The sequence below is a fragment of the Panthera tigris genome, chromosome E2 (genome assembly GCF_018350195.1).
Source record: "Panthera tigris isolate Pti1 chromosome E2, P.tigris_Pti1_mat1.1, whole genome shotgun sequence".
Taxonomy (NCBI): domain Eukaryota; kingdom Metazoa; phylum Chordata; class Mammalia; order Carnivora; family Felidae; genus Panthera; species Panthera tigris.
Genome location: NC_056674.1, coordinates 8,779,483 through 9,047,802, shown reverse-complemented (window position 1 = coordinate 9,047,802; position 268,320 = coordinate 8,779,483). Strand labels below are relative to the sequence as shown.

Sequence of the window (268,320 nt, the reverse complement as noted above, 5' to 3'; positions counted from 1 at the left end):
ATAGTCCCCCGTGGGTCTCCCTCTAGCAAAGGGGGTCAGAGATAAAGCGACAGGCCCAAGGTCACACACCCGGCAGATGACACACCTGTGACCAGCTGGATATGCCTGGTCCTAACGTCCGGCTCTCTCTACACCTACACACATTAATAATTAAAGTATGTGTGTAAAAGAGCCAAGATCTGGCTACGAGGCACGACACAGGGAGGTAATGGTGACTATGTTTTATAGACAGACTTCTGACGTTGACCCCATCCAAGGGTATTGTACCTTGCCTCACTCCACAGTCACCAGGACCCACTATCTGCGGTACTGGCCATGGGTGCTGGGAAGCCCTTGGAAGAGAGCAAGCAGGGGAGGGGCAGCTCTTGATACACAAAGACCCTCTGGGGGCCAAAGTGGATGCCAGGGAGCAGGCTAGGGCCAGGGTCCAGGCAGAAGAGAACTGCGTTGAAGCGGGGCCGAGGGGGCCCAGAGGAGACCCACAGGGCGGATTTGGGGACAGGAGGACAGGGCTTGAGTCCGATGGGCTTTGGCAGGGGAAGAGGGGCAGGGCCGAGGCATCTGGCCTAGTGACTAGATGTACAGTGGGGCTGTCCCAAAGATGGGGAAGTAGATAGAGGAAGCGCGAATTCTTGGGCCAAGAGGCCAAACTCAGTTTATGAGGAGGCGGAAAAAGCTTCCACGTCAGAGAAACGGCCAGGACACTGGGAGCTCCCATCGCTGGGTCTTTGAAAATGAAAAGGGCCCAGGACAGGGATTCCTGGTTGAAACCCTGGAGTCCCTGAGGTGCGTCATCGGGGATGACAAGCTGATGTTTTGTTCTTTGGCATTTTATTTCAAAATTGCAGCAAGAGGGAAAAAAAAAAAAAAAATCAACAGCAGCACCGGGAGATCCGGCCTGAGAACGGAGAGATGAGGAGCTGGGGGGCCAAAGTGCATCCTCGACCCCAGGAAACGGAGCAGCGGGGAGTCCAGATGCCCCCCGCAAAGGCCTGAGAGGCGGGGCTGGGGCCCAGACGCCTGGGTAGGGCCCTTATGGCTTTGGGAGTGTAGAGACCACGCGGGGGCGCCAGAGACCCAGGCGTCCCGGCTCCCCCTGGCCTTTAATTTCATATTGCACTTGAGGTGAGTCAAGGGTAGGGAGGCGAGGTTCCGGCGAGGACTAGATGCTACGGGTCAGTGGGTCGGAGGGGAGGTAGGTCAGTCTTTAGCGTCACACCGGGAGCATCCACTCGTGGGTTCCCGTTCCGTACTGCGGGACGACAGAGGTGGGCCGTGAGAGGAAAGCCACACTGCAACTCCCAGCAAGCCCTGGGGCGTCCCACGCTAAAGGGTTGTGGAGTTGCGCCCCCACGACTCCATGGGAAATGTAGTCCACTTCCCGGGAGACTGCCTACCGCTATAGGGAAAGGGGAATCGGGGCCGAGATGGCGCAGAGGCCCGACGGCGATGTAGTTCCGCCAAGGGTCACTGTCAGGCCCCCGAAGGCTCTAGGGGAAAAAAATCCTCTCCGGCAGGGAAGGCCCAGAAAGTCCAGAGACGTGTAGTTCTAGGTCCCGAGGCACAGGACTTTACCGAAGCTCACAGGAAATGTAGTTCTAGGTCGAGTGCCATGGAAAGGGGCCCGGAGCTTTCCAGGAAAGCTCTCTCGGCCGAGATGAAATGCAAACACCTCCAGGGGCTTAGGAGAGGAGATATTCCTGGGCCACAGTGGGGGCTGAGGTCCAGAGGCCGGTAGGAGGGTCCTCAGGCCAAAAGGAGAGCCCAGGGCTCCAGGGCCACCACGCGGGGCGGGCTTCCGGGCCAAATACCCACCGGAAGTCCCAGAGGTTCATGGGAAGGGAGTGCCCCCACCGGAAGGACCCCCCCCCCCCCCTTGGAGGCACAAGGGCAGGGAAGGCGAGTTCTCGAGCCAGGGTTCTAGAGGCTCCCAGGAAAGGGTCATTTCCCGCCAAAGAGTGTTCGAGGCCACAGAGGCTCACGGAAAAGGAGCCCGTCTGGGGCCCAGAGGCCGATGGCAGGGGCCGTTTTCGGCTCTTCGGCCTGCGGCGGGGGGTGGGGGGGGGAAGGAGGCTCACGGGACGTGACCTTCCCTGGGGAGCACCCATCCAGCCCATTGCCCGGCGGGTGCACCTCACCTGGATGGCCCTCAGCTCGTTCAGGAAGCGGTGGATAAGCTCAGGCCCGTTTTCCATGGTGGGAATGTGTAAGTGCTGGAGGACAAAGCGCCGTGAGGCCCGGGCCGCGCGCCGCCTTCTTCCCTCCCGCCCCCAACGGCAGCCCCACCTCACCTTCCCTTGGTACACGATCCGGTGGACAGGGCAGACCTGGCAAGCGGTGCCCGAGCCAAAGACTTCCCGGACCCGTCCCTCGTCCAGCGCCCGCAACAGCTCCTTCATGGTGATCTTCCGCTCTACGACCCGGAACTCACCCTGCGGGGCGATACACAGGCGCCCGGGGGGCTGCGCTGCCGCGGAGCCCGGCCTCCCCCGCCTCCCCAAGAAGGGTGAGAAAGAGACCCGAGGAGACACCGCCGGAGAGAAGGGGCGGGTGCCAGTGCGCCACGGCGTCCCCCGCCCATTTCCCCCTGAAGGTTCTGGCCCGCAGCCCCCGCAGGATCCCATCGTTCCCGCAGACGCCGCGCCCTCACCCAGGTCCTGGCCAGGTCCAGCAGACTCTGTCTGACTACTCCAGGCAGGATGATACCGTCCAGCGAGGGGGTCACCAGTTCCAGCACTGGGGCAAGTATAAGGATGGGGGTGTCCCCTCACACCCTGCCATCCCCTTAGGAGCCATCCGGACCCCCTACCCCGCCCCCACATCTGCGATCTGCTAGGAGTGATGATAGCCCGCGCCCGCCAGGGCCTGTGTTGGGTCAGGGGAGGGCTCACCCCCATCCTCGTAGGTCCAGTAGATAAAGATGTTCATGGTGCCCACCTCGGTGAGCTGGTGGTCGGGCCCATAGAGCCAGAGGACCTGTTCGCAGCCCCTCTTTTTCGCCTCCTCCTGCACCAACACTGTGGGCCCGTAATTCCTGGGAGAGGGCAACGGGGTTGACCGGGGAGCCGTCTTCTTCCTCAGACTCCGCTGAGGGGCAACCACCTCCTCTGTGAACTCTTACGACGCCCCCAGCCAGTTCCATCACAGCACACGCAGGGGCTCCCACCAGCCTGGGAGGCCCCGGAGGGCAGGGCCCGGACCTGATTCATCCGTGTCCCCAGCTTCACCCAGCACAGGGCCTGGCCCTCAGGAGACCTCACAAGGTTGAAAGGACCTGAATGAAACTCCCAGCTGGGGCCACATTCACTCTCCCAACACGCCTGTACCCCACCTTCTGTCGGGATCACCACGTGGGAGACCTTCCCCGCCAAGGCCAAGGCCCCTGGCAGGACAGATTTACCCAGAAAGCCCACACAGAGGGGGGGATGATCATTGGAGGCCCCAGGGGACTGTGAGAGCTGAGCATGGGGGTCGGGAGGTGGGGTGCTGGCTGAGCTTGGGTGTTCAGGGGAGCCTGCGTGGGGGAGACACCAATGAGCTAAGTATAAACGTCATTTCTGGAGCTTCCCAGGGGGCCGATCCTAGTTTCCCCACTGCCTTTCACCCAACCCCTTCCTAATACTTTTTTTTTTTTAATGTTAATAATTATCTATTTTTGAGAGAGAGAGAGCATGAGCAGGGGAGGGGCAGAGAGAGAAGGAGACAGAATCTGAAGCAAGGCTCCAGGCTCTGAGCTGTCAGCACAGAGCCTGATGTGGGGCCCGAGCTCACAAACCATGAGATCACGACCTGAGCGGCAGTTGGACATTTAACCGACTGAGCCACCCAGGCACCCCACCCCTTCCTAATTCTGAGCCGACTTGTCCACAATGCTTAGCACAGACCCTCTCCCCTAGAGCCCCCTCCCCCCACCAGTGCCAACATCACATCCCACGGGCAAGCAGAGCTGTCCCAGGTATGTGAAGTAAGAGGGGAAGGACAGTGGACATCCAAAGACACAAATCGACACCCAGTGCCTCTGAAATCCAGGGCACAGGACATGTGGGGTTGGGGGAGGGACTACTTACCCCCCGACCTTGTAGTCACCGACCCCACCCACCCAGGCCCGGATGAATGTCGGGTCGGCTAGGAGGGAGACAGGGTCCACGGCATCTCCAGGGAAGTACGGGCCCACAGGGCAGAGAATGACAAACAGGAGAGCTTGTGAGGAACGGGCGACACCCAGTGAGGGCTGCAGTGGGCAGAAGGGGGCATCAGGGACCCAGGAGTCCAGGCCCCCAGCCCAGCCCCTCCCTCTCCCCTGGAGTTCCCACCGCTGCCCCTCAGCAGACCCCCCCGCCTTCCGCCCCACATCCATCCCGCGCCGGAGTCAGGCCCACCTCATTTCCAATGATCACAGGCCGCACATAGAGGCTCGCATTGGTGTCATCAGGGACCCAGTCTTTGTCCACTTCTACCAGCCGGCGGATACACTCCAGCAACTCGACCTTGTCAAAACTCTGGGCAGGATTCCCATGAGTCAGGGGGACCCCCTGCGCCCCCCCATCCCCCCCCGGGGGGCCAGCCACGGCCCCTCACCGGCAGGCAGAGGCGCAGGGCCGAGCGCAGCATCCGGTCCATGTTGAGCCAGGGTCTGAAGAGGCGCACCTGCTGGTCGCTGCCTTTGAACGCCTTCATGCCCTCAAAGAGCTGCTGGGACAGGGGCGTAGGTGGCTCCGCTCAGAGACCACCTCAGAGAGCCATGGGAGACATCGAGAGACACCAGATCAGAGCCTGATACACAAGGACACGGACACGGATGCAGAGACGGGGCTGGGGAGAGACTAACAAGGGAGCACACAGAGGAAGGAAAGAGAAGAGACAGCGACGCCAGTAACAGCCAGAGAGACCCAGAGACAGGGGTACAGAGACAACACCCTGCTTAAACCCTTTCCATGTTACATGGTACGATTTCTCGGGAACAACAATGGTGTGGAAGCTCTGGTTTTAAAGAATCCTTGTGTTTGAGAAGCACCGGAACAGCTACGGACGTAATGGTACAACTTCCAGGATTTGCTTCAAAAATCTTACAGAAAGGGGCACAGAGAATGGAGTCCAGATGAAATGAGACAGTGATCGACACGTGTGCTAGCCGATGAAGTGGGGAAGGGGGGGGGCAGTTATCGCATTCTTTTTTCTTCCAAAGTAAATTTAATTATTTAATTAAAATGTAATGCCTTGGGGCGCCTGGGTGGCTCAGTCGGTTAAGCGTCCGACTTCGGCTCAGGTCGTGATCTCGCGGTTCGTGGGTTCCAGCCCCGCGTCGGGCTCTGTGCTGGCAGCTCAGAGTCCGGACCCTGCTTCGGATTCTGTCGCCGTGTCTCTCTGACCCTCCCCTGCTTGCGCTCGAGCCCTCCGTGGCTCCCAGGGCCCTCGACAAGGTGCCGGCCCCACAGCTCCTCTGTGGCCCTGAGGGTATCCTTAGCCTCCTCTGCCTCACTCCAGTCCCCAAATCCCCCCAGTACGCCGGGCTCTCCTTTGTCCCGAGTCTTTGTACTAGCTGCTCTGTCTCCTGCTAACACCCTCTCAGCTTCCCTCCGCCAGAAGAGACCCTATTTCTTTCAAGTGACAGGTAGGATCCGTGCCTCCTCTGGCTTCCACGACGCCTCAGGTGCCTCCCCACCCCCCCCCCCCCATCACGATCATGCTGCGCTGTAACCAAAACACGGGGGTTTCAAAGGCGAGAACTGGGTCTGTTCATCTCGGGGAACCCAGCATCACCCAGCCCGGGGCTCGGCCTGGAATACGAGGGACCCGAGAAGGAAGGGACACACGGAAAACAAACCCAGGGCGGTGCACGCGGCAAGAGGGAACAGATGCAGAACGACGGGGACAGAGGTCGGGCGCCATGCCTGTAGCGAGTAGTGGAGGCCGGAGCAGGCTGGGTGCAGCATGAGGTTCTGGAAGGGCTGGATACGGGGCTGGCCCCAGCCCTTCTTCTCGGTCCATTCCACCATCAGCATGTGGTCGGTGAAATTCTTCCCAAACACCAGGGGCTTGCTGGGGTCGGGCTTCTCATGAGGCTCCCGTGTTATTTCCAGCTGCAGGTCAGCAGCCTGAGAAGAGACGGGGGACCCGGGTATCCTGAACTCCGGGCCCAACCTCAAACGGAAAAACTACAACCCCCATGAACCTCTGGGGCCCCAGAGGCTTCTGGGACACGCAGTATCCAATCTCTCCCACAGCCTTATGGCGGACTATGAGGCCAGCCCGTTGCCGACCACCTTCACCTTTGGACCCTGGACCCTTCTGGAGATGCCCAAATCCAGCTGCCGGCCCCTCCCTCAAACCTAAGGGTCCTCGCCCTCAGTCCCCTCCTCCCTCAGACCCAGTAAGTCGTCCAGGCCCCAGCCCCTCCTGGAGATCCAAAAGTATACTCCCGTCCATTCACCTTGAAGTTGGATGAGGCGTATCTTCTGGGGCCACACAGGAGCCAAGAGACAGGGAGGAGTTTGCGGGCCCAAATCTGGAGGAGGGGGGGGGGGACAGAAGTAAGAAAGGTAGTGAGGCCAGGAGAGAGACAGAGAGACAGCGAGCAGGGGACCCTGGCGCTCGCTTTGCCACTTCCTGCACTTGGGAGGTCCCTCTGGCCTGCTCTATCCCAGGCCCGGTGCATTCTAGACGGGGCATGTGGCCCTGGCCAAGTCTGCCCCCCTCTCAGATCAGCGTATAGCGGGAGGGAATCCCGAAGGAGGCCAAGTCCCCTCCCTGCCCTCGCGAGGGAAATCCCTAGAAAAAGCTGAATCAGCTTCTGTTCCCTCCTTACCAGGGCAAAGTTAAACACAGGCACCTCCCACCCCGGGGAACTTTGTCCCCAGCCCTGAAATCAGCTCAGACAGAAGACAACCGACCGAGGGAAAGTGCACAGGTAAGTGAAGGCCTCCCTGGGGGACCCAAATCCTGATAAGAGTTAGAAAACTGAGGAACCTATAGGCCATAACTCCCCAGAACCCAGAAGCTGGGCCCCCCGCCCCCTCCTCCCTCAGACCCAGAACTCTGGACTCCTCAGACCCAGGAGACGCAGTCCCCAGCCCCTCCTCCCTCAGGCCCAGGAGTCCAGACCCCCAGCCCCCTCCTACCCCAAACCCAGGAGCCCAGGCCTGTAGTCCCCTCCTCCCTCAGACCCAGGAGTCCTGACCTCCAGCTTCCCCTTACCCCAGACCCAGGAGTCCAGGCCCACAGCTTGCTCCTCCCTCAGACTCAGGAATCCGGGCTCCCAGCCCCCTCCTCCCTCAGATCCAAGAGTCCAGGACCCCAGGCCCCTCCTCCCTCAGATCCAAGAGTCCAGAACCCCAGGCCCCTCTTCCCCCAGACCAAGGAGTCCAGGCCCCAGCCTCCTTCTCCTTCAGACCCAGGACTCCAAGGCCTTATTCTCAGGCCTCAGATTACCTGAGGCTCCCAACCCCATACCTCAGACACCAATGATTCTAATTCCCTACGGATCCCAGGGCTGAGGCGACCACATGGGCCTGGGGGGCGTCCCCTAGTCATTGACAGAGACCCCGCTCAGATCAACACTTGTGGTCCTGCCTGAGGCAAACAAGGGAGAGCAGGTCTGTCCGTGCCCATCAGGGTGGCCTCTCCCCAGTATTCTTTGACCTCACAGTGCCTCCTTCCCAGCCTGGCAGGAAAGCAGCTGGGTCATGAGGTTCGGGCCACCACAACAGCGGACGTAGCCTGCTCCTGCCCTGTGCGCTGGGTGAGCGGACGTGAACATGAATGGCAGCAGTCACTGGTCAGTAGGTGAGTCCTGGGGAAATGGGGGGTGCTGGGCTGCCAGGTCCTAAAGTCTGGGCCCTGAAGTCAGAGGAGTGGGGCTGGAGAGCGTGGGGCCCAAGAGCCGCCGGGCTGAGCAGGGTGTGGGTCTGCGGCATGGCCTCTAGGTGGCGCTGTGTCGCCCACACAAGTCTGTGGCCACGCTTCTGTCCGGGAGGGAACCGGACTGCACAGCATGGAGACAGCATGGCCACCCAGGGCGGAGACGGCGGTATCCGGGCAGGAGAGTGGCCCTCAGAAGGAGCCACATGGAGAAAAACAAAATAAAAGAGAGGGAAGAGCAAGAATGAGAAAGAGACCAATGGAAACAGAAAACAAAACTCAGGGGCCGCCTGGCTGGCTCAGCCGGAGGAACGTGGGACTCTTGATCTGGGGTTGGTGAGCTGGAGGGTTGAGCCTCGCGCTGGGTGGAGAGATTACTTACACATAAAGCCTTTAAAAAGACAAACTGAAGACAAAACTGAGAAGAACAAGAAATCAGGAACAAGAGATGCCAAAAGAGATTCGATCATAAAGACAGACCGATACGAGAGACAGATAGGGAGACAAACTCACGTCAAGTCAAGTCTGGAGAAATCCAGAAAAATTCCGAGGGTGAGATATAGAGACGCTGAGGGAAGGAGGAAGAAGTGGACAGAGACCAGGCTTCAGGTGACAGCACAAAGTGAAAGAAGACCCGGGGAAACGAGCGAAGCCGACACCAGGAAACAAGCTGTCTCAGCGATATTTACAGACAGAGATACCCAGGAGATAGAGATATCTCTACCTCTCCCACAGGGCACAGAGAAGGGGCCGGACAGTGTCCAGATTATAAATCTGCACTGGCCATCAAGACCCTGTTGTCCTGAGAGAAGCTGTCTTCGTCTTCCCAGGACATTTCTGCAGGCACGGGGGTCTCAGCTCAGCTCAGGGAAGGCACTGCACCTTCTGACACACCACGCCACGGGGATCGGACCCAAGGGATACCCTCAGGTGGTATATGGGCTGTTGGGACAAAGGGTGTAAAAGGGTGGGGGCTGAATTAAGAAACAAGGGGGGGGAGCGGAGGGGCACAGGGCAGGGCTCTGCAACACGATGGAGCCTCCCCTGTGTCCCCATTACAGCCTAGGACTGTCCCCATGCGGGACTGTCCTCCCAGCAAGGCCCAGGACTGTCTTTTGTCATAGTTCAGCCCTGTCTTTCACACTTCAGACGGCCCCCCACATCTCAGCCCAGGAAGAGTCCCCCTCATAATGCAGTGCTGTCCTCGTCTCAGCCAGAGACTGTCCCTACCCCAGCCCCAAACGCTCCCAGTCAAAGCCCCCAAATTGTCCTTGTCATGGCCCAGGACTGATCCCATCACATGGAGAACCGTCCCATTGTAGCCTGGGACTGTCACATCACAGACCAGGTCCGTCCCATGATAGCTCAAGACTCTCCCAAACTGTCCCCATCACCGCCCAGGACTTTCCCACCACAGCCCAGGAATGTCCCCGTCAAAGCCCCAGTTGTCCCTGTCACAGCCCAGCATCCGTCACCAAGACTCCGAAACGTAAAAATCTGCCCTATCTATCCACCACGCTGGCATAAGAGTCCCAGACAGTCAGGTGCAGACTTACCGCGAAAAACACTTTCCCCAAGGTTAAGCAGCAGCTGTCCCGGGTTCTAAAGATCCCTTCTTTGAGCTGTTACTATTTCTCTCCTCGCCGAGAAACTTGATTCTCTAAAATCATACTCTCCAAAACTCTGCTCACTGGCATCTTATCAGGAAGAACAGCCCCTCCCATTCTTGCCAGGACGATCTGTCACTTTGACAGTGAGAAGCTGCCTCGACTTCCAACCCGGACGCAGACTTTCAGATAAGAGGTTTCTGGGACACAACATTCCACATAAATCTTAACCTTCTAATTCCAAGAAAATCGGGCCTTGGGCCCAATTCCCAGTCCAGACCTGAGATCTGTGCCTTCATCCTACCCCCAGCCCTCGGGGTTCGGGGTGTCTTTTCCCGACGCCCCCACGCGCTGACTCTTCCCTCCTTAGTCCCCCCCTACCCACCCCAGTCCAGAGCCTGTCCCATTACCTCTGCCCTCCTCCGTGTTTCCCCCCACATACCTCCGGTCGGCGTCCCGGTCCCACCACCCTGTCCTTACAGCCTCGTGCTCCCGGCCACGGGGCCCCCTCCTCCTCGGCGCCCCGCAGCGGAACCCGAGCACCGAGGGAGCGGCGCAAAGCCGGACGAGCCGGGAGCTGGTGGGCCTCCCGGAAGTGGGCCTCCCGGAGGGGTTTCCCCCAGCCTCTCTCCCCACCCAACCCTGCCCCGGCCCGGGGCCGCGAACCCACCTGCCCCAGCGCGGCTGCGGCCATGGTCGGGTGCGGCGGGCAAACTGTACCCGCCCGGGGCGCCGCCCAGAAGAAAGACGTTCCGGCCCCGCCCCGCTCACGCCCCCCGACGCGGGAGGGCCCCTCCTCTGACACCCCAGGCCGGCCGGGCCTCCCCGATTATAGGGCGCCCATGGGGAGCTGGGCCCTGCTGGAGAGCGCATGCGCTGGAATCCGCGCGGCGAAGGGGAATCCATTGAAATACGCCCTCCTCCCCACCCCCACCCAGCTTCTGTTCCAGCCACGCAACTGCTGTACCAGAACTTACATGGAAGTTTTGTTTCTGTTCGTTCTTTTGCTTTCGTGCATTTTAATAGGTACTGTCACGGAACGCTGACGAGGATAAGCAGTTCGAGGTGAGAGAGGCAAGGCCAGGAACAGAAAGAAACCTCCGCATATCTCGATCCCTGGGTGATAAGGAAAAGCTCTCGCTGTAAACGTCTGTAAATAGATCACGTAAATGAGAAAGGACTTGGGAAAAAGGCCTCGAAAGAGGGTAGCAGGTAGGGATGAATGAGGGGGTTGCAATCAACCCCTATTTTTTTTTTTTTTCAAGAAAATTTTAACGTTTATTTATTTTTGAGAGAAAGAGAACGTGAGCAGGGGAGGAGCAGAGAGACAGAGAGAATCCGAAGCAGGCTCCAGGCTCCGAGCTGTCAGCACAGAGCCCGATGCGGGGCTCGAACTGGTGAGTCGCGAGATCATGACCCGAGCCCAAGTCGGTCGCCCAACCTAATGAGCTACCCAGGCGCCCCACAGTCAACCCGTATTTGAATATACTTTTTTTCTTTCCACGGGAAAATGTGTCTTCTTTGTAACTTTTTAGGAGATACAACGCACGTGGTTCATCATGCCTCCTTCCAGTCCCTGTCATCAGCGAGGCCCGGGAAATTTTAATCCCCCACCGCATCAGCGAGCCTCTAAGAACAGCCCCTCAGGCAGGGTTCCCTGGTTATGCCCCTTCATGAGTGTCTCCCCACCCACAGGACCCCGAAGGCCAGAGTTAGCTAATTACAGCGCACCAGGATCCACCTAATCCCTAGCGATTCAAACCTGCATCAGTGCCCCCTATACCGAACTCCTCGGCCACTGTGGCCCCAAAACCATCCGTGGTCAGAGTTTCCCCCAACTCCCGCATCCGGGTTACTGTGACACCGAAATGTTCGCGCTTTGTCCTCAGACTCCGATTCCTGGGCCGCTGTGCCTCCGTAATCCCACCCTGGGATATTTTGCCCCCAAATTCTGTCCCCCGGCCCTAAGAGCCACAGGTCTTGGCAAATTCCCAAGCCTCCTCCTCCTCAGAGTCCCGTTTCGCTTCCCTCCGCCCCGGTCCTCCTCGGCCACCACCTGGCCCGGGGCCCGGGGCCCGGGGCCCGCGACCGCGCCCGGCTCGCCTCGGCCAATCAGCGACTGCCGCACACCCCCGCCGCGGCCAATCCGCAGCAGCCATGCAGCCCCACCCCCTGGCCGGGGAGACTAACCCCCTACCGCGCCCCGCGCCCCAGCAGGAACCCAGGGCCCGCTCTTCCTCAGCTAGGGAGTCCACGCCCTCTAAGTTTCCCCTTCCCCCAAACCCAGGAGTTCGGGCCCAGCCCCTCCTCCCTCTGACTCAGAGGAGTCTGACCCCCAGCTGCCTCTTCCCTCAGAACTTGTGGAGCCCACCACCCTCCTATTCCTCAGCCGGCGAGCTCAAAATTCCTTTCCCCTAAGGACCAAGAATAACCAAGAGGAGGCCCTTCCGTTTCGCTTCCTCTATTATCTCCTAATAGAGCTTAATTTACTCTCCCCTGCGGGCCTTTTTATTAGCAGGGGTGAAGCCGACCTGCAATACTTTTCTCAGGAGCCCTCCGGGACGGGCTCCTGCTGCAAGGCCTGCCGGGAGTCGTAGTCCCTTGGGTCAAGACCACTCGTGGGAACCCGTGGGGCTGCAAGGGGCGGGGTTGGCGGGTCGCGCTCCCGGCGTGGCAGAACTCAAGAGAGCAGAAGATCAATGACATGAAGCCTTCTTCCTTCTGGATGCAAACTACTTTTATGGGAACCTGCGGGGGGTGGTTTGGCACGTTGGTTAGTGGACTTAATGTCTAGAGTTGGGGTGTGCATCTAAGAAGCAGGCGGGTCGAAGCTGAAATTTGGGAGTCCTAGTTAGGAAGGCCCAAGTGGAAACGTGAGAAATCAGGAAGGGTTGGTGGGGGGCTCCAAGGGGGTGCCGGGAATGGCCTTGCACCCGTACCCCAGCTCGGCACCCCCGGTCACAAACAGCTCAGTCCCAGTGCAGAAGTTGGCTTCGGAGGCCAGGAACACGGCTGCCGCTCCCACGTCAGCTGGCTGGCCCATGCGACCCAGGGGCTGGGGAGAGACAAGGGAAAAAGGAGATCAAGGGAAGCCCCCGCCTGACTGCTACACCCGAAGCCTCCCATACCACATGGCTCTGGCCCCCCACTCCTACCTGGGCCAGTATGCCTTCTCGGATTGTGGCTGTGGGGTCAGGCGTGGCGGCGGCCAGCTCCTCCCACAGTGGGGTCCAGATGTTTCCTGGGGAGATACTGTGGGGAGGGAGAAGAGGGGATCAGGGAAGTGTGCCACAAACACGGCCTCGTGGGCTCACTTCCTGCCTTCTCCGCCCATTGGAGCTGCTCACCAGTTGACCCGGACGCCATATTGACTCTCATCCAGGGCCAAGGCTTTGGTCATGGCTGTTACTGCCCCCTGCGGAAGGTGATGTGGGGGAGAGTTCAGTCCAGGGAAGTTGAGGTTCCTCCTGTTCTCTCCTCCAACCAGGGGGTGTCAAGCTGGGGCCTCAGAATGGGGTAGTCATGCCTTCCCTGAGGGCTTCTATGGGATGCCCCAGGCTCTGTTTCTTGGGAGGCACTGGCTGTAGGTTGTCATGCCTCAGGGCTGAAGTCCTTGGAGGCCCTGGTGGGGAGTGAAGGAAGGGGCAGGGTACCTTGGTGGCCACATAGGGAACTGCCTGGACCTGGCCAATGGCCCCGACCAGACTGGAGATGTTGATGATGTTCCCCTGGCTCTTCCGCAGGTGGGGGAGGGCAAGCTGGGGAGACAGAAGGCCAAGTAAGTCACCTGAGCCCCTAGAGCTGCCCCCAGCCACACTGAAACACACCCTGATGTCTGGGACAATGACCATCTCTGGTATGTTCACTGCTTGGGTCTCTGTGCCTTGTAGGGAAAGCATTCCAGAACCCCAGAGAGGACCTTCACTGGTTTGCCCCAGGGTCTCAGTGCTTAAGGAGTCTCTCCATGCCTGGAAGGCATTTTTCTCTGCCTCACCTCTACTACCCCTCTCCCTCTCTCTCTCCCCCATCCTTTGTGTCTTTGTCCTCCTTCCCATCCCTGTCTCCCCTTCTCTAGGTCTCTGTCTCCCCACTCTGGGTCTTTGTATGTTACTCAGACTCCTGTCCAGGTCGAGACAGGAAAATGCAAGATGGCCGCATATTTTGCAAAAATGAGAGGAGACTCTTTTATCCATGAGGGGAAGCCCTATGGTCCGAATGTGATGGGGGGGGGGTTCGTGACATGCACCCCACTTCATGAAGCTCCCTACCTCCTTGGAGGCCCCTAAACTAATTCTCTCTCCCTCTCCTCCCTCCCTCTCTGTCTCTCAGCTCTTGGACTACACATGACCTTGAATACACTCAAATTCTATCCTTCCCCTCTCTTTCCTTTGACGGCTGAGCTGGCCGGAGGCAAGACCTGTTCCTGCCACGTAATATTATAGGGGCGCCTGGGTGACTCAGTCTCTTGAACCACCGACTTCACCTCAGGTCATGATCTCATGGTTTGTGAGTTCAAGCCCTGCGTCGGGCTCCGTGCTGACGGCTCACAGCCTGGAGCCTGCTTTGGAGTCTGTGTCTCCCTCGTTCTCTGCCCCTCCCCCGCTCATGCTCTGTCTCTGTCTCAAAAATAAATAAACTTTATTTTTTTTAATGCTTATTTATTTTTGAGAGAGAGAGAGAGAGAGCACGAGCGGGGGAGAAGTAGAGACAGAGGGAGACACAGAATCCGAAGCAGACTCCAGGCTCTGAGCTGTCAGCACGGAGCCCGACGCGGGGCTCGAACTCACAAACCGTGAGATCATGACCTGAGCCGAAGCCGGACGCTCAACCGACTGAGCCACCCAGGTGCCCCTAAAAATAAATAACCTTTAAAAAAAATTTTTTTAAATGAGTACTTTGAGAGTGAGAGAGTGGGTGAGTGGGAGGGACAGAAAGAGAGAGATGGGGGAGGGAGAAAGAATTCCAAGCAGATTCCACACTGTCAGCACAGAGCCCGATGCAGGGCTCGATCTCATGAACTGTGAGATCATGACCTGAGCTGAAACCAAGAGTCGGCCTTCAACCGACTGAGCCCCCCAGATGCCCCACCCGACCAGCCCTTTCAAACCTTCTCCACTCCCTCAAAAACAGCCTCCACCTATTCTGAGGACTGTAGCTTCAAACACACCCTGAGCCTTCCAACCTCAGGGCCTTTGCGTTTGCTGTTCCCTCTGCCTGGAATACTTTTCCTGAGATAGCCAGGGGACTCACCCCTAGGGTGACCAGCCATTCCAGTGTGCTCAGAACTGAAGTGCTAAGGTGTCTGTCACATAATAGTTGCTCAACAAATATCTTTTGCATGAAATGAATGAATTTATTGAGGCTCTATTACGTGCCCCGCCCTGTTGTCAGCTCTTCACGCATATTGACTCATTTAATCCTCAGGACAACCCTAGGAGGGACTATCCATAGCTCCTTTTTCCAGGTGAGGAGACTGACCAGGGGACAGAGGGGACTGTCACTGTGATGATGTCAGGGCCAGCACTTGTGGCCCAGCAGTGAGCAGTCAGGGACCAAAACCCGTAACCAAGAAAAAGAATTTCTGAGGGGTAAGAACTTTAAGAGAAGGGGCACCCAGGGGGCTCAGTCGGTTGTGAGCGCCCGACTTCGGCTCAAGTCGTGATCTCGCGGTTCGTGAGTTCGAGCCCCGCGTCGGGCTCACTGCTGTGGGTGCAGAGACTTCTTTGGATCTTCTGTCCCCCGCCCTCTCTGCCCTTCCCCTCCTCATGTTCTCTCTCTCAAAAATAAAATACACATTAAAAAAAAAGAGAGAGACAAACAAAAGGAAAATAACTTGGAGATAATATGAGCATAAGTGCCAGGAGTATGTGGGCCCTGGGCAGGGGCGGGGGGGGGAATTCTGATCCTCCCAATTTCTCAGGCACCACCCACACTTCTATCCTTTCCTTCTCCCCGCTCTCTCATCAGCCTCAGAACCTTCCCTCCCTCAGCCCTGGGCTTGCCCAACCCCTACCCCAGGCCCCGTCCCTGCCTATTTTTTGTTTCCAATTTTTTTTCTACAGTTTATTTATTTTCAGCCAGAGACAGAGAGGGCGCAAGCAGGGGAGGGGCCGACAGAGAGGGAGAGAGGGAGAGAGAGAGAAGAGAGAGAATCCCAAGCAGGCTTCACACTGTCAGCGAACAGTAGGACACAGGGCTTGAACTCCTGAACCCTGAGATCATGACTTGAGGCTAAATCAAGAGTCAACGCCTTAACCAGCCAACCAACCAACCAAACAAGGGACTGACCCACCCAGGCGCCCCTGCCTCTTTCTTTCTTTCTTTCTTTCTTTCTTTCTTTCTTTCTTTCTTTCTTTGCCCATTTCTTTTGTAAACCTTATCACTCTCCACCCAGGTATTGAACTTCCTCCCCACCCCTACCTGGCAAATGTGAGGTCCCTGAGGGCTGTGGCACTGGGCACACAGCTAACGCTCAACAAATATTTGTGGCACATTCCCTGTGACCCCCGCTCAGCCCTCCCACACATTCCTTGGCCCATATCCCCCACCCCCACCCCGCTCCCAACCAAGGTCACCTAGCACGCATCAGTGTAGCCATATCAAGGACCAGCTGGAACCTTATTGGCCTCCCTTTGGACACCTGCCCAGGAGAGCCTGGCTGTGCAGCCATGCTCTGGCCTGACTCCCATTTCCCCTAAATGTTGGGGTTCCTGGGTCTGCTCTCCGAGCTCTGCCAGGGGAGCCCCTGCTTTGCTGGCTTCCCGTTTACATCGGAACTGCCTTCTGGAGCTCCTGACCTGCCCCCTTGGGGCATCTCCGTCTGTCTGTCTCCAGTGCAAAACCCCCTCCATCGTCGCCAAGAATCTGCCTCTCTCCCTCATTTCCAGCCTCGGACATGGGGTCCCCTCCTACCCAGCTTCTCAAGCCAGAGACCTGAGGGCCTTCCAGAGCCTCCTCCCTCCCTCTCCCAAAGTTCCTTATCCGATCCGTCACTAAGCCTGGCCATTGCGCTTTCTAAGGACCTCTTTAATCCGGAAGATTCTCTCCACCTCATTCATTCGCTCAGCAAACATTCACTGGGCCCCTAGTATGTGCCAGGTCCTGTGGTAGGTGCCGGGGATACCACAGGAAACACGATGGGGCGAGATTTCTGCCCTCGTGGAGCCCAAATTCTAGGGGGAGGTAACAGTAAAGACATAAAAATGCCTAATGGAATGAGCTAGAATGTGATCAGGGATAAGGAACAACAAGTAAAGCAAGATGAGGAGAATGAGACTATTGGGCTGGGTGCGGTTGCAAAAAGGGTGTTCAGGCAGGAGCTGTGGGGAGGTCTTGGAGAAGTCTGGGCCAGGCAGAAGGAACAGCATATGCAAATGCCCCGAGGCAGGACAGACCTGCCTGTTAGGCTCGACAAGGCCACTGTGGCCAGAGGTGAGGTCGGAGGGGGAAGAGGGGCCAGACCATGTCAGGGGCCTTGAAGGCCACCTCTTTCTACTTGCACAAATGTTGCTGTCTCCTTTTTTTTTTTTTCTTAATTTTTTAACATGTTAAATAAAATTTAAATTTTAAATAAATTTTACTTTATATTTATATATAAATATATATATTATATATAAAATATATATATTATATATATATTAAATTTAAAATAAATTTTAAATAAAATTTAAATAAATTTTAAATAAAATTTAAATAAATTTTAAATAAAATTTAAATAAATTTTAAATAAAATTTAAATAAATTTTATTTATTTAAATTTTAAATAAAATTTAAATAAATTTTATTTATTTTTGAGAGAGAGAGAGAGAGAGAGAGAGACAGAGTACAAGCAAGGGAGGGGCACAGAGAGACAGAGGCAGAATCCAAAGCAGGCTCCAGGCTCTGAGCTGTCAGCACAGAGCCTAAGCTCAAACACATGAACTGGGAGATCATGACCCGAGCCAAAGTTGGACGCATAACCGACTGAGCCACCCAGGTATCCTGCCACTGTCTCCTAATTCCTGTTTTCCTACCCGCCACACTTTGTTTTCTGACTTGATCTGCATGCAAGAGCCAGAGCGATCTTTAAAAAACAATTTTTACGGGTGCCTGGGTGGCTCAGTCAGTTAAGCATCTGACTTCGGCTCAGGTCATGATCCCACGGTCTGTGAGTTCAAACCCTGCACCAGGCTCTGTGCTGTGAGCACAGAGCCTGTTTCAGATTCTCTGTCACCCTCTCTCTCTGACCCTTCCCTGGTGGTTCTTGTTTCTCTCCAAATAAGTACATAAACTTAAAAAGATAATAAAAATAAAAACTAAAATAGTAAAAGTAATCTCAACACCCAATGTGGGACTCGAACTGACGATCCTGGGGTCAAGTTGGAAGCTCTACCGACTGAGCCAGCCAGGTGCCCCCAGAGTGATCTCTGAACCTGAACGATCTGTCAGTATTAACGGCATCACGTCACTTTCTTGCTCAAATACCTCCCATGGCTCCCTACTGATCCTGAGATAAAGACCAGACATCTCAGCATGGCCCTCAGGCCCCCTGTGATCCGCTCCCCGACAACCCCTTCCTCCACTCAGCCCCTCGCCGGCACCAGGCTCTCTCCCTGCCCGGCCTCTGCACAGGCCGGTCCCTCTGCCAGGAACACTTACACCTCACGTGCAGCCACATCAAAGACCCCCCGGGCTCTTGCAGGTCTGGGTCTCCTCCCCGCTGCTCCCAACCTGGAGGGCCACCCCCCCACCCCCCATTTAACGCTGCTCGTCTTTCACTTCCTCCGGGAAGCCCACCCTGACCCAGAAGGAGCCAGGCTCCCTGTCACACACCTCCCAGAACCCAGACGTGTCCCCTTCCTAGCACGAAACGCTCACCCATAGAAACTCATCTCTGCATTTAGGCACGGACACCGGACTACTCGGGACTGGAAACTCCACAAGGGCAAAGACCACCATCACCCAGCACCCACAACGCTGCCCGACACCTACCGAATGCTCAGGATTTGGTGAATAAATAGATGAATGAGCGGAAGTCAGATGCTTAACCAGCTGAGCCACCCGGGAGCCCCTAGACTACTCTATTTTTTTTTTTTTTTAATTTTGGAGAGAGAGAGACAGTGAGCGGGTAGAGGGAGGGAGAGAGAAAGACAGAGAATCTTAAGCAGGATCCGAGCTCAGCACAGAGCCCAACGCAAGGCTCGACCCCATGACCCTGGGCTCATGACCTGAGCCGAAATCAAGAGTCGGATGCTCGACCGACTGAGCCGCCCAGGCGCCTGGAGAACGTTCTTGTTTTTAGGAAATACACCCCAAAATACTGAGGGGTAAATGGACATCATGCTTGCGATTTACCCTCAAGAAGAGGTAGGAAAATCAAGCAAACAGGATAAAATGTTGACAATGGGGAGTCTGGGTGTACTGACAATATTTTGTAAGTCTTAAATTACGTCAACAAAAATCAGTAAACATTCTAATCCGTTGGTAGAGTTTATGAAGTTCCCACTGATGAAATTATATGATGTCTGGGTAGGGGATGGCTGGGGCAATGGATAGAACAGTTTAATAAAATGCGTCTAATTGCTAAGCTGGCAGTGGAGACGGAGAGGACTGTCTTTCGTTCTTGAAACACATCCCAGTGGCTTCTGCCCCAGGGCCTTTGCACACACTTTCCTTTGTGAATAAAACACCCTGTGCCCTACTTCTCCGCTTCCTTCCCTCCCACTCAGGGCTTAGCTCAACCCTCACCTTTTCGCTTCTGCCAGGCTTCATTTGCCCAACATGTATCTCGGTGACCTCAACCTGAGTTAGATACTTTGGCCATGGGAAACAGAACGGGGTGATGTTCGCGATAAGCAATAAAAATGTGCAGGCGGTAAACTCGGTGCCAGGCATGTTCTAGGGGCTCCGGGGGTTATGCAATTTACTCTCGCTTGGTTCGCAGAACAGCCCCGCGAATCGTGTACCACGATGAGCCTCATTTTGCAGGTGAGAAACCTGGGGCGCAGAGAGATCGAGAGGCTGGCCACGCTGCAGGGAGGAAGTGTCGGGGAGCTTCGGCAGGCGGGCCTCGGATCTGGGCCGCTGACTCCCCCAAGAGGATTCCGTACCAGCCGCTCACGGGTAACAGAGTCAGGGCGCTCAGTAGGGAGAGGTGGGGACTGGGGTACCACGGAGAGCCGCGCCCCGTGTCGCACACTGTCCCTCTGCCCCCTGGGGGTCCCGTGTGCCACCCTTTCAAGAGCAACCGGAAATCTGGCCGTTTGTGGGAGACCTCTCTCTCTGGAAACGCTGGGAACTGGATACTATATACTGAGATACTATATACAGTAAAACCTTGGGCCGCGGGCCTAGTTCGTTCCAGAAACAGGCTTGTGGTCCACGGCACCTGAATACCAAAAGGGGGTTTCGAGCACCAGCGGCTCAGCCGCCGTCACGTGATCGTGCTCCGCGTCACGTGCGACCCCGCAATGCAAGACGTCGCTCGTTTATCAAGTTAAAATTTATTGGAAACGGTTTGCTCGTCTTCCAAACAAACGAATCAATGAAGGTTGGCTCGTCTTGCGGAACGCTCGCGGGACGAGTCACTTGCAACCCAAGGTTTCAGTGTATATACAATATGCCCTTTATGGGCTGATGTTTATGTGTGTCTAATTGTACGGGGGTGGCAATCTCAGTGGCAAACAGAAGTTAGGCACAGGAACGAGGGTTCACGGGTGAAGCAAGGACACCCAGCAGCCCGGAACCACTTCGCCTGGATCTCAGGTGAGACCTGGAGGTCGGCGCCCGAGTTTCCCCACACCCGTGACCCCTGGCCCACTCCGGGGCCTCCTCCCCTCTCTGTCTACACTGGCTTTTCCGACCAACTCCAGCCTCCAGGCCTCCACTCTCACCCCAGGCCCGAGAATCCCACTCAGACATCGGGTGGGCGCCCCCCCCCCCGCCCCACGCAAAAGGTCCCCCACCCACCCCCGATCCTCCCCAGGCTTCCGGGTCACAGTGGATGACAGCTCAGTCCTACCAGTTGGTGGGGGTAGGGGTGGGGGAAAAAAACCCAAACCCCACGCCTTTCGGTCTCAAGCCCACCCGCACATCTGGTCTGCGAGGAAATCCTGACATTCTAGCTTCGAAAGGGAGCCAGAAGCAGACCGGTTCTCACCAAATCCACGGCCACAAGCCTGGTGGGATTCGAATCACCGGCCTGGACCATCCGGTCAACCCCTTGGCTGGGCCCAAGGCCTCCGCCCTCGCCCCTGCCTGTTCCTCATGCGGCCACCAGAGGGCGCCAGTTCCGCTTACGGAGCTCACTTCGTTGCCTTCAGGCTCAAGTGTCAAAGTCAAGTCCTCACCCAGCCTGACAAGGTTCGATATGATCTAGGCCCTTTTGCCCCCCTTCTGCCCTCACCTCCGGCCCTCTCCCCCTTGCTCACCCTGTTTCAGTCACACTGGCCTCCACACTGCTCTTCCTATACCCTGATCAGTGCCACCCCAGGGCCTTTGCACTGGCTTTTCCTCTGCTGGATTGCTCTGCCCCACACACATTCTTGAAGTCTGGCTTAAATGTCACTTCTCAAAGAAGTCTTCTGACCGCCCCACCCTGTCTAAAAGAGTACACACATACCCGAAAAAACAAAACAAAACAAAACAAGGGGCACCTGCATGGCTCAGTCGGTTAAGCATCCGACGTCGGCTCAGCTCATGATCTCACGGCTTGTGAGTTCGAGCCCCGCGGCAGGCTCTGTGCCGACAGCCTGGAACCTGCTTCGGATTCTGTGTCTCCCCCTCTCTCTGCCCCTCCCACGCTCATGTTCTGTCTCTCTCTGTCTCTCAATAATAAATAAACGTTAAAAAAAATTTTTTAACATTAAAAAAAAAAGCAAACCCAAGAACAGCAACAACAACGACGAAACCTCATCTGGTAAAGATACAGACGAAATTACTTACAGGTGAAACATGTCTGAGATTGGCTTTAAAATACTCCGGCAACAAACAAACAAACATACATACAAATAAACAAATAAATAAATAACCAAAAGAGGGGAAAAAAAGTGAGGGGTCCACAAGAACGACAGAATGGTGATGACTGGTGCTGGGTGACGGGCACGTGGAATTCGGTGCACAATCTCTCTGCTTTTGTGCATGGTTGCAAAGCGGCATAATACAAAGTTATATAAAACAGCGTTTACACTTGCCCATCATCTCTCTTGCACAGCGCGTATCCCTCCCTGACATTATATTCTATTTACCCGCTTACCGCCTGTCTCCCCCCTACAGGGTCAGCTCCCCAGGCGCAGGGATGTTTGTCCCCTGCTGCATGCACAGCTGTTAATACACCTATTGGTGCTAAATAAATGTTCATTGAATGAACCAAAAAGGGTTACAGGGCGGGGCGGGGCAGGGGGCGGGGACACCTGGGTGGCTCAGTCATTCAGAAAAGAGTCTGACCCTTGATTTCAGCTCAGGTCATGATCTCACGGTTTGGGAGATCCGAGCCTCGCCTTGGGCTCTGTGCTGGGCAAGCAGCCTGCTTGGGATTCTGTCTGTCTCTCAATCTCTCTCTCTCTCTCTCTGCCCCTCCCCCGCTCGTGCTTTCTCTCTTCCTCAAAATAAATAAGTAAACTTAAAAAAATAAGCTGTTGCACAGGATGGATACGTACACGTGGGTGCCATGTAAGTCAGGGTGGCCGGGAAGGACAGGAGGTTCTGAAGAGGTGGGGTTTGAACTGAGATGGAAAGCAGGAGGCCACTATGGGAAGGTTCAGAAGGCAGGATGGTACACAGAAAAGCTCTTTGTGACCCACTGGTCTCCATAGGGTGACAGAGCTCTAACCGCCTATCACAGACTCCCCATCTCAACCCCTTCCCCCATGTTCCTAACATCCCTCAAGGCTATCCGCACAGCACTTTGGAAGGTTCTGGAAGGTCCTTGGGGTGCCTGGCTGGCTCAGTCAGTCAAACGTCCGACTCTTGGTTTCGGCTCAGGTCACGATCTCACGGTTCGTGAGTTCGGGCCCCGCGTCGGGCTCTGTGCCGACAGTGCGGACGGAGCCTGCTTCGGATTCTCTCCCTCCCTCTCTCTCTGTCCCTCCCCTACTTGCTCTCTTTCTCTCGCTCTCAAAATAAATAAATTAAAAATAAATAAATAAAAATGAAAATGTAAAAGGAAGGTTCTGGAAGGTCCTCAAGGACACCGGGCTGCGTAGCCACGCGGTCAGTTCTAACAGGGGTCTGCACCCACCTATTTTCTACAAAGAACGGAGTCCTTTTGGAGTCAGATCAAACCGAGGCAGAGGAAACGTTCTGCTCTGAGGGAAAGTGGGTCTGACAATCTCATCGTCAGGAGGCCACCCGGGCCTGCAGCCCTCACCTTGGTCAGGGTGTACATCCCCAGCAGGTTCACCTCTAGCAGCTGCCGGAAGCCCTGGGCAGAGGTCTCCTCGGGCCACTGTGGAGGCGGGTCTAAGGGTGGGGGTGGGAGACAGAGAGACAGAGAGAATGAGGGAGTGACACAGAAACCAGGGAAGGGAAATAGGGGTATGGGAGGGAGGGGTCACAGGGTGGCAGCGTGGCAGACAAGAGGGTCAGGGATCTTGAAAAGGAACGAAGGTTGCATAACAATTCATCAAAAAGCAGTCTCAGGCCAGCAGACGCAGGCTCCAATATGAGCCCTGCCACTTCCTGGCTGTGTGACTTTGGGCCAGTCCCTTTGCCTCTCTGTGCCTCGGTCTCTTCATCTACAGAATAAGGATAACATGTAGCTCTTGGGCTTAGAAATTTCACGAGTTTGGGGGCGCCTGGGTGGCTCAGTTGGTTAAGTGACCAACTCTTGATTTCGGCTCAGGTCATGATCCCATGGTTCATGAGTCCAAGCCCCTTGTTGGGCTCTGTGCTGCCAGCACGGAGCCCGCTTGAGATTCTCTCTCTCTCTCCCTCTCTCTTCCCCTCCCCCGCTGGTTCTCACTTTCAAAATAAATAAAATCTTAAACTAAAATGTGTCCTGAGTCAGTATTTGTGCCCGACGCTTTGCACCAAAATGTATTTGTTAAATGAGGAATTGGTGGGGGGAGGGGTAGTGGTTAGAGGGACAGAAAAATCAATGTTCAGAAGACAAGGAGTCAGAGAGATAGGGGAGTGGGAACAGGGGGGCAAGACAGGCAGTGGGAGGAATGCACCCTGAATGCTCCAAAGGCTTTAGGAGACAGGGGGATGAAGGCACAGAGGGGAAGAAAACCCAGGATGGCGGGTAGAAAACTCAATATGGCGGGTGGAAAGTTGAAGGACTCTTGGGTTGTCTTCCCCAGGGGCCTAGGGCTTGTGGCTTTGCTTCCTTCAGGGATCTGCTCAAGCATCTTCAGAGAATCCACACGGGATCCTGTTTAACACAGCCCCTGCCATTCTCTAGGCCCTCAATCGTTTTTTTTGTTGTTGTTGTTGTTGTTTTGTTTTTTTTTGCTTTGCTTTGTTTTGTTTTTAAAGTAAGCTCTACTCCGAACATGGGGCTTGAACTCACGACCCAGAGATCGTGCTCTGCCTACTGAGCCGTCCAGGCGCCCCAATTTCTTCATAGCCTGTATCACCACTAACCGTGCTAGTATAGACAGTGGGTTCTCATTACGGGAGGCAGTCGCGGTCTATAAAATTCCAGCGAATACTGAATCAGCGAATACCGATCCGTTGCTCTTAAGGGAAATAGTCACGTGCTATATAATACTATGTAAAGGTTATGGACTAAATGTATCCCCCGCCCCAAATTCGTGTGTTGAAATCCTAACCTACGGTGTGGCGGCATTTGGAGGTGAAGTCTAGGGGAGGTGATTTTAAGCCTTGAGGATGGACCCCCTCCTGAATGGGATTCGCGCTCTTAGAAAACAGACCCAGGGGTGCCTGGGTGGCTCAGTCCGTTGAGTGGCTGACTTCGGCTCAGGTCACGATCTCACAGCTCCTGAGTTCGAGCCCCGCATCAGGCTCTGTGTTGACAGCTTGGAGTCTGGAGCCTGCTTTGGATTCCGTGTCTCCCTCCCTCTGTCCCTCGCCTGCCTGCCTGCTCACACTCTGTCTCTGTCTCTCTCTCAAAAGTAAATAAACATTAGGGAGGCACTAAGCGATTGACCTGAGGCTGCCTGGCACATTGGTGCCAAAACTGGGGTTCTAAGCCAGCCAGCTCTGTGCGCTGCACCCGTGTCTGTCCCCTGGGCATCTCTCTGTTTGAGATGGGAAACCAGAGGGCACAGGTCTTCCCTGTTTGGCTTCAACTGGGTACACACACTACAGGCAATTTGAGTTTTTGCCACTTCCACGAACACCTAGAAGGTTCAGTGGTTCCTGGGGTGGCACAGAAGCTGTTCTTGCGGCTTGGTGACTTCACAGACACGAAGTCCACAAACAAGGAGGATTCACCGTGTCTTTTCCGGTCTGTTTTCTTACTTTAGAATGTAAACCCCACGAGGGCTAGAATGTTTTGTCTCTTTTGTTCACTGCTAACTCCCCAGTCCCTAGGAGAGAACCTGGGACATAGGAGGCACTTGGTAAGTTTCTCTTGACTGCACAAAGGGCACAGAGAGAGAGGATGAACTGGTTATCTGACATCTTGATCCTTACAATATAGGGCGGAAAATGTGGCCCAGAGAGGGTAAGCCACTTGCTTAAAGTTGCTCAGCCAGGCAAGGCATGGGGGGGAGGGAGGGGGAGGAAGGGGCCAGGGGGGGAGGTGTCTCTCTTATCATGGCCTTGCTGTGTGCCCTCAGTGTCATCAGTTCACCTCGCTGAGCCTTGGTTTGCCAACATGAGGGATCCTTACGAAAGGTAGTTATTAAGCCGATCGCATTTTACCTTCAAAGCCACCACACTGAGACCTAAAAACGACACGCATGAGTGTGTCTTTCCAGTCATCAGCGGAGGGAAGGGCCGACGATGACGTCAGGCTACAAGACGGAAGCTGTTTGCCCCAGATGGTTCTCGTAATTACGAGGCTGGGTGGTTTACCCGACTCCCAACCGCGCTACAACAGTGATGATCATTATCGGCATTCCCATTCTAGAAATCTAGGAACTGAGGCTTGAAGAGGTGAGGGCACAGGGCTGGGGGCACACGGCAGGGAGAGAACGGAGCCGGGATGAAAACTCCAGGCATCGAGGATTCCAGAGCTACACCACCCCATCCAAGTGGACGGAGAGGGGATGGGGAAGACAAAAGGGAAACTGAGGCACGGGAGGAAGGGACGGGAAGCCAGGGAGCGGGCTGACACCAGCGGAGAATGGCCTTGGGCCTCACAACTCACGGTAGCCAGCGTTGTTGACCACACAATCCAGGCGGCCAAATCGGCGGATGGTCTCAGAAATAAGGACCTGAGGACAAAGACGTCTTGTGAGGGAGCAGCACTGGCACCCAGGCTTGACAAGCCTGGACTCCCAAAGGCAAGGTGGGGAGGGGGAAGCTGGAGTCACAGCCGAGGGGACAGGAAGTGGGGGACTCCCCCAAGTCACTAAGGATGACAGCCGAGGGGACAGGAAGTGGGGGACTCCCCCAAGTCACTAAGGATGACAGCCGAGGGGACAGGAAGTGGGGGACTCCCCCAAGTCACTAAGGATGACAGCCGAGGGGACAGGAAGCCAGGGATGCCAGAGAGCAGAGGGCTGGGTATATTCACACTGTCGTCCATGACTCCAGAGACCTGGGGGAGGGGTGTTGGGACGGGGGTGGGGGTTGGCGGTGGGGACATCGGAGAGACACTGACTAAAGGGAAGGGATAGAGGGGCTCCTGGGTGGCTCAGGCGGTTAAGCGTCTGACTCTCATGGCTCAGGTCACGATCTCTCCGTTCTTGGGTTCGAGCCCCACGTCAGTGCAGAGCCTGCTTGGGATCCTCCCTCCTTCTCTCTCTGCCCCTCCCGTTCCCGTGCTCTCGCTCTCTCTCAAAATAAGTAAGTTAACTTAAAAACCCCAGAGGCAGAAGGGAAAAGCTCTTACAGCTGGAGATCCACTGGGAGGGATGTTTTTGTTCTGATCTACGTGACTCGTGTGACGAGAGCCTTGAAGAAGGAAGATACAAAGGAGAACCTTCCCAGGAGACCCAGAACATGGCCAGCAGAATCAGGGAAAGCCTTGATATGAGGCTGAGCCGAAACCTTTGTGACCAGGCAGGGACAAGAACAGCTCACCCTCATATCTTCCTCCTGAGTCACATCACATCGAAGAAAGAGAGTTCCAGCAAGCTCTTGCTCCAGGGCCCGGCCCCCAGACTCTGCAGGGAGAGAAAGGCTGGGGGTCCTGACTCCTGGGTCTGAGGGAGGAGGGGCTGGGGACAGGACCCCTGGGTCTGAGGGAGGAGGGGCTGGGGGGTGAGGACTCCTGGGTCTGAGGGAGGAGGGGCTGGGGGTCAGGACTCCTGGGTCTGAGGGAGGAGGGGCTGGGGGTCAGGACTCCTGGGTCTGAGGGAGGAGGGGGCTGGGGGCCAGGACTCCTGGGTCTGAGGGAGGAGGGGGCTGGGGGTCAGGACTCCTAGGTCTGAGGGAGGAGGGGGCTGGGGGTCAGGACTCCTAGGTCTGAGGGAGGAGGGGGCTGGGGGCCAGGACTCCTGGGTCTGAGGGAGGAGGGGCTGGGGGGTGAGGACTCCTGGGTCTGAGGGAGGAGGGGGCTGGGGGCCAGGACTCCTGGGTCTGAGGGAGGAGGGGCTGGGGGTCAGGACTCCTAGGTCTGAGGGAGGAGGGGCTGGGGGGTGAGGACTCCTGGGTCTGAGGGAGGAGGGGCTGGGGGGTGAGGACTCCTGGGTCTGAGGGAGGAGGGGCTGGGGGGTGAGGACTCCTGGGTCTGAGGGAGGAGGGGCTGGGGGGTGAGGACTCCTGGGTCTGAGGGAGGAGGGGCTGGGGGGTGAGGACTCCTGGGTCTGAGGGAGGAGGGGCTGGGGGGTGAGGACTCCTGGGTCTGAGGGAGGAGGGGCTGGGGGGTGAGGACTCCTGGGTCTGAGGGAGGAGGGGGCTGGGGGGTGAGGACTCCTGGGTCTGAGGGAGGAGGGGCTGGGGGTCAGGACTCCTAGGTCTGAGGGAGGAGGGGCTGGGGGGTGAGGACTCCTGGGTCTGAGGGAGGAGGGGCTGGGGGGTGAGGACTCCTGGGTCTGAGGGAGGAGGGGGCTGGGGGCCAGGACTCCTGGGTCTGAGGGAGGAGGGGCTGGGGGTCAGGACTCCTAGGTCTGAGGGAGGAGGGGCTGGGGGGTGAGGACTCCTGGGTCTGAGGGAGGAGGGGTTGGGGGGTGAGGACTCCTGGGTCTGAGGGAGGAGGGGCTGGGGGTCAGGACTCCTAGGTCTGAGGGAGGAGGGGCTGGGGGGTGAGGACTCCTGGGTCTGAGGGAGGAGGGGCTGGGGGTCAGGACTCCTGGGTCTGAGGGAGGAGGGGAGGACTGAGGGAAGCTCACTCACCATCTTTGTCACAGATGACCACTTGAGCCCCGCTTTGCACTGAGAATAGAACAGGTTACTCCAGCACAGACCTTGGCAAAGGCCTCTGCTGCCCTCTGGTGGCCACTTGGAGTGGGGGGCCTATCCTATCTTCCCTTCGGTTCCCCCTCGTGACCCCAAAGTCTCATGACGATCCTCCAGAGCAAAGGGCAGAAGACTTGACCCATATTCTCCCTGGCCACTCCAGGTGCCTGCTGGGGTTCCTGAGCCCCCAACCCTGGGTTCCAGAATAAACCCCAAACCTGCAAGCGACATTCTCCAACCACCGACTTTGTAGTTACAGTCACTGAGAGCCAGAGAAGGGGACTAACCAGTTTTGGACACCTGCCAAAAGCTCAGGCCCCAGGCTAACACTGCCTACTCCTTCATTAGCGTTGCAAAATGCGTTTTTATAGGATCCAAATCTCCACTCCAGTACTGAAGGTCCCCACCCCCACTCGTTCCCAGGGTCTCTCCTCTCCCAGATCCCAATATTCCCGCACAGTCAGACCCCCTACTCACCGAAGGCTCTCACAATCCCGGCTCCGATGCCGCGCCCGCCCCCTGTCACGACCACCACCTTCCCGGCATAGCGCGTTCCCGTGGCCATTCTGCTTCTGTCCTTCTCTCCCTGTCACTCGCTAGGTGCCTCTTTCCACCTCCACAGTCAGGGTGAGGCCGTGGAGTCAGACCACAAATAGGGGTTGGATCCTGGAAGCCCGGCCCTGGGGGGGGCGTTGCCAGGAAGGGCAGAAGCCTGGAAGTTTGGCCCCAGACCCCTCCAACCTCAGACCCAGAAATCCAGGCTGGAGCTGCCTCCTTTTCTAGACCAACAGGTTCGAGGCCCCTGCTCTCTTCACTCCTCGGGACGCTGGAGTCCACGACTCCAGCTCTGCCCCTAAGAGACCCCAGTGTCACAACCCCAAACAGACAGAGAGAAAGCTATTGACTAAAAGTTCAAAGTTTTAATCCGAATTTGGACAAGTGTTGGGAAAAATCAAACTTTGGCGATATACACTTCTCCTCGGGCCACCCTGGGGACCAGACCACGCCCCCACTGCGCCCTGAGTGGCTCCAGATCTCCGGGCGGTACCTCGAGGCCACGCCCTCACGTCCCGATTGGCTGCGGCGCTTGCGTGGGGCAGGTCAGAAGCTGGACTGCAGCAGAGTGACCCGCAGAGGCCACGCCCCCTCTTCTTGGGTCAGGGCGGGAGGGGCGGTCCCGGATTCCCACGTGGGCTCCCAAGAGGCGGGGCCTGCGCCACGCCCACTACCCCGGTGGGAGCACCCAGCCGAGCTGGAATTACTGGAATTAGCCACTGGAGACCTCGGGGGCGAGGTCACCTGGGGGGTGGGATCTGACGGAGGCGGTGGCGCGGGGGGAAGAGGGTCTCCTCGGGAGTCCAAATTTCCACCTGGATAGCACGGTTGGGGGGATGAGAATGGCAAACTTTGGGACACAGGAGTCCAGACCCCCAGGCCTTTCCTCTCAGACCCAGGAGTCCAGTCCCCACCCTCTCCTCCCTCAGACCCACAGGTCTGGCCCCAACCCCCTCCTCCCCCAGACCCAGGAGTCCTGAAACCCTGTCCCCTCCTTCCTGGGATCTGGAACTTTCCTCATCAAGACAAAGGATTTCCAGCAGCTCTCAGACCCCTCCCGACCTGCACCAAGGATTCCAGGCTCTGTCTGGCTCCCTCTTCCCTAAAACCCAGGAGTCCGAGATCCCCAGCCCCTCCTCACCTGTCATCATTCTGTGCCACTGCGACGCCTCAGTGGCCAGAGCTTGAGAGAGGCTGAGGACTCTCTCCCGGTGACCTTCGGATGTTGGCAAATAAGGGGTGGTGGTCCTCGGACTAGAAACAAAGAGATTTGGGGGGCGTCTACAATTAGCCAGTACCATAGGGCCATGCATGTCCCCCCAGGAGTCATAGTCCCTAGCACATGTCTCTAAAGGACTTTAAACAGAGTTTGCATTATGGGATTCGTAGTCTATTCCCTGTTAAATTTCACCCGCTTTCCTAACAGAGAAAAGGAGTTTCATATCGATCCAGTTCTGCAGTTTGGGAAACTCCAGTTCTCACTGAGGATCCTGGCCTTTCTGGTGGCCCAGGAATTCAAGCATCTCTAAAAGCTTCTGCAGTCTGTATATCTTAGTACTCAAGAGACAGCAAGCAGCCTTTGGCAAATTGATTTTCTGCTTCCTGCCTCACTTTCCACTTCCTTACCTGCTCCAGGATCCAGAGCTTCTGAGCCATTTGGGGGCTCCTGAGTGTCCCTGGACAGGCTGCAAAGGAATCGGGGCATTAAAATTCCTCACCTGGAAGTCCTCATGGTCTGATTTTGAGGGTGAAATGAAGGGGGCTCAGAGAGGGAATGAAATTGCCCCAGAGACACTAACAATGTTTAACTTTACATGCACTCCTGGAAAACAGCAAGGGTTAAGAAAGTACCACCCACCCACCCACCCCCAGCCATTTGCATTCGGGGAAATGGCTTACTGCAAAGCACCCTTATCCATATGGCCTACATAAGACCGACAAATGACCACCCTCTTGTTTACCTATGACAAGACAAGGCCAGAAACAGACCCTCCAAATTCACAATTTACGCCTCATAATGGAGTAGCTGAGCTGTTGGTCCCCTCTAACCCCCTCTAACACCCCTGAGCTGTTGATGTCTGGCTGAGACGCCTTCTGATTACAAAGACAATCCCAGCTGTAAAATGACCCACCTAGGACTTGCCTAATTCCTCCTAGAAAAGTCTCACACACATCGTGCTGATCGTATCTTCAGCTCTGGAATGCTCTCCCCATTGCAACAGTATGAATATAATCATCTCCTTACTTGCTCACTTCCCTCCCCAACCCCCGCTCCCCCCACCCCCACCCCGGCTTTGATCACGCAGAGGAACTAAAAAAGAAAAGCTGGGCCCGCAGACCAGACCTGTGACCCCCATTCTGAAGGAAGAACAACACTGGTGAAGGGACACTGTCTCTGCCTCCCCTGCCGCACCCCGACCCCACTAGGGGAGCCATCACACGGGCACACAGATCAGGGGTGAGTCTGGAAACCCAGTTCTGGGTAAAGCGGGAGAGAAATGCCCATTTTACAGAGAAGGAAACTGAGCCTCAAACTTGAAGGAGAGGATCCGTTACCACCCCACCTTGCGCCCTCTGTTCTTCCCCTCACCCTTTGTTCTCTGTCAGGCTGGCGTCTGGCTGGGGACAGTGTTCTCCCCAGAGTGAGGTGCCGAGGGGAAGCAGGGCGAGGGAGAGGCCGTCCAAACTCCTGGTTTCTGCGTATTCTCTCCATCTGCTCTTGGGCACTCATCCGAGGCCGGGCGAGGGGGGCCTGGGGAGACGAGGAACGCTTGAGGCCCCAACCTTGGTGCTCCCCTTAATCTCTTCCCTGAACCTCTCTCGGCCTCCAGTCTTGCCCTCTCCCCTTAAGGTCCCCACCAGATTCAGGGCGATCTTTCTGCGCCGAGAGCAGACTTTGTCCTCCCGCGGCTCCGAGCACCCTCAGGATGTTTAAGGCCCGACCGGCCTCTCTGGCCTCTCAGTTCCATCAGCTGCCCTGTTTGAATCCAAACCCCCAGCCCGACAAGCACCCACACTTCCTGGACATATCCAGCTTCTCTGCATGAGTAGTCGAGATTCTGGGTTTTTTTGTTTTTGTTTTGTTTTGTTTTTACTCTTTATTTATTTGTTGGTTTATTTATCTATTTATTATTTTTTTTAGTGTTTATTTATTTTTGAGAGAGAGAGAGAGAGAGACAGAGTCCAAGCTGGGGAGGGGCAGAGAGAGAGGGAGACACAGAATCCGAAGCAGGCTCCAGGCTCTGAGCTGTCAGCACAGGGCCCAACACGGGGCTCGAACTCATGGACCTCGAGATCATGACCTGAGCCGAAGTCGGATGCCTAACCGACTGAGCCACCCAGGTGCCCCAGTCTTTATTTTTGAGAGAGGGACACACACAGAGTGCAAGTAGGGGAGGAACAGAGAGAGAGGGAGACAGAATCCGAAGCAGGGTTCAGGCTCTGAGCCATCAGCACAGAGCCTGACGTGGGGCTTGAACTCACGGACCGCAAGTTTACGACCTGAGCTGAAGTCAGACGCTTAACCAGCTGAGCCACCCAGGCGCCCCAAGAAACAACTCTTGAGTCAACTTAGACACAACAAAAGGAAGAATGAGATGTATTTAAAAAAAAAAAAATTTTTTTTTTAATGCTTATTTACTTTGAGAGAGAGAGTGAACAAGTTGGGGGAGGGCCAGAGAGAGAGGAGAAAGAGAATCCCAAGTGGGTTCTGTGCTGTCAGTGCAGAGCCCAATGTGGGGCTCGATCCCATGAACCATGAGATCATGACCTGAGCCGAAACCTAGAGTCAGACGCTCAACCGACTGAACCACCCAGGCGCCCCAAGAAGGAGACGCGTTAACTAAATTGTCAAGAGGATCGACTTGGGTTGGCCTTTGAAAGGATTTGGGGAGCTCTCTCTGGCCGTCAAAATCAGATCAACAAACACACAGAGGGAAAATGCCGCGTATAACTAGAGTCGGCCCCCACAAGCCAAGGAACCAGCAGAAGCTAGGACAGGGGCCTCAAACAGATCCTGGCACCTTCAGAGGGAACACGGCCCTGCTCACACCTTGATCATGGGCTTCTAGCCTGAAGAGCTTAAAACGCAAGAGGACAGGGGCCCCTGGGTGGCTCAGCCGGTTAAGCGTCCGACTTCGGCTCAGGTCATGATCCCGCAGTCTGTGAGTTTGAGCCCCGCGTCGGGCCCTGTGCTGACAGTTCAGAGCCTGGAGCCTGCTTCGGATTCTGTGTCTCCCTCTCTCTCTCTGCCCCTCCCCCACTCATGCTCTGTCTCAAAAATAAATAAAATCATTAAAAAATAATTAAAAAAAAAAAAAACGCAAGAGGACAGAGCTAAATCAAAGGCGGGGGTGGGGTGGGGAAGAAAAGTGCGCTAAAAAGAAACCAGAAGTCTGGAGAGAACCCCAAGGGTGTGGCCAGACAACCCGTTTGCTAAGAGATTAGGCATGTGACATGGGGATCCAGGAAATCATCTCAGCAGGAACACTGCCAGCTTGAACCGGAGGGGACAGAGAGGGACTGAGATGCAGGAAGGCTGTCGGGACTTGTCAGCTGCTCCGGGCAGGAAACAGGCAGACGGGGCTCTCCAGCCGCAGACATGTGTCCTTAAGGAAAGGGGGCCGTGTGGACACAGACACATACAGGGAGCTAGCCACAGATAAGACACAACAAAGCTGTAGCTATAAGACCCCAAGCAGAGCTCTCTGACCCGGAGACATACCATCCGAGCTTCTGGGCCATGACCTCCAGGCAGTGACCTCTGGAGTGTCCCACGCTGTGAGGGACTTCTCCCACAGGAGATGTTCGTTGCTCTGAATTGGACCACCCTGCAGTTGGCGGATGGGGTTCTGGAGGCCAGAGTTCTGGGCTCCTGAGCGGCCCTGTACAGATGTATGTGTTGCTCACTGCCCAAGGGCTGAGCCCTCCACCGACCAAGTCATGCTCTGCCCTCCCAGAGGGGGTGCGTGCCTGTCTCCGAACTCACAAAAAGGCATCCTGTAGGCTAGCAGAGATGCTGGCTTTAGGAACATTTGCACCTGCTGTCTCCCTAGTAAATTCCCCATTTGGTAAATTCTAACCTACTCTTGAAGGTCTCTCTACTTTCTGGGTAGAGAGTCTAGGCTCTGAGGCTGAGTCTGGGAGCTGCCGGCTGGTGTCCCCCAGAGCCCCTGAGCTATTGCCATTGTACCACGCACACGCCTCCCTCTCTTCTCATCGTGATCCCGTCTGAGGCTCCCCAAAGCCTGAGATGTGGCCTGATTCAGCTCAGCGATCACAGCGTCCAGCGAAACCCAGTACACACGAGCCCAGGGCCCACAACAGCCCCGATGACTTGAATAATCTCAAACTTGAAGTTCGGAATTAATCAGCATATTCAAACCTGGATTCCTCACCTTCCTTCCACCATCTCCTGAATGGTAACTGCACTGCCCCAGAGGCCCAGGCCAAGGACCCAATCGTCACTCCCGACTCCTCATACCCTACCTGTAATGTGCCAAGAAATCTTACTGGCTCCACCTTCCAGATCAGTTCCAAAAATCTCCTATGCGCAATTCTACATCCCCCCTCCCTCCCCTGCCACTGCAAAAAAACAAAAAACAAAAAAACAAAAAACAAAAAAACCTAAAAACGGACACGTTTTCTTAAACTTGGTGCCGATATCCACCTGGTATTATGACGTACAGCATCGTCACCTGAGTCTCAGCACATCCTCTGTCATGCGGGCCCCTGCCATCCGTGGCTACTTTCTTGCTTTTTGTTATTTATGACTTTTGGTTTAAACTGACCTCCAAGATAAACGAAGGAGCCAAAGACAGCCCCGTGGGTTACGGTAAAAACAAGCAACAGAAATATTGGTAACGGGCACCTGGGTGGCTCAGTTGGTCGAGCGACCCACGATTTTGGCTCAGATCATGATCTCACAGTTAGTGAGATTGAGCCCCGTGTCAGACTCTGTCCTGGGTGTGGAGCCCACTTGGGATTCTCTCTCTCTCTCTCTCTCTCTCTCTCTCTCTCTCCCTCTCTGTCCCTCCCCCGCTCACGCTCCTGCTCTCTCTCTCTCTCTCAAAATAAATGGATAGACTTACAAAGAAAAGAAAAGAAAAAAAGAAATATCTGTGACTTCTAAGAGCTCAGAAGAAAAATCCAAGCACAGATGTAGGGCTCCGCGAATGTTTCAAATGGCCCTGCAGGGGGCGCCCTGGCTGGTGAATTCAGTCCAAAGACCGGGTAACTCTGATCTCAAGATGGTGAGTTCGAGCCCCACGTTGGGGGTGGAGAAAAAGACGAAATAAGGGCTCAGTTCTCAGGGAGCAAGAATCCCCAGCCCCTTCAAGCACCCATCCAGCCGGACCAAGAATCAAATTCACACCAGACAGATTAAGCGGAGAAATCCAAATGTGACAGCGGACGCACGGGGAGTCCGCACGGACGTGGAGATTCCAGAGGCTGTCAGGCAAAATGAGGTATGCATATCATTCCGAACCAAGGACAAGGGGGTAGGGGCCTGGGACTCTAGAGGGAAGGGACGCACTTCACAGAGAGACGAGAAGGGGAGGAGATATTTGGTAATGAGATGGTTGTCCTGCCATACAGATGGGCCACTCAGATCAAATTTATCTCAGCCAATAACCCTTATTCTGGGAAAGAGCTCCGGTTTCGATTTTTCTATGTAGTTAAGGGAGGCACCAATGTTTCTCTTGGGCCCCCAGGGTCTCGATTGCCTTTAGCTCAGAATAATCTTCATGCTAAAGTGGCCCATCTTGGGGAGGCCTGCCCTCAGCCCCTACACAGTTCATTGCTGACCTTCAACAGTGTGGATTTATTAAGTGACCAAGAGATCCCAACCGATTTGCTCAATTAAAATGAGACACCCCAGGGGCGCCTGGGAGGCTCAGTCGGCTAAGTGGCCAACTTCAGCTCAGGTCATGATCTTGTGGTTTGTAGGTTCAAGCCCCGCGTTGGGCTCGGTGCCGACAGCTCAGACCCTGGAGCCTACTTTGGATTTTGTGTCTCCCTCTCTCTCTGCTCCTCCCCCACTCATACTCTGTCTCTCTCTCTCTCAAAAACAAATAAACGTTTGGGGCCCCTAGGCGGCTTAGTCGGTTGAGCGACAGACTTTGGCTTAGGTCATGATCTCGCGGTTTGTGAGTTCGAGCCCCCATGTCGGGCTCTGCGCTGACGGCTCAGAGCCTGGAGCCTGCTTAGGAGTCTGTGTCTCCCTCTCTCTCTGCCCCTCCCCCGCTCATGCTCTGTCTCTCTCTCCCTCTCTGTCAAAAATAAATAAAACATTAAAAAAATTAAAAAAAAAAGTGCCTGGTATTTATAATCAATTTTTAAAAATTTTTTCAATTTTTATTCTTTTTTGAGAGAGAGAGACAGAACGGGAGCCCGGGAGGGGCAGAGAGAGAGGGAGACACAGAATGTGAAGCAGGCTCCAGGCTCCGAGCTGTCGGCACAGAGCCCGACGTGGGGCTCGAACCCACGGACTGTGAGATGAGGACCTGAGCTGAAGCCGGATGCTCAACCGACTGAGCCACCCAGGGGCCCCTATAATCAATTTTTATTCCACGGAACTCAATCGATCATTTGGTTGTTCGTTGCTATATTTTTTAAAACTTGACATTTAAATTCAGACGTTATTTATAAACCAAATCCCGTTTAAGTATGAACATTCATACATTTTGCTAGAGAAATGTAACGTGTTTGATTAAGGGTGGCGCTGTGGGGGGATATTATAGAATATACAGCATACGCATCGTATTACCAGCCTGGAGTCTGCAAATGTTTGCATTTTGAATTACATCTGGTCCCGAGAGTTTGGGATAAAGTTTGCAGACCGGTGTAACAAGAATCTGCCTCCCTCTCAACATCTCCACTCCTTCTAACCTAGTGGAAATGACCGTTATCTCCTGCCTGGACTGTCCTCCCTGGGTCCCGGCCTCAGCGCTCGCCCTGCGGCTTGTTCCCCGCACGGCCGTCAGAGGGCGCCGGTTCCCGCTTCGGGCAGCTCAGAACCCTCCAGGGCTCCGGGCTCACCTAGGGCCACAGGACCACGCATGCGCGATCCACGCCCTTGCCCCATTTCTCCTGCCCTCTCCCCCTCTCCCCCGTCGCTGGCTTCCTCGGTTCCAGACACACTGACTTTCTACCTGCTTCTGCAACACCGCAGGCCCAGTCCTGCCCCAGAGCCTCTGCAAAGGCTGTTCCCCTTGCCTGTAACGCTTTTCCACCAGATATCCCCAAGCCTCGCTCCCTCACCTCCTTCAGGCGGCTGCACAAGCGTCACCCTAGACCAAGCCATTTACAATTGCACCCCTTCTTCCGGCATTCTAGACCTTCTCATCGTGTTCTGCTTTTACCTCTTTAGCACTTATAACGTATAAAATAATGTACAGTAAATTATAATCTGCCTCTTCCCACTAGAATGTCAGACTCCTGAGGGAAGGATTTTTTTTTTCCTCGTTCTGTTCACGTGTGTGCCCCTCAGCGCCTGAACAGCTCTGTGCAATAGAACTTTCTGCGATGGTGGCAATGTTTTGTATCTGCCCTGTCCAACAGGGTAGCCTCTGGCCAAGTGTGGCTCCTAAGAATTTGAAACGCAGTGAGTGCAAGTGAATTTTTTCATTTTACTTCATTTCAGTGCATTTTTTAAAAGATTTTATTTTTAAGTAATCTCTACACCCACCATGGGGCTCGACCTCACAACCCCGAGATCAAGAGTCACACGCTCTACTGCCTGAGCCAGCTGAGCCAGCCCCTCGTTCTAATTCATTGATTTCTTTTAAGTGTTTACTTATTTATTTTTGAGAGACAGAGGAGGAGGAGGGGCAGAGAGAGAAGGAGAGAGAATCCCAAGCAGGCTCCGTGCAGTCAATGCAAAGCCTGATGCAGGGCTGGAACTCACGCACCGTGAGATCATGACCTGGGCCGAAATCAAGAGTCGGATGCTTAACAGAGTTCAGCCACCCAGGTGCCCCAAATTATAATTCATTTAGGCTTAAATAATCACATGTGGCGACTGGCTACCTTATTGGACAGCCAAAGGGATATTTAATAAATATTTGTTGAATGAATGAATGAATGAATGAATGGAGATACTACATCTAGGCACTATTTTCAACCTAATGGACATTCACTTAGTTTGAATATGCAAATCAGCTCTAGGCGGTAGGTACTCCTATTAGCTCCGTTTTGCAGATGAGAACATAGAGGCAGAGAGGTTTAATAAGTGACCCAAAGTCACACAGCTTAGAAGCAGCAGAGACAGAATTCAATCCCAACGCTCAACCAATCTCTCTCTCTGCTCTGGGGTGTGGCCCTAGAACTCCTTTCTCGAAGCTGTCTCCCCAGAGTGGGGGGTGGTCAGACTAAAGGGTTACAAGATGGACCCGAGGAGGCTGGATGGGCTGCCTACCTTGGTTCCCGGCGGTGGGGAAACAGGACGACGACTCTCAGGGCTGGAGGCCCGGGAGACCCTTGGAGATCCAAGACCTGGGAGGACAGAACGGGACTTGGTGAGGACAGGAAATGCCAAGCAAGTCCCCACCCGGGCCAGGACACTCACCTGAGCGAGGGCTGGGGAGGTCTCTGTCACCCCCGGGCGGCCGCCCCCAGTCAGCCTCAGGGGACCTGGATGAGCTCAGTTCCAAGGACTCAGGCAGGCTCTGGCGTGGTCGGGAGAGGAGAAGAATGCTTATCATTGTCATTTTTCAGGCACTCGGCCATCAAGACACAGCATGAGTAGGAGTTAAGACTGAAAACCAGGAGCCAGACGTCCTAGTTTCACATCTCAGCTCTGCCACCTAGGAGCTGTGCAACCTTCTTCAAGTTACTTTACCTCTCTGGGCCATATTTCACCTTTGAATCCATGTCTGAAGATTGAATCCATGCATGTAAGGCACTTAGAACGGTGCCTGGCACATAGCAAGGCATTTTAAGTGCAAGGTTTTATAATGATTATGCATCTGGCGCTGTGATAAGCACTTTATTCGCATTATCTCATTGAATCCCCTCCTGTAAGGTGGCAATTATTATCCCTATTTAACATAAGGGGAGGGGTGCTTGGGTGGCTCAGTAGGTTAAGGGTCTGACTTGGGCTCAGGTCATGATCTCACGGTTCATGAGTTCGAGCCCCATGTAGGGCTCTCTGCTGATCAGCACAGTATCCTAGATACTTCCAGAGCCTAGGATACTTGCCTGGGGTTGGTTAGCTGAGAGAAAGAAAGGGAGAGAGAAAAAGGGGGAGTGGGTGATGAGTTGGGCCAGGGCAGATGGGACAGGGAGCTGGGGGTGGGGAGAGAGGCTTGTGCGTCTCACCTCCCTCTCTGAGGACTCCTCGCCTTGGAGTGCAGGGGATGGGGAGTCAGGTTCAGCGTTGGGGGGTGGTTTCTGGGGGCCCCCCAGACCTGCCAGCGTGTCTTCCACCATCCATAGTTGCTGCTGAGCAGATGCTCTGTCCTGGGGGGGGAGGAGAGAAATCCGGTACTCAAAAGGTGGGAAAATGCCAGGAGGGTTAAAGATGGGTCTGAAATCAGCGAGGCGGTATTTATGGAATCATAAACGCATGATGTATGCATGTGAAGGCTCTTTGTGGATATCCATTTCCATACAGATATCCCTTTGACCCATCACAATTTATCACAAACACTGGCTTTTCTTTTTTTTTTTATTTTTAACTTTTTAATGTTTATTTATTTTTGAGAGAGAGAGAGTGGGAGAGAACAGGGCAATGGGCGGGGACAGAGATTTCTGCCCAAAGTGAGGTTACTCGGATAATTTTATCCTACTCTTTAAAAAAAAAATTTTTTTTTAATGTTTATTTTTGAGAAAGAGAGAAAGAGGGCAACCAGGGGAGGGGCAGAGAGAAAAAGAGGCAGAATCTGAAGCAAATGCCAGGCTCTGAAATGTCAGCACAGAGCCCGACGCAGGGCTTGCACTCATGAACTGTGAGTTCATGACCTGAGCCGAAGTCAGATGCTTAAGCAACTCAGCCACCCAGGCGCCCCAACACTGTCTTTTCTATACTGCTCTGCAGTTATCTCCATTATAAGTTTGAGAGAATATAAATATATGTGAATCTGCTCTTGAATATCCTATTCTATCCCTTTTGTCTATTTGTCTAAACTTGTGACATTAGTACACTGTCTTATTAACTGTAGCTTTGCAGACAGACATGACATTCACTTGCCTTAGTCCTCCAGCTTTGTTTTTGGAGGTTGCCTTGGCTACACTTAGTCTTTTGCCCTGATGGATACAATTTAGAGTCATTTTGTCAATCTCTACACAGAAACCTCCCAGATTTGTACTGGGATTGTAAATCCCCACTGGGGAAATCAATCTGGAGAGACTACATCTTTATATTATGGTATCTTTCCTATCCATGAACATGGTATATCTCTCCATTTATATAAGTCTTCTTTAATTTCTCTCAGTGATGTTTTATGGCGTGCCGAATAGATGCCTTGCATATCTTTCATTAGATTTCATCCTGGATATTTTACTTGTTTATGTCAATTACAAACACTATTGTTTATAAATATTCTCTATTCATTTGGTACTAACATACAGGAAGACCATTGATTTATGCGTATTATCCTTGCATTCAGTGACCTTGATGAATTTGTTTATTCTACTAGCTTATCCAGAGATTATTTTGGATTTTCTACATATATACAATCATGTCATCTATAAGTAAAAATAGGTTTACTTCTTTTTCTCTGCTCCTCATACCTTTATTTGCTAGACTTGAGATGAAGGCTTTTCTCCTTTTTACAAAAATACATGGACTGATTTTCAAGTGTTAAAGTAACCTTGAATTCCTGTAATAAACCTAATTTGGTTCTTTGCATATACTGCTGGTGCCAAGTGATTTTTAACACCAGTGGGGAGGGGGGATTAGCAGTGAGAGTGGATTTTAGGAAGAAGGGGGAGGGGGTTAACATGCAGAGAGCAGCGCTTATATCTGAGTCTGCATTTAATACTAGAAGTCAACGTTTTAAACTAAAGATATGTGATCTAGAAACTTGATTATTAGGTTTATTTATTTATTTATTTATTTTTTTAACATTTATTTATTTTTGAGACAGAGAGAGACAGAGCATGAACGGGGGAGGGGCCGAGAGAGAGGGAGACACAGAATCGAAGCAGGCTCCAGGCTCTGAGCCATCAGCCCAGAGCCTGACGCGGGGCTTGAACTCACGGACCGTGAGATCGTGACCTGAGCCGAAGTCGGACGCTCAACCGACTGAGCCACCCAGGCGCCCCATTGATTATTAGGTTTAGAATGAAGAAGTAGGGTAGGGGGTGAGCCTGGCTGGCTCAGTTGGAGGAGCATGTGACTCTTGATCTCAGGGTTGTGAGTTCAAGCCCCATGTTGGATGTAGCGATTACTTAAAAATAAAATCTTTAGGGGCACCTGGGTGGCTCAGTCAGTTAAGCATCTGACTCTTCATTTCAGCTCAAGTTGTGATCTCATGGTTCGTGAGATCCAGCCCCAAGTGGGGCTCTGCACTAACAGTTCGGAGCCTGCTTGGGATTCTCTCCCTCCCTCTCTCTGTCCTTCCCCTGCTCGTGCTCTCTGTCTCTCTCAAAATAAATAAACATTTAAAAAAATAGGGCGCCTGGGGGGCTCAGTCGGGTGAGCCTCCGACTTCAGCTCAGGTCATGATCTCACGATTCGTGGGTTCAAGCTCTGCATCATGCTCTGTGCTGGCAGCTCAGAGTCTGGAGCCTGCTTCCGGATTCTGTGTCTCCCTCTCTCTCTGCCCTTCCCCCCCCCCCTCAAAAATAAATAAATATTAAAAAAAAAAAAAAAAAGTAGTGAAGCTTGAACCAAGTGATTGGATTTGGAACTAGAAATTCCGGAGGATAAATGAAACAACAAAAGTCAGGACACAGGATGTGGCAGGGCTGAGGGGTGAAATTTTGAACCAGAGGACAGGGCTTCAAAATTAGAGGAGAGATTTAGAACCAGAAGAGAGAGTGATTCCAAACAGGTGTGTCTTAAAACGAAGGGCAAGGTCTTAACTACAATAAAGGGTTCAAAATGTAAGGAAAGGATGTAAGGGGAGGAGTTTGAAACGAAGTGGGAGGGGCTTAAATGCCAAAAGGGTTTCAGTGGCGGACAAGGAGCCGAGGCTGGAGTGTGGGGTCTTGGGGCAGGGGTATGTATACCTGGGGGGAACCAAGGTGCAGCAGGTACTCCAGAGTCTCTCTCAAGCTGCCCAGTTCCTGTTCCAGGCTGTTGTATGTGTCCCAAACCCGCTCTCGCTCCTCGGGTGCCCAAAACAGGGAAACACAGGGTTAGTACGCCCACCCACCAGATCTTTCCCCACTCCATTTTTTCCCAGCCCGAGGAGGAGGAAGGAAGGCCTGGTCTCCAGTGCCCGGATGGGGGGGGGGGGGGGGGGGGGGAGGAGGACACATATGGACTACAATTCCCAAGAGCCCCTTTGCTCAGACTACTAGGATTCCCCAGAGTCTATAAGGAACCTGCCATTCCAATGAGCGGCTAGTGTAGACAAATAACAGGTTTCCCTAAATTCTCTGATTACCTCTGAACTCCCCTAGGGTGGAAGAGTCTACAGATCTAGTAAATTCTTGGGACAGTCAAGACAGAGAGAGAGAGACCCCCAGGGTCTCTAAGCACCCCCAAGGAAGAATCATTATCATCACAGCTAATATTTATTAGGTGCTTACCATGTACTAGGCACCGCACTTAGCTCTCATTTATTGAATTCTTGTGAGGTAGGTATTATTAATGTCCCCATTTTACAGATAACAATAATTATAGCTAACGTTTAAATATTTCTTACCATCTACCAGGTACCTAACTTTTAAATATTCACAAATATATGATATATACATGATATATATAGAAAATATATTACATAATATATAAGTGTTAAATAATCACTCATTTATATATGTATATTATAGATTATATATGTTTAAATATGTATGTATTTAAGAAATTTTTACAATGACTGTGTGTACTAAATACTATTTTTATCATTTCAAGTTCATCGAAGAGGCATCTGAGGGGGCAACTGGGTGGCTCAGCCAGTTGAGCGTCTGACTCTTGATTTCGGTTCGGGTCATGATCTCACTGTTTGTGAAAGGGAGCCCCGGGTCAGGCTGTGCACTGGCTGTCGAACCTGCTTAAGATTCTGTCTCTCCTTCTCTGTCTACTCGTCTTCTCTCTCTCTCTTTGAGAGAGAGAGAGAGAGAGAGAGAGAGGCATCTAAGGCCCAGAGGGGTCAAGTAACTTTTCTAAGGTCACACAGCAGGAGCTGAGATTCAAAACCAGGAAGCCCATGTCAAATTCACCCTCTCAAACCACTGAATTAAGTCTGCTGTTTGTTGGCTGTTTGCCCCTCACTCTCTAAGACCGTCAAGATGACTGGTTTAAAACCCGGAAAGAGGGGAATGCTCAAGAACCACCTTCCCATAAGCCTCTGCCGGCAGGTCCCCTTCACTGACAACTTGTAGCGTCCTCAGGCCTCCTGGGAGGGCATGCTCCTTCCTAGACGCTCACCTGAGTCAGGTGACAGAGAGTGGCCCTCACACTGACCAGTCGGTCCTGCAGGAGGCGCTGGCGCCCCCAGGCCCTCCCTGGAGCCGCGGCCTCCCTGGTTGTTTGGCTCAGCTGCTGCCTGGTCAACTCCAAGGCTGCTTCTAGCTTCTCCTGCACCGAGACGGAAGGTGGTTCAACTTCTGAATCCACGTACAGCCCCAGGGAGAGAGAGACGGTGTCCTCCCAAATCCTGGGGCGCGCCGGGGCTCAGGAAGGGAGAGACGGGTGGAGAGGCCAAGAGTCCTTCCCCGTTTCGGAGCCTCATACCTTCTCCTCTTGCCTCTGGTCTATCTCCTCCTGTAGCCTCCTCAGGAGCCGGTCCTGCCCACACAACTTGGTCAACAGAGTCTGGAAAGAGGAGGACAGGAGCTATTTATGGACCAGATCTGGCTCTTCCCCTGTCCTCCCTGCAGCCACAGCCACCACCACCGCCACCATCTAAAGCATTCTCTTCCCGCCTCTGAGAACTCGGCAGGGGTTGGGCCAGGGAGGACTTACATCTGTCTCCAAGCTTTGGTGAAAAGCTGAGTCTAGGGGGGGACCCGGCTGAGGAGAAAGAGAAAAGCCAGGGGTCACATGGACAGACAGGTCTTTATTGTAGCCCAGTGCTGAATCAAGCCCCGTTTCTACTGACAGACACCTTTCTCCTTATTAGCTTTGTTCCAAGCTTTAGCAAACCTCAGTAGGCCAACCGCCAGATTCTTGGCTTTAGGGAGATCCAATGGGCTCTGTTACCAAACAGCTATAGCCATGTTATGACTCGGGGAGAAAATTCAGACATTCCTTTTTTATTTTTTTTTTATTTAAAAACTTTTTTTTTTTTTTTATGTTTATTTACTTTTGAGAGAGAGAGACAGAGAGAGACAGAGCACGAGCAGGGAAGGGGCAGAGAGACAGAGGGAGACACAGAATCCGAGGCAGGCTCCAGGCTCCGAGCCATCAGCACAGAGCCCGATGCGGGGCTGGAACTCACGGACCGTGAGATCATGACCTGAGCCGAAGTCGGACGCTCGACCGACGGAGCCACCCAGGCGCCACACAGACATTTCTTTTACGAGAGAAAATACAATACGGATGCTCACTACTACTGTTACAGTTTCACACACTAGTAGAGATCTTGACCGATGCTATTAGAAAAGAAAAAGAAAACAATACGAAGTGTAAGGATAGGAAAGGGAAAAGTAAAACCACTATTATTTACAGATGATATGCTCACCTACCCAGAGAAACCAACAAAATCAAAGAGTGATCAGAATAAGAGAATTCAGGAGCGCCTGGCTGGCTCAATCAGTGGAGCATGTGACTCTTGATCTTGGGGTTTGTGAGTTCAAGCCCCACGATGGGTGTAGACATTACTTAAAAATAAATAAATAAATAAATAAATAAATAAATAAATAAATAAATAAAAATAAAATAAGAGAATTCAGAAAGGATCCCAGAGGAAGGATGAACTTCCAAACATCAATCATATATCTCTATACCATCCATAGCTAGAAAACAGAATTAAAAAAAAAAAAGTGGGGGGGGGGGCACCCGGGTGGCTCAGTTGGTTAAGCGTCCAACTTCAGCTCAGGTCATGATCTCACGGTCTGTGAGTTCGAGTCCCACATTGGGCTCTGTGCTGCCAGTTCAGAGCCTGGAGCCCGCTTTGCATTCTGTGTCTCCCTTTCTCTCTGCCCCCCCCCCCCCCATGCTCTGTCTCTCTATCAAAAAATGAATAAACGTTAAAAAAAAAAAAAAAAAAGAAAAAGATACCATTCAAATAGCTATAAAAACTATCAGGAATTTAAGGATTACCTTAACTAAGAGCACACAAGATCCCTGCGGAAAAAACTTAAAACTCAAATATATACCCGGAAGATGATATGAATGAATGGAGAGATATTCTATATGCATGCCACCCAGTTTGCAACAGTCTTAGGAAGCTAACAGAAGAGTCTGCCAAGGGACCTGGAAATACCCAGTCTTCTCTAGGCACCCAAGTCCGGGAGATGACATTCTCCATAGCAAAGAAAGCAAGGAAGGGGACTCTGGCAGATTCAAGGTGCTCCAGGACACCTACCAATAAAACCATGGAAGCCCGGGTCCCGGGAGCTCTCGGGGGTAGCTGGAGATACGTGGAGCCAGAGGGGGCCTGGGAGGAATATCGAAACAGAGATGGTTAGAAATTGGCATGTTTTAGTAACAAATATTAGAGTGGATGTGTCCAGAATTGATGTGACTCAGGAGACTCACTGAGGTTCAGAACTGAGCCCCACAACTGTCTCAACTACCTGTCCTCCAGCTATGTGCCACCGTGGGGACACATAGGATGATACTAATGGGACAAGCCTGGCAAAACAGCCCCAGGGACCAAAGGAAGTTGTAATCTACTCTCACTCTCACGTCTTTGGTGAACTGTAGATATTCTGGGCTACAATCCCACGATGCTCAGAGAAAAATAGCAAGTGAACATCTTGGAAAGAAACTGGAGACACAACACAGGTGTAATCCACACTACTTCTCCCAGCATGGTCTTGGAGGACAGTATTTTGGACTACAATCCCCATAATACTTAAGGGGTAATGGCCAGAGACCAGCCCGAAAAGACAGCCCTGAGGACTGATGGGAGATGAAGTTCACTTTCCCCCTCACATCTGAACCCAGCTGTGATTATGCTGAACCACAATCCCCATGATGCTCAAGGGGCCATGGCCCGCAGACCAGCCTGGAAAGACAGCCCGTAGCCATATGGGAAATGTAGTCCCCCTCCCCATTACCTCTCTGCTGACCTGTGTTCTGGCCTCCTGACTCCAGTGCTGGGGACTCCTGGGGGGTCTTCCTCCCCCAGCCTCAGAGGAAGGTCCTCTCCGGGGAGTGGGAGGCCTAGAGAGTGTCTGGCGCTGGGGGCCCCAATCCAGGGCAGGCCGGACATCGATGCGACTCAGAGGGGTATGGGGTCTGGCAAGAGGTGCTATGTCACCCGAGGTCGGAGGGGGTCTGCGCGCAGGAGCAGAACGGGGCCGGGGGAGGCTCAGAGGGGATGGAGGGCGAGAGAGGGGTGTGAACAGGCTGTTGGGAAGAGAGAATAGGGGAACTAGGTCAACTAGAGCCCCTTCACCCCACTACCCACCCAGTCACCCTCATGTGTGCGTCTCCTTCCAAAGTGTCTGACGGTCCCTCTGGAGTAGAACTCCCCTCTATTAGCCAGAGCATGAATATTTTCCCCCTTTGTGGCATCTCCTCTTTAGGACTTGCCCCGCATAAGAACTCCAGCAACTCCCACCTACTCAAGAAAGAAAGCTCTAAGCCTTACCGGGAAGCAGTCCCAGTCCCTGCCCTCCTCTTAGGCCACGCCCCCAACTTTTTTCTTTTTTTTTTTTTTTCCTTTTCTTCCCCCACCCGCTTCTTCTTCCCCTCCGATGCTCGGCCCTGTAAAACCTTCTTGTCCCAGACTCCGTCAACTCACTCGGGGCTCCTAGTCCTCCGGATCCGAGGTCCAGACTGGAGGTCGGCTGTGGGGCTGGGAGTGAGCAGCCCAGGTCGTCCGTGACCTCTGGACAGCCGAGCCACCTCCGGTGATTCTAAGCTGTGCCTCTCTTCCCCTCTGCTCACTTCTGGGGGGCCACCGGGGCCGCCAGGGCCCTCTCCTGGCTGGGGAAGTGCAGGTGACCTGGGTCGCCCGCTAACAAGTGGGTACAGAAAAAGACAACACTCCTTTGTGCCTCATAACAACCCTTATTCCCGCTTCACGGATGAGCACACACGGGAACATACACAGAATAAAGCGAAGGTGGTGCAGTATAAATCATTGTTCAGATTTTGCAGATGGGAAAAATGAGGCCCAGAGCGTGGCAGTGACTAGTGGGAGGGGGGGGGGGGGAGGGGGGAGTGTAACAAGGTCCATCTGGGTCTCTGGACCCAATGTCGCAGACTATGAGTCTCCAGCCTGAAACTTGGGTCAGGCTGGGGCAGTGACGGTCTTTCTATATTTGACATTCTTTAAGTGGCAGCCTTAGGGATGGAGACTTCCGAGGGAGCCAACCAGGGAGGGTGGAATATTGATGGGCGGGGGCTGGACAAAGTGGTGGGTGGGGCCTAGAAGAGAAAGACTTTGCTGATTGGAGGAGATGAATCTCCCTGGGGGGTGGGGCTTGAAGGGCGGAGTCTCCTGAGCTACAAGACAAGTGATTGGACATTGACGAGGCAGCGCCTAAAGGGGAGGGGCTGGGGATTAGGGGGACCCAGATTGGACGTCAGGGCCACGGCCAGGACCTATACTCACTAATCGTCCCCCTCTGCGCGAGAGGCCCGGCCCAGCGCCCTCAGCCAGCCCCGCAGGTCCTCCAGCGTGTCAGCGGCCAGAACATAGGTCCTCATGCCTGGGTGCTCAGCCTGCGGGGAAAGACAGTTGGGGACGTGGACGCCCGCGACTTCTAGAAAGGAGGATGCCACGGAACCTGGTCAAGACTTATCTCCAATAATGGATGCACCAATGACTGCCCCCATTGCCTAGTGCCTTAGTGACCCCAGGGACAGACTCACGGTGAAGGTGAAGCGCCGCCCTCGGGGGGCTCCTGGCCCATCTGGCCTGATACTGTAGCTTGGCAGCAGGACGCTGCCCAGGACGCTCTCCTCGCGGCTGTCTGCAAAAGAGGGGCTGGGCTCAGGGATCACACAGGGATCTGGAGGCCAAGAGGCCAGAGGAAAGGGAGGCGGTGGGGGGTGGGGGGCCCGTCCACCCCCACGCAGGCCAGGGCACTGACCCTTGTAATAGAAGAGGCAATGGCCAGAGAGGACGAACCAGCGGCGTTTCCAGAGGCGCAGCCCGGAGCTGTCCTGGGGAAACAGAGCAGGAGGGGAGGCCTCAACAGACGGGAAGTAGGGAGAGGAAATGTGGGAACGGAGACAGTGACACCTGGAGACGGGGACCCATAGAGAGAGCGCAACAGAAACGCGTTTGATGCAATGGATTGAGTTGGAGAGCTGGAAGCCAGAGCGACGTGGTCGAGCGACCATAGATTCTGGACAGTCAGACCCGCGTTTGGTTCCTAGCTCCACCCCTCTCAAACTATGCCATCAGACTAGTCATTTCCTGGCCAGGCCACTTGTGTCTTCTCATCTGTCAACTGGGGATTGAGAAGTTCCTGGAAGGCTGGAACGAGATACTATACAACACGTGGGCAGGCACTTTACATACCACGACACGGTCTGATTACGCTGGAGTCTGAGGCACAGAGAGGCCAGGGAGGTGGCTTGAGCCACAACCCTAATCCTGTATCTCCCCATCTCCTCTGCCAGAACTACTCTCTCTCCAACCTCCTGCCCCTCTTCTTTTCTTCCATCTGTTCCTGCAGAAGCCAGCATGATCCTTTGAAATTAGAAGCCAGATTGGGGGAGTCCCCTGCTCAAAACAGAGCTTACAGTCACACCTAGAATAAATCTTACCCTCTCTCTCTCTCTCTTTTTAATGTAGGCTTCACACCCAGTGCACAGCCCGACTTGGTGCTTGAACTCACAACCCTGAGATCAAGACTTGAGCTGAGATCAAGAGCCGGACGCTTGGGGCGCCTGGGTGGCTCAGTCGGTTAAGCGTCCGGCTCCTGGTTTCGGCTCAGGTCATGATCTCACGGTTCGTGAGTTCGAGCCCTGCATCGGGCTCTGCACTGACAGTGCGGAGCCTGCTTGGGATTCTCTCTCTCCCTCTCTCTCTGCCCTTTCCCCGCTCACGCACTCTCCCTCTCTCAATAAGTAAGTAAATGAATAAATAAAATTACCTAAAAAAATACATTTAAATAAAAGAGTCACTTAACTGACTGAACCACCTAAACGCCCCTCCTTACTCTCTTTTACAGGCTGGCAGGGAATCTCTCACACTTGGTCCTGCATCAGAATCACCAGGAGGGCTTGTTACATTACAGCTTCCTGGGTCCCATCCCCACAGTTCCTGAGTCAGTAGATCTAGGGTGGGTGGGAGCTGACCGTGCCATTTCCAGCAAGTTCCCTGATGATGCTGAGGATACTGGCCAGGGACCACTTTGAGAACCACTGCCCTGCCACTCCTTCTGTCTCAACCCTTGGCTGGCTCCAAACACCAATCTTTGGCCTGCTGCAGGGCCTTTGCCTTTCGGATTCCTTCGGCCCCCAGATCTTAACACGATCGGCCTCATTCATGTCACGATGTGATGAAGTGATTCATGTCACTTAGGCCTCAACTCAAATGTCATCTCAGAGACGCCTTCCCTGACCAAAGGTCAAATGGTACTCTGCCACTTTTATTTATTTTTAAGTTTTTAAATGTTTATTTTTTGAGAGAGAGAGAGAGACAGAGAGAGAGACAGAGACGCAGAGCACAAGTGGGGGAGGAGCAGAGAGGGAGACAGAATCTGAAGCAGGCTCCAGGCTCTGAGCTGTCAGCACAGAGCCGACGTGGGGCTCGAACTCACACACCGCGAGATCATGACCCAAGATGAAGTCAGTGCTTAACCGACTGAGCCACCCAGGGCCCTGGTTTTTATTTATTTTAGAGAGAGAGAGAGAGAGAGAGAGACCGAGACCTGGGGAGGGGCAGAGAGGGGGGGTACAGAGGATCCAAAGCAGGCTCTGTACTGACACCAGAGAGCCCGATGCAGGGCTCCAACTCACGAACTGTGAGATCAGGACCTGAGCCTAAGCTGAAGGCTTAACAGACTGAGCCACCCAGGCGCCCCCCCTCTGTCACTTTTCAGTACATCCTCCTGTGTTACTTCTTCAAAGCAATTCCTACAATCTGAAACAAGCTAATGTATTATCCGTCTCTGCCCTGCCCCATCCTGAATATACTATAGATACTTGTTTGTCTTATCTGGGCTTGGCACCTTGTAAATATTCAGGAAGTGGTTGCTGAATGAATGGGTGCATAGAACAATGACAGAAAAAGGGGGGAAGGATTGTTAGAACAAAACGAGGGGTGGGGCGCACGGGTGGCTCAGTCTTCAGCTCAGGTCATGATTCCACAGTTCATGAGTTCGAGCCCCTCATTGGGTTCGCTGCTGTCAGTACAGAGCCCGCTTTGGATCCTCTGTCCCCCTCTCCCTCTGCCTCTCCGCCACTTGTGCTCTCTCTCTCAAAACTAAATAAATATCTATTTTTTAATAAAAGAAAAACAAAACACATTTGGAGACTTGGAAGAAGAGAAACAGGGGACAGCCAGGGGGACAGCCTCTAGCATCACTCGGTGTCCTTTCCCTTCACCCGCTCACCCCACCTGCTTATGAAGCCAGCCTCGGATGTGCACCGGGAGGTTGGGGTCCCTTCTGAGTGCATTGCCTCTCTTCCCGAAGGCGTGCACTTTGCTTACTGCCCGGGTAGGCTTCTGAGGAGAGAAGAAGGACAGATGTGAATGGGGCCTTGGATGGGCTTGGGGGAGGCGGTGCATTGGGAGTCAGGCAACCCAAGACCCAACTTCAGCCGCCCTTAGAAACCACCCAAGGAGGGGACTGCATTCTGAGATCAGAATTGGATGTGTGCGTTACAGAGCTAACAGACACTTTTAATGGGTGGACGGAGCTGTTTGGGGGAAAGGAAGAGACTACTGGCTGACGAGGAAGGAATTTGGGGATGAAGGGTCTAACTGAGCCAGAGATGTAGTGGAGTCTTTGGGATCTGAATCGGAGATCTTGCCTGGGAGGTCCCCATAATCAAGAAAGATCTCCATGCAGAGTCCCTGGTGATGGGTCAGCTGAATGGAAGGATGTTTCAGTGCCAGGGAGTGACATCCCTGAGCAACCATGACCAGAGACAGACGGTTCCAAATCCCTCCCTCCCAATAGGAGAGGAGCCCCTTCTCCTGTCCACCCAGGCATCTCTGGCATCCATAGCCAGGGTCCCCCAGGATGCCCTGCCCTGGGGATGGCACCGAGTTGGGATTGAATCTCTAGATTCTGAGCTTGGTAAAGTCTAAATGAGTGAAGACAATGGCAGAGGACAAGGAAATGAGTGTCACTGAACTTGGGGCTGGGGCGATGACTTGGGAGGCAACTATCTCAGCCCTCTTGAGAAAGGTCTTTTCCTTCTCGGGTTTCAGAACTGGGTAGATTGGATGCCTGGAGCTGGGACAGGGAGTTTTCAGTCCCAGTCAAGGGTAGTCACCGCCTGAATTCCTGGGGAGAGCCTCATGGCTGGGGAGTAGCCTTAACTTAGCAACCAAGTCAAGCGAGATTGTTACTCTGGCTTTGAATTGGGAAAACAGGAGGGGTGGAGACAGCTGGGAGCGTCTCTAAATTCCTAGCTGGGGCTAGTGGGCAACTGGGGACCTTACTAGGTGTGGCAGATCCCATCGCTAAGGATCCTGGCTCCTAACAACAGAATCCCTTGAGTTGGCACGGAACCAGGGCTGGGGAAAAAGAGGATGGGGCAGCCCAGAGCCCCGCCTACCTCCCCGGCCCTTCCAAGAAGCTCAAACCTTGGTGCTCAGGCTGCCCAGGGAGGAGATGGTGGAGACGCTGCTGGCCAGGCTGAGGCTGCTCCGGGGTCTGCCCTCCTCCATCAAGGGCTTGGGGAGAGAAAGAAAGGGGCTGTGTGCGTGTCTCTGCAGCTGACCCGGCTGGGGACAGAGACGGGGTCAGGGGCTCGCAGGTCGGAGGAGGCTGAGGAGAAAGAGCCTGTTGTCTGGGGACTGGGGGGCTGGGGGAGGCCCTGGCCCGGGACTGCATACCAAGAGCGATGCCAAGAGAGGTGGGCGGCATTGGCAGCTGCGGGGAGGGGGGCAGCTGTCTGCCGCCCAAGACAGGGAATAGGGGCTCCTTTATTCTTGCCCCCTGCACTCTCGCCAGGAATTTGACCCTCTCTGTGCTTAGGGAGCCCCATTCCCTGCCTCTTCGCGGCTGCCCCCAGCTACCTGTCTCCAGCCCTCCCACACGCACCCCTAGGCCATCCCTGCCAAGCCCTGACGCCAGGAATGCACGCCCAGGCAGTCCCTCCCAGGCCAGCCAGGGAACTTACCAGCTCTGGGGTCCCAAGGATGGGGGTAAGAGCGCCGTGCGGGCGCTGGGGCACCCAGCTGCAGTCTCCCTCCTTTTCTGGCTCTTGGGTGCTGCCTCTCAGACCTGTCTGCCTTCTCACCTGCTCACTCGCACACTTCTTGCTTTGCGTCACTTCTGGTCCCTCTTGCCTTTTTTGAGGCTCCTAACACCTTGTCTCTGGCCCCAGCTTGTCTATCTGTCTCTAATCTGTCTCTTCCAGTCTCTCTGGCTCATTCTCTCCCCTGCCCGCACCCCCTCTCCCCCCCCCCCCCCAGCACTTTCTCTTCCAGTCTTTCTGTTTCTGTTCCAGATCTTTTCTTCTCTGACTCTGAGTCTCTTTTCCTTAGATCTCCATCTCGTTCTCTCCCCCTCTCTCTCCCTCACACTCAAGATCTTCCTCTTTCTCTTTCTCTCTCTCTCCCCGTCCCCACCGCCGCTGTTTCCTTCTCTCCCTCAGATTCCCCTTCTTTCTTCCTCCCTCTCCGTTTCTCTTTCCTCTCTGCTGGTCCGCCAGCCGCCCACGCTGCTGTCTCCCCTTCCAATCCCGGCTGACCCCGCCCCTCTCCCCCCCCCCCCCCACCCCGCCAGCCTGACCCCTGGCTCGGCTGCCCCCACCGCTAAGGGGAGGGGCTGCCCCCCCCCCACCCCGCCCCTGACTCCTGGGTCCCTGCTGGGCCGGATTCCTAACAGTTTGGAGAGGAGGAGCTGTGGCCTGGACTCCAGGGCCTGGGTCATTCATTGGCACCCTGAAGGGAGCTGGGATCCTGGAACTAGAGGGGGCTCAGACTTCTGGGTACCTGAAAAGGTGTGAGCCTGGAGTCAGGACTCCGGAGTTGTTCATGGAGCCGGGGATCCCGGAAGTGTGTTTTTGAGTGGACGGGTCCAGGTTTTCCAGGGAGGAGGGAGTGACCCTGGATTCTTGGGTAGTGGCTAGGGCAGGGTCAAGCGGCCAAGGTCAAACATCTACCCCAGATCCAGGTGAGAATTGTGTTCTAGACTGAGGATGCCCCCCTCGGGAGGGAGGCATGGTTCCTGGGCAGATTTGGAGGAGCAAAATTCTGGACCAGGTAGGGGGGAGGGGCCAAGGAACTGGGACGGTGTCCCTGGGCCTGGAACTTGTGGCAGGAGACCCCATTCCCATGAGGCTCAGTTGATGGTACCCAGCCAGAATTTCAGTCTGTGTATGAGCTTTTGTATGAGTTTTAAGTGGGTGAAATCCAGGTGTGGAGCCTTGTGCTTGAGACCAGGAAGGAGTCTGAATTTGGGGGTTAGAATCTACTCACCAGGGGCGCTTGGGTGGCTCAGTCGGCTAAGCCTCGGACTCTTGATTTCAGCCCAGGTCCGTGATCTCATGGTTCGTGGGTTCGAGCCCTGCTTGGGGCACCTCGATATTGGAATTCTCTCCTCTCTCTGCCACTCCCTCTGCTCCCAGGTGCACTCTCTCTCAAAGTAAATAAACTTTTAAAAAACTAAGAAAGAAAAAAAAAAAAAAAAGAATCCACTCACTAGATATTTGTTGAGTACCTACTCTGTGCCAGGCACTGAGGAAAAAAAGCAGTGAGCAAAGTCAAATGCCTGACTTCAGGGTGCTTACATGCTTGTTTTCATTCACAATCAAGTCTAGGCTCTGCCATGACCGTTTTGGGCAAGCGACTCCGTTCCCCAGCCTCAGTTTCTCATTTGTGAAATGGAACCGATGCTCTCCCTCACCGGGAAGGAAACGGACCGGCTGCGAAGGTGGAAGACTCTAGACTGGGGCCTGCTGGTTAAATTGGGAAGGGGTGGGAAGGCGTCTTGCCACCCCAGCAGGAGTTGGGAGAGCGGCCGGGCTGCTGACACCGTCGCCGCGTTTGATTGACAGCTCGCCTGTTTCGGGGCGTGGTCACGCTGGGAAACGTCCCCGTGTCGTCACAGAACCCGGAATCTCCGCGAGAATTCCAACTTTCCTTTACCCACCCCTTACGTCTAGATTTCGAAACCCCGCCTCTCCGTGACGTCGGCACGCCCGGTCGCGTCGGATTATAAAAGCCTTGCGGGCTGCGTCACTTCTTAGAAGCTTAGCTGTGGATCACGCTCATGTACCTGCCGGACGCCAGATCCCCTTTGCAGCGACAGCGATTGCAGTAGCCGGTGACAACGTGAGTCCCAGAACCCGACACCGGAGGGCGAGATGAACGCGCTGGCTTCCCGAGCCATCCAGATCCGCGATCGCTTGTGGCAGCCCGAGCCGGCCCTCCTGCCCCCAGGGTGACGCGCAGCCCGGAGTCGGTGAGTGAGGGGTCGGAACGCCAGGGCCCTGAGGGGTTGAGGGCTGGGAATCAGACTCCGGGTCAGTAATGAGGAGGGAGTTTGGACTTCTAGGTACGTAGACGGGAGGGTTCGAGGCCGGGACTCGTGAGTTCCGAGGAAGCGTGGCCTGGGAGCCTGAACTCTTGCGTCTGGGAACAGGTGCGGCCAGGACGGACTCCAGGGCTCGAACTTAGGAAGGAGAAAGGATTGGGAGCCTGGAGCCTTGAGCCTGGCGGGAGGAGGGCTCTGGAAGCCAGACTCCTGGATCCCCAGTGATGGAACCATGCAGGGGGTCGGAACGTTTGAGTCTCAGAGGGAGGAAGGTCTTGAGGGCCCGATATGTCAGCCCTCAGGATGGATGAGAGAACCAGGGGCTAGGACCTTGTCCCCAAGGGAAGCAAGTAGAGACCCTGTATTCTCAGTTCTGGAAACTGAGCCTTCTTAGTCTGAGAGAAGAGGCTGGGGGGCTTGGACTCTTGGGCCTAAGAAAAATGAGAGAAGTGGGTATTGAGACTCCTGGGTATTGAGAGAACGGAGGTGGGGAGGAGGTGGGAACCGTCTACCTCTGCTGGAGAAGGGAGTGGCAGGGATCAGAAAGGAATGTGGGGGAGGGACTCTCACGTTGCTGTTTGTGTTACTATTTCCATGGCTGTGACTCACAGTCATCCCGTGATGCTCTCCCCTAAATGGCTTCTGAGCTTTGTTTCCTTTTGTCCCAGCACAGACAGATGGCCCCAGGCCAAGCGCCCCATCAGTCTGCCCCCTGGAGGGGTACCCACCCCTTTTTCCTCCTGTCCCCGCTGATGGGCCTTCTCAGCAGGGCCTGGAGCCACCTGAGGGGCCCAGGACCTCCAGAACCCTGGCTGTTGGAACCAGTAGCCAGAGCCGATCAAGGAGAAGCTGGTCTGGAGGGAGCAGCTCAGACTTTTGTGGGCATCCACTGTGCCCCGGAGGACAGGCACTTTCGAGGGGAGACTGGAGACGGAGCCGTTGAGGACGATGGAGACGCATTCGGGGGGGCCTGCCATGATCTAAAAGCCAGTAGTTCTCTCCTTGAAGCCTGGGGACTTTCAGATGATGATGATGATGATGAAGAGGATGGTGGGGAGCAAACAACCAGTGTCCCTCAAGAGCAAGCAAGTGAATTTGTAGGTGGCCAGCCTGCTCCCCTCTCCCCTCCCCTTCCAGTAAGAGCCCTGCAGGACCCTCCTGGAGAGGAGAAATCTGAGGAAGGAGGAGCTGCTGAAAGTGAAATCGTCCCGTTTTTCTCTTTTCCCCCATCACCCTGGGAGTGTTGTCCAGGGGAGGAGGAAGAGGAAGGAGGAGCTGTAAAGAAAGAAGCTGCCAGAGCACCTGCTTTTCCTTTGTCTCCAGGATCCAAGCCTAAAGCTCGGGGGTATTGTGCTGGGGAGGAAGAGGGTCAAGCGACAGAGGAAAAAAGAACAGAAAATAAAGAAGCCACAAAGAGCTCCATTTTCCCCTCATCTTCAGGCTTTCACGCTAGGGCCTGGGAGCGTGGTTCAGGAGAGGAGTCTGAGGAGGAAGAAGATGAATTCAGTGACTCGGGAGCAGCTGAGGAGGAGGGAGAAGCTGAGGGTCCCTCTTCCGTCCCATCCACAAATGCCTTCGTCAAGGCCTGGGTGTACCGGCCAGGAGAGGACACGGAGGACGAGGAGGAGGAGGAAGATGAATTCAGTGACTCGGGAGCAGCTGAGGAGGAGGGAGAAGCTGAGGGTCCCTCTTCCGTCCCATCCACAAATGCCTTCGTCAAGGCCTGGGTGTACCGGCCAGGAGAGGACACGGAGGACGAGGAGGAGGAGGAAGATGAATTCAGTGACTCGGGAGCAGCTGAGGAGGAGGGAGAAGCTGAGGGTCCCTCTTCCGTCCCATCCACAAATGCCTTCGTCAGGGCCTGGGTGTACCGGCCAGGAGAGGACACGGAGGACGAGGAGGAGGAGGAAGATGAATTCAGTGACTCGGGAGCAGCTGAGGAGGGGGGAGAAGCTGAGGGTCCCTCTTCCGTCCCATCCACAAATGCCTTCGTCAGGGCCTGGGTGTACCGGCCAGGAGAGGACACGGAGGACGAGGAGGAGGAGGAAGATGAATTCAGTGACTCGGGAGCAGCTGAGGAGGGGGGAGAAGCTGAGGGTCCCTCTTCCGTCCCATCCACAAATACTTTCATCAGGGGTTGGGTGTATCGGCCAGGAGAGGACACAGAAGAGGAAGATGAGAATGAGGAGGATGATGACTCAGAAGCCTCTGACTCGGCGCCGAGTCCCTCCCTTCAGGCTCAGAGCGCCCTCCTCAGGGGCTGGATGTATCGGCCGGGAGAGGACACAGAAGGAAGGGAAGTTGCTAAGCAGCAGGGAGAAGCTGAGCCCCGCCCCTTCCGAGTGGCCATCTATTTACCTGGAGAAAGGCCACCACCTCCCTGGGCTCCCCCTCGGCTACCCGTCCGACTACAGAGGCGACTTAAGTCCACGGAAACCCCCACCCGGCGTCCTGACCCTGAGCCTCCCGTAAAGGCCAGAAAGGTGGGTGCTGAGGGCTCAAGTTCTCCAGTCTTAGGGAGGAGCTGGAACTCTTATCTTCCTTCCTGCAGCTCCTGGGCTGGGGCGGGGAGGGGCCGAACGCCCCAACTTCTGGGTCCCCTGTGTGTTGCAGAGGGTTGCATGTGAACTCCGCTGGGAGGGCTGTGCTCACGGTAACGCAATCCTTTGCAAGAGGCTGGGCCCCTGTGAGGAGAGGGGGCAGCTGTGGTTCATTGTCAGCATCAGGGATCCAACCGCCTCCATCTGCAGGGGGCCAGATCTGGTGGGTGAATGGCTAGCAGGTGACTAACCAGATCACAAGCATTCTTGTGGAACTAATTTTCGTTTGGTTCTCTCTCTCTTTTCCCGGCCCCTCCCCCCGCCCCCCTCCCTGTGGACACGTGCGTCTTGTGTCTGTGCTGGTCCACCTCCAGGTACGCTTCTCTGAGAAGGTCTCTGTCCATCTCCTGGCTGTCTGGGCAGGACCAGCCCGGGCCGCCCGCCGGGGACCCTGGGAGCAGCTAGCCCGAGATCGAAGTCGCTTCGCCCGTCGCATTGCTCAGGCCCAGGAGCAGCTGGGCCCCTGTCTCACCCCTGCTGCCCGGGCCAGGGCCTGGGCGCGCTTTGGGAACCCTACGCCTCCTCTGGCCGCCACACCTGCTCCTACCCAGATCTTACCATTGTCCTCCGCCCAGGCCACAGCCTTGAGCCCTGTTAGGGCATCTCCCTTCGCCCCTCTGTCCCTGTCTCCCGGCTTGGACCTCAGTGGGAGGCGTGGCTAAGATCATGTAGTTTCATGTTTATATTATTTATTTTTTGTATATTGTTTTATATAAGAAATAAAACTTTGTGATTTGTAGCAAGCAATGTCCCTGCCACTGTGTGTATCTGAACTGACAATCTCCACTACCCTCGGGATAAAGGGGAGTACTCAGTAGAGAATAAACTGTATTTCCCATCATCACTCAAATCTGCTTCTTGTCCTGAGGCTTTTTTTTTTTTTTTTTTTTTTTTTTTTTTTTTTTGGGACAGAGAGAGACAGAGCATGAACGGGGGAGGGGCAGAGAGAGAGGGAGACACAGAATCGGAAACAGGCTCCAGGCTCTGAGCCATCAGCCCAGAGCCTGACGCGGGGCTCGAACTCACGGACCGCGAGATCGTGACCTGGCTGAAGTCGGACGCCCAACCGACTGCGCCACCCAGGCGCCCCTTGTCCTGAGGCTTTTGAACTAAGGGCTGGTGGGTCTTGTTAATTTTTCTTTGGCTTCTGCCTAAATTTTATTAAACTTGGGACAGGGGCGCCTGGGTGGCTCAGCCAGGTAAGTCTGATTTCAGCTCAGGTCATGATCTCCCTGTTAGTTTAAGCCCTGCATCGGGCTCTCTGGTGTTGGCATGGAGCCTGCTTCGGATCTTCTGTCCCCTCTCTCTGCCTTTACCCACCCGTTCTCTCTCTCTCTCTCAAATAAACTTGGGACAGTTATCTCCCCAAGGGGGGCTAGGAGCTGGACTCAGTAATCTCAAAAAAAAAAAAAACCAAAAACAAAAAAACAAGGGTTCAGGGGCACCTGGGTGGCTCAGTGGGTAAAGCATCTGACTTTGGCTCAGGTCACGATCTCACGGTTTCTGAGTTCAAGCCCCGTGTCAGGCTCTGTACTGACAACTCGGAGCCAGGAGCCTGTTTTGGATTCTGTCTCCCTCTCTCTCTGCCTCTCTCCCGCTCACACTCTCTCTCTCTCAAAAATAAATGAACGTTCAAAAAAATGGGGGGGGGGTTCATTTCTAGTCCTCCATGCCTCCCGGAATATACCCATCCTCCTATTGGCCATTTAAATGGTGAATTGCTTGAGGCTCCCAGCTGCCCAATTTCATATTTATAAGCCCTGTTCCAGAGATTGTGACTAACAGCACATGTTACAGGATTGTAAGGCCCCAAAGGAGTTCTTATTGAGTGATTTTAAGTAATTCCTGCACCCAATGTGGGGCTTGAACTCAACCTTGAGATCAAGAGTCCTACCCTCTCATGACTGAGCCAGCCAGACACCCCAAGATGTTCATATTTAAAACAATCCTCGCCAAGGGCGCCTGGCTGACTCAGTTGGTTAAGCAAATGACTCTGCTCAGGTCATGATCTCGTGGTTCATAAGACTGAGCCCCATGTTGGGCTCTGTGCTGGCAATGGAGCCTGCTTGGGATTCTCTCCCTCCCACTCTGCCCCTCCTCTGCTTGCGCGCTCTCTCAAAACAATAGATAAAAAATAAGTAAATAAAAATTGGGGCGCCTGGGTGGCTCAGTTGCTTAAGCATCTGACTTCGGCTCGTCATGATCTCATGTTTTGTGAGTTCGAGCCCCGCATCGGGCTGTTTCCTTTGGGTGCAGGGTCGGCTTTGGATCCTTTTTCTCCCTCTCTCTGCCCCTCCCCTGCTCACACGTGTTCTCTCTCAAAAATAAATAAACATTAAAAAAGTAAAAAATAAACTTAAAAACTGGCAAAAATAATCCTTGCCAAATAACAAATTTTTTTTTTGAGCTTTATTTTTTTTTAATTTTTTTTTTTTTAACGTTTTATTTATTTTTGAGACAGGGAGAGACAGAGGATGAACGGGGGAGGGTCAGAGAGAGGGAGACACAGAATCTGAAACAGGCTCCAGGCTCTGAGCTGTCAGCACAGAGCCCGACGCGGGGCTCGAACTCACGGACCGCGAGATCGTGACCTGAGCCGAAGTCGGCCGCTTAACCGACTGAGCCACCCAGGCCCCCCTATTTATTTATTTTTTAACGTTTATTTATTTTTGAGACAGAGAGAGACAGAGCATGAACGGGGGAGGGTCAGAGAGAGAGAGGGAGACACAGAATCTGATACAGGCTCCAGGCTCTGAGCTGTCAGCACAGAGCCCGACGCGGGGCTTGAACCCACAAACCATGAGATCATGACCTGAAACGAAGTCGGAGGCTTAACCGACCGAGCCACCCAGGCGCCCCCAAATAACAAATGTTATACAGGTGTTAGCCAGTATTGTAATTACTCTCTCACCCATGCATGTCTTGAATTCAAGTTTGCTTCCAACTCAGAAGTCTTTTCTGACCTCAGATCTGTTGAGCAGTTCAAAGAAGAATGGCCCAAACATCCTGTCCTTTGTCCAGCCTCCGGCCCTGCCCCCTCTCCATTGCTTCCCCAGGCTTTCATATTCCCAAGCCAATCAAGTCTCTTTCCACTTTAAGACCTTTGTATAAGCTGTGCCTACCGCCCGATGTCCCACCCCTGACCCTCTGGCGATTCCAGAATCGTTCCCAGTGATTCTTAAGATGCGTTTTGATTTTCTGTTGCTTAAGACCCATCTCCCACGACTCTTGAGTCCCGGGAAAGCAGGTGCTGCTGAAAAGCCCACTCCCTGAATCACACGACTGGGCACCCAGGCAGCGTACGAGGTGTTAATAGTAAGGTGGTGCAAAAGAAGGCGCGCTGGGGCCCTTTCTCCCAATGAGCAGGCGACAGAAGCTGACGAGGGTATGGTATTTCATTGGATTACTCACACGCCAGCTTTCCATCGAAACTGGACAAGCAGATGGCGAAGGCTTGGAGGGGGCAAAGCGGGAAGCAGAAGTCCATGATGAACGTGTCTGGGGCCACGCGGCCGAACTGGAGCACGAGGGCATCGGCTGAGGAGGAAGTCAGGATCTGAGCCCAGCCCCACCCCTCAATTCCCTCCCGCGGTCCTCTGAGCTTCCGGAACTACACAAAGGCTGGGCGGCGCGCCCGCCAAGCCCAGAAACCGAGGGCCGCTTAAAAAACTACATTTCCCAACAGGCTTTGCAACAGCGTGGACTCGGTCCAGCCTAGACAAACGCTCAAATGCTGATGGGAGACGTAGTTCTTGTCGGCTCATGCCACCCTCCAACCTCCCCTTACTCCCCGCCCAGGGAAAACGGTTCTTAGGAGCTCACGGTCATCCGGATGCACGATCTGGAAGTTCTTGACCGAGGCCTGGGTGACTCGACCGTGAAAATTGAGTACGTAGGCGCCGCTCCTGTAGCTCCACCACGGGGCTTTGTTTTGTAGCAGGACCAGTCCCTGGCTAGCTCCCCGTTGGAGGCGACACAGTAGTGACTCCTGCTCCTAGCAGATAAAGTGGGGGGGGGGGGGGGGGGGGGTGTTTAACCTACCACCAATGGGCCTTTTTCCTCCGGATGCAGATTTTTGAGTCTCTAGTCTCTCTCCTCTGGGAAACATAGAAGTCTAACAAAGTCCTCCTGGCTTCACATATGACCTTCTGCAAGCCATAGGCCCCCTTCTCCCTTAGGACCTATGGCCAGTCCCCCAGACCTTCCTCTCCCACTGACCCAGACAGTCTCAGCCTTAGCCAACTCACGTTTTGTGGCTGGACGCGGAGTCTCTGGTTCTGGTCATCGATTCCTGGAATGATCACAGTCATTTTCCGGGGCCCTCGGAATCCCAAGACGTTGGTCTCCTGTGGGAATTATGCTCCAGTTGGCCTGGCTCTTTCTCCTCCCCACCGTCCTGCTTCATTCTCTCTTGTCTCCAGGAAACTCACATAGCACACAGCCCCCAGCTCCTCTCTGATCCGAGTGGTCTCCGGGACAAAATTCTTCCTTTCAGGGTTCACTCCATTGTCAAAGATGGTGAACTTGGTGCCCAGGACATTAGATCTGCTCCAGGAGGGGGGGGTGGTCAGAGCAAAAATCATAATTACTGTTTTGCTGTACTTGGAGTGCTTTCCCATGTCATCAACTCTTCCCGTTAACCCTCTGCTTGAGATTTAAGTTTTAAGTTTTGTGTTCCATGTATCCACAGCCCCAGCCCCTCTGTTTCTTTGATAAGCCATGACTTTTAGCCTCCTGCCTTGACCTTCTAGGAACCTTCTTCCCCCAGAGATTCAAGAATGCATGCATTACATTACATCCATGCATTACAGCCCTCTCCCACAGGAACTTAGGAGTCCCACCCCACCTTGCCTCTCCAGAAGTCAAATGTTTTTTTTTTTTTTTTTAAGTTTACTTATTTATTTTGAGAGAGAGAATCCCAAGCAGGCTTCACACTGTCAGCACAGAGCCTGACTCAGCGCTAGATCTCACCAACCATGGGATCATGACCTGAGCCGAAATCAAGAGTCGAGGGCCTAACAGACTGAGCCACCCAGGCGGCCCCAGAACTTGTCCTAAATGTCAACCTCTGCTCCAAAGCCCTTAGTTCTCCTATTCCCAACCACCCCGGGGCTACCACGTGAAGAAATAACAGAACCCATCAGTCTAAGACAAAAGGTCCTTGGACAGGTGGAACTTGCGCTCTGTGGCCTTCTGGGAAATGTAGTTCCCTTGCCCTTCTCCCCTGCCGCCGCCCCTCCCCCGCCCCCGTTTTTCACACATATCAGGGCTCTGCCCACCTGACTTTGCCCACAAAGTTGTCCCCATCCCGAGACAGGTCTGTGGGGTCCAGGGAAATGAGGTAATTGGAGGTTTTGCTCCTTTTTCTCTTGCGTCCAGCCAGGAGGAAGTGCTGTGGATAGGAAAAACAGCCCATCAGGATTGATTTCTGGTATCCGGCTAGGGTCAGGGGTCTAAGACAAGGAAACACCACGTCCCCATGACAGAGGAGAGGGTAATGGAGCACTAAATATCTCAAGCCTTGCTGGGAGATGTGGTTCTCTCTGAACGAAGTCATCTGCTACGTCCGGAAGCGGCGCGTCACATCTTAATATCTCCCCCTCATCCGGTCCGCAACTGGGACTTGGGTCAGGGCTGAGCCCAGGCAGCGGGCAGCCCAACTGTGGCAAGGCTGGGCCGCTTTGGAGAATAGGGAAGAGCCTCAAGTGGAACACTGCAGGACTTTGGTAGGCATTTCACCGGGGAAGAGCAAGTCTGGCACTACCGAGAAGGGAACTAGCCTCTTTTGGGGAGAGTACTTTGAAGAGAGGCCACCACACTGAGGGGGAACTGGCCAGCTTGAGGGGGACGTGGCCTGGCTCTGGGGGAGGGGCTTGGTTCCTGAGGGGCCGGGTTTATCCCAGGCATGGGTGGGGCCTGATAGATAAGAAGGCTCTTTGAGGGGCCAAACACAATGGGTCCAATACCTTGAGAGGGTATGTAAGGGGTGGAGTTTTGGAGGCTGAGACTTTGAGACTCAAAGAGACCTTGAGACTTTGAGACCAAGGCTGAGACTTTGAGAAAGGCAGGCTTATCTCAAGAGGGGACGAAGCCTAGTAATGAGCTTGGTTAAGGCCACTGAGAAAGGAGCCTTTCACAGAAAGTTCTGTGAAGGGCGGGGCTTGGCGTTGGAGTTCACAAGTCCTAGCTCCAAGACGAGCAAGGCCTGGAATCGTTTAAGTCTCGACAAGGCTCAGAAAGGGGCGGGGCTTGTCCCTGGGAGGTGGATCTCGTTCCAGAGGCTGTCAGACCGCACCTTCCGCCCGTCGGCCGCCTCCAGGTAGAGATGGTAGAAAGGGAACATGCCCTTGTCTACGCCGCGCTTGTCGCGGCTGATGCGGCACTGCACTATGCGGCCGCGCAGCGCTGGCCGCAGGACATACGCTTCCATGTCTTCTCCCAGTCGAGGGCCTGGGGCGCGGGGAGGCGAGCAGGACGAGCTTCCTACATCACTGCTGCCTGCGTCTTTCTCGCCTTCCGGGTCCTCCGACACCTCCTCTTCGGCCGCTCCTGGGGAGTTCACTGTAGACTCCGACTCCTCTTTCTTCTCTTCCGGGTGCTTGCCCTAGCCCACGCGCCAAATTCAAGTTAGGGGACAGAGCTGAGACCCGCCCCCACCCCAGGCTTGTCAACTACTGATTGGCCACGCCAGCTCAGGGTTACGCCCTCCCTCAACCATGTCTTCCGCCTATTGGCCAAACATCCCGGTCACCTGCTGATTGGCCAGTACCTCCAAGGGGCCCACCCAGCCAAGTCCTCATTGGTTACCACTAACAACGTCCCGCTGAAGCCACGCCCACTCCACCTACCGCTGGGAGAATCCCTTTGAAAGCACCGTCCCTCCAACTAAAACCAGTGTTGATTCGGTCTAGATAACATAATATGGCCCAGAGCGACCCACTTGAAACTATTTAACTTACTTTCATCGATACCAGAGCGAGTGCCAACTAGCTTTTCCCTATCACTGTTTCACCCCTTCTCTCCAAAGCTCGCTACTTTTTGGTGGGCTGGATTTTAATGTATGTGCTTACATAGATTTAAATCCTCTAGATTGATTTCATAAATGGTAACACACAGAGAGAAACTACTAGACCAATCATAACAGGTTCCGCCCACCAGTAAAAAGGGCCTCTGATTAGGCTGCAGAGTTTTACACCCACCCACTCTAGAGTCCCCGGTTAGCCCTCCTGCTATATCCTGATTGGCTGTGCCACCTCCCACCTTTTTGGAGGCCAAGTCTCCATGTCCCCCGTCACCATTCATTCCAGGGTTTGGTCCTGGACTGGGTACCTCATATTCGTCTCCAACATCCTGGAATTTGCTCTCTTCCTGTGCACTGGCCCCTAAGGAGTGGAAGAAGCCAGAAGAAGGCTGGCTCAGGACACCCGGGTCCCAGGAACTTGGGACAAGGTCACCTGGAAAAGGCCAGATATCCTGGGTTTCTGGCCTCTTTGTATGACTCCTCACACTTGCCAGATCTTCCTTCTCCCCCATGTACATGGGTACCTACACTGGCTGAGAAGTCTCTAGATCCCTGGATCTAAGAATAGAGAGGGGTTAAAGTCCTCCATTTCCCTTCTCCCAAAGACCACATCAGAGAGACTAGGAGCTAAAATGGAGCGGAGGAATGAAGTTTGGGACGATAATTAAAAGTTCTGTTATTGGGGCGCCTGGGTGGCTCAGTCAGTGAAGCCTCCGACTTCGGCTCAGGTCATGATCTCGAGGTTCATGGGTTGGAGCCCTGCGTTGGACTCTGCTGACAGCTCAGAGCCTGGAGACTGCTTCAGATTCTGTGCCTCCCTCTTTCTCTGCCCCTTCCCTGCTCTCTCTGTCTCTCTCAAAATAAGTAAACAGACATTAAAATTTGTTTTTCAAAAGGAGTCCTGTTGTTGAATCATTGGTCATACGAATCAATTGGTCATATTGAATCATTGGTCTATAAGAATAGAAGGAATTGTCATACGATATCATCAAGAAATAAAAAGTAATGACGTACTGATAATGCTACAACAAAAGTGACCATTAAAAACATGCTAAGTAAAAGAAGCCACAGTTCATAGACTATATTATTCTATTTAAATGAAATGTCCAGAATAGGAAGATCTAAAGAGATAGCAGATTAGTGTTTGCCTAGGGCTGGAGAAATGGGGTGTGTGTGTTGGGGAGGGGGGTGTCACTGCTAAAAGGTACAGGGTTTCTTTTGGGACAATGATAATGTTCTACAATTGAATGTGGTGATGGCTGCTCATCTCTGTAAATATACTAAAAACCATGGAATGGTAAACTTTAAATGCATGAATTGTATGGTATGTGAAATGTATTTCAATAATGCTGTTACAAAAAAGGGAAGAGGATTTCACCCCAGTGTCCCTGAAATTACCAGGTCGTTGGAGGGCTGGCCAACCCCTGCGTCGAATCCTGGGAGGCTCTTTGTAAGGAGGTGGAGAAACAGGAATATCCTCCATGGACACTTCCTCCAACTCCAGATCGGAACTATCTGGAAGCCAGGAGAAGGAGGACTAGAGACCAGGATGGCTGGGCTGGGCAGGGGAGGGGGCCTGTAGATTCGGATTCCTGAGTGTTGGAGAAGGAGTTTCAGGACCTAGACTCCTTGCTGTGAGGAATGACAGAGCCCAGAGTGGGCTGGACTCCTGGGTCCTTTGGAGAGAAAGGTTCCAGAGTCCTGAATTCTGAGGGAGTGTAGTTCTAGGATATAGACAGGTCCAAGGACTCGAGATTACCTGCTTTTGTCGGCGAAACCAGTGGGTCACACTCGCCACTGCCATCTCCACCGCAGATCGTGAAGCCCAGGGCACTGTGGAGGCCAGAGCACAGATGTGCCTCTGGCATGTTCTCCTGGAGGAAAGGGTTCCCAAGGCCTGGGAGAAGGTGCAGCGGATCCCATTAACACGATGTACAAATTTCCGTCCTCTGCGCAGAGCTGCTTCCTCACAGACTCCCAGGCACTGTCTCTGACCACCCAGACCCCTGAGACCCATTCAGAACGCTAACTCCGTCCTAAGTCTCAACCAAGCACAGCTCTACGGCTAAATTGTTGCGGACTCAGCGCGGGCACACAATCCCACAGGGGGCTCTCGGTCTCTCCCGGACCTGTCTCTAAATGATCCAGGCCCCGCCCCCCAGGCTTTGTTAATTCCAGCCTTCAGGCGCTTCCAGGGCCCGCCCCCGCAGCTCCCTCAAGCCCCGCCCCAGAGCTCCAAGAAGCCCAATCAAGGGATTCTCTCCGGCCCCACCCTCCAGTTGTACCCCGCCTTGCCCCGCGCTCTGGCTATCCCGCCGCTGAGCTCAGGCGGGTCCTGCTCCTGGGCCCCCAAGGGGCCTGCACTGGGCTCTTCTGGACTCCATTCCGCCCCTCCACCCTGAGCCCTTTAGGCCCCGTCCCAAATTCCCGCAGACCCCTCCCTCTAGGCCTAGGCTCCTGCCCGACACTGGGAACTTTTCCTCACCGCGGTCCCCTGCGAGGCGCTCCTCCCGCCTCCATGGTCGCCGGGGTCGCAGGGAAGCGTCGGGATTGGCCTGAACCATGAGGGGCTCTTGGCGCTTCCGCCGCTGCTTCTTCTCAAAAAGCCGCCGCTGCAGGAGTGGGAAAAGGGGGTGAGGGGGTGGCGACCAGGAACCAGACAGGAGGACAGGGGTGAAAGAGGGCCCGGGGCAAGGGGAGGCATGCATGAGAGGGAGAGTCCAGGCTCTCAGTCCCTCCTTCCTCAGATCCAGCAGTCCTCGCACCCAATCCCCTCTTCCCCCAGGGCCCTAGCAGTCCCGCCCTCCAGAACCTTAGTTCTTTAGAAATTTTGGACTCTCATCCCCAAGGTTTGCTTCTTTAGAAGCCCAACTGCCTATTTTCTCATTTCCCAATTGCAGACTTGAGGCTTGGAGGGAGACAAAGAGGGCCAGGAGTCCCAGAGCAAGTCCTGGGGGTGGTGTTCCTGGAAGCTATGGAAGACAGAAGAGGGGCTGGCAGGACTCCCGCGCATAGTACCTGCTGTTCCAGCTTCTGCAGCCTCATGGCGGCCAGCTCATCCCCCAGCAACCTGAGAGAGGTGCAGGCTCATGGTGACAACAAGCAGGGCAACACCTCCCCGCCTTTTCCCCTCCCCGCCCCCCAACTGCCCAAGAGCCTCTCCTTCCCTTCCCTCTCCAGGCCCAACTTAGGGTGCTGAGCACTCTGTGAGGTCACAGAAGAGTTCTGAAACTCTTTTTTTCCCAGCACTGGCCTGTCTGGAATCCAGGAGTCAGAGATCCCCAGCCCTTCCTTGTCAGGACTCAGGAGTCCAGGCCCCCTGCCCCTTACTGCTAGGCTGATGGTGCCCGACCCACCAATAAGGTTAAGAAGCCACAGTTGAGTGGGTGTGGGCATTATCAAACTCTGAGTTCCTCCTGAGCCCCCATTTCCATCCCTGCTCTCCCCATCCTGTTCTCCCCACTCACTCTTTCGTCCATGTGTCATTCTCCTGAGACATCCTGGAGAAGCAAGACTGAGGCGTCAGGACACAGATCCAACATCCCAGTGGATGTTCTGCCCTCCAACACCTGATCTTATGCTTTAAATTTTCTCCTGGACCCAGACAGCTGGAATTCCAGGGACCCAGCAGCCTGTTTCCAGCTTTCGTTACTTTCAGGGGCACAGGAATCTGGTTTTCTCTCCCCCAAATAGCTAACTCTTCTATACCCAGGCATGGGAACTTAGGACCCTGGACCCCCAACACTCGACCCTCAGTGACCCCAGGCCTCCAGCACCCACCTGCCTGGAATCCTGGAAATTCCTCTCCTCCTGCCTGCAGAGAAGCTTTTCACATTCACGCCTCGGTACCTTGCCTCTCCGGCCAATTTCTAAACATACCTGACCCTCTTTTTAGCTGGGGACCTACTCTCTGGGTCTCTGGGAAGTAAGCAGGCAAAGAAAGAGGGCTCAGAGGGAGGGAGGGAGATTCCCACTGGGACCTGCCCTAATCCCCTCCCTCCTGGCCCACCACACTCCACTTCCAACAAAGCAATGAACCCTGGCCTCCAGCTGCAGCCTGGCAACCTTGCTCCAGGGGTTCTGAATTGGAAGGGCACGCAGGTGCTCCTTAAAGGGACCCTAGACAGCATCGCAGGGTCCCTCCCTCTCTCTCTCTCTCTCTCTCTCTCTCTCTCTCTCTCTCTCTCTCGGCTTATATGCTAAAACTTAGAATATGACCTGTGCCAACAGCTACCGACCTATCTGTAACTCGCAGCCACTTCCTGGGGGAAAAATAAATGGGAAAACTACAACAGCCATGAGGCGAAGGGGCCGAGAGGCCCGCGGAAGTGGCCTCATTTTCCCCCTGCCTGCAGGGAATTGTAGTTCTCTTTGAAATGCAGTTCTCTTTGAAATCCTCCGCTTTCCTTTCGCCTAAAAGGCAGGAAATGCGGCGTCAAGAGGTAAGAGCTTCCGAGAATGGAGGACAGCCTTTCGAGAACAGGCTAGCGACTTCCACAAGGGGCGGGCCCCTAGACAGGGACCGAGGGGACTGAAGCCAGCGCGGACCAATCAGGCCGCCGAGGGCGGGTCCTCTGCGGGAAAGTGGGCGTGGTCTAGGGGGGAAATCACCCGAACGCACCGGAGGTCCGAGCCCGGGAAAACGCCCTCTGCGGTGAGGGAAAGGTGAGGGGCAGGGGGGGTCCCAGATGGGGTCCTGGGAGGAGCGGTAGGAAGGGGCCCAGAGGGCTGGAAAACTGGGTTTCGGGGAGGATGGACTGGGCACCAGTATTTGTAGATCCTGGCAGAAGAGGAGGCTTCGGGGGTCGGGGGGGTCGGGGGTGGTGCTGAACCTTCGGTTCTGGCGAAGGGGACTGAGATCCCGGATTCCTGAGTCTGAGCGAAGAGGCTGGGTGCTGGGAGCCAGGACTCCTGGGTCTAAGGAAGGAGGAACTGGAGGTTCGGAATCCTGTGCCTCGGGAAACGAGACGCTTTGAGTCTTGACTTAGATGGCGGGGGGGGGGGGGGGGGGATGCTGGGTGCCCAGACTCCTGGGTCCAGGGGAGTAGGCGACTTGGGACAGACATCCACCCCTCTGCTCCCCACAGGCCACGTCGTCATGCCTTCCTCCGGGCCCCGCGCAGTCCTTCTCCTGCTACCGCTGCTGCTGCTGCTGCGCGCTGTTCTGGCGGTGCCCCTGGAGCGGGGGACGCCCCAGCAGGAGAGCCCTGCGACCGAGAGCCCCGTGAGTGGCCCTGCCCTCCTCTCCAGCCAGGTGTTTGCAAGTGGTACTACAATTCCCGCGGATCCCCGTCGCCCCTGGGTGGATACTTCCCCCAGGGACGCAGCTTGAAGTTTGCCTGACATTCTTTGCAGTCGCCTGGGCTTTGACGTGGTGAAAAACTTGGCGGGGGGGGGGGGACTGCATATTTCTAAGTCCCTGGCCCTGAGGTGTGGGAAATCAGGTCAGATTTTAAGTGGCAAATCTGTATTACCCCCTACCTAAACCTCTGTTGTTTTAAGCCCCCTGCTCTCAAGCAGGAATGGAGGGAAAAAAAGAACTACATTTCCCAGTAGCACCTGGGGCAGGTGATGTTAGCCAACCGAGGTGTTCTCAGTTCATGGAGCTCCTGGGAAGGGACGGGTAAACCGCCCATGTGTTAATTCCAGCCATGTGTTTATCAAATGCTAGGAAACCTTCTCTCTTAGGGAATTTGGAACTTTAAAGATCCTCAAGGCCAGTGCCCTGATTTGTGGCCTGAATCCGCACATAGCGCCTGTCAGTAAAGAGCACGTTACTGTCTCTGGAACAGATCATCCCGTGCTCCTGTGTGGCGGTCCTGACCTTGTGAGTTAGGCCTCTGCTTGGTGAAATCTTTGCAGGCCCAGAGGGGCACCTCTGACTTCCCTTTCCCTTCATTCATTGCACACGTTTCTTGAGCACCTCCTGTGGGCCGGACACAGTGCTAACACAACCCCTGGGCCATCACAGACCAGGAAGACATTGGGCCTCCCTGAGAATGGACATCAGTGTGATAGTCAAGGAGGAAGGGTCACGAGCTGAAATCTGAAGTGCAGGGAACAACATTCCAGGCAGAGGGAACAGCCTGAGCAAAGGCCGTGTGGTGGGGAGAGCAGAAGTAGAGGGGCATGGAGGTGGCCAGTGTGACCGGAGCAGAGCGAGCCTGGGAGTAGATTATTCAGAGCCTCGGTTCCTTTTATTTATTATTCTTAATGTTTATTTATTTTTGAGAGAGAGACCGAGCGCTAGTAGGGGAGGGGCAGAGAGAGAGGGAGACAGAATCCCAAGCAGGCTCCGGGCTCTGAGCTATCAGCACAGAGCCAGATGTGGGGCTCAAACCCGTGAACGGCAAGACCATGACCTGAGCCGAAGTCAGAGGCTTAACCGAGTGAGCCACCCAGGCACCCCAATGTTTATTTCTTTTTAAGAGAGAGAGAGAGAGCGTACGTGTGAGTAGGGGAGTGGTGGGGGAGGGGGGGAGAGGATCTGAAATGGGCTCTGCGCTGACAGCAGAGAGCCTGGTGTGGGGCTTGATCTCGCAAACGGTGAGATCATGACCTGAGCCGAAATCAAGTGTCAGGGGGCTCAACCGACTGAGTCACTCAGATGCCCCAATTTATTGCCTATTTTTAAAAAATGTGTATTCATTTATTTTGAGATGGGGGAGGGAGGGGCAGAGAGAGAGAATCCCAAGCAGGCTCTGTGGTGTTAGCACAGAGGATCTGAAGCAGGCTCTGTGCTCGCATCAGAGAGCCCCATGCCAGGCTCAGATTCACAAACCACGAGATCATGACCTGAGCCAAAGACAGAAGCTTAACCGACTGAGCCACCCAGGTGCCCCTTATTGCCTATTTTAAAATGGACGAGTGAGGCCCAGGGAGAAGAGCGTGCTGGCCATCTACACGGGACAGGTCTGGGTCCAGGAGCCTAGCCGTTTTTGTCTGTCTTGTTCAGTTGTTCAGTTATATCCCCTGTACCAGTGCCTGGCACACGGTAGGGGCTCGGTGAGCGCTTGATGAATGATGAATGAGGGTATATTTCACTTGCGAACAAATACTGGTGTGTCCCCTCTAAGCACCCACTCCGTGCTCAGTGTTGGGGCTGGGTATCTACCCACGTGATTTTCACTTCGTCTCCACTGCAGGCCTGGGAAGAGAGGAGAGCCGTGGCCCCAAAGATTGGGCCGTTTGCCTGGGGTTACAGAGCAGATAGGGATTGGAACTGGGGTCGGCTGGCCCCAGAGCCTCTGTGCCACCACGCAGGCCTGCCCCTTGCTCCAAGCAGGGTGTCTCTGGGTCCTTCAGCAGGTGCCCAGGGGAGCGGGGCCTGGGTCCTACCTGCAGGGAGGAGCCGGAGAAGGGTGAGGGCTGGGCTGCTATGTTCGTCCTTGTTGCCTTAGGACACAGGCCTCTACTACCACCGGTATCTCCAGGAAGTCATCAACGTGCTGGAGACAGATGGGCATTTCCGCGAGAAGCTGCAGGCTGCCAACGCCGAGGATATCAAGGTGCGGCTGGGCGCGAGCCAGGTTGGGCGGGGAAGAGGAGGAAGGGTGCACGCTCGGAGGACAGAGTCCAGGAACGGACTGGATTCTCTCAAGGGGCCACGGAACGTGTGGTTAAGCATAGATGCAGAGGGCGCAGGCTCCGTTACACGCTGTGTGACCGCCCCTCGCGGTGCCTCGGTTTCCCCATCTGTAAAACCGAGGGTTATAACTAGAACCTGCATGACCGGGCTCGGGTTAGGATCATCCGAGGGTAAGACGCACAAAGGGCTGAGGCATGCGGGGTAGCGGTCCTCGGACCTGCCGTGTGAGTGCTGGTTCCCCGGCATGTTCAGTGTCGTGCATTCTGCTCGGGAAGAATTCAAACCCTGGACGTGTTGGGGGCACTAGCTAGCACCACCTCTAGCTCGCAGAAGGCCTCCCGAGGAGCTGACGTAATCTTCATTTTTTTTTTTTTAAGTTTATTTATTTATTTTTTTTTAAATTTTTTTTTTTAATGTTTATTTTTGAGACAGAGAGAGACAGAGCATGAATGGGGGAGGGGCAGAGAGAGAGGGAGACACAGAATCGGAAGCAGGCTCCAGGCTCTGAGCCGTCAGCCCAGAGCCCGACGCGGGGCTCGAACTCACCAACCGTGAGATCGTGACCCGAGCTGAAGTCGGACGCTCAACCGACTGAGCCACCCAGGTGCCCCTAAGTTTATTTATTTTAAGAGAGTCAGAGAGTGCACGAGCTGGGGAGGGGCAGAGAGAGAGAGGGAGACGGAATCCCAGGCAGGCTCCGTGGGGTCCGCGCAGAGCCGAACGTGGGGCGCGAATTCAGGAAAACCGCGAGATCATGACCTGAGCCGACGCCAAGAGTCGGACGCGTGACCGACGGAGCCGCCCAGGCGCCTCTCCGCTCCAGTGTTGAGGTCCAGAGCAGGAAAAGGATGTGGGGAGACATGATCTGGTACCAGTCGCTGTTTGAGGGCCCTGGGACAAGTGGCGTCTCCGCCCGGGCCTCAGTTTACCCAGCTGTAAAATGAGGTTGTAGGCAGGATTAGGGGATAGACTCAGGGAGTCCAGCACAGGGCTTGACCCATAGTAGATGCTTCACTGGCTGAGGTTAATATGACTGTCACTGCTGCCTCTCGAGGGCCACGCCCCAGGCGGGCTGGAGAGACCGCATGAGTCTCGAGTGACTGAGAAAGCGGGCTGAGCAATGACAGATCGTAGAGGGTGCTGGGGAGGCCCCAGGGAGGGCCAAGTCCAGTCTGACAAGTGAGAGAGGGTTTCTAGAAAATGGATGCCCCCAAGTGAGGTATAAAGTCTCAGTGGGAAGGTCTGTGGTGTAGAGTTGCGGTGGGAGGGTGGGGTGGTGGCATTTCAGACAGTGGGAACTGTGTGTACAAATGAAGTAGTCGGGGACACCCGGGCGGCTCAGTCGGTGAAGCGTCCGACGTCAGCTCAAGTCACGATCTCAGGATTTGTGGGTCCGAGCCCCGCGTCGAGCTCTGTGCTGACAGCTCGGAGCCTGCGTGGGATTCTGGGTCTCCCTCCCTCTCTGCCCCTCTCCCCCAGTTGCACTCTGTCTCTCTCAATAAATTGAGATTTTATTGAGACAGGGATTCTGTCCTGTGGGCACTGGGGAGGCTTGGGGGCCTTGAGCGGAGAGGGGTGGGGTCGACTCTGGGAAACAGACATAATCTGCAGCGACAGTCGAGGGGGCTCAGGGAAGGCACCCTATTCAGGGGTGTGTGTGGAGGGGGGCAGGGAATTAGTGGGGGGGGGTTCTTTCCAAGGGAGGTGCCATCTGCTTTGAGGGTTTTTGTTTGTTTGTTTTTAAGTTTGTTTGTTTATTTGAGAGAGACAGAGACAGCGTGCGTGGGGGAGGGGCAGAGAGCGAGGGCGACACAGAATCCGAAGCAGGCTCCAGGCCCTGAGCTGTCAGCACAGAGCCCGACGGGGGGCTCGAACTCACGAGTCATGAGTTCATAACCTGAGCTGAAGTCGGACGCTTCACCGACTGAGCCACCCAGGCACCCCCCCGCCCTTTGAATTGTGAAGAGCAGTGAAGATCTGCTTAGACTTGAAAAGTGGTGGCAGAAGAGAATCCTAGGCAGAGGGACCGACCAGCGTGTGCAAAGGCCAAGAGGTGGGAAGGAGTCTTGAGTGTAGGCGCCGATGCCCCGTTAGTGTTGCCGGAAGCCAGTGCGATTTGATGGATGACGGGAGATGGGGCTACAGAGGTGGGCATGGCCTCAGATGCCAGGCTGAGGGGTTGGGATTTTATGTCGGAGGCTCTGGGGGCAGGTATGGGTCTATAAGCTTTCTAGGCATCCAAAAGCTGGTAGAAGGTTCCAGAGAGGGCCGGGAAAGGATGAGGCCGCCCAGTGTGCCCCCTCCCAGGCTCCCAGCCTGACCAGTGTCTCCTCCCTATTCGGACAGAGTGGAAAGCTGAGCCGGGAGCTGGACTTTGTCAGCCATCATGTCCGCACCAAGCTGGACGAGCTGAAGCGGCAAGAGGTGTCCCGGCTGCGGATGCTCCTCAAGGCCAAGATGGACGCCGAGCAGGAGCCCAGTAAGCAGGGGCAGGTAGGGTGGGATGGCCTCCCTGCCCCATAATACACATAGAAGAGGGATCGAGTTTTCTTTCTAGAACATTCTACCGCTAACATCACTGCCTGGTGGGTTTATTTATTTTTTTGTTTTTTTAATTTTTTTTTTTTTAATGTTTTGTTTTTGGAGAGACAGAGACAGAGCATGAGCAGGGGAGTGGCAGAGAGAGAGGGAGACACAGAATCCGAAGCAGGCTCCGGGCTGTGAGCTGTCGATGCGGGGCTCAAACCCACGCATGCGCGATCATGACCTGAGGCGAGGTCGGACACTCAACCGACTGAGCCACCCGGGTTTTTTGGTTTTTTGTTTTCAGTTTTTTGGGGTTTTTAAAAATTTTTATTTTAAAAAACCATGGTCATTCAAAATTTTGATGTAACTTCAAACTTCCAGAAAAAAAGTTGCAAGCATAGTGTGCAAAGTCCCTGAATACCCTTGACCTGGATTCTCCAGTTATTAGCTTTTGTTCTATTTGCCTTCCAGCGACATTCGCTAGTTCCTTGCAGACTGTATCTCTTGGTCCCCCCTTTTTCAGTGTGATTTTCCTCTGAACGGCCACATGGTCCTACATAACCACAATGCAGTGATCGAAGTCAGGAAGTTTCAAAGGGTGCACTGTATTTTTCCTTGCTCTGTTATTCTCTATCTCCCCAGCTGGCGTGATTCTAATTTGTAGGCATTTGTATCTGCGACTATATTTTATAGTCTAATGATTTGGTTGGAAAACAGAAAGAAAAAAAAATGCACCTGGAGGAGAGAGGCAGTTTTAGATTCCAAGATCCCACCCAATTTCTTTTTTTTTTTTTTATGTTTGTTTATTTATTTTTGAGAGAGAGTGAGTGCACAAGCCGGGGTAGAGCAGAGAGAGAGAGAGGGACACACAGAATCTGAAGCAGGCTCCAGGCTGTAAGCTGTCAGCGCAGAGCCTGATGTGGGGCTCGAACTCACAAACCCTGAGATCATGACCTGAGCCGAAGTCAGATGCTTAACCAACAGCCACCCAGGCACCCCCCCACACTATTTCTTTTAACAGCTTTATTGAAATATAACTCATATGTCGTATAGTTTACCCAGTTAATAGGTACAATTCCTTGGCTTTTAGTATATTCACAGGTATATACAACCATCACCCAAGTCAATTTTGGGACGTTGTAATCACCCCCAAAAAGAAACCCCGAACTCCTCAGCTATCACCCCCGACCCAGCCCCTGCAACCAGTAACCTCCTTCCTGTCTCTCTGGATTCGCCTATTCCTGGACATTTCATATAAATGGAATCGTGCCATCTGTGACCTTTTGCGTCCGGCTTCTTTCACTTAGCATAATGTTTTCAAGGTTCAGCCGAAACGTAGCACGTATCGGCCCTTTGTTCCTTTTTAGGGCCAAGTAATATTCCACGGTGTGCATAGGCCACACTGGGGTTTCTCCATTCATTGGTTGATGGGCTCCTCGGTGGTTGCCTGCTTTGGCCATGACGGGCCGTGGTGTTCTACTTCCCGTAGCTTTGTGGTGTTCTGGTGCCGCTCGGACAGCTTCCCGCCTGTCGCTAAGTGTAAGAACATGGCCTTTTTACTGAGATTCACCCACGCCCCTCCTTTCGCTTCCTGACACCCCCTGAGGCTCCCATGTTACGGATGGGGATGGCGGGCATTGGCGTTGAGGGTCAACGGGACAACTGAACTTTGTTTTCATTTCTGTCTGCCTCCATTTATCCATCCTCCAAACATGCCTTGAGTCCTACCGTGTGCTGGGTACCAGGCGGGTCCCAGATCTCGAAGGTGACCCGACAGCCTCCTCCACACTATGCACCCACGCCTTCTCCGTCCTTCGGTTTTATTTGTGTATTTGATTTGCTACTTAATGTAATTAATTTATTTTGAGAGGCAGAGAGAGAGAGGGAGGGAAAGAGGGAGAATCTCAAGCAGGCCCTGTCGGCACAGAGCCCAACGCGGGGCTGAAACTCATGAACCGTGCGATCGTGGCCTGAGTCGAAGTCAGATGTTTAACGACTGAGCCACCCAGGCGCCCCTGTCGTGCTGTTTTAATTATTATAGTTTCAGAGTCCGATTTGCTCTCCAGGAAACCAGACGTCCCCTCGTCACTGATGGGAAAAAATCCCGCCTGTGAGTTGGCGGCTTGTTGTGTCCCTCGCACTACGCCGTGCGCTTCGACTCTTGTCCCTTCGCCAGCTCAGGGCATCTCCAGAATCTGACCGCTGCCGCCCCTCGGGCCCTGCCTGGAGCCCCGTGGTCGCCTCCTCCCCGGGCCCCCTGCCGCCGCGCTGGCTTTTTGTTCTGTTTCCCGCACGGCAGCCAGTGGGGTGCTGCTAACACCCGTGTTGGTCTCCCGTGGCCACCGTAGCAGATTAGCACAACCAGTGGCTTCAAAGGACACACACGGGTTTGGAGATCAGACTAAAATCAGTGTCACGGGGCGAAAATCGAGGCGTCTGCAGGGCTGCGCTGCTTCCAGAGGCTCTAGGGGAGGGCCTGCTGCCTTGCTTTGTCCAGCTGCTCCCGCGGCCTTCCTTGGCGGGTGGCCTCCTCTTCTGTCTTCAGAGCCAGCCAGCCGTGTCGCATTTGTGTTCAGTCTCGCGGTCTTCTCCTGTGGTCGGGTCTGCCTCTGCCTCCCACGTATAGGGCCCCTTATGATGCCATAGGGTCCCCTGGGTAGTTAGGGGTGGTCTCCCCATCCCAAGATCCTTGATTTAATCCCGGCTGCAAAGTCCCTTTTGCCATGTGACGTGCTCACAGGTTCTGGGATTAGGGCGTGGGCATCGTGGGGGCCGTTACCCAGCCCACCACGGCACCTAACCCAAGTCCTGTCCCTCCTCTGCTTAGAACCCACCATGGCTCCCCAGTGCTTGTAGGACCAAGCCCACAGCCATCCCTGCTCCTCTGCCCCTCCCTTCACAGGCACCCTCTCCCCCATCCTCTCATGTCAGTGTTTTTTAGTTTTAACAACACACCCCGGCCACCTCTGGACCTTGGCTCCATGCATTTCCCTGTGCCGGACCATTGTTTCTCCGGGCTCTCTCTCTCTTTTTTTTTTTTTATGTTTATTTTTGAGAGAGAGAAAGAGAGAAAGCATGGGAGGGGCAGAGAGCGAGGGAGAGAGAATCTCAAGCAGGCAGAGCACAGTCAGCGCAGAGCCTGATGCAGGGCTTGAACTCACGAAGGGCTTGAACTCGTGACCTGAGCCGAAATCAAGGGTCAGGACGCCCAACCGACTGAGCCACCCAGGCGCCCCGATACGTGTTAGTTATTATTACGCTTATTGTTATTTTAAGCTGACTTCCTTTAGAGCACATCTAGCCCAGGATAGGGATGTTAAAAGCAAGAACATTCCATGAGGTGTTCTTTTTGAGTTTTTGTTGTTGTTGTTTTGTTTTTTTAATACCTCTCCCTCATCCAGATGTACAGTTGGATCACTTGAGCCTCCTGAAGCAGTTTGAACACCTGGACCCTCAGAATCAGCACACATTCGAGGCTCGGGACCTAGAGCTGCTGATCCAGACGGTAGCCGTGAAGGGGCCGACAGGCAGAGGACTGAAGGAGGCTTTGTGGAAGGGGAACAGGGAAGGGAGCCTGGGACGTGAGCCCGCTCACCCCCGCCTGGTGTTCTGTGAGGCCGGCGGCTGCAGAGGGCCGGGTGGTGCCCAAAAGGCCTCCCCAGATTCTCTCTGGGAAAACAGACACAGGCAGGTGGGCTTGGCTCCATTCAGACCCGGATTCAAATCCCTCCTTGGCTCGTCCTTCCCCTATGACTTGTGAGGGTGGGGGGCGTGGGGCTGTCTCCTCTGTGTCCTTGTGGGAGGCAGAACAATGGCCCCCCGCACCAAAGACGTCACACCCTACACATCCTTTTTCTTTTTTTTTTTTAATGTTTCTTTATTTTTGAAAGAGAGAGAGAGCGTGAACAGGGGAGGGACAGAGAGTGAAGGAGACACACAATCCAAAGCAGGCTCCAGGCTCTGGGCTGTCAGCACAGAGCCTGACATGGGGCTCGAACCCAAGAAATGTGGGATCATGACCCGAGCCAAAGTCGCCCGACTGAGTCACCAGGTGCCCCTACTGTTCTTTCTTCCTTCCTTCCTTTCTTTCTTCTCCACACCCAGTGTGGGGCTTGAACTCACAGCCTTGAAATCAAAAGTCCTCCACTTTACCGGCGGAGCCAGCCAGGTTTTTAAGGCTCCAAATTTATGATAATTTGCTACACCAGGCACAGAAATTAATAGAGACCCTATCTGAGAAATGGGATCTCGAGCCCAGCCTCATGAGGAAGGCCAAGGGCCACGGGGTTGGGGAGTGGAAGGGGATGCCCAGACGTGCCCCTGCCTCTCCCCTCCTGGCCTTTCTTCTGCAAGTCCCCAACACCCCCCAGCGCAAAGCCCCCACCCTCCTCCTGGCCTGAGCCCTGTTTTTCTGGCCTACTGGAGCCCCATCTAGTGGCCGTGAGGATAATAGCAGCAGCCGTTTGAGTCCATGCAGCATTGGACTCCGTCCCTGAGGGATGTTTTTGCCACATATTTCTAGAACATTCCAGAAACTGTCCATTTTCTCCAGGCCCCCAGTCATCTCCTAGTTTTAATTCCCATCATTTCTCATCGCCAGTTCCTCACTGGGCTCCTTGCTTCTGCCTTCCAAGTTCACCAGCCAGACTTTTCAACCTAGCACTCTTGACATTTGGGGCTGGATAATTTTTGTTGTGGGAGAAGTCTTGTGCATTGTATGATGTTAACAAAATTGTTTTTTTAATGCTTATATTTATTTTTGAGACAGAGAGAGAGAGAGACAGACAGAGTGCAAGCAGGGGAGGGGCAGAGAGAGAGGGAGACACAGAATCCGAAGCAGGCTCCAGGCTCCAAGCTGTCAGCACTGAGCCCGATGCAGGGCTCAGACCCATGAACTGCGAGATCATGACCTGAGCCAAACTTGGACACTCAACTGACTGAGCCACCTAGGCGCCCCCGTTGTATGATGTTTGGCTGCATCCCTGGTCTCTACCTACTAGATACCTGTAGACCTACCCCCGTTGTGGCATCCAAAAATGCCCTCAGCCTTTGACAGTGGTGTCCTGTGGGCCAGTCTCCCCAGGTTGAGAACCCTGCAGTGCTCTGTTCCCCACATAACAGCTGTGTTAGTTTCCTGCGCCGCCCAGGAATAAATTACCGCAAACTTAGTGGCTGAAAACAACTTGAAATTATCATCTTATAGTATAGATCAGAAGCCAGGAAGGACCTTATCGGGTGTGTTAGTTTGCTGTGGCTGTCGTAACAAATTGCCACAGACTCCAGTGGCTTAAAGCAGCAGAAATGTAGGGCACCTGGCTGGCTCAGTCCTTAGAACATGCGACTCTTGATCTGGGAGTCGTGAGTTCTCGAGTCCTACGTTGGGTGTAGAGATGACTTAGAATTTTTTTAAAAATGAAAAAACAACAAAGATGTATCCTCTCTCAGTTCTGGAGGTCAGAAGTCCAAAATCAGTATCCCTGAGCTAAAACCTTGTTTTTGGCGGAGCTCTTCTCTTTAAAGGCTCTAGGGGGAAACCTATTCCTTGCCTCTTCCAGCTGTTGGAAGCTACCAGCACTCTTCAGCTTGTAGACAAATCATTCCAGCCTCTGTCTCCATTGTCACATGGCATTCTCCCTGTTTCTCTGGATCTTCTCTGTGCCCTTCTTATAAAGACACCAATCATTTGCATTTAGAGCCGACACCCGTCTGGTAGGACCTCATTGTAACTAATTACATCTACAAAGTCCTATTTCCAAATAAGTTCACATTCCGACATTCTGGGTAGACATGAATTTGGGGGGTGGGGGGGGATACTATTCAACCCAGTGTGGTATCGCTATCTCCATCTTACAGAGGAGGAAACAGGCGCAGAGAGGCTAAGTAACTTGCCCAAGATCACACAGCCTAGTGGAATTTGTTCACACACCAGAGCCTGGATTTGAACCCTGGGCAAAACAATTGGAGACCCAGGGTTCTTTACCATTTAGCTGTGCTGCTCTCCATAGTCTGCCTCGTATGTTGTTCCTTATTGCTTATTCCTCCAAGATCTTTCTTTTCTTTTCTTTTTTTAATGTCTATTTATTTTTGAGAGGGAAGGGCAGAGAGAGAGAGAGGGAGACCCGGAATCCGAAGCAGGCTCCAGGCTCCGAGCTGTCAGCACAGAGCCCAATGCGGGGCTTGAACCCATGACCCGTGAGATCATGACCTGAGCCGAAGACTGAGCTACCCAGGCGCCCCTTTCTTTATTTTATTTTTAAGTGCTCTCTATACCCAATGTGGGGCTTGAACTCACAACCCCCAGGTCAAGAGTCACGCGCTCCACCTATGGAGCCAGCCAGGTGCCCTGTTCCTCCGAGATCTTGAGATTGTGGAGGACTTGAAAGAGGTGGGTTAAAGTTATTATTGTGTAGGAGTGCTTGGCTGTCTCAATCAGAGGAGTGTGTGACTCTTGATCTTGGGGTCGTGAGGTCGAGCCCTGTGTTGGGTGTAGAGGTTACTTAAATAAACTTAAATAAACTTAAAAAAAACAATCATTACTGTGTAACCATCCTAATCTCCTTCGAACAAATAGAGGTGGCTATGTTATGAGGCAAGAGCGGGTCATAGAGATCAAGAGCTGAGCTCAAGACACGGAACTCAGGACTGGATGGAGGTTGGGGCGGCCCTTGCCCAGGTTCAAGGCTGAGGGCTTGGAATTTGGAGGTTGACATTTAGGGCCCGCGTACGGCAGTGAGATGAGAATGACCGTCTGCCTTTCCCCAGGCTACCCGAGACCTTGCCCAGTATGATGCAGCCCATCACGAAGAGTTCAAACGCTACGAGATGCTCAAGGAACATGAGAGACGCCGTTATCTGGAGTCACTGGGAGAGGAACAGCGAAAGGAGGCAGAGAGAAAGCTGGAAGAGCAACAGCGCCGGCACCGAGAGCATCCCAAAGTCAACGTACCTGTAAGGACCCCCTTTTGTGCCCACCCCACAGCCAAGTTCCACTCTCCAAGCGCCGTAAGATGAACAAGTAGCTAAAGAACTACAACTCCCAGCAGGCCCCGAGGCCAAAAGCCCGTTTAAATATGCCCAGTCACTCCAGGGGCTGCTGGGCGTTGTAGTTTTAGGGAGGTTTTTTTTTTTTTTTTTTTTTTGGCTTTCTTGCTTGAAGAAAATGACATTTGAGGGATGGGGGGGGGGGGACCCAGACTTCTTGCTCATGAGCCCCTGGCTCTCCCTTCCACAGGGCAGCCAAGCCCAGTTGAAGGAGGTGTGGGAGGAGCTGGATGGATTGGACCCCAACAGGTTTAACCCCAAGACCTTCTTCATATTGCATGGTAAGGTGGGGAGGGAGCCCCAAGACCCAGGCTGAACCCTGAGCCTCTGGCCTTTCTGGGGCCTGAATACTAAGGAGGCAGCTCCGACACTGGGGCTTAGGCAGGCCAAAGAGACCTGAGCCCATCTCTCCTGCTGGTGTAGAAGGCTGCACCCCTCCCCATTGCTAGGATCTTCCATAGAAGAGCTAGGCCTCTTTTCTGGGATACACCAGACTTCTCCGTCCTCGGGACTGGCTGATGTCCACCAAGTAAGCAATCCAGGCTTGGCTAGGCCTGGGCCCCCCCTCCCACAGCAGCCCAGAAGCCCCAGTCCCCGCCAGGAGCCCTATTGCCAACAGTGGGCCGTTCCCTAATTAAACAGGCCTCCAGGGACCTGGGAAGCACCTTCCCCGTGGTGGTTTAAAGGCACTTTCCCCTTCATTCTCTTCCCATCTAGAAACATAGCTTGGGGTTGCCAGGCCATCTCAGATGTGCCTAGGACCCTGTCCCAGAAGCTGCAGGCGGTCAGCAGGGCTTAACAGGGCACGGCTGATTCATTCGACAAACGTTTACTAACCTCCCTCTGAAGACCCAGCTTCATGGAGACCCCATGGATGCTGCTGCGAACGAAACAAAGGTCCCCCCTCTGACAGAGCCGGTGATCAGGCAAATAGATCACGCCTTATTCCAGTGAATCTGAGAAACCAGGGAGTGTGAGATACTCTAGAATTTGTACATAAGCTGCCCATTAAAGGGCCTGGAGCGGGTAGTGCCCCATCTGGCTACCGAGCTGTTGCAATGACCGAGGAACTGAATTTCTCATTGTATGTGATTGTTATTCATTTAAATTTCACGTGTCCCAGTGGCTACTGTATTGGGCGGTTCAGCTCCAAAGAGTTGAGGTTTGAACTTAGACTTCAGTGAACTGAGGTTGAGCCTTGCAGACATTGGGGGGGAGAGTGTTCTAGGTGGTGGGAACAGCAGACACCCAGGGAAGAGTGAACGTGGGTCTCCAAGGTAACAGGCAGCTTGCTCCAAGCCTTCCAGCTGGGTTAAGGAATCTGGATTCTATCCTCTCTGAGATCGGACACCGCAAAAGGGTGTTGAGCAGAGGACTGGCACCGTCTGCCTTAAGGGTTGACAGAGTCCAGCTGGCGGGGCCAGGGCCAAAGCCAGGAGAAGGCTGGAGAAGCTGGTGGCTGCATCATAGGAAGTAGGGAAGAATGGTTGGAGTCTGGATTTATCTGGAAGGTCAAGCTGGTGGGATTCACGGACGGACTGGATGAGGAGTATGAGTGAGCAAGAGAGTCAAGGGTGACTCCAAGGTGTTTGGCCCTAGCAACTGGAAGGATGGGTGGGGAAGAGCGAGCATATTTGGCAGGGGAAGTTGGGAACCGTGTCCGTTCAGGTCAAATCGGAGATGTCGATTGGACGGTCACGTGGAGATGAGAGTTGGGAGTCAGATATTCAGGTGTGGAAGCAGCTCGTGGATGGCACTGGAAGCCCAGGGATTGGAGGAACCCATCTAAAGAAGCGCTGGCCAATCAAACTAGTTTTGTAACGATGGAGAATGTCCCGTCCCATCCAATATGGCAGCCACCAGCTACGTGTGGCTACTGAATGCTTGACATGTAACAAGTGGGACTGATAAACTGAAATTTTTAGCTTAATCAATTTAAATTCAGGGGCGCCTTGGGTGGCTCAGTCGGTTGAGCGTCTGACTCTTGATCTCAGCTCAGGTCTTGATCTCAGGGTCGTGAGTTCAAGCCCTGCGTTGGACTCCGTGCTGGGCATGAAGCCTACTTTTGGACTTGAAGCTTAGTTAGACAAGAGGTCCCAGGACTGAGCCCCGGGGTGCACCAATATGTAGCATTCAGGAGGAGGACGGAGCCAATGAAGGAGAACGAGGGGCATCTGGAGAAAAGCGTTTGATGTTCTAGAGGCCAAGGGCAGAAAGTCCAGTAAAATGTGAGTTAAAAATTGACCATTGGCGAGGCACCTGGCTGGCTCAGTCGGTGGAGCGTGCAACTCTTGATCTCAGGGTTTAAGTTTGAGCCCCACGTTGGGTGTAAAGATTGCTTAAAAATAAAATCTTTAAAAAAAAATTAAGCGCTGGATTTGCAAGGTCAGGGTTCTTGGCCATCTCTGAAGGACCAGGGTGGGTGCTGATCTGAGTAAGCAGAGGAGGGGAGACAGTGAACGTGGCCCACGTGGCCGAGAAGCCGGGAGCCCTGTAGCTGTACACGCGGAGAGGCAGGTAGGGGTTCCTCTGGCCTGGTTCTCTGGGAGCCAGAGGCCTCTGACACCCTGGATCCTGGGCAAGGGGGTTGATCCTGTGCCCAGATCTCCAGGCGTTAGGGATCGGGTTGTCCTGTGTGACAACTGCCCCGAGAACAGTCCTGGTGAAGCCCACATTCATTTACTCCATTCCTGGGACCCTGGTTGGTAGGGAACTGGCTGACCAAGCAATGAGCCAATGGGGCGCTGAAGCTGGAAGGATATCACTCTGTCGTTGGGGACCCAGGGACACCGGACCTCTGAACACGGAGCCCACACCAGCCCCAAATGCCTTCTCTAGCCCCACCTGTACCCACCCTGTACGCAGTCCCCCCAGATACCTCGTTGTCTCCCCCTCAGATATCAACAGTGATGGTGTCCTGGATGAGCAGGAGCTGGAGGCCCTCTTCACCAAGGAGGTGAGCATCTTGGAAGCCGTGCGTGCAGAAGATGCCCAGTCAGCCTTGCGTCCCCTCGGGTCCCCCTGGAGGTGAATTCAGGGGAAACGACAACTCCCAGCAGCCCCCGCGGCAAAAAGAGGCTGCCGCGCGGGGCCGGGTGCCCCGAGGGCTGCTGGAAGTTGAAGTTGCCTGTCTGTGTGCGTGAGGAGGTGGCGTAGCCAAGGAAAGAGGTTGTCCCGGACCCCTCAGTATGTCCTGCCTGTCACTTGACCCTGCAGCTGGAGAAGGTGTATGACCCAAAGAATGAAGAAGACGACATGAGGGAAATGGAGGAGGAGCGGCTCCGCATGAGGGAGCACGTGATGAAGAACGTGAGCGGAGGGGGCCGGGGCCATGGATGGGGCGGGAGGGGGCGGGGCCGGAGGGAGGCCCAGCTCTGTCGCTTACCCTGGTTCCCTAGGTGGACACCAACCAGGACCGCCTCGTGACCCTGGAGGAGTTCCTCGCATCCACCCAGAGGAAGGAATTCGGGGACACCGGGGAAGGCTGGGAGGTGAGGACCTGAGGAACTCTCTGGGTCCTGAATACCTCTGGCCCCCGGCCCTGACCCTTCTCTGGCCACTCCTCTTACTGTCCGGGCCTCTGCTCCCCTCCCGTGGGTCTCTGCCTCCTTCTGCCTCTGGGTTGTCTCAGTGCCCCCTCTAGGTCTCTGTCCGTGTCCCCCCCCCCCCGCCTCTGGGTCTTTATCCCCCTCCCCGGCTTCCACTCAGTCTCCTCCACCCACACGCATGGCCCAGGCCTCCCAGCCTTGCCCAAGCCTCCTGTTAGCGGAGCCGTCTCGAACGTGAGTGGGCCAAGGCCGGCATGGCCCTGCTGATGGCCCCTGTCCCCTCTCCGGCAGACAGTGGAGATGCACCCTGCCTACACGGAGGAGGAACTAAGGCGTTTTGAGGAGGAGCTGGCCGCCCGGGAGGCAGAGCTGAATGCCAAGGCTCAGCGCCTCAGCCAGGAGACAGAGGCTCTAGGGCGCTCCCAGGGCCGCCTGGAGGCCCAGAAGAGAGAGCTGCAGCAGGTGACCGGCCAGGGAGGCTGGGCCCATCCTCTGAGTCTGGTGGCCTTTATCCGTGTGTGTTCAGAGGCTGGGAAGGCCTGTGGCCCCCGTGTTGATCACTGGTAGAGCCTCAGGTGGTGACCGCCATCTTGAGTAAGGGCAGACGTCGTCCCCATCCCTGACAGCTCTGTGGCTGCCATATTGGATAAGGGCAGTGGGGCTGTAAGCAGGAAGGGAGGAGGAAGAGGCCAAGAACAGAGGAGGAGGTTAGACTCAGCCAGGGTTCAGGGAAGGCTTCCCTGTCCCAGCGTCTGACCCGAGCCCTGCCAGAGGAGGGAGAACTGGGTCTTTTTAACTGTCATGAAGCTCAACTCTCAGTGAGAGAAAAAAAAAAAACAGATGCCCATAGAGAAGGGGCTGGTTCACCACTTAGCAAGCTGCGGCCTTACCCTCTAGCCTGTGCGATCTCCCCCACCCCTTGCAGGCCGTGCTGCAAATGGAACAAAGGAAACAGCAGCAGCAAAGCCAGAACGGCCCAGCCCCTGGCCCTGAGGGACAGCTCAAGTTCAGCCAGGACACAGGTGCTCTGGTGGGCCCCGGGGCGCACGGGGCGGGAGCCAGTCGGTGTCCGCGGGAGAAAGACACTGGGATGTCTACTGCCACCATTTCCTCCCTCCATTTCCAGATGATGCGCCTGTCCCAGCGCCGGCCGGTGACCAGAAGGATGTAGACCCTTCAGAAAAGAAGGTTCCCGATCAGCCCCCCGAGCTGCCCCGGTTGGATACCCAGCACCTGTGATCCTCCTGGGACTCCTCCCCACCCCCACCCCACCCCCGCAAGGCACTCTGGGTTCCTACTGAGGCAGCTGATGCGAGGGAGATGAGGAGTCTCAGTCCACCCCCTCTGGGGGCCAGCAATATGCCGGTGGCCTCCTGGGGGAGGGGAGGGGAGGGTGGCATGTGACACGATGCCTCCTGAGCCCGTGTCTCTCAGCGTGTTTCACCTCCTCCTTCACAGCCTCCCAGTCTGCGGCCCCTTCTTGCCCATCCCCTCCAAGGACCTACCTTCTCAGCTCTGTCCGGGGCCCTCACTGGGTCACCCCAACTTAGAGAAGCCCCCTCCCTCCCGGGAAGGGTCTGCTTCGTGCCTGCCTCCCTAGATGGTAAGGCCTCAGCTGCCCAGGTTGTGGCCACTCCGGCTGGCACCCTGCGTCCCCACAGCTGCTGGAATTCTGCCTGCCGCCCAGTTTGGGTGGTCCCTCGAGAGATTTCCCTCCCTTCTGTGGGACCACCGATGCCTCAAAGGCGGGGTCTTCCCCTGGGCTGGGTGTGAAGGCCAGCAGAGTCCTAAGCAGGGCTGATTAGCTCTGATAGCTAGCAGCCCTGGCTTCCAGCCACCTCCGCCTCCACCCTGACTGCTTGGCTCCTCGCCCCTTCCCCCCACAGTCCCAGAAGGGCCCTGGAGCCAACCCTGCCCCAGGATCAGGTTCCAGCCCTTCCCTCGGCCTCATGTGGGAGGCCTCGCCCCCCCCCCCCCCCCCACCTTTTCTGGCCTTATCTCCTACAGCTCCCAGTTCTGCTCTATCCTCCGGTTCCATCCAAATACATTTTCTGGAACAATGTATGCCTCTGTGTCTTTGCATATACTGTTCCCTCTGAAGCCCCATCCCCAATTCACCTGTTAAAGTCCTCCTTATTCTTTTTTTTTAAGTCGTTTTATTTTACTTTTTAACTTTTTTTTAAAACGTTTATTTATTATTGAGAGGTAGAGAGAGACAGAGCACGAGCAGGGGAGGGGCAGAGAAAGAGGGAGACACAGAATCCGAAGTGGGCTCCAGGCTCCGAGCTGCCGGCACAGAGTCTGACACAGGGCTCGAACTCGCAAACCGCGAGGTCATGACCTGAGCCGAAGTTGGACGCTTAACCGACTAAGCCACCCGGGCGCCCCTGTTTTATTCTATTTTTAAAGTTCATTTATTTTTGAGAGACAGAGAGCACAAGTCAGGGAGGGGCAGAGAGAGAGAGGAGGCAGAGAATCCCAAGCAGGCTCCCTGCGGTCAGTGCAGAGCCCGATGTGGGGCTCGAACTCCCAAACCGTGACATCATGACCTGAGCGGAAACCGAGAGTCAGACGCTTAACCCGCTAAGCCACGCAGGCGCCTCAAGTCTTCCTCATTCTTTAAAATGCAATTCAAGCATAATATCTGAGCGGCCACATCCTGGCATCTTTTTGTCCTCTCCTGATGTGTCCAGTGTGAACACACACACACACACACACACACACACACACACCTTTCAGCAGGATCTCAGCCACAAGGACCGCAAAGCTTAGAAAAGGGGCACCTGGATGGCACAGTCCGTTAAGCGTCTGACTCTTGGTCTTGGCTCAGGTCATGATCTCACCATTTGTGAGTTCGAGCCCCACATCGGGCTCTGCCCTGAGCCTAGGGAAAGTATTATCTCCCAACACAAGACGTCCCAAGGTAGGGTGGCTCCGGGGCCTGCAGGGAACCACGTTCTCCCAATGTCCTAGTTCCGCTGTAGTGGATGTGGGGCTCCACTCCTCTTGCGCAGAATCCAAAGACACACAATCCAAAGGAGGCTCCGGGCTGTGGCCTCTGAGCTGCCAGGGCAGCGCCTCAGGCCGGGCTCGAACCCACAAGCGGTGAGATCATGACCTGAGCCAAAACCAAGAGTCAGACGCTTAACCATCGGAGCCCCCCGGGAGCCTCCGTTATAAATAGCAGTTCATTTCCTCTTCATAAAAACCCTGCGAGGTAATTACCCTCATCAACCCGATTCTACAGATGAAGCAAATAAGAGAAAGCCACGTGGCTTGCCTGGGATCCCACAGGCTGGTCAGTGGCAGGGCTGGGATTGGAACGCTGGCAGGCTGGATCCAAAGTTCATGTTCTGAAGTATCATGTTAAGTTCTTTTGGGCACTGAATCTGTGCTTAAAAAAAAAAACAACAAAAATCTGGTGAATAAGTGAGTTAATGAGGGGTGTCTGGCTGGCTCAATCAGAGCATGGAACTCTTGATCTCAGGATCGTGAGTTCAAGCCCCATGTTGGGCACAGAGATCACTTAAAAAAAAATTTTTTTTTTAAATGAGTTCATGAATAGGGGCGCCTGGGTGGCTCAGTCCGTTAAGCGTCTGACTTTGGCTCAGGTCATGATCTCACGGTTCATGGGTTTGAGCCCCATGTCGGGCTCTGGGCTGACAGCTCGGAGCCTGGAGCCTGCTTCGGATTCTGTGACTCCCTCTCTCTCTGCCCCTCCCCTGCTCACGCTCTGTCTCTCTCTCTCTCTCTCTCTCTCTCTCTCTCTCTCTCAGAAATAAATAAATAAATAAATAAATAAAATAAATATTAAAAAAATTTTTTAAATAAATGAGTTAATGAATAAATGCTCTGCTCTCTGCCTGGCATGCTGTCCACCCATCTGTTATGTGGTTGACAGTTTCTGTGTGACCTTTGATTTCATCGGTGTTTTTTTTAACACTTAAGTAAGACCCTATTCCTCACCTCCTTTGCTCTCACCTTCACGCTCCATCGCCTGCCGGGCGAGCTCCTGACCCTTCCCAAATGGCCCAGGTGACCCCTCCAGGTTTATGTTTCACTCATTTTACCCACTCCCATCCTGGGTTCCAGACTCTCGCTTGCTTTATTTTTTTAAGTAAGCTCTGCTTAAAAGAGCTTCAGCTCAATGACCCCAAGATCAAGAGTCATCGCGGGCTCTACCTAATGTGCCAGCCAGGCGCCCCCAGGCTCTCACTTCTGAATGATCCAGCTGTCTCTGGCTGGAAAGAGTTGTTTCCTCTGGAATGCCATCTCTCCTTCTATTCCTTCTAAACCTCCACCAAAATCTTTCAAAATGCAGGGACACCTGGGTGGCTCAGTCAGTTAAGCGTCTCTTGATCTCAGGGTCATGGGTTCAAGCCCGGTGTTGGGCTCTCCATGCTGGGTATGAATACTACTTAAAAAAAAAAAATCATTTTGGGGGACGCCTGGGTGGCTCGGTTGATTAAGTGTCTGACTTCAGCTCGGGTCATGATCTCACGGCTCGTGAGTTCGAGCTCTGCACCAGGCGAGGTGCTAACAGTGTGGAGCCTGGAGCCTGCTTCAGATTCTGAGGGTCTGGGGGGGTCTCTCTGCCCCCTCCCCGGCTCGCTCTCTGTCTCTGTCTCCGTCTTTCTCTCAAATATAAAATAAAACGTTAAAAAACAATAATAAAAAAATTAAAAATCACTTTGGGCATCAATCTGCCCAGCCTTCCCTGGTCCCCAGGTTGAGCTAAGGGTAGCCCCACTCCCCCCACCCGCCTCTACCCTGCCTGGTGTTTCCACCATACGGCAGGTGTCCAGGATCGTGTATTCATTACAAGGTCTGGAGCTGTGTATTAGTTTCCTATTGCCGCTACAACAAAGTAACACAAACTTCATGGCTTAAAGCTGGAATGTATCATCTTGCAGTTCTGGAGGTCAGAAGTATAAAACGCGCCTTCCTTAGTTAAGATCAAGATGTCTGCCGGGCTACACTCCTTCTGGAAGTTCTAGGGGAGAATCTGTTTCCTTGTTTTTCCAGCTTCTAGAGGCGCCTGCACTCCTTGGCTGATGGCCGCTTCCTCCAGCTTCAAAGCCAGCAGCACAGCTTTTTCAAAGATTTTAAAAATATTTATTTATATTTGAGAGAGAGAGAGAGAGAGAGAGAGAGAGAGATCATGAGCAGGGGAAGGGCAGAGAGAGAGGGAAACAGCATCCCAAGCAGCCTCACAAACCGTGAGATCATGACATATTCACAAGTTCTGGTGATCAGAGCATGAACATCTTTGGGCGGGGGGCTTAGGGGGTGGGCGTTACTGTGCCCCAGCACAGGTTGTGTCTCTTTCCCCGACTAGAGGGCAGCAGGAAGTGGAGTGAGGCTCATCCCTGGGTACCCACCATCAACCAGCACAGGGCCAGGTCAAAAGTAAAAAAATGTTTGCTGAATGAATATGGGAGTCAGGCCAGTGGTACGTGCTGAAACAAGAAAGCTGCCCACATTAGATCTTTGCCCCTGCTCCTGCTGAAAGCCCTCTCGTGTCCTCTCCAAGCCCTTCATGACTCCGCCCCTGCCTGCGTCCCTAGTCCTGTTTTCCATCCCACTTGCCCACCGTCTTTTTTCTTCAGCCACGCTGGCCCATTTTCAGTTCTTGGAACACAACCGGCTCTTTTCCACCTTAGAGCTCTTGGGCATGCTGTTCCCCATAATATCAATTCCACCGGACTGATAGCTGAGTGAAGACCGAGAGAGTCTGTCTCATTTCTGATGTGTCCTCAGGACCCAGAACAAATTAGATGCTCAACAAATATTTGTGTTCTGTCGGGAGGACTGTCTGTGGAATGATCCTGGAGGCTCTCTCTGGAACTCCTGGCTATGAGCTGACTGGGACAGGGTCACGACTTCAACTTCTTCCAAGGTCTGTACGTGATGTTTCCAGCAAGTCCTGGAAGGTGCTGGTGCCCAAGCTCGGCCTGCATTTGCCACACTTCCAACACCACCGTTTCTCTTGACTCTATAAAGAGAGTAAGAGAGCTAGGAGGTGGGTGTCTTTCTAAGATTACAGCCCCCACAGTGTGGCAGCCTGAGCCCAGCCAAGCAGCCCTTGTCAGCAGACATCAAGAGAATGGGCTCGTGGTGCCAGGACGGCTCAGTAGGTCAAGCCTCCTACTCTTGGTTTCAGCTTAGGTAGTGATCTCATGGTTCATGAGATCGAGCCCAGCATTGGGTTCTGCTCTGACAGTGGAGAGCCTGCTTAGGATTCTCTCTCTCTCTCTCTCTCTCTCTGTTCCTCCCACTCTCTCTCCCTCAAAATAAATAAATAAACTTAAAAAAAGGGAGAGAGGGGTGCCTGGGTGGCACAGTCGGTTAAGCATCCGACTTCAGCTCAGGTCATGATCTCGCGGTCTGTGGGTTTGAGCCCCGCGTCGGGCTCTGGGCTGATGGCTCAGAGCCTGGAGCCTGCTTCTGATTCTGTGTCTCCTTCTCTCTCTGCCCCTCCCCCCTTCATGCTCTGTCTCTCTCTGTCTCAAAAATAAATAAACGTTAAAAAAACTTTAAAAAAAAAAAAAGGGAGAGAGAATGAACTTCTTTTTATTCACTGATGCTCTGCCTCTATTTTGTCTATTTATTTATTTGTTTATTTATTTTAATGCTCTGCTTTAAATTTCACTTTGTCTTACCCCCTTTGTTAATCTCCTGGCTCTCGCTCTGGGTCCCAGAAATGCAGTCATGTGCTTAACACTCATGGCCTGCCTCCCAGGAATAGAAGGTGCCTGACCTGCTGAGTACCAGGTTCCCGTCCCAGGTCGGTGATTTGTCCAAACTCAATTATGAATTAAGTTAAACACAGCCGACACGGTTCAGTGCATGTGCTATATCTCTGTGATGTCCCTTGATTTTTTTTTTTCAGTGACTTTTAAGTTCTTGAGATTTCTTGCGATGAGATTTCTTTCTGTTGTTAAATTTCCCACCATTTAGTCATACGTTTTTCTACTGATGGCCGTTCCCAATTTTGAGCTGTCACACTCGATGTTGCAGGAAACGTGCTTACATCTCAAGCGCAAGTTTGACAGTTTCTCACGGGTATGTATCTTCCACCCACAATAGAGATCACTGGACCATGAAGATACCCTTATTTTTTTCTTGACCAGGTATCGCAAAAATGATTCCTCTGGGCACACGAACTCACTGCCAGCAATTTTAAGTCATAACATCTTATTCTGAAACTGTTTAAGAACTTACAGAAATAGTACAGAGAGTCCCTTCGGACCCGACACCTAGCTTGCCCCTCAAACCCCCCCATGTGGATGATATCTTAGGTAAATACAGTGCATTGTGGAAGCCGGAAATTGACATGGCTACATTGTTTAATCAGGTACAGATCTGATTTGGATTTTTCCAGCATTTCTTTGGGTTTACATGCACTTTAAAAATGTCTGGTATACAGTTCTATGAAACTTTATCAAATGTGAATATTCCAGTATCCATTACTACAATCAGGATACAGAAATGTTTCATCCCTACAAGGGACACTCCCTCCTGTTACCCGCTACGAACAGCACGCTTCCCCAAACTTTAACCCCTTGACACCACTGGTCTGTTCTCTCTCACCATTGTTACCAGATAGAGAATAGGTTCCAAACTCAGGTTCGGCCGCTCGCTGCTGCAAAACCAATACTCGATACACAAGTGATGGTGGGAAAGGGAAGTTTTTTATTCAGGAAGCAGGCAACCTGGGGAGCTGGTGGACTCATGTCTCAAAGACCATCTTCCCCGTATTTTTTTTCTTTTTCATCACAGCAGTGATCTCGCGTACTCAGTGCGATCCATTAATATTTGTATTCAGCAGTTAGTGTGTACTTGGAACCTCTGAGCCTGTGGAAGTCAGATCTTAATTGAATGTCGACAAGGCAAGAGAAGTGGACGGATTTGCTGTGGGTAAAGTTGGCCAGTCTCTGCCAGTTGACTTGAAGAATATAATTTACTACAGTTTGCAGCAGGTAGATGCCATTGAGGCTCCAAGAGGGAAAGCAATTGTATAAAGCAATACAGTCAGGCAGTGGCAAGAAGGCGCTGGGAACCCATCAGCCTGGCTCCAGGGTTCCTAAGAAGCAGTATAGCCTGGTTTCTAAAACTATAGTCTTGGGGCGCCTGGGTGGCTCAGTTGGTTGGGCGTCCAATTTTGGCTCAGGTCATGATCTTGCGGTTCGTGAGTTCGAGCCCCACATTGGGCTCTCTGCTGTCAGCTTGGAGCTCACATCGGGTTCTCTTTCTCTCTGCCCCTCTCCCATGCGTTCTCTCTCTCTCTCAAAAATAAGCTATGATCTTTGGAAGCAGCCAATTTGCAAGCCCTCATATCCCATGGCTCTCTGGGGCTGCTTCTCCCTCTGTAAACAGGGAGCAGTAGAACCTAGTTTGCAGACCTGTGGTGAGAAATTAGAAATGAAGTAAGGGGCACCTGGGTGGCTCAGTCGGTTGAGCATCTGATTCTTGATTTGGGCTCAGGTCTTGATTTCCGACTTTGTGAAATCCAAACCTGCTTCCGGCTCTACACTGACAGCGTGGAGCCTGCTTGGGATTCTCTCTCTCCCTTTCTGCTCCTACCCAGCTCGCTTACCCTATCTCTCTCTAAATAAATACATTAACTTTTTTTTTTTTTTTTTTTAATGACGAAAGTAAAGCGTGGAGCTGGGGGCCTGCGCCACGACATGTGTTCTAGAAACATTAGTGGTTCTTATCTTTTCTATTACTATCTTGTCCCTCCCTCTGAACAATTTCTAAGGGCGGGCAGCTTTCTGAGCAAAACAGTTGGGAGAAGGAGGAATAGGGACAGCCCCTAAGGGTGGAAGGTTGACAAGAAAAAAAGCCCTTCTTGGGGAGCTTGGCTGTCCCAGTCCATAGATCATGCGACTCTTGATCCCTGGGCCCTATATCTGGTATAGAGTTTACACAAGCAAAAAGAAAAAAAGCACCTCCCGTTATGTCAGGTGGTGAGAAGTCGCCCTCTGCAAGGTATGAAGCATTTCTGATCCCACCCCCTGCAGGGCGGAGCCAACGGTGCGCTCTTCCAATGGGGATGCTACATTTAAAAGACCTCTTCCTTTGCATTGGGACTGGAGGGGCGGGCAGGCCTAGTGGCCAATGAGAAGTGGCGTAGGGGCAATGGGGGGAGGAGAAATGACCACGCCCCCCTGTGGGCGGGGTGTCAGGCTTTCAATTTGCAACAAGAGGCGGCTGGACTTAGGGACTCAGCATTTTTGCGATGGCGATGCGCTGGGGCATCGTGTCAGTCGGCCTTATCTCCAGCGACTTCACGACGGCGCTGCGGACGCTGCCTCGCTCCGAGCACCAGGTCCACACTCCCTCCGGAATCCTGTGGAAGAGCAGGCCGGGGAGCCGGGGCTCTTGGGTCTGAGGGAGGAGGGAGTTAGGGTTCCCTACTCTTTTCTCCACTTCTGTCCGAAACTGGAGTTTCGTCAAGTTTGGGAGGGTTTTGTTCTGAGCTACTGTGAAGAGAAGAAATTTAGGTACTAAGGTGTCAAATGATCGCTTGTCCCAGATCTCTCTTTCCCAGGACCCGTGTCCAGCCCCCCTCACCTCCTTCCCCAGGACCGTACCTCCCCGCCTCCGCCCTGGGGGATATAGTTTTTCTTCCCCGGAGCCTTCTCCATCACCTCTCTCCCAGCCACCTGCCCCGCGCCTGCGCCTTCCCCAGTCCCTCTAGTCTGACCCTAGCGCCCCTCCAGGTGGTGGCGGTAGCAGCCCGCGACCTGAGCCGGGCGAAGGAATTTGCGCGGAAACATGACATCCCCAAGGCCTATGGGTCCTATGAGGAGCTGGCCAAAGACCCGAATGTGGGTGAGTGACAAGGGCCTCCGAGGCCCCCGCGGCGCTGCCTCTAGCTAGGCTGCTCCGTAGGATAAGCAAGGCTCTGCGGGATGGGCCAATCCCTGTGTGCTTCTGGAAGGATCTGGGGCTGGCAGGCAGAACTGTAAGAACGGGCTTGGTCTGGGATTAGGGGTCTGGTATGAAATTGCATTTAGGGACCAGTCCAGGAGGGGCTTGAGTTTCTAAGAGAGCCCTTTCAGGCTTTAAGTAAGCTCTGGGGCCAGGGCTGCTGTGTTCTGGAATGGCCTGGATGGAAAGGCAAGACGGTGTAGTTGCACAGCAGCCTGACCGGAGGTAAGCTGCCTCAGCTGGCATTGTCCTCTCCTGCTTGCCCTTCTCAGTTTCCTTATCTGTAAAACGGGCAAAATAATGGTACCTACCTCTTGGCGTAGAACTTCGCCCAAGGTCTTAGGATGGTGGGGGCGGGAGCACTACGTTGGGGGCGGGTCCCGGAAGTCCGGGGTGGGCAGGGCTTCTGATCTCTTGACCTCCTCCCTTCCAACTAGAGGTGGCCTACATTGGCACTCAGCATCCCCAGCACAAGGCCGCGGTGTTACTATGCCTGGCAGCGGGCAAGGCCGTCCTGTGTGAGAAGCCCATGGGCGTGAACGCTGCGGAAGTTCGAGAAATGGTTGCCGAAGCCCGGTCCCGAGGTCTCTTCCTTATGGAGGTGAGGGTGCGACCTTCCAGCCTCCAATGTAGCGCTTGTCGCCATTACTAAACGCCAGTGGACGTTTTTGGAAGAACACAAAGGCAGGGTTTGTCAAGAATTAAGTTGTCCACAAAGTGCACTGGGGTTGGGGTGTTTTCCCGGACGTGGCTGAGCGATGCCATGAAACCTACTAGCAACATCTATGAGGAGTGAGAGCCATTGCTTTTGGCCGTTAGCAAACATGGCAGCCTGAAAGATCTTTGCTCCGCTTTTCTTTTTTTTTTTTTTTTTTTTTTTTTTTTTAATTTTTTTTTTCAACGTTTTTTATTTATTTTTGGGACAGAGAGAGACAGAGCATGAACGGGGGAGGGGCAGAGAGAGAGGGAGACACAGAATCGGAAACAGGCTCCAGGCTCCGAGCCATCAGCCCAGAGCCTGACGCGGGGCTCGAACTCACGGACCGCGAGATCGTGACCTGGCTGAAGTCGGACGCTTAACCGACTGCGCCACCCAGGCGCCCCATTTGCTCCGCTTTTCAAAGAGAGATGCCAGCGGTGAAAATGGCACAGAATAGCAATGGGCTTACTTTCGGTGGATTTCCAAGGATAGTGGTCAGAAGGCCGAGGGCACACCCACCAACTCTCAAGGTCAAACTGCCTTTGTTTTCGCCCTTATCAGACACGGCTACTTACCGGGGCCATTTGACAGCTTGCAGAATGCCAGTAATTAAGATGGCTGCCAAATGGCAATGGATAGCGCCAGCAGTTAAGATGGCCGCCAAATGATCTCCAGAAGCTATTTTCATGTTAAGGAGTCTCCTGGTTCTCAAATGCTACCTTGCTGTAGGTTCTGCCAGTAGTAGTAACGGCTGCCTCTTACCTCCCCAGGTTCTATCTAGCTGCCCTGTCCCCAGTATTGCTCCTAGTCTGCGAAGTTCCCTATGCCTCAGAAATAGTCAAGATTTGATAGGGTTACTCAGGGCTTCTGGTTCTCACTGTGCCTGGACAGTGCTAAGATTCTGAATTTATTGCTTCCTCATTTTTATTAGCACCTGATACATTTCAGATCCAACCCTAGGAGCCGGGGTTCATTAGGTGTGAGATACAGACTCAGATTTCCACCAGCTGCAGATCTGCTACGGTCACAGAAGTGGGCTCTCCCAATGCCCAGTTGCACGGACTTTCGTGGATACAGCACCGGGCGGTTGACACAGCACGGGGGCACCAGCCCAGTGTAGGGGATAGTCAAGGAAGTTTCGTGCAGGTAGGGGCTGACCTGAGCCTTAAAGGAAAAGTAAATTGCACAGGGAAATGGGCCAGAGAGGAAAAGCAGAGTTAAGACTTAAAGAGGACAAGAATGGGCAGATTTCACCTATGTAGTGTGAACTTGACCTTGGACAGACTTTGGAGTCAGAGGACTCTAGATTTCTCACGAGTTCCTAGCTCTGTGATCTTGGGCAAGTAATTTGACCCAACCGGGCCTCAGTTTTCTCGGCTATAAAAGGGACATATGATAGCTACCTGGCAGGGAGATTGGGAGGAATCATTATGCAAAGTATGTGTCTTGCCCCTAATACATACTCTGTAAATGGGAATTGATAATAGGCATTGGGGAGCCATGGGCAGGGGTGGGACAGGGGCAACTCTAGGAGAAGGAAAGATGCCTCTGGGGCCAGGTCGGGGGTGGTCCGAACCGGGGGGGGGGGGGGGAGACTGTGTTATCAGTTTGCCATTACAATGTACTACCACAGACTGGGTGGCTTAAACAACAGAGATGTATTTCCTCCTACTTCTGGAGGCTAGAAGTCTAGAAGAAGTCAGGGGCTAGAAGATATCAGCACGGTTGGTTTTTTCTGAAGCCTCTCTCCTTGGCTCATTGATGGCTGTCTTCTCCTGTGTCTAAATGTGGCCTTCCCCATGTGTGTCGCCGTCCTAACCTCTTCCTGTTGGATTAGGGCCCACCGTGATGACCTCATTCCAACTTAATTACTTCTTTAAAACCTGGTCTCCGGATACATTCACCTTGGGAGGCCCTGGGGGGTTAGGACCTCAACATGAATTGGGTGGGGGGCACAGTTGAGTCTATAACATTGGGGGACTGGAGTAATGGTGCAGATGAGAAAAGATAAGGCTAGAGCTGCTCCTATGGGAATGGAGAGGCGAGGTGGAGCCAGGGAGAGTTAGGGGCACAACTTGGGGACTGATGGGTTGTGCAAGGAAGGGGGACGGGTCTTGTTTGGATAGTGGGGAGGAGCGGGGACCCCCTCAAGATTGGGCTGCAGAAGGGAGAGGAACTGGTTGGTTAATTCCTGGGTCCTGACGCCCTTCCTTTCTTTTCAATGGTCTTGCTCTCTCCCTCTGTGGTGTGCAGGCCATCTGGACCCGCTTCTTTCCTGCTACCGAAGCTCTGAGGTCCACTCTGTCTCAGGGAACTCTGGGGGAACTCCGGGTGGCTCGGGCAGAATTTGGGAAGGACCTCACCCACATCACCCGGGCTGTAGACTGGGCCCAGGCTGGCGGTGGCCTACTGGACATCGGCATCTACTGTATCCAGTTCATCTCTATGGTCTTTGGTGGGCAGAAGCCAGAGAAGATTGTAGCCATGGGAAGGCGCCATGAAACAGGTACCGTCTATCCCGGACTAGACAATGGTGGTAAGAGTCATCCTCTCTCGCTGGGAGCCCTGAGCCGGGAATAAGTCTCCTAGCCCATGAAAATCAGGTTAGACAGCTGGAGGAACTTTCTTCCTGACGTCAAAGAGGATCAGAGTTGAGAGTGTGGGCAGGCTCTGCACTGGGAATTGCTGTGTGATCTTAGCCGAGGGACTCAACGGCTCTGGGTCCCGGTTACTGGTCAAATGTCGACAATAGGGTGGTCGTAGGGGCGCCCGGCTGGCTCAGTCGGTAGAGCATGCAACTCTTGATCTCGAGGTCTTGAGCTTGAGACTCGTGTTGGGAGTGGAGAAGGAAGGAAGGGAGGAAGGAAGATAATACTAGGGTTGTCATAAAGAGCTCATTAACGAAGTCTTTTCAGCTAGCTGGTTTGGCCTCGTGCACGCTGTCGGTGCAACAAACAGAAGGCAGGGCGCAGCGTGCAAGCATTTTTCAAACTTTCGTTTTGTCCCTTGTTTGCTACTGTTCCATGGCCCAACGTCACCTGATTTCAGAGGTGAGCCAATAGACTATACCTCCTGATGGAAGGGGCTACAAAGTCCTACTGTAGAGGGGCCCTCACAGGGTAAGGAGAGGAATTCTGTGGCCATCTTTGCATACAGTACCCCAGGAGGCAATGACTGACCAGGAAAATATATATGGGTGAAGGTCACACTCTAGAAAACCTTCTCGGGCTAGTATCTGGCCAACTTTTAGACTAAATAGTAGCTCTAAAAACAGATTCTATTTATCAGGGCGCCTGGGTGGCTCAGTCAGTTAAGCGTCCAACTCGTGGTTTTGGCTCGGGTCATGATCTCACGGTTCGCGCGTTCAAACCCCATGTGGGGCTCTGTGCTGACAGTGTGAAGCTGCTTGGGATTCGCTCTCTCCCTTTCTCTCCACCCCTCCCCTGCTCAGGCTCTCTGTCTCTCTCAAAATAAATAAATAAAGTTAAACACAATAATTTAAAAATAAGGGTGCTCGGGTGGCTCCGTTGGTGAAGTGTCCGACTTCAGCTCAGGTCATGATCTCATGGCTCATGAGTTTGAGCCCCGCATCGGGCTCTGTGCTGACAGCTCAGAGCCTGGAGCCTGCTTCGGATTCTGCCTCTGTCTCTCTCTCTGTCCCTCCCCTGCTCGAGCACTATCTCTCTTTCTCTCTCTCTCTCTCTCAAATATAAACATTAAAAAAATTTTCTTACAGAATTTATAAATAAATAAATAACAGATTCCATTTATCAAGTGCGTCTTCCACATTAGGGTTATTACAAGGATGATCCCCCTGAGCTAGATATATTATAGTTGCCCCCATTTTACAGGTGAGGACACTTGAGTTGCAGACAGGGACAGTGACTTATCCAGGCTCACAGAGTCGATCCAGCATAAGGATTTGGGCTAATCTGGAACCAAAGAGAATTAGGTCAGTAGGTTCTTCCATCTATGGCATGCGTGATGTGTTCCCGAACCAGGCTGCTACTCCGCAAGCTGTATTTAATTTTCAACTAATGCTTATGTAGCACTTACTGTAATCTAAATAGCATTCTAAGTGCTTTGTGCATTTTACGTCATTTAATGTAATACCTGTAATAACTTGGATGAGACAGTTTCAATTATCCCCATTTTATTTAAAAAATTTTGGGGGCGCCTGGACGGCTCAGTCGGTTAAGCATCCGACTTCAGCTCAGGTCATGATCTCACAGTCTGTGAGTTCGAGCCCCGCGTCGGGCTCTGTGCTGACAGCTCGGAGCCTGGAGCCTGCTTCAGATTCTGTGTCTCCCTCTCCCTCTGCCCCTCCCCTGCTCATGCTCTGTCTCTCTCTGTCTCAAAAATAAATAAAAACTTCAAAAAATAAAATGTTTTATTTTTTTATTTTTTTTAAGTTTATTTATTTATTTTGAGACAGCGAGTAAGTGGGGGAGGGGCGGAGAGAGAGGGAGAGAGAGAGAGTCCCCAGGAGGCTCCACGCTGACGGTGTGGAGGCTCGAACTCACAATCTGTGAGATCATGACCTGAGCCAAAATCAAGAGTTGGACGCTTAACCGACTGAGCTACCCAGGTGCCCCCCTCTATTATCCCCATTTTATTTTATTTTTAAATATTTTTAAGTGTTTATTTTTGAGAGAGAGAGCGCGCACGCACATTGGTGGGGGAGGGGCAGAGAAAGAGAGAGTCAGAGAATCCAAAGCAGACTCCACGCTGTCAGTGCAAAGCCCTATGTGGGGCTTGAGCCCACGAACTGTGACGTCACGACCTGAGCCGAAGTCCCACGCTCAACCAACTGAGCCCCCCACGCGCCCCAATTATCCCCATTTTAGAGCCGAAGAAACGGATTCTCCCAAACCTATACGACGGGTATTTGCAGAGGATGATGTTGAGGCTCTGATACATTAAGTCTCCGTCCCTCTCTTTTTCTTTTCTTTTGGTAACAGCTTTCCTGAGATAGAATTCGCACACCGTATAATTTATCCGTTCCAAATGTAGAATTCCATGGCGTTAGTATATCCACACTTCACACAAGTGGAGCCCGACAGCAGGCCAACTTCTATGTCTGGCTTCTGTCACGTCGCCTGGTGCTTTTTCGCGGCTGCGTTAGAGATGAGACCTCTGGCCCAGGGCGCCCTAGGCAGGCTCTGAGGCCAGGCCTTCTCCCGTGCTGTGCCTTCCGCAGGTGTGGACGACACTGTCACTGTGCTCCTCCAGTACCCAGGAGGGGTCCACGGCAGCTTTACCTGCAGCATCACTGCTGAGCTCTCCAATGGGAACTCTGTGAGCGGTACCAAGGGCATGGCCCAGGTGAGGCGGGACTGGCCAAGCCAGTGGGACTGGTCCCAAGTGCTGGGAGCTGGGAACCGGGAACCGTGGCCCCTGGCAACAGGAGTGGGCCCGCTCTGGCTGCTGGAGCTGGCTGTGGGCCGAATCGGCCTTTTCCCCCAGCACTGCTGAGGAACCCATCCCTGACCACCAGGCTTTGGGATGGGTTTGGCTCTCCGGGCTCCTTCCTGACCGTGAACTTAGTCCGTCAGAAACCCTTAGGCCTGAGGAGAAGCCGTTATCGACCGTGCTTAGAGGGCAGCTGTGGCCTTTGGGATTGCTTCCAGGACGGGATCTGCGCCTGACCAAAGAGCGGCTTCATTGGGCTTCGTGGGGTCCTGTCGCTAGAAAGAAATCCTGTTCTTAGAAGAAGAGTTTGGGCCTTGCCCCAGACTTGAACTGCAAAATTTGGACCTTGCCCTGGCCACATCTCTATTTCCAGTTTGGCCTAGACTTGGGTATGGAAATAATGGAGGCTTCCCAGGGCTCTGGGGCCAAAAACTCAAGTCATCTAGGAGATAAGAAGGTGCTGGATTATCTAAGTCTCCTCCTGGAAAAGGGGATTCACACACAGATAAGCTGTCTTCACTGGGCCTAAGCATCAGGTGAGAGAGGGGTTTGCCCCGGGGGAGATGAACAGACAGGCTTCTAGTGGGACAGTCATGCTGTTGAACAAATCCCCCAGTGAGGGGGTAGGGGGGCAGGCCCTCCTGAGGTTGGAGGGTAACCAACCTCTAGCCGCCAGGTGTGAGAGGGAGGCCCCTAAGCATCATTAGGCTGGAGCCCCCCAGGCAGCCACCTCTTATCTGTCCCCAGATCCTCAGCCCCTGCTGGTGCCCAACAGAGCTGGTGGTGAAGGGAGAGCATAAGGAGTTTGTGCTGCCCCCAGCCCCAGGCAAGGAGTTCAACTTTACACATGGAATGGGCATGACTTATGAGGCCAAGCATGTCCGGGAGTGCCTACGAAAGGGTAAGGATGTGGAGGAGGGGTGAGAGGGTGGCAGGGCGGAGAGAGGCAAGCCTGGTAGGGGAGTGGGCCACTCCTCACCCCTGGGCCACTCTCAATAGCAGTCTGGAACTACAACTCCCAGGATCCCCTGGGGGCATCCATCTGCACAACCCATGTATTACTTTTGTGCCCCATGGGATTCTGGGGATGGTAGTTCTTTCGATCTTTGAGGCGTGCATAGGAGGGGTCCCTAACCGTACTCTCCCCCAGGCCTGAAGGAAAGTCCTGTGATTCCCCTGGCGGAAAGTGAACTCCTGGCTGACATCCTTGAGGAAGCGAGGAAGGCCATTGGGGTCACCTTCCCCCAAGACAAATGCTGATGCGTGCCCCGAATAAATAAAGGCATGGTTCCCACAGAAATCTTAGCGATGGTGGTTTGGTGGGAGCTGGAGAAAGCCCACCCATCAAAGGGGTCACTAGTGAGTAAATTTGGTAGAAGGATGTGGGGAAGGGGAGGAAGGCAGAGTCAGGACCACACTTCTCACAAGTTTTTGGAGCAGACACCTGTGGGCAGATCCTTGGTTTGCCTAGCATAGACTCTGTGACCTTGGGCAAGGAAGAGTGGGTGGGTAGGAGGTGTCCCCAACTGCCCTCTGCCGCAGCTCCTCCCTGCCCCCGTCTTCTCATCGGTGAAGAAGAGACATACTACCAACCACACTCTGGGGAGGAATAAATGCGATAGTATATGAACAGCCTCCAGCATCCAGTAGGTTCTCAAAAAATGTTAACTGATGGGGGCGCCTGAGTGGCTCAAGCAGTTGAGCGTCTGACTTCGGCTCAGGTCATGATCTCACAGCTGGTGGGTTCGAGCCCCACGTTGGGCCCTGTGCTGACAGCTCAGAGCCTGGAGCCTGTTTCGGATTCTGTGTCTCCCTCTTTCTCTGCCCCTCCCCTGCTCATGCTTTGTCTCTCTCTCTCAATAATGAAAAAACGTTAAAAAAAAAAAAAAAAAAAAGCCCTAACACATAAACAACATACAGAACCTCGTGAAATTCACTGGCAACAACTAGTCACATGACCTTGGTGAGTCACAGAGAGTCCAGGAAGTTCAGTGCTGCCAGGTTCTAGAAGATTGAGATGGATACGTTGGGTTTGCACGAATGATTCTCACTGTGGGCACACGAGAGGGACTAGATGTCAATCAAATGCGTTTTCTATTCCAAGTCTCTTTATACATCATTCAGGTATCACTACATTGGCTTCAGCCCCCTGTTTGCTTGGTTTCAATCTTTTGTGTGGCAAACACTGCTAGATGTCCCTTCAATCATGGACGATAGGAAAGTTTTCACTGGACATGTGGCTGCCCAGCTAAAGACTACATTTCCCAGGCTCCCTTGCAACTAGGTCTTACCACGTGAATGGGTTCTGGCCAATGGGATGTGTGCAGCTTCTGAGTTATGGCCTTTTTTAGGCAAAGAGGATGGCCTCCCTTTCAGCCTCTCCCTTCTTGGGACTGGAGTAGAGCTGTGTCGGGCACTGGCGTGTCCTCTTCCCCCGCGAGATGGAAACCATGTGTTGCAGACGGTGGACCCACAAGCTAGAAGGCTAGAAGAAAAACACAATTATGGAGGTAGGCAGGCCTTGAGATCCGCAAGTTGGTGAACTGGAGAGCCAGGAGGGCCGATGTTTAGTTCCAGTCCGAGTCCAAAGGCCTGAGTACCAGGACAGCTGATGGTGTAGGTCTCATCAGAAGGCAGGCAGCTGGAAATGCAGGAAGGGCTGATGTTTCCGTGTGAGTCTGGATGCAGGAAAAAAAGCCCATGTCCCAGGTCAATCAGGCAGAAAGAATTCTTTCTCCCTCTGAGGAGGATCGGCCTTTCATCTCACCGGATGGGCTCGCCCACAGCAGGGAGCCTAGTCTGCTTTACTAAGTCACCAATTTAAATGTGAATCGCACCCGAAACACCCGGAGAATGTTCGACCAGAATATCTGGGCGCCCTGTGGCCCAGTCAAGTTGACCAAGAAAATTAAGCAGGCAGTCCCTGACACCGGAAATTCACTCCGTTAATGTCACCGGGGATTGCATACTCTCTCGGACTGTTACACAAGAGGTCAATCAACTTCACTGTTATTTAAGCCACTCTTCCACTAGCCATTGCTAGAGCAGCTGAATGGATGTGCCGCTTCCCAGTTTCCAAAGATATGTCCTGTCCCTGCTTACTTCCCCCGTTAAGAGTTGGAGTCTGCTTGATCTCAGCTTAGGTCTCGATCTCAGGGTCAAGCCCTGCATTGGGCTCTGCGCTGGGCGTGGAGTCTACTTTAAAAAAAGAGAGAGAGAGAGAGAGAGAGAGAGAGAGAGAGAGAGTTGGAGTCTAGTTCCTCTTCCCTGAAAATGGAGAGTTCTCATGACTCACTCGTAACCCTTGCCACACGGATGCTCCATGACTTGCGAGGCTGGTGGGAAAGGCACTGCAATTTCTTCCTTGTTCACAGAAACACTTTTTTAAAAGTTTTTTTTTTAATGCTTACTTATTTTTGAGAGACAAAGACAGAGGTGGGGGAGGGGCAGACAGAGAGGGAGACACAGAATCCGAAGTAGGCTCCAGGCTCTGAGCTGTCAGCACAGAGCCCGACACGGGGCTCGAACTCATGAACCACAAGATCGTGACCTGAGATGAAGTCGGACGCTTAACCCAGGCACCCTGAAGCTGCAGTGACTCCTGAGTTAACTTTGGAAATCACACTGTCATTGCCACAATACCCTACTGGCCACACTGGTTAGCCCTATTCAGTGTGGGAGGGCCCTACACAGGGGCATGCATATACCTGGGGACTAAAGTCATTGGGGACCATCTTGGAAGAGGGTTTCACAGTTCCAAAGTAGCATCCTTGTTATTATAAACAGTTTTGACTTCAGAACTAGCTAAAAAGTTTTCCGGGCCCCTGGGTGGCTCAGTTAGTTAAGCATCCCAACTCTTGATTTTGCCTCCGGTCAGCATTGCCAAGTTGTGGGATCAAGCCCTTCATGGAGCCTGCTTGAGATTCTCTCCCTCTCCCTCTGCCCCTCCCCCACTCGTGCTCTCCCCTTCTCAAAAAAATAAAATAAAAAGCTTTCTCCCTCCTGCTCAAAGGCTGCACTGTTGAGAGGTGGGCATCAAAAAAGCCCTTTCTTCTTTTCTCTGTAATTAAGGCAAAGGGAGGGCTCATTCATTGGGCGGAAATAACAGGCAAAGATAAAGCTAGCTTCAAAGTTAACAGGAAACACTTTCCCCCAAGGACAGGCTTTCTTACAGAGAAACTTTGTTCCCTAGAATCCGTTCGTTCCCTCAGTAAAAATGAAACATCCCACTCTTGCCTGTAGGCATTTGAAACAGAGTAGCAGCCTCAATTTCCAATCCCGGTGCAGAGCCTCACATAACGGGTTTAGGGACCACTCCGTATCCAGATCCGCCTTGTAGTTTCCAAGGACACGAGCACCCGGTTCCTCTTCACAGTCTGCACCTGGTGTTGCCCTACCCTTCCTGCAGATCCTGTGAGAACTCTACCTTTTCCTTCGTCGAAATGCTCCATGGTTTCTCTCTTGTGTGGTCTCCGTCATCGCAATGGGTCAATAAACTTGACTTTGTCACACTTATGTTCCTGGTGGTGTTAGGCTGATGTACTAGGACTCCTATAATCTTCTATTGCTATGGCTCCCAGCCACCCTTGGGACAGAGATCCCTTCTCTTGTATGCTCCCCCCACTTCATTATCTGACCCCGACCTATTTTCTAATCCGAATTCTCTTGTCCTCTTCTTTTAAGAGGAAATATCATTTCTACGCAGCAAAGTGCACACTGCATAGGCACAGTTCCATGAATTTTTCAACATGTGTATCCCCGAGTAATCATCATCTCGATCAAGATACAGCATCTTCCAGGCACCCCGGGAGCCTGTCTTGGGGCCCCTCCCTGCTCATACCCTGCCAATCTGCTACCACAGGTTAGTTTTGCCATTTTTTGAACTTCATATTCCTCGTCACAAAAACAGCTCACAGACTCTAATCGTCTAAAACGTCCTGCCTCAATGAGTGAGGTTTTTGGCCTCCGATGTTGCTTCTGCCCTGGGAAGGTCTTAAAGTCACCTGAAACTTCCAAAAATACTGCATGAATGAATGAATGAATGAATGAAAGTTACAGCTGCCATTGAATGAGTGGCGGGCGGAAGGGCGCCACGACGGGGTCTTACCTGTAGGTGCAGATTAGACAGTCACGTGATAGGGGCCCCGGCCTCCCCAAGCAGGTGAGGCAGGTGCTGTCACGTGACCCAACCGCCCTGCGGGGCGACAGCCTGCGGGCCGCCATTTTGCGGGGCGGTCACGTGAGAGCACGCACGTTCAGCGGGGCGCTCACGTGACCAGGGGCGTGCTGCGGCCGCCCGGGCGGACCCGGCGAGAGGCGGCGGCGGGAGCGGCGGTGATGGACGGGTCCGGGGAGCAGCCCAGAGGCGGGGGTGAGGCGGGAGGCAGACGGGCGGGAGGAGGGCGAGCCCCCTCGCCGGCCGGCCCCACGATCCCTCCTGCCGGTCTTGGGGCCGTGCGATCTCCAAGCACTCCGGGGCAGAAACTCCCGGATCGGGCGCTGCCAGCTTCCAGCCCCCTCCCTCCCCGGGGGTTCCCGGCTCTCTGGCCTCCGCGTCCCGATGCCTTTCTGCCTGGCGCTCTCGGACCCCCGAGAAGCTGGAGACCCCAGAATCCCAAGCCCCGGGGCAGGCCCGGGCTTGTCGCCGGCACCACTTCCTGGTGGGAGGGGCGGGTCTCTCCTCTGCCCCCTCAGGCCAGGGGTCTGGATGCATGAAGCGTTCCCTCAACCTCCTCCGCCGGAAGAACGCAGGATTCTGGCCGAGGCTCCCTGCCTTTATCTCCACCAGGGACTCGGCTGCCCGGGCCCCTAGGCACTGTACCTACCAGGGACCCAGAAATGCAGGACCCCCTAGTGTTGTCCTCCCTCAGAGATCATGAGCCACCCTAGTTCCCTGAATCCCCTAGGACCCAAGAGTCCAGGCACGTCTTCCCTCCTTTCTCCTCTAGGGCCCACCAGCTCTGAGCAGATCATGAAGACAGGGGCCCTTTTGCTTCAGGGGTGAGTCTGAGGTGTGATTATTGCCGAGCGGATTGCAGGAGTGATGCCCCATTCTGATTCTGCACCCTCCACACTCCATTCCCACTCTAGTTTCATCCAAGATCGGGCAGGGCGAATGGGGGGAGAGACACCCGAGCTGGCCCTGGAGCAGGTGCCCCAGGATGCGTCCACCAAGAAGCTGAGCGAGTGTCTCAAGCGCATCGGAGATGAACTGGACAGTAACATGGAATTGCAGAGGTGTGGCCCCTGGGCCCCAGGAATCCAGCCACTGGTCCCCTTCTCCGTCACATCCCCAGAGCCCTGGCTCTCGGGCCCCTCCTCCCCTGGGCCTGGAGTTCAGATCCACAGTCTGCTACTCCCTCAGACCCCGGCGTCCCGGGCCCCACCACTCTACCCGGCTCCCTGGCTGAGAAGCCCGCCCTTCCTCTAGGATACCGACACCCTCCCTCAGGGAGTCATTTTCCCCACTTTCCTGAATGTCCATCTCGTCCCTTTCCCCCGTGTTGGCCCGTTCTGTTTCACGACAGCCTAACTTGGGCCTCGGCATCCTTGTCTTTGGTGTGAGGGGAATCCCAGAGTCTCCCCCACGCCCTGCCTGGTCGTCCCTCGGCAGCACCGGCTTTCCTCTTTCCTGCAGGATGATCGCAGCTGTGGACACAGACTCCCCCCGCGAGGTCTTTTTCCGAGTGGCAGCGGAGATGTTTTCCGATGGCAACTTCAACTGGGGCCGGGTCGTTGCCCTCTTCTACTTTGCCAGCAAACTGGTGCTCAAGGTGGGCGGCTGCCGGGCAGTGAGCCCCCAGGGATGCTCCGCTCAGACCCGGGAGGACCTGGGAGTCGTGAGGCCAACCCCTGTGGCAGCCCACTAAGCGCAAAGGGAATGGAGAGGGCTACGGGCTGGTTTGTTGGCTCCTTCAGTTACTCGTGCAGCAGACATTTATTGGGCCTACTATGTGCCCGACCCAAGAAGCGGCACCCAACAAAGCAGGCTAGGTCCCTGCTCTCGTGGAGCCCACGATGTCTGTGATGTAATTGTGCAAAGTGGTCGGGAAAGACTTCTGAGAGGGGATGACCTCAAAGCCAAAGTCGCAGCGATCTGTGAAGACTGGGGAAAAGGCATCTGATAGCGGCCCCGGCAAGTGCAAAGGGCCTGAGGCAGGACCAAGGCTGATGCATTGAGGGCAGGGAGGAGGGGGAATGGGTGGGAAATGAGGGCAGATTGTGAGGGGTCCGCTGGGCCACTGCAAGGATGTTAGCTTTGCTCTGAGTGAGATGCGAGTGACTGGGTGGTTAGAAACAGGAGAGTGGGGTGACCTGACTTGTAAATCTAAAGGACTGTTCTAGCAAGCAAAATGTTAATTGTACAATCTAGGCTCCAGGTATGTGGCTATGCACTGTAAAATTCTTTGAACTTTTCTATCAGAAGTTTGTCACGATAAAATATGGGGGAAGCAGAAGCCCGACAATTTTTTTCTGGCCATTGTGGGTAGAAAAGAAAGATTATGGGGCAAAACCTGGGAAATGTGGGAAGGGGGCACCTATAATAGTCCTGCTGAATGATGACTAACCTGGACTCTGGTGGTCACAGTGGAGCCGGGGGGGGGAGCAGATTTCTTAATGTGTTTGCCAGATTAATGATGGGGCTTGAATGTTGGATATGAGGTGGACAACAGGGAAGAGACAGCCAGATAGAGGGTGGGAAAGGGAAGTTCAGGTTGTTGGAGAGTCATGGGCAGGGGGGGATGGCTAGTCCTACCTAATGTGAAGGTCAGAAAACCCCTCTCTGGAGAATGACTTCAGACCTGACATTAGAGCTTTGAGGGAGGAGTAAAAATTTGCTTGGTTAAAGCCTGTTTAGGTAGAAGAATCAGCATGTGCAAAGGTCCTGAGGCAGGGAAGAGTTGGTGGGAATGAAGATGTGGAAGAAGGTAAATGAGACACAGAAAAGAAGTGGAAAAATGGAATGCGATCAAGTCAGAGCCTTCATACAGGGCCTTGTGGGCTGAGCTATGCCTTTTGGTCTTTACCACCTGGGGAGCCATGGAAGGTATGTGAGCAGGGCAGTTGACAGTAAAAAGATCCAGTTAACAATTTACGAAGCTTGTTCTGATTATGAGTGGAAAAGAGACCGCAGTGGGGCAGGAGGGGAGGCAGAGTTGAGAAAGGCGTCGGGCCACTGTCCCGACAGTGAGGACAAGGCTCAACCCCTAAGGCCTATTCCACTCCCTGCAGGCCCTGTGTACCAAGGTGCCCGAGCTGATCCGGACCATCATGGGCTGGACACTGGACTTCCTTCGAGAGCGGCTGCTGGGCTGGATCCAGGACCAGGGTGGTTGGGTGAGGCCCCTAACCTCCCCCCACCCCTACTACTCTGAGACCCCTGAGTCCTCCTGAGCCCAACACAGTGTTGTCCTCCCTGACTCTGGATCATCAGATGGGGTCTATAATGCATTTCCTCACACGTCTGATCGATTCCTGACTCATCTGGTCGCCCCTGACCTCTCGGTGACCCCATGACCTCTCGGTGACCCCATGACCTCTCGGTGACCCCTGACCTAACTAGTATCTCCTATTCTCCCTGGTGCCTCCACTTCCCCTGGAATCCGTCAAGTTTTTTGATAACCCTACGACCCCAACTCTTTAGTATCCATTAATCTTAGGCTTTTACCCCCACTCATGCCCTTTGACCTCTCCCAGGCCCCTCTCCCTCCCTGATTCCTCACATGCTGGATCAGGGGCTCCCCCTTGGCCCAGCTGCTGAAGTGACTCATGTACCTGTCTGCAGGACGGCCTCCTCTCCTACTTTGGGACACCCACGTGGCAGACAGTGACCATCTTTGTGGCCGGAGTGCTGACTGCGTCACTCACCATCTGGAAAAAGATGGGCTGAGGCCACCAGCTGCCTTGGACTGTGTCTTTTCTGCATAAATTATGGCATTTTTCCGGGAGGGGTGGGAATTGGGGGCCATGGGCATTTTTCTTACTTTTGTAATTATTGGGGGGGGGGGATGTGGGGGAGGAGAGGTCTGGTGGGGGCAATAAACCTCTTTCAGGCCACACTTCGGAGTCTGAGTCACTGAGCCCTCTCCCTGGCTGTCACAGGAGACCAGACTTCACGTGCCGGCAAATCTGTTGAGGGAGCCCAGTGCCCTCTGGGTTAGTGAGGGATTAGGTCCCCGCTCTGCCCTCCAAAAGCCCACAACTGGGAGGGGACCGAAGATCACTTGCGTTGAGGTCTATGGTGGTGCCGTGTTCCAGGCAGCAGTGGGCAAGACCTCAGACAGGCAGTGGAGTCCAGGCTGTAGGACAGGGCAGCAGGCCCTGGAGAACTAGGCCTCGGAAGCTTCCACCATATGGGACCAGAGGAAGTCGCACACTTAGGTGGCGAATGGGGCGGGGGGGGGGGGGGGGAGGAGTCAGTGGACCAGGAGAGGGCTCTAGAGCCCTGTGGGGAAGCTACCCGAGGTCAGAAGGCTGGGCCCAGAAGATCCAAGGGAGAGGTCAAGGCCTGAGCTTGTGCTGAGTGGCCGGAGAGGAGGGGACAAGGCTGGATGGGCTGGGGGGAGGGGGGGGCCCTCCCGGAGAACGGGCCCGGGTGCAGATACTGCAAAATGGCCTAGAAGATTGGACGCAGAAGAGGAAATCGGAGATTGAAATCACTTAGTCACAGCGTCTGTTGTCCCTTCTCTCTGGGTCTTTCTGTCCTCTTGTCTCTGGGCCTCTTCCCCCATCCCCTGTCTACCCCTCACCCCCAAGATCTGGGTCCTTCTTCAGATCATCTTTGTCTCCCCCCTTCCCTTCCTCTCCCTCTACCTGTAAGCATTTCCAAAGTCACCCCTCTCTGCAGGTGGGGCCTGGTGGAGGCTAAAGGTCTTTAGGCTGAGGTTTGAAATTTGGTGAATGAGTAACTCAGGCCCCATTGTGACTGTGTGCCTGGAGCACCTGCCCCTCCCCCATAGACTCTCCCCAGAGACACCAAGTCAGGGGAGAGCTGTCAGACAAGATAGTGAAGGGAGACTGAGTCACCGCCCAGAGAGGAGACAATATGGCCACAGGCCCGAGGAACTCGAAAAGACCGTAAGATGCAGAGACAAAGCACACTCGAGGTGGCACCCTGGGGGAGGGGGCCAGACTTGGATCCCAGCCAGGCCTAGTTCCCAGGGTCCCCGCCAGTCAGCAGCCTGGCAGGACATGAGGTCAGTCAGTGGCCCCACCCCGCCTCTGTGCCTGAGACCCTTACCGCTGAGTTCAGCATGACTCAGCACCGCTGCTCTCCTGGCCACTGGCCCAGGGGCCCCTTGAGGACCCCAGATACCAGCCCGGTCCAGCGTCCCCTTGGTCAGAGGACACCTTGCCTGGGCTGCTTGGAGCGGGCCCCCTCTGCAAAGCAGGCCTCAGTAGCTTTAGCTCCCCTGCTCAGCCTGCCTGCTACCTCCATTAGGGCACTGCAATAGGTTCAAGTTCCTGTCTTTGTCTCCCCCCCCTCCCCCCACCCCCGCCATCAACTAGGACGGGGAGCTCCTTGAGGGCAGGTCCTGGTTGAGCCAATCTGCTTCCAGACACCAGCCTGGAACTGACACACTTAAAAAAAAAAATGTCCATTGGTCAAAGACACATCCCATCCACAGGTCCCTAGACCCTCCTTGGGTCCCTAGGATGCAGGGCTTCTCTTTGTGACTTTGAAGAAGCGCGTGTGAGGCAAGACAGGGACAAGAGAGACTGCTTCAGAGCCAAAGGGAATTTCAAGTCTGGCTGCCCTCAGAATAGTCTCCAGGAAATGCAGCCTCAGAGACACCCAAAGTTTGAGTGTCATTTCCCCAAGATATTCCAAGTGGACCAATCTTTCAAAGGCTCCAAAGGGCTCTCCAAGTCCTCCTACCTCTTAGAAAAGCCCCTACTAGGCTTCCAGAAATATCCCTCTCCCCTGTTACAGGGGGGATTAAAGGGGGAGGATCCCAAGAACAACTGTCCGTTTAATCTTGAAGATCACTTCATGAGCCTCAAGACCCCCAACCCTCTTAGGGGAAGATTCCAGAAAATATGAACTTCCATTGTCAGCTCTAGGGCTACAGAAATTCCCAATCTTTTAGTGAACTCCAGGGCTCCAGGTCCCTCTCTCAACCCATCTATCAGAGAGATACCCCAAGATTCCAGAAGTATCTCACCGCACCGACTTCGAAACTTTGTAATGATCCAGAGACCCCTTATCTTCCAGAGCAACCCCCACTCATCTGGAGGTATCCACACCTCTGAGGAACCTCTAGGGTGCCAGAAAGATCCATGCTCTAAGGCAACCCCAGAATCCAATCTACTTTGCTGAGACACTCCCAAGACCCCAGAATCCTAATTTTCCAGGGCTCCCAGTGTCCCCATTAATCTTCCACCCACCAGAGAGACCCCCCCACACACACACACACAATCCCCTGACTGTCCAGAACCAGCCCCAGGACCCTTGCACCCCGTAACCTCCCTACCCCCACTTCCCCATTTCACAACAGCCTCGCGCACTGGCGCGTGACTTCCCCACCTCTGGGCGGGGGTCTGGGACTCCTATCAACTCGGATTGGTCAAGCGCGGGCTCCAAGCCCCGCCTCCCGACACCGCAGATTGGCCGACCGCTGTCCCTGAGCGCCCCACCTCCGCGGCCCCGCGCGCTATAAAAGAAGCCGCCCTGGCCACGGCCTTTTGCAGTGCGCCCGGCGGTCCTGCGGATCTGTCTCTTGCTTCAACAGTGTTTGGACGGAACAGACCCAGGGACGCGCCTTCTACCTGCCTCCGACCACCCTCCAACCTTTTTTCCAGTCGCCACCTTCGGAGCCATCTTCTTGCCCATCCTCTGCCTCCGGGACCAGCCAACACCCGATTTTGAACTTAGCTCCTCATCACCAACCAACCATGAGCTCCCAGATTCGTCAGAATTATTCCACCGAGGTGGAGGCCGCCGTCAACCGCCTGGTCAACATGCATCTGCGGGCCTCCTACACCTACCTCTCTCTGGTGAGGGTCCCCAGGACGCCCCCAGCCCAAGTTTCCCCCAAGTGCGCACCTCTGGCCCTCTGCGCACGCGCTGGCTTTCTTTGTCCCGTTGGGTAGTCGGGGGGCGGAGTCGGGGCGCCTGGCCGGCCTTTCTGCCCTGTAACCCGTGTTCGCGCCATCTCTTCCCGCAGGGCTTCTATTTCGACCGTGACGATGTGGCTCTGGAGGGCGTGGGCCACTTCTTCCGCGAGTTGGCTGAGGAGAAGCGGGAGGGCGCCGAGCGCCTCTTGAAGATGCAAAACCAGCGCGGCGGCCGCGCCCTCTTCCTGGACGTGCAGGTAAATAGTGCGCGGGCGGCGGACTACATATCCCAGCAGCCCGCGCGCGCGCGTAGCGGTTTAGGCACCGCGTGGGCTTCTGGGCGATTGTGTTCGCTTTTGTGCTGCTCAAAATGGAGGCGCCCCCGGGTTCCCGAAGCCGCAGCTGTCCACGCCGCAACGTGGTGTCGTCGCATGGGTGGTTGTGGGAGACTGGGGGTGATAAGATGCGAGATCTTAGACGGCCTTGCCACGTATGTAGCGAGTCCTGAGCCCTCTGTCATCTGTACAGAAGCCGTCCCAAGATGAGTGGGGTAAAACCCTGGACGCCATGGAAGCCGCCCTGCTTCTGGAGAAGAACTTGAACCAGGGCCTTTTGGATCTGCATGCCCTGGGTTCCGCCCGCGCAGACCCCCATGTGAGTACCCCCTTCATCCACATGTAATTGGGCCAATTTCCTTTCGAGCCTCGTTTCCCCCTCCGTCGCACCGTTAGTGTGTAACTGACCATATTTTCTCCTGTCCTGTCCCTCAGCTCTGTGACTTCCTGGAGAATCACTTTCTAGATGAGGAGGTGAAACTCATTAAGAAGATGGGCGACCATCTGACTAATCTCCGCAGGCTGTCCGGCCCCCAGGCCGAGCTGGGCGAGTATCTCTTCGAAAGACTCACCCTCAAGCACGACTAGAAGTCTCTGGAGCCCAGCAGCCTTCGAGAGGGTCCCTCTGGCATTCCCCCCAGATGTCAGGGCTTGTGCCTGAGTCTCTCCTTGCAGCCACTAGGCAGCTTTTTAACCAACCTGGAGCCTTCTCCCAAGCCGTGGACCAAATGAAAACAATAAAGCTTTTTTGCAGCAACCGGTGGTTTTGGGTGTGTGCGATACGAGGTGGTACCGATTTTCGCAAGGCTTCTAGCTGTTCCGCACGCGCAGGGAGTGCTGTTGGCCCCACATCTTTGCTGTTCGTTGCCAGATCTTCCCCAGGGGGTGGGGTGGGGTAGCAGGTTCTCTGCTTTGCTGGGCTGTCAACTGCCCCTCCCACAGGGGAGAGCCCAGACTCCCAAGGAGCCTAGCAAGACCTACTGTTGGTAGTTGGAAGGAGGCATTTAGAGACGATATAAACAGTAACCAGAAACGGGCTCTGATGACTAATGTCCAGCAGCGGGAGCACAGAAAGGGCAAGAGGTCCTGAGCTGGGGGTGTGGGGCTCAGCACGGAAATGGGATGTGAAACTTAGGGCTAAATTCTCCAAACGGGGACTGAAGAAGCTTGAGGAGGATTAGCAGGCAGCCACTGGGTCCAAGCTACAAAACTATGACCCCCCCCCCCCCCCCCCCCGACCCTTCCGTTTCTGGTAGAATCTTAACAGGAAATGGCTCCTGGAATTCTGACACCACACCTGTTGTCTCCCAACTTTGGTGGCCACTCGTGATTCTGGCAGGGGAGAGGGATTTCTGCATCCATCACAAACACCGTGGCTAACGGGAAGGACGGTCACACATGCGAATCTAGTTTTCTACTCCCCCGAAATGTGATTGGCTTGGAGCTGCACTCTAGTGAAGACGAGAAGTGAAAAAAACGGTTTTCCTGGAAATAGAGCCATTCAGGGGGGCAGTAGGGCTGAAGTCCAGAGGCCAGTGCCCTGGGAACACGTTCTAAGCTAGTTCTGTCCAACAGAACTTTTTGCAGTGATGGAAATATTTTTCTGCAGTGCTTAATCGGGTAGCCACGAGCCTCAAGTGGCCACAGTGGCGATCCCGCACTTGCGTGTGGCTAGTGCTGAGGAATCTGGTTCATTTAAATCTAAATAGCCACACAAGGCTTCGTGGCTACCCCCTGGGTCTCTTCGCTCTGCCCCAGCGATGGCCCCTTTCGGCCGAACACAGCTTCAGGCAAATTTTTTCCATTTGCAAGTCCCAACTAAACAAAGAGAAGTGCCTTCCCCTGGAATAAAACTAGAATCTAAAACAGCAACCCAAGCCTCTCCAAGACTGCAGAGTGAGACAGGGTATCAGAGACCCAGTAGTGCGGCAGCGGGAGGCGAAGAGGAGGGAGAGAAGCCGAGAGGAGGGAGGGGCCAGCAGCGAGGCCCAGCAAGCCCTCACAGTGGACCAAACCTCAGATTCTCAAATATAGATGTATTTTTTTCATCTCTGGACACACATCAATCACACCTCTTCTGCCCTCCCGACTTGGAAAGCAAGTGCATCAGACACAGCACAGCACGCGTGAAGGGCCCCTCCCTTTCACCAAAGCTGGGGGGCAGGACACAGCTTAAGGATGGAAGAGCCTCGAGGTAAATATGAAAGTTCTAGAACCAAGTGGGTTCCATTCTAGACCGGGGAAAGGGACCGGGAAGCAGCACAGTGGTGAGGTTCCAGATTCGGCAGCCGGGACCTAGAACCCAGTGGTTTTACGGTGGGCCTAGGGGTCGGAGGTTGTGGCAGGGGAAGACGGCCCCTTCAGTCCTCAGCAAGGGGATTCCCTGGAGGGCTCGGGAATCTCAAGATAGGGGGGAGAGCTCAGACTCTCAGGGAAGGAGGTACAGGGTCTGGTTCAAAAAAGGCCAGAAAGGCATCTAGACCAAGACTGCATGTTCTCCAATAGGAATGAGAAGCCAGGTGGTTCTGTACCACCCCCCACCTCCCATTGGCCAAAATATGGAGAAAAAGGAGAGCAGGAGTGGGGGGGCCCTCCAGGCAGAGCCAGACACCCCAACAAGGGCTAAGATCAGAGTAAGGACGCGAGTGCCCTGGTCTGGAGCCCGAGTTCTGGAGTTGAAATGGAGGACCTTCTGGATTCAGTTAAGTCCCTGAAAGTGCCCCAGCTGTGGACTTGATTGCCCCATTAACAGGGACACCACATGGTCTCCAGAGCTTGGTGGCCCCCAGGCCACAGCTGAGCATGGCATCTTCGGTGTGCTGGAAAATCAGCAAGCCACAAGGGCTCCAGGAGCCTCCTGCCTGTATGACAACAGACCAGGTTTCCTAAAACCCCTGGCACCATGGCAGGGTAACGGCAGGTGCCCGGCCCTCCCGGGGAGGGAGGAGGCCCAGGCCAGGCCCGAAGGGCTCCGGGGCACAGTGTACGCATTCTGGAACCCAGGAAAGGCACGGCGTTGTGATTCCGGAGTGTCGGGGATTCCCAGAGAGGAGCTAGAAGGGCTGGAGTGTGCGGCGGAGGGGACGGGGCTGCGGACCCCAAGGCGGGTTCGGGATGTGGAGTGGGGTTTCGGAACAGTGCCATTCTGCGTCCGCCCTCTGGACGAGCGAGGCAGGATGGGCGGGGAGTGTGGGGCGGCGGGACTTAGTTGCGCTCCTCGCCCAGGGAGCTGGCGGGGCTGAGGGGCTCGCTGGGAGTGCTGATTGAGCTGGAGGGCGCTGTGTCCACGGAGCCGCGCTTGCTCCCGCTGGTGGAAGAGGCGCAGGAGGCGCGGCGCGGCCACTCGGGGGCGCGGATGTTGCGCCGGTCCTTGGCGGCCTCCTCTTCCTCATCGTAGCGCTCCCCGTCTACGTCGGGCGGCCCGTCCCGTGGCTCCTCCTCGTCCTCGCTCTGGTGAGGGCTTGAGTGTCGCGACAGCGAGGGCGATGGCGGCACGGAGGCCGGCCGAGGGTAGCGGTAGCCCTGGGTCTGCGTTGCGGGGGTGTGGGCACAAACCCAGAGTGAGCAGGTGGGGGTGTGGGAGGGCCCGGCAGCTTGCCCCGGGGCCTTCCCACTCCTGCAAGGACGCGCACCCACCCCAGCCCTCTAGCTCCGGGCCCATCAGAGAGATCGGGGTCCACTCACCGCGTCAGCCTCGTGGGGCTCATAGGTGAAGTGTTCTGGAAAGGCCTTGGCCAGCGCCATGTGGCGCGCGGACATATAGTACTTAGGGAAAAGAAAGGGAGGGAGCGTCAGCAGAAGGGAACCACACACCGCCCCCAGCAGATGCAGAAGGTGGCAAACCCTAGGCCACACTCTTTAGGCAGAGGAGCACCTTCTGGCACCTTCCAGCCGGCCCCTATACCGATTATCTTTCTGGCTCCACCCCTGAAGCAGATAAGCAGAGCTGTGAATGGACAGTCTCTGAGCCACGCCCCCATTCACAGGGGCAGAGGTCTTAGGTCAGGTACCTCTTTGGCCACGCACTTCGTGCAAGTAAGGTAACGCTGGCCAATGCGGTCTACCAGCAAAAGATGGTTAATTTCTTAAAGGGAGCGCAACTGTTTCGCGTAGGGGACCCCTGGCCCCCTGCGCCAGCCTTGGAGGCTGAGAAATCAGAGACCGGAAGAAGGCGGTTATACCCGGCCCAGGTATTTCCAGTCTAGAAGGTCTGAGAGGCGCTCCGTGCGGTTTCTCTGGATGATGCGCTGCCGCCGGCTCTGCTGGCAGAAGCTGTAGAGGAAGGAGGTGAGCTGCGAGCAGGAATCATCCAGGCTGCGGAACCGCCGGTCCAGAATGTAGATGCCTGTGGGGGCCAGGACGGGGCAGGGCTCAGATATCAGACTAAGGAAACCTTCATTCTCCCGGGGACTCTGTGGCACCAGGACCCCTCTCCCCATCCCGGGGCCCAGGAGCCCTTCCCTTCCCCCACCCAGGATCCAAGAGTCTCGGCTCTCGGTCTGGGCGCTGACCGTAGGCTGAGGGGTCTGCAATGTGTTCCTCCATGAAGCAGCCGAAGCCGGAGAGGTTGGTGGAGATACTGGGGATGCCCATAACCGTGCACTCAGCTGCGGGAAGGAGTGAGAAAGGTCTACTTAAGCTTTCCCCTTTTGCGCTTTGAAATCGCAATAGAAGCCCCAACAGCGCCATCTACTGACAACTTGAGCAAATCACTGAGCCCGCAAAACCAGAACGTGAGTGCGTTTGATCATAGTCTGTTTCTCAGAGGGGAAGCTAAGAGGTTCAGAAAAGGGAATTCACTCGTCCCAGGGCTTCAGAATGAGGACAAATCCAGAGCTGGGTGATAGGATGTAAATTACTAAGTATGTTCCTCACAACCTGTAAGATGCTTTCTTGTGCCGGACGTAGTTTTGACAGGAAACATGAAAAATTCTCATCACTGCCTCACTGAATACCTTAAACAAGCCTGAAAAATGGTTCACGTAGTTTATTACAATTCTCAGGTAGGGGCGCCTGGGTGGCTCAGTCCGCTGAGCGTCCGACTTCGGCTCAGGTCATGATCTGGCGTTCGTGGGTTCGAGCCCTGTGACGGGCTCTGTGCTGACAGCTCAGAGCCTGGAGCCTGCTTTGGATTCTGTATCTTTCTCTCTCTGCCCCTCCTCCACTTGCACTCTGCCTCTCTCTCTCTCTCTCTCTCAAAAATAAACATGAAAAAATTAAAAAAAAAAAAATTCTCACCTAAGTGTTCCGAAAAACCTCCATAACCTGCAAACACAGGCACAAATATAACGGGGCTTCATGAGAAAAAGTGGGTTGGGGCCAAGCACACAAAACCTATGCATCACTGTAACCATGGCCGAAATGAAACTGGCAAAATCATTACCCCAATTATTATGCAAGCACAGTTTAAAAGGTTTGTTAAATTGCTCATAAGAAATACTATGGGGGCGCCTGGGTGGCTGAGTCGGTTAAGCATCGGACTCTTGAGTTCGGCTCAGGTCACGATCTCATCGTTCCTGGGATTGAGCCCTGTGTCAGGCTCTGCTCTGACAGCATGGAGCCTGCTTGGGATTCTCTCCCTCCCTCTCTCTGCCCCTCCCCTGCTCACACTCTCTCTCTCTTCCTCAAAATAAATAAACTTAAAAAAAAAAAAAGAAAAAGAAATACTACAGCAACTGTGATATTTACTTAGCCTCAAAACCAATCTTGATTGAAGAGTGTGAGGAAGGGTTGAGTTTGGGGCCACGGCAAAATGTCCCCAAACGGGGGAGAAGTGCAAATAAGCCCCAACCCGGAGCCTGTGTCTAAAGGGAGTCAACGCCAGGATACGTGGGTGGCTCAGTTGGTTAAGCATCCAACTCTTGGTTTCAGCTCAGGTCATGATCTCACAGTTTTGTGAGTTTGAGTCCCGTATCGAATCCCCGCTCAGGACTTTCTCTCTCTCTCTCTCTCTCTCTCTCTCTCTCCCTCCCTCCCACGCTCATGCTGTCTCTGTCTCTCTCTCAAAATAAATAAACGTAAAAAATATAATAATAATAAAGGGAGCCAACGCCTTCGTAAAAGAGGACGGCGGAGCGAATGGGCACTGGGGACACCTCTGAGAGACTTGGCCCCATTCAGTCGTGTTGGTGAACTACGTATTCAGCTGTTGATATCGGGGGCGGGGGTGGGCAACCAGCAGCAAACTGGGGGAAATCACGTGTGACCTGTGACCTCAGCCCTCTAGTTACACATCACACGAGCGACCGTGTCACAAAAACACATGCTGCAGGCCAACAGACCGTGGCCATCGTCCCTGTTTTGCAAAGGAGAGCCTGGGGCACAGAGCGGGCAAGTGCCGTGCCCGGGGTTGGTGCCCCATCTGACCAGGAGCCGACCACCATGCTGCACTCACCCGGCGTGTAGCCCCAAGGCTCATAGTAGGAGGGGAAGACCCCAAGGTGGCAGCCACGGACAAATTCCTCATAATCCACGGGGAGCAGGGGGCTCGTGGAGGAGAGGAACTCTGGGTGGAAAATCACCTAGCAGTGAAAAAGAAGAGCTCAGCCCAAACTCCCTGGGATCCCAGGGGGCCCAGAGAGGGCGAAAAGCCTGTCTAAAGTCACACAAGTCAGCGGTAGGACAAAGCATCGAATCCAAGTCTGTCCGCTTAAAGTGCTAAGGTCCTTTCTAAACATAGCGATCCCTTAATAAACCAGGGGAGACGGGGGACGTGAGGCCCAGCTCCCCCTACCTCCACCCCACCCCTCCATGCTTGACCCAGCCTGGCCATTGCCCTCACCTTGACCCTGTCAGCACTACTATTGAAGAGTCCGATTCGACGGATGGTGGTCAGGATAGGATCCGAGGAGTCGTCCAGCATATTGTGGGTGCACACAGGGGGGAAAGACTGTCGCTGCAGGGGCCACGAGAGGGATGGGGGTCAGAGAAGGGACAGAGGGCTCCCTCATTCCCTGTGAGCCACGCTGACCCGGGAGGAGGTCACAATTCCCACCAGGTTGTGGGGACACAAGCCCAAGAGATCAGAAGCTGTAGATATCTGGGGCGCCTGGGCGGCTCAGTAGGTGGAATGGCCGACTCTTGATTTCGGCTCCGGTCATGATCTCACAGTTGGTTCGTGAGTTCGAGCCCCGAGTTGGGTCTCCACTGGCAGTGCAGAGCCTGCTTGGGATTCTCTCTCTCTGGCCCTCCCTTGCTTGCGCTCTCACTCTCTCTCTCAAAATAACTAAATAAACTTGAAAAAAAAAAAAAAAGAGGAGTCATAGATATCCTCCTTGGCTCTCTCTGTAAAGGCTCACTTTTCTCTTTGAACACCATGAGCTGAGGGGCACCTGGGTGACTCAGTCGGTTAAGTGTCCGCCCTCGGCTCAGGTCATGATCTCACGGTTCGTGGGTTCGAGCCCCATATCGGGTTCTGGGCTGACAGCCAGACAGCCCTCCCTCTCTCCCAAAAATAGATAAACATAAAAAATAACTAAACAAAAACACACCATGAGCTGAAAAGAAACTACAATTCCCATTTGTCTTTGAGGCAAAGCCAGCGTTAACCTGCCTCCCCTGACTACCGGGAGTTGTAGTTACTGGGTTCTGTACTCTGGGCTCCATCATCAAAGAAACCCAAAGGAACTAAAATTCCCCCAAGTCAATGGGGGGCAGAGACTTTGTCAAAATGGCAGCAAGCTTCAGGGGCTGCTGGAAGTTGTAGTTTTCTTATGAAAAGCCTGTCTTGCCTTCTTTCCAAGTTCCCTTTACTCTCCATCCTGTAATTCCCTCCACTTCCGCTCCCACCCAAGGCCCAGAGAAACCACAATTCCCAAGAGTGACTGGAGGGGCGAGGGCGAGGAAATCCCACGGGCTGCTGGGACATGTAGTTATTTGTAACTCTTCCATCTGGTTAAAAGTTCTACTCGCCTTCAGTCAGCTCCAGGGGCTCAAGAAACTACAACTCCCAGCAGCCCCGTGGCAATGCATACACATCCTCAGTGAGGCGGACTGCCTTAGGGACTATTAGAAATTGTAATCTGGGGTCACAGCGTGGCTCAGTCAGTTAAGCATCTCTTTATTTTGGCTCTTTATCATGATCTCACGGCTTCTGGGTTCGAGCCCCATGTCAGGCCCCGCGCTTCCTGCTTGGGAATCCTCTCTCTCCCTCTCTCTCTGCCCCTCCCCTACACTCGCTCTCAAAATAAATACATAAACTTAAAAAAAAGAAAAAAGGAAATTGTAGTTTGGCCCAAAGCACATCACACCTCATTTGTGCAGCGTGGGTACCTAGGTTTCCATTCGCCGGGAAGTGGCTCACCCACCCTGACCACAGGTACCAAAGATTCCTGACTCCAGAGAATCAAAGAACTCTCCCTCCCAGGAGCCTCTGGGGCAAGGGAAGCATGACTGAAGCAGGGGCTGCTGGGACTTGTAGTCCTCATTTTGTTACTGCCACATTCTTCTAAGGTTTCCCATCCACCAAATTCCATTAACCTCCGGACTCTAAAGAAGCTACAACTCCCAGGAATGTTTGGGGACTAAGACACACAGCCTCTGGGATAAGAAAAACAGCGGTTGCTGAGCGTTTTCAATGCTCTTCAGGTAACGGCTAGTGTTTTAGCTAAAACCTTCTGGCTCTAATGAGTTTGAAACTAGTCAGCAGCAAGTCCCAGGGACAGCGGGGACTTGTAATTCTTCTTCTGTGGGCTTTGTTGACTTCCTAAAGTTCTCTTTCATCTTTTGACCCCGGTGGCTCAACGAAATTACAAATTAAAAAAAAAAGTACAACTCCTAGCAGCCCCTGTACCAGAATGAGCCACTGGGGGGCGCCCGGGAGGCGGGGGGCTCAGTCCGTTAAGCATCCAACTTCAGCTCAGGTCACCATCTTACAGCTGGTGGGTTCGAGCCCAGTGTAGTCGGGCTCTGGGCTGACAGCTCAGAGCCTGGAGCCTGCTTCGGATTCTGTCTCCCTCTCTCTCTCTGCCCCTCCCCCTCCCCCGCTCTGTCTCTCTCTCTCTCTCTCTCTCTCCCTCAAAAATAAATAAGCCTTAAAAAAAATCAATTGATTCCCTGATAAGGGTGCCGGTAATGCGGAGCCCCCAGCAATCTCTGGGGTCAGAGCTAACACGGCAAGCTGCCCCCGGGGCGGGTGCTGGGCATCGCCATGTTTCTGTTCGGGGGCCCAGACCATACCTGCGTGGCAAAGATAGCTCTCTTCATCATAGTGAAGTCCTCCTTGTCCAGCATCTTGTTCATGTCCGGGAGGCTCCCCCTGCAAGGTGACAGGGTATGCATCTGGGAATGGGTGATCCAGTGGAGTCAGGGCCCAGGAGGATGCGGGGCTGGGGGTGGGACACTCACACCAGCAAGGACTCGTAAAGCTTCCTTCCGAACTTCTCTTTCACGGTGTTGGCCGTATCCCTAGAAGGGGCAGAGACACAGCATCACATATATGCCACCTGCCATTTATTGTCAGCTGCTACACCGAGGTCTGAGCGGAGAGGCCCTGGGGATTTGGAGCTGGAGGATGGGGACCTGGGAAACAGGCTCGAATCCCCTGTGCCCCTCATCAGCTGTGTGGCGGGGGACAGGTGGCCTTGCCTCTCTGACTTTGGTGACTCATCTCTCAGACGGGGATAAAAATAGAACCAACCTCAGAGGTCTGCAGGGAAAACTTGATGAAGTCACGACCAACAACGCACAGTGCCTGGCACACGGCAAACCTTCCAGAAATGTCAGCTATTATTAGGACGTGCACTAGTCCTGGTGGTGGCCATGCTAAGCCCCATGTTATAAAAAGGGAAAACGATGTTCCGAGAGAGGAAAGTTTATGTGCACAAGTGAAGCTAGCAACTAGTGACACCCTGCAGCCTCAATGACATTCCTCTAATCCTAATCTTCTCATAGCTCTGGCCTCATTTTCTACCCCATCTCCCTTAAGCGCCCTGCTCCAGCCACACTGGTCTCCCTGTGGTTTCTCAGACATACCTCAGGGCCTTTGCATCTGTGTTCCTCTGCCTGAAATGCTATTCCCCAGATACACACAGGGCTCCCTCCCTCATTTCTTCTACTGGTCTCTACCCGATGGCAACTTTCTCAGTGTGGCCTGTCCTGACCATTCCATGTCCTGTCTCGCATTCCAGTCCTGCTTTATTTTCTTGCCAGAGCACTTTCTTGTTGTTGTTGTTGTTGTTGTTTGAAAGAGTCTATTTTTAAGTGGTCATCTCTACACCGAACACGGGGCTCGAACTTACAACCCCAAGACCAAGAGCCACATGCTCTACCAACTGAGCCAACCAGGCACCCCAGAGCACTTTCTATAGAACTCTCTAGAATGTGAGCTCGGTGAGGGCAGGGATTTTATCGTCCTCATTTACAGCTGCGTCCCCAGGGCCTGGAACAGCGCCTGGTCCCCGGTAGGTGCTCAGTGACTATCTGATGGCTAATGAATGGCTCTTGCAGATGAGGAAATTATCACAAAGCCACCAAGGGTCAGTGGCCCAAGTGGGACCTTGCCAGTTTGATGTCAGGGCCCTGGTTGTACGGTCACACTTGTCCTGTGTGCGACTCCTTACTGCCCCTGAGCTAGAGGCGTCTTAAACAAGTGACTTCACTACGAGTTTTTGGGGGGCAAACTGCTCATGTTCCAGATAACAAAACCGAGCCTCCCAAAGCACATGGCTGGGAGTGGGAATGGCAGGGATCCTGGGCCGAGGGCTGCTGACCAAAGCTGCTTGCGCACAGCTTGGCCTTTGAGGGTTTCCACGTTGAAATTGTTGGTCCGAGCCGGCATGATGAAGAAGGCGACCACTGTCTGCTCACTGCCGTTCACCTGGGCAGAGGAAAAGGCGTGGGGTGGGGGGAGGGGGTCAGGATCACCCGAGAGAAGGCTGAAGCCACCTACCCTTTTCCGCCCATCAAGACCACTGTGGCCCTGCCATGCTCCTTCCCGTCAAGGAGAATTAGAGTTATCATCCCCACTGGGACTCTGGTCTTCTTTCTGGGTCTCTACACTTTCCCTTCACACACGGGTTTCCCTACTTCCCGCCCCCACCCTCCCCAGTTATGTGCTGATTTCCTTTTCCTCTTTTTGTCTTCTCAAAGCCCAGGCCTTACTCTGAGTAGATAGTTGAGCCGGGCCAAGGCCTCTAGGAAGACATCGGCCCCCTTGTTAGAGAACTCGTAGCGGCCGGCGATAAAGAAATACAAGGTCTTGTCCAAGTTGAAGTCCAGGTGCCTAAAAAAGCCATAAGGCATGGTGGTGAAGCCACCTTGGTGAAGCCAAGGGTGGGGACCCGCTAGCCCTGGCCTTGAAACTACAAACCCCAGAAGCTACAGGGGCAAACAGCATCTTAGGCAGTACAGAGGCATCATGGGAGCTCCTGGGGGTTGAAGTTCTTTTCTCCCTAGATGGGGATCAATACTTGAATAATCCACCATTGTTCTGGCGCTCAGGAATGGAAGAGGCTGAGCCCCCAGCTATCCCATCTCTTACACTCATGAGTTGGGTTCCCAACCCCTTCCTCTCCCAAGACCTAGGTATCTGGTCCACGTACCCATAAAAATGGCCCCGCACAAACTCCTGGATTCGAGCCTTGCTCTGAGCATGGAGGTTCTGGAACTCATGCATGGCAGAGAACTTCTTCACATTCAGTCCATTGGGGGTCACGATATCTGGGATTTGTGGGGAGAAGGTCCATGTTTCATATCTTCATTTATTCATACCCGTCAGTGTGGTTGAATGAATAAACAAAGGAAAGACTCCTTTCCTTTCACAATCTCTTGGTTTTAGAGGCTCCCTTGGTGGCCCCGCTGCCCTGCCACTCAGACGCCTTCTTGCCCAAAGTCACTTGCTTACGTTCACAAGCTCGACCACAACTCCCAGCAGCCCCTGCAAATGGCTAACCACACAGGGAAATGAACTACCTTGGGGCTTCTGGGAGTTGTAGTTATTTTGTTTCCCCTATCCCACCCTACACTGGGGATGATTTAAACATCCCCATCCTGCTTCTCCCAGAATACACCCTCAACCTTCAAGCCTCTTTTAGGGTCCCAATCATTTCCTATCCTCCTTGAAATTAAAATACATCAATGAAAAATTATAACCACCATCAGCTCCAGGAGTAGAAGGAGCTGGCTAGCCAAAGGCCTCCTGGGAATTGTAGTTCTCACAATACACCCATTGAGAATGGGCGCTATAACCCGAAAAGAATAACTGATTCCAGGGGTGCCTGGGTGGCTCAGTCGGTTGAGCATCCAACTTGGTTTGGGCTCATGTCATGATCTCACAGTTCATGGGATCGAGCCCCGCGTTGGGCTCTGCTTGGGATTCTCTCTCTCTGTCCCTCCCCCTGTTCATGCTCTCTCACTCTCTTTCTCTCTCAAAATAAATAAGTAAACTTAAAAAAAAAAAAAAAAGAATAGCGGATTCCAACACCACTCTTCTCAAAATCAAAACCCAGTGAAACTCCATTCCCTTTCAGAAGACCAATAACTACATTAGCCGATAAGGTAACTTTACTATTTTGAAATGAATGTCAAAGGAACTATACCACCCATTAGCCTCTAGGGCGTATAACCAGGCAGCTCCCTATTCAGGTCATCAACTTAGGGCCGGCTGGGGGGTGTAGTTCTTTGCTCTCTACAGTTAAAAAAAAAACCCAGCTAAGTATCGGCCTTAGCACAGACTGCCTCATTCGTGTCTAGGGACCCCAGCCTATTCCCTACCTGGTTTCCTCTTGAGCAGGTGCTGAGCCTCGATGGCAGTAATCTGGGACACAGTAGTAAAGATGTGAGCGCAGTGGGCCGCTGCCCGCTCCATGCAGTAGCGGTGATAGATTTGCCTCTCCCCTGCTTCCTTGTCCACATTGAACTGGGTGGGAAGGGAGGGCAGTCAGGTTAGAAGAACTGGGGAGAAGACTTTGGCGGGCCGGACTCCGGGGTCCCAGAGGTGGTTGGGGTTGGAAGCTGAACTCCTTTGTCTGAGGGAGGAGGGGGTGGAGGACTTGGACCCCTGGGTCACGGGAGAAGAGGAAGCTTGATCCCCCCGCCCCTGGGCTTCCCGGACAGCTTTGGGCTGTCCCGAACCACTCACGGCCCCCCGTCTGCCACACGTTCCCGGCTCACATTCTCCAGGTTGTTATAGAAGTCCACGGCACCGGCACACAGGTAGCGTCCCAGCAGTGTGGCGTGGGTGGTGAAGATTGTGGCCACGGGCAGCCGCCGGGCCCGGCACAGGCAGAGGCCAATGCCCGCCAACCACTCGTGGAAGTGTGCAACCACGTGTGGCTTCTCCTCGTTCTGGGCCAGGAACTATGGGGCAACAGGAAGAGGGCCACTGTGTCTCCATGTGTGTTGTGCAGACAACCAACAATCCCCAAGGTGGACAGGGAAGCAGGGGAGAGGTAAATCTATCGTCATTCTTGCACAGAGTGGATAGTAGCCCGCTGCAATTCCCCTAGAACAAGGAACTGTAAATCTCTGGGACGCCAGGCCAGCTGACCCCATCCTTCAAGGCTGATGGGAGCCAGGGGCGGTGGAGAGGTTGGCCCCACCTTCTAAGTGCCAGCAGGGCTGAAGTGGATGGTCTGAAGGTGTAGTGTCCCCAAGTCCTGGACGCAATTCCTGGAGAGTCTTTTGTCTCAATCAAGAGTGGAGCTGTATCCAATACTGACTAAAGGACTACAACTCCCAGAATGCCCTAGGACCGGCCCATTCGTAAGCTGGTTTCCCTGGGGCAGGAGACGTGAAGTTTCTTCAGCCTTTTAAAACCTAAAAGGGGGTCAGAACCAGGATCCCTGGTTCTCATATAGGCTGGAGACCCCCAACCGTCCAGGGCCCCCTCTGAGAGCTAAGTCCAGCCACTATCAGACTACAGAACTACAACTCCCAGAATGTCCTGGTGCAAGCCCTCTAGCCCGGCCAGCACCCCCCAAAGCTAACACTTCAAAATTTCTATACTGAGAAAATTAGAATGAATGAAGCTGGGGTTGGGAGTTTGAGCCTCTGGGCCCCTGGGTGTCTGTGTTCCCAAAGGTCAGAGCCAGGGCTTGGAAAAGGACCTACAATCCCAGAATGCCTTGGGAGAAGCCAGCCACCCCAAGGCCCCCAGCCGGCCACCCCTTCCTACCCCGCCCCCTCTGGCAGGGACTAATGGCCATCGTAGGTTGGGGCCCGGGTCAGGAGTGACATGGCGACCAGCAATGGGGCCTACCTCACCCAGGAACCAGGTGGTGAGGAAGCCAAAAAGGACGGCGTCGTTGGCCTCACGGTCGTACCAAGGCACCCCGATGTTGCAGGTGTCCCAGAGCTCCCCCTTCCAGCGCTCCAGGGCCCAGGCTGAGGCCCCCACGTCCAGGAGCACCACCAGGGGGCCCCCCTCGATCAGCCAGCGTCCGAAATACACCTGGGGGGCCCACAGGAAGACTCAGGCTTTTGGCCACACCTCCCTGGGCTCAGCCTCGGTGGCCCGCCCACCCGCAGGCAGCAGTCGGGGCTTAAAGCCTCAGTCCTTCCACCCTGTTTCGGTACCTGCTGCTAATTTCTCCCCCGCGGCCTTATTTCTCTACGTGCTGCTAGTTATTCCCGCCACACTCTTTGTCCATCGCTGTTACATTTTCCCTGTGCCTCGCTTCATTTCCAGCTTTGCGCAGTGGCGGTATCGTAGCCAATGAGGTTTATTAGAGGAGCGATTACTGCTAATTGAAAACCTTGCTTCTTTTCTATAACCGCTACCCTGGTTCCCCACCCACACTGCCTCCTTTCTCTTACCTATAACCATGAATGTCACACGGTCCTGTCTCTGTGCCCCCTCACTGCCTTGCTTTTCCACCCTTAGCATTTCTCCAACGGGCTGCCTTGTCTCTGTGTCTCCTGCCACTTCCGTCTTGCGAACCCGCCCGTTGCCTTCTCCCGTTATTTCTTCCTTCTGCTGCTAATTCCTCCCACTGGATGCTTCTTTTACTGTTCTCGCTGCCACCTTCTTCCACGCCCGCTGCCTTGCTTCCGACGCTTTCACTATAAATTTGTCACCTGCTGTCTCCTCCCTCTACCCTTAGGCCCATCTTTGGACTCTGCAGCTACCTTTCTAACACCAGCTGCTGTCTCCCCCACTGCCATGTTTCTAAACCTTGCTGCCACATTTCTCCGGGCGGCTGCTTTCCTCCTGAGATGATGGCCTAGGTTCTGGGCCGGCTGCCACAGCCCTGTGCGGGCGGCAAGCAGTCCTGGGCCTCCCGGACCTGGCTTTGCCCAGCCTGGGGAGCCTGACTCTGATACCCCTCCCCCTCCCAGCTGTCGTCTGCCCTTTTGCTGGGGGGAGGGGGGCGCTATTCTTAGGCCCCCAGCACGTGGGGAGCAGCTGCCATGGGGGAGGGCTGGGCTGTCCTAGGGTTCCTTAGGGACGTGGTCCCCGGCCTCTCTGGACTCCAGACCCCACCCCAGACTAGAGGCTGTGAATGAATGAAGGAACCACTGTACTTCTTCCTCCCAGACCTGTCTGTCCTTCCACCCTGCTACATCATGGCCTTTTCCGCCGGAGGCAGCCGCCTCTCAGTGCTCATCCGTCAGTCCTCAGCCGGGGCTCTGGGACTCTCCCTTCCTATCTTTAAGTTCTCGGTCTGCTCCTCTGAAACTCTGCCCCCTGTCTCTCTTCTCTCCATCGGTACTCTATCTTCCTCTCCCTTCTAGTTCCTTCTCCTGGAAACGTCAGGCTGCCTCTCTCTCTATTGCTGTTACCCCTGGGGCTATTGCCACCTTTTGGAACATTCAATCTCTCTCCATCCATCTCTCTCCCTTGGTCGGCCTGTCCACCACACTGCCGGCTCGGCTGTTTATGATAACGATGATGACGATGGCCGTGGTCACAAGAGCTCATACACAGTACTAATTGAGGCCAGGAACCGGGCTGAGGACTTTATTAACTAACAATCCTTTCCCCCAAAACGAACAAGGTAGATGCTATTAGTAGGTTTATTAGCCAAGGTCACACAGGCAGGAAGTGGAGAAGGTGATTTTGAACTTCAGGCTCCAGAACCCCCACTCTGGCACTCCTGCCTCACCCCAAGCCCATCTCCCCCCGGGTTCCACCTGGCTGTCTGTCTTTCTGCCTCGCTCTTTTTCTCTCTGTGGGTCTGAGGATCTTGGCCTCTGGGAGCCATCTCTCAGTCTGTCTTATGTACCTGCTGTCGGTCCGTCCGTTCACCAATGTCTTCAGCTTGGGGTTCACCCACCCACTTCATGGGGTCCTGCGTCTGTCTGTCTGTCAATCTTACCTCCTCTGTGTCTATCTGGGAAAGTTCTGGCTCATCCCATGTTTCTGTCCATGCCTCCCTCTCCCCGTGGGGCTACCCACCCTCTCCCCGCTGTCCCTTCTCCAGCTGCCGCTCCCACTCTGACTCTGGGCACCCACCTCCCCTCCCCTCGGCCAGGCCATGTCCCACCTTGCAGCCCTTGCTGTTCATGGAGTCCAACGTCCTCTTCAGGGCTGGGGTTGGGGGCTCGAGCAGTTCCACCTGGGTCCTCACGCCCTGCTCCGTGTACGGTCCCACCAGGTAGTAGTTGTCACCCCATTCATCCCCTGTCACTTTCGCCTTCGTCTGTAGCACCGTGTAGATGCCGCCCACTGTGGGCCCAAGTGCGTGAGGGCAGGCCCCAGCCGAGGTCCACGGGTCTGGGACCTGGGGCAGGGTAGGGGGCCATGGGAGGTACTGGGGCCCCACACCTCTGGCTTAGAAGGAGGAGGGGGCTGAGAGCCCACCCTTCTGAGTCAGAGAGATGATGGGATAGGAGTTCAAGGGCAGTACTCCTGGGTCTAAGGGAGAATGGGGCTGGGGTTGGGACTCAGGGGGAGAAAGGGGCTCAGGCTAAACTTCGGAGTCTGAGACATGAAAGGGCTAGGGACTCGGGCTCCTGGGTCTGAGGGAATTAGGGGCCGGGGTCCCAAGGATGACAGAAGCTGGCAAGGATCAGCAGGACTCAGGTCCCTGAGTTCCCAGCTTCTGGGAGCTGGGTTTATAATCTCAGTCAGGCTCTAGGTCACGGTAGGGGAGAATCTCTCTCCATGGCCCGATTCAGCTTCCCACAGCTGCCCAAGAGAAGCCTGAATTGTCATTCCTTGCCCCCAGGGACTCTGCTGACCTGTCCCCCAGTTTCCTCTCCCCAACTGAGAACACACGTGCAGGGCCCCGCTCTGCCCATAACTCCACTCCAGACCCAGAAGTCTGGGCTCTCAGCCTCCTTACCTACTGGAGCCTGGGCCCTGGGGATACATGGCTCCCAGTTCGAGGGCTGCTTGCCACGGGGTGAGACTCAGCCCCATTCTCTCCCAAGACTCAGCAAAGCAAAACCCCAGCTGGTTTTCCAAACCCAGAACTTCAGGACCTTCAGGGCCTGGGACGCAGAAATCTAGGTCCCCAGCCACTCCCATCCTAGGGCCCAGCCCCTGACCAACTTAGGACTTCCCAGCCTTCCCTCATTCCAGTACGCATGTGTCTGAGGCCGCAGGCTTCTGTACTCCTAGAAACAGAGCTCACACCTTCGGCTCCTTCAGAGTCTAGGCATTCAGACCAACTCTCTCCCACCCTAAGATCTAAGAATTAGAGTCTGCAGCCCTTCCCATCTTTACTCGCAAGTGGCCAGCCCCCAAATTCTGCCACCACGACTCATGCATCCTATCTCCCTGTTGGCTCTCTCCCAGATCCAGAGTTTATATCCCCAGACTCTTCCCCCAGGGCCACAGGTCTGAAACCCAGCCACTTCCCTAGTTTTGCACTAGAAAGTGCTAACCCCCCATCTCCTTCCCGGTTCAGGACCCAGGTCTCTGGTCTCTGGGAAGCCTCCCTCCGGGACCTAGGAATCATTCATTTTGGCCCCCTCTTCCCTAGGACCCAGCAATTGGACTTCCAGCTTCCTTTCATCTTCACAGTCAGGCGACCCATCCCCACCCCGCCAGGGTACAGGAGACTTACCCCGGCCCTCCCCAAGGACACAGGAGTCATAGGTTCCTTGCCCAGAATCCAAGAGTATCATGCCAAGTAACTCCGTCCTCTAGGACTCGAGAGTTTCGCGCCCCATCCCCGACTGCCCTCCTGGTCCAGGACCCATCGCCTGGCGTGCTCACCCTTGTTGGCCACCTCCCAGGCCACCTCGAAGAGCACTGTATTCTCCAGGTCGAATTCATCCTCCCAATCCTCCAGTCCTGGCAGTGAGGACATGGACAAAGTGCGGCTTAGAGGCATGGCCGACGCGTGAAGGGGGCTCCAGGGTCCACAGGTGGGGGCTCCCGAGGTGTCTGGGGAATGCAAAGGGCAGGGCGCGGGGCCAGGTAGCTGGTGCCCGACGGGAAGCTTGCAACGCCCTCGGCTTCCTATTGCACGACCGCACCCCCGCCCCAGAGCTCTGGGCCGTAGGCTGGAGGCGGCCGCAGCGTCACTGAGGCCGGCGGGGCCCCTGCAGTGAAATCTTGCGGCCGCCAGGCGGCGGGGCCCGCCCCCCGGCCAGAGCCATTGGTCCGTGCCCGGGGGAGGGAGCGCCCGCGTCTCCTCATTGGTGGACAAGGTAGGGTTTGCTCTGCTCCGCCCCCCCAGCGGTCAATGAGAGCCTCAGGGGGCGCGGCTTGTCGCTGCGCTAGCGGATTGGCCCTCAGCTCTGTCAATCCTAAACTTGAGGCTCCAGCGTTAGCAGAGAGAGGAGAGGGTGGAATAAGGAGGAAAGGGAGCGTGGGGGACGTGTGGTTGCCCAAAGAAGTCTTAAGAATTTTGCAATCAACCTCGGCAAGGAGGCCTGGGTAAAGGGAGGGGTCAGGAGGCGTTGGGAACCGACCCAGGAGTTCCGGGCACCCTTCTACCAGCTCAGCCTCGGCGGAAGAGCGGGTCCTGAAAAGTGACGCCACGCCCACACAAGGAGAGTTTGCATATTTATGAAGGAACGCCGAGATCTTTGGAGGACCTAGCCGTCTAGAGGGACCAGAACGCCGCGTTTCTAGCGCGTTTCCGTTTCCGCTAGGATATTGGCGGTTGGTGAGCATCATGGCAACCGTGGTAAGTGCGGCGTGCGGAGAGCGGAGGGGAAAACCCGCACTCCCGAGTCGGAGCGGGAAGGGGACTGAGGACCTGGATCCTTGGGTCTAAGGGAGGAGGGGCCTGGGGGTCCGGACCCCTAGATCTGAGGGAGGAAGGTGCTGGGGGCCCGGACTTCTGAGTCTAAGGGAGGAGGGTGTTGGGTGCCCGGACCCCTGGATCTGAGGGGAAAAGGTGCTGGGGGCCCGGACTCCTGAGGCTGAGGGAGGAGGGGCTGGGGACTGGACTCCTATTATCCTGGATTCAAGTGAATATTCAAGGGCTCAGTGATCAGATCTGACTGCATCGTGTTATGGGAACTCCAGCTTCCCATCTTCTGAGTGCAATCAGCAGCCAGTTCTCCAGTCTTTTGCCCTGAAGTCTAATGAGGGTTGTATAAATGGCACCTGACTATAGGAGAAAGCCCAGGTGGGGACCTGTCCTGTGTGCTTGAGAGCGTGAAGTTGCTTAGCCTTGAGCCACAAGAGTGTTGAGAACCTGGAGGGTGTCCGTGGGGATGGGGTTCCAGAGGTGTGGGATCTCGTCATGGAATTGTTTTGGCCATTTTCCTGTTGCAGCACCTCATACTCCGTGTGGATGCTCAGTAAGTTATCACTTGAATGTTTGAATGAATGAGTGCATGTGAGCTCTGTAAAGGAGAGGCCAGCGGCACTGGCCCAGGCACCAAGTACTCGCCCGAGAAACATCTGGAAGAAGAAGGGATGTGGCCTTAGCTTGGGGGTTGAACTGGGTTTCCAGCTACTTGGGTTCCCATAGCGACCCGGAGGGATGGGGCGGGGCTTGAGTCTGTGGCTGCTGCCATGGCAAAAGGGGGTGGGTAGGGAAGAAGAGGAAAGATAATGGCCACACTCCTGAGACCCAGTTCCCAGGAACATGGATGAACCGTTGGAAGTTTGAAAGGGATGGTGGGTGCTGAGTTGTAAAATGACCTCTGCTTAGGGCGCCGGGTGGCTCAGTCCGTTAAGCGTCAGACTCTTGGTCTCTGCTCAGGTCATGATCTCACGATTGGTGAGTTTGAGTTCAAGCCCTGCATTGGGCTCTCTGCTGATGGCGCTGACAGTGTGGAGCCTGCTTGGGATCTTCCCTCTTTCTCTGCCCCTCCCCCACTCACTCTCTCTGTTTCTCTCGAAATGAATAAACTTAAAGCTTTTTAAATGATCTCTACTTCCATGGGGTCAGTGGACAGCACAGCGTAGGAGAGGCTTCTCGTGAAACGGAAGGCCTTGTAGGACGCAAGTCTATTTGTGTTGGGATCGTTAAGGGTTGGGATTTCTGGGGGCGCCTGGGTGGCTCAGTCGGTTAAGCGTCTGACTTCAATTCAGGTCATGATCTCACAGCTTGTGAGTTCGAACCCCGCCTCGGGCTCTGTGCTGACAGCTCGGAGCCTGGAGCCTGCTTCGGATTCTGTGTCTCCCTCTTCTCTGCCCCTCCCTGGCTTGTGCTCTGTTTCTATCAAAAATAAATAAGCATTAATAATAAGAAGAAGAAGAAGAAATGCTAAAAAAAAAAAAAAAACAAAGAGAGAGGGGGTTGGGATTTCTGGATCCACGTCCATTTATTGCCTCAAGTGGGGTCTGATGGGCTGTGTGGAGATGTGTGGGGGTCTAAACTCGGTTCCGGAGACTGAAGGCTCCACTAGGTTGGATGCCTCAGTCTCCTCTCCTGGTGGAAGAAGAGAGACCTGTAGGAGGCAAGAGGTGTTCGAGGCAGGTGACCAAGGCACTGGATCAACAGGTTGGCTTCCTAGGCCTTCCTTTCCTTATTAGAAATTGTGAGGGGCGTGTGCCTGGCGCAGTCAACAGAGCGGCAACGCTTGATCTCGGGGTCTTGAGTTCGAGCCCCACGTTGAGTGTAGAGATTACTTAAATAAATAAAGTTTAAAAAAAAAAAAAAAAGTTGTGAGACACTCCAGTGTCGGCAAATGATACGGCCTAAGACCCACCGCCCAGATTTTTTTTTAACAGCCTTATTGCAATATCATCCCCCTGCTGAACAAGTTGCCCATTTTAAACGTATAGGTCGGTGTCTCTGGTGCGTTCACAGTTGTGCAATCGTCACCTCCGTCAGTTTCAGGACATTTTTCATCCTCCCCAGAAGGAAACCCTGTACCTCTTGGCCACGATCCCCCAGCCCTCCCGTACCCTCTGGCTCTAGGCCTCTAGGCCACCACTAATGTGCTTCCTGCCTCTGTGGGTTTGCTCATCCTGGACCGTCTGTGACCTTTTGTGTCTAGCTTCTTTCACTTAGCATGATGTTTTCTTTTTTTTTTTAAGATTATTTATTCATTTTGAGAGAGAGAAAGAGCAGGGGAGGGACACAGAGAGAGAGAGAGAGAGAGAGAGAGAGAGAGAGGGAGTTCCAAGCAGGCTCCATGCTGCCAGCACAGAGCCTGATGTGGGGCTTGAAATCACGAACCGTGAGATCGTGACCTAGGCCAACATCAAGAGTCAGACGCTCCACTGACCGATCCACCCAGGCAGCCCAGAACTTTCTTTTTATGGCTGAATCCTATTCCAAGCGTGGACGTACCACGTTTTGTTTATCCAGGCATCTGTTGACGGACATTTTGGGTTTTCCCAAGTAAATAAATAAGCTTTACAAAAGCGTATGTGGCTCTTGGGGATAAGGCTGCCGTGGACACTTGTGTGAATCTTCTGGGGGTTCTCGAATTGTCCCGGGGAGGTATCCACTCCTCTCCCTCCGCTATAGGACAGGAGATGGTGGCCGGCTCCTCTTTTCGGAGAGCTGGCGATCCCGGAGGACTTGGTACTTGCTTGTTGAACGAGCTCAGCATTTCCGTACAGCACATCATTCACCCACCCCGCAAACACTGCACCCCAAGTGAACAAGCGAGATGTGGGCTGTACCCTTCATGGGAGTCCCGTCTATTGGAGCCGAGAACATTGATCTGACAGTCTCCCTCCTATGTGTGAGATCGCACAGGGAGATAGCAGGCTCCCAGAGGAGACCTTTTGTTCTGTCCGGACATCCGGAGACCCCAGAACTAGTCGGGCCTGGGCAAAGGACTCTGGGATGTGCACGTGCAAAGGCCTAGTGACAGAGATCCAGGCAGCGTGGCACAGGGGGCTGGGCAGTCGGGGGCCAGGCCACGTCCAGCTTGCTATTCTGCGTTCGTGTCCGTTACCAGGGTTGCGGGAGAGGGAGGGGGGCTTCTTTCTTAACCACATAATTCCTGGGCACCCAACAACGGGCTGAGCCCCCGGGGACAGAGGTGTCAACGAGACAGACACGGTCCTTGTCTTTCTGGAACTCGGTGTACTGTGGTCAGTCAACCAGCATTTAGTTGGTGGCCAACGAGAAGGATGAGAGTGACAGGTGTGTGGGCTCTTGGCCTGCCCACGGGGAAGAGGCACGAAAAGGACTTCCTCCCAGGCCGTGGGCGGGAGGGACAGAGGAGCTGCTGAAAACGGGGACCGCGAGCGCGCGTCTGATGTGTCTTCCTCCGCTCCCAGACAGCCACAACCAAGGTCCCAGAGATCCGAGACGTGACGAGGATTGAACGTATCGGTGAGTGAGTGTGGGTCACGGACAGGGACCTAGACCCTGCCTGCCTTCAACAGAGCCCTGCCCAGGAACCCTGAGAAGGAGGTGGCCTGCCTACCACCCTGTCCCCCTGTCTGATGATGCAGAGAATCCCGAGTTGCAGAGCGGGCTCAGCAAGGCACGTGGGGGCCCATGCTGGGCCCCGAGCCCACGCTGCCCTTCTGCCAGCTTGGTTACCAGCTGCCAGCTAGCCCGGTCAGGCTCCTGGGCGTACCAACGTTTTGCTAGGAAATCGTAAAAGCGGATGCTGGCTGAGCGCTTGCTGGGGTCAGCCCGTGCACCCCTCCCATGCTGTGCCATTAGTTCCGTGAGGGCAGGGACCAGCTCTGGCTCGTTTCTGGCTGTGTCCCCAGCAGGGGCCTCGGCAGAGTGGGCGCTCCACAGCTAACCAGCGAACGCGTGAGTTCCTGCCGAATTCTCTCACTATCCCCGGAGAGGGTGTATGGCGACCCTTATCCCATTTTTAGCTGAGGAAACCGAGACTCAGAACAGCCAAGCCACTGGTCCTGGCTCACGCACCGAAGAAGCTGTGAAGGCAGGAGCACGAAGCTGGGGTGCAGTGGGCCCGTGGGGTGCAGCCTCCAAAAAGTGCTTTACCTGCACGGAGGAGGCTGTACTCATTCTTTTAACGTGTATTTATTTTGGCGGGGGAGGGGCAGAGAGAGAGGGAGACACAGAATCCGAAACAGGCTCCAGGCTCTGAGCGGTCAGCACAGAGCCCGATGCGGGGCTTGAACTCACGGACAGTGAGATCATGACCTGAGCTGAAGTCGGACGCTCAACCGACTGAGCCACCCAGGCGCCCCCAGTGAAACTGTATTTACAAAAACAAGTGACTGGCCTCCAGGCTGTAGTTTCCCAGCCCGGGTCTGGTGTGCACCATTGAAATCCCACGTCTTTACCTCTTACTGGCCGTGTGATCTCGGGCAAGGAGTGTAATGTCTCTGGGTTCCCTCAAGTTCATGTTGAGGGCCTGAGGCGGTGACTGAACCCCAGAAGCACTCCGGGGTGATAATCGCTGGGACTCACTGTTTCTCAGGGTTACATGGAACGAAATAAGAACGCTGTGAGGCCATTAGGCTATAAACACAAAATAATTGTGACCACCACCAGCCATCCTCCCCAGTGAGGGAGAGACTCGGGCCCCCCATTCGACCAAGGAGGAAACCAGGGCTGAGGGAAGGAGCCCTTTTCCTCAGGCCACACGTCACCACGAGCCGGCTGGTAACCGTGTCTTCTGGTTCTTTCCCCCAACGCAGGCGCACACTCCCACATCCGGGGGCTGGGGCTGGACGACGCCTTGGAGCCACGGCAGGTAGGGTTGGGGGCAGTGGGATGGGAAAGCTGATCCGCGGAAGCCTCAGGCAGGGAGGGCCACCTAGGCCCCTGGGGTGACTTAGGAGCTCCCGGAACTTTGGCTACTTACTGATAAAATTCAGCCACACGTAGAGATTTTTTAAAATTTCTTTATTTTTTTTTTTATCTTACTGTTTATTTATTTGTGGGGGGAGGGGCAGAGGGCAGAGACAGTGGGAGACAGAGAATCCCAAGCAGGCTCCATGCTGTCAACACAGAGCCGGGCACAGGGCTTGAACTCAAGAACCGTGAGATCATAACCTGAGCCGAAACCAAGAGTCAGACGCTTAACCGACGGAGCCACGCAGGTGCCCCTAGCGTCTGAATTGTCTGAAGATATTGGGGCGGAAAAGGCTTTCTTCCCTTTTCCCCAAGTCCTAGCTAACACCGTGCCCTTTCATGTCACTAGGCAGGAGGGCTGGAAATGGGGTGGCAGCCCAATAGGAGGTAACCCGGTATGTTCTCGCCTCCCCCCCCTACAGGCTTCCCAGGGCATGGTGGGGCAGCTCGCAGCCCGGCGGGCAGCTGGGGTTGTGCTGGAGATGATCCGGGAAGGGAAGATCGCCGGGCGGGCGGTCCTCATCGCTGGCCAGCCGGGCACGGGGAAGACAGCCATCGCCATGGGTGAGAGGCCTCTCAGGGCAGGAGCTTTTCTGGTCTCTTACACAGGAAGATAATCCTTCCTGTGTAAATCAAGCTTGGGTTCAACCACATTTAACCAACAATCCAAAATGGCAGGGTCTTAAACTCTCTGGTTCGTTCTCTCACATAGAAGAGTCTGACTGTAGGCCATTTAGGCGCTCGCTGCCATGTCAGGGTCACCTCATATTCCAAGAGGGTTGCCTAAGCTCCAGCCTTCGCGCCCATGCTCCCATGTAGGAGAAAGGGGACCTGCAGTGAGGGTGTACTTCCCTCCCTTTAAACGTCACTCCCTTTAAGCGGCTGCCTTTGGGCTCCCACACACTTTTGCTTCTGTCTTATTGACTAGAGCTTAATCGTCTGGTCACAACACGTCTCCACTGCAACACGCTGAGACATTAAAACATTTCTTGTGTTTGAATGTGGGCCATTGCTTCCTTAATAAAATGGGGGCCCAGGCCCTGGGCCAGACACCGAGGACACTTAGATGAGTAAGACCGAAGCCTTGACTTTTCGGGAGTTTCCATTCTGGGGACACAGTGTGCTGTGATGGACAGAAGAGACTCCTGGCCCTAAGGAGGGAGCAGGGGAGACTTCCCAGATGAATCAGGAGCACAGCTAAGACTTGCAGGATGCCGCGGAGTCCCTGGGACAGACAATAGGGAACGGTCTGTCCAGGCACCGAGCGTGGCACACGAGAAAGGGACCAAGAAGGGTTCCCGCCTCCCATTGGTCAGAAAGGTTCAGTGACTTCCTGTCTGTGAGACGTGGCTCGGTGCTTGGAGTGGCTGTAAGAACAGCCCCCCTGTCCTCCAGCCGGAGAGGAGACCCGTCCTCGTGGTGGTTCCCGTGCCTCGTGGTGGAGCCAGGACTCGAACCTGGGTCTGGCTCGAGCCCCCACCCTTAACTACCCTTTCAGCCCTCTTTTGGCCTCTACTCTTGCTCATTACCCCTGAGCCTGGAGGCTAAACAGATCCTGGAGATTGGGAGAGGGGCTTGGCCAGATTATAGGGTCAGGAGGTTGGCCCCCTGGGCAGCGCGACGGCTCTAAGCCGTCACTGCCTTCCTCTGCGTCTCCCTGACCACCCCCAGCGCCGAGCCCACCTCAACTACGCTCCTTCCCGAGGAGCGAGAAGAGCTGGGTTGACCCCGAGTAGGTTTTGGGGACCTGGTGCCAGGCTGCCCCCACCTAACCGGGCCACCTCTTCCCCAGGCATGGCACAGGCCCTGGGCCCTGACACCCCGTTCACAGCCATCGCGGGCAGCGAGATCTTCTCCCTGGAGATGAGCAAGACAGAGGCGCTGACGCAGGCCTTCCGGCGGTCTATCGGGGTTCGCATCAAGTAAGCCCGGGACCCGGTGCAGGGGAAGAAGCCAGCTCCCGGCGGCCTCGGATGACCCCTGCCTTCTTCGGCTCGTCCTGTGCCCAAGGGCTCATGGGAGTTAGCGATTCCTGAGGGCCCGAGCGTTGGGCTCTCTTGATCACGCCCTTTCTCTGCGCAGGGAGGAGACCGAGATCATCGAAGGCGAGGTGGTGGAGATCCAGATCGATCGGCCCGCGACAGGGACGGTGAGTCTGCTGAAGGGTCGGGTGGCGGCCGGTCCTGGCTGAGGTCAGCATCCATGGAACGTTCTTGAGCTGCGGGTTGGACCCCTCTGCGTGCCTACGGTAGGGGGTCAGTTGAGTGGACGGTTTATCCCATCTGTGAGCGACACCGTGAGCAGTTAAACCAAGTGGTGTCATGACAGAGAATCTCTGGAAGTTTCTCACCATGAATCCTTAATGGTTCAACCTAAGGACCTGTTCTGCGGCATCTGTACAGCTTAGAGCAAAAAGTTTTCCTATCCAGCTTACCTAGCTGTGATTGGTAGTTGTGATTCGCTGCCTTTTTTTTTCTTATTTATTTATTTATTTTTTTTTTTTGAGAGAGAGAGAGAGAGACAGGGTGCGAGCAGGGGAGGAACAGAACGAGAGGGAGACACAGAATCCGAAGCAGGCTCCAGGCTCCAGGCTCCAAGCTGTCAGCACAGAGCCTGACACGGGGCTTGAACTCATGAACCGTGAGATCATGACCTGAGCCAAAGTCGGATGCTCAACCGACTGAACCACTGAGGTGCCCCAATAAATAAATCTTTAAAAATAAAAATAAAGGCATAAAACTGAAATCACCTTTATCTCCCTCCTTAATCCCAACTCTTTTATCCTGCCACCTGTCCCTGCAGAAAGAACAAACTGGAAAGAAGAGACAGTTGGATCTGCTGGAAAAGCCTTAAAGACGTTGACTGTGTTATCTTGTGGGGAGTGTGGGGAGGGAGTGTGGCGTTTTTGTTTCCTTAGCTGTGTTTAGCTTAGCTCTGTTGTCTGGGTTTGTGATCGATAAAAAAACAAAACAAAACAACAACAACAACAACAACAAAAAACACCTGTTATTTGGATATGAAACAAAGAATGGGAGAGTGTGACCCCCATGTCGTGGGACCCCTAGTCCGTGTTGGTTTTATGGATTTGATCTTCTAGGTAGGTTGTTGGGTGTTTGCTTCCCGGGATTTTAGTCATCGGTTTACTGAGGTGCAATTGACCTACAAAAGCTTCACACATCGAAAGTTTGCAGGGTGTTAGGACGGGGCGCCTGGGTGGCTCAGTTGGTTACGCGTCCAACTTCGGCTCAGGTCATGATCTCACGGTGCATGAGTTCGAGCCCCACATCGGCCTCTGTGCTGACAGCTGGGAGCCTGGAACCTGCTTTGGATTCTGTGTCTCCCTCTCTCTCTGCCCCTCCCCTGCTCACGCTCTGTCTCTGTCTCTCAAAAATACATAAATGTGAAAAGCAAATAAAAAATAATAATAAAGTTTGCAGGGTGTTAAGTTTTGGCATACGTGTGTGCCCACGAGGCCATCACCACGGTCATGACCGTGACTATATCCACCACCCCCAGAAGCATCCCTGTGTCGTGCCCATTTTGAGGCTGTGTTGGGGAGACATTGGGCCCCCTCTGAAACTCCTTGCCTGGCATGTCCCCCCTCTCAGGGCTCTAAGGTAGGGAAGCTGACCCTTAAGACCACGGAGATGGAGACCATATACGACCTGGGCACCAAGATGATCGAGTCCCTGACCAAGGACAAGGTCCAGGCTGGGTGAGCAGCGGGGGCTACGCTGGGTGGCCGGGGTAGGGGAGCTTGGGCCCTTTCCTGTCCTCACTCCTGCCCTTCCCCCCTCCCCCCCCCCCCCGCAGGGATGTGATCACCATCGACAAGGCCACGGGCAAGATCTCCAAGCTGGGCCGCTCCTTCACACGCGCTCGCGACTATGACGCCATGGGTTCCCAGGTGGGCCAGGGCTCTGGGGATCCCCTCGCTCCACAATCTGGGGTGTTTGCATCTCCTCCCTCACCCCCATGGCCCAGAACCACATGTCCCCGGCACTCCTGGTTCTTCCCTGCACCCTCTGGGACAGGCAGGGCCCTTCAATGTAGCAGTTTGCTCGTGAAGGCCGAGGTCCTCCAGGAACCCCCCCGGTCCTTCGAATGCCCTAGCCGCGACTGCCTCTTAGACCTGGGGTTTCTGGATCCTCAACTCCATTTCAGGGATCCGGTCTCCCCGCCCCCCACCCCCAGACAGCCCCTTCGGGCCCCCCTTTCATGCTCTTCTCTGCTCTTGTCTCTCCCACCCCTCCTGGCCCCACAGACCAAGTTTGTGCAGTGTCCAGACGGGGAGCTCCAGAAACGCAAGGAGGTGGTGCACACCGTGTCCCTGCATGAGATCGACGTCATCAACTCCCGCACCCAGGGCTTCCTGGCTCTCTTCTCAGGTGGGGCCCCTTAGGGTTGCCCAATGGGCGTGTGTCCTGCCATCACTTCTCCCTGGGGTCTCTGTCTCTGGTTCTCCTCCTCTCTGGGACGTTTCCCGGCCCTTCTGTCGCTTTGCCACTCCGGTCTTGGTCTCTCTTCCCTCCGTCCCTGGCGTCCCGTCTTTATCTCTGGCCACCCTCCGGCCCTGGATCCCTGTCCCCTGACACTCCCGCTTCCCACAGGCGACACCGGGGAGATCAAGTCAGAAGTCCGAGAGCAGATCAACGCCAAGGTGGCTGAGTGGCGTGAGGAGGGCAAGGCGGAGATCATCCCTGGAGTGAGTACTGGGGGAGGGCAGGTGGCTCGCGGAGGGGGGAGGCGGGAGCAGAGAGGCCTGGGGGGTGGGTTTGACCCTCAGTGGCTCCCAGGTGCTGTTCATCGACGAGGTGCACATGCTGGACATTGAGAGCTTCTCCTTCCTCAATCGGGCCCTGGAAAGTGACATGGCGCCGGTCCTCATCATGGCCACCAACCGAGGCATCACCCGGTGAGCCCCCTCAACGGCCCCCGGGGAAACAGGGTGCCCCGGGCAGTGGGTGTAGCCACAGGGCAAGCAGGACCTGTTTGTTGAGCTCCCTGCCGGGACCTTAAACAAGGTAGGCAGGCAACTCCGTTCCACGAGGAAGTCGAGGGACCCTGTTCTTTCTGTCTTTCTGTTTCTGTACCCTTTGCGGCTACGGTTCCCAAGCTGTGTGCCGGGGCATCCCCGGGGCGCTGCAGAAAAGGCACAAGTGCTGCGGGATGTTTTAAGTTTTTGAGGGAAGCACGGTGACCCGTGTTGGACACTGCATAAATCACTCCAGTTAGGTCACTTAGACCAAAGTGCGTAATAGCACTTAATATTTCTTTGGGCCCTGAGGACGCCACGGAAAAATTCTGGACACACGAAGTGCCCCGGGTTCTGGCAAAGCTTGGAACGTCTGCCCTCGGGTGTTGCCACTACCCCTGGCCCTGGTGCTCTCTTGTCTGCCTTGTCTGCACGGGACGCCTTCTGGGACAGGCAGCAAACCCACTTGCTCCTCGTTATTTGCACGTGACCTATTTGGGAGTCTGCGTACTCTCCCTGAAATTTACTTGTAACTCCCGAGTCAGGAGTCATGGCACTGTTGTGCTCTTGTGCAGATGTGCGCAGAGTGGCAAAAAATTTGAGTCCCCTGATGTGGACGTCCCAGACTCAGGTCCGACAAGGTGACATTCTGCCTTCTAGTCTCAGCTCGCATGCTGCAAACGCGTGTTCTTTTTGTGATCTGTTTATTGCCACGTTGTCACACTTTATGCTCTTTGTTGGTGATGGCGTGTTTGTTTAAGTTTATTTATTTTAGAGAGCGAGAGTGAGCAGGGCAGGGGCAGAGAGAGACAGAGAGAGGGAGAGAGAGAGAATCCCAAGCAGGGTTTTCACCGTCAGCACAGAGCCAGACGCCGGGCTTGAACTCATGAACCATGAGATCGTGACCCAAGAGGAAGTCAAGCGTTGGATGCTTAACCGACTGAGCCACACAGGTTCCCCAAATAAGATGTCTTTAAACAGGAATTCGGCAGTGCCTGGGTGGCTCAGTTGATTAAGCATCTGACTCCGGCTCAGGTCATGATGGCACAGTTTGTGGGTTCGAGCCCCGCGTCGGGCTCTGTGCTGACAGCTCAGACCCTGGCGCCTGCCTCGGATGCTGTGTCTCCTCTCTCTGCCCCTCCCCGCCTTGTGCTCTGTCTCTTGTCTTTTAAAAATAAATAAACATTAAAAAAAAATGCGGGAACACATAGAACCAGGTTATATGTTGGTCGACAAAAGTATCGTGACCACATAGGCCCACAAGAACCTGACTGGATTTCCCCTAGAAGCAGGGGTTCATCGTTTGCTAATGAGCATTTGCCCCACTATTCAGAACGTAACTGTCACGAATAACGAGGCCCCACTCAGTTCCCTGGCACCTGCCACGTGCCGGGCTTGTGCTGGGCCAGGTACAGCAGGGAACAGGACCGGTGCAGGCCCTCCCCCTATGGAGCTGGGCATCCCGCAGGGGAGTAGGACCTTGATCCAGTAATCCTGGACATAGACACGTAGCTAAAGCCACCCCAGCTCTACAGGGGCGGTGACGCAGTCGAGGGACGGCTGCCTGGTGGGTGGTGCAGCCGTGAGCTGAAGGTTAAGTGGTATTTGCCCAGTGAGTGGGCTGCGGTGGAGGGGAGGGGGTGGGGTATTCCAAGTAGAGGGCACAGAGCGCTGGGTTCTGGGCGCATCGTCCTGACAGCCCTCCCTTCCCCCTCCTCCCCAGGATCCGGGGTACCAGCTACCAGAGCCCCCACGGCATCCCCATCGACCTCCTGGACCGACTGCTCATCGTCTCCACCTCGCCCTACAGTGAGAAGGACACGAAACAGATCCTCCGCATCCGGTATGCACGGGACCGCCTGGCGTCCTGGGGCGGGACCAGGCCTCGGTCCTGGGGCGGGACCAGGCCTCGGGCCTGGGCGGCAGGGCCGGCGTCCACCCTGTCTGGCAAGTGGGGGCAGCGAGGTCTGAGGAGGGGAGGCCTCTGGGCCTGCAAGCGGCCAGGCTGGGCTGGGCATCCAAGCAGTGGCCTCTGATCTGGGGGCGGGGGGACCACAGTAGAGAAGGGAGGGCACGAGCCAGTGGCTGACACTGGGGGGTAGGACCCCGGACGGGGAGGGTCTGGAGGCCAAGGACCTGGATTCCACGCGACCCCAGGACGCCCAGCAGCGCCCAGGGTGGGGGGGGTGGGGGGCAGTCCCGGCTCACCCCCGCTCCCGCCCCGCCTGCCGGCAGGTGCGAGGAGGAAGACGTAGAGATGAGTGAGGACGCCTACACGGTGCTGACCCGCATCGGGCTGGAGACGTCGCTGCGCTACGCCATCCAGCTCATCACGGCCGCCAGCCTGGTGTGCCGGAAGCGCAAGGTCAGCCCGCCGAGTAAGCACGCGGGGGCCAGCCTGAGCGAGTGAACGGCGCGCTCACGGCTCCAAGGGCTGAGAGTGGGTCGTTGCCTTCAGTCCTAGAACATACATTTGCAAAGGCGGGGGGGGGGGGGGGGGGGGGGACTGTGGTCTGTGGAGTTTATACCTGTATCCCTCGGCCTGACACGTGGCAGGTGCTTAGTAAATGTCTGGCAGCTAGAAGTTAACGCCGTTCGGTCCATTTTACAGATGAAGAGACTGAGGACTGGAGGGGTTGGGCCCACAGCGGGGAGGTGGCCGAGGAGGGATGCGTGCTAACCCCATCCCCCCCGTCCCCACCGTGACCTACCAATCCGGTGGGGGGGGGGGGGGGGGGGGGGGGCGGGGGGGCACTGAGGTCTTGTCATCCCCTCTCAGGGCACGGAAGTCCAGGTAGATGACATCAAGAGGGTCTACTCGCTCTTTCTGGACGAGTCGCGCTCTACACAGTACATGAAGGAGTACCAGGATGCCTTTCTCTTCAATGAGCTCAGTAAGTGTCCCCTGCTGCCCCTGCCCCTCCCCCCTCCCCCCCCCCCCCCCCCCCCAGTCCCAGAGGGCTCAGTCCCAGCCCCCTGACCGCATGGCCTTCCTTCTCCTCACAGAAGGCGAAACCATGGACACCTCCTGAGCTGATGTGACCCTCGCCCTCCCTCCCCCCCCCCCCCGCTCTGTTTTCTATTGGAGTTCTGACACTGTGACTTTGTATAAAATGGTTCTGATATCGGACCCATTCTGAGCCTGTGTGTGTGTGTGTGTGTGTGTGTGTGTGTGTGTGTGTACATACTCATACGCGTACCCTAAGCCTGACAAAAGACAACCAGAGTGCAGTGTGAGAAGCTTTTATTGGGAGGGGTAGAAAAGAGCGGCTGCTGGCTCCAGGCATTAGGGTGAGGGGTCCTTAGAGGAACGGGAGGCCCGGGAGTGGGGGGCGGTCACAGGCCAAGGGTTGGGCCCTGGGACCCCCACAGTCAGAGCTGCTGAGGCGGCAGGGCCCGCAGCGACAGCTGAGGGCCACGGGGAAGGAGACCACGGGGTCCACACCCGGCGGGCATCCGGGGAGCCGGACGGAGGCAAAGCGCAGCTCACGGTAGGTGCACACGGGCTGGGGCACAGGGGGCAGGGCCGCTGGCAGCACTCGCATCTGGAGGCCAGGGCCGGGATGAGGGGGGCGTGGTCAGGCCCTCCCCCGAGCTCCGCCCCGCTGTGCCCACCCCCCGCCCCCCCACAGGTCAGGCATCGCAGCCGACCCTCTGCGCTCTTCCTCCCTCCCACGTGCCCAGCCCCTGCGGGAGGTGGGGGAAGGCCACCCTTCTGTCCAGGCTGCCATTTCCCATTTTCTGTGGGCCTGGTCCTCAGTGATCCACTCTGGAGCCGAGGTGGCAGCACCCATTCCAGGACCCCGCCCGTCCATCCCCACCCCCGCCGCTCACCATGCTGGGGCAGTAGCCGGCACAGATGGTGGTGGTGAAGGTGACACAGACGGGGCAGGCCTCGTTCTCAGCAGCCAGGGTGGCGTTGATGGGCCGGCACAGCGGCCGCAGTGGCCCCCTGGAGGTCCACACCCCACCCACATTCAGCAGCAGCCACAGCAGCAGCAGCCCCTGGGACAAGGCCAGCGTCTCAGGGCCTGCCAGACACCGCTACCCTGGGCCCTTAGCCTCCCATCCCTCACACGAACCCGTTCAGGGGCCCAGCTCCCCTGCCTGACGTCATCCATTCAGGGCCCGTTCATCCCACTTGGATCCCCTGCCCCAATACTCAGGAGCCCCAGATCGTCCCAACCCCGCAGCTTCCCACCCTCAGGCCCTGTTCCACCTGCTTCCTCCTGGCAGGAAGCCTGCTGGCTGTCCACACCCTTCCAGAAAGAAGCCTCCTCCATCAAGTCACAGGACTCTCCCTCTGTGCCAGCTGTGACCTGGATGGAGTTGCAAAGGGCCTCGGGGACCCCACAGCCTTACCTGGAGCATCTCCATTCTGGGTGCCTCCCCTATGATGTTTACCTGGTCTTATACTTGCAGGCTGTGGGGGCGGCAAGGCCACTGGGGGTGGCGGCATGATGGGGTAACCTGGACACTAATCCTTCCGGGGGCGAGAAACGGAAAAGGTCAGGGAAGTGTGCGGGAGTGGCCCCTGCCCCCACGCCCCGAGTGGCTCCTGCTTCTCGGTGCGCCCAAGGTGAAACTGACTTCACTTGACTCAGCCGTCAGATGCTATGTCAGGTGCCAGCAAAGTCCTGTTGGGGTCATAGGAAATAGGCTATGGGGAGACCCTGGCCTTGCCCCCGATGGCGTAGCCCCGCCTCCGCCCATCAGAGTGGGAGCCAGGGGAAGGCTGGAGCTGTCCCTCCAAGGACCCTCGAATGGTGATCGGCTCAGACCTCAACCCCACTCCATCTGCCACACACTGAAAGCCATTCCTGTGCCAGAGCCTAACCCCAGAGGGGGCGTGGCTTCAATACTGGATTCTGTGCTCAGGGGCGGAGTCCCACCTGTACGCAGACGTGCCTTCCCTCCACGAGGGGTAGAGCGGGAGCCCCATCTCCCGCACACTCGGGCCCCCAGAGCCGAACCCAGCAATGAGCACGGTTAAGGCTATTTTAACTCTGTCGTTGACTAAGGTAAACTCGCCCGCTCTGTCGTAGAGGGCGTGTCCCGCCCGCGAGCCCACAGCCCCAAAGTATATTTTCCGGGCTCAGCATGCATCCTCGTCCCCGACCCGGTCACCCTAGTCAGTCTCCGGTGGGATTCGTCCGGCTCACGCCTAGTGGGCGGGTCCTGGCCTCTGTCTCCCTCCCACGTGATGGGCGGGCTTCCCGACCATAGCCCCGCCCAGTGTGCCCCCCAGCCGGTGTCTTCCAGACTCGGCTCCGCCCCCGCCCGGGGGCGTGTTCTGGGCGGGGCCGGCGCTGCCGGCTCAGATCGGGGTCAGCTTCACGCTGCCGTAGCTGGAGTTCTCAGCGCGGTAGGCTTGTGGCACGCTGTGGATGCCCGACGCCGGCTTCCAGTGGGGGCCGCCCCAGGGCAGCTCCAGAGGGCAGAAACGATCGAGCCGGAGGAGCGGGTGCAGCGGGGGTCTGTAGGACTCCTGAGCCAGAGACAGCGCCCCACGGTGCGGCACGGCTAGCGTCGCCGGGCGGACGTGGGGCACGCGGATCCCTGGCGGCCGAGAGGAGCGCAGACGGGGCGGCCGCTGTGGGTCCCAGCCCCAGACCTGAGGCGTCTTCTGAAAGCTCCAGCAGGTCAGCGAGTCCTTGCGGGGATATCCAGGCAACTCCTTCCTGTTGGTGGGGAAGGCAGGAGAGGGAAGGCACCGTTGGATCCTGGGGACAAGGCTGAGGTTCAGACCTCGGCTCCTGAGGAGCCTGTAGACGCGAACTCTGCGTTCCGAGGCGAGGACACATTTGTAGGACTCGGGGACCCCCTTATGAAGGATGGGAGTTGGGGATGCCTAGCCTCGATTCCTGGGCCCTCGAGGTCCTTAAGGGCCGGGAATCTAGAATTTTCGAATCCTTGGGAAAGAGTATCTGGGAACCAAAGCAGGTCCCGCCCGAGACCCTTGGAGCCCCGCCCCCGGTCCAGAACCGCTTCTAGGACGAGCCGCAGGTCTCATATTCCTGAGAGCTCACACTAGGAATACCTGGGCGCTGAAAGAGGTAGGGGCTGGGGTCTGAACCTCTGGTTCTCGAGCGTGCTGGAGCTGAAGACTGAGGATAACTGAGTCGGACAGGGGGAGCCGACACCGGGGTTAGGTGTGCTGGCGGCGGTGCCGAGAGAGGACCCAGACTCACTTCGGATAGGCCCGGAAGTCCTTGGCCGAGGTGGTCAGATAGAGCTGATGGCGGTCCAGGACGCCCTGGTCAGATACCGTGAAAGGCTGGCCGGACAGCTCGGGGTTCTTTGTCCAAGGGATTAAAGCCTGCGGAGGATCGGGGGGAGGAGGGATGAAGCAAGGTTTCATACCCATCCCAAGCCCGGGGTCCCAGGCTCAGGATCCCTCTTCCCTGGATGAATCCGAATCCTTCCTGACCAGTCGCAAGCCAGAACACTTTATCTTCGTTCCCCCAAATCAGAGCCCTTATGAGGGTCACTCCAAAATCCAAACACTTGCGGGTCGTCGAACACAAGGCCCAGCCGCCCCCCCCCCACCGCCCCCCAAAACTTTCCCAGCTCCGCCCCCAGACTCAGCTTCCACGTCCCGCCCCTGGAATTCAGTCGCGGGTAGGACAAACGTACCTCTTCGCTTCATCCTCTCTCTAAGGAAGCCTAGCGCCGCCTCCCGACCCGATCTGGTCTCAGAATATTCAAGGCCCGCCCCCACGCACCTTCCGCTACCTCGCTCCGGGACCCCCGCCTCAGAACCCCCTCCCTGCCCCGCCCCGGGATTTACTGGTCGCGCGGCCCCGGCTTCAGAGCTGGGATTTCGGTCTCAGTCCCCTCCTCCTTCTGGCCCCACCTCAAGACGTACAAGCTCCACCCCCAGGCTCTGTAACCTGATTCCATTCCAGACCATCTAACCCCGACCCCAGACTCAGAATTCCCCGCCCCAGGCTCTCCTAGTCTGGTCCCAAGCTTCAAAGCCCCTCCGGCCCCTCCGCAGGCGCTACAGGCTCTGCCCCAAGGTGGCAGCGGGTCTTCTCCGCTACCTGGGAAGGGCCTCCGCGGTGGTGGTCCGCAAGCTCCAGGGGCTGGGGCCCGACGTAGAAGGTGGGCCTCCGGTCCGGGCCCGGCCGGCCCGTGTACTGAGCTCTCGTCTCACTGCACTGGTGCTCTGTGACCAGCGGGAGGCGCCAGCCGCGGCGTCTGAGCTGCGGGAAGGCGACGCGGGGACCCAACGTGAGGGTGCCTCGTGCTCCAGCGCGTTCCCCACCCCTGACCTCCTCCCCCCCCCCCCCGCGGACCTCTGCATCCCAGAACCTCACCTTTTCTCCTAAATCCTTGATCCCCACAGTCCGCGTGGGGTCCGAAGGCTCTGGGGCCCTGGGCTGTGCGTAGGGCCCGCCGTGGGTCTTGGGCACGGAAGCCGAGCCATAGGTGGTCTCCCATCTGCTGATGACCTCGTCAAAATCCCAGATGTGTAAATCCTGCTTTGCGGCCGGGGGCAGGGGCTCCGCGACCGTGGACTGGGGACAAGGACGTCGGCTAAAAGGATTCAAGTCTGGCCCGCGAGCCCTGATCTCTCCCCGGCAGTCCTCAACCCTTTCCTCCCAGGCATCCACGTTCGCTGGCCCCTCCTCTCTCAGACCCAGGACTCTGGGACCCTCCCTCCTCCTTCAGTCAGGGAGGAACGCGAGCGCCCTATCCGCTTTTCTCTCAGCAGGTGTCTGGATCCCCAGGCCTCTCCTTCAGACACAGGAGTCTGGGCTCCCAGTCTCCTCCTGGCCAGGAACCTAGGGTCCTCTTACCTGCACAGTGGGCGGGGGAAAGGGAACAGATGGGATAATGTGGTGGGCGACACCACTGCTGGTGAGATGCCAGTTGGGCCAGGATCCAGGCACCTCGGTCCCAGAGATTGGGGACCATGGCAGACCATAGCGCACAGCCAGGGTGGGACCAGCCATGGTCCCACCCCTGTGGGGTAGCCCAGCAGGAGCAGGCTTGTTGTCGCTGTTGCCCCAGGTGACAGGACCCGCCCACCCTGAACCCAGCCAATGGAGGGCCTGCAGGTGTGTGGATGGTTGGATAGAATGAGAAAGAGACCAGGCAACAAGTGACAGGGACTTGGAGAGAGGGGGCACAGAAACGCAAGAGAAGTGGAGGAAAAGAGTCCCAGAGAGAGAGAAGGATGGCCAGAAAAGGGGGCGGAGGGGAAGGGGGAATAGATCAGAGTTTTAGGGAATCTTAGAGACACAGAGACCCCAGGTTGGAGGAGACAGAGGCCACCCACTGCCTCAGGGAACCCAGGAGAAACACCCCCCCCCCCCTTTCCTACAGGGTCCCAGCTCACTCAGCCCCCTCCTCCCTCTGCCAGGCCTGCCTACCTCAGGGGTAACGATTTCCAGACTTCCCCAGGGCTCTCCCTCCCTCCCCGCGTCTGCTGAAGGACTCAGCCTGGGCTCTGGCTTCGTGCGTCCTGCCTGCCTTTGATTTGGTTGAAAACTTCCACCTGGATATGGGGGTGGGTGAAGAGGGAGAGACCCACAGACAAATACACAGGGAAATACTTAGCAAAAAAGGGAAGGGAGGCGATGTGGAGAGAGCTTTGAGGAGGAAGAAAAATGCACTCAAGAATGGGTGAGAGGCACTGAATGAGAAACAGAGGTAGAAAGCTACTGACCCAGAGACAAGAGACGGGAAGAGAGGGAGGTGGCAAAAAAAAAAAAAAAAAAAAAAAAGAGGGTGGAGAACCACAGATCTAGAAACACAGAGATGTAGAAACAGAGGCAGCCAGTCCCCGCCTGGCCCTGCCACCCCTACCCTTCCCAGGGGCCCAGTCTGGGTTGGTGGGGGATGGGAAAGTTGGTTCTAAAAGAATGTGTGTGTGTGTGTGTGTGTGTGTGTGTGTGTGTGTGTGTTAAGTCTTAAGATATGGACTGGTGATACATGAAGGGTTACCCCTGACTTCCCGTTGGTACTTCCTCACTTTACAGGCCATTTCGTCAAGGCCTCTGCCTCCTCGGCTCCCATTATTTCAACCCCACTGACCCATTCTTCAGTTGGGGAAAAGTGAGGCTACCTTCTGCAGCCTGGCACAGGGTCCCACTGACCCCCCCCTCATTCAGGCCTCTGGGGCCACTTCTCCTTTTGGATTTTCCTGGCCCCTTCGCTGTCCACATGACCCCTGATTCCAGCCAGGAGTCAGGTCAGTTGGTCAGAACCTCATGCCACACTCAAGCCGGACACTTCTAAGGTCTATTTCTTTCCCAATATGGGTACAAGTTGGGACAGAAAAGGGAGCAGAAACCTGACTCCAGCTCCCCAGTAGGGCCAAATTCTCTAGTCTCCTGACCTCCGGTCAGTCAACCTTGCTTGTGCTCCTTCTGTGACGGGTGACTCACTACCTCAAAAGAGGACGTTCGAAGCCAACACTTGCCCCATGTGACCACGTAAGATTTCTCATTCAAACCCGGCCTCCCAGCTAGTTGCCTATATGTTCCAGTCTTTATGCTCCCCCACCCACTTCTTGACAGATCACTTCCTCGTCACTCTCTCCAGGGTGAGCAAGATGCCTTCTGAGATCAAGTGGTTAGCAACTGAGAAGCCAAGGGCCTCTGATGGTCGAATCCACTAGAGTCGATCTGACAAATTGTGTATTAGCGCTGATAAACAGTAGACACTCGGCAAAATTGGGCTATTATTATCATCATCATTACCCTCAAGTTCATCCAGGAGAACTCCTACTCATCCTTCAAAACCCCATTTGGTTCCACCACCTGTCTGGCATGGATTGAGCTCTCAGAATCAGAAAGCTGTGATTGTGTGACCATTTCACAAGTTCCCAAACCGAGGCCCGGAGCGGTCAGGCCACCCCTGAGGTCCCTCGGGATCCAGCCGTCTTCTTCCTCTGCCTGCCCCGTTCCTGGGCATGGGCCTCAGGCCCGACCAGTCCGGCTGAGGAGCGTGCAGACGCAGGCAGTGTCAATTCGAATCCATCGCCAGCCTACGCGGCCCTGGGCATCAGCGGTCAGTGCCCGCACGTAGGACTGCTTGGCTTTGCACTCAGATACCCAGTGCCTCCGGTCCACACCCCGGCAGCCCCCTCCTCCCCCACCGGGGCCACCTTCCTCGGTGCTGTCAGCCTTGCAGCGGGTCTCGAAGAAGTACTGGCGGAGGGGACTGCCACCAGCCGCGGGAACCTCGCCCAGCACCTCCACCTCACGCCCACGCAGGTCCACGGCCGTCCGGCGGTCTGTCACCCAGCCGCTGACCGCATCGCACACAGCCAGCTCTCCCCGGCGACTTGCGGGTGCTGTCTCGCTCGCCCCTCGCCGGCTGCGGTTGGCAGGGCGGCCTGCTGGCTCCCCAAAAGTCCCGGCCTCCAGCAGGAAGAGCAGAGGGGGCCCGGCGGGGGTGCCCCTGGACAGGACTACTCGGGGGGACAGGAGGTCCCACTCAGGGGCTAGAAAGGGGGGCAGTGGTAAGGGTGGGGGGTGGGGCTCCATTGGAACGCTGGGGAGGAGGAAAAGGAGGAGGATGGGGAGGGAGCAGGAGGGGCTGAGGAGCATCTCGCTGAGCACCTGAGGACGGAGGGGAGAGCGGGCATTAGAGGTGAGGGTAAAAACTGAGTAGGGGACAGGGGACAGCAGTTGGGAGCTCCAGGCGGACCTGGATGCCAGAACCAGGGGGAGGCCCTTGTTCTAGAACCTGAGGAGGGGGACCTTATACTCTAGGACTTAGATACTGCCCAGCTTCTAGATTAATCACAATTGTTCTACTACTATTGCTAATAATAGCCAACAAATCAACGAACGGAGAAACACAGGCTGAGAAGTGAGTGACTTATACCAGGCCACACAGCCAGCCAATACCAGAGGCAGGACTTGAGCCCCGTCGGAACAACTCCATTCTGCCTCCTACCTCTACACCCCCGAAGAACCCTAAGTCCCGCAGCCTAGAGGAGGTTGACGGTCTCAAAATGCTGAGAAAGGCCATGTCCTGGAATCCTGGCAAGACCCAAGTTCGGCACAAAACTGCCACTGAGAAGGCAAGACATTTCCTCTGCTATGCGGGGCCTCAGTTTCCCTGTTCCAGAAATCGGCCAGGGGCTGGGAGAGAGCGGTGAGGGCGTGGATGCTTCAGTTTGTCTGCAATATTCTGGAAGTCTCTGGTTCTGGGAAAGAGTAGTGTGGAGGGGACTGGGAAGCAGCAGGTGGTTACCAGACCTGTCAGCACCTCCTCCACCTCCAGGCTCCAGGGCTGGGGGCCCCCAGGCTCTGGGGGGCCCCGGTGGGGGACACAGGTGGTCCCCTCCTTCCTGACATCTCAGGAGAGGGTAGGGGCAGCCATCTAGGGGAAGAAGGGAACAGGCAAGTTATATGGGCAAGTGGGGGGAGGGGACGCGAACACTCCCCTTCTCTGTGTTCCTCTTAAAGTGTAGGGTACCCAGGAGTCAAGGCCGCGCCCCCTTCCCTGGGGCCCCTTCCCTGACCAGGTGATGGCTCCTGGCTGCGATGGGAAGCAGATGGGGGAGGTGTGGGGAGGGGCGAGGAGGGCGGTGGGGGGAAGGGGTGGGAGGGGTAGAGGAGGCTGGAAAAGATTACATCCTCCACGGCCCATTCATCTCCCAGACAGGGCGGGGGCGGTGCTCGTCTGGACCCCCGGGTCCCTGAGGGCCCACACTCAAGAAGCCCTGGGTCCCCGAGGCTGCTTCCTGGAATGTTCTATCCTCACAGGACAGGCCAGGGCCCGTCCGACACTTCTACTGCACATACCTGGAGTGGCTGCCTGCTTTGGCTCGGAGATGGGGAAATGGAAAAAGGGGTGTGAAGGGACCCAACCACGCTGATCCAACCTGGACCCGGAGTGTAGATCCCCAGCTACCTCCTCCCTCAGACCAGAAAGTCCTAGCTCCCAGCAACCACCTCCCCCGATCAGACCCTAGAGCTCTGGTTCCCAGCTGCCTCCCCTTTTTCACGGGTCCAGATCCCCAGCTCCCTCTCTCACATGCAGGGGTCCGGGAGCCCCGCGCCCTCCTCCCTCGGACCAAGGAGTCCAGACCCCCCCCCCCGCCCCCCCGCCAGCGCCCTCCTCCCTCGGACCCGGGAGTTCTGGAGTTTAGGACCCTCCTCCCCAGGGACCCCCCGAATACGTACTCCCAGGCCCCTCCTCCCAAAGAAGATTTAGGCCGGGGGGTCCGGTCTCCCGAGACCCTGACGGGGGCGAGCGGCTGCATGGCTGGAGCACTTCCCTCCTGCCTCAGTTTCCTCCGCCAAGCCCCGCCCCCGCAGGCCCCGCCCCCGTCCCTCCCTACCCGGGGGCAGGGCGACCCGGACGCCGGAATCCCGGGGGAGGAGGCGCCGAGGCTCTCACCTGGGGCGCCCTCTTCGGCTCCTCGGCGGCCCCTGGCGCGGCGCGGCTCCTCCTCCCGCTCGCTGGCTGCGGGGACGCCCGCTCGCCCGCCGGCTCCTCGCTGCACACGCTCCGGAGGGCCCGGGCGGGGGCGGGGCGGGGCGGCGCCCGACGGCGGAGGAGGGGCCGGGGGATCCCGCCTTCCACACGCGTGCCGAGACCTCGGGAGCCCGGCCTGGCTCGCTCAGCTCTTGGCCCGCCTCAGCCCCGGGAGGCCAGGCGCCAGCCCCCTTCTCCCTCAGCCCCGGCAGCCGGGACCCCCCCCCCCTCCCAGCCCCCTCCTCCCTCAGACCCAGGAGTCCCGGCCCCCCAGCCCCCTCCTCCCGCAGAGCCGGGAGCCCTGACCCCCAGCCCCCTCTCCGTCAGACCCGGGATTCAGGTCCCCAGCCCCTCCTCCCTCAGGCCCAGGAGTCGGGACGCCCAAGGCGGTCCTCCCTCAGACCCAGGAGTCCTCACCCCCAGCCCCCTCCCTCCGCAGACCCAAGGCTCCTGACCAGCGGCTCCCTCCTTCCTTAGAGCCAGGAGTCTGGGCCTGAGATTCCCTTGCCTTGTGCTGCCAATTAAGTGTCAATCCCTGGGCAGATTCCCCCCCGCTCCGCTCTCATCCCCACTTTCCCAGGAGCTCCAGGCTAGACATTAACCAGCTGGACTTGGGCAGCGATAAGGCCCGAGGCCCAGGGAGACAGTGGATATGGGGGAGCTCTCCCACAGAGTCCTGTCTGCTGGAATTTCCTGGGTGGGGACTGGGGAGAGGGTCTGTCCTGAGCTCAGATAAGAGAAATTCAAGGTATTCTAGGGCACAGAGACAGCCAAGGGTATGACTTGGGAACACGATGACCTCTGCCCAGAGAAAGAAAATGAATAGTGAGGGACAAAGGGAGACATGGGAAGGGCACATAAACAGAGAGAAAGGGGGGACAGAAACGCAGAGAGAGAAGACCCAGAGAGGGAAGGGGACAGAATCCCAGAAGGGGGACGGAGACCCGTTGAAAAGAGAGAGACCCTAAGACAGACTGAGGTCAGACGGAGTCCTGGGACCGGCAGAGCCCTTCACCCCTCCCCGGGAGCTATTTCAGGAGGAAAGCTGATGCCCATCTGGGGGGGGGGGGGTCATCCCATACCCCTCCCTCGGCCTAAATATAACATGGCAAGGTGGCAGGAAGGGTGTCCCCGGATTAGGGTGTTCCCTCCTTTTCCCCAGCCTAGCCAAGGCAACATAGAAGGCGCCTACAGTTGTTTATTGGGGGGGGGGGGGGGAGGGGCACTTCCCAGCCTTCGAGTGTCCCCTCCGGTCACCTCCATGACCTCTCCTGGCTTCTCCACCTCTTCCTTAAGCACCCAACACATCCCACCCCCTACCAGAGAGACTCTAAGTAACTTCCAGCCTCTGATGGAGTAATACAGGTGAGTTTTCAAAGAAAAGTAAAACACTCTCTGTGCCCCTCCCTCTGGATATCTGGCCCTTCCTCCGTGGTTGCCTTCCAGCTTCTGTGGATCCCTTCCCTCCCCCCCCCCAACCGACACACACACACACACACACACACACACACACACACACACCGGCCTCTGACCCCCTCCCAGGTCGCTGCCCTCCTTCCACCTGCTCTCCCTCCTTCCCCTGGGTGTCCTCTCTCCAAGTCTTGGCTCCTCTCTGCATGGGCTTTCTCCTCTTTGGGTCTCTGTCCTGGGTCCTGGACTCCGCCTTGCGTCTGTCACTGTGAGGAGGTCTGTTCTCCAGTTCTGTCTCCAAACGTGTCTTTCTCTCCATCTCAGAGAGAAGTGACTACCTAAACATTCTATTATTTTCTGTCTTTATCAAACCCTGCCCACAATAATCTGTACTTTCTTCCATCGCTCTGTATAGAAAGGTGGTTGGGTTAAATCAGGGGTTTCCAAACTGATTTTTTTTCTCTATCTCTCTCAGAGAGGGAGAGTGTGCACACAGGTGCAGGGGAGGGGGGGCAGAGGGAGGAAAAGAGAGTGAGAGCATCTTAAGCAGGATCCACACTGAGTGTGGGGCTCGATCCCACAACCCTGGGATCACGACCTGAGCTGAAATCAAGAGTCGGGTGCTCAATAGACTGAGCCACCCAGGTGGCCCTCCCCCCGACCCACGCTGAATTTCTTAGCTGCATTCTGAGTTGCCAAGAGGGACCCCATAGAGGTGTGTGTCCCTCAGACCAGATCCCCTCGGATGCCTCACATTGAATCTAGGTAAGTTGCAAGTGGGGGGAGGGGTGGCAATAGCTAAAAATAACAACAACAACATTCTGCAAACCACTGGTTTTAATAAATTAATACAAGTAAAGTACTTTGAATGATGCTTGGCACATAGGAAGCCCTATATGTGTTAGCGATCGAAGCATCCTGCGTCCTCCTCCTCCAAATGCCCTTTGAGTACCGAAAGTCCTCTGAAAATGTTTGGCTTTGTGACCTAGGGTAACACCTTCCCCTCTGAGCCTCAGTTACTTTGTGAGAAACGAGGCTGTAGGATCCAAGGAGGACCCGTGCCTTCCGGCAGGCTGATGCGGCCGTGGGGTCAGGCAGCCTGCCCCCAGTCCTGGACCCTGGGGATGTGCCACGAGACCTTGGGAAGCCACCCCCGTGATCTGAGACTCTGGTTTCTCCCCTGGAAAATAGAGTGTCAGTTTGTCTGACAGCCTTCCTCAGCTGTGGGAGGATGGGGTGGTGCGCCCTGATTTGAGATCTTTGTGATTCTGTGGAAGACAGACTATGCGTATCTCTTGGGTTCAGAGGCGCTTTTTCTGCCTTTTTCTTTCTTGGTTACCTTTCTCTTGGGGGCGCTCCGGTCTGTTTCTAAGTCTGATGTCTGTCCCTCTCTGGGTGCCTGACACTCCCCCCCCCCATCTCTGTCTCCCACTCTTGATCTCTGTCTCCCTCTCCCTTTGGATTTTCTGCCCCCCCCTTCCTCTGAGTCTCTGTCATTCCCTCTCTCTGGGTCTTTGTCTCCTTCTCCCTAAATCTCTCTTCCTCTCTCTTCGGGTCTTTGTTCCCTCTTCTCTGGGTTTCTATCTCTTTCTCTCTCTGAGTCTCCATTACCTCCCAGGTCTCTGTCCCCTCACTTGTGTTTCTGTCCCCCTAACATGTCCTATACACAGTACATACAGTTTGTCCCCTTTTCTCTCCCCTTGTGGCTCTGATCTCCGTGTTTGGAAGCGAAGCTATAGGAGAGGACAGATCGAGAGGGTTTGAATGGCAAAACGATGCAGGTGTAGGGTAAATGGAAGGAGCATCTGCATCTCCCTAGCTCCCCCAGAGGCCCTCTGCGTGAACAACTGAATCCATGGATCCAGAACCCAGCCCTGCCCCTTATGGTAAGTGACACCAGGCATGTCAGTTCAGTTCGTCTCTCAGACTCCATAACCCCACACTTGCTCCCTGATACATGATTCCCCCCCCCCAAGTGCTCTTATTATTGGGTCCTGGTGCTACCAGTAAATGCAGAACAAACCAACATGGCCCTATGGAGCCCATACACACAGTCCAACTCAACCTAACATTCCTACAGGACTCACAACGACACAACTTGGTGTAACTCAACTCAGCACGGCCCTACAAGACTCACGTGGTTATACAATTCAGTACGGTTCATCTCAGTGTAGCCCCCTAAACTTCCAGCTATGTAACTTTACACAATTCAACCCAACAGAACCCGGAAAGATTCCCACAGTCATACATTCCAACCCAACTTAACTTAACGTGACCTGGAAAGCTCACATTCGACCACTTGACTCTTTGGGTTTCTACATGACTCACAAGTTCACAGAATCTAAAATAACATAGCCCTACAAGAGTCACAAAGCCACACAACTTCCAACGTGTCTCAACTCAACTCCACAACACCATGCATGAACATGCAGTCAGTCCCAACAATGCCGTGGATGACCACCTCCCTTGACCCAAAATGGCCCCAGGGGACGCATAAAACCACAGAATCCTGCACAATGCAGTTGGACAAGATTCACCTAGACTCAACAACACAGCCCAACCCAGTGAGGACCTAAAAAACACAACCATGGGATCAAATCTATGTCAACACTTACCACAAAAGGCTCCGTAAGTCTTGCACAACCCAAAGCAATTTAGACCAATGGAGTCTCTCCATCAACTCAGTATAACTCGTTGCCATTCACGGTCACTTAAGGAAGTACCCATAGGAGCTACCAAACCGCAACTCAAGACCCAACAAGACTCAGTGTTCCCCAACTCGTGACCACTTAACCTAGTTCTTCCTCTACCCAACCCCCTCCCCCTAACCTTCCCTTCTCCCCCTCCCTCCCTCCCTCCAAGGAAACGTGAGGTCCTGCTGACCTCCACAGTCCCTCACACTTCGGTGACCATGTGTTTCCCAGGGGGGGCCCAGAGTGGAGGTGGTAGCTCAGGCATCTCTCCGTCCACCAACCCCCCATTGACCTTGCCCTCCAGTGGGCCACAGGGCTGCGTGTCCACGTGGCTGTACATTCCGGCCTCTTCGCCCTCTGTCTCCCGGTGGTAAAAGTAGCTGAAGTTGGAGACAATGACCGGCACAGGCAGGGAAATGGTCAGCACACCGGCGATGGCGCACAGAGAGCCCACTATCTTGCCACCCACAGTGACGGGTGCCATGTCTCCATAGCCGACCGTGGTCATGGTGACCACCGCCCACCAAAAGGACTCAGGGATGCTGGTGAAATGGGAATCTTCCCGGTCGGCCTCCGCAAAGTAGACCGCGCTGGAGAAGAGAACCACACCGATGAAGAGGAAGAAGATGAGGAGACCCAGCTCACGCATGGAGGCCCGTAGTGTCTGGCCCAAGATCTGCAGGCCCTTTGAGTGCCGGGACAGCTTGAAGATCCGGAAGACGCGCACCAGTCGGATAACTCGTAGTATGGCCAGTGACATGGCCGGCTGGCCCACGCCCCGTTGCCTGGCTAGCTCGGTGCCTAGCGCCACAAAGTAGGGGAGGATGGCCACAAAATCGATGAGGTTCATCACGTTCTTGAAAAAGGCCGCCTTGCTTGGGCAGGTCGCCAGGCGCACCAGTAGCTCAAAGGAGAACCAACAGATGCACAACGTCTCCACCATAAAGAACGGGTCATCGAAGGGCATGCGAGACAGGGTTCCGGGCACTGGGCTGGAGCCATTCAGCCGAGCAGGGAACTGCAGGGAGGAAGGGGGTCAGAGAGGACCACACCAAGACTGGAACACACTAGAACGGCCACATTTATGGTTTAAATGTCCAACTGCTTCTGTGCACACTGGTCAGTGGTCACTGCTCCCAGGCCTCCAGTGTCCCAGCTGTCCTAGACTCCTTTCCAGAACCCTGGGGATCATCCCTGCGTGGCTGACTGTAGGGTCCCTGATCCTTCACTGGTGGGGCCTCCTAGAATGGTGCCTGAGTGAGACTCAGTCTCTTCCTTCCCAAAGTCCCACCGCAGCACTGATTTTCCAGATGGGGAGGGTCGCCACCCTGGTCCCACTTCCTCGTGCTCTGCCCTCCCTACCCCCAGCCCAGACTCTAATGGTTAAAGGCCTTCTCTGAACACCAAACCCTGCCCTCATGGCCCTCAGCCTGACTTCATTTGTGCTGGGTTGCTCCTACCTCAGCCTTCAGGCCTCACTCTTCTGTCTCCAGCTCCCTCCAGCCCATCCTTCTCTTGCTTACTGCCAGCCGCACGGACCCCTGATTCTTCAGTCTCTCCTCCCTTGCTTCATTTCTTAACGTACCTGTCTTCCGGCCCTCCCGCCCTCGGCCAGCCCGTTTCTCACCTGCCTCAACCCCACCCAGTGATAGGAAGGTCCTTAGGCCCCGCCTCCATTAAGCTATCCCTTCCCGGCCCCCAGCCCAGCTTTTGAAGGTAAATTCCCCTGGTCAGGCCCGGTCCCTGGGTTGCCCACCTCTCAAGCCTCTTGCCCCACCTGTGATTGGCCGCTCCCCCAACAAGCCCCCCCAATGCCCCGCCCGCCCATAGCCAGGCCCCACCTTCCCGAGAGGCCCCGCCTCCCAGTGCCCCTCACCCCCGCCTTGTAATTGGCCAGATCCCCGTGGACCCCGCTCAGCTCCTCCCAAGCCCCGCCCCTCTCCACCCAGGACACGCCCCCTCACCGGGCCGGCAGCCGCCACGGCAGCGAGCCCCGGGCTGTCGCGGTCGTTGCGGAAGTCGGGCAGCGTCTCGAGGCAGAAGACGACGATGGAGACGAGGATGACGAGCACGGAGACGACGGCGAGCACGCGCGCGGCCTGCGAACTCTCGGGGAACTCGAAGAGCAGCCAGAGCTGGCGCGCGAAGGCGCGGCGGGGCAGGGGGCGCTCGGGCGGCAAGGGGCAGCCCTCGTCCTCGCGCAGGCGCGCCAGCGCCGCCGCGCCCAGCCCGTAAAAGGCCACCTCCTCCAGGAAGACGTCGAGCGGCACGTGCGCCGGCCGCCGCAGCCGGCCGCCGGACTGGTAGTAGTAGAGCACGGCGTCGAAGCTGGGCCGGTGCCGGTCAAAGAAGTACTCGCGGCGCGCGCAGTCGTAGAAGCGGTCCCGGCGCGCCGGGTCCCCTAGCAGCGTGTCCGGGAAGCGGCCCAGCGTCCGCGCCCGCGTCTCGAAGCGCAGCCCGGCCACGTTGAGCACCAGCCGCTCGCAGCAGCCGCACGGCGGCGGGCACCGCGGCTCCATGGCGCGCGCAGCCCCGGCGACCCGCGGACGGACGTGTGGCCCCGACGCCCGACCCGGCCCGGCCCCGCCTCGGCCGCCGCCGCCGCCGCCGCCGCCGCCCCAGGCTGGTGTCCGGTGTCCACGCGTAAAAATAGCCCGGCCGTCCGGCCAGGGCGCGGGGGAGGGGGCGCCTGACCCTGGAGGGGCAGAGGGCGGCCGCGCGCCCTCTGCCGGGGCGCCCGCCCTCCCCCCCAGCCGCCGCCGCCGCGCTGAGCTTGCTTTCTCCGCGCGCATCCGCTTTCGGGTCCCCGTTCCCTGTGTTTCGCTCTCGCCCGGGACCTCTATCCGTCGTCTCTCCGGGTTTCCGTGTGTGTCTCTCGTCTCTTTTTATGAATTGCCCAGCCCCTGTGCTGGAGTCACAAACTTCCACGTCTTTCTTTCTGTTATCTTCTACATCTCTGCGTCTGGCTATGTCTTCATTTTGGGTGTCTGTCGAGGGGTGTATCTGAGTATCTCAGTGGGTCAGTTATCTCTGAGTTTTGCAGTTCTAGAAGACTCAGTGCTTGGGGGTCTCTGTCAGTAATCCGTATCTTGGTCTGTCTGGATCTCCGTCTTTGACGCTTGTATCTTAGGGGTGTGTCTGTCTATCGCTGTCTCCCTTGCTGTCTGTCTCCCCCCTCCGTCGGAGTCTCTTCTCATGATCTCTTAGGACTCTGTGTCTCTCTGTCCCTGGGTTTCCCGGGGGGGGGGCTCCCCTTTGGGTCTGTTTCCCTGTGTTTCGGAGTTATGGCGAGTTTCTGTCTCAGGGCCTCTGGAGGACTCCGAGTCTCTGGAGTCCTCTCTCTGAATCTCTTTCTGACTAAAACTGTAGATCGGCTCTGCCACCGGCCTGGTGGTTGCCCCGTCCTGGAGACGCTCCAGCAACTGCAAACCATGAGCCTGTGCGCCCCACACCCAGTTCCCTCGCCGAGGTCTCCCCCTGTCTTCTCGGTCAGACATCCCGAGACCCAGGGAAGCCTGAGCTGTAACCCTGGATAGTGGAAACAGAGGCCGAGCCTGCCAGGAACAGGTGGGGGGTGGGCTGGGGAGATGCCGCAGGGTCACTCGAAGGGACCAAAGGACAGACAGACGATGGCCTTCCAGCCACCGGTATCCTATGACACCGCGTAAAAATAGCCCCATCTGATAGGCTTGGGGGGGAAGTGGTGGGGATAGGTTACCCGGACTCCAGGGAATAGGGTCCCGCGCGCCCTCTGCTGGGCAAGTGCAGAGAAGCACGAAGGTTACTCCCTCCGAATGTAGGCCCTCTTCCGTGTGTAATTTCTGGGAAGCTATGTCACCATCCTTCTGGATTTCTGTGTCCCTCTTTCTGGGTCTCTGTCTTACCCCTCTCTGCGTCTATGTCTCTGTCGTTCTCAGAGACCCACAAGGAGACTCCTTTCTGTGGGTCTCTGAACTCTGTGAACTGAACCCTTCTCCCTGCAGCCATGCCTTACACCCTCATACCTTGCACCCTCCTTAACGCACAGGTGCTCCGCCTTGCCGTTTCTAGACCGTTCTTCCTCCCTCTGGCTTTTAATTTTTTTTTTTTTTTAAGTAAGCTCTATGCCCACCATGGGGTTTGAACTCACAACCCCAAGATCAAGGGTCTCGTGCTCTACCCGGCCAGCCAGGCACCCCCTCCCTCAGCTCTTTTGAAGCTTAAGCTATCCACGGACACTTCCCATCCTTCCCTACTGAACTCACCCCTTCCCTTCTGGCCACTCCTACTCTTTCATGGAAGATTTGAGAACCTGGCTTCCTATCCCTCCTAAAACTACTGTCATAGGGGCGCCTGGGTGGCTCAGTCAGTTAAGCCTCCGACTTCAGCTCAGGTCACGATCTCGTGGTTCTGAGTTCGAGCCCCGCATCTGGCTCTGTGCTGACAGCTCAGAGCCTAGAGCCTGCCTCGGACTCAGTGTCTCCCTCTCTCTCTGCCCCTCCCCTGCTTGCACTCTGTCTGTCTCTCTCTCTCTCAAAAGTAAATAAACATTAAAAAAAAAAAAAAAAAAAGGCAACTTTCAGCCCCACTCTTTTCCTTGGGACACCCGCCCAGGCCAGGCCAGATGGTGAGGTCCACGTGGAGAGGACCCTGGGTTCCTGGCTCCCGGCCGAGGCTAAACTCACAGTTGAGAATAAATCAGGCTTGTGAGTGAGCCATCTGAAGGGCCACGTTCTCCTGCCCCGCTGATGCTCCGGGAGCGGAGGTAAGACCTCCCTCAGCCCCCCACCCCCCACCCCCCTCCAAACCCTGCCCTGATCGCAGACCTGGGACTGTAATAAATGATCTTTGTTGTTTTCAACCACGCAGGCTTTCGGTGGTTTGTCAGACACGCTGTGGCAATAAATAACAGAAACATGGCCTCTCGGTACACAGAGCCCATCATGTCACCCGTCGTGCTCTCTCGCCTACCCCAAGCCATCTGCGTTCTTTTTTTTGCTGGAAGTTTTATGAAGCCGCAATTCACATACCATAAAATTCACCCATTTCACCTGTGTGACGCTGGGTTTTTTGCGTATTCCTAAGAGTTGCACATCCCCCCAATCCACTTGAGAATATTTTTGGTAACCCGCAAAGAAACTCTGCACCCCTTATCTGTCACCCTCTAAACGTGCCACCCGCGTTCATGGTCATATGCTCGTCCTTGTCATTGCCGGTAACGACATACCCTCCAAACAAACTGTTTTTATCATCCCGTGCTCTCCTTTTTCCCGTCAACTGAATTGAGAAACTTTTGAGCCTGCCAGCACATAACAGTACATTGACCCTGTTATCTTTTCTTTTCCTTTTTTCAATTTTTTTTTAACGTTTATTCATTTTTGAAAGAGACAGAGCGTGAGTGGGGGAGGGCAGAGAGAGGGAGACACAGAATCCGAAGCAGGCTCCAGGCTCTGAGCTGTCAGCACAGAGCCCGACTCAGGGCTCAAACCGACGAACTGTGAGATCATGACCTGAGCCGAAGTCGGACACTCAACCGACTGAGCCACCCAGGCGCCCCGACCCTGTTGCCTTTTCATTATCTCTGGCTCCCACACCTTGTCCTCACTTCCCTCTTTCTCCTGCTTCCACTGTTCATGGGCCACCGATAAAATCCCTCACTTTCCTATGTCTTAAACTCCCTTGCCCTATGACCCCCTCCAAGGCACCGTTGTAGCCGAACTCCAAATCCTTCTGGTAAATCCTTCTCTCATCTACTCTGTGCCTGGCCCTGGGGGGCCTTGACGGGGGCTGGACCTTACATCCCAAGCCCTGCCTGCGACCCTGGTACGTTTCCCTCATCAGTGTACCCTCTGCCTCCCCAAGATGGCTGTTCCCCATCTCTGTTCTTAAATCCCCCATAGCACCCTGGCCCTCCTTACCCTCAGTAAGCTGATCACCTCACTCATTCTACTGAAAACACAGAAGTTACCAGAACCCCTAAAGATGTCTACCTCCTAATCCCAGGGACTTTTGAATCTGTGACCTTATATGGCAAAAGTGAGACTTTGTGGATGCGATTAAATCAAGGCTCTTGAGTTGGGGAGATTCCCCGGATGATCTGGGTGGGCCCAATGAAATCAAGGGTTTTTATAAGAGGAGGGTGGGAAGGTCAGATTCATAGAAGATGTGAGGATAGGAGTAAAGGTCAGATGGAAAAGATGCTACAATGTCAGCTTTAAAGAGGGAGGAAAGGGGGCACCTGGGTGGCTCAGCCGGTTAAGCATCCGACTCTTGATTTCCAGCTCAGGTCATGATCTCATGGCTCATGAGTTCATTCGTGAGTTGGAGCCCCTCTTCGGGCTCCATGCAGACAGCATGAAACCTACTTCGAATTCTCTCTCTCCCTCTCTCTCTGCCCCTCCCCTGCGCTCTCTCTCTCTCTCAAAAATAAAAATAAATATTCTTAAAAAAAAAAGAGACAGGAGGGGAAAGGCATCTGACTCACTCAGTCGGTGGAACGTGTGACTCTTGATCTCAGGGTTGTGAGTTCGAGCCCTAAGTTGGGTGTGGAGATTATTTAAAAATAAAATATTTTTTTAAATGTTCTGTAACATTTATTTTTGAGAGAGAGAGAGAGAGAGAAGGAGCAGGGGAGGGGCAGAGAGAGAGGGAAACACATAATCCGAAGCAGGCTCCAGGCTCTGAGCTGTCAGCACAGAGGCCGACATGGGGCTTGAACTCACAAACCGTGAGGTCATGACCTGAGCCGAAGTCGGAGGCTTAACCGACTGGGCCACCCAGGCGCCCCTAAAAATAAAATCTTTGAGGGGCGCCTGGGTGGCTCAGTTGGTTGGGTGTCCATCCAGCTTCGGCTCAGGTCATGATCTCACAGTTCGTGGGTTCACGCCCCGCGTTGGGCTCTGTGCTGACAGCTCAGAGCCTGGACCCTGCTTCGGATTCTGTGTCTCCCTCTCTCTCTCCCTCCTCCACTCTACCCTGACTGTGTGTGTCTCTCTCTCTCAAAAAATAAACATTTAAAAAATTTTTTAAAAGTAAATTTTGAAATATTTTTAGACTTACAGAAGAGTTGTAAAGGTACCACAAAAGTTCGTAAATACCCTTCACCCAGTTTCGTCTAATATTGGCATCTTACTATCTTTGCTAATGACCTCAACATTTTTTTTTTTGTTAATATTTATTTATTTATTTTGAGGGAGGGCGACAGAGAGAGAATCCCAGGCAGGCTCTGGCTGTCAGCCCTGAACGCTACCTCACCAACTGTGAGATCATGACCCGAGCGGAAATCAAGAGACGGGTGCTTAACTGACTGAACCACCCAGGTGCCCCATGAACTCAACATTTTTTAAGAATACTGGTCATTTAGGGGTGCCTGGGTGGCTCAGTCGGTTAAGCGTCCGACTTCAGCTCAGGTCATGATCTCGCGGTCCGTGGGTTCGAGCCCCGCGTCGGGCTCTGTGCTGACAGCTCGGAGCCTGGAGCCTGCTTCGGATTCTGTGCCTCCCTCTCTGCCCTCTCCAGCTCGTGCTCTGTCTCCGTCTCTCTCTCTCTCTCTCAAAAGTAAATGAACATTAAAAACAAAAAGTGTGAGAATACTGGTCATTGACACCGTAGATTTTTCCTCAATTTGTTTACCTGACGGTTTATCTTGACTAGGTAATGATTATGGAGGGTTTTTCTCGAGGGGGACAGAGGTGAAATTCCCTTCTCCTCATATGGTGTAGACACAGGCTACGTCTTACTGCAGGTGACATGAATTTGGATCACTTGGTTACGGTAGTATCTGCTGGGTTTCTCCACTATCATTTTTTTTCCACCTGTAATCAATGAATGGGGGAGCCTTTTTGGTGTTGTTGTTGTTCAGTCAGGCTTACTGAGGTGGACTTGACATACAATAAAAATTACCCTTCATAGTGTATGCTTGTGAGTTCCGGCCAACGTATACAGTCGTGTTACTGCCAGTACAAATCAAAATATAGAATCGTTCTATCACTCCTCGAAGGCTGCGCTTTGCCCTTCCTAGTCAACCGGTCCCCAACGTCCGGCTCCCGGAAACCACTGCTCTGTTTTCTCTCCCTCCGTCCCTGCAGCACTGTCTTTTCCAGAATGTCAAATAAACAAAACCATACAACGTGTAGCCTTGTGAATCAGGCTTCCTTCGCTTGGCAAAATGCGTTGAAGACCCATTCCTGTTGTGTCTGTGACTGTAGTGTTCCAAGACACGGACGGATGCTCATTTGTCTACTTAGCCACAGTGTAGACATTTGAGTTCCATTTCGGTTTTTGGTGATTATGAATAAAGCCGCAACAGAAATCCATGTATAGGGGCGCCTGGGTGACTCACTCGGTTGAGCATCCAACTGCGGCTCAGGTCATGATCTCACAGTCCATGAGTTCCAGCCCCGCATTGGGCTCTGTGTTGACAGCTCGGAGCCTGGAGCCTGCTTCGGATTCTGTGTCTCCCTCTCTCTCTGTCCCTCCCCCACTCGCACTCTGTCTCTCTCTGTCAAAAATAAATAAACATTAAAAAAAACTAGAAAAAAAAAAGAAGGATAGGCTTGCTGGTGTTGTATGATAAGTGGACGCTTAACTTTTTCTTTTTTTTTTTGCCATCAGGAGACAATTGCATCTTAAGACTTTTATTTTTTGCATCGCAAGACTTTCTTAATGTCTTTTTTTTTTTTTTTGTAGGCTCCACACCCAACGTAGGACTTGAACTCATGACCCTGAGATTAAGGGTCATGTGCTCTGTGGACTGAGCCAGCCAGGCACCCCTCTTTTCTATTTTTTTTTTAAAAACAAAATCTTCCTTGACTTCACCTCCCTCCTCTGGTATTACTGTCTCTTTCTGCTCCTGTTGCCACAAAAACCTCTCTAAAGACTTTTCCCCACCAGAGGTCTTCTTTGGATTTCCCACTGCCTTGTTAAGGTCTCCCACAGTTGCCAAACTTCAGCCGGGATCTTTTGCATTCCCCAGCAGCACTGGACTCGAACCCTGCCTCCTTGAAGCCCTTGCCCTCTTGGCTTCTTGGACACCCGAGTCTCCCAGTTTTTTTCTTACATGAGAATTTTTTATTTTTTATTTATTTTTTATTTTTTTTAAACGTTTATTTATTTTTGAGAGAGAGAGAGAGAGAGACAGAGCATGAACAGGGGAGGGGCAGAGAGAGAGGGAGACACAGAAGCTGAAACAGGCTCCAGGCTCTGAGCTGTCAGCACAGAGCCCGACGCGGGGGCTCGAACTCACGGACCATGAGATGATGACCTGAGCTGAAGTCGGACGCTTAACGGACCAAGCCACCCAGGCGCCCCAAGAATTTTTTATTTTTTAACAAAAAATTTTTTAAATTAAATAAATTGGTTTAAGTTTATTTACTTTGAGAGAGACAGAGAGAGTGAGCAGGGGAGGGGCCGAGAGAGAGAGGGAGAGAGAGAATCCCAAGCAGGTTCCGCACTGTCAGTGCCGAGCCCCTTGTGGGGCTCGAACTCAGGAACTGTGAGATCATGACCTGAGCTGAAACCAAGAATCAGACGCTTAACCGACTAAGCCACCCAGGGGCCCTTCTTACTTTTTTTTTTTTTTTAATCAGTTTTTTTTTTTTTTTAAGTTTATTCATTTTGAGAGAGTGCGAATGGGGGAGGGGCAAAGAGGGAGAGGGAGAGATAGAATCCCCTGCAGGCTCCGCACTGTGAGTTCCCACGTGGAGCTCAGATCCATCCACTGTGAGATCATGACCTGAGCTGAAGTCAGATGATTAACTGACTGAGGCCACCCAGGCAACGTTTTCTTCCTACACTTGCAAGCACTCCTGCTTGGGCCCCTTTGCTGGGTCTTCCCCATATTAGCTTCCCTTCTCTCCCAGGTGAGTTCATTCAGTCTCATGTCTCCAGATACCATCTCTAACCCAAAGACTCCCAGATCTAGGGTTCCAGCCCCAGACTTCTCCGTGACTGCCATACATTCCAATGCCACAACGGCACCTGAGTGTCAGACATCTTTGCGATGTCCAAACCCAGAGCCGTGCGATCAACAGGTGAGTCTTCCTCAATAACCCCCTCCACCCACATCTCCCCTCTCTAAATCAACAGCACCAGGGCCCCTGGGTGGCTCGGTTGGTTAAGCGTCAGACTTCGGCTCAGGTCATGATCTCATGGTCTGTGGGTTCAAGCCCAGCATTGGGCTCTGTGCTGACAGCTCAGAGCCTGGAACCTGCTTCCAATTCTGTGTCTCCCCCTCTGTCTGCCCCTCCCCTGCTTGTGCTCTCTCTCTCAAAAATAAAATAAAAACATAAAAGTAAATAAATAGCACCATCAATCACCCAGTTGCTCAGTCTACAGATCGAGAAATAAAGGTTATTACTATTTTTAAAAAATATTTATTTTGGGGAGAGTAGAGAGGAGGAGGGGCGGGGGGGGGGGTGGGCAGAGGATCCGTAGTGGGCTCTGCACTGACAGGTTCACAAGCAGAGAGCCTGATGTGGGGCTCGATCTCTCAAAACTGTGAGATCTTGACCTTAGCGGAAGTCAGAAGCTCAACAGACTGAGCCGCCCAGGTGCCCCAGGATTATTACTATTTTTTTTTTAATTTTTCATGTTTATTTTTGAGAGAGAGAGAGACACACACACACACACACACACACAGAGTGGGGGCGGGGGGGGGGAGCTGAGAGAGAGGGAAACACAGAATCTGAATCAGCCTCCAGGCTCTGTGCTGTTAGCACAGCCAGATGCGGGGCGAACTCACAAATCCGAGATCATGACCTGAGCGGATGCTTAATGGACTGAGCCACCCAGGCACCCCTGCCCTATTTTTATTTATTGTGTTGGCCACAACCCCCAATTTATTCCCCCCCCTTCACAATTTATTCTTTTTAAATGCCTTTATCATCTCCCCAGTACAACGTAAGCTCCAAGAAGAAAAAGACTTTCTTTTAGTCATGTGCTATATATCTTCAGAGCCCAAGCAATGCCTAGCATTACACTAGGCGCTGAATGAACAGTTATGATTTAACAGGTTAGACACCAACGTAACACCATTCACGTACGGACTCTTTGCCTCTTTGCCAGGCGGCGGAGGGGTATTTAGTCGTACACACAACAGTCGCATGCGTACAAGATCCGGGAAGTGTGTTAGGGAAAGGGGCGGAGCATCGAGGAGTCTCGCGCACGGAGGCGGTTGGAGCCGAAAACGAAAGGGGGTGGGGGCTGGGGTTTGGTGCGGTACCCGCGTGCGCACTGCGGCCTGCAGCCAGCCGCGGCAAAGGAGTTTAAGGTGCCCGTGGGCGGGGAAGTGACCTTGCGCGTGCGCAGTCCCCGCGGCGCCGCCAGGTCCCTGTGTGTGGGTCGTTCTGGATCGCGCCGCGCGTGCGCAGCGCGGCCGGCGGAGGGATTTGAGGCTGGCTCCACCCCTTGCCCCTGTCGCGAGCCGAGGCCGCGCGGGCTCGTGAGCAGCGGCCTGGTGCGCGCGCTGGGCGGGCGACTGAGGGAGACCGACGCGGGCGCCGCCGCAGTCGAAGCGAGAGCGGGAGTCCCTGCTGCTGAGGGGCCGCCGCAGCCGCCGCGAGCCCCCGGACCGTCTCCAGGCCGAGGAGGGCGCCGCGCGGCGGGTGAGTGAGACCGAGTGGCCTTACCGGGTGCGGAGCCGCTACCCACAAACCCCTGCGGTGGGCCCTAGCCTTTTCCCCGCGGCCGGGCCCCCTTCCCGCGCCACCGCCGCAGGACCTTTCTGCACCCCTTACCCAGACTCCTCTGGGCACCGAGGCCCTCTTCCCACAGCTCTCCCGCGGCCCCTTACCCACAGGCCCTTGCGGTGTGTTGCTTTTTTTTCTTCCTCGTCTCCGCGGCGCCCTGGACCCTTACCCATAATTCCTTTCGCCTTTGGGGGCCTGCATTTATTACCCACAAGCCCCCAGCTCGAGGGGCTTGTTGCTTACCAGCTTCTTCCCTTGATCGGAGACTTGCTGTGATTCTCGCCCCCGTAACTTGGTCTCCAAGGTGTTGGGACCACCAGCCGCCATTGGTTTGGACCTCCCTCGTAAGGATCGCTGAGCCCCCCCCAACACGCTCGCAGGGAACCTCCCAGCCCCACGGCTCCTTGCTCGGGACCCTGAGACTTTAACTCCTCGTAAACTCTTTTTCAGTCATTGCTGCCCTTACCAGCCTTGCCTCGCCCTCCCACAGCCTTCCCCCGTGAACTTTATATTTCTCGTTCAGATTTAGTTCTTTGCCGTGAGCCATACGATCATTCCGTGTTCTTCCGGGACCTGCTTTAATACTGAGATCTTACTCCTCTTTCTTTTTCTTCTTGGGAGTCCCGGGATTATAGGGGCTTCGTCTCTCCCGGCCACCCTAACCTAAGGCTGTCCTTCCTCCCTCAGACTTGGCAAGATGACCCAGTTCCTGCCACCCAACCTTTTGGCCCTCTTTGCTCCCCGTGACCCTATCCCATACCTGCCCCCCTTGGAGAAACTGCCACATGAGAAACACCACAATCAACCTTACTGTGGCATTGCGCCCTACATCCGAGAGTTTGAGGTGAGTTCGCTGAGCAGACTCTTAGTGGTTTGGGTTCTGAGGCCGGGGAGCTGGATTTGAGAGTCCAGTTTCTGGACACTTTCTGTGTGATTTAGGCGGGGGACTTACTCTTTCTGATTCTCAGTTTCTCTGTCTTAAAAGGGGTTGATGATGCTTCCTTGTAGGGTTTTTGTTGAAAATTCAGTAAGTAGCAGCTGAGGATTCAGGTTCTGGGGTCAGGCAGTCCTTGGCACACCATTTATCAGCCATGTGACCTTGGGCAAATGGTGTGTTCTCTTAGTTGATTTCTTCATTTTTTGCCAGGGGATAGTAGTATTTTCCTCATAGTGTTGGTGGGGAATTAACTGCGACACGTATTACAGGGCTGGGCACCAACCAGTCGGCGAAACATCGGTGTTACTGCGTTGACCGGTTTTGTTGTTAATAGGATGATGTTAGTGTGGGCTTGAGGATGTCGGCTATGCAACTGCAGGGAAAACACAAATATGTAACTTGGGCCTCTGTTTTTGTCGTTGGTAAAACTGGCCTGACAACATCCACCTTCTAAGGTGCATCAGAACACACCTGAGAAATGCTGGCACACAGCCAGAAGTCAGAAGCGGGAAGTTCTGGCCTCAAGTAAGAAAGAGCCGTGGAGGTGGAGGAAGCTGCAGGGCAGAAGTTAGTGGAGAGATAACAGAAGGTTTGCTCTTTAGTAGGATTTGCCACCCTCGGTGAACCGGTACTGGGAAGTGTTATTAGCTAATTAAACTAATTTAATGGCTACAGGCCAGTGGCGTCCTTGATGATGTGGTCATGTGACAGTTACCTTTTAATGAGTGGCTGGGGAGATCTTCAGGAACTGCCCTGGCCCTCAGGAGGGGTCCAGTCATTGCTTCTGAACTGCACTGTCCTCTTCTTTGGCATCAGCCCTGGTCCCAATCTCTGTCTATGATAACGGACAAATCTTTTGCAGATTGGGGTTTTTGGTAAACACGAAGGGATTGTTCTGATTTTTCTCGTATCTTTAAAGAAAGACCACAGAATAAAAGATCAAGTTTTTATTTGTTTATCTTTTAAACGTATTTATTTTTGAGAGGAGAGAGCACGCACACACAAGCAGGGGAGGGGCAGAGAGACAGGGAGACACAAAGTCTGAAGCAGACTCCAGGCTGTGAGGTGTCAGCACAGAGCCCAGTGTGGGGCTAGAACTCATGAACCATGAGATCATGACCTAAGCCGAAGTCGGATGCTCAACCGACTGAGCCATCCAGACGCCCCAAGATCGAGTTGTTTGTTTTTGTTTTTGTTTTTGTTTTCAGGTGTTTTTTTTAATGTCTATTTATTTTTGACAGAGAGAGAGAGAGAGAGAGAGAGAGAGAGCGAGCATGAGCGGGGGAGGGGCAGAGAGAGAGTCCCAGGCAGGCTCTACACTGTCAGGCGCAGAGCCCGACGCAGGGCTCGAACTCACAGACTGCGAGATCATGACCTGAGCCGAAGTCAGATGCTCAACCGACTGAGCCACCCAGGCGCCCCAAGATCGAGTTTTTGTTAATTTCAGCAGGCATAAAACTGCTCTATCAGGTTGCTGTAGAAGTTTCTGAATTCTTCTGATTTGTCTATTTTTCTGGTCACAGATTGGGAACAGTTTGTGGGTAGCACTGGTCTGTGGACCAGGTTTTGATGCCGCTCCCCACCTCCACTGGCCTGGGAACTGTCCGTGTTTGCTTGTTTGTGTGTGAGTGGCTGAGGCACGTGTTGTTTTCTGGATGGGTGTCCCTTGCAATTTCTCCCTGTCGCTCCCACCCTGTCACCTGTCTTCTTATTTCCAGGACCCTCGAGATGCCCCTCCCCCAACTCGAGCAGAAACCCGGGAGGAACGCATGGAGAGGAAGGTATGTAATTTTCATCTCTTGGCCACATGTCGTTTTGCCATTTTCTCTCCAGGATGTTCCCTGACATCAGGGCACTTCTTTCCTCATTCAGTTGTCCACCTTTTTCCCGACAGAGACGGGAAAAAATTGAGCGGCGACAGCAGGAAGTGGAGACAGAGCTAAAAATGTGTAAGTCTCTCTTCTTTTCCCATCTCTTTTTCTTCAAACCTTCTTGCATTTCTCTCCGGCTAATCCAACCCAGGACTCTAATTTGGGCAGGTGGGGTTTTTAGCCCACAAAGTTGGCCAAGTACCGTGTTTGGTTTAGGATTTAGAAGTACAGCGTGGGGTCAGGGTTGGTGGGAAGGGAGGCCTGGTACCTCGGGCTGCACACTCTACGGGGGAGTGCACTCAGGGAGACTCCCACAACCAGCTGGGTGTCCTGGGCTGCAGGACAGATCCGTTATAGTCGCAGTCATTAACCAGACTCACAGGGTCACGTCGGTCTCAAGTGGCCCTTTCTTGTTGGAGTAAGGATGTTGTAGTTGGAAGACTCGGTCTTTCTTTTAGCTCCTGTGAGGCTGGTGAATCGTGTCATTTTGGACCTTATTCCCTGGAGCGGCGTGTTTCCTCAGGGCTCTTATGCAGATGCCAAGCATCTAAAGGCCTGATACCAGCCGAGAGCTCTCTGAGCAATGACTCACCAGAGCTGCCTTCCTGTCCTTTCTCAGACCCTGTGTTCAAACCGCATTCAGAATTTCCTCTTCCCACCTGGTCTCCTTGGATGTTTTCTTCCCTGGAACATGGCCATGTAGCCTTGCAAGTCATGCTCTCTGTTGTTGCCACCCAGTTTGTTTTTAACACTTTCTTTACTCCTTTCTCCAGTTCGTCACCACCACCTGTCCTGTTACTCTCTGAATGTCCCAGATCTGACCCTTCTCTCCATATGGGTCACCACTCAGGTTTTCTCTTGCTTGGACACACAGTAACCGTCTGATTACCTACGTGCCTGTCTCCACCAAGTTCTTTGGGTCTTTTTAAAGTACAACTTTGTATCATTTTCTGCTAACAGCTTCCTTTTGCTCTCAGCTTAAAGATGAAAGTCTCCTGCCCACTGTTTCAAACTTGTTGTGCACTGTGCTTCCTTCCCTCTCTAGCTACAGCGGCCTCTTCTCATGCCTCGTTCTTGTTGGAACATCTCCTGGCATTGGGCTTTTGCCCAGGCTGTTCCCCCAGTCTCTGATGACACCTTGGTTTATGTGTAACAGCTCTTTGTATCCCTGTTCAGCTGTCACTTCTCAAGGAAGCCTTTCGTGACTTCCTTGCTCGGGTCAAGTCACCTTGTGTGCTGAAAGCCCCGAGTCCTGCTACAGGTTGGTCGCTTTGGTCTGCAGGGGAGATTTGAAGATCATCTCCATCTCTACGCTGTGGGTTCACAGCTGCTCTAAGAGCAGTGTTTGGATGCGATTTGCTCACCACCATGGCCCCAGCTGCTATAGGGCTCGGCACACAGAATTGTCGGCAGTTAATTTGGGGAGTCTTGGTTGTATTGTAGGGCACGGGCCTTGCAGTCTGACCCTTGTGCGTTGTAACCCCGATCCTGCTGCTTAACTGCCAGGTGGCCTTGGATAAATCTTTTCTCCCCTTAGAAGTTATTTTCCACACTTTTAAGAATGGGATCTTGGTAGGTTAAACGACATCATAAAGATGTAGTTGGTCGAATTCAGGATGTGGGAAATGGTATAAAACAAAGTTGTAACTCAGTTTCTTTAACAAATAAATGACAAGGATAAAGGGCAGGGAGTGGACCAAAAACGATTAAAGAATCAAAAGATCGGTCAAGCAAGTGATGTGTATGCTTGTTTGGATCCTGATTTAAATGAGGTAACTACATTGGGGCGCCTGGGTGGCTCAGTTAAATGTCCAACTTTGGCTCAGGTCTTGATATCATGGTTTGTGGGTACAGAGTCCTGCATCAGGCTCTGTTCCGTCAGCTTCAGATCTATGTCCCCCCTGCCCCGTTCTTTTTAAATAAGCGTTAAAAAAAAAAAACAACTAATTTTAAAAGTCCAGTTTTGGAAATAACGGAGTACATTTGAACCCTGGGTTTCGGGTTAAGGAGCTGACCTTAACCTTTTAAGGTCTAGTAAGAGTACGGTGGTGATGATTTCTTTAAAATTCTTTGTTAGAGACTGCAATGCTATGTCTGGTGTTTGATTTAAAATACTTTGGTGGGATGGGGGTACAGATGAAGCAAACATGGCCATGTGTTGATAATTGAAGCTGGTTCATAGGGCTTCATTATATTATTCTCTGCTTCCCTCAGTGTTTGAACTTCTGTATAAGTGGAAAGAAAAAAAAAAAACAAAACGGGTCGAGTACGTTAGGGTTTTCATGGCCCTAAGAGCCTCCATCTCCAACTACAGAAGTTGACTCTGCCTTGTCACCGGTAGCAGCTACCATTCGAGGGGACCTTGTCCCTTGTTAAGCAATTGGTGTACTTCATACCGTTGACTTCTCCCAGCTTCCAAGTGTGGCGGGGGTTATTACTCCCATTTTTAAGATCAGGAAACCCGGGGCTCGTTGAGGGCAGTATACTTCCCAAGAGCCGAGAGTTTCGAAATACTTTTCCTGCCATCTGAAAGCCTGAACAGGCTTCCCGGCTCCATAGGGCGTTTCTTCAAGCTCCTGCTCGGGTCGCTACCTAGATAATCCCTTTAACCAGGGGTTTTCCAAGGGCAGAGGTGCCAGCGCGGGAGTTCCCTGAGTTTGTGCACACGAGTGCACCAGCTGGTGAGCTGCTGACCGGCTTCAGTTCTCTGCTGCCCTCTTCCTGCTGACGTCTTCTTTTTGCAGACACATGGGTGTTCTCGGCTCGGCTGCACTAGTTTTTCCCTTTGGCCACACTCAAGGGCAACCCTCGAGTAAGCAAGAACCGCAGAGAGTTCTGCGGTGTCCCTTGGATGCTGCCGGGCACCTCCACGGCACGTCAGGAAGTTTCAGGTGTCTGCTGTTTGGCCTTGGTCCTCTCCCCCATCCCCTGCAACCATTGTAGCCTTAGCATTCCTACCCCGCCTGTTAGGCCACCTGCTGCCTGGGGTTGGCAGATGCGTTTCCCGTTGCAGCTGTGATGGTTTCAGGTCTTCAGTGAGATGTCCTCATCCTGGTGAGGCCTTTCCTGACCTGCCCATTACAACTCTTCACCCTGGGTCTGTCACTCTGTGATGGAACCAGATGACTTCCTCACCGAGTTTGCTGTCGGCCTCCCCGCATGAGTGTCTGAGCTTCGAGAGGACGGGGCTGTGTTTTGTCTTGTGCGCCACCGCATCCCCGGCTCCGTACGACGGTTCCGGGAACTCGCCAGCGCTGCACAGATACCTGTTGGACGAACGGACGAGAGCAGTCGGTGTAGATCGAGATACCGGGGCACAGAAAACTACGACACGGAAGGATGAGGGATAGTGAGGAACTGAAGGGGGTAGGCGCAAAGGTGGCGTTGTCTTCAAAGGCCACCGTCGCTTTCCAGGTAGTTAGGCTCAGTTCTCTGGTTTGTAATACATTCCCTGAAGTCATCTTGAGTTTCGCTTGTGTTCGCAGCCTAGCCTCCTCAGATCTGCAGCTTTATTTCTCTGGCTTCTTGCGGCACCCAGCCTGTCATCCTGAGAAGCTGGTGTGTAGGTGTTCAGTATGGAGCTTGGTAGTTAGAACGCCGGGGCTGTGAGGTTGGGCTGGGACGTAAAGCCGGGCTTGGCCTCTTTGCTGCTCTGACACTTTTCCTCTTCCATGCTTCGGGGGTTGGCTTGGTTTCCGTTTGCAGAATGAGGATTCATTTTCAGCGTGCGGCAGTGTCTGGGCCTAATTATGTGTTCAATAAATTATTAACGTTCGTTTTTTTACATTCTCCTGGGATACGGCATGTCATTCTAAGGGTTGTGCTGTGTCGTGTCACGTGGAAGAACCGCCTTTGCTCTGAAGTGGTCGGGGTGCCTTGGGGACCCCGGCAGGAGTCGAGGACCGCTGTGTGTGCTTGGGCCTCTATAGTTGGTGAAAAGGACTTCTTCCCAGGCCTGACCCACCAGAATCCCCCCAGGAATTGGTTTTGTGATAGGTTTTGGCTCCTTTCTGTGGAGATGGTTGTTCCTCAGTGGCCTCGTGGTAGGAGGGTTGGGAGTAAGCACCTGTTGAGCATTTCGTGCGCTCCAGCACCAGGCCTGGGTTTCTCCCTGGGGCACAGAGGTCATGGGGCAGAAAGCAGGTGGACACTGCTAGGCTCTCTCCCAGCCTTTGAGCTCAGGTTTTCCTGAGGGCTGTGGGTGCAAGCCGTGTCGTTGGGTGGCCGCGTGGCCCCGCAGCTGAGGGAGGGAGCCGGCACCTGGAGTGGTCAGGCTGCCTCTGGATGCCCAGCCTTCACCTGGAAGGGGCTGGGGCTTTAACATGTCTAGGTCTGAAATGGTGTTCAGACTCCTGGCCCCCATCCAGTGTCAGCTTGAGGTCAGCCTGTCCCCTTCCCCCATCAACCTAAACTGGTTACTGAGATAAAGGCTGCTGTGCCCCAGGGAAACTGGAAAACAGAGCGTGTCCAAGGTCTCCAGGTCACCAGCAATTTTATTCTAACGGATCTCTGTCCGTCCGCCTTTCTTGCTGTGTGTGACTGTTGATGTTTTCTACTTACACATTCTTTTCTTCTGCACAGGGGACCCTCACAATGATCCCAATGCTCAGGGTGATGCCTTCAAGACTCTCTTTGTGGCTAGAGTGGTGAGTCCCCAGCTCCCCAGCCATGGAGCCCCAGAGAAGCCAAAACCCTGCGCTGCTGAGAGCTTGGGTGTGGGACAAAGGACAGTAGGCCAGGTCCTGGAATGTTCTGAGGGCTTGGGGATGGTTAATTTCTCCCACTTAACTTTGTGTCTGTCTGTCTCCCGGTAGAACTATGACACAACAGAATCCAAGCTCCGGAGAGAGTTTGAGGTGTACGGACCCATCAAAAGAGTGAGTGGACTGGGATGGGGGGTTATTTGAATTGGAAAGGGATTTGGTGGCGGGGGGTGGAGGGAGAAGGCTGGTTCCTGGCCCCAAGGATGCATCCCATCATTTCAGGGCTTCAGAGTCCATGGGCTGCCTTTCCATTCTGACTGTACTTCCTCGCAGGGGATTTTGGGTAGCAGGAGTAAAATTAAGAAGTGGTAACTAGCCAAGCCCGTTTGTTTACCGTTGTCTGCGGCTCCCGTTGCTGTGAGGCAGAGGCGGGTAGTCGGGACAGAGACTGTCAGGTCCATGGAACTGGAAGCATCTGCCGTCTGGCCCTTTAGGGAAGATGCAGAAGCGTGTGCCGATTGCTGTTGTGGAGCAAGGCTCTGTGTTTAACTGGCGGGCCTCGATTTCATTGAAAAGTCCCCTGAGCGCTCTGAGCAGTAGTGAGGGCTTGAGATCAGTGTGCGCGTCCGCTGCTGAGCCCGGTGCTGGGAGGGCATTAGTCACCTGGGGCTCTCAGGGACAGGGACGGGGACAGGGTGTGAGGCATCTGTCGCTGGCGTAGGCCGCCTCTGTGGTTGAAAGGGTGGGATTTCCTTGTCTGAGAACTAATCTCTGCGCCGCCCCCCACCGGCTGCCTCCCTCAGATACACATGGTCTACAGCAAGCGGTCAGGAAAGCCCCGTGGCTATGCCTTCATCGAGTACGAACATGAGCGAGACATGCACTGTGAGTACCTCTGGCCTGAGCCCTGCCCTCTGACCCTCTCTCTTCTCTGCTGCCCAGCCCCTTCCTGTCGTCTGTCCCCAACCCCTGCCCTGCCAAACCTGACATTAGCGATGTCTCTTCTCCTCCTCCCTCTGTTTCTGATATATCTTTTTTTTTTTTATATACGTGTTTTTTAAAAAACAAAAACCAAAATCCCCCACAACGTGTGTGTGTGTGTGAACCCGGGGAGGTAAGTGTCACACGTTGAACCTCAGGGGCAAGGAGGGAACTGGGTGGGAGCTGGGGCCAGCTGGATGTGGGGGGGAGGGGTCGGGTGTTCGGGGAGCCTCTCCCCATTCCCCCCACCAGAAGTGGGGGTGGCTAGGTCAGACTGAGGACTGGCCTTTGAACCTGCCCTCTCTTCCCCCCAGCAGAACTGGGGCTGGGCCACCCGACCCTCCGCCTCCCCACCCCTGGCCCCCCACCCTGTTCCTCAGCGGGCAGTGGGCCTGTAGGCGTGTTCGGCGCCTGCCCCCACATCTCCAAAGCCCCCTTTGAGGCCGCGGCGGCGTCCACATGGGCAGGGATGGGTGGGCGGGGGCGGGCAGGGCTGCGGCGTGTCCAGGGGCCGCCGTATTAATTGACTGTTCTTATTGTCACTGCAGCCACCACGCAGCTGGCTTGCAGCTGATGCTTACGCTCCCCTTACAACACCTCAGTGTATGGTTGGTATAAGGGTTTGTATCATGGGTAAGATCACTCAGCACCGCACACTAGCCCAGCTTAGCCAGGCAGTGCAGGAGCAGTGAGGCCTCCCTCCTCCCATCCCCAGTCGCCCCCTCAACCTCCCCGCACCCGGAACCCTTTCCTTGTTTGGGTGCCCTTTGTCCCTCCTGCCACCCCTGCCCCCAGTCCACAGGCTCTCTGGTAATCTTGTTGGTCCCAGGAAGGGAAGGACGGACCCTGATTGGAAAGGCGTCTGGCCTCTCCAGTTGGGCTCCACCCAGCCCCTGACTTAACCTGGCTTCATGGCGTCAGTGGGAAGGTTACAGGAATGCCGAAGACAGGACGCACTGGGGAGAGGGCTCCGCATGGAACCCTTCAATCCTTTGCTCCCTGCCCCCGTGCTTCTGTGGGGCTGTCACTGTGGTGGCCCTGGAGAATCTTTCTGGTTGCTAGATTCAGGGTGCTGTGCCCCTTTTCTGTCTGCCTTCTCCTGGTCGAGGCCTACCTAAGGGCCGTGGTGCCCAGCGGCTCTGCAGAGTGCACGGAATTGGGGATTGGAGTGTGGGAGGGACCAAGTGACAGGCTGCCAGGGGCTGAAGGTGTCGTAGATTCTACTTAAAACCCTTCCGCTGTCTATAGAGACCTAAGAGAGGGAGAGAAAGACGAGCCTAGAAGCACACATGTCACGTGGTTTCTTTGCTGGTACTCCTGGGTTGGGCTTCTTCCGGGGTTTGGGACACTGAACCAGAGCAGGGTTCCTTTGCCTGACTGTGTTCCCGGTCCTTCACTCCCGTCCCCCCACTACCCTCCTCTGGGTTCGGGGGCCGAGCGGCCCCTCCTCCTCAGATCCTGGGCTGCACGCCATCTCCTGGACCCCCGAGGCTGCCCCTTTGGGTGCCAGCCTTTGACCTGCAGGTGGCGGGAGGGAGTGTGGAACTCGAGTTGGAAAAGTCCTTCTATGTGCTGCGAGGGGGCGGGGCGTGTGCCTAGTTTAGCGTGGACTTTACCGGGAAAGGTGAGGGCGCACAGGTTCTCTGAGGCCTCCCCAGCCGCCTTCTTAAATGCAATAAGATAGTCCCGGGACTTTACCAGCTCCTAGACTTGATGTTAATCCTTGTCTCCCCCTCTTTTAAGGCCTCCATGAGGTTTATTTGGGGTCCGCCACTTCCTCTGCCTGCCTCCAGGTGGTGCAGGAGACGTGGTTCCTCTCCCTCTCCACTGGCTCCCTAGAACCCCCCCACTTCCCTCCCTGTAGCTTTAGCTGACCCCATGGTGGTGGGTGTGGGGTCTGTGCGCGTGCTCAGGTAAGCTTGGGGGCTCCAGGTAAGCGGTCCCGTGTCCCCCCCCGGGAAGCCCGCCTCCTCGCCAGGCCCCCAGGAGTTGCCGAGCCCCCCCCATCCCGCTCGGTTTGGACACCCGCAAGGCCGGCATCGGTAAATGGCACCTTTTTCTCTTCCTCTGGTTGTTATTTGGGGGGGAGCGGGCTGGGGCGGGGCAGGGTATTGTGGTTGGTTGAGGACAACTCCCTAGGCCAGGGCTGGGGGTGGGAAACGGACTTTTTTGGCCTTCCCGACGCCCGTGTGAGACAGGCCCTGGGTCGGGCCTGCCCATTGCTGTGCCCTGCCCAAGAGCAGGAACATGCCTCACCCCGAATCTCCCCCTCTACTCCTCGCTCTGCCCGGCAGGCTCAGGCTGGGGTTGGCCTCCCAGTGTTTGTTGAGCAGGGGCTGTGGAGGGAGAGATGGGACGGGGGCTGGGATTGGGTGGCAGTCAGTCGGCTCAGGTAAGGCAGGAATTGTGAGGAGCACCGCACGCCTCCCATGCCTCCCTCCACTTTCCCTCTCCCCCACCTGCTGTAGGGGGCCCCTCCAGGCCCCCTGGGAGCACCGTAACCCCACCCTTCTGCTCCCTGCCATCTCCTGAAGATTTCTCCCACCCTTTTCTGGTTCATTTTCTGTTCTGATGTCTGTTCCCCCCACACTCACCTCCGTCCCCCAAAACACAAAAAAATAAAAAATAAAACGGTGTGAACTGGGGTGCAGTGCGGCCCAGCTGGGCCTCCTCCCCCAGCACGATGTTTTAGGGTGCATGCCTGGGGTTGTGGAGGAGCCCTCCCCCACAGCAGAGTCCAACCTTAAGTTAACCTTCAGTTTCTTTGCAGCGACTTTGGCCGCCTGGACAGGAGGGGGCTGCTCTGTCGGGTGGGAGTAGGCAGGGCTTGGCAGCCCAGGTGGGCGGGTGGTGCTTGGGGTGGTCCTGCTCCCCCCAGTAGCAATTGGGGGGTGATGAGCAAGTTCCGAGATGGAGCAGGCCCCTCCTGGTTTGGGAGAGGGTCAGTCTGGCTGTCAGTTGCCTGGCTGTCTGGTGGGCGTGTGCTTGCGTGCGTGTGTGTGCGCGTGTGTGCGTGTGTGTGTATGTGTGTGTGTGCGCCTGCGCACAGAGTGCCTTGATGGGGACATGGGGGTGGGGATGCCACAGAGCCGGGCCCTGTCCTGACTAGAGGACCCTCTGGGGACTCTTTCCCCCTCCCCCCCCCCCCACGTCTGTTGCAGCCGCTTACAAGCACGCAGATGGCAAGAAGATTGACGGCAGGAGGGTCCTTGTGGACGTGGAGAGGGGCCGAACCGTGAAGGGCTGGCGGCCCCGGCGGCTAGGTGAGCACTCCCTGTGTGGGCTGGGCCCCGGCAGGCCTGCATCCCTTCTGCATTCCCTGCCACTTTCTGCCTGCCTGGCTGCTCACGTCTTTCCTTCCTCTCTCCAGCTTGTCTCTCATCACCGTCATCATTCCTGAGGGCTGTCTTCCTGTTCTGGGTTACTCTCTAGTTGGTGGACTTCCTCTCTTTGTGCCTCATTCTCCTTATCCTGGAAAGTGGGGGTCACCTCAGAGTTCACCAAGCTCAGCATACCAGATGCCCAGCTTGGCAAGGAGCCCCTGGTAGGGTTGTAAATGTCACCCTCTCATCCACTGACTCTTTGCTCTTGCTTGTCTGTTGATACGTTGGTTCAGCAAATGCCTGTTTACCATATTTTTACTTTTTTAAAAATCTTTTTGTTTATTTTTGAGAGAGAGCAAGAATACCAGCAGGGGAGGGACAGAGAGAGAGGGAGACACAGAATCCAAAGCAGCTCTGGGCTCTGAGCTGTCAGCACAGAGCCCGACATGGGGCTCAAACTCAAGAACTATGAGATCATAACCTGAGCCAAAGTCAGATGCTTAACCGACTGAGCCACCCAGGCGCCCCCCATGTTTTTACTCTAATTTTTTTTAATGTTTATTTCTTTTGAGAGGGAAAGAGAGCCATGTGCATGGGGCGGGGGGTGGGGAGGCTGAGGGAAGGAGAGAATCCCAAGCAGGCTGCATGTTGTCGGCACCCAGCCAGACACGGGGCTCAGTCCCACGAACCATAAGATCACGACCTGAGCCGAGATCAGGAGTTGGATGTTTAACTGACTGAGCCGCCCAGGCGCCCTTACCATGTGTTTTAGTCAAGAGCAAGTCTTTGTCTGTCTCTAATTGTCATTCACAGTGTCAGTCAAGGTCAGTTTGGTTGCAGGTATCAGAAATACATTTGAGGGTTTTAAAGCACAAAGGAGCCTTGTTGATTGAGAATCCCACGGATCCTTTGGAGCCCAAAGATGTGTGATGCCAGTTGGCCTGAAGGGGACCTGGTAGCCAGACCTTAAGTTGCCAGGAGCCACCTCTGGTGTCACTGCAGCTTGCTTCTGTCTTGCCTGCTATGTGTGCAGACTGATCTCTTCTGTGTTTCCCTGCACTGGCCCAGTGTGTGTCCTGCTTTATACTCAGTCTTGACTGAGTCTCTGCGTTTTGGGGTGGGTGGGTCTCAGTGGCTCAGCCTTGGGCCTGGACCTGGGTCTGAGGTCTTGCCATCCAAACATGCCTGTTAAGGACCTACTTCTTTGAGGGTGAGTGACAGTTGTCCAAGAAGATGGTCCTCCTCGGGTAGACCTGTCAGATGGATGAGTACTCTGCTCTTAATCCTGCCTTCCCGCCCACTCTTCTCACCCTGAACTTGCCTGTGTGACAGAGACCACACATTCAACTGCTGGCTCTCTGAACAACAGATCGGTTTTTATCTTGCCCTCATTTCTCTGGGGTGGAGTGAGTTCTTCAGAGTGCTGTTTCCTGTTCTGGTAGAATCCCGGAATCCCAGAATCTTCTAGGTCCGTTGGCATTCAAATTTTGCGATAGCAGTACCTAGTATTTCCTGACGCAGCATGTATACATGCAAAATTATAACCCAAACAAAAGTTTTATGAACAGAAATTACCTTTTTTTTTTTTTTAATGTTTATTTTTGAGAGAGCGAGTATGGAGGAGGGACAGAGAGTCACAGGCAGACTCCACACTATCTGCGCAGAGCCGGATGTGGGGCCCGAATTCACGAACCACAAGACTGTGACCTGAGCTGAAATCAAGAGTTGGATGCTTAACTAAGGCACCCAGGCTCCCCCAGAAATTACCTTTTTTACAGACAGTCTATACTAGTATTTTATATTCTGATGCTTTACTTTGTTTTTTGTTTATTATTATTATTACTATTACTATTATTTTTTTAATGTTTATTTCTGAGATAGAGCATGAGTGGGGGAGGGGCAGAGAGAGAGGGAGACACAGCATCCGAAGCCGGCTCCAGGCTCTGAGCTGTCAGCACAGAGCCCGACGTGGGGCTTGAACTCACAAACTGTGAGATCGTGACCTGAGCCGAAGTCGGTCGCTTGACCGACTGAGCCACCCAGGCGCCCCTGTTTTTTGTTTATTAAAAAAAATTTTTTATAATGTTTATTTTTGACCAGGAGAGAGTAAGTGGGGGAGGGGCAGAGAGAGGGAGACACAGGATCTGAAGCAGACTCCGGGCTCTGAGTTGTCAGCACGGAGCCCGACGAGGGGCTCCAACCCACAGAGTGCAACCCACAGAATACCTGAGCTCAAGTCGGATGCTTTACCGACTAAGCCATCCAGGCGCCTTTTATTTTTTTTAATGTGTGTTGGTTGCAACCCGTCTAATTGGTGGTGTGATCCATTGCTGGGTTGTGACCTGACAGTTGAAGACACAAGTCTGTTCCGCATCATACCTGTGACGTTCCAGATGCCCGGTCAGTTGCCTGTGCCTGTTAGAATGTTTGCTCTCCGAGCATCCTTTGCCTGTTTTCACCCGGCACTGCTGGAAGTCCTTTCCTTTCGTGGAACTCCGGCCCGCCTCACTGAAGCTTGCTTCCGGTCCGTGTGGTGCGGAACGGTGCACAAGAGGGCAGCTTCTGGAGTCGGCCGGGATTCCTGTCCCAGTTCTGCACCTTCGTTGCCAAGTCCCCGTGTGGGCAAGTGACTCTCTGGGTTTGTTTTGCCATCCGAAGAAGGCGCCGTTGCTCCTCAGTTGTCCTTTGACTACTGTGCGTAGACACTTAGTTACATGCTGGTGACAGCAAATCCAGACCTAGTCCTGACTTTCACGGTGCCTAACAGTCTGGAGAGGCAGGAGTTCCCTGCTCACGGGGGCGTGTGCACTGTGAAGGGCCACCTGAAGTTTTAGGAAGGAAATGTATTCAGTCCGTGAGTAAATGGTGGGGAACCGGGCAGTGGGGTAGGTTCGGGAAGGCTTGCGGTGGAAATGGTGTTCAGGAGGACCCGGAAAGGGGGAGTAAGTTAACCGGGCACGGAAGAGCAGACCCCAAGGAGAGCAGTGAATGGTCCCCCGAAGTGGGGCAGAAAGGAGACGGAGACCGAGAGTGTGAGGGGGTTGAAAAGCGCCCCGAAAATGAAGAACCAGTGGCCAGCTTCTGGAGGCCGCTTGATGGAGATTTTGGAGTAAAGGCAGTGGGAAACTGTTGGAGGATTCGAGGCCGACCACATTTTTTAGTTAGGTTTCTAGCTCGGCGTCGTGTCAGGAGGCAGGTGAGCAGAAGGGGTTTGGGAGGCTGTGTGGACTTGGAGGTTAAGGGTGCGCTTTGGAGTCTGAGTACACGTGTTGACCAGCTGGCGCTTGGGGAAAGGCCTCGAGCGTGTGAACACAGCTGTCCTGTTAAAGCGCGCCCGCCACTGGCGGTTGCAGGCCTGCCTTTTGCTGTTTGATGCGCCTCGTCTCCCTTCCCTGGGTGCCCTGTTTGGACTGACCCTTTCTCCGCCCGCCCCCGCCCCAGGAGGTGGCCTCGGTGGTACCAGAAGAGGCGGGGCCGACGTGAACATCCGGCACTCGGGCCGGGACGATACTTCCCGCTACGATGAGAGGTAAGATTGGGCAGCTGGTTTCCTGGGACGCGGGCGGTCACGTGGGGGAGCCCCGCCACAAACCTCTGCCCACCTCATCCAGGCCCGGCCCCTCCCCGCTTCCCCACAGGGACCGGGACCGGGACCGCGAGCGGGAGCGCAGGGAACGAAGCCGCGAGAGAGACAAGGAGCGAGAACGGCGACGCTCCCGCTCTCGGGACCGGCGGCGGCGCTCGCGGAGTCGCGACAAGGAGGAGCGGAGGCGATCCAGGGAGCGTAGCAAGGACAAGGACCGGGAACGGAAGCGGCGAAGTAGCCGGAGCCGGGAGCGGGCACGACGCGAGCGGGAGCGCAAGGAGGAGCTACGTGGTGGCGGAGGCGGTGGCGACATGGCGGAGCCCTCTGAGGCTGGTGATGCGCCGCCCGATGACGGGCCTCCTGGGGAGCTGGGTCCTGACGGCCCTGACGGTCCGGAGGAGAAGGGCCGGGATCGAGACCGGGAACGACGTCGGAGCCACCGGAGCGAACGGGAGCGGCGCCGGGACCGCGACCGAGACCGGGATCGCGAGCACAAGCGGGGGGAGCGGGGTGGTGAACGGGGCAGGGATGAGGCCCGAGGTGGGGGTGGTGGCGGCCAGGACAACGGGCTGGAGGGTCTGGGCAACGAAAGCCGAGACATGTACATGGAGTCCGAAGGAGGTGATGGGTATCTTGCTCCAGAGAACGGGTATTTGATGGAGGCTGCGCCAGAGTGAAGAGGGCTTCCCCCCCCCCCCCCCCCAGTTTTGTTTGGATGCGTTCCTACCCGTCCCTTTGCTGTCATCCTCTTCCCAACCTTCTTGGCCACCACCTAAGTTTGCCAGCCAAGGGTAGGCGTCTCCTTATTTGTTGTGGCCCCTTGGATTTAAAATAAAATTAATTTCCTGTTGATAACAAGCACCTTGGTTTCTTTGCTGCTTTTAATGTCTTCCCAGAAGGTTGTGCCCTTTCCAGCAGCCCTACTCTGGTCTGTGTCCCAGGGCATGCCAAAAACTTGGGCTTTTTTGACCTGGGGCTGGGGCTACCCCCCACTACCCCAGAGCCATTTATTTTATTTTATTTTTTTTTTTAATTTTTTTTTTTCAACGTTTATTTATTTTTGGGACAGAGAGAGACAGAGCATGAACGGGGGAGGGACAGAGAGAGAGGGAGACACAGAATCGGAAACAGGCTCCAGGCTCTGAGCCATCAGCCCAGAGCCCGACGCGGGGCCCGAACTCACGGACCGCGAGATCGTGACCTGGCTGAAGTCGGACGCTTAACCGACTGCGCCACCCAGGCGCCCCCCCAGAGCCATTTAAACTGGGATAAGGAGGTGCTCTGAAAGGTTCCCTCCGTTAGCGTCTTAGATGTCTTTGTGGTTTCCTTTCCTTTTCTTTTTTTTCTTTTTCTTTTTCCTTTCTCTTCGTCTAACATCTTTGTCAGGGCTCTTATGGGGCCGTCTCTGTAACCCTTGTCTTGGTGGAGGTGGGGCTCTAAAACGAGGTTACTCTGGAAGCTGTGACTTTGGAAGGAGAGCTGGGAAGGGTGGGGAGATGAAATGGGAGCACAAGCTGGAGGAGGAGGAGCTGAGCCACCCAGGTGCCCCTCTTCTTTTAAGTGTTTATTTTTGAGAATGCACATGTGAGAGTGGGGGAGAGGCAGGGAGAGGGACGGATCTGAGGCCGGCTCTGTGCCTACAGCAGAGAGCCTGATGTAGGGCTTGAATTCAGGAACCGTGAGATCATGACCTGAGTTGAAGTTGGACGCATCACAGAGCAAGCCTCCCAGCCACCCGCGCCATGAGTATTTTTACTTCACACACGGCTCCGACGAGGATTAACAGGAAAGGGGAGGTCCCATCAGCAGTTGAGATTCCAGCTGTTTCTGGACAGAGAAGATCACGTCGGGTGACGGTGAGGACACTTCAGTCTGGCGACCGCTTGAGAAGGAAGCCAGTTAGCCTTGCAGAACCTTGGAGCGGCTCCAGACCACAACTACAAGTGCAGCAAGGGTAGCGGACTCCAGAATCTGTACGCGGACAGTCACCCTCCATTTCAGCCCTCGATGCTTAGGGAGCTGGGTGGGCATTTCCCGCCCAGGCAAATACAGGAGCTACTTTGGTCTTTGAAGAGTTTCTCTGTCTAAAGGCAAACTTGGCTCGATAACCCAGAGGCAGCCTGTCTATTAAATCTGCCTGACACACATGGATTATGCTATTTTTTCTTTTTTTAAGTTTATTTTTGAGAGTGCAAGTGGGGGAGGAGCAGAGAGAGAGAGGATCTGAAGCAGGTTCTGCGCGGACAGCACAGAGCCCAATGTGGAGCTCAAACTCACCAACCGTGAGATCAAGACCTGAGCCAAAGTCAGACGCTTGATCGACTGAGCCACCCAGGCGCCCCTCTAGAAAGAATAGCACTCGCATTGCTGAAAACCAAGCACATGGATTATGCTTCTAACTGCTTCAGTCGTCCTAAGCATCCAAGGGTGACCGGCGTTTGAGAAAATCCTGCAACAGGAGACCGCGAGGTTAAGTAGAAAAACTGGCCCTGGAAGGAAGACTTTAGAGAATAAAAGAGAGCTCAGTGCCTCTAATTAGCATATTCTCAAAGATCTCCCAGATGCTGCAACTACACTTCTGGAATTTGGCTACAAAGAACAGTGTTCTGGACTAGCGTGGCACATGCCGGTTATGTTACATAAAGACCAGTCACGGTTTATAAAAGAACTTGCGAAAGGCACTGGGGACCTGGGCTCGAGGGAGTCTGATGCCTAAGAGAAGGAAAGCCAATACCCTCCCTTTTTCTTTGAGGACATTTGCCAATTTGGTTTGGGGGAACAGACTCAAAGTGGCAGTCCACTGGGCTGAGTTCAGAGGTCACACTATGCAGGTGGGGCTTGAGGGCAAAATCATGCTGAGCCAGATGGGGCACCGAGCCCCCAGATCTACACGCAATCCCCACTCAAGGCCTTTGCCAACTGCTAAACTGCTTGCTGTCAGTGCAAGAAACTCCCCACCCCCACCCCCAAAAGGGCTCCCGGGAAAGAACTAGCTGGAGGCTACAGAGTTGAGCAGAAGTGGCAGCGGCCTCGCGGGTCTGGGGGAGACAGGTTGGGGGGTCCCACCCTGCAGGGAGCAATGGCCATGCTGGAGATCCCCAGAGCGGCCACCATATTGGAGTAAGCCACAAGTGAAACCGCAGGCATGAAGAAACCTGAAAGTGAACCTCATCAGGATTTAGGTGATCTGCCTGCCAGGAGAGAACTTAGCCCTTTGGAGGAAGGTCTCATTCAGAGCCTCTGTGATTGTTAGTACACAATACTCGGCATCTACTCAAACATCATTAGGCACTTTAGAAAGACAAGGACTTGGATTGCTGAAAACCAAGGAAAGAACAGCCAGCAGACCCAGGCATTCTGACCCGGGCATTCTAATGTTGTTCTAGATGTTGACAAAACAAGGAAAGGGAGATGGGGGGAGAGGGGCAGAGAGGGAGAGAAGGAATCCAAAGCAGGGCCCGTGACGTCAGTGCAGAGCCTGACCTCACAAACCATGAGATCATGACCTGAGCTGAAATCAAGAGCCAGATGCTTCACCTCCTGAGCCACCCAGGCGCCCCCAGGATGGAGAGCTTTAACTGAGAGCTGCAGTCTCTAAAAGGAAAAAGTCAAATGGAAACTTTAGAGCTGAAGACATTAACAAGTTAAGAGTTGAGATGCATTCTGTAATCAGATACTTCGTGACCTGAAATGTTCTGTTACAAACATTACAAGTACTAGGGGAGAAAAAGAATTAGACAAACGTTCTTGAAAGTAAAAGAAATCTCACGGCCTTTTAAGGAAGTTAACAGGATATACATCACCAAAACAAAGGATTTAAAAGAGAGGAAACTATGGGGCGCCTGGGTGGCTAGGTCGGTTAAGTGTCCAACTTCGGCTCAGGTCATGATCTCACGGTTCGTGGGTTTGAGCCCCGCATCGGGCTCTGTGCTGACCTCTTGCTCAGAGCCTGGAGCCTGCTTCAGATTCTGTGTCTCCTTCTCTCTCTGCCCCTCCTCCACTTGCACTCTGTCTCACTCTGTCTTTCAAAAATAAATAAATGTAAAAATAAAAATAAATAAGAGGAAACTAGATCTGATTCAGAGCCATGGAGGAAAGTCGCAGTTTGGCAGTTTCTAGAGAGCACTTCCAACCCTTTTGGGGTCAGAGGATTCAAGTTTCCAAGGAGTTTCCAGGTTAAAAAGAAGGTTCAGTAGCTGAACCAATGGCACTAATCATTTCACAATATACATAAATCAAACCATCATGCTGTTTGTCCGCCTTAAACTCCTACAGTGCTGCATTGTCAATTATTTTTCAGTGAACCTGACTAAAAAAGAATCCGTAAAATTCCTTGTGATGGAAAGTTTGAAAAATTGAGAAGGTGATGGAAGAAAAGCACATAGAAATCCCAGGAAAACAAAAACAAAACCAGAAGCTGTCCAGGAAAGGAAATGGAAGCACAGAACACTACTTGGGCTCGGCAGGAAATAGTAAGTACTCAGACATACCATGAGCACTTGACGGATGGCCCGAAAATCTGGTAGTAGAAAACTACCATGGGAAGAGAGCAGAAAGGTTGTAAGAGCAGAAAATCAATATGTAATCTATTACTAACATCTAACATTGCTACATTGAGACATAGCATGTTACTTAGATACAGAAGCAACTAGAAGATTGAACAGCCATAAGCTGCCTCTTGCAGTGGGGAGAGTTAGGGCGGGGGTAGGGGCAGGTTCTTTTCAGTATCAGCCTTCCTGTATTCTTGGATTTTGCTTTCAACTGGAAACATGTTTTGTACTCTGAGGGAGACAGGGAGAGACAAACTTGATCTAGCTCTCTCCCTTTGCCAAAGCCCTTTTCTGGCTTCCGCATCCCCATCCAGCTAATGGTGCGGGCAGGCAACAATCAGTCTTCTCCACAGTCTTGTCTACATTTCCTATGTTCCTTTGGCCTCTTTAGAATATCCGATACCACTGCCCGCTTCCCCTTTTAAAAGCACCCTTTTGGGGTGCCTGGGTGGCTCAGTCGGTTAAGCGTCTGACTAAAGCTCAGGTCATGATCTCACCATTTGTGGGTTCAAGTGCATCGGGCTCTGTGCTGACAGCTCAGAGCCTGGAGCCTGCTTCAGATTCTGTGTCTCCCTGTCAATCAATCAATCTCTCTCTCTCTCTCTCTCTCTCAAAAATAAATAAATGTTAAAAAAATAAATAAAAGCACTTTCTTAACAGTTTCTCCCACCTGGTTTCCCTACTACTTTCCTGGCTTTTTTTTTTTTTTTTTGAAAATAAAATTTTAATGTTTGAGAGAGAGAGAGAGAGAGAGAGACAGAATCCGAAGCAGGCTCCAGGCTCTGAGCTGTCAGCACAGAACCTGATGCGGGGCTTGAACCCACGGACCATGAGATTATGACCTGAGTCCAAGTCCCACACTTAACCAACTGAGCCACCCAGGCACCCCCCCCCTCCCTTTTTAAATCTTCTTTCTAACTTTGAAATGTTAGCAGTCCTAGGTCCTCTTCGTACTATATTACCCTGCACCCAGCGTTCTTGTCCACTCCTATGGTCTTATCCACCACCTTTGCCCACATGCTCAGTACTGCTTTCAGACTTGGGTGCTGCACGGGCTCCTCAGATTCACAATATATCCGATAATCCTTCTCCAGCATAGACCATCTTAACAAGAGGCCCCACCAGCACCTTAGTATCATACACAGCAAATTACCAGGACACGTTCCGACGTTTCAAAATCTGTCCACCTGTCCTCCCTGCCTCTGTCCTGGTCCAAGGCATCATGGGACTGCTGGGAGAGCCTCCTGCTTCCACTATGGCTACCATCCAATCCAGTCGGCACACGGTGGCTGCACGGATCTTAAAATACACATTGGAATGTCACAGTTGACTCTTAGGAGTTACCATGAAGTCCAACATCCTCATCGTGTGTATGCCAACACACAAGGCCATGCATAACCTGTATGCCGCCTACCTTTTCACCGTCATGAACCGCTCTTAATGTTTACCCCGTGGGCTCCTTTCTGCCTGGAAACTGATCCATGCCCCACCTCCTGATGAACTTCCCTCCAAGGACTCTAGGTCAGTGTCCCTCCTAGATCATCACCTCCTTACTTCCAATTTGTCACAGTCGCAGCTGGTTGCCTACTTCCCTTCCCCCATAGACTAAGTTCCTTGAGGGCTGTGGGTTTGTCCTGCTCACCGGAGTGTCCGGATGTTTAACATAACGTTTGTCCAACAAACGTGGAAAAAAGAGAAAGGGGATGGACAGATGTGGCGGGCAGGGCAGACCGAAACGGAAGGAGTGTAAACAGAAGCTGCAAGAGGAGGGGGCGCAAACCGGACAGGCCTTCGGCAGCCGCGGGTAGGGCAGCCAGACAGGCGTGGCGGCAGGTGGGGCGGCCGCGACGCCGGGAGCTGAGCGCACGTCGGGCCGCGCCCCCGCAGGGGGCGCCCGCCGCCCGGGGCGTGGCCTCGCGCGGCCCCGCCCTCCTCGCCGGAGACCGGGCAGGCGGGCAGCTGGCGGCGGCGGCGCCGACATGGCTGCTCTGGTGGAGCCGCTGGGGCTGGAGCGGGGTAAGCGCGCCAGGGGGCCCTGCCCACCGGCCGCGGCCCGCGTCCGGGACCCCGGTCCCCGCCCCTCCCGGCCAGGCCCCGGCGGGTGGGCGGGCAAATCGAGCGGGGGTGGGCGGGGCGGGGCGCCGCGAGTCGGCCGTTCGTGGGTGTGGGAGGGTCCGTGGGCTAGCGGGCCCGGGAGGGGCGCCCGCCGCACAGCCCTGCCTGCGTGCGTATGGGGATTCGGGGGCGCAGGGCGCCTGGCTGGCCGCAGTCCCCCTTGCCACCGGCAACTCTGCGGGTGTCCGACTGAGACTCGGCTGTCTCTCCCGGGATCTGTCTGCGTTCGCCCTTACTGGTTTCTGGCCGCATCTCTCCGAGCTTCTCCGTGTCTCTGACTCTGTGTCTATGCGCCCCGCCCCCGCCCCGCAGACGTGTCCCGGGCGGTGGAGCTCCTCGAGAGGCTCCAGCGCAGCGGGGAGCTGCCCCCGCAGAAGCTGCAGGCCCTCCAGCGAGTCTTGCAGAGCCGCTTCTGTTCTGCCATCCGGGAGGTGAGAGCAGCGCGGCGCCGGGACACAGGCGGGCGGCCGCCCGTCCTGATCGTCGCCCCGAGCTCAGGGACTACGCCTCCCAGCAGCGCCGGGGGGCGGCCCGCCTTGGGGTGCCAGCGCTTCGGCTCCGGGTTTCTTCGGGAGTTGTAGTTTCCTCGGGCTCCAGGTCGCGGGGGCGGGGCGGATCCTTGGGTGGGAGGGTCTGCGGGCCTGGACTCCGGCGTTGAAGGGAGGAGGGGGCTGGTGGCTCGCTGATGCTGCTGCGTCCTCGCCAGGTGTACGAGCAGCTCTATGACACGCTGGACATCACCGGCAGTGCTGAAATCCGGGCCCACGCCACGGCCAAGGTTGGTGTCCCCCACCCCATCACCCACGCTATCCGCTGAACTGCATGGTCTGGTTTAGTATCTTCCTAAAGTCAACTGTGTCCGTTTCCTCCTTCGTGATTTTTGCCGAATCTATGTACCAGCGTTATTGTTATTTACTGATCTTTTAAATAATCTCACGTTTTACTTAATTGTCATATAAAGGCATCTGTGGCATCCGCCAGTGGAAACGAGTACCGCATACCTGACAAGAGGATACCCTTTAACACCTATACAACGAAAGAGCATTAAACACTGAAATCTTAGTAAACTATAGTTGTATGCTATTTCTTGCCGCCCCCTGGAGGCTCTCAGTTCCTTCCAGGCCTTGTTTTTCTCTGTTAAAAATCGAGATTGGCAAGTGGTGAGTATTTAAGAGGCACTCATACCAAAATGGAGACATTCTCTTTGATGTCTGAAGCACTGAGAGGGAACTAAAACGGACTCATAACAGTGTGAGCCTGTGTTGAACGGCGGCAGGTGCCCCGTGAGTGGGGAAAGTGATCTGGCCTAAATTGCTCTCCCTGGCCCAGATCCTCCCCCCTGGTCCGTACACCCACCAGGGAGGGGCCCTCACCTCCCCACACTTTTTCTCTCCTAGGCCACGGTGGCTGCCTTCACAGCCAGTGAGGGCCATGCACATCCCAGGGTAGTGGAGCTGCCCAAGACAGATGAGGGCCTGGGCTTCAACATCATGGGGGGCAAGGAGCAGAACTCCCCCATCTATATCTCCCGTGTCATCCCTGGAGGCGTGGCTGACCGCCACGGAGGCCTCAAGCGCGGCGACCAGCTGCTGTCCGTGAATGGCGTGGTGAGTGGGGACTGAGGCTGGGCTCCCGGTCTGTTCGAGGTTAGCACAGTCCCTGCTTTTGACATTCATTCAACATGCACCGCTTGAGTACTGCCTCTTTGTCCAGCCCTGTGCTGGGCACCGCTAGAGACACTGAGAGAAGTTTGCCTCAGCTCCCATATTCAAGGACTCCTTTTTGGTGAGAGAGATAGACTCTGACTGAAAGAATCTTGATCCAGGGAGATAATAATGAGGAAGCACAAAGCATTATGAGAGCCCAAATGGGACACCAGACCAGCGTAGGTGAGGGAAGTTTTTGCAGAGGAAGGAACATTTGAGTTGGGTTTTGAAGGATGCAGAGGAGTTCTCCAGGCAAATAGGGTAGAGAAGAGTATTACTAGCTGAGGATGTTGTAGGTCGGGGCTGTGACTCTACACTCCTCTGAGCTGAACAGAAAGGGCTTGGGGCCAGCCATGCAGGGCCCAAGTGTCAACCTGGGAAGCTGGGACTTCATCTCAAGGGTTCTGGGGAGCCTTGGGAAGGCTGTGAACAGCGGAGGGATAGGCTCAGCTTGGAGGGGTCGAAGGACCCCTTTGGAACTCTGTAAGGGATGGACTGAACGTAGAGACTGGAGGCCAGAAGTTCTAGGGAGGAGGCTAGGTGAAAGTCCCTGGGGAGAAGATGAGGCCTGAACTGGGGCCAGGGTGGCAGGGACAAAGTAGGGAGTCAGAGCAGGAGGGATGGGGCCGGGGAACAGCAGGCTTTGGGGATGGAGGGGATAAAGGTGGACTTGGAGGTCCGGCTTGGTGACTGAGGGCTTTGAGGGCTTGTCCCTGACATGAGGAACTTGGCAGGTCTGGGGGGAGGAGGACGCTGAGCCCAGAGTGAACGTGCCTCTCCCAGAAGGACACAAGGCCCTGGCAGCCCGGGCTGGTACCAGGCTCACCCACAGTAGGGTCGGGGCTGGGTGTGGGTGGGAGGCCCCAGGCCCAGGTGTCTGTACACCGCCCTGCAGAGTGTTGAGGGTGAGCAGCACGAGAAGGCAGTGGAGCTGCTGAAGGCAGCCCAGGGCTCGGTGAAGCTGGTGGTGCGTTACACGCCTCGCGTGCTGGAGGAGATGGAGGCCCGCTTCGAGAAGATGCGCTCTGCTCGCCGGCGCCAGCAGCACCAGAGCTACTCGTGAGCCCTTTGCCACCACACCCCTGCGGCCTCCACCGCCTCCTTTATCCCCAGAGTCCCAGACCAGACCAGTGACTTCTGGGACCTTGATGGCCACCACCCCCAGCCCCGGCTCCTCTCTCTGGGGTTCTGACCCTTGACCCCTGACCCAGGCTCTCACAAGCTATTCTGGCTAAATCCTTTGGGGGGGTCTCCTAGGCTCACTTTCATCCCAAGGTCTGCAGCCGACTCTCCAGAATCCCTCAGTCCACTGCCCTGGGCCCAGGCCCGGCTCTCTCCCATGCCTCCCCAGGTCCCCTTCCCTGAGCTTGACTCCCCTGTCTTCCCCCTCTTTGCAGGTCCTTGGAGTCTCGAGGCTGAAACCACAGATCTGGACCCTCACCCTCACCCCCTCCCCTGTACAGTATTTATTGTCACCGGCTCCTTATTTAAAGATCTTTGACCCTCATTGAGTGTCTGTGTATCTGTCCTGCATCCTGGGGCTAGAGTGTCTTGAGATGTTGGGGTGGGTGGAGAGAAGCTGAAGTCCAGAGACTGCTTTTCAGAGCCTGAGAGCAGAGGCAGAACTTTCCCCCAAGGTCTGAAGGCGGTGGTTGGCCGGCTTCCTAGGCATAAGTCCAAGGCGGAGGCTGGGACCTGGTCTGGGTCCGAGTGCGGGGTCAGAGCCGAAGACAACGTCCCCTGCCCTTAAGAGAGACTGAGGGCGAAGGCCAAGCCCCTTCCGTAGTTGGTCTGACGGAGGAGTCCCGAGAAGCTGCAGAGCCGGTGGGCAGCCTCTGTGTGGGCGGGGTGGAACGAACCATTAGCTTCGTTCGCCAGGGGAGGCCTGCAGGCCGTACTATCGTCAGCGTGGGGGGTGAGGGTGCCGCGTGCAGTTCCCAAGGTGGGCGCAGGGGGTGCAGAGTAAGGTGCACTCGCCGACCGGCCATTCACCCCACCTTCCAACCTGAGCGCGTGTCTCCGGGAGCCGCCCCCGCCTTAAAATCCAACCTTTAGTCCCACCTCACCGCCGGTCCAGCCCTGCTGTCCCGTGCGGCGCTAGGGCTAGCGCGCGCCACCTCCGGGATCCGGGGTCGCGACTCGCATTCCACGCCGCGCGCCACTAGCTCCAGGTGACATCATCCCCCTGCCGGGCTCCGCCTCCCGCCCCAGCCGCCGCACGCCGCGAGCTTATTGGCCGGCGTTCCTTGAGCCCCGCCTTCCGCTCTCCGCCCGCGCGACCCCTCCCAGTCCGTGCGGAGGCGGGGTTTAGCCACCGGCCGGCTCCGACGACGCCTTCCATTGGCCATTCAGGGCCGTCTGTCAGTCTTCTGTTAAAGGGGCCACGACCGCACGGGAGCTTGGGGGGGGAGGGAGGAGGAATTTTTTTGGGGGGGAGGTGGGATTTTGGGGGCGCTGGTGGGCACCCCTGGATCTGGCGGCTTCGGCCTCGCGGGGGGGAGGCTGAACGGTGATAGGGGCAGGGGGCTATTTTAGGGGGTAGAGGTCTGTGAGACTGTGAGGGGGAGGGGGGTCCCCAGCGCCCAAGCCGGAGCCAGAGACGCGGAGCCCGCGCGAGCGGCGGAGACAGGGCTCCGGAGCCACAGATCCGGGCCCCGGCCGCCGCCAGGGGCCCCGCCCGGTCCCCCCACCCCACCCCACGTCCCTCCTGCAGCCCAGCTCCGCCCGCAGCCGCCGCGGACCAGGTAGGTGAGAGCCCGGCCCAGCCCGCTTGGCAGCGCCCACCCCGGGGACCCCTCGCCGAGCCTCCCTCGCCTTGCCGAGATCCCGGACTCCCTTCTTTATAGCCGGGGGCCCTGGAGCCCAGATTCCACAGCCCAACCCCAGACACTCAGGCGTGCCCCTCCCGGTTCTCAGAGTCCCCAACCGAACCCTAGAATTCCAGGCGTACTGCCGCCTTGCGCCTCGTCCAGGGCCCAGGAGCCTGGATTTCTCAGCTCAGCCCCGGGAGCCTCCTCTGGACCTACATTCTCCTCCTCGGCCCAGTCCCGGGAGCTCCAGACACCTGCTGTGGCTGTGTCAGATCTCCCAGCTAGGGCCAGCTGCCCCCCGTCGCGTCTGCATAGTCCCCTATTCGTGCACCGGGTCTGCCCATCTCCAGCCTTCCGGCTTGAACAGCCAGCCCGGTCCCTCAGTCCAGGCCGGCTCGGCGGCCGCCCTGGACACAGGCCCGCTCTGGAGCTGTCCATGGTCAGCTCACTCGGCAGCCTCACCTCCCCCACCTCCTGCTGTTGCTGCCGCCGGGGAGGGGGCGCCTGCGGCGCGGGGATCCCCCCAGCCGCGCCTTTGACCCGGAGATACCCGGGCCCTCTCTGACCCGGGCGCCTGGGCCTCAGGGCTCCTCTGGCCAGCCTCTCGGCCGCGTCCTCAGTACCCCAGGTTTCTGGGACCCCAGCTGCTTCTCGAGGAGTCAGGGCTTCTGAATGTTCCTGCCTAGTCCACCTCAGGGACCTTGGCACCCAGGGATTCAGCTCCCACCTGACTCTGGGAACCCTGTCAGTGTTCACTCCATCTGCCTAAAGGCCCTAGCTGGTAGCCCCCAGCCCCTCAGGACCTGGGAATCGAGTTTCCCAGCTCTTGCCCCCTTTAGAAACCCAGTTCAGCAGCCCCTGTGCCCCTCAGGCAATTAGACCCAGGCTCCTGGCACCCCAGCGGCTGCCTGATTAGGGATTCAGGCACCATGACTCTCTCCCTTTCAGGGGCTTGGAATGCAATTCTTAATGCAATTCTCTGCCTTCTGCCCACCTTCCCCCCTTGGAGACCTAGATGCTTTGTCCCAGGTCCTGTATCCCCTTCAGGGACCCAGGGGTTCAGACCCCAGCTTCTGTACTGCTCACCAAAGCCACCTGCCACAGCCCTCCTTCCCAACAAGGACTTGGGCTCCGAGCTTCCATCCCCTGTCCTTTATCTCCAGGAGTCCAGGCCCCCACCAAGTATCTAGACCCTTAGCTCTAACTCTTAGGAACCCAGGTTCCCACAGCCTCACAAACCCCATCTACGTGACCTCTCCCTTGGCCTTAACAAACCCCTGCCTCGTCCCCATATCATCTCAGGTGCTGGGGGCTCTCTACTCTCTTCCCTGAGACCCAGCTTCCTGAGATGTTTCCAACACCCCATCGAGATGTTCCTATGTTATGATGTCTCATCCTCTGAGTACACCTTCTCAGGCTGATGAGCCAAACATACACCCCTTCCTCTAGATGTGTTCTGTGACCTAGGTTCATCAGATGATCTAGAACCTACCCGCTATCTTCCATATTTCCGGTTAAACTGTGCTCTTGCAATGCTCTAGATTCATTCTAAATCTGCGAACACTCTCAGTCAATATCTCTGTTCCGTTTTCACCCAAGGCATATTCTAAATTCTAGACTAGGCGGTCAATTCTAGGCGTGTGTTTCCCTAAGGAATTCAAATATCTTGGTAGTGCCCCCAAGCTAAATGCTGATCCCACCTTCTCCTCACACGTGTTCCAGATTTTTAGAAACCAGAACTTGCTTATTCTCTGCGAAAATTTTATTTTAGGTGTGTTCTAGGCTCAGCCACATCCTTGGCATTGTTCTAGATTCCTTTCTCTCCCCGGGGACATTCTACATTCTAGAACATGTGTGTTCCAGTTATGGGCTCTAGCCTTTTTCCAAACCGTGCTATGAATTTTAAAATGCCCTTTCCTGTTTTAGGTTCCAATCCAATTCTGCGGTCTTAAATCTAAAGGATCCCCACTGAAATGTTGTACGTCTTCCCCCCTTTTCAGGTACTGGGTTCTAGGCCCATCCATTCCCACCTTTTCTGTCCATCTTTTCCCTAATGTGACCTTTGTGTAGAACTTATCTCCTGGCGGATCGTGGGCTTCCTCCTCCATCTGCTACGTTAGCATTCTTAGCAGGCTCTAGGCTCATCTCCTCTTTTTGGAGTCTTCAGCTAGAAATGTCCTCATTTCCAGAACATCTCTCCCCCCTTCCTTTGCCAGCTCAGTCCTTATGCCAGTAGATTCCCAATTCCCAGCCTGCTTCTGCATCTTCCCCCAGGCACTTCTAAGTTCCAGGCAGACTCCTTGCTACTTTCTAGGGTTTTTTCCCCACCTCCGGGGCCTGTTCTCAATTCTGAAGCAAGTCTTCTCCCTTCTGTCTATCATGTAGACACATGATAAAGCTAAGAGTGTGGCTCCCGATTTGTTCTTTGTTGTACCTGCACCCCTGGTGGGTGTCACTTTCTAGATTATTTCTCCTGACTGGGTTCGTTATGCATTGCATTAGGTATGTTCTTAGATATCATTCTGCACCCCTTTGTGTTCAGGGTTCTTGGGTGACCCAGATACTCTTTAACATATTGGATTGCTTTTGGCTGGTTCAAGATTCTAGGTCTGGGTTCTAGAATGTGCCCCTCCCTCTCCTTAGCCCTATGTGAGGATTTTACTGTACATTTTCTGCCCTCTGTGCTGTATTCACGCCAGTGGCTTTCTAGATTCTACATCCAGCCTTGCTAAATCTCATTTCCTTCTCAGTGCATTTGAAGTTCTGGAGGGGCTTCTCTAAAACATCTTGTTTGCATCTCCTGAGTAGGTTCTGGGTCTTAGACACGATGTTGGTCTTGACCTGTCTCCTTATAAACATTGTCATGAGTTTGGCCTCTGAGTGCTGGCATGCCGGTGTCTAGATTCCCAGGTGCACCTCTTCAAAGACCAAGGCGACTGTCTGCCTCCTCTCCCAGGTTCCAGGGCCCTCCAGCCCCTCCTCTTCTCACTGGAGTCCAAGACCCCAGTTCCAGGTTTTGGACATAGTCTGCACATTGGGTGGGGCTGGGAACTATCCACTCTCAGAACCGGTTATGCTGCTGCCTGAAGGGACAGAAGGAAAGGAGGGAACAGAGCGAAAGTCCCTTCTGTTTTCCACCGGGCCAGCTGGACCCGTCTGACCTGATGTGTGTGGAGGGAGCGGCTCAGGAGACCTCCCTTTATCTCCGCCCACAGCTCATGCACCCAGATTCCTGGGACCTGGGGGCCTGGACTCCTAGGTTCTGGGGGAAGAGGGGTCTGAAGGCTGGGATTTCTGGGTCTGAGGTTGGAGATTGAAAGCTCAGATTCTTGTGTCCCTGTCTGACCCCCAAGGATTGGGGAAGAAGCGGCTGGAGGCTCAGACTCCTGGGTCTAGGGGAAAGAAGGGAATTGGGGACCTAGCCTCCTGTGACCTGAGGTAGGAGGGAGCTGGATCTTGGACTCCTAGGCTGTGGGAGATGGCTAGCAAATGGAGTGGTTTTTAGATTCTTCTGGAGCTGGGATCCAGATATCTGGAAAATTGAGGGCAGGATTTGGGCTGTATAGGTCACATCACTGTGACCTTATACGGTGCCACTGACCTAATTCTGTGACCCCAGTTCCTTGGCTTCCTGAATGCATGGTTCTCGTTTGAGCTTCCGGTTTCTCACTCATGCAGTGGGTTAATGCCGGCCCCCAGCAGGGTCAGAACAGGGAGAGACTGATTTTCCCATATCGACTCAGGCAATGGGTCACCTGGCTTTGGTTTCTCTGCCTAGACTGGTCCTAGATTTGCTGCCAGTGCCTGATGGCGTCTGGCCTCGGTTTCCCCAGATGCTCTCACCTAGGTAGCTGGGCCTGATTTCGTGAGAGCAATGGGTTTCAGTTTATCCGGTGCCATGATCAGAATGGATGCACCTCAGTTTCTTCAGTACAAAGCCTGGGTTGCCCCGCCTCAGTTTCCACCATGTAGTATCCGAATGGCCGTGCCTCAGTTTCTCGACGGGGCCGGTCTCTGTTCCCTGCCCCCTCCCCACTCCCGCAGGCCAGCACCGCCGCCATGATGTGCGAGGTGATGCCCACCATCAGCGAGGATGGCCGGCGGGGCTCGGCGCTGGGCCCGGACGAGGCGGGCGGCGAGCTGGAGCGCCTTATGGTCACGATGCTCACGGAGCGCGAGCGCCTGCTGGAGACGCTGCGCGAGGCGCAGGACGGGCTGGCTACGGCACAGTTGCGGCTGCGCGAGCTGGGCCACGAGAAGGACTCGCTGCAGCGCCAGCTCAGCATCGCTCTGCCCCAGGTCTGGGCGGCACCGGGGCGGGGCTTGCGGGAGGCGGGACCTCGACCACTGAAGGCGCGGAGGGGGCGGTCCGGAAGGGGCGGGACTTGGCGCTTAGAAAGGAGGGGGGGGGAAGACCTTGCCGGTGATGGGCGGGGCCTGAGCCGCGGAAAGGGGCGGGGATTTAGCAGGGAGGGGCGGGGCCTTCAAACTTGCAGTCCTATGTAATGAGGGACGTGGGGAAAGGATTGATCTAATTGTCCGGTTCCTGCCCACATCTGGACAGGAGTTTGCGGCTCTGACGAAAGAGCTGAACTTATGTCGGGAGCAGCTGCTGGAGCGGGAGGAAGAGATTGCAGAGCTGAAGGCGGAGCGGAACAACACGCGGGTGAGGGGGAGGGGTGTGGGGGCGGGGCCTAAGCGGGGCGGGCGGGGCCACGGGGGTTTGCAGCCTGACCCATCTTATCTTTACCCATCTTGCCTCCCTACTACCACTGCCTGGCTGTCTCCTCTGGTCCCCTCCTTGCTTCATATTTTCTCTCCTATCTCCGTAATGGTTCTCTCTTCCTGCACTACTCCTTCCTTGACCATGCCCCGACGTTTCATATCCTTCTCTCTTTTCCCGACCTCTCTCCTTTACCCCTATGCTTGGCTCCACCCCTTCCTCCGTGTGTCCGTCCCACCTGTCTGAACCACCCTTGTCCTGACTCTGCCTCTCTTCCCTTGCCTCTTTTCCTTGGCCCGGTGACCTAACCCTGTAGCTTCTCCTTGAACACCTGGAATGCCTGGTGTCCAGGCACGAGAGGTCACTGCGCATGACCGTGGTAAAGCGCCAGGCCCAGTCCCCGGGTGGGGTCTCTTCCGAGGTGGAGGTGCTCAAGGCTCTAAAATCCCTCTTCGAGCATCACAAGGCCCTGGATGAGAAGGTAGGAAAATCGGATGCAGAACGAAAGGCTGTGGTTGGCTGGGGCTTCCCTGGATAGGACAGATTCTGGCTGTGATTGATTGGGGATGTCCTAAATGGGAAGAATGTTGCCTGAGATTGATTGGGACATGCCACTTCAGATTGGGACTTGACTGATAACAGAAAAATTAATTGGGGGGGGGGGGGGCTGCCAGTGGGTGGGGCTGCCTTGGTAACTGGCTGGAGCTGCACACCCACCATAGACAGAGTAATGCTCGTGTTGCCCCATCAGGACGTCCCAGGGGTTTTCTGCCTGTCCTAGATTGGGTCTGATCTCCACTTCACTCTGTCCTGTTCCCAACCCCAGGTCCGGGAGCGGCTGCGGATGGCGCTGGAGCGGGTGGCGGTGCTGGAGGAGGAGTTGGAGCTAAGCAATCAGGAGGTGGGGGCGTGGCCAAGAAGGAGGCGGGACTAAGGGGCTACCAATGGGGCGAAGTTGATTGGGTGGGTTCGGGGCTAAGGGCAAGAACTGACTGCGGAGGAAATAGTTGGACGGGGAAAGTTAAGACTGTAGAGGACAGGGCCACAAGGAGGCTAAGGGGATGAGTAAGGGCGGACTCCATGCTGGGCGGCCAAGGAGAGATACAAGGATAGACTGGGGGTTGGGATGGCCTCAGCAGGACCAGAGCCAGTGAGAAGTAGAATTGGGGGCTCTAGGACTCCCTTTATCCTGATCTCCCTTTCCCGTTCCCAGACCCTGAGCCTTCGAGAGCAGCTGTCTAGGCGCCGGTCGGGGCTGGAGGAGCCCGGCAAGGAGGGGGATGGGCAGGTGAGAGATGCAAGTACCTCGCTCCCCTTGCTTTTCAAGGATCCCCATCCCCGTGACCTCCACTCAGCCCCCTGACTTTGTGATGGTCCGTTTAATGTTTGATGCGATCCTCAATGTCTCTATGACATCTGAAGTCCTAAGAGCCTTACTGGCCTTTGACCTCTGATTCAAGTCATCTAGCTAACTTCTGTGACCTCCAGGACCCTTACTGGTCTTTGATTCCCCTCCCCTCCGTCAACTTTCTCCTTATATCCTCTCTCTATCTCTGTGTCCCCCACTCTGGGTTCTGTCCCCTTTTCTCTCACTGTCCCTACTCCAGCCCCTTGCCAACGGCCTTGGTCCTGGCGGGGATTCGAACCGGCGCACAGCGGAGCTGGAGGAGGCCCTGGAGAGGCAGCGTGCGGAGGTGTGCCAGCTGCGGGAGCGCCTGGCGGTGTTGTGCCGCCAGATGAGCCAGCTGGAGGAGGAGCTGGGCACCGCCCACCGCGAGCTGGGTAAGGCCGAGGAAGCTAACGCCAAGCTCCAGCGCGACCTCAAGGAGGTGAGGCCGGAGCCCCTGCTGGGCTGCCCTCTGTCCCTCCCTCCCCCTAACCCTCCCCGTCCCCCTTCGCCCGAAGTCACAGAGCTCAGGAATGGTGCAGCCCGGATTCAGTCCACAAGCTGTGTGGACTCTCCTCCTCTCTGAGCCTCAGTTTCCTCACCTGTACGATGGGATGTATGACCCTTGCCAGAGGGTTGGAACATGACGCATACATGGTAGGCGCCCAATGACTGTCGTAGTTAGGTTATTGTTGGAAAATTCTCTGGGCTTCTAAGTTGAATTCCTTTGTCTGCATTTCACCCCATCCTGGTTGAGGCCCCTTGAGCCTAAGTCCTATGCCCCTGGGACTGCTGGGAAGTGTAGGGTATGGATTCTGGAAGTCATCTGATGAGAAACGAGAGTGAGCCTTTTTCTTCATCACTGGGACTTGCGCCTCAGATTTTGAACCTCGGTGGCACTGGGACCTGTCGGAAAGTGTGGTCCCGCCTCACGGGCTCCCGGACGGAAGTCCATCTCCCATGAGACCCTGGGGCACCGTCTTAGGTTTTCTAAGCATGTGTGACCCTGGGGCTCTTGGGAGATGCTGCCTCCTTCATGGAAGGGACTTTTGTTTTTTATGAGACCCTAGGGCACTTGCTCTGTGGTTCTAAGCCTAGGCTGTGCTAGAAGTTGCTGAAAACCTAAGGCCTGGATTTTTTTTTTTTTAAGTAGTTTATTATTTTTTAAGTAGGCTCTGCCCCCAGTGTGGGGCTTGAACTCATGACCACCAGATCGAGGGTTGCATGCTCTACTGACCGAACCAGCCAGGCGCCCTAAGGCCTGGATTTTTGAGGGAAGTGGGCCAAGAAGAGTGAAGACTTCCCTTCCATGGACCTTAGGTCATCCATAGGGGGAGGGTCTCAGACAGTACTGCCCTAGAAGCTCATGGAAAGCGTGGTACCACCATTTCAACCCTCCGGTGGTCGGTCGGGGTCTTAACGTTGGCTATTCCTGGGAGTTCTTGGCAGGTGTGGTTCCATCGTTCTGACGCCCCGATGCGGGAGACTTCATTTCCCAGGATGCCCTGGGGTGTCCGATCCGGGGTTCTAAGCCTACCCTTCCCCCCCCCCCCCGGGGCTTTCTGGGAGCTGTGGTCCACGTGAACGTTTGCCCCCTCCGCAGGCGCTTGCGCAGCGGGAGGATATGGAGGAGCGGATCACGACGCTGGAGAAGCGCTACCTGAGTGCCCAGCGTGAGGCCACGTCGCTGCACGACGCCAACGACAAGCTGGAGAACGAGCTGGCCAGCAAGGAGTCGCTGTACCGGCAGGTGAGGGCGTGGCCAGGGAGGTGCTGTGGGGGCGAGGCCGTGGCCCGTGTGACCTAGCTTCTCCCGCTCTCCCCGTCCCCCATCCCTGTCCTCCCCCAGAGTGAAGAGAAGAGCCGTCAGCTAGCCGAGTGGCTGGACGACGCCAAGCAGAAGCTTCAGCAGACGCTGCAAAAGGCAGAGACCTTGCCTGAGATAGAGGCCCAGCTGGCCCAGCGCGTGGCTGCGCTCAACAAAGTGAGGAGAGGCCAGGGGCGGGAGTGTGGGGTGTGGCGTCTGGGGATGAGACGGGGGTCTTCCGTCTAGTAGGGTAGGAGACTTGCAGCTGGGATTCTGGGGAAAGGGGCGGCGCCCGGGGTCCAGGAAAGTGAGGGAGCTTCGAATGCAGGCAGGGCCTGGAGGTTTGGGGGGGGGGGTGTTTTCTAGTCTGTCCTGAAAGGATGGCTCCGAACGCAAAAGAGACAGAACAGATCCTGAGGAAAAGACGGGGCCTGAATCCTAGCGCGGAGTCTGTAGCCCTTCGAAGGAGGAGCCTGGAGCGCGGGGGGCGGGGCCTGGCATCCAGCCTTGGGGGAGGCGGGACCTTGAGCCCAACTGAGTCCTCGCGGAGCAAAGTCAGATGCCTTGGGGTTCCGTCCACTAGGCCGAGGAACGTCATGGGAATTTCGAGGAGCGGCTTCGGCAGCTGGAGGCCCAGCTGGAGGAAAAGAACCAGGAGCTGCAACGGGTGAGCAGGCGGAAGACGGGAGAGGGTGGGGCTTTGAAGCGGCGGGGGTGGGGGGGGTGGGGGGGGGTGGGGGGGGAGGGCAGGGGGAGGAGCTGAGGTGAGGGGGCAGAGTCGGGGGCGGGAGCTGAGAGCAGGGGCGGTGCTCTGGGCCGGGGGCGGGGGGGCTTGATCACCCCCTTCCGCCGACGTTTGGGCAGGCCCGGCAGCGGGAGAAGATGAACGATGACCACAACAAGCGGCTGTCAGAGACAGTGGACAAATTGCTGAGCGAGTCCAATGAACGGTTACAGCTGCACCTCAAGGAGCGCATGGGGGCGCTGGAGGAGAAGGTGTGCCCCGGCCCGACCCAGGACTCCAGTAACCTGGAATCCTGGACCGCCCCTTGCCCGAATCCCGGGGCCCGAGACCTTTCCCCGTAATGTTACTTGAGATCCCACACCTGGGCATTGCGAGTTCGAATCCAACAGACTTCTCTGGTCTGGCTGGCACCATTCTTTCACCTGGTCTAAACACCCCGAGGGCTGAATTCGGGGGCACCCAGAGCCTGAGTTCTTGGCTTTTCCCCAAGCCTCTGATCCTTGGGACCCTCAAACTTTGAATCTTCATGATGCAGGATGCCAAATTGTGGGGCTCCCGGGGATTCCCCTCCCCAGATGCATCTTTGGCCCCACAACCCCCATGCCCTCCAGCTCACTAGTCATGCCCACCTCATTCCCCTGGGGTTGCCTTCGGCCAGTCCCTGGACGCTTACAGCCCCCAGGACATGCCTGTTTCAGGCTCCACCCCTCACTGCGCCCTTGTCCTCCACAGAATTCACTGAGTGAGGAGATCGCCAACATGAAGAAGCTTCAGGACGAACTGCTGCTCAACAAGGTAAGGAGGGGCCTGGAAGACCCCGGGGGTGGGGGTGGGGGGGTGCCTGGGACCAGGGACACGGAGCGGGCATTGCTGGGAGGGGAAGGCTGTTTCTCGGGGGTGGGGCAGATTCTGACGCGGTGCTTCCGACTTTCTCCCACCAGGAGCAGCTCTTGGCAGAGATGGAGCGGATGCAGATGGAGATCGACCAGCTGCGGGGCAGGCCACCGTCCTCCTACTCCAGGTGACCACAGTCCTTCTGCCCACAGGAGCCCCCTTGGCCAAGCGCAACCTTTCTGATGGCCGGGTCTTCCCCACCCCCCCGCTCCCTGTCCTCCCGAAGCTTCCGCTGACTCCTGTTATTTTTGACGCCTGACTTCGTGACTTCTGACCTTTCCTGACCTCTGACTTCAGATCCCTCGCCCCGTCCCCTGACCCCAGGCCGTTTCCCATGACTCCTGACCTCTCTTCCCTTTTCCTGACCCCTTGGTCTCTGACTGCCCTCTCCGTGCCCACAGGTCTCTCCCCGGTAGTGCCCTGGAACTTCGTTACTCCCAGGCACCCACATTACCTTCCGGTGCCCATCTGGACCCCTATGGGGCCGGCGGTGGCCGGGCAGGCAAGAGGGGCCGCTGGTCAGGGGTCAAGGATGAGTCCTCCAAGGTCAGCAGCCACTTCTGGGGCCTGGACTGAGCAGGGGGTGGCGTCCAATGGCTCTGGAAGGGGGCTGGGCTGAGAAACAGGGTCTCCTGGACCCATGCTGTCTTTTTTTTCCTCCCACAACTCCATCATCCCTACTTGCCCGAACATCTATTCACGTGGATATCCTGCTACCTGGTGAGAACTTTACAGGAATGATGAGGTGGGGAGAGGGGTGGGGTCTGGGGATGGGCAGGGTATAGAATCCTACAGTGGGGGTGTAGGTGAAGAAAGGAAGGGGGCTGGGTCGAGGAAAATGGTGGAATCAGGAGACGGGATAGAGTCATGGCTGGTCAAGGCAAGGGACTTGTCAAGAGACAAAGTCGGGTGGGATCACATGGTGTGGCCAGTCATTTTCAGGGGACACGGGCAGGGTCATGGAGGGTGGATAAGATCAGTACAGGTGAGGGAAGACCCAGCACCTACTTTGGCCACCACCCACCTGGCATCCTTCTGTCCCCACACAGAGACAGGAGTGGGAGCGGTCTGCCCCTGCGGGGTCCATGCCACCCCCGTTCCCTGGGGAGCTGGATGGCTCAGACGAAGAGGAGGCTGAGGGGATGTTTGGAGCTGAGCTACTCTCCCCCAGCGGACAGGCCGACGTGCAGACGCTGGCCATCATGCTTCAAGAGCAGCTGGAAGCCATTAACAAGGAGATCAAGTGAGCACTGGCCCAGTTTTTCTCTGCCCTGCCTGAGCTGACCCCATAGCCCCTCTGGCTCTGGAGACTGATCTGAAGGTCTGAGCGTATCTCCTGTCCTACTATCTTCAAGGAACTCCCCCAGCCCAACGCTCCCTCCAGTAACGAGGATACCCCAGGAAACACCCAGAAGTCTCCTATGTTATGTGCTTCTTATCTATCTATCTATCTATCTATCTATTGTTTTATCTATCCATCTATCTATCTATGTATCCATCTATCATCTTTCTATCTATTCCCCAGCCAGTATTCACAATTGCCCAATACACCAAAGACTGCATCCTGAAATGCCAAAGTTCTTAAGCCACTACACCAAGAGTCCTCTGATACACCATGGAGGTCATGGCTTCACACAACTAATGCCCAGAGTCCCCCAGTATCCCAAGAATCTCAACACAACAAAAGGTCTCCAATCCAAAACACCAAGAATCTCATCCTAATACTTCAAGAACCTCAACTCAAGATACCAAGAATTTTTACCTAATATAACAAGAATCCTCAATTTATTATAAATCCTCCACTGCCATAAAGTCTACCCTGACTTCCCAGAAATTGCCTTATTTGGCAATTTTCTAACAACAACTCTTCGTGGGTCTCAGCAGATATACCAACATGACCACCACTTTCCATCCAAAGTCATTCATTCTGAGTTGAAGCATCGATTCACATACCAAATGACTCCATGAACTTCTACATCCTAGGTGGACCTCAGAGTCTTTGATCTTATTCTGATCTTATTATGATCTTGCTCTTTTTCTCTCCTCCTTGGAATTTGACCTCCCGCTCTGTAATCTTTACGATTTTACGGAACCATGAGCTTATCATCCTGGTAGCCTTGATGCAGACCCTAATCATCCTGTTGTCCCCCATTCCTCCATGATCTCTGGAACTATGATGATCCCTTGACTCCCATTGAACCCATGAGGCCATGATGAATACCCCAAGACCCTCTAACCTCATTGTGCTTTCCCCAGAAATTCTTTGTGCGCTATCAAGCCTTCCTGGCCCTTTGGGATCCCCAGACTCTGTCCCCCATTGCCTGCCTCTGTCCTCTCATGCACTCTCCCCCCATTCCCTCCTCAGGCTCATCCAAGAGGAGAAGGAGACAACAGAACAAAGGGCTGAGGAGCTGGAGAGCCGGGTGTCTGGCTCTGGCCTGGACTCACTGGGCCGCTACCGCAGTAGCTGCTCACTGCCCCCCTCCCTCACTACCTCTACCCTTGCCAGCCCCTCCCCTCCCAGCTCTGGCCACTCAACACCCCGTCTGGCACCTCCTAGCCCTGCCCGCGAGGGCACCGACAAAGCTGTGAGTGTTCTGAAATCCTTCATTTGGTGGGGTGGCCAGGGGAAGTCAGATACAGGGCTCCCCAACAAACAGCAACAATAGCCCCTCACACCAGTGATTTCCAAAAGTAACCTTAGCTCTTCCTAAAAGTTCCAACTTAAAGGGCATAAAGCCTGAGCTACTGAGTTTATGAACCTTAACTTGAACTTTAGTCAAGTCTGGCCTGCTTTTACCTGTTTTATGCATTAAGTTTCTACAAGGTTTTTTTTGTGACTAAACATATATTTGAGAACTACCATTAGATCATCAGAATTGACCTTTGGGGAGGAATAAGGTATATTAGTCTTATTTTATTGCCTTAAACCCAGTTTCCCAGCTTCCAAAATGAGTAACTTATTAGCTTTCCTTGAGTCTGAGCAGATCCCACTTCTGACACCAGAAGCTAGGCTACGTGAACAATGGTCAAGCTCCAGTGGGACTCATTGCTGTTATATTTCTGCAACTCACCCCTACTTGATCTAGGCTACCTTCAGAAATGGTACCCAGAACCAAGGCCATTCCAGACACTCCCTAGTAGACATCCCAACTAATGAAGAGCCCCCAACATGACCCCTCCAATTCATTTCAGGATCTCTGCTTTTCTGTCCCCAGAATCATGTCCCCAAGGAGGAAGCTGGTGCTCCACGAGGGGAGGGACCAGCCATACCAGGAGACACCCCACCTCCCACTCCCCGCTCTGCCCGTCTTGAGAGAATGACGCAGGCCTTGGCACTGCAAGCAGGATCCCTGGAAGATGGGGGGCCTTCACGGGGAAGGTCAGCAGGGACAAAGGATGGGATGGGGAGGGGCTTGCTTGGGAGGATGTATCAGGGGGATGGACAAGGACTTGGGAGAAGAGGAGACATCCTAGATGGAGTCGACCCTTACTCTGTCCTGCTCACCCAGTGAAGGCACCCCAGATTCCCTGCACAAAGCCCCCAAGAAGAAGAGCATCAAGTCATCCATAGGCCGTCTCTTTGGCAAGAAGGAGAAGGGACGAATGGGACCACCAGGCCGGGACAGCTCTTCTCTGGGTGAGTACTCTGATGCCAACCCTGTTTTCCTTTCTCTCTCCCTTTCTCCCTTTTGCCCTTCCTTCCTTCCTTCCTTTCTTCCTTCCTTCCTTCTTTCCTTCCTTCCTCCCTCCCTCCCCTCTTTCCTACCTTCCTTTGTTCCTCCCTTCCATCTTCTTTTTCACAAATTCACTTGACATTCATGTGAGTCTAGGATGTGAAAGGGGTCGGACTCAGCAGAGGTAGCAAGAAGGAGGAAGGACAAGGAGAAGGCACTCTGAGCCCTGCCTGTGTGACTTGGTGGGGAGAAGGCTAAACAAATTTATTTCATTTACCTCTTTTTAAAAATGGTTATTTATTTCTTTTGAGAGAAAGTGTGCGGGAGCAGGGAGAGGGGCAGAGAGAGGGAGGGAGAGAATCCCAAGCAGGCCCCACACCATCAGTGCAGAGTCTGATGTGGGGCTCGAACTCATGAACCGTCAAGATCATGACCCACGCTGAAATCAAGAGTTGGGCACTCAGTTGACTGGGTCATCCATGCGCCCCAGCCTATTCTTTAGTAGAGAAGGAGAGAGGACCGCTTAAAGGCAAGGCACATGGTGTGCTGAAGCCTGTTCGTACTGGCTTGTGAAAGCCAACTTGCCGGCATTTTTAGTGAGCTGTTTGACATTACCTTGGTAGCTTGAAATTTGTGGGATTCTTTCCGCCATGGAAACCGACAACCACTACAAATCAGGGAATACCCGCTCCCTCCCTGGAGAGCTAGTTGTTAAACATTTACCACCTTACCAAGGCCAGCCCCGGGAAGACATCCCCCTTTTGGGGATGTCCCCAATTCACCGCCTGGGAGGTGCAATTGGTTTCTGCTTGGCTCTGTCATTCCCTCTCTGTGGCCTCATTTACGACTCCCTCGGGACCTCTGCTTCCCTGGCATCCTTCTCAGCATCCCCCAACAGCAAAGAATCTCCTTCCCACTTGAGACTCTCCAAACTCTGGCCCCTCCCTGCCTCCAGCAGGAACACCCTCAGACGAGACACTGGCCACGGATCCTCTGGGGCTAGCCAAGCTGACAGGCCCAGGAGACAAGGACCGAAGGAACAAGAGGAAGTAAGTGCATGCGTGGGGGGGGGGGGGAGGGGAGGGCTGGTGGTTATATGTGAGAAGAAAATGCTGGAAGGGGATTTGCTTGCCTGAGAACTTGGGAACCCCCAAGTTTTTATCATTTTTTTTTTCCTCTTCTTTCTTGATTGGACTGGGGGAGACCACTTACAGAGATTCACTTTTTTTTTTTCCTTAAAACCTCCTTCCAAATTTTCTACTTTCATAAAAAGTGCTTTGGATGCTCACTTTGGCAATGCATATACTAACACTGGAACGATGCAGAGAAGATAGCTTGGCCCCTGTGCAAGGATGACAAGCAAATTCATGAAGCGTTCCATTAAATAACAAAAAAGGGCTGGGGGGAGGGTGATTTGTGGTAAAGGGTCCCATCCTGGAGGGCTGGGGGTCTCTACTCCTGAGAGCTCCTGCCCTAAGCCTCTGTCCCCCAGGCACGAACTTCTGGAAGAGGCCTGCCGCCAGGGCCTGCCCTTCGCTGCTTGGGATGGGCCCACCGTGGTCTCCTGGCTGGAGGTACTGGGGCCCAGAAATGCCCTGATCTTGATCCCCAACTCCTGTGACTGTGACAGCCCTGCCATTGAGTGCTGCCCAACGCCACCCCGCATCCTCCTTGTAGCCCTAAGGGGGGAACGGGACGGAGGCCAGAGGGGGATGAGGCCCTGGGATAGGTCGGCCTCACTGTTGATCTAAACAGCTTCCTCCTTCTTCTCCCCCCATCCCCTGCCCCTTTGGCCATGCCCACCTCGGCCCTACGCTCCTGTGGTCTCTCTCTTTCTCTCTCTGTGTCTCCCCATGTCTCTGACTGCATGGGATTCTCTGTGTCTTCTCTTTTGTCTCCCTCTCCATCTGTGTTTTTGTCATTCCTCACATTTCTTCCCATGTCTCCCTCCCAATGTCATTGGCTTCTTTCTCTCCCCATCTCTCTCTCATCTCTGTATGTCTCTCCTCATCTCTGTCTTTCCCCGTCCCTCTTTCCCCTGTGACTCTGGGGGTTACCCTCTGACTCTCCCCGTTTTTCCCCCTGCTGTGTCTCCCCCTGACGCCCTCTTGTCTGTTTGCCTTGCCCCGTCTCTGTTGCTTCTCACCGCTAACTTTCCCACCTCTCTGTCTCCCCCTCTCTCCTTTTCTTTCTGTTTCTCTCCTGTCTCTCCCGTTTCTGCTCCCATATTGTCTCCGTCTCCATGCGCTGTGTCTTCATTCCCTCCCCGCCCCACCCCTCCTCCGGCCCAGCTGTGGGTAGGCATGCCTGCATGGTATGTGGCCGCCTGCCGGGCCAACGTCAAGAGCGGTGCCATCATGGCCAACCTGTCGGACACGGAGATCCAGCGGGAGATTGGCATCAGCAACCCCCTGCACCGGCTCAAGCTGCGCCTCGCCATCCAGGAAATGGTCTCCCTCACCTCGCCCTCAGCGCCCGCCTCCTCCCGCACGGTGAGTGTCCGGAGGCCAATCCCAGCCCTTGCCGCCTCAGGGCCCCGCCTCTTGTCCTCAGACTAGCCAATACTGGGCTCGCTAACTCCAGCCTGGTCTCTCAGACTCTCTCCCCTTGATCTCTCACCTGGATTATCCCTGGGGTCGAGGGGTGGGGTGGGGGAGGTGTTCCTCCTCAGGTCTCCCTGCCTTCCCTGTACCCCCACACCTCAGTCTGTCTTATACAGAGGGGACCCCATCCTGGAGAAAAAGCCGAATTCATGTGGTTCCTTATAAACCCCTTGATGAGCACCCCCCCCCCCAGCTTAGCACATGCTGCTCCTTTTCCTCGAGCACCACCCCCCGCGCCCCCCACCCCCACCCCGTCCTGTTTCTCCTTCTTATCCTTGAGGCCTCACCTCAAATGTCACCACTTCCAAGAGGCCTCCCTAACTCAGCAACCGAACTGGTCACCCGCCCCATCACCCCAACACATTAACACCTAATTTTCCTCCCTAGTGTTTATTGTCTTCTAATATTTATCCTTTGATCCGTGAAGAAACGAATTCAGCAATTGTTAACTCCTTGCCCTGCTTGCTGTGTGTGTGTGTGTGTGTGTGTGTGTGTGTGTGTGTGCGTGTGTGTGTGCGCGCGCGCACGCGCGTTTATCTGAAGCCCTTGAATGTAATTTGCGGACGTCACTACTGGTTAGCTTGAAAAATGACTTCTGCAGGGCACCTGCTAACAATAAGAACATTCGCCTACGTAGCCACCGTGCCCTCATATCCAGGGACGTTACCATTATCATCAAAGTCATCTATTCAGTCTATTTTCAAATTTCCCCTCGTGCATCCCAGACCCTACCAACTGTGCACTCACGAGGAGCTACATAAATGTTTTTGAATCAGTGTATGAATTCCTAACCCGTGGGGTTGCTGGGTGCAGGTGGCCAATAAATGTGACTACGCATCCCCATATCCCCCCCCCAGCTCCAAACTTTGTCCCATTGCTGTATCTGCAACCTCATTGTGAATCCATCTGTGTGAGGTCAGAGAGGTGACGTTGTGCCCAGGACCACACAGCAAAATACCAGCAATTTACCTAAATTTGTTGGACCCCGGAGCCTTTCTTCTTCCTCTTCTCCTTCTTCTGCTTCTGTTTCTGCTTCTTCTTCTTCTTCATGTTTATTTATTGTCTTTGAGAGAGACAGAGAGACAGCACAAGCGGGTAAGAGGCAGAGAGAGAGGCGGGTGGACAGAGATCCGAAGCAGGCTCTGTGCTGGCAGCAGACAGCCCGATGCGGGGCTCGAACTCAAAACCCGCGAGATCATGACCTGCACCAAAGTCAGGCGCTTAAGGGACTGAGCCACCCAGGCGCCCCCAAAGCCCATGTTCTTTTGCCTGGTACACAGTAGGTGCTCAATAAATGATCATTTGTTTTCTCCTTCGCTGCCTGACCCAGAGCAGTGACTGTCCTTTCTGAGGCAGCAAGCAGAATGTATATAAATGGATCTGGCCTGGGCCTCTAGGAATACTACCCCGTTCCCCTCCCCTATCCACAAGCCCTCTCTCAACCCCCGTAACACCCCTTGTCCCTCAGTCCACAGGAAACGTGTGGATGACACACGAGGAGATGGAGTCCCTTACGGCAACGACCAAGCCTGTGAGTGCCCCCTGCCGGCGACCTTGGGGGTGGCACTAACTGTCCCTGGGGAGGGGTGGGCGGGCGAATCTCTGTCCCTTCGTCTGTCTGTTCGTCCCTCCCTCCCTCCGCCGTCCGCCTGCCCCTTAACCCACCCCTTCTCTCCCCTCTTCCCACTAACGGGTCAGGAGACCAAGGAGATCAGCTGGGAGCAGGTAGGGGGCGTGGGGCGGGACGTGGACGCATGAACAGGCTGTGCACGCTGCATGCACACCCCTCTTTCCCCAAGCCCCACCCCCACCCTCGCCGCAGCATTCCATCACCACCGCGGGGGGGCGCTGCACTGAGCTGGGCTTTGGACCGTCTCGTTGTGGCTTGTTGGGGGTCGGTGTAAGAGTCTGGACTTTTCCATTGTTAGCGTGGGGCACGGGCCATTCCATTATCGTGAGTTGCGGGGGGTTCAGGGGCTGTTCCGCTGCTGTAACTAGAGGGAGACATCGAGCAGTCCGTGTTCTCTATGGCTGAGAGGGAGTGGGACCGGTCCGTGTACTGGGGCAAAAGGGAAAGCATTTTGGGGAGGCGGCAGGTCAGGCCTCAAGTTGGGGAGGGGGAGGAGCTACACTTGGTTCTCAAGAAGGGGGAGGCTTGAACTCCCCTGACCTAGGTTAGACTGGGGTCTTTGCTTCCAGTCAGGGGGAGGTATTGATTGTTTCCTTATGCTACAGGGAGTGCAGGACTTTGGGCTGATTCAGAATATTGTCCTGGGCCAGATATAGCATTAATATTTTTGGACAGTGCCAGAGTGATGGATAGATCCATTATCGTTTGTTGTGGGAAGAATCCGTGGTCCTGACTTGGGGGGAGTAGTGATGTTGGACGAATCCATTGTTCTAAGCTGGGACAGTGCTAGCCTAGTGCTTCGCACACCGTGCTGTTCAGGTGCCTGAGGATCTTGTGAGAATGCAGATTCTGATTCAGTAGCCTTGGGGTGGGGTCTGAGGTTCTCCAGTTCCAGAAAGTGCACGGGTGATGGTGATGCTGCGGGTCCACGGCCCCTGCTTTTGAGTAGGCAAGGGTCTATTCTGTCATTCCGAAGGAGTAAGAGACAACTGGATTGGTCCGTTGTCCTGAGCAGAGAATGACCGTTGTCCTCAGGTGGGGTGGAAGAAGAACAACCTTGGGTCGGGGGCTGGGGTGCACCCTTTCATACACACATGGGAAGGGGTCAGAGGGCCTGACCCCTCCCCCACCTGCCCATGGCCCCAGATCCTGGCATACGGTGACATGAACCACGAGTGGGTGGGCAACGACTGGCTGCCCAGCCTGGGCCTGCCCCAATACCGAAGCTACTTCATGGAGTCGCTGGTGGATGCCCGCATGTTGGATCATCTTAACAAGAAGGAGCTCCGGGGTCAACTCAAGATGGTGGACAGCTTCCACAGGTGGGGGCTGCCCGGCCAATGGGGACAGCCCTGGGGGGGGCCTCACTCCCAGAGTCTTTGGCCAATGGGACTGGTGAAGGGACATTCCTTAGACTATCCTTGGCCCTTTAGCCTGGGTTCTCAGGAAATCCTGACTTCCGTGCCCTTTCCACAAATAAGATAGTTCACTAGGAAGAGTCCACGTCCTCGAAAAGCTTAGCTAGTTGACCACATACCCTGCCCAGGGGAACCAATAGGCCCTGCCTGTTGGAAACACCCCAACTCCTGGGAAGGTCAGCAATCCATAAAACTGACCCTGTGGAACAACTCCCCAGCCTTTCCCAGAAGACCGCAGCCAATGGGGAGGGAAGAAACAGCAGCCATTGGGGTTGTCCAGGCTCATCTGTGACCCCACTTTCCCTATTGCTCAGGGTGAGTCTGCATTATGGGATCATGTGCCTGAAACGGCTCAATTACGACCGGAAGGACTTGGAGCGGAGGCGGGAAGAGAGTCAGACCCAGATCCGAGGTGAGTAGGAGTGGAAAGGTCTCCCTGGCAGCCAGGTGGAGGATTTGGGGACGGGCAAGGGAGGAGGTATGATTAGGGGAGGCGGGGGACTGGGAAGGCGGGAGCAGGGGCCTTTGGTGAGGGGGTGGAGCCAGCATGGGGGCGCGGCCAGGATGAGGCAATGGGGGTAATTGGACCAGCTAGCAGCTGACAGTCCCTTCTGTCCCAGACGTGATGGTGTGGTCCAATGAGCGGGTCATGGGTTGGGTGTCCGGACTGGGACTGAAGGAATTCGCCACGAACCTCACGGAGAGCGGGGTGCACGGGGCGCTTCTCGCCCTGGACGAGACCTTCGACTACTCCGACCTGGCCTTGCTCCTGCAGATCCCCACGCAGAATGCGCAGGTGAGCTACCGCTCGGGCCACACTGGGCCACACTGGGCATCCCCACCTCGCAGACTGCACGCTGCAACCCTTCCTTCACCTCTCGTCCCCAGGCCCGGCAGCTCCTGGAGAAGGAATTCAGCAACCTCATCTCCTTGGGCACAGACAGGCGGCTGGACGAGGTGGGCGCGGCGGCCGCTGAGGGGTCTCAGCTCCTAGCGGCACCTCTAGGGTCTGAGCCGAAGGGGTGGGGCTTGACTTTGCGGCGGGACGCGGTTGGAGGCGGGACTAGGGCAGGGGCGGGGTTAAAGGAGAGATGAAATCCGAGAGGTCTGGCGTCAAAGGAAGCGGCTGACTCAGACCCCGGCTCCTGTCCCTCACCCTCTGTCTGGCCCCTATACCTAGGACAGCGCCAAGTCCTTCAGCCGCTCCCCATCCTGGCGGAAGATGTTCCGAGAGAAGGACCTCCGAGGCGTAACCCCCGATTCAGCTGAGATGTTGCCCCCAACTTTCGTTCGGCCGCAGCAGGGGCCCTGGGATCTCCGGGGCTCCCTCTCCGCAAGCTGCAGCCGGAAGGTGGGCGGCTCCCAAATGCGGCAGCCCCTCCTCCCTTCCCCTTTCTCTCTCGGGGTGGGAAGAGGACCAACTCTACATTCCAGAAGCCTCCCTCCGGGTTCCGAAATGGCCTAGTCCCTTCTCCCCCATCCAAGAAAAATGGATTGCTCAGTATGCCACACCTCGGGGTGTGGAATGGATTACTCCCTCACCCCCTTTCCAGAGTGGGAAATGAATTCGCCCGCTGTCACCCGGGGGACCCTAGATGAATCCAAGGCTGCGGGGGGGGGGGCGGAGGGGGGGGCGCTGGGGGAGAGGGAGGGAAACCGGCGTGGAGCCAGGCGTTCGTTGTTATTTCGGGAGGGGAAAATCCAAGAGAGGACGCCTGAGTTTGAGGATCAGAGAAACCCTGCTCTGTGCGTGCGTGCGTGCGTCTGTGTTTGTGTGTGTGGTTGACACGCGCACCAGACTGAACACACCCCCTGCTCTCCTTCCAGGCCAGACTTCTGGGAGTTCCCGGGCAGACGGCGTTTCGGTCCGGACCTATTCCTGCTAGTGTAGGCCTCCAGGTGAGGACTGTACAGGGCGATCTTGGGGGTCCGGGGCGGCACAATGGATCTTCACTGCTCCACGTACTGCCCCGGCGTCAATGCAGGTGACCTCCCTCGGACGGAAGAATCTTCCAGAGGCTGGGCTGTTCCCCCTCCTGCCCAGAGTATGGTCTCGCCGGGGAGAGCGGGCGGGGGAGCTCGCGCCGCGGACCGGACCATCTGTACAGACAAGCGGGGAGTGCGCGTCCCCGCCTCTCAAAAGGACTGGGCCTGGACCAAACCACACGAACTGGACTGAGAGGGGGAAAGAAGAGGGCGGGAAGAAATCCCGCCCCAAACTTCCGCCTCCCTTTTCTCTACTTTGTAATTTATTGATCAGTTTCCGATGGGAGATGGGGGCCCTTTCCCCGCGGGAAGGGAGCGGGGCTTCCCTCCCGGGCCGCATGCTAGGAGAGGCTGCCCGCTCCCCTTTTTCCTCCCCCGTCGCGGGGCCCAAGTCTTCCTTCTTCGTCCGAAAGGAGGGGAGGGGGGACTCGCTGCTACAAGCCTCGCCCCACGTGCCACTCATCCCCGCCCCGCCGGGTCAGGTCGCCGGTGCCTGGGGTCAGCTGCGGGCGGAGTCCCCTCTTCCTCCCCAGTGTCTCGTGTCCCCGGGGCCTCTCCGCCCCCCGTGCTGTGGCCGTGTCCGTGCCCCGGGGGTAGGGGGTGCAGAACTGCGCTCCCGGTTCCCCTCCGGCTCCGGGGTTTGCATGGGAGAATCCTCTTTCCACGATGCCACTGGGCGACGTGGCGTGGGGGGAGGGAGGAAGGTGGGGGAGCCCTCGCCCGAGACTCTTGGTCGGCCTCCCTGCCCCAGGCGTCACTCAGTGATCACGGGTAAAGAGAACTGTTTCAAAAAGCTCCCGTGTTGACTGATTTATTTGCCAGGACCTTAGGGAACCAACCTCCTCAAGAACCCAGGAGGCCACACAGGGAGTGGCCTCAGACTCCTCAGTCCCCAGTGCCCACCCGCGCGCTCCCTGGTGCCCTGAGAATCCAGACCCCACGCCTGACAATGAGGCTTCGGGGAACATGTTTATTCATATTCAATTCAATAAATATGGCTCGTGGGCAGGGGTTGGAGGGCGAGGGAGGTGCGTCTGCGCCGCAGCCGCGCCGCCGGGTCAGGGTTCCGGAGTTTCCAGCATGTCCGCCAGGGCTCTGGCGAGGGGGGTGCAGGGGTTAGACAGCCGGAAGTGTTCAAAGCTCACCCCAGGCACTTAGCTAGAGGTCGCTAATCTGCCCATTTTACCGACAGGGAAATGGAGTCCCAGGGTAGTCCATAACTCAGGGGTCAGTGCCTTTCTAAACAGGGCCCTTAAATTGCCCCCCCTTCCCCCCCCCCCCCCACTTACTGGTACAGGGAGGAGGAGAAATAGTCGACGTAGCTTCCTGCGGGAGAAAAGAGAAGAGGCTTGAGGGGTACCCCACGGGTGAAATTAGGGGGCCACTTATTCACCGAATCCGGAATCACGCCTAGCTCCGCCCCCTTTTCCCTAATTCCTTCCCTCAATTGAATTCCTTCTATTGGGACTCCTTTCAAGGTCCTGCTCCTTCCTCCTGGCTCTGGGCGTTCCCATTCTCCAGGAGCCCGGGTCCTTCCAATTCTACCTGCTTTGGCCCCGCCCATTCGTTTCTAGGCCCACCCTTGAAGCCTCCACCCCTTCCCTACTGGGCCTCAGCATCAGTCCCAAACCCTCCCTCAGCCCAGGTCCCGCCCCTCCGCGCGCGCCCGGCTCCACCCGCAGACTTCCAGCCTTGGCCACGCCTCCGCGCCTGGCCCCGCCCCAAACCTCCCGGGCCCGCCTGCGGGGTTTGGCTCCGCCTCCACGGAGTTTGCCACGCCGGGCTTCGCCCGCGCTCACCTGGAGTGCAGACCGTTTCGCAAACCAGCGGGCAGAGGTAGCAGAACTGGCAGTGCTGGGGGCGGGGATGGGGAGAGAGAAGTTTAAGACGAGATCAGGGGCGGAGCCAGGTTGGGGGCGGGTGCCGTACAGGGGCCTGAGGCAGAGGTTAAGGTCAGAGGCGGAATGGAGTGTGGAGTTGAGGCGGCAGCAGGGGTAGGGGGTTGGGTCCGTTTGAGGACAGAGGCTAGGATTTGGGACTGTGGGTGCCCAGGGGGTTCCCGGGCATCCTGGGACTTGGTGGAACCTGGGTCCGGGGAAGGTGTCACCTGGCACTGGTCGCAGTGCTCTCCCATGTTCTCCTCGTCACAGTGACAATTCTCACATTCAGTACATCTCTGGGGACGGGAGGATTCTGGTTTAGAAGGAAACCCTAACCCCGTTTGGGAGCCACCCGCCAGTCCTCCACCCTGACACCCTGGACAGGTCCCCAACTCCTGACGGTTCATTACTTCTGCCCCCCGCCCCCCTCCCCCGCTCAGCATCTTCCTCCAACCCACTTTCCTTCCCCCTTGCTTCCCCTGTGGCAGGGCGACACCACATCCCTCTGTCACTGTGGGCTAGACGTGCGGGTGTTTTCTTCGTCCCTACTCCCTATTCTCCTTACAGCCTGCCAGTCCCCAGCCCCATTCCACCTGCCCCTTCCACCCTACGGACCCTCCCCTCTGTCCCCATATCTGCAGGTACAGCTCAGACCTCACTCTCTTTTTCCTAGACCAATGCCCCAGCCTCCTCCCCAGCTCCTGGCCTCCAGTCTGTCCCCTACATGGCCCCAGAAGTGTCTTGGTCTGGCACTGCCCCTGCCCCTGCCCCTCCTTTGCTCAGAGCAGTCCCAAGGCACCACCTTAGAGCCCAGGGACGAATTCCAGGGACAGCCTGGATTGGACCTGGGCTGGGGACTCACATTGCAGAAAGAGCAGTAGCCACACAGGGACCCCGGCTGGTAGTTCCCGTACTCCTGGTCGCCCTGCAGGCCTGTGGGGACAGGAGAGCAGCGGTGAAGCCAGCTGACTCTGTTCCTCCCTGCCCCCACCTGGCCAGATCCCTTACCAGTGTCCTCACCGCTTTCCTCCTCACTGGAGCCACCTCCGGCCACCTCCCTCCTGGCCAGTGGGTTAGGGATGATGGTGAGGGGGAGCTCATCTTCCTCCAGTCCCTCCTCCTCCTCTTCCTCCTCTTGGTGGTCTTGGCCCAGAGGGGCCTGAACCTCAGCCTTCCCTTCCCTCCTCTCCTCCTCCTCCTCCTCCTCCTCCTGACTCAGGCTGAGGCCGTGACCTTCCTCCTCATCTTCTTCATCCTTCTGGTCCAGGCTGCCATGGCGGGTGTGCTCCTCTCCCTGTTCTGAACTTTCACCATCTTCTTCATGGGAGCTGTGGCCCTCTTCCTTCTCCTCTTCCTCCTTAGAGTCTCTCTCCCTCAAATGGCTTCTATCCTTGATCCCCATGTGTTCTGGGGGCTGGGGGCTGATCTCATCTTTGATGGGTCCTCTATGGCCAATTCCTTCATCTTGGTGGCCTTGTTGCCTGTGGCTGGGAGCCTGGTGGCCAAGCTTGTCAGAGACGTCCGCATCTTCCTCCTTGGGGACCTCATGGTGGTGATGGTCCGGGACCGCTGATTTATATTCATCTGGAAAATCCTCTTCCTCAGTGCTCTTGTGGCCTTGGGGTTGGGAGCTTGCAACGTGGTGGCTGAATTTGACTGTGATCTCCTCTTCCTCCTCTTCCTCCTCCTCCTCTCCAAGGCCGTGAGTATGTCTGGGACTCTGGTGCCAGTGTTCAGTGGACACATCCTCTTCCTCATCTTCTTTGTCTCCATGGCCTCGGTGCCTGTGGGCCTGGTGTCCATACTCAGTGGACATATCCTCTTCCTCATCTTCTTCTCTGTGGCCTCGGTGTCCGTGGCTGGGGATATGATGATGGTGTTCATCTGAGACGTCTTCATCCTCTTCCTTCCCGTGGCTGTGATGCCTGTGGGTGTGGTGTCCGTACTCAGTGGAGATGACATCGTCATCATCATCATCAACATCGTCGTCATCTTCTTCTCCGTGGCCTCGGTGTCCGTGGCTGAGGACATGATGGGGATGTTCTTCTGAGATGTCTTCATCCTCTTCCTTCCCGTGGCTGTGATGCCTGTGGGTGTGGTGTTCGTACTCAGTGGAGATGACATCTTCATCATCATCATCAACATCGTCGTCATTTTCTTCTCCGTGGCCTCGGTGTCCGTGGCTGGGGACATGATGGGGATGCTCTTCTGAGACGTCTTCATCCTCTTCTTTCCCGTGGCTTTGGTGCCTGTGGGTGTGGTGTCCGTACTCAGTGGAGATGACATCGTCATCATCATCATCAACATCGTCGTCATCTTCTTCTCCGTGGCCTCGGTGTCCGTGGCTGGAGACATGATGGGGATGTTCTTCTGAGACGTCTTCATCTTCTTCCTTCCCGTGGCTGTGATGCCTGTGGGTGTGGTGTCCGTACTCAGTGGAGATGACATCTTCATCATCATCATCAACATCATCGTCATTTTCTTCTCCGTGGCCTCGGTGTCCATGGCTGGGGACATGATGGGGATGTTCTTCTGAGACGTCTTCATCCTCTTCTTTCCCGTGGCTTTGGTGCCTGTGGGTGTGGTGTCCGTACTCAGTGGAGACGACATCATCATCATCATCAACGTCGTCGTCATCTTCTTCTCCGTGGCCTCGGCGTCCATGGTGGCTGGGGACGTGATGGGGATGCTCATCTGAAGCATCCTCATCCTCTTCCTTCCCGTGGCCCCTGTGCCTGTGGGCCTGGTGTCCGTACTCCGTGGAGACAACCCCTTCCTCCTCGTCTTCATCCTCCTCCTCTCCGTGGCCTCCATGTACATGCCTGATGACATGATGGTGATGCTTGCTGGACACAACCTCACCCTCGTCCTCGTCCTCATGGCTGTGGCTTCTGTGGCTGGGGAAGTGGTGCCCATGCTCGGCTGAATCGTCCACATCTTCATTCTCATGACCTCTGTGCCCACGGGCTTGCCGAGCATGCTTTGTGAAGACTCCCTCATCAGGGACATCCTCCTCTCTGACCTCGTGGTCTCGGTACCTGTGGTCTCGGAGTCCGTGACTGTATCCCCCGGAGACATCTTCGTCCTCTTCTCCGTGGCCTCTGTGGCTCCGGAATTGATACTCTCTCTCTGTAGAAACATCCTCCTTCTCATCTCCATGGCCTCCGTGGCTGTGGATGGGGTGGCCAAACTCACCTGACACGTCCTCCGAGGGCCCCACGACTCCTGCATTGTTGTTCCAGTTGCTGGGGCCTGGCCCAGCCCCTCTCAGCTGCTGGGTCATGGCAGGGGGGAGGAGCAGGCTGGCCAGGGCGGCCCAGAGGAGAGAAGTGTGCACCCGTGGCCCACGTTGGCCCATGGGGACAGACAGGCAGCAGAGCGTTGCCCAGGGCTGGCTCCAGCTGCTGCTGTGGCTTTGTGGATGAGTTCTGGGGTCCTTGTCCCTTTTGGGGTCCTTCTCGTTCTTTCTGTCTGTGTCTTTCCTTCGCCGTGTCTCTCTCCGTCTCTGCCTTCCTCCGGCCCTCACTGCTGGACACCCCTCTGAGGCAGTCTCAGGAGCCCCCTAACCCCCCTCTCGGGCCCTCCCTCCCTAGTTCCAGCCAATAGGGTCTCTCTCCTCCCCTCTCTGTGGCTAAATTTACTTTCGGCCCTGAGTTATTCTGGGTCAGTCCCCGCCTGCCCCTCCCCTCCTGTTCTTCCTCCCAGCTGGGGAAGGGGTGGGTGAAGGGGTCTCTCCTTGGCCAGGAATGGGGGCCAAGGACTTGACTTTGGACTGCCAACAAGTTCACGTTTGGCAGCTGCAAAGGTAATGGATAGAATTTTAGTGGGCCAAGTTGCGGGAGCCTGAGGCAGGGGGGAGGAGGGCAGAAGGGACGCATCTGAGAGGAGAGACCCCTCCCGTGGAAGACCGGGGGTTAGACTGGGGGGAGCTTCTGGCCAGAATGGGATCCTTTGTGGAGAGAATGGATGACAACACGGAGGCCCTGGACACGGGTGGAGACAATTGGCCCCAACACACGCACCTGTGACCTCCTGTCCCTGGAACTGAGAGCCAAGGGCAGGAGGCCAGGCCAGGCCAGGGCTATAAATACAGCAAGGGGGTGGGGGTTCAGGTTACCCAGCGAGGCCGCAGCTGTCCTTGTCAGAGCCGGCAGGGGACACGTGGCCCTGCTTATCTATGTGTCATTATCTCCCGTTCCTCACCATGCCACTACTGCCCTGGCTTTTTGGGTCCCCATCCCTCCTTATGGGTCTCCCGCTCTCATTCCTGTCATTCAGTTTCTGAGGGTCCCCGCTCCTCCACCCCAGGATTCTGTCTTCCTGTCACTCTGAACCTCTGCTCTCCACCCAACTCTTGGTCTCTCTCTCTGTCTCTCCCTGAGTCAGCGTACCCGCCCCCCCCCCATCTCTGTTCACCCCCTTTCTGATTCTCTTCCTCCCACCTAAATGTCAGTGCCCTCCACCCATGGATTAATTTACCCCTTCTCTATCTCTGGCATTCCCTCTTGGGTCCCTGTCCCCCTCTCTCTGGTTCCCTCTTCCCCTGGCTCTGACTCTCTGTCCCTCCTTCTCTGGATCCTTGTCCCCTCTCTCTGGTCTCTGGTCCCCTGTCTCGGTTCTCTGGCCCCTCCCCCCTACTCTGGGCTTTTGTTCTCCCCTTCTCTGAATTTCTGTCCCCCTCTCTCCGAGCCTCTGTCCCCCTGTGCGTCTCCTTCTGGCCGGCCCGTCGGGCCCTTTGCCCCGCCTCTCGCTCTACACGTCCACAAGACTTCCCGCCCCCCAGATCCTGCACCGCCCCCCAGATCCTGCAACGCCCCGGGCTGAGCTGGGAAGTGGCGGATCCGGTTGGTCCTGGGCGGGTCTGGAGTCAGGGTTGGCCCGGACGGAATGTAGGCAGCCGGATAGGTTGCGGCGGCTGCGGCAGCATGGTGGGTCCGGAGAAGGAGCAGGTACAGCGGCCGGACTCCCGGGTCTGAATGAACAGGGAGCCGGAGGCTTAGCCTCCTGGTTCCCGGAGAGGAGGGCGCTGGAGACCCAGATTCTTGGGTCAGACAAAGGAGAGGGTCGTGGGGGTCGCTGGGGGGGGGGGGGGCTCCGGACTCCTGGGTCCTTGGGGACAAATACGAGGGAGGCTGGGGGAGGAAGGCGCTGGGGTCCCGGACTGCTGGGTCCCCGGGTAGGGTGCGGGGTGGTGGGCGACTCCGGGTCCTATAGGACTGAACTGGAGCCCTCCCACCTCTTGTTCCTGTCCCTAGGGCTGGATCCCCAAGATCTTCAAGAAGAAGACGTGCACGACATTCATCGTTGACCCCACAGACTCGGGGTGAGGAACTCGCCCCAGGGACCGAGCCCAGAGCATCCCCGGAGCGTCCCCGGAGCGTCCCGGCCCACCGACCCCACTCACCTACCCCCCCCCACCCCCTTATGTCATTGCGGACACTCCCAAGGGCGTTCCCGGTGGCGCTCTCCCTCGGGGGAGGGTTTGGGTCCCTGTGGACGCTTCCAACTTCCCTTGCCTGGTCAGAGTCAGTGTTAAAGCCCCCAGGGCTTGGTTCTGTTTCTTTCCTTCCCTGCGTCTCCTCTTTGTGTCTCCTTGCCTCACTTTCTCCTTTGGCTGTTTCTGTTTCATTCATTCATTCATTCATCCATCCATCCGTCCATCCGAGAAGCCTTCATTCAGTGCTCCCAAGGGAGCACAATTATCGGGAGCACGGGCCCTGCCAGGGTTCAAATGTCACCTGGGATTGGTGCTGTGTGGCTTTGGGTAAATCATTTCACCTCTCTGGGCCTCATCTGTCACCTGGACAGACAGACAGGCCGCCTCCTGAGTGGAGCATGTATTGTGAGGATTTAAACAAGTAAATGCTTGTGATGTTTCTGGAACAGCGCCCAGCACACGGTTTGCGCTGGAAAAGGCCTGCCATCCCCCCTGGAAGATAGCAGTCACCACCGTGCGCGGGCCCCGTGCGCGGGCTCCGTGCGCGGGGCCACTCGCGTGAGTCCCGTGGGGTGTTTGCCTCCCTTGAGGAGCTCCCGGCTTTCAGTGACGGTCTTTCCATTGGGTTCTGGCCTGTGGTTGTTTTCAAGACAATCTTCGGGGCGTGGAAAATGTCAGCATTCCTAACGTTGCGTGTGCTGTGAACACATTAGCACAGTGTGGCTTGCGATCATGTATAAATAAACAGATCTACATTACTGGGGGGTGAGTGCTCTAAACCTTTCTGCTGATGGGGAGTGTGGCCAAGGCAGTTTCGGAACCTCTGGGCTGGTGGGAAGAGGACCGGAAGGCACGGAGACAGGAACTGGGCAAGACTGCAGCTGGCCCTGCGGGAGCCCCGAGGAGAGTCTGGCTAAGGCTGGGGAGGGGACACAGGGTGTCACTGGTGGCTAGTGGACGAGGAGGAGCCAAGGGAGTGGCATTTGAAGGATGAGTTGGAGTTTGACAGTTGAAGGCAGTATAGAGAGAAGAGGTGGGGTGGGGGGTGAAGGTGGTTCCAGGTATGGGGTGTGCAGCGTGTGCGGTATGGCTGGAGAATGGAGCGAAGTTCAAGGTGCAGGAGGGCTCTGTGGCGGAGGGTGGGGCCGGACGGCTCTGGGCCTCACCGGCGGGGACCTTGGCCTGGGGGTGCTGGGGTGCTGTGGGAGGGGCGGGGTCAGCTCTGGGTGTGGAAAGCCCCGCTGGGACTTGTGTCAGGTTGAATAGGAGTTCTGGAAGGCCCGGAAGAGGCTGGGCTAGGGTCTGGGTGGGACCAGAAGAGGCCTGAGCCAGGCCAGAGCTGTGGGGACACAGGGCTGGGACAGGGGCAGGAGCTTGGGGACGATGGCTCCTGGACCTCTGGTCTGGGACCTGGGCTGTAGACAGTGGGATTGTCCCTGAGATGGAGAATCCAGGAGGAGGAGGGGCTGTGCTGGTAATTCTAAGACTTGGGTTTTTTTTGTTCGTTTTTGGGTTTTTTTTTCACGGAAGAGTATTTTTTTTTTTTTTTTTTTTTTTTAGAGAGAAAGAGTGGGAGAGGGGCCGAGGGAGAGGGAGACAGAGAATCCCAAGCAGGCTCGGAGCCTGACAGGGGGCTCGAACCCACGAATTGTGAGATCATGACCTGAGGCAAAATCAAGAGTCGCACGCTTAACCGCCTGAGCCCCCCAGGTGCCCCGCGTGGAAGAGTGTTTTTGAAAACCGGTCTCTGAACACCTGAAAACAAACACGCCACCTCAGGCCACCCCAGTTGCTAGCACATTCACAGGCTTTCCACCTCCTGCTTCTTTCCCTTGCGTTCCTTCCTTGGCCCCTGGGGGCATCGAGTTTGAGACCCAGGTTGGGAAGCCATGTGGCCCAGGGTTCTGGGAGGCGCAGAGAGAGAGAGAGAGAGAGAGAGCGAGCGCGCGAAGGCCACGAATGATGCCGGGACAAGGCAGCGAGGGAAGGAGGGGTTCCCTGCCAAGGAAAGGAAAGGGTTTTTTAGACTCAGAGCCTTTTAGCAGTGACCAGTGCTATTTCATGATAGTCACCTGAGACCTGAATAGGGGCCATTGTATTTGGGGACATGTCGGTAATTGCTGATGTTATCAGGAACAGTTTCAGCTCTGGTGACTTCACAGAGGAAGAAAGGTAGGAGGTGAGAAGTGCAGAGAGGGAGTCTGCCAGTTCTGCTCACCAGAACTTTCTGCAACGGGGGCAGTGTTCCGAATCCATATCCAATATGGCAGCCACTGGCCACATGTGGTTCCTGAGCACCTGAAACGTGGCCAGAGCTGAATTTTTAATTGTATTTAATTTTAATTTATTTAAATGTAAAGAGCCACCAGTCGGTTAAGTGTAGGACTGCTGATTTCGGTTCAGGTCATAATGTCACAGCTCGTGAGTTCAAGCCCCATGTCCGGCCCTGCGCCGATAATACAGGTCCTGCTTGGGATTCTCTGTCTCCCTCTCTCTCTGCCCCTGCCCCACTTGTGCTGTCTCCCCCACTCCAAAAGTATATATAAATAAATAAACTTAAAACAATTATTTTAAAAAGGTGTAAAGAGCCACATGCGGCTATGGTCTACTGTATTAGACGGCTGAGGTTCTGGAACATTCCATGAAGGAGTTTTGCCTACAGGGCTAGTGGGAAGTAGATGGATGGTAATGAGGGGGTCCAGGGGTGGGGTTGAAATAGGTGAAAGGATCAAGAGGGTAAACTGAGGCATGCCGGGTCCCTGAAGGTAGACTCAGAAATGAAGAAGGATGTGTCCTTCACTGTAGTTTTCTGTGCCAGGAGTTGGGCTGAGTGTATTCTGTTTATCCTGTGTGGATTGATGGCCATTCTTTTATGTGTGGATTGGTCCTTAAGTCGAGGCTGGCTCCACTTAGGTAAATGCGGGTCTCTTCTGGAGTCAGGGACCGAAGATATTTAGATACATTTTCTTTTCTTTTCTTTTCTTTCTTTCTTTTCTTTTTTTTTTTTTTTTTTTTTTGTTTATTTATTTTTGAGAGATAGAGCACGAGCAGAGGAGGGGCAGAGAGAGAGGGAGACACAGAATCTGATGCAGGCTCCAGGCTCTGAGCTGTCAGCACAGAGCCGGACACGGGGCTTGAACTCACGGGCGGCGAGATAGGGACCTGAGCCGAAGTTGGACGCTCAACCGACTGAGCCACTCAGGCGCCCCTGGATACATTTTCAAGCAAATCCCTCATTCGCCAAACCCATGTCGCTTGCTCTTTAAAAGGCAGGTGCCAATCACTTGCTCATTTAAAGCAAAAAGCTTCATCCATGATTACCATAAATGGAAAAACTTCCATTTGCCACAAAGAGAAAGAAACAAGCAGGAAGAGACGATTACAATGAAAAGCAAAAAAAAAAAAGTATTTACCTTCTAACTGTTGCCAGCCCAATTTTTGGAGCCGGAGGCCGGCTTCTCTGTTAAGGAAAAAAAAAAAAAAAAAAAAAGAGTAATGGGTCACAGCCAATAAACACCAGAGTGAGTTCAAAAAAATAAATATAAAGGGGGAAAAAAAGAGTAATGGGGTGCCTGGCTGGGTCAGTCGGTGGAATGTGGGGCCCTTGATCTCCCCGTGGTGAGTTCGACCTCCACGCTGGGTGTAGAGATCACTTAAATAAATAAATAAGCTTAGAAAAAAAAGAAAAATGTAACAAAGGGTTAGGCGTTAAAGATCTTCTAGCGCCCAGCTTAAGCCTCTCTCCTCGACGGGAATCAGGAGCACCGGAAAAGAAATGACTTTCTCGCTGTGTCATTCGAGGTTATTTAAAGCTCTGTGTGGCATGTCCCGTGGAGCGGTTTCTCGGCCTGAGTCTGGTAGGCAGCCCTCATTTCAGAAAACGCTGTGTTGTTTCCCTGACGCCTCATAATTCCACGGAGGAGGCTGTGTTACCGTCGTCTTTTGATTTGAGGAGGAAACGTGGGCTCAGAGAGGTGAAGCCCAAAGCCACGCAGCTGCCCCCCCCCCCCCCGCCAAGTGCTCTCTGGATCGCTCTGAATTTTCCTTCTACTGATGGCCGCTTGCCCTTCTCCCTGCAGGTAGCTGTGAGGGTGGGACCCTGTGCTTGAACCACTGCGGCTTCTGTCTGGTGGGCAAGTGGCTCTGGCTGTTCTTCCGCCTCAGGGTCAGCATGGACCGTGGGGCTCTTCTGCAGGAAACTTTAATAAGAGTCCCGGGGGACACCCCTGGGGTTCATGGTCCCCCATCCCCCTCCTCCCCAGAGGAAACTTGTGCCAGTGCGGGCGTCCCCGGAGTGTCCACCCGTCAGTGGCTGTGGAGGATGCATTTGGGGCAGCCGTGGTGACCGTGTGGGACAGTGACTTGCACACCACAGAGAAGCCGACGGATGCCTACGGGGACCTAGATTTCCTGGGCGCAGGCCGCAAGGCCAGCAATGTGAGGCTTGCCTGTCTGGGCGGGGCTGGGGTCCGGGAGCGGAAGCTGCATGCCTCGGGGGTTCTCAGAGTTAGAGTCTGGGGGTGCCGCAGCTGAACGCTGTGTCTCCCCATTTCCCATCCCTGTCTTCGCTTCTCCCTGGATCTCTCTCCCTCCACCCCTGTCTGTCTTTTCTAAATCATCCTCCCTCTCTCTGGGTCTCTGTCCCTCTCCACTCCCCCCCCCCCCCCCCATCTCTGTTCTCTGGGTCTCTGTCCCTTTCTCTGTTTCTGTGCCTTTCTCTCTGGGTTTCTGTCCCCTCCTCTGTCTCTGCCCCTTTCCCCGTGTCCCCTCCTCCTGTGTGTCCTCAGTTCCTCCGGCTCTCTGACCGCACGGATCCAGCTACAGTTTACAATCTGGTCACGCGCACGTGGGGCTTCCGGGCCCCGAACCTGGTGGTGTCAGTGTTGGGGGGGTCAGGGGGCCGCGTCCTCCAGACCTGGCTGCAGGACCTGCTGCGACGCGGGCTGGTGCGGGCTGCCCAGAGCACAGGTGACTGAGGCTGGGTGGCCGCTGCCCATCCCCCCCCCCCCCCCCACATCGCTGGCATGCGGTCTCCCCGCGGCTCTGCATGGGTTTTTGTCTCACTCTCTCTGTCTCTCCACACCTGTGTCTCTGGACCTCACCATCCCTCTCCGTGTCTCCCTGTAGGGGCCTGGATTGTCACCGGGGGGCTGCACAGGGGCATTGGCCGGCACGTTGGTGTGGCTGTTCGAGACCACCAGACAGCCAGCACCGGGGGCACCAAGGTGGTGGCCATGGGCGTGGCCCCCTGGGGTGTGGTTCGGAATAGAGAGCTCCTCACCAACCCCAAGGTGGGACCCAGAATCTTGGAAGAGGAGGGGGCTGGGAATCCTGGGTCTGAGGGGGGAGGGGCTGGTGTCTGTCCTCCTGGTCCTGAGGGAGAAACGCTCTGGTCTGGCCCCTCGCCCCCCGCCACCCCCCCCCCCTCCCCCCAGGGCTCATTCCCTGCGAGGTATCCGTGGCGCGGTGAGCCGGACGACGGGGTCCAATTTCCGCTCGATTACAACTACTCGGCCTTCTTTTTGGTGGATGACGGCACCATGGCCGCCTGGGCGGTGAGAACCGCTTCCGCTTGCGCTTCGAGTCCTATGTCGCCCAGCAGAAGACGGGCGTGGGAGGTGAGTGGCTGTTTCCACTCGGGACAGCGGCCCGAGGCTCCCGATCCCAGTGGTCCAGTCTGGTTGAGGTTTGGGGATTGAGGGACCGAGGAATTACCTCTGGTCAAGCGTCTTGTCCCATTATTTGCTCTGTTTTGAAAAATCTTTATCTCGAAATGTAAGCTACACAAGAGTGGATGGCTCGTGGGGAGGTTTTACACTGACCCCGCGTGGGCAGCCTGCACCCAGATCAAGAAATTACTGGCCCCCAGAAGCCTTCTCCCTCCTGCACCTGAGGGTCACCCCGGTCCTGCCCTTAGGGCGTGGAATGGTTCTGACCCTGTTTATGCTTCCTGTGAATAGATTCCACCATCTGTACGTTTTGGAGTCTGGCTTGTGATAATATTATTTCTGTGAGATTCATCCATATCATTGCAGGAGTTGTAGTCTGTAAATAACCCATGGGTCAAAGAAGCCAGGAAATATTTTCAACTGCATGATAAAAAACATATCACATATCAGCACTTTGGGGATGCAGCTAAAGCAGTATCTAGAGGGAAATTTGTAGCTTTAAAATGCATAAATCGAAAAAAGAAGAGGGGCACCTGGGTGGCTCAGTTGGTTAAGCATCCACCTCTTGGTTTCAGCTCAGGTCATGATCTCATGGTTTGTGGGTTCGGGCCCCACATCGGGCTCTGTGCTGATGGCACGGAGCCTGCTTGGGATTCTGTCTCCCTCTCTCTCTGCTGCTCCCCTGCTCGCTCTCTATCTCTCTCTCTCTCAAAAATAAATAAATAAACATTAAAAAAAGTTTTTGAAAAAAAAAGAAGAAACCCTGAATATCAAGAGTTTAAGGCTCCAATGGAGAAAAACAAACAAACAAAACTTAGAGGGGCCCCTGGCTGGCTCAGTCAGTAGAACCTTGGGCTCCTGATTTCCAGGTTGTGAGTTTGAACCCCACGTTGGGTGTAGAGATTACTTAAAAGTAAAATCTTTCAGAAAAATTAAATGAACAAACCCCTAGACCCAGAATAGCAAATCAAACCTGGGAAAAGTAGAAGCAAGGAAATAATAAAGACAAGGGCAGAAATCAATAAAATAGGGAAAGGGACACCTGGGCGGCTCACTCAGTCAAGTGTGGGACTCTTGATTTTGGCTCAGGTCACGATCTTATGGTTTGTGAGATGGAGCCCCGCGTCGGTCTCGCATTGACAGTGCACAGCTTGCTTGGGATTCTCTCTCCTTCTCTCTCTCTGCCTCTCCCCTGCATTTGCACCATCTGTAAATAAATAAATAAGTAAATAAATAAATAAATAAAATAGGAACAAATGTGCAGTGGAGAAAATCAACTAAACCAAAAGCTGTTTCTTTGCAAACATTTTTTATCTTTTAAAAAGTATCCACGGAATGCCTGGCTGGCTCAGTTGGTGGAGCAGAAGGCTCTTGATCTCCGGGTTGTGGCCTCCAGCCCCATGTTGGGTGTAGAGATTACTTAAGAACAAAATTAATCTTTTTTTTTTTTTTTAATGTTTGTTTTTGAGAGGGAGAGAGACAGAGCATGAGAGGGGAGGGGCAGAGAGAGAGGGAGACACAGAATCGGAGGCAGGCTCCAGGCTCTGAGCTGTCAGCACAGAACCTGATGCGGGGCTGGAACCCATGACCCGCGAGATCATGACATGAGCCGAAGTCTGACGCTTAACCGACTGAGCCACCCAGGCGCCCCAATTTATCTTTTTTTTTTTTTTTAACTTCTCTCTCAAAATAAATAAATAAACATTAAAAAAAGAAATAATTTCTTAAAACAATATTCATTTATTTGGAGTGGAGTTTCCAGTTTTCTGAGAGTATAAACCATGTTTTCTTCCGATAGATCCCTTTGTCTTTTCCAGCCCGAAAAAATACGAGTTTGTACTACAGTTTTACTTTCTTGCGTTATTACATTGGCTCAATACTCGTGTATGAGTGGGAATAGGAGTAATGTTGTCTTGTTCGTTATTTTAATGGGAATAGAGTTAGTAGAAAACTATCCGAGATGATTTTGCTGTTGGGCTTTGGGAAAGGTCTTTATTGTATTTAGGTAGTCCTTTCTTGGGCACCTGGGTGGCTCAGTTGGTCGAGTGTACAACTTCCGCTCAGGTCATGATCTCAAGGTTTGTGAGCTTGAGCCCCGCACGGAGCTCACGGCTGTCAGCTCGGAGCCTGTTTTGGATCCTCCCTCTCTGTGCACCTCCCCCGCTTACGCGCTCTCTCAAAAATAAATAAAAACATTTAGACAGTCCTCTCTTTCTTTTCTTTTTCTTTTCTTTTTTTTTTTAACGTTTATTTATTGTTGAGAGACAGAGAGACACAAAACGTGAGCAGGGGAGGGGTAAAGAGAGGGGGAGACATAGAATCTGAAGTAGGCTCCAGGCTCTGAGCTGTCAGCACAGAGCCCAACGCGGGGCTCGAACTCACAAAACTGTGGGATCATGACCTGAGCCAAAGTTGGATGCTTAATCGACTGAGCCATCCAGACGCCCCTAAAGATCATATTTTTAAGTAGTCTCTACACTCAACATGGGGGTCAAACTCAGAACCCTGAGATCAAGAGCCTCTTGCTTTACTGACTGAGCCAGCCAGGTGTCCCTAGATAGGCCTTTCTGTTCCTTATTTCCTTCGTCTTTTGTTTGAACTTCATCCTTTCCTGGCTCCTGGGCCATTAACCAATGATAGGAGTGACTCATACCATAAATACCTGCCTCAGTCAGGAGTCCAGGAGTCCAGGCCACCAGCCCCTACGCCCCTGGCAAGCCGAAATTGACTGCCCCTCCCAATGTGCTCAAAGATACGACAATTCCCGTGAGCCTCAGGACACAGGATTACACAGAAGCCATGTTTGTCCCGGGGACTCATGGGAAACGTGGTTCTTTCCCATCCCCGGCACAGGCTGATAGGAGTTGACCAAGCTTCCGGCTTCCTCTCTCCTCAGGGACTGGAATTGACATCCCTGTCCTCCTCCTCCTGATCAATGGTGATGAGAAGACACTAAAGGTATAGGGGCCCGCGGGGCCCCTGGGGGCCTCAGTCGCTTGAGCAGCCGACTCTTGATTTTGGCTCAGGTCACAATCTCACGGTCACGAGATCGAGCCCTGCATCAGGCTCTGTGCTGAGCATTGGAGCCTACTTGAGATTCTTCCTCTCTCTCTCCGGCTTGCACTCTCTTGCTCTAAATCAATAAATCAATAATACAGGTGTGGGGGCCCAGACACCTGGGTCTAAGTGGGGGCCCTGACTCCTGGCTCCTGAGACTTGGGGAGGGGGGAGGAGGCTGGGGATCTGGACTCCGGGTGGGGCGAACACCTGCCTTCCTACACCTGACTGCCCCCCTTTGTCCTCTAGCGGATAGAGAATGCCACCCAGGCTCAGCTCCCCTGCCTGCTGGTGGCTGGGTCTGGGGGAGCTGCAGACTGCCTGGCGGAGATTCTGGAAGACACTCTGGCTCCAGGGAGAGGGGGGAGCAGGCCAGGTGAAGTCCAAGATCGGATTAGGCGTTTCTTCCCCAAAGGGGACCCTGAGGTCCTGCAGGCCCAGGTATGATACTGGGGGCCCAACTCTGGATCCTGAGATGGGAGGGAGCTCCTGGGTCTTGAGAAATGAGAATGCCGAGGACTTGGAGCCCTGGATTTCAGGGAAGAGGGGAACGGAGGCCCAGACTCATGGATTTGGGGAGGAGAGGCCTGGGGGCCCAGCCTCCCAGGTTCTGGCGGGGGAAGGGTGCTGGCACCTAGACTACCAGGCCCTAGAGGGGAACGGTCTCCTGTGACCGTGGACAGGGCCCAGGTGGAGTCGGGCTGGGAGTTACAGAAGGTGGTATTCCGCAGGTGGAGAGGATCATGACCCGGAAGGAGCTGCTGACAGTCTATTCATCTGAGGATGGCCCTGAGGAATTTGAGACCATTGTTTTGAGGGCCCTTGTCAAAGGTGAGCCTTGGACCCCCAAACTCTTCCCTTCTCTCCGCTCGACTTTGGACCCCTTTCCCGCCCAGGGCACTTTACCCATCGTCTCGAATCTGCATTGGGCTCCTTTTTATCTCTTTCCTTTTATTATTCCCCTTGGCAGTGTTTCTTGGGGCCTTGCCTGGTGTCATTTGGACAGTTTTCCAAGAGACTTTTCGTTATGTGCCAACATTGCTTTCTTTCTGTTGGATCCACGAGTGCCCGCGTCCATCTATCTTTCATCCATCCAACCATCCGTCCATCCGCCCATCCATTCTCCCACTCTCCTTGTCTTCCTTTCCTACGTGGCTCCAATCTGTTTCAAGCAGCGAGGGGTAGGGGAGTCAGAGATGAACCGGAACGCTGCTTCCTGCTGAGAAATTCCCAGTATTTCACTATTAGAATGAATGGCGAAAACCGAGGGTGGGAGCATAATGGCTACCTGGTAGAGGCTGGGCTGGGGATCATTTATTCACTCAGCGAACACCACCTTAGGGTCCAGAGATCAAAGCAGATCCATTTCCTGCTCTCAAGGACCCCAGATCCTACGAGGGTTGTCCCGACACAACCTTAAGTAAAATTTAAGACCAAAGCGTAGGGGAGGAACCACTGTCAGTAAAGAGACAAGGAGGAGGTATTTAAGCGGGCCTTGAAGGGTTCGTAGAATCTGGACTGAGTAAGATGAGGAAGTGGGATAAATAAATGGTAAGGAGGAGGGCGACTGGGTGGCTCAGTCTGTTGAGCGTCTGACTTCTGCTCAGGTTACGATCCCGTGGCTTGTGAGTTCGAGTCCCACGTCGGGCTCTCTGCTGTCCACGCAGAGCCTACTTCGGATCCTCTGTTCCTCTCTTGCCCTGCCCCTCCCCAGCTTGCGCTCTCTCAAAAAGAAACATTCAAAAAAAAAATGGTAGCGTGGGGAGGGTCGTTTTTGGTGTCAGAAATGTTGTAGGGGAAACACTCCCATAGATAAAAACTCCCGAGAGGCATAGTGTCAATTTATAATTCGTTCTCAGCCCCAGGCCCCCGATGCGGGGCTCGTCACAAACCCTGAGATCGTGACCTGAGCTGAAATCAAGAGTCGGATGCTTAACCGACACGAGCAGTTACTTTTGACTTTGGAGTCAGATAAAGCTGAATTGGAATACCAGTTTGGCCCCTGCCTTTCTGTGTGACCTTGAGAAAGGGACTACCCTCCTCTGAGCCTCAGTTTCTCTCTCTCTGAAAAATGGAGATAATACCTTGCAGGAGTGTTGTGAGCCCCAGGGACAGCTCATGAACAAAGCCTGGTTCCCATGGGCGGGCCAATAAATGGGAGCTCTTCTTCTCCTTCTTCTTTTAATTTTTTTAATGTTTATTTATTTTTGAGAGAGAGAGACAGAGCGCGAGTGGGGGAGGGGCAAAGAGAGAGAGAGACACAGAATCCAAAGCAGGCTCCAGGCTCTGATCTCTTAGCACAGAGCCTGAGGTGGGGCTCGAACTCACAGCCGGGAGATCATGACCTGAGCCAAAGTCGGAAGCTTAACCGCCTGAGCCCCCGGGGGGGCCCCTACATGGGAGCTCTTCTTAATATAATTCCATTTCTCGTAGGGACACATTCTTTTTTTTTTTTAATTTTTTTAATGTTTATTTTTGAGACAGAGGGAGACAGAGTGCGAGTGGGGGAGGGGCAGAGAGAGAGAGGGAGACACAGAATCCGAAACAGGCTCCGGGCTCTGAGCTGTCAGCACAGAGCCCCACGCGGGGCTCGGACCCACGAACTGTGAGGTCATGGCCTGAGCCGAAGTCGGACGCTTAACCGACCGAGCCACCCAGGCGCCCCTCGTGGGGGCACATTCTTAAATGGAGAATGGCAATCAGTGAGCAAGTCTGATTCACTTCACAGAAGTTGACTCCCAGCCTCCTGGGAGAAAAGAGGGCAGCTCTGTACAAGAGGTGTGTTGACAGTGTTGGTGAAGGGGTGCAAGTGATCCCCCTCTGCTGGGGAAATTGGAGATTTCAATTTCCACTGGGTGATAGCAGATGGATGGGGTTTCAGCGGGTGTGGAAGGAAGCATGTTCCTTAAAGAGCGTGGGATGAGCCTGGGCTGAGCAGTTAGCATACATTTTGCCCATGATGCTCCATTCTTGCCCGCAGGGGGTGGGGGGGGGCTAGGGCCAGAGGGTCAGGGGGCTAGAGAGGTGGGGCTTGGGGATATGAACGGAAGGGGGGCAGGCACAGCGAATCGGGGTGGGGGGGGTCTGCCTCATCCACCGGGTGGACAAAGGGGGGCCCTCCCTGAGATGCCGAACCCAGGGAAGGTGGGTTCTGGGGAAAGACGCTGAGCTCCACAGGGGGACATGATGAACCTGAAGGGCTGTGGGTGGGGGGAGGTCCAGGTGATCACTGGGGAGACGTGATTAGGCAGAATATAAAGCGAGATATTACAAATCTTTTTTTTTTTTTTTTTCCTTCTCTGGAAGCTGTGAGGAAACTAGGGGAGGTTTATTTATTTATTTTTTATTTTTTATTAAAAAAAATTTTTTTTTTAACGTTTATTTATTTTTGAGACACAGAGACAGACCATGAACGGGGGAGGGTCAGACAGAGAGAGGGAGACACAGAATCTGAAACAGGCTCCAGGCTCTGAGCTGTCAGCACAGAGCCCGACACGGGGCTTGAACTCACGAACCGCAAGATCGTGACCTGAGCCGAAGTCGGACGCTTAACCGACTGAGCCACCCAGGCGCCCCGAAGTTTATTTATTTTTAATTCAAAATTTTTAACTGTATTTATTTTGAGAGAGCGCACGAGCCAGCAGGGAAGGAGCAGAGAGGGGAGGAGAGAGAGGATCCCAAGCAGGCTCTGAGCGGTCAGCGGTGAGCCAGAGGCAGGGCTGGAGCTCACAAACTGTGAGATCATGACCTGAGCCGAAGTCAGGGGCTTAACCGACGGAGCCACCCAGGCGTCCCCAAAGCGGGGAACCATTATCATCCCCATTTTATAGATGAGGAAACTGAGGCTCCCAAGGTCCAGTGGCTTTCCTGAGAAGACACTCAGTTGGTGCCGGCGGAGCTGGGATCGAATCCCAGGTCCGCCTGCTTCGGCTCATTGCTCATCGGCCCCCCCACTAGATTACACCCCCTCCTTCCGCCATACCCACTTTGGGAACCACCAAAATGTGATGAAAGTCCCTCCTTTGTTTTGGAAATCGACGTGGAGCGAGCAGAGGGAGAAGGAAAAACGAACTCCATGGCACAGGGGCTCTGAGGCCCAGCCGTGTCTAGACTTGCCTGACTTCTTGGCACCACTGGCTGCCTCACCTTCCAGGCTCTCGTTGACTGCACCGGTTTGGACCCATGAATTGTTGGACCCAAGTTTTGCTCTTCCTCGTCCCCCACCCCCACCCCAGTGATCTCCAGGGTCTCCCAGAGCCCTTTTCATGTTTGGATATTTTTTCCAATCTCATTTTCTGCTACTCATTTTTCTTCTCTGTCTTCTCACAAATACCCTTAAGTTTCAGGAAATCAGAGTGACTCAGTTTTGCCATCACATCCTGTGTTTTCCTGCACCCAGACCTTTGCTTGGGCTGCTCCCTGCTGCCTTGAAGTTTCTTTCCTCATCTTAGACGCACACCTCCGAATCCTGCCTGTCTTTCAAAAGCCCTACCTCAGTGCCCATCCTCTAGGAGGCCCCCTTGGATCGCCCCACACCTCCGCGAGCGAAGCCTCTCCCCCCTCACCATTCCCTTTGAGGGTAGTTTTGTGGTTCCTGGACACATTTCTCTGGAATGATCTCCTTCAAGGCAGAGGCTGTATGGGGTTTCTCTCTCTATCCCGCCCACTGCCTGGTCCATAACCTACCTCAATAAATGTTAAATGGATAAATGATTTCCTTTCCTTCTTCTTGAAGACTCTAGACCACTGGTCTGCACATGACCTCATGCTTGCAATAGCCTGACTTCTTAAAGACCCCAGGCTGTACCCGACAACATCCCCTTTTTATGGGTTTAAATGTCAGGTATCCCCCACAGAAGCAAAACAGACACTCATCTGAAGTCCCCCCCCCCCATTTCTTGCCCCCCCCCTCTTTCAGCCTGTGGGAGCTCTGAAGCTTCAGCTTACCTGGACGAATTGCGTTTGGCTGTGGCTTGGAACCGCGTGGACATTGCCCAGAGTGAACTCTTCCGGGGGGACATTGAATGGCGGGTGAGGGGGCGGAGCGGGGGGTGGTGGTGGCGGCGGCTGTGGATCCTGACAAGGAGGATGCACTCTCCTCCCTCCCTGACTTCTTCCACATCTGACTCGCCCTTGCATTATGGCCTGTCCAGCCTTCTCTTAATTGTCCATCTGTTCCCGTCTTGTTTCCACTACCCCATCCATCCATCCATCCACCCACCCACCCACCCACCCACCTACCCATCCGTGGTGCACTCTTGGCTCTGTACCCCATCTCTTGTCCTTAACGTCTGCCCTCCGCGGGCCTTCTGTCTTCTGTGCTCTTCTCTTACCCCATCAATCCTCGCCCTGCCAGTCCTTCCACCTGGAAGCCTCCCTCATGGACGCCCTCCTGAACGACCGGCCCGAGTTCGTGCGCTTGCTCATCTCCCACGGCCTTAGCGTGGGCCACTTCCTGACCCCGACGCGCCTGACCCAGCTTTACAGCGCCGCGCCCGCCAACTCGCTCATCCGCAGCCTTCTGGAGCAGGCGTCCCACGGCGCAGGCACCAAAACCCCAGCCCTTACACCCTCTGGGGAGCCTCGACCCCCTGACGTGGGGCAGGTGCTGCGGCTGCTGCTGGGGGAGACGTGCGCGCCGAGGTACAGCGCCGGGGGCGTCGTGGATCCCCACCGGGGCCAAGGCTGCCAGGAGAGCGTAAGGACCGAGCGGGGCCAGGCTGCGCGGGGAGGAGGTGCCGAAGGACCTGGGGGCGGGGCCGGGGAGGGGTGTGCGCCTGGACGGGGGTGGAGCTGATGGCTGGGGGCGGGGCCAGGGAGGGCCAGCCCTCACCACGCCTCCCTCGCCTGCAGCAGTGCCTGCTGAAGGACAAGGCCCCGTCGGAACTCACGCTGGACGCCGTCCTCGGGCAGGCCCCCTGGACTGACCTGCTCCTCTGGGCACTGCTCCTGAACAGGGCTCAGATGGCCCTGTACTTCTGGGAGATGGTGAGTGCTGACGTGATCTCTGATTCTACTTTTCTCTGTGTCCCGCCCTGTCCTTTATTTCTACTGGACCCCAGTGCCTGGCTCCTGACGTCACCCCCACCCCACCCCCGTTCGCCATTCCTGATAGATGACGCCATCCCCTGCTTCTCCACCCGCCCCACCCCCGATATCACGCCTTTCTCCTGACTTGTCGTTTCCATCAGCAATATATACTGGACGTTTTCCCTTGTCCACACACGGGACTCCGCCTCATTCTCTCGGAATGGTTACCTCCAAGGGGAAGTTAGAAGGTTATCTGGTAGCCGAGGGGGAGTCATTTAAACATAGTTACACCTGGAAAATCGAGATGCATCGTGGTAGTGGCCATGTCGCAGGGGACAAAACCCGAGGCAAGGACACCAGCTAAGAAGGTCAATCTGGAGGCCTCCAGGCAGCCAAGATGAGGGCCTGGACTAAAACAGGTGGGATGGAGGTGTTGGGACCCATTTGAGAAGCTTGAGAAATTTTTCAAAAGAAAGAAAGAAAAAAAGAAGAGTCGGAGGGTTTGAGTAGGATCTAAGATTGAGCCTATTTTTATAGCACAGAAATATCTTAACAGGACTTCTTCAGCCTTGGGTTGTTTTCAGCCCATCAGGCCATGGCTTAAATATAGAATGAAAAAAAAATATGTTTTTTAATGTTTGTGTTTGAGAGAGAAAGAGACAGCACAAGCAGGGGAGGGGCAGAGAGAGGGAGAGAGAGGGAGACACAGAATCTGAAGCAGGCTCGGGCTCTGAGCTGTCAGCGCAGAGCCTGACGCGGGGCTCAGACTCACAAACCATGAGATCATGACTTGAGCTGAAGTCGGACGCTCAACCGACTGAGCCACCCAGGGGCCCTTAGATTTCTTTTTTCATTGAGATCAAATTCATCTAATATAAAATTCACCATTGGAACCACTTAAAACTGCATAATCCAGTAGCCTTTAGTAGGCTCACAGTGTTGGTGGAACCTCTAGTTCCAGGACGGTTTCATCATCCCAGAAGGAAACCCCAAACCCATTTAACACTCGCTCCCCATTCCCTCCTCCCCCAGCCCCTGGCAATGACTAATCTGCTCCCGGTCTCTATGGACCTGCCCATTCTGGATACTTTATAGAAATGGAATCATCTCGGGGCGCCTGGGTGGCTCAGCCGGTTAAGCGTCCAACTTCGGCTCAGGTTATTATCTCGAGGTCCGTGAGTTCGAGCCCCACGTCGGGCTCCGTGCGGACAGCTCGGAGCCTGGAGCCTGCTTCAGATTCTGTGTCTCCCTCTCTCTCTGACCCTCCCCTGTTCATGCTCTGTCTCTCTCTGCCTCAAAAATAAATAAACATTAAAAAAAATTTTTTTTAAAGAAATGGAATCATCTCAGATGTGGCTTTTTTGCACTTGACTTCTTACGCTTAGTATAGTGTTTTTGTGGGTCATCCGGGTTGTAGGTATAGGCGTGCTTCCTTCTATTTTGCATCTGAATGATATGCCCTTGTATGGGTACGCCACGTTTTGTTTATCCATTCATCTCTTGCTGGTCGCATGGGTTGTTTTGACTTTTTTGGCTATTGTGAATAATAGTGCTATGAACACTGGTGTGGAAATACCTGCTCGGGTCCCTCCTTCCCGTTGTTTTGCGTATATACTGAGGACTCCAATTGCTGGATCATATAGTAATTCTGGGTCAAATTTTTTGAGGCACTGCCGTTCTATTTTCCGTAGTGGCCGCACCATTTTCCATTCCCGCCAGCAGTGTGCAGGGGTTCCAATTTCTCCACATCTCCACCACCCCTGTTATTTTCTGGTTGTTTGTTTGTTTGTTTGTTTTTTATAACTGCCATCCTAATGTGGTTTCGATTTGTGTTTCCTTAATGATTAATGACACGGAGCATCTTTTCATGGGCTTATTGACCATCCGTTTATCCTTGGAGAAATGTCTATTCAAGTCCTTTGTCCATTTTATAAATTGGTTTGTTTATCTTGTCGTTGTTGAATTGTACGAGTTCTTTATATGCTCTGGATATCAATCCCGTATCAGGCATATGACTTGCAGATATTTTCTCTCTTGCTGTGGGTTGCCTTTTCATTCTGTTGATGGTGGTCTTTGATTCACAAAAGTTTTAAATTTGGACTAAGTCCAACTTGTCTGTCTTTTTTCTTTGTTTTCGCTTTTGGTGTCATATCTAAGTAACTATCGCTAAATCCAAGGCCATGAAGTTTTATCCCTGTGTTATCTTCTGAGGGTTTTATGGTTTTGTAATTATATGAACTATAACTATTTAATCCCACACGTTAGTCTTACTGAGATTCCCCATGTGTGATCAGTCACTTCTCCTTTGCTGATCTTACGAGTCTCTGGTTTTGGCTTTTGACAATTTGATTAAAATGTTTTTCAACGTGAACCTCTTTGAATTTATCCTATTTCGAGTTCCTTGCTCTCGCACGTACAGATTCATGTCTTTCATCAAAATTCGGGGAGTTTTACTCCATTATATCTTGAGATATTCTTTCTAGCCATTTCTCACGGTCCTCTCCCTTTGGGACTCCTATTATACATATATTGGTGTGGTTGATAGTGTCCCACAGGTCTTTTAGGTTCCGTTTATTTGTCTTCATTCTTGGTTCTTTCTGCACCCCAAACCGGGTCGTCTCAATTGATCTGTCTTCAAGTTCATGCGTTCTTTCTTCTGTCTCCTCAAAGCTGCTGTTGAGCCCTTCTAGTGAATTTTTCATTTCACTTACTGCACTTTCTAGCTCCAGAATTATTACCTTTGTTTTTGTTTTTTGTTTTTTTCTGGTAATTTCTGTCTTTTTATTCCTATTCTCTAGTAATACATCCTTCTCCTGGCTTTCTTGAGTTTTTGTCCATGATTTCCTTTAGCTCTTTGAGCACATTTAAGGCAATTAATTTAAAGCCTTTGTCTAGTAAGTCTGGTGTCTTAGCTTCTGCAGGGATGGTTTCTGTTTCTTTTTTTTCCCTGATACTGTGCCATACGTTCTTGTTTCTTTGCCTGCCTCATAGTTTTGTTTTGTTTTGGTTTGGTTTGTTTTGTTTTAACTGGGCATTTTGAATAATATAGTGTGGCTGCTCTGGAAGTCAGCTCACCCCCTCCCTTCAGGGTGCGTTGTGGTTTGTTGTGTTGATGGTGGTGGTGTTTGTTCAGTGACTTTTCTAAGCTTTTTTGTAAAGTCTTTATTCTTTGTCACGTGTGGCCCCTGAAGTCCCTGTTCTGTTAGGTTAGTGGCCCGCTAGTGACTTGACAGAGAAATCCTTAAACGTCCAGGGCCTGGGGTGGGGGAGTGGGGGGTGTGAGCGGCCCGACACTCCTGGTTTGCAGATTGGCTCTGTGTTGGAGCTGTCTTTCTTTTTCTTTTAAAAATTTTTAATGTTTATTTTTGAGAGAGAAAGAAAGAGCACAGGGGAGGGGCAGAGAAAGAGGGAGAGAGAGAGATTCCCAAGCAGGCTCTGCGCCATCAGCACAGAGCCCGATGTGGGGCTCGAACTCACAAACCCCCAGATCGTGACCTGAGCCGAAACCAAGAGTCAGACACTCACCTGGCTGAGCCACGCAGACACCCCTGGAGCTGTCTTTCGACACTCAGGCAGGCTGTTTGCCATTTTGCCTTAGCCTTCACTTCCTGCTTTTGCTGAGACAAAAGGTCGGCAAGAGGTGAAAAGTTAGGGTTTTCTCGAATCTCTTCTGAGCCTGGACCATCTTAGTCATGCATGTAGCCTTCTAGATTCCCTGATACACGTAGGAACTCCTCAAACCCTTATTCCTTCAACTCTCCTCCCCACCCCAGCCGCTTCCCTCCCCAGCTGCTGAGGATATTTATCTTTTGTTCACCTTGACTGTTATTTTTTGCCTCAGGCGGCTGAGGCTAATCTATTTGCCCTTAAATGCTTTCTGACACCGCCCGGGAAGCCATTTCTGGTTGGGGGAAGCCCCGAGAACCTTGAGACGAACGCAGGCCCTTGAGCTGTTCCTTCAGATAGCCACCAGCTAAATCCACACGCGCACACAACCACAATTATTCAAGGAGAAGATCTGAATCTCCCTCGGGTACCGACAGCTTGCACCGGGAACAGGCCGCCCTTGAGCCGGGGTGTTGACAGTGGTAGTTAAAATGTCACAGCGCTCTTTTACCCAAACTTGCTGTTTTCTTTCTTCATTGAACTTTCTCCTATTTGTTGTAAGTTTTATAGTCCGGTCTTGGACTCTGAGAAAGTTGGTTCTGACAGTTTTTGCCAGCTTATTTGTTGCTTTTTTGGAGAGACAGAGTTTTGAAATTCCGTACCCTGCCAGTTTAGGGGACATTTCTTCCAACTGCTGCTTGACCTGTCTGTAACCTCTGAGGTCATTCGAACTCTACCCCAGCCCCGGTCCCTGAACTATCCGTCTTTTTTTTTTTTTTTTTTTTTTTTTTTTTAAGTTTATTTATTTATTTTGAGAGAGAGCTCGCGTGCACGAACTGAGAGAAACAGGGAGAGAATCCCAAGCGGGCTCCGTGCTGTCAGCACAGAGCCTGATGTGAGGTTTGATCTCACGAAGTGTGAGATCATGACCTGAGCCTAAATCAAGATTCGGATGTTTAACCCACTGAGCCACCCAGGTGCCCCTGAACTTCCTGACTTTTGACATTTTCACCTGATGCCCAGATTCACCTACAAACATTGCTTCAATCTTGGCCTCTGATGACCCTGGTTAATTTCTCACTTCTGGCTCTGTCCTCTCCCTTGACCACAGGCTTCCCCCTCCACCACCTTCCGTGAGCCTCTCTAAACTCTGACCCTCTCTGGGGTGGCTCAGTCCCTGAAGAATCCGACTTCAGCTCAGGTCATCATCTCACGGTGTGTGAGCTCCGGCCCCGCCTCGGGCTCTGTGCTGACAGCTCCGAGCCCGGAGCCTGCTTCGGATTCTGTGTCTCCCTCTCTCTACCCCTCCCGCGCTCGTGCTCTGTCTCTCTCTCAAAACTAATAAATAAAACATTGAAAAACAAAGAAAAATAAACTGTGACCCGTATCCATGACCCCTCTCTCTGTCTCTTCAGGGCTCCAACGCCGTGGCCTCGGCTCTTGGGGCCTGTTTGCTGCTCCGCGTCCTGGCACGCCTGGAGTCTGAGGCGGAGGAGGCGGCCCGGAGGAAGGACCTGGCGGCCAAGTTTGAGGGCCTGGGCGTTGGTGCGTCAGGCACGCGTGCGTGGGGGCGGGGCAGGGAGCCGCCTCGAGGGGTGTGTGCATCCCCCCCACTCCTCCTCTCACAGCCCGGCGCCTTCCCCTTCAGTCCCCTCCTCCTTACCCCGCACACCGCGCCCTCGCTCCTTCTCTTCCCTCATTTATGTCTCCCGCCCCCAGACCTTTTCGGGGAGTGCTACCGCAGCAGCGAGAAACGGGCCGCTCGCCTCCTGCTCCGCCGCTGCCCGCTCTGGGGGGATGCCACCTGCCTGCAGCTTGCCATGCAGGCCGACGCCCGTGCCTTCTTTGCCCAGGACGGGGTCCAGGTGAGCCCCTGAGGTGCCGGCATCCTCAACAGCTCCCACCTGGACTTTGGGATGTACGGAGGATAAGCCCCTGCCACTGCCGGCAGCGAATGCACTTGACCGGCCTCCCGCTGGGAGACCACCCACCCTCCAGAAATTCTCAGCCCTCTCCCAGAAGGGCTGCTCCTCCCAGAAGAAGCCCCACCCCCTGCCACGGGAAAGCCAACCTTCCCACAGCAAAGCCCACCTTCCTAAAAAGCTCCCTCCGCCGTAGGGAAATTCCTGGTGACTTTAGGAAGTCCCCTCTGGCACACAGGAAGTCCTCCCCACTCCCACGGGAAGTCTCACTCCTCCCAAAGGAAGCCCTGCCTCGTCCACAGGAAGTCCTCCCCACTCCCACGGGAAGTCTCACTCCTCCCAAAGGAAGACCTGCCTCGTCCACAGGAAGTCCTCCCCACTCCCACGGGAGGTCTCACTCCTCCCAAAGGAAGCCCTGCCTCGTCCACAGGAAGTCCTCCCCACTCCCACGGGAGGTCTCACTCCTCCCAAAGGAAGCCCTGCCTCGTCCACAGGAAGTCCTCCCCACTCCCACGGGAGGTCTCACTCCTCCCAAAGGAAGCCCTGCCTCGTCCACAGGAAGTCCTCCCCACTCCCACGGGAGGTCTCACTCCTCCCAAAGGAAGCCCTGCCTCGTCCACAGGAAGTCCTCCCCACTCCCACGGGAGGTCTCACTCCTCCCAAAGGAAGCCCTGCCTCGTCCACAGGAAGTCCTCCCCACTCCCACGGGAAGTCTCACTCCTCCCAAAGGAAGCCCTGCCCCCTCCGCAAGAAGGCCTTCCTGCTTCCTTGGAGAGGTCCTCAGTTCCAGGTCTCAGCCATTAGAATGACCTCTCTGGACAGTTGCCTAGTGTTTTGGACAGAGATGAACTCTGGTTTAGGAATCCCCCCCTTCCCCCCCCCCCCCCCCCCCCGGGAAATCCTCTCCTTTGGGAAGCCCTGCTTGGCTCACGGTCGCCCCCATCCTGACCATCCTGACGTTTTAAAACCTTTCCCAATATCAATCTAAAGCTGAACAGGGGTGGGGCACCTGGCTGCCTCAGTGACTTGATCTCAGGCTCAGGGTGGTAAGTTCAAGCCCCAATGTCGGGCATAAAGCTTACTTAGCAAACAACAACAACAACAAAAAAAAAAAAAACGCCTGACAGGGGCTCAGAGAATCCCACCCTCAGTACAGGAAGTCTGCCCACCCCAACCGGAAGTCCTGTCCTCCCTTGTCCGGAAGGATTTGTCTGGCATTTCAAGTAGTTACCCAGAGTCCTTTGCTTTGAATGGTGGTGACACTCGTGAGTTCCAGCTCGGGTCTCTTCCTTAACCTCTCCGTGCCCCATCCGTGCAAAGGGAGAAAATAGTAGTTAGTACCTGTTCTCCTGGGGGGGGGGGTAGGGGGTTGGTGAGAGTTCAGTGATCTCATCTGTGTAAAATGCTTCACCTGGTATCTAGCATATTGTGTTAATAAATGTTGGTTTTGGAACTCTACCCGCTAAAACCTGGGACAGGTCCTCCTCACCTTTGACCCTCCCCCCCCCCAAAAAAAAGTTGCGGCCGCCATATTGGGCCCTTGCTCTGTGTGCTGCAGCTGTTGCCCAGTTCTTCCCTGGGGTCTTTGGAAAGGGGCTGTGGGGAGATTCGGGCTCTTAACCCTCCTCACACCCCACAGTCTCTGCTGACGCAGAAATGGTGGGGGGAGATGGACAGCACCACTCCCATCTGGGCCCTGGTTCTCGCCTTCTTTTGCCCCCCACTCATCTACACCAACCTCATCACCTTCAGGTCAGTCCCTGGGGTCCGACTGGCGGGGGGGGGGGGTGGGGGGTGCTCGGTTTGCCCTTCCTGCTCACATCTGGCTGCCTCCCCACTTGGTCTGTCCGGTGCTTCCCCTCCCCGTTCGCTCTCTTTCCCTCCCCGAGACTGGGGGCGTGTCTGGGAGGTGAGCTTCCGGGGGGGCGGGGGGGGGGCTCTGCAGTGTCTTTGGGGAACGGTTCCTCTGCCCTCCGGCTGTGGCTCGGGGGGGGGGGGGGAGATCCCTTTGGGTGAGTCTAGGAAAGTTCCTCGCTGTCTCCCTGCCAATGTCTCTGGGTGAAGAAGTTTGGGTCTGTGTCTGGAGAATTCCTCCTCCGCTTGCCCCGTCCCCGTTCCTCACTCTGCGTGTTCCTCCATGCCAGGAAGCCAGAGGAGGAGTCCACACAGAAGGACCTGGCCTTTGACGTGGATCGGGGCGTCAACGGGGAAGGCCCCGCGGGGTGAGTGGAGCCCCAGCACCGTGTGAGGGGGGGGGGGGGGCACCCTGGGCAGCTTCAGGAGCCCCAGGCGCTGAGAGCAAAGCCAGAGGGCAGAGGCGGAGCTTCTGGGGGTAATGGCTTCATGAAGCCGTTGACGATACCGAGGAAGTGTCCCAAATGCCACGCTCGGCTTGCGTCAAGCTTTGGTTCTGCCGCGAAGTTTGGAAGCCAGTTTGCCTCATGCTACACATACTTCCATCTCCACGTAGCAAGTGGAATCAGCTGGATTTGGTTCATTCAGGGCATCCTTCGTCGATTTTTGGTTTTTTTGTTTGTTTTCTGACTCCAGGGCCATTGCCCTGAAGCTCTGTGCTGTGGTACCCGGGCCTAAGCAAACGGTCTACCAAACTTCTGATGATGCCACAGAGTGGAGGTGCTGAGGGACTTGGCGGTGGGTCAAGCAGACCTGGGTTCAAACCTTGACTTTGACCTTGGAAGTGACTTCACCCCGAGCCCCAGGTTTCTTTTCTGTTAAATGAAGGTGCATGGAAGGTTGTACCCGTGTCAGCTCAGGTTGGGCAGTGCTGCGTAAGAAAACATCCCAGGGGCGCCCGGGTGGCTCAGTTGGTTAAGCGGCTGACTCCGGATTTCGGCTCAGGTCACGATCTCACGGTTTGTGAGATCAAGCCCCGGGTTGGGCTCTGTGCCGACAGCGTGACGCCTGCTTAGAATTCTCTCTCTCTCTCTGTCCCTCCCTCGCTCGCACGCTCGCGTGCATGCTCTCTCTCTCGAAATAAATAAGTAAACTTAAAAAAAAAAAAAAAAAAAGAATGTTCCGGTCTTTAAAAGACGGAAAAGAAAACACCCTAAACTCTCAGCGACTGGCCACAAGCAACGCTCCCTTCTCACGCTCCTTTCCTGGGTTGTCTGTGTCGTGCCTCCAATATGGCTTCCACCTGGGGGGCGAGTGAGCAGCTCCCAGCTGGGATGTTGCTGGTCTCAGGGCAGAGGGAAAAGGGAAACGGGGAACCAGGTACTGGCTCTTAAAGCCGCCACGTGGAAGAGACACGTGTCACTGGTGCCCACATTTTACTGGCAAAAAGGAGGCATATGGTAACTCCTCAGCCCCCGATTCTCCCACTGAGAGGGAAGCAGAATGTTTGGCGCCGAACGGCGAGGCGTGTTACAGCGGGGGCCTCACGGGGATAACGTGTCAAGTGCATCACGCTGCCTGGCACACAGTGAGCGCTCAATTAACGGGGATCGTTCACTGCTACTGTGGTTATTAACCCATTTATCACTTGTTTTGTTGAACGACGTTTGGAGGCATAAGGGTCTCAACCTCTGGTAACAGAGACACAGAGAAAAAGAGGCCCACACTTATATGCATCTTTGTACACTCCGTCTGTACTTAAAAAAAAATTTTTTTTTAATGTTTATTTATTTTTGAGAGAGAGAGAGAGAGAGAGAGAGAGAGCAGGGGAGGGGCAGAGACAGAGAGGGAGGCACAGAATCCGAAGCAGGCTCCGGGTTCTGAGCTGTCAGCACAGAGCCCGACGCGGGGCTCGAACTCACGAGCCGTGAGATCATGACTTGAGCTGAAGTCGGGCGCCCGACTGACTGAGCCACCCACGCGCCCTCCCCCCCCCCTTTTTTTAGTGTTTAGTTATTTTTGAGAGAGAGAGAGAGACAGAGTCTGAGGGGGGGAAGGGCAGAGAGAGACAGAGACACAGCCTCTGTCTCTACTTTAGCCAGTTAGGTGAGAAGAGGGAGGGACCCTGGCCCCCAGTATCCCAGAAGAAAAAATATTTCTGGTAAGTGTTAGAAACATGACCAGCAGTCTCTAAAATCCACTACCTACCTCGAGGAGCAAAGTTAAACGTATATATGTATACACACACACATTTTTCCGCGATAACGCACAGCGAATACGAAATATTTGTCAAGATGGAAGAGAAAGCTAAGAAAAAAATTGGGACCACTGAGAAAAGTCCCCAGTGTCAGGGTCAGTAACGATGTGCTCACCCAGTGAGCTCCCGACTTTTGCACCATGATGACGATGACAGTGACGGTGACCACAGCTGATGTCCTGGAACACTTGCAGTGGGCAGCCAGGGTGCTAAGTCCTTTTGAAAATCAGTTTCATTCCCTCAACAGCCCTACGCCCTAGAGTCTGTTATTTGGGGATGAAATGACTGAGGGACTAAGTCACTCGCCTCAGCTCACGTGACCGGTAGATGGGGGAGCTGGGATTTGAACCAGCTTCTTGTTCCTGAAGCCGTGCTCTTAGCCACTGTGGAGAGCCACCTCCATGGAGAGCTTTGTGGAAAGACAGAGTCCCGGATGCGTCCTCAGGGAGGCTCGGGATGCGCCCAGGAAACTGTGTGGCCCGGCTGTGCCTGATTCAAGATGGCGGACGGCGGGGAGCCTTCTGACCCACCACGCGGTCTTGGGTCCCAGGGCCCCGCGGAGGGTGAAATGCCAGATAACAGGTCTCTTTTCCCTCGACCCTAGGGAACTTTCTGTCCTCTCTGCATCTCACTCGCTTTAGCTTTTCCAGTTCTTTCCTCTTGTTTTCTTGAGACCAGCTTTTGCTGAGATAAAATTCACATTCAGGCCACCCATTGAAGGGGTTACGATTCAGTGGTTTTTAGTATGTTCACAGAATTGTGCCGTCGTCACCACAATGAACCTGAAAACACTGTCGCTGCCACAAGAAACCCTGTACCCGTTAAGGGTCACTCCTCGTTCCTCCCTCCCCCCAGCCCTGGGGGGCCAATAGTTGGTTTTCTGTGTCTACGAATTTCCCTATTCCTGACGTTTTGTATAAATGGGGCCATACACTATGTGGTCTTTTGTGATTGGCTTCATTAACTTATCATCACGTTTTCAAGATTTCTCCGTGTTGTAACACGTGTCAGTCAGTGCTCCATTCCTTTGTATCGCTAAGTAATATTCTGGTGTGTGGCCACCCCATATTTTACTTATCCACGGATAAGCAGGTGGACCTTTGTGTTGTTTCCACTCTGGGGCTGTTATCTTTCTTCTTGGTTTATATATACACCTTTTTTTTTTTTTTTTAATGTTTATTTTTGAGAGAGAGAGAGAGAGAGAGAGAGAGAGAGAGAGAGAGACAGCATGACTGGGGAAGGGGCAGAGAGAGAGGGAGACAGAACGTGAAGCGGGCTCCAGGCTCTGAGCTGTCAGCACAGAGCCTGACGTGGGGCTCAGACCCATGAACTATGACATCATGACCTGAGCTGAAGTCAGACACTCAACCGACTGAGCCACCCAGGTGCCCCTCTGCTTGGTTTATAAAAAGAAGACGCCTTTCCAAGCCAATTTAATTTTCCTGTTAGCTTGTTGAGTTTACTATTAATTTGCATTATTCATGTTGGCTTTTTGAAAAATAAAGTTCATTCATTTATTTTTAGAGAGAGGGAGGGAGAATCCCAAGCAGGCTCCAAGTTGTCAGCACAGAACCCAATGCTGGGCTTGAACTCACAAACCATGAGATCGTGACCTGAGCCGAAATCTAGAGTTGGAAGCTTAACCAACGGAGCCACCCTGACGCTCCTATTTTGGCGTTTTTGATCTGAGGTCGGAATTAAGAGTCAGGCTGAAATTGGGACAGAGGATCAGAACTTGGAGGAGAAGGGTCAGAGGCAGGAGTGGACCGAGGAGGTCAGAATCCAGAAGCCAAATACGGCTGTGTGGTCCGAGGTCAGATCCGGAGAACACTGGGCCGGACAGCCTGACATCAGAATTTGTGGGTCAGAAGTTAACGTTCAGGGACAGCGCTGTCTCACCTGGGGAGCCGAGATCATGAAAGTGAGGGGGGTCAGAGGTCAGGGGGATGGTCCGAAGTCAGAGAGTCAGAGGCTATGAAGGTGAGGGAAGAGGGAGTCGGCAGTCAGACACGGGTCAGAGGCCAGAGGGTGGAGAAAGTCAGAGGTAGAAAGTCGGCAGTCTTGATGGCAGGAGATTTCAGAGGTCAGGGGTTAGATACACGGGTCAGAAGTCAAGGCGATGGCAGGCAGCCGACTTGGTTTCAGGTCCGGCAGGGTTAGAAGTCAGATGGGAAAGGTGAGAGGTCTTGATGATGGGGAAGAGGGGCTCAGAGGTCAGGCTGAGCCCTCCTCCCCCCTCCCCCCCCCCCCCCCCCCCCCCCCCCCGCAGGCTGGCAGAGCCCCCTGAGCAGACCCCCGTGGGGGCGCTGACGCGGCCCGGACGCAGGGGCTGCTGCGGGAGGTGCCCCCCACGCCTGCGCCGCTGGCCCCAGTTCTGGGGGGCGCCGGTGACCGCCTTCATGGGCAACGTGGTCAGTTACCTCCTCTTCCTGCTGCTCTTCGCCCACGTGCTGCTCGTCGACTTCCGGCCCGAGCCGCCCGCCGCCCCGGAGCTGCTGCTCTACTTCTGGGCCTTCACCCTGCTCTGCGAGGAGTTCCGCCAGGGCCTGGGCGGCGGCTGGGGCAGCCTGGCCACCGGGGGGCCCGGCCCGGGGCCCCGCCGGGCCCCGCTGCGCCACCGGCTGCACCTCTACCTCGCGGACGCCTGGAACCAGTGCGACCTGGTGGCCCTCACCTGCTTCCTCCTCGGCGTGGGCTGCCGGTGAGTGTCCCCGTGACCTTGGGCCGCGGGCCCTCCCCGCTGGGCTGGAGCCAGCTCCGCTTTTTCTTGAAAAGCAGGCAACCCCTTCTTGCTGGAAGGCACCCACCGCGGCAGCGCGGGCCCCCAGCAGTTTGCTCGCGTGCGGGAATCCGGCTTGAGGGACGTGGGGATCGGGGCAAGAACCGCACTGTGCTTGTTGCTGTTCTAGATCTGCGGGCTCTCGGGCTTTTCTCTAGTCCTCGAACCTGGCCCCCCAGCTGCAGCACCAGCTGGTGGACCGGAGTCCTCCCCCCAGACACCCGGCCGGGCGCGGACACCACCCTGGCCTCCTCCCCTCCTCTGTCCTCCTGCCCCCCCCCCCCCCCCCCCGCGCCTCCCTCTATCGGGTCCCCTCTCCCTCCCGCCCCCTCGCCCCAGCCTCCTGGACGCCCCTCTTCCCTCCAGTCCATCTCCCGTGGGGCCCACAAGGGTCTTTCTACTCCCAGAACTGACCCGTGGCTGCCCAGCACCCCTGCACTTGGCACTGGGAGCCCTGGACGGTCCTGGCGCGCCCACCTCTCCCAGCCTGCGCCCCCGTTTCTTCCTCTTTTCGTCATCCGGGCTCCGGCCCCTCGAAGCAGCTCGCAGTTCCTTCCTCACAGCCACAGGGGCTTTGACCTTGATCCTAAATATTTTCAATCTGTGCAATTACAAAATTGGAATCAGAATTTGACCAGGACAGATGAGTTCTTATCAGGGAAGTGTTTTCCAGTTTCTTCAAACTTTCTCGGTCAGTTTTATATGCAGGGCAGTTAAACTAATTAATTTTCTTTTTCCTTCTTTTCTTTTTCTTTTCTTTTTTTTTTTTTTTCTTATTTCTTTCTTTCTCCTTTTTTTTTAATGTTTATTTATTTTTGAGAGCGGGAGAGAGAGAGCACGCACAAGCAGGGGAGGGAGACACAGAATCTGAAACGGGCTCCAGGCTCCAAGCTGTCAGCACAGAGCCAGAGGTGAGGCTTGAACTCAGGAACCCTGAGATCATGGCCTGAGCTGAAGTCGAGGCTTCACCGACTGAGCCACCCAAGCACTCCATATTGTTATTTTTATTTTCAGTTTCTGAAATTACTTCAACTTCATGAATTATTATTTGGGTTAAGTCGTACCACAGATATTGGGCTCATCATTTGTGTTATTGTCTGTATCGAATTTTGCCCAAACCTAGGTTCTGGGTTTGTGAATTTTACTTTGTGGCTTTGATTCATTCGTGTCCAGTTTTCCTGGGTCAAATTTTATAGATTCACATTTATATTTAAGTTTTTTAAATTAAAAAAAATTATTTGAGAGAGAGAGAGAGAGAGAGAGAGAGAGGGCAAGAGCGAGAGTAGGGGGAGGGGCAGAGAAAGAGAGAATCTTAAGTAGGCTCCTCGCTCAGTGCAGAACCTGACTGGGGGTTTGATCCCATCACCCTCATGAGTTCAAGGCCCGCATCGGACTCTCTGCTGTCAGTGCAGTGCCCGCTTCGGATCCTCTGTCCCCTTGTCTCTCTCTGTCCCTCCCCCACCCTCCAAAAATGTATAAACATTAAAAGAAAAAAAAATTGTCAGGAATTCACCTCAAATATTTCTGTCGCCAAGACTGGGCCGTGTAATGTTAGTTCATTTCTTCCATGGTTTCCAGATCATGCTGTGTGGTGCCCAGGGAAAGGGCAGGGGCATGTCAACACAGACTTGGGGACAAATTGTCGTGTCTTTGAGTCTCGCTGTTCCCCTTTCTCGAAACACTTTTCCCTCTTCTCCTTGGCCAAGCCAATGCCTCCGCTTCCTTTAGGCCTCAGTTTTGCTGCCTCCGACTCTGGAAGGCTTCCTTTATCCTTGCCAGACTCCGGGTCCCTCCCGTGTGCCTCCCTCCTGTCCTGTCCTGAGGTCACCCCAAATGGTGCTCTCAGTATGGCTTGTGCTGTCTTTCTCCTCACACAAGATTATAAACGCGACAGCATCTCCCAGCAACTTAAAATGTCTTTGAAATACAGTCTCTTATCAAAGAAATACCGAAAGATGTCCTCAGTGAACAGGATTAAACAAAAGAAAGGCACAGAACAGAAACCAACGTTATTCTTCAGTCTTTCCGAGAGTCCTCACTCTTCCATCCACGGTCGCCATCAAGAGTTTGGTGCACGTTCTGCCTGGTCTTTCTTTTGTTTTAATGTTGATTTATTGGGGTGCCTGGGTGGCTCAGTCGGTTGGGCGTCCGACTTCGGCTCAGGTCATGATCTCAGCTCATGATCAGGGGTTCGTGGGTCCGAACCCCACGTCAGGCTCTGTGCTGACAGCTCAGGGTCTGGAGCCTGCTTCGGATTCTGTGTCTCCCTCTCTCTCTGCCCCTCCCCCACTTGTGCTCTGTCTCTCTCTCTCTCTCTCTCTTTCAAAAATAAACATTAAAAAAAAATACATGTTCGTTTATATTTGTTGATCTTTTACGTATGTGTATGGGTAGGTGCTCTCTGAACCCTTGTTATTGTTTTTATTTTTAAGTTTATTTATTTTATTTCTTTATTTTGAGAGAGAGAGTGCGGGAGGGGCAGAGAGAGAGAGAGAGAGAGAGAGAGAGAGAATCCCAAGGAGGCTCTACACTGTCAGCCGACTTGAACTCAGGATCCATGAGATCGCCACCTGAGCCAAAGCCAAGAGTCAGACGCTTAACCAACTAAGCCACTCAAGTGACCCTGTTTTTTGTTTTTTTTTTTAAATGTTTATTTTTGAAGGAGAGAGAGAGACAGAGTATGAGTGGGGGAGGGGCAGAGAGAGAAGGAGACACAGAATCCGAAGCGGGCTCCAGGCTCTGAGCTGTCAGCACAGAGCCCGATGTGGGGCTTGAACTCACAAACTGTGAGATCATGACCTGAGCCGAAGTCGGTCGCTCAACCAACTGAGCCACCCAGGCGCCCCTAAAGAATTTTTTTTAATCATTTATTTTTGAGAGAGAGAGTGGGGGAGGGGCAGAGAGAGAGGGGCGGGGAGACACAGAATCTGAAGAAGGCTCCAAGCTCCAGGCTGTCAGCACAGAGCCTAATGGGGGGCCCAAACCTACGAACCATGAGATCGTGACCTGAGCCCAAGTCGGATGCTTAACTGACTAAGCCACCCGGGTGCCCCTAAAGATTTTAAGTGATCACATCCGATAAGGGGCTCAAACTCACAACCCCAAGACCAAGAGTCCTATGCTCTACTGACTGAGCCAGCCAGGCACCACTAACTCTTGGATTTGTTCTCAATATCTTCCCACGGTCCGTAGCTTGTCTTTTCACTTTTGTATATTATTATTATTATTATTATTTTATTTTATTTTATTTTTTAAAGTAGGCTCCATACCCAACGTGGGGCTGGAACTTACGGCCCTGAGATCAGAAGTTGGATGCCCTTATCGACTCAGCCAGCCAGGCACCTCACTTTTGTATATTATCCTTTTTTTTTGGTCGTCATTATCTGTAAATTGCTTCCTTTCTCTGAATAGTTTCGCATTTTATTTATTTGTTTGTTTGTTTGTTTGTTTATTGGCACAAGTGAGCGAGGGGCAGAGAGGAGAGAATCCCAGGAAGGGCAGAGGGAGAGGAAGAGAGAGAGGGAAGCAGCGTTCGAATTTTTACCCGAATTGGGGCTCCAGCTCGCCCAAAGTGGAGCTCGAGCTCCCTCGATGTGGGACTTGAACTCACGAACCATGAGATCATGACGTGAGCCAAAGTCAGATGCTGAACAACTGAGCCACCCCGGCGCCCCTTGTATATTATCCTAAACATTTTTTTACTCTTTAAGTTTGCATGTTGAAATACCCCGAGACTTACAACAAATGCTGCAGCAACAGTACAGAGAATTCCTCCACACCTTTCACCGGGATCCCCAAGTGTTAACATCTTGCATTACCCAAACCAGGAAATTCTTATTCAAATCCTCCGTTGTCCCACTGATGTCCTTTTTCTGCTCCAGGAGCCAATCCAGTTCGCCAGTCCTTTGGCTCTTAAGATCTTAACACCCTTGGACAGTGCAGACCAGTTACTGTGTACGATTTGGCTCTATTTGAGTTAGTCTCGGGTTCCCTCACGAGCGAATGTAGGCGATGCGTTTTTGGCAAACAGCGTTGCCCTTCACTGTCGGTCGTATTTATGTTACCTTTTGCTGCAAGGAAGTTTCACATGTCCAGGTTGTCAAATTAATCTGGCTTTTCCTTTAGTGTGATCTTATATATATCACTTGCATGAAAGGCTTCGCTCGTTATGTGACAGCTCATCCTCTGAAGCCCAGGAAGGAATTCTTCTATAGTTTTGTCAGATTTTATTTTATTTTTAAAAAAAATTTTTAATGTTTTATTTATTTTTGAGACCGAGAGAGACAGAGCATGAGCAGGGGAGGGGCAGAGAGAGAGGGAGACACAGAATCCGAAGCAGGCTCCGGGCTCCGAGCTGTCGCACAGAGCCCGACGCGGGGCTCGAACTCACGGACCGTGAGATCATGACCTGAGCTGAAGTCGGACGCTCAACCGACTGAGCCACCCAGGCGCCCCAGTTTTGTCAGATTTTAATGTGTTGCCTTTTACTCCGTTTTTAATCCATTCAGAGTTCAAGTACGTGATGCTGCAAAATAGGGATGTGATTCTTTATTTCCCCCATAGGATTGCTAAGGTTCCTGGCCTTTGACCTTCCTCTGTGAATTGTGTGTTCTCTTTAACCACTCTCCCGTTAGGTCGTTTGTCTTCTGCTTACTGGTCTGCTGGAACTCTCTAGTGGGCCTCTTATAGGCTGGACAGGTATTCCGGCGGTTTTCCCAACTTGATTGTTACAGGGACCTCCCAAATTCTTGCCAAGGCCGTGGATTACGAAGCCGTTTTTAAGGGTGTGCGGGCGCCCCGCGCGGCTCAGCTCGGCCCTGTGAAACCTGGGTGAACCCCCGGGGAATCGGAGGGTCCCGGCTGCGGCCCCTCCCGAAGCCTGGTGTTGGTGACCCCTGCCGCGTCTCCTCGCACCCAGGCTGACCCCCGGCCTGTATGACCTGGGCCGCACTGTCCTCTGCCTCGACTTCATGGTCTTCACGCTGCGGCTGCTGCATATCTTCACGGTCAACAAACAACTGGGGCCCAAGATAGTCATCGTGAACAAGATGGTGAGGGGGGCGGGGCCCGGGGGCGGGTCCAGAGGAGGGAAGGGGCGGGGCAGGGAGGCTGGGAACCCGTGCACGGAGCAGAGTGGGGGTGGAGCTTCGGTCGCAGGGGGCGGGGCCAGACTGCGTCTCGTTTCCCGCCCCCCTCCCCCGCACAGATGAAGGACGTGTTCTTCTTCCTCTTCTTCCTCGGTGTGTGGCTGGTTGCCTACGGGGTGGCCACGGAGGGGCTCCTTAGGCCCCGGGATCGTGACCTCCCGAATATCCTGCGCCGTGTTTTCTACCGGCCCTACCTGCAGATCTTTGGGCAGATCCCCCAGGAGGACATGGATGGTATGGAGGATGAGAGGGCTTGACACCCTCCCTCGGGGCTCCCTACCAGTCCCCCTGTCTCTGGGTCTCTATACCCCTGTCTTTAAGTCTCTGCCTCGCTCTCCCTAGGTCTCTGAGTGGCCCCGTGCCCCCCGCTCCATCTCTATGGGATTCTGTCTCCCTCTCTCAGGGTCTCTGCTCCCCCACGCCCCCCTGAATTTCTGTTTTTCTTCGGTCTCTGTCTCCCTGGCCCCACCTCTGAGTGTCTCCCTTTACAGTGGCCCTCATGGAGCATGTCAACTGCTCGTCGGAGCAGGGCTTCTGGGCACGCCCATTGGGGGCCCAGGCAGGCTCCTGCGTCTCGCTTTATGCCAACTGGCTGGTGATTCTCCTCCTCATCATTTTCCTGCTCGTGGCCAACATCCTGCTGCTGAATTTGCTCATCGCCATGTTCAGGTGAGGCCTGACTGTTCTCTGATCTGACCTCACCCAGCGTGACCCTTGACCGCAGCGTGACCCTCAATCCCAGCTTGACCCTGTCCCCAGCATGATTGGTGATTCCAGCCTAAGCAATTCTGTTTTTAGTCCTTGAATTCTGACTCGGATCTAATGCTGGCTTGGGGGGCACCTGGGTGGCTCAGTCAGTTAAGCGTCTCTTGATTTGGGTTCAGGTCTCCCGGTTCATGAGTTGGAGCCTCGCATCGGGCTCTGTGCTGATAGAGAGGAGCCTGCTTGGGATTCTCTCTCTCCCTCTCTCTTTGCCCCTTCCCCCCGACTCTCTCTCTCTCAAAGTAAATGAATAACCTTAAAAAAAAACCAACAACAGTGAAATACCAGTTCATATCATACCAACTAACTCGGATGGCTATAATTTTGTTTTTAAGTTTATTTTGAGAGAGAGAGAGCACAAGCAGGGGAGGGGAAGAGAGAGAGAGGGAGAGAGAGAAGCCCAAGTAGGCTCTGCTCTGTCAGCTTGGAACCATGTGATCATGACCTGGGCTGAAACCAAGAGTCAGATGCTGAACCGACTGAGCCACCCAGGCGCCCCTCACGCTGGTTTTGGTTTGCGTTGCCCTAATGACCAACGATGGGTAGCATCTTTCCATGTGCTTATTGTCCATTGCACTTCTTCTTTGGAGAAATGTCTGTTCAGGTCTTTTGCCTGTTTATAAACTGGGTTGTCTTTCTGTTGTTGAGTTGTAGCAATTCTTTATATATTTTGGATGTAAACTCCTATCAGATATGTGATATGTAAATAATTTCTCCTTTTCTGTTGGTTGTCTTTTCCTGTTCTTGACAATCCCGTTTAATGCACAAAAGCTTTAAATTTTATTAATTGTACTATTGGTGTCATATCTAAGGACTCATCAGTAAATCCAAGGTCCTAAAGATTTACTCCTATGTTTTATAGTTTTAGCTCTTCTATTCAGGTTGTTGGTCTGTTTCAACTCGATTTTTGTACATGGTATGAGCTAGGGGTCCAACTTCATGCTTTTTGGCTTGCAGAAATCCAGTACTTCCAGCTCTGTGTTCAAGAGACTGTTTTTTCCCCATTGAGTGGACTTGTCACCCTTGTTAAAAATCATTTGGCCGGGGCGCCTGGGTGGCTCAGTCGGTTGAGCTTCCGACTTCGGCTCAGGTCATGACACAGAATCGGAAGCAGGCTCCAGGCTCTGAGCCGTCAGCACAGAGCCCCATGCGGGACTCAAACCCACGAACTGCGAGATCACGACCTGAGCCAAAGTTGGACGCCCGACTGACTGAGCCACCCAGGCACCCCTCAACGTATCTCTTCTGAGGGGGAAGGGGACACAATTCAACTCCTAATGCTCATAGATGTATGGGTTTATTTCTGGACCCTTATCTCTATTCCATTGGTTGATATATCTATCTTATGCCAGTACAACCACACTGTTTTGATTGTGTAGGAAATTTTGAAATTAGGAAGTGTGAGTCTTTCAACTTTGTTCTTTTTCAAGATTCTTTTGGCTACTCAGGGTCTCTTGCAATTCCCTATTCATTTGTGGATCGGCTTTTACTTTTCTGCAGAAAAGGCTGTTGGAATTTTTGTATGAATTGTGTTGAATCTGTAGATTGCTTTGGATAGTATTGGGATGTTAACAATAGTAAGTTTTTGTATTCACGAACACAGGTTGTCTTTCCATGTATTTAGATGTTCTTTTAAATATCTTTTAGTATTGTTTTGTAATTTTCAGTGTAGAAGCCTTTTGCCTTGGTTAAATTTATTCCTAGGTGTTTTATTCTTTTAGATTCTATTATAAATGGAATTGCTTTCTAAATTTCCTTTTTGGATTGTTCATTGCAGGTGTATGGAAACACAGTTGATTTTTGGTTGGTGATCTTGTACCCTGCAACTTTGCTGAATTTGTTTGTTATTGTGATTCTCTGAGATTTTTTAGAAAATGTTTTATTTATTTATTTGTTTTTTTTGAGAGAGGGCAAGTGGGGGAGGGGCAGAGAGAGGAGGACAGAGGATCTGAAGCAGGCTTTGTGCTGGCCTCAGAGAGCCTGATGTGGGGCTCCAGCTCACGAACTGCGAGATCCTGTCTTGACCCAAAGTCTGACGCTAAACCAACTGAGCCAACTAGGTGCCCCTCTGAGATTTTTGATATATAGGATCATGTCATCTGTGACTAGAAATAGTTTTACTTCATTTCCAATTTGGATGCGTTTTATTTCTTTTTCTTGTTTAATTGCTCTGGCTGGTACTTTCAGTACAATGATGAATAGCATGGTGAGACTGGGCATCCTTGTCTTATTCCTTATTTTAGCAGGAAGTTTTCAGTCTTTCTTCATTGAATATTTTGTAGGCTTTAGGTTTTTCATAATTATCCTTTACTATGTTGAGGAATTTTCCTTTTAGTCCTGTTCTAAGTCAAAAGGAAAAAAAAAATTTTTTTTTTTTTTTTTTATCACAAAAGGGTGTTGGATTTTGTCCTACGCCTTTTCTGTGTCTCTATGTCAGTTGAGATGATAATGTGAGATAATCATGGGTTTTTTGTTTTGTTTTGTTTTGTTTTTGCTCTATGAAGGTGGTGTGTTGTATTGATTTTTGTATGTTGAACCACCTTTGTATTACTGGGATAAATCACTTGGTCATGGTGTATAATCCTTTTAATATGCTGCTGAATTCGGTTTGCTAGTATTTTGTTGAGGGTATTTGCATGTATATTCATAAAAAATATTTATCTGTAATTTTGTTTTCTTGTGATCTCTTTATCTGGGTAACCTCATTGGCCTCATAGAATGAGTCAGGAACTGTTCTCTCTTAATTTTTTTGGAGAATTTGAGAAGAATTGGTGTTAATGCTTGCTTTCTTTCTTTCTTTCTTTTTTTTTTGACTGGTAAAATTCACCCATGAAAACATCTGGGCCTGGGCTTTGTTGTTGTTGGGACATTTTTTGGTGAGTGATTCAATCTCTTTACTTATTATAGGTCTTTTGAGGTTTTCTGTTTCTTCTTGAGTCAGTTTTGGTGATTTGTGTGTTTCTAGGAATTTGTCCCATTTATTTCATTTAGGTTATCTAATTTGTTGGCATACAATTGTGACAGTGTTCTCTTATAATCCTTTTTATCTCTGTAAGGTCGGTAGTAATGCCCTCATTTTCATTCTGATTATAGCTATTTGTGTTCAGCTGACTTTTTTTTTTTTCTTTTTTCTTTTTTCTTTTTTTTTTATGAGAGAGAGAGGAAGAGGGAGAGAGAGGGAGAGGGAGAGAGAGGCAGGCTGAGAGAATCCCAGGCAGGCTCCACGCTCAGCATGGAGCCTGACACAGGGTTTGATCTCACGACTGTGAGCCCCTGTGAGCCGAAATCAAGAGTTGGACTGCTAATTCATGACACCATCCCAACTTGACTCCTGACATCTGACCCTTGGCCCTCCTCACCCAGCTTCTAAGTGCATCCTGTAATACCTCTGACTTTATTGATTCCAATATCTGCCTGGTGCCTTGGACTTCAAACATATTGTTCAACATCTAACGTTGGTCTCTTGCTCGCTTTGACCTCTGGTAACCCTTGACCTGTCGTCCCCGTAGCTACACCTTCGGCAAAGTACAGGGAAACAGCGACCTCTATTGGAAGGCGCAGCGCTACAGCCTCATCCGGGAATATCACTCTAGGCCTGCACTGGCCCCGCCCCTTATCGTCGTCTCGCACGTGCGCCTCCTCATCCGCCGACTACGCAGGCGCAGGGCCAGCTTGCCGTCCTCCCCGATCTTCGAACATTTTCGTGAGAGCGGGATTTGGTGAAAAACACAGGGGACGGGACCTGGAGAGAAAGAAGAGCATAGACAGGCGGGGGAAGGATACCCAGGTTCACTAGTGGGGCGGGTGTGCAATATTAGGGGGCGTGGCCTGGGAGGGCTCCCTCGGGATGCTTTGGGTAGGGAGACGAGGTCGAGGACTCCATCCTTGCTCCGCCCTCCAGGGGTCTACCTTTCGAAGGAAGCAGAGCGGAGGCTGTTGACATGGGAGTCGGTGCAGAAGGAGAATTTCCTGCTGGCACGCGCCCGGGACAAGCGCGAGAGCGACTCAGAGCGTCTGAAGCGCACTTCGCAAAAGTGAGGGCGGGGCGGGCCGGGGACTGGGCTTCCTGCTTCGGGGGCGGATCTTGTGACTTGTGTCGAGTGGAACCCGGGGCTGGGCTAGAGAAGAGCGGTGCTCCAGGTGGAGCCTGCACGGGACACGGTCCTGGAACTTTGGGGAGGAAGGCGGGCCTTGGGGGGGGGGGGGGACGGGGCTTTCCGAGGGTGGGGCTGGTGGGCTGGTGGTACTGGCCTGATGCCCTAGGTTGTCCCGGGTTGCAGGGTGGACACGGCGTTGAAGCAGTTGAGACAGATCCGCGAGTATGAGCAGCGTCTCAAAGGGTTGGAACGGGAGGTGAGGACTTCCGGACGTGGCTGGGGGAGTATGGTCGGGGTGTGGGGTTTTGGTCTCGTTCCTTTACGTCCCTCCTGCTCCCAAGGTCCAGCACTGCAGCCGTGTCCTGGGCTGGGTGGCGGAAGCCCTGAGCCGCTCGGCATTGCTGCCCCCAGGGGGGCCACCGCCTCCAACCCCACCTGGGCCCAAAGGTCAGTGTTGTAGGGTCCACCTGTGTCTATCCCTAGCCTCTGTCACCACCACCGTGCTTTCTGGGGCCTGTGTTCCTCGATGCCTGAGTGTTTTTCTCACTTTGCCGCCCTTCCTTTGGCCCTGGGTCATTCTCTCAGTCTCCTTTGGGCTTTTCGTCCTTCTTGCTCCTTTTTTTTTTTTTTTTTTGCCACTTTTCCTTTTTTTTTCTGTCCTCTCCATCCCCACCATCTGTTCTCTCTTCTCTCTCCCCCCCAGACTGACCCCTGCTGGCAGACTTCAAGGAGTAGGCCCATAGGGCGTTTTTACTCCCCAAGTCCTAGCTGGTCTTGGACCCTTGCACCTCCTGGCCTTGTCCTGGAGGTGGGCCCCATGCTCATGGAGGACCACCAGGGCTGCTGTCAGGACCACCTCAGGGAGTGTCATCCGTTGGGACCACGGCAGGCCTGGTTCCCCACAGAACCAGTCCCAATCTAGAAGGATCGGCCTCTGGAACCCAGGCATTGACCTTCTGAAGGTCCTGCCACAGCCCACTGGGCAGAAGGCTGCAGGGTCCTTGGGATGCAGGGACCACAGATCCTACTTGTAGCTCCCCACACTGGGGAAATAAAGCCATTTGAGAGGAGTAGAGTCTGCTGCTTGATTCTTGGGGAAATGATGAGTGTGTACCATTTGCTGGGCCAGGGCCGGGTTTGGGGTCATTGAGAAGTTTGTCGTATTTTAGATAATTCCGGGTCTGTTCCCCCATCCCAGGCCCACTGTTGCTGTCTGACTTAGGCCCAGCATCTCTCTCTCTCTCTCTTTTAATGTTTATTTTTGAGAGAGAGAGAGTGCAAGCAGGGGAGAGGCAGATAGAGGATCTGAAGCGGGCTCTGTGCTGACAGCAGAGAGCCCATTGTGGGGGTTGAACTCACAAACCGTGAGGTCATGACCTGAGCCGAAATCGGACACTTAGCTGACTGAACCACCCAGGTGCCCCCAGGCCCAGCACATCTTGGCACTATTTTGTTGGTTTTCACTTTGGTGGGACAAAAACCCCCAACCATCTGCACCCCCTTAGTTTTTCCTTTCCAGTGGAAAAAGAACTCAGTGATAATAAGCAAATTATTTCCTGGAGAGGGGGTGGGTGGGTGCTGCATACATCTGCTTTGGCAAGAGGGGAACAGATGATGCAAATTTGAGAAGCTCACTGCAGAAACGTCTTTAAAGAGTCTAATTAGTGGGAAATTGCAGGCCACGCACACATGGAATTGAGGCAAATATGCGTCATTATACATGCAGTTTAACTAAACAACCCATAACAACCTAAACTGGTAATGACAAGACTGAACTGACAGCAGTTATTAAATAGCAAGAAAACCACCAACAACCATCGCGTCCAAAAATCAAAACCAAAACATCCTTCCTCCAAATTGGAAGAATTCCAACTATCTGCCACCTTCGGGTGCAGAATAGCTTTGAAATATTGCCAAGTGTTGTGTGGCAAGCAGATTTCTCCAGAAGATGCTGAATTCTCACTAGCCCAAGTAGTAATAATATAAACGATGGTGGCAATATTAATACAGCACTGTTTGAAATTTTTAAATTTTCTAATTGCTTATTGCTGGTCTGCAGAAATACTGCTGATTTCTTTTGTTCATTGATGTATTCTATGACTTTGCTAAATTCACTAGTATAATTTTCGCAGGTTCTTTGGGATTTTCTTTTTTTCTTAATTTGTAAAAAAATTTAATTTTTTTAATGTTTATTTTAGAGAGGGAGAGAGAGAAAAAGCGAGTGAGCAGGGGAGGGGCAGAGAGAGAGGGAGACACAGAATCCGAAGCAGGCTCCAGGCTCTGAGCTGTCAGCACACAGCCCGATGGATGTGGGGCTCGAACTCACAAACCGGGAGATTATGACCTGAGTCGAAGTCAGACAAACGACTGAGCCACCAGACGCCCCCTATCCCCCCAAATTTTTTATTAGAGAGTGAGCACGAGCAGGGGAAGGGCACAGAGATTTTTTTTTTCAGTTTATTTATCCAGTTCCAGAAGTCTTCATCACTCCAAACAGGAACCTTGTACCCATGAAGAACTCCCCGCTCATTCTTTTCCCCAGCCCCCGGCAACCACCATTCTGCTATCGCTTAGATTTGCCTATCCTGGATATTTCATACAAATTGAATCAGAACATATGAGGTCCCCTGTGTTTGACTTGTTTCACTTAGCACAGTGTTTTCAAGGTTCATCGGTGTTGTATCAGAATTTCATGCCTTCCTGTGACTGAATCACATCCACGGTGTGGACATACCACTTTTGTCCATTCATCCGTTGATGGACATTTGGATGGTTTCTACTTTTTGACGATTGTGAATAATGCTGCTATGAACGTTCACGTACAAGGTTTTGTTTTTGTTTTGTTTTTTGAACAGTGTCTTCAGTTCCTTTGGGTGTGTGCCTAGAGTGGAATTGCTGATATTTCTATGTTTAACTTTTTGGGGAACTGCCAGGCTGATTTTCACGGTGGCTACATTTCACATTCCCACCAGCCATGCCTGAGGTTCCGATTTCTTCAGAGCCACACTGACACTTGGGACTTTCCATTTTCTTTGGTTATGGATATTCTGGTGGGTGTGAAGTGGTATCTCATTTACGTTCCCCTGATGATTAATGGCGTTGACCTTCTTCACCTGCGCTTGTCGGCCCTTTGTGCATCTTTGGAAGGAATGACTGTTAGCCATGAGCTTCACCACTTTCGAGGCGTTGCCTGCCACCCAATCACAGTTAACTAGGAATAGGTGGGTTTTAAATGAAGCCAAAAAGGAGGCCCCGTGACCCAAGTCATCACCTGAGGACTATGTGGGCTCAGACATGTCGTAGTTTAGGAAAGACGAGTGGTTGGTCCTCAAGCCTCCAACAAGAGCCTTTTGCGGCTCTTGTATAGCTCACAGGTGGAGATTTTGCTGAAGCTCCTTGGTCCATGTTCCCCAAGGAGAAAAAACTGAATTCAACTGATGAGGCACACTTGGGGGAAAGTGAGCTGAAGTGACTGTTGGGCAGGGGCCCTGGGGCCAGTTCAACGTGCTGTTATGGCTTCTACTAGTACAGGTTTCTCCGGTCCGTACTGTGAATGTCCTGTTGTCAGGGGATTCTCCCGTCCAGAGACTGGAGCACGTGCGGTCGTCTCCAGGGCGGTCTACAGAAATTGCAGGAATCCCAGAAGGAGAAAGGGGAATCCCGGTTTTCCTGTCCTCACGCCTGCCGCGGCCCTCAGGGAGGCCATTTCCCAGCACAACAGCGCCACCTGCTGACACAACCTCCCTGAACGCACCTTTTAGGAAAAGGCGGCTGTTCCCGCTTTGCTGTGAAACACTCCTTGAAAGAGGAGGCCCCGCCCCTGGAGGCGTTGTGACTCTCTAGCCTTACGTCTGCGTTCTGGGGTAGGTCAACTAACTGGTAGTATCCACTGGGGTGCGGCAGCCACCCAACCCCAAAGCCAACCCGGGAAGACAGACTGAAATTTATAGTTAAGGTATTGGATGAGACTTTCTCTTTTCCCTACCCTCCACAAGCATCTGGTATTATTGGAACGATTTCCTCAAAAATCAGTGCAGAATATATTTCGGACTACCTTCCTCGCGTTCTCCCGGTCCACACACCTTAGGTAGGCGGTTTAGTCCCTGAATGTGCGTGTTTCCGGAGAGGCTTCATCTCTTCCAGGCCGTCTCCTGGATAATGGCTGAGGCTGAAGGGGTGGGGGAGTTACAAAGACTTATTCTGAAAATTAAGGATTCTGGTTCCTGACCATTCTTGGGTCATCTTTCTGCTGGACAGCCTGGTGGTTCCAACCCTCTGGATGACAGCCTAGCCCAAAGCGGGCCAACTAGGGAGTTCAAACTAAATTCTGGTTTAGCCACCAGCATTTTCTTGTTGGCCTGACATGGCCCTAGATCAGAGGTTGGCAAACTACGGCCTGTTATCTCTGGCCCTTGAGCTAGGACTGATTTTTTTTTTAACCTTTTTAAAAGTTATAAAAAAAACAAAGAATATACAATAGAGGCCATATGTCCTGCAAAGCCAAAAATATTTATTATCTGGTCCTTTATAGGAAAGGTTTGCCGACTCCCGTCTGAGCTGCAGCTACTTGCTGATGCCACGCATGTGGCTTAACTTAGTCAATGTATGGTCATCCAAATCCAGGTTAAAACAACCCCCCTCACCCCTGCTGCAAGACCTCTTCCACCACAGCCGTTGCAGAGGGGCCAGAGGCTCCCACTCCACTTTCACCAAGATCGCCAACCGCCGCGCCTCCCCCCCCCCCCACCCCCGGCACACAGGTCACCTCAAATGTCCTCGTTTTCGCCTCCATGCTTGTGGAAGCACCCACCTCAGACTGGGGAAGGTAGGTCAAGAAGTGGTTAACCTGGTATGGAAATGAACAAGAAAAGGTTCCCAGACTAGAAACCCGAGGACCTCAATTCTATTTGCACCTGAGTCACTGGTTACTTGATCTCAGAGCGGCTGTTTCTCTTCTCTGAGCCTCCTGCAGTTTCCACTCCCTGGAAGGAGAGGTGCGTGAAGGAGCCCAGCAAAGGGCCCGTCTGTTGCCTTGTCTAAGTGCTAACAGAGGCCTGGGGGCTTCTGAGGTCCCAGAGGACCTGGGACGGCGTCCTCCATGCGGGGACTTCTCACCCCACAACCTCGCACAAAAAAAACACCTTCTTGCTAGAGGCCTACGTGGGTTAAGATGCATCATCTACACTGGCTTTTATCTTACCCCGCCGGACTCTTGGCATACCTGGCCTGGGGTGGCCGGCCCTGACTCGGAGAGGGGAAGAGACTCGGAGAGGGTGAGAGAGGGTACGGGGACCAGGCCCTCTCCACCCAGCTCGTTTCCTGAGCCATGTCATCCCAGACCCAGGGTCCCTAGAGAGCAAGGGAGGAGGCAGGAAGGCAGGAGGGGTGAGTCTTAGACACAAGGAAGGGCCTGTGAGCTTCTGCCTCTGCCTTTTCCGGGGCTCTTCAAATCAGGTTGTAGAAGCCATTTACACTGGAGATGCAGGAGGAAAAATTTAGATTTTTTTCAACCAAAATAAGCAAGACAAAGCTTTGCCAATATTAAGTATGTAGAATGACAGCAGGTCACAAGTAGATTTCTTACATATGTTGGGAATATTTTCTCAAAAGGTTGTCATGGATAGGGGAGTGTGATAAAGAATGTTTAGAGGCCTCTGAGGTAAATAGAAGGTATGAATGGGCAGGCAGGCACTTGGGAGGTGATTGGGAACCAGAGAGGGTGGTGATGGGACCTTGATGCCCAAGGTCATGACCTCTGGGGATGGGGAGTTACCCAGGAAGTCCCTAAGAGGTGTGGCTTCTAGAAGGTGCCTCCCCCCACCCCCCAGGTGCCTTCACTCCATCTGATATTCAAAGAGGTAGGGTGGTGCCACTTATCCCCGCAGACAAACCTAGTAAGCTCTATGTTCTTTCTCTAAGACTCCTGGGTCCTGAGCCCACAGAATCCAGGTGACCTCCCTCCCGGCGCCCAAGTGGGTGACCGACCACCCCACGTGAGAACAAA

At 54.6% G+C, this 268,320-nt stretch overlaps 19 protein-coding genes, 1 long non-coding RNA gene, 1 other non-coding gene and 1 pseudogene across 49 annotated transcripts in view; 11 read left to right on the top strand and 11 right to left on the bottom strand.

Annotated features, from left to right (window-relative positions):
- Positions 1–10,265, bottom strand: part of BCAT2 (branched chain amino acid transaminase 2) — a 10,481-nt gene extending 216 nt beyond the window's left edge. Inside the window, exons 1-11 of the mRNA XM_042968802.1 lie at positions 10,135–10,265; positions 6,431–6,505; positions 5,892–6,095; positions 4,579–4,689; positions 4,380–4,499; positions 4,068–4,231; positions 2,892–3,034; positions 2,651–2,736; positions 2,292–2,432; positions 2,139–2,213; positions 1–1,252 (exon numbers count right to left, since the gene is read on the bottom strand). The exon at positions 1–1,252 is cut by the window's left edge and continues 216 nt beyond it. Coding sequence (XP_042824736.1) covers positions 1,214–1,252; positions 2,139–2,213; positions 2,292–2,432; positions 2,651–2,736; positions 2,892–3,034; positions 4,068–4,231; positions 4,380–4,499; positions 4,579–4,689; positions 5,892–6,095; positions 6,431–6,505; positions 10,135–10,158 — 1,182 coding nt within the window. The 5' untranslated portion in view covers positions 10,159–10,265 and the 3' untranslated portion in view covers positions 1–1,213. The remainder of the gene's footprint in view (positions 1,253–2,138; positions 2,214–2,291; positions 2,433–2,650; positions 2,737–2,891; positions 3,035–4,067; positions 4,232–4,379; positions 4,500–4,578; positions 4,690–5,891; positions 6,096–6,430; positions 6,506–10,134) is intronic.
- A 1,652-nt stretch (positions 10,266–11,917) lies between these two features.
- Positions 11,918–28,806, bottom strand: HSD17B14 (hydroxysteroid 17-beta dehydrogenase 14). The gene is made up of 9 exons (XM_042968803.1): positions 28,392–28,806; positions 27,852–27,890; positions 26,598–26,680; positions 25,720–25,786; positions 22,810–22,901; positions 13,118–13,222; positions 12,812–12,879; positions 12,620–12,716; positions 11,918–12,519 (listed from the first exon to the last, which is right to left on the bottom strand). The coding sequence occupies exons 1-9, from the start codon at positions 28,477–28,479 to the stop codon at positions 12,346–12,348; spliced, it is 813 nt and encodes a 270-aa protein (XP_042824737.1). The 5' UTR covers positions 28,480–28,806; the 3' UTR covers positions 11,918–12,345.
- Positions 28,807–28,812: 6 nt separating this feature from the next.
- PLEKHA4 (pleckstrin homology domain containing A4) lies at positions 28,813–53,344 on the bottom strand. 6 transcript variants are annotated; one of them, XM_042968798.1, is made up of 20 exons: positions 53,312–53,344; positions 51,470–51,559; positions 50,273–50,380; positions 47,793–47,865; positions 47,572–47,672; positions 47,312–47,421; positions 46,496–46,711; positions 45,807–46,098; positions 45,110–45,181; positions 43,546–43,593; positions 43,315–43,395; positions 43,009–43,158; positions 41,646–41,744; positions 38,790–38,930; positions 38,038–38,137; positions 37,888–37,964; positions 31,060–31,221; positions 30,096–30,154; positions 29,611–29,723; positions 28,813–29,284 (listed from the first exon to the last, which is right to left on the bottom strand). In XM_042968798.1, exons 2-20 carry the CDS (start codon positions 51,551–51,553, stop codon positions 29,016–29,018), a joined length of 2,355 nt encoding a protein of 784 aa, XP_042824732.1. In that variant the 5' UTR covers positions 51,554–51,559; positions 53,312–53,344; the 3' UTR covers positions 28,813–29,015. The 6 variants fall into 6 exon arrangements, with proteins under 6 accessions (XP_042824732.1, XP_015394595.2, XP_007074194.2 ...); XM_015539109.2 differs by lacking the exon at positions 53,312–53,344 and adding an exon at positions 52,009–52,267; XM_007074132.3 differs by lacking the exon at positions 53,312–53,344 and adding an exon at positions 52,009–52,267 and having other exon boundaries at positions 45,819–46,098.
- A 738-nt stretch (positions 53,345–54,082) lies between these two features.
- Positions 54,083–57,825, top strand: PPP1R15A (protein phosphatase 1 regulatory subunit 15A). 3 transcript variants are annotated; one of them, XM_042969693.1, is made up of 4 exons: positions 54,083–54,296; positions 55,042–55,865; positions 56,004–56,851; positions 57,283–57,825. In XM_042969693.1, the coding sequence occupies exons 2-4, from the start codon at positions 55,046–55,048 to the stop codon at positions 57,628–57,630; spliced, it is 2,016 nt and encodes a 671-aa protein (XP_042825627.1). In that variant the 5' UTR covers positions 54,083–54,296; positions 55,042–55,045; the 3' UTR covers positions 57,631–57,825. The 3 variants fall into 3 exon arrangements, with proteins under 3 accessions (XP_042825627.1, XP_042825625.1, XP_042825626.1); XM_042969691.1 differs by having other exon boundaries at positions 55,042–56,851; positions 57,283–57,824; XM_042969692.1 differs by having other exon boundaries at positions 55,037–56,851; positions 57,283–57,824.
- A 2,520-nt stretch (positions 57,826–60,345) lies between these two features.
- Positions 60,346–68,032, bottom strand: TULP2 (TUB like protein 2). 6 transcript variants are annotated; one of them, XM_007074143.3, is made up of 13 exons: positions 67,770–68,032; positions 67,457–67,489; positions 67,008–67,059; positions 66,475–66,601; positions 65,749–65,886; positions 65,388–65,504; positions 64,298–64,422; positions 63,264–63,572; positions 62,248–62,360; positions 61,399–61,513; positions 61,216–61,314; positions 60,791–60,962; positions 60,346–60,505 (listed from the first exon to the last, which is right to left on the bottom strand). In XM_007074143.3, exons 2-13 carry the CDS (start codon positions 67,486–67,488, stop codon positions 60,372–60,374), a joined length of 1,533 nt encoding a protein of 510 aa, XP_007074205.1. In that variant the 5' UTR covers position 67,489; positions 67,770–68,032; the 3' UTR covers positions 60,346–60,371. The 6 variants fall into 6 exon arrangements, with proteins under 6 accessions (XP_007074205.1, XP_042825064.1, XP_007074206.1 ...); XM_042969130.1 differs by having other exon boundaries at positions 60,791–60,956; XM_007074144.3 differs by having other exon boundaries at positions 64,298–64,350; positions 67,770–68,031.
- A 129-nt stretch (positions 68,033–68,161) lies between these two features.
- NUCB1 (nucleobindin 1) lies at positions 68,162–86,756 on the top strand. 3 transcript variants are annotated; one of them, XM_042969135.1, is made up of 13 exons: positions 68,162–68,431; positions 69,077–69,213; positions 71,390–71,497; positions 73,924–74,056; positions 77,505–77,608; positions 80,866–81,051; positions 81,335–81,425; positions 84,042–84,100; positions 84,361–84,453; positions 84,543–84,635; positions 84,984–85,154; positions 85,618–85,714; positions 85,819–86,756. In XM_042969135.1, the coding sequence occupies exons 2-13, from the start codon at positions 69,088–69,090 to the stop codon at positions 85,929–85,931; spliced, it is 1,374 nt and encodes a 457-aa protein (XP_042825069.1). In that variant the 5' UTR covers positions 68,162–68,431; positions 69,077–69,087; the 3' UTR covers positions 85,932–86,756. The 3 variants fall into 3 exon arrangements, with proteins under 3 accessions (XP_042825069.1, XP_042825067.1, XP_042825068.1); XM_042969133.1 differs by lacking the exon at positions 68,162–68,431 and adding an exon at positions 68,549–68,654; XM_042969134.1 differs by lacking the exon at positions 68,162–68,431 and adding an exon at positions 68,579–68,643.
- Positions 86,757–93,558: 6,802 nt separating this feature from the next.
- Positions 93,559–102,043, top strand: DHDH (dihydrodiol dehydrogenase). The gene is made up of 7 exons (XM_007074147.3): positions 93,559–94,026; positions 94,421–94,532; positions 95,069–95,232; positions 97,585–97,837; positions 100,532–100,656; positions 101,491–101,644; positions 101,894–102,043. The coding sequence occupies exons 1-7, from the start codon at positions 93,937–93,939 to the stop codon at positions 102,001–102,003; spliced, it is 1,008 nt and encodes a 335-aa protein (XP_007074209.1). The 5' UTR covers positions 93,559–93,936; the 3' UTR covers positions 102,004–102,043.
- A 601-nt stretch (positions 102,044–102,644) lies between these two features.
- Positions 102,645–111,216, bottom strand: LOC122234017. 3 transcript variants are annotated; one of them, XR_006211704.1, is made up of 6 exons: positions 110,557–111,216; positions 109,788–109,872; positions 109,519–109,614; positions 107,277–107,374; positions 103,035–103,228; positions 102,645–102,793 (listed from the first exon to the last, which is right to left on the bottom strand). It is a non-coding gene; the product is annotated as an uncharacterized LOC122234017 (long non-coding RNA). The 3 variants fall into 3 exon arrangements; XR_006211702.1 differs by lacking the exons at positions 102,645–102,793; positions 103,035–103,228; positions 107,277–107,374 and adding an exon at positions 107,502–107,848 and having other exon boundaries at positions 110,557–111,211; XR_006211703.1 differs by lacking the exons at positions 102,645–102,793; positions 103,035–103,228; positions 107,277–107,374 and adding an exon at positions 107,502–107,839 and having other exon boundaries at positions 110,557–111,211.
- BAX (BCL2 associated X, apoptosis regulator) lies at positions 105,948–109,756 on the top strand. Of its 3 annotated transcripts, XM_042968170.1 has the most exons (6): positions 105,948–106,114; positions 106,692–106,743; positions 106,834–106,980; positions 107,381–107,516; positions 108,976–109,080; positions 109,529–109,756. In XM_042968170.1, the coding sequence occupies exons 1-6, from the start codon at positions 106,081–106,083 to the stop codon at positions 109,631–109,633; spliced, it is 579 nt and encodes a 192-aa protein (XP_042824104.1). In that variant the 5' UTR covers positions 105,948–106,080; the 3' UTR covers positions 109,634–109,756. The 3 variants fall into 3 exon arrangements, with proteins under 3 accessions (XP_042824104.1, XP_042824105.1, XP_007074210.1); XM_042968171.1 differs by lacking the exon at positions 106,692–106,743 and having other exon boundaries at positions 105,962–106,114; positions 109,529–109,754; XM_007074148.3 differs by lacking the exon at positions 105,948–106,114 and having other exon boundaries at positions 106,142–106,743; positions 109,529–109,754.
- Positions 111,217–112,414: 1,198 nt separating the features above from the next.
- FTL (ferritin light chain) lies at positions 112,415–113,892 on the top strand. Its single transcript, XM_007074150.2, has 4 exons — positions 112,415–112,740; positions 112,911–113,057; positions 113,329–113,454; positions 113,571–113,892. Exons 1-4 carry the CDS (start codon positions 112,639–112,641, stop codon positions 113,721–113,723), a joined length of 528 nt encoding a protein of 175 aa, XP_007074212.1. The 5' UTR covers positions 112,415–112,638; the 3' UTR covers positions 113,724–113,892.
- Positions 113,893–114,450: 558 nt separating this feature from the next.
- Positions 114,451–131,542, bottom strand: GYS1 (glycogen synthase 1). 2 transcript variants are annotated; one of them, XM_042968169.1, is made up of 16 exons: positions 131,239–131,542; positions 129,560–129,796; positions 127,333–127,524; positions 126,246–126,431; positions 125,847–125,991; positions 124,676–124,793; positions 124,236–124,356; positions 123,845–123,951; positions 122,481–122,540; positions 122,313–122,391; positions 119,917–120,030; positions 119,530–119,656; positions 117,647–117,742; positions 117,317–117,480; positions 116,820–116,900; positions 114,451–116,663 (listed from the first exon to the last, which is right to left on the bottom strand). In XM_042968169.1, exons 1-16 carry the CDS (start codon positions 131,296–131,298, stop codon positions 116,340–116,342), a joined length of 2,211 nt encoding a protein of 736 aa, XP_042824103.1. In that variant the 5' UTR covers positions 131,299–131,542; the 3' UTR covers positions 114,451–116,339. The 2 variants fall into 2 exon arrangements, with proteins under 2 accessions (XP_042824103.1, XP_015394640.2); XM_015539154.2 differs by having other exon boundaries at positions 129,560–129,741.
- LOC122234432 lies at positions 127,760–127,848 on the top strand (annotated as a pseudogene).
- A 263-nt stretch (positions 131,543–131,805) lies between the features above and the next one.
- RUVBL2 (RuvB like AAA ATPase 2) lies at positions 131,806–145,281 on the top strand. Of its 2 annotated transcripts, none has more exons than XM_042969971.1 (15): positions 131,806–132,157; positions 135,670–135,724; positions 137,020–137,075; positions 137,599–137,740; positions 138,969–139,098; positions 139,259–139,325; positions 140,785–140,891; positions 140,990–141,083; positions 141,441–141,564; positions 141,787–141,881; positions 141,973–142,091; positions 143,875–143,994; positions 144,387–144,516; positions 144,931–145,045; positions 145,158–145,281. In XM_042969971.1, exons 1-15 carry the CDS (start codon positions 132,146–132,148, stop codon positions 145,181–145,183), a joined length of 1,392 nt encoding a protein of 463 aa, XP_042825905.1. In that variant the 5' UTR covers positions 131,806–132,145; the 3' UTR covers positions 145,184–145,281. The 2 variants fall into 2 exon arrangements, with proteins under 2 accessions (XP_042825905.1, XP_042825904.1); XM_042969970.1 differs by lacking the exon at positions 131,806–132,157 and adding an exon at positions 132,678–132,779.
- A 103-nt stretch (positions 145,282–145,384) lies between these two features.
- LHB (luteinizing hormone subunit beta) lies at positions 145,385–146,528 on the bottom strand. Its single transcript, XM_042970068.1, has 3 exons — positions 146,514–146,528; positions 145,986–146,195; positions 145,385–145,696 (listed from the first exon to the last, which is right to left on the bottom strand). The coding sequence occupies exons 1-3, from the start codon at positions 146,526–146,528 to the stop codon at positions 145,454–145,456; spliced, it is 468 nt and encodes a 155-aa protein (XP_042826002.1). The 3' UTR covers positions 145,385–145,453.
- A 607-nt stretch (positions 146,529–147,135) lies between these two features.
- Positions 147,136–150,153, bottom strand: LOC122234232. 2 transcript variants are annotated; one of them, XM_042969977.1, is made up of 5 exons: positions 149,957–150,153; positions 149,474–149,674; positions 149,198–149,359; positions 148,343–148,470; positions 147,136–147,874 (listed from the first exon to the last, which is right to left on the bottom strand). In XM_042969977.1, exons 1-5 carry the CDS (start codon positions 150,110–150,112, stop codon positions 147,469–147,471), a joined length of 1,053 nt encoding a protein of 350 aa, XP_042825911.1. In that variant the 5' UTR covers positions 150,113–150,153; the 3' UTR covers positions 147,136–147,468. The 2 variants fall into 2 exon arrangements, with proteins under 2 accessions (XP_042825911.1, XP_042825912.1); XM_042969978.1 differs by having other exon boundaries at positions 147,136–147,832.
- Positions 150,154–151,791: 1,638 nt separating this feature from the next.
- Positions 151,792–154,573, bottom strand: NTF4 (neurotrophin 4). 3 transcript variants are annotated; one of them, XM_042967934.1, is made up of 3 exons: positions 154,521–154,573; positions 153,374–153,497; positions 151,792–152,728 (listed from the first exon to the last, which is right to left on the bottom strand). In XM_042967934.1, exon 3 carries the CDS (start codon positions 152,714–152,716, stop codon positions 152,084–152,086), a length of 633 nt encoding a protein of 210 aa, XP_042823868.1. In that variant the 5' UTR covers positions 152,717–152,728; positions 153,374–153,497; positions 154,521–154,573; the 3' UTR covers positions 151,792–152,083. The 3 variants fall into 3 exon arrangements, with proteins under 3 accessions (XP_042823868.1, XP_042823870.1, NP_001307099.1); XM_042967936.1 differs by lacking the exon at positions 154,521–154,573 and adding an exon at positions 154,304–154,395; NM_001320170.1 differs by lacking the exons at positions 153,374–153,497; positions 154,521–154,573 and having other exon boundaries at positions 152,084–152,716.
- A 4,330-nt stretch (positions 154,574–158,903) lies between these two features.
- Positions 158,904–161,257, bottom strand: KCNA7 (potassium voltage-gated channel subfamily A member 7). The gene is made up of 2 exons (XM_042969360.1): positions 160,666–161,257; positions 158,904–159,719 (listed from the first exon to the last, which is right to left on the bottom strand). The coding sequence occupies exons 1-2, from the start codon at positions 161,218–161,220 to the stop codon at positions 158,904–158,906; spliced, it is 1,371 nt and encodes a 456-aa protein (XP_042825294.1). The 5' UTR covers positions 161,221–161,257.
- An 8,826-nt stretch (positions 161,258–170,083) lies between these two features.
- On the top strand, positions 170,084–186,626 carry SNRNP70 (small nuclear ribonucleoprotein U1 subunit 70). 4 transcript variants are annotated; one of them, XM_042968794.1, is made up of 10 exons: positions 170,084–170,283; positions 171,055–171,211; positions 173,023–173,085; positions 173,199–173,253; positions 177,757–177,821; positions 177,990–178,052; positions 178,682–178,763; positions 182,021–182,122; positions 185,624–185,711; positions 185,821–186,626. In XM_042968794.1, the coding sequence occupies exons 2-10, from the start codon at positions 171,065–171,067 to the stop codon at positions 186,443–186,445; spliced, it is 1,290 nt and encodes a 429-aa protein (XP_042824728.1). In that variant the 5' UTR covers positions 170,084–170,283; positions 171,055–171,064; the 3' UTR covers positions 186,446–186,626. The 4 variants fall into 4 exon arrangements, with proteins under 4 accessions (XP_042824728.1, XP_042824725.1, XP_042824727.1 ...); XM_042968791.1 differs by having other exon boundaries at positions 185,794–186,626; XM_042968793.1 differs by lacking the exon at positions 170,084–170,283 and adding an exon at positions 170,392–170,486 and having other exon boundaries at positions 185,794–186,626.
- A 2,685-nt stretch (positions 186,627–189,311) lies between these two features.
- Positions 189,312–195,646, top strand: LIN7B (lin-7 homolog B, crumbs cell polarity complex component). Of its 3 annotated transcripts, none has more exons than XM_042970181.1 (7): positions 189,312–189,411; positions 190,069–190,240; positions 192,746–192,864; positions 193,140–193,211; positions 193,831–194,040; positions 195,035–195,198; positions 195,537–195,646. In XM_042970181.1, exons 2-7 carry the CDS (start codon positions 190,135–190,137, stop codon positions 195,556–195,558), a joined length of 693 nt encoding a protein of 230 aa, XP_042826115.1. In that variant the 5' UTR covers positions 189,312–189,411; positions 190,069–190,134; the 3' UTR covers positions 195,559–195,646. The 3 variants fall into 3 exon arrangements, with proteins under 3 accessions (XP_042826115.1, XP_042826116.1, XP_042826117.1); XM_042970182.1 differs by lacking the exon at positions 189,312–189,411 and adding an exon at positions 189,455–189,622; XM_042970183.1 differs by lacking the exons at positions 189,312–189,411; positions 190,069–190,240 and adding an exon at positions 192,251–192,334.
- Positions 195,647–201,673: 6,027 nt separating this feature from the next.
- Positions 201,674–263,386, top strand: LOC102965145 (transient receptor potential cation channel subfamily M member 4). The gene is given in 50 exon segments (XM_042969140.1): positions 201,674–202,153; positions 202,499–202,573; positions 202,886–202,960; positions 203,280–203,501; positions 204,663–204,809; positions 204,909–205,043; positions 205,450–205,533; positions 205,731–205,862; positions 206,344–206,406; positions 206,553–206,632; positions 206,907–207,051; positions 207,561–207,748; positions 208,871–209,093; positions 209,724–209,887; positions 210,018–210,145; positions 211,138–211,231; positions 211,675–211,756; positions 212,474–212,674; positions 214,254–214,316; positions 215,562–215,737; positions 216,148–216,245; positions 216,454–216,629; positions 216,722–216,790; positions 217,014–217,184; positions 217,661–217,732; positions 224,955–225,022; positions 229,399–229,573; positions 229,924–230,104; positions 230,264–230,427; positions 230,572–230,671; positions 230,674–230,754; positions 233,702–233,763; positions 234,112–234,303; positions 234,594–234,693; positions 238,781–238,893; positions 239,219–239,560; positions 239,716–239,850; positions 244,914–245,043; positions 245,218–245,363; positions 247,060–247,172; positions 247,565–247,642; positions 251,801–252,232; positions 257,229–257,361; positions 257,517–257,691; positions 257,949–258,126; positions 261,729–261,922; positions 262,121–262,253; positions 262,500–262,572; positions 262,658–262,763; positions 263,020–263,386. Coding segments are annotated over 50 exon segments (6,783 nt in total). The 5' UTR covers positions 201,674–202,042; the 3' UTR covers positions 263,025–263,386.
- On the top strand, positions 211,468–211,569 carry LOC122234450. The gene has a single exon (XR_006212238.1). It is a non-coding gene; the product is annotated as a U6 spliceosomal RNA (small nuclear RNA).
- Positions 218,627–223,278, bottom strand: HRC (histidine rich calcium binding protein). Its single transcript, XM_007074152.3, has 6 exons — positions 220,708–223,278; positions 220,562–220,632; positions 219,927–219,995; positions 219,619–219,673; positions 219,109–219,145; positions 218,627–218,914 (listed from the first exon to the last, which is right to left on the bottom strand). The coding sequence occupies exons 1-6, from the start codon at positions 223,055–223,057 to the stop codon at positions 218,878–218,880; spliced, it is 2,619 nt and encodes an 872-aa protein (XP_007074214.2). The 5' UTR covers positions 223,058–223,278; the 3' UTR covers positions 218,627–218,877.
- Positions 263,387–268,320: the final 4,934 nt, after the last annotated feature.

Coding starts and splice junctions, on each gene's coding strand:
- HSD17B14 (XM_042968803.1), bottom strand. CDS start 28,479: ATGGCCACGGGAACGCGCTATGCCGGGAAGGTGGTGGTCGTGACAGGG. Junction 27,891..28,391: donor CGGGATTGTGAGAGCCTTCG/GTGAGTAGGGGG, acceptor TTCTATTCTCAG/TGCAAAGCGGGGCTCAAGTG. Junction 13,223..22,809: donor GGATGTACACCCTGACCAAG/GTGAGGGCTGCA, acceptor CTGTCTCCCCAG/CTTGCCCTCCCCCACCTGCG.
- PLEKHA4 (XM_042968798.1), bottom strand. CDS start 51,553: ATGGAGGAGGGCAGACCCCGGAGCAGCCTCAGCCTGGCCAGCAGCGTC. Junction 31,222..37,887: donor CCCCACCGCCGGGAACCAAG/GTAGGCAGCCCA, acceptor TCGTCTCCCCAG/GCCCCCCTCGCCCGGCCTCG. Junction 30,155..31,059: donor AGCCTGACAGAGAACAAAGG/GTGAGGGGAAGA, acceptor ATTCCTTTGCAG/CCTGTCCAGGGACACTCAGG.
- PPP1R15A (XM_042969691.1), top strand. CDS start 55,046: ATGGCCCCAGGCCAAGCGCCCCATCAGTCTGCCCCCTGGAGGGGTACC. Junction 56,852..57,282: donor CTCCCGTAAAGGCCAGAAAG/GTGGGTGCTGAG, acceptor GTCCACCTCCAG/GTACGCTTCTCTGAGAAGGT.
- TULP2 (XM_007074143.3), bottom strand. CDS start 67,488: ATGTCTCAGGAGAATGACACATGGACGAAAGA. Junction 64,423..65,387: donor GCCAGCCCTCCAACGACCTG/GTAATTTCAGGG, acceptor GGCCTTTTCCAG/GTGACCTTGTCCCAAGTTCC. Junction 63,573..64,297: donor ATGTTGGAGACGAATATGAG/GTACCCAGTCCA, acceptor CGCGTGGGCTAG/GGCAAGCACCCGGAAGAGAA.
- NUCB1 (XM_042969135.1), top strand. CDS start 69,088: ATGCCTTCCTCCGGGCCCCGCGCAGTCCTTCTCCTGCTACCGCTGCTG. Junction 69,214..71,389: donor GCCCTGCGACCGAGAGCCCC/GTGAGTGGCCCT, acceptor TTGTTGCCTTAG/GACACAGGCCTCTACTACCA. Junction 81,426..84,041: donor GACCTTCTTCATATTGCATG/GTAAGGTGGGGA, acceptor TCTCCCCCTCAG/ATATCAACAGTGATGGTGTC.
- DHDH (XM_007074147.3), top strand. CDS start 93,937: ATGGCGATGCGCTGGGGCATCGTGTCAGTCGGCCTTATCTCCAGCGAC. Junction 97,838..100,531: donor GGGAAGGCGCCATGAAACAG/GTACCGTCTATC, acceptor TGCCTTCCGCAG/GTGTGGACGACACTGTCACT. Junction 100,657..101,490: donor GTACCAAGGGCATGGCCCAG/GTGAGGCGGGAC, acceptor ATCTGTCCCCAG/ATCCTCAGCCCCTGCTGGTG.
- BAX (XM_007074148.3), top strand. CDS start 106,619: ATGAGCCACCCTAGTTCCCTGAATCCCCTAGGACCCAAGAGTCCAGGC. Junction 106,744..106,833: donor GGGGCCCTTTTGCTTCAGGG/GTGAGTCTGAGG, acceptor TTCCCACTCTAG/TTTCATCCAAGATCGGGCAG. Junction 107,517..108,975: donor CCAGCAAACTGGTGCTCAAG/GTGGGCGGCTGC, acceptor CACTCCCTGCAG/GCCCTGTGTACCAAGGTGCC.
- FTL (XM_007074150.2), top strand. CDS start 112,639: ATGAGCTCCCAGATTCGTCAGAATTATTCCACCGAGGTGGAGGCCGCC. Junction 112,741..112,910: donor CCTACACCTACCTCTCTCTG/GTGAGGGTCCCC, acceptor CTCTTCCCGCAG/GGCTTCTATTTCGACCGTGA. Junction 113,455..113,570: donor CCGCCCGCGCAGACCCCCAT/GTGAGTACCCCC, acceptor CCTGTCCCTCAG/CTCTGTGACTTCCTGGAGAA.
- GYS1 (XM_015539154.2), bottom strand. CDS start 131,356: ATGCCTCTAAGCCGCACTTTGTCCATGTCCTCACTGCCAGGACTGGAG. Junction 124,794..125,846: donor CCTGCTCAAGAGGAAACCAG/GTAGGGAATAGG, acceptor CACAAATCCCAG/ATATCGTGACCCCCAATGGA. Junction 116,901..117,316: donor ACTGGAAATACCTGGGCCGG/GTATAACCGCCT, acceptor CTTTTCCCTAAG/TACTATATGTCCGCGCGCCA.
- RUVBL2 (XM_042969970.1), top strand. CDS start 132,693: ATGGGGTTCCAGAGGTGTGGGATCTCGTCATGGAATTGTTTTGGCCAT. Junction 141,565..141,786: donor CTTCCTGGCTCTCTTCTCAG/GTGGGGCCCCTT, acceptor CGCTTCCCACAG/GCGACACCGGGGAGATCAAG. Junction 144,517..144,930: donor TGGTGTGCCGGAAGCGCAAG/GTCAGCCCGCCG, acceptor ATCCCCTCTCAG/GGCACGGAAGTCCAGGTAGA.
- LHB (XM_042970068.1), bottom strand. Junction 145,697..145,985: donor CCGGCTACTGCCCCAGCATG/GTGAGCGGCGGG, acceptor CCTGGCCTCCAG/ATGCGAGTGCTGCCAGCGGC.
- LOC122234232 (XM_042969977.1), bottom strand. CDS start 150,112: ATGGCTGGTCCCACCCTGGCTGTGCGCTATGGTCTGCCATGGTCCCCA. Junction 149,675..149,956: donor TTCCCCCGCCCACTGTGCAG/GTAAGAGGACCC, acceptor CCTTGTCCCCAG/TCCACGGTCGCGGAGCCCCT. Junction 147,875..148,342: donor GACTTCCGGGCCTATCCGAA/GTGAGTCTGGGT, acceptor CCTTGTCCCCAG/GATCCAACGGTGCCTTCCCT.
- NTF4 (XM_042967934.1), bottom strand. CDS start 152,716: ATGCTCCTCAGCCCCTCCTGCTCCCTCCCCATCCTCCTCCTTTTCCTC.
- KCNA7 (XM_042969360.1), bottom strand. CDS start 161,220: ATGGAGCCGCGGTGCCCGCCGCCGTGCGGCTGCTGCGAGCGGCTGGTG. Junction 159,720..160,665: donor CCGTGGCGGCTGCCGGCCCG/GTGAGGGGGCGT, acceptor TCCTCCCTGCAG/TTCCCTGCTCGGCTGAATGG.
- SNRNP70 (XM_042968791.1), top strand. CDS start 171,065: ATGACCCAGTTCCTGCCACCCAACCTTTTGGCCCTCTTTGCTCCCCGT. Junction 171,212..173,022: donor CCTACATCCGAGAGTTTGAG/GTGAGTTCGCTG, acceptor TCTTATTTCCAG/GACCCTCGAGATGCCCCTCC. Junction 178,053..178,681: donor TGTACGGACCCATCAAAAGA/GTGAGTGGACTG, acceptor TGCCTCCCTCAG/ATACACATGGTCTACAGCAA.
- LIN7B (XM_042970181.1), top strand. CDS start 190,135: ATGGAAGAAAAGCACATAGAAATCCCAGGAAAACAAAAACAAAACCAG. Junction 190,241..192,745: donor CTTGGGCTCGGCAGGAAATA/GTAAGTACTCAG, acceptor CCCGCCCCGCAG/ACGTGTCCCGGGCGGTGGAG. Junction 194,041..195,034: donor TGCTGTCCGTGAATGGCGTG/GTGAGTGGGGAC, acceptor ACCGCCCTGCAG/AGTGTTGAGGGTGAGCAGCA.
- HRC (XM_007074152.3), bottom strand. CDS start 223,057: ATGGGCCAACGTGGGCCACGGGTGCACACTTCTCTCCTCTGGGCCGCC. Junction 220,633..220,707: donor GGAAAGCGGTGAGGACACTG/GTAAGGGATCTG, acceptor CTGTCCCCACAG/GCCTGCAGGGCGACCAGGAG. Junction 219,146..219,618: donor CGAAACGGTCTGCACTCCAG/GTGAGCGCGGGC, acceptor TTTCTCCCGCAG/GAAGCTACGTCGACTATTTC.